The 257500-nt window shown below is 43.2% G+C and overlaps 8 protein-coding genes and 1 long non-coding RNA gene across 14 annotated transcripts in view; 3 read left to right on the top strand and 6 right to left on the bottom strand.

Annotated features, from left to right (window-relative positions):
• The window catches only part of LOC146563438 (aldehyde dehydrogenase, mitochondrial-like), a 35747-nt gene extending 11387 nt beyond the window's left edge, over positions 1-24360 (bottom strand). Inside the window, exons 1-7 of the mRNA XM_085290528.1 lie at positions 24142-24360; positions 20721-20825; positions 16159-16299; positions 15054-15133; positions 14791-14902; positions 12167-12295; positions 8123-8236 (exon numbers count right to left, since the gene is read on the bottom strand). Of these exons, the coding sequence (XP_085146654.1) occupies positions 8123-8236; positions 12167-12295; positions 14791-14902; positions 15054-15133; positions 16159-16299; positions 20721-20825; positions 24142-24345 (885 nt within the window). The 5' untranslated portion in view covers positions 24346-24360. The remainder of the gene's footprint in view (positions 1-8122; positions 8237-12166; positions 12296-14790; positions 14903-15053; positions 15134-16158; positions 16300-20720; positions 20826-24141) is intronic.
• Positions 24361-26396: 2036 nt separating this feature from the next.
• Positions 26397-33930, top strand: rbm42 (RNA binding motif protein 42). The gene is made up of 12 exons (XM_085290532.1): positions 26397-26892; positions 26988-27044; positions 28291-28426; positions 28513-28582; positions 28958-29026; positions 29351-29496; positions 29603-29773; positions 29875-30009; positions 30994-31111; positions 31313-31410; positions 33259-33355; positions 33449-33930. Exons 2-12 carry the CDS (start codon positions 26989-26991, stop codon positions 33559-33561), a joined length of 1209 nt encoding a protein of 402 aa, XP_085146658.1. The 5' UTR covers positions 26397-26892; position 26988; the 3' UTR covers positions 33562-33930.
• ppox (protoporphyrinogen oxidase) lies at positions 31317-45346 on the bottom strand. Of its 2 annotated transcripts, XM_085290529.1 has the most exons (13): positions 45272-45346; positions 43087-43177; positions 41727-41861; positions 41023-41138; positions 40727-40859; positions 39534-39678; positions 38981-39174; positions 38376-38436; positions 36810-36928; positions 36460-36573; positions 35593-35742; positions 34769-34811; positions 33943-34687 (listed from the first exon to the last, which is right to left on the bottom strand). In XM_085290529.1, exons 2-13 carry the CDS (start codon positions 43168-43170, stop codon positions 34551-34553), a joined length of 1431 nt encoding a protein of 476 aa, XP_085146655.1. In that variant the 5' UTR covers positions 43171-43177; positions 45272-45346; the 3' UTR covers positions 33943-34550. The 2 variants fall into 2 exon arrangements, with proteins under 2 accessions (XP_085146656.1, XP_085146655.1); XM_085290530.1 differs by lacking the exons at positions 33943-34687; positions 34769-34811 and adding an exon at positions 31317-31452.
• A 6049-nt stretch (positions 45347-51395) lies between these two features.
• Positions 51396-109401, bottom strand: dyrk1b (dual-specificity tyrosine-(Y)-phosphorylation regulated kinase 1B). Of its 2 annotated transcripts, none has more exons than XM_085290527.1 (13): positions 108649-109401; positions 66256-66422; positions 62013-62132; positions 60730-60918; positions 60125-60272; positions 59511-59660; positions 58706-58842; positions 57901-58047; positions 57433-57573; positions 55818-55938; positions 54839-55021; positions 54043-54146; positions 51396-53211 (listed from the first exon to the last, which is right to left on the bottom strand). In XM_085290527.1, exons 2-13 carry the CDS (start codon positions 66322-66324, stop codon positions 52696-52698), a joined length of 2025 nt encoding a protein of 674 aa, XP_085146653.1. In that variant the 5' UTR covers positions 66325-66422; positions 108649-109401; the 3' UTR covers positions 51396-52695. The 2 variants fall into 2 exon arrangements, with proteins under 2 accessions (XP_085146653.1, XP_085146652.1); XM_085290526.1 differs by lacking the exon at positions 108649-109401 and adding an exon at positions 81231-83280.
• A 1289-nt stretch (positions 109402-110690) lies between these two features.
• Positions 110691-119092, bottom strand: fbl (fibrillarin rRNA 2'-O-methyltransferase). The gene is made up of 9 exons (XM_085290525.1): positions 118939-119092; positions 118098-118214; positions 116084-116236; positions 115817-115911; positions 115543-115713; positions 115030-115162; positions 114769-114881; positions 114131-114276; positions 110691-111436 (listed from the first exon to the last, which is right to left on the bottom strand). The coding sequence occupies exons 1-9, from the start codon at positions 118946-118948 to the stop codon at positions 111412-111414; spliced, it is 963 nt and encodes a 320-aa protein (XP_085146651.1). The 5' UTR covers positions 118949-119092; the 3' UTR covers positions 110691-111411.
• A 9422-nt stretch (positions 119093-128514) lies between these two features.
• sacm1lb (SAC1 like phosphatidylinositide phosphatase b) lies at positions 128515-149209 on the top strand. 3 transcript variants are annotated; one of them, XM_085290524.1, is made up of 20 exons: positions 128515-128787; positions 129189-129286; positions 130573-130647; positions 130754-130881; positions 132349-132498; positions 134889-134948; positions 135663-135696; positions 136075-136176; positions 137554-137639; positions 138651-138737; positions 138824-138892; positions 139040-139119; positions 139216-139314; positions 139398-139536; positions 143689-143758; positions 144262-144334; positions 146062-146155; positions 147660-147752; positions 147835-147892; positions 147969-149209. In XM_085290524.1, exons 1-20 carry the CDS (start codon positions 128759-128761, stop codon positions 148103-148105), a joined length of 1761 nt encoding a protein of 586 aa, XP_085146650.1. In that variant the 5' UTR covers positions 128515-128758; the 3' UTR covers positions 148106-149209. The 3 variants fall into 3 exon arrangements, 2 of the variants coding, with proteins under 2 accessions (XP_085146650.1, XP_085146648.1); XR_014894314.1 differs by having other exon boundaries at positions 128734-129286; positions 147640-147752; positions 147969-148050; XM_085290522.1 differs by having other exon boundaries at positions 128734-129286.
• Positions 149210-154230: 5021 nt separating this feature from the next.
• Positions 154231-172033, bottom strand: slc6a20 (solute carrier family 6 member 20). Its single transcript, XM_085290521.1, has 11 exons — positions 171823-172033; positions 170301-170441; positions 169787-169878; positions 169447-169674; positions 167877-167987; positions 167535-167776; positions 164732-164900; positions 161134-161335; positions 158850-159009; positions 158545-158710; positions 154231-155731 (listed from the first exon to the last, which is right to left on the bottom strand). The coding sequence occupies exons 1-11, from the start codon at positions 171944-171946 to the stop codon at positions 155561-155563; spliced, it is 1806 nt and encodes a 601-aa protein (XP_085146647.1). The 5' UTR covers positions 171947-172033; the 3' UTR covers positions 154231-155560.
• A 50946-nt stretch (positions 172034-222979) lies between these two features.
• LOC146563431 (uncharacterized) lies at positions 222980-230684 on the top strand. Its single transcript, XR_014894313.1, has 2 exons — positions 222980-223371; positions 223500-230684. It is a non-coding gene; the product is annotated as an uncharacterized LOC146563431 (long non-coding RNA).
• A 15199-nt stretch (positions 230685-245883) lies between these two features.
• ggctb (gamma-glutamylcyclotransferase b) overlaps positions 245884-257500 on the bottom strand; it is a 14785-nt gene continuing 3168 nt past the window's right edge. Inside the window, exons 4-5 of one of the 2 annotated variants that reach the window (XM_085290241.1) lie at positions 249269-249409; positions 245884-246297 (exon numbers count right to left, since the gene is read on the bottom strand). In XM_085290241.1, coding sequence (XP_085146367.1) covers positions 246148-246297; positions 249269-249409 — 291 coding nt within the window. In that variant the 3' untranslated portion in view covers positions 245884-246147. Of the gene's footprint in view, positions 246298-248561; positions 249410-257500 lie in introns of those variants that run through there. The other variant, XM_085290242.1, reaches the window with a different exon arrangement.

Raw genomic sequence — 257500 nt, 5'->3', positions numbered from 1 at the left:
TAGCGTGGAGTATATGTACGGTGATAACAAAGGGCTATTCTATTCTAGAAGATCACAGAAACATCTAAACAATACTTTAAATAATGACCAAACGAAACTGTTTTGTTTTCCTGTGTATCCAAGTCTAGCTTTGTATTTCTGGCATCCATCAACAAAGCTGTGTTTGAGTGAGGTCCTGCCTATGAGTCCGCATTTTTGGTCGTCATCCTGCCTGCTTCACATCGCCACATGACATCCTGCTGCTATCCTTTGGTTACATATCACCCCTGACTCCGCCCACTCCAGCCTGCCTGCACTCTCTTCTTCCCCCCTCTTGTGAACCGTCTGTTGCTTTGGTGGTTGGACTCCAGGTATTTAAACTCGTCTACCCTCAGCACCGCCATGTTTTCCATGTTCACCTTTCCCTCCATGTCCGTCTCATTCCCTCATTGCTTCTACCGACTTTCATTCTTCCTCCAGCACATACTTCACCCTCTGCAGGTCCTCTTCCACCTGTTCCCTGTCTACCTGAACATCAGACTCCTTCCTGAACTCTCCAGGCCATCAAGTCAAGTACCTCCCTTGGTAGGTAACACAGCCAGTCACCAACAGCTCAGTGCCCTCGTTGCATATCCGGTCAGTGATGGATATGGTATGATGCATAGGGTTACACCACTTGCTACTGACAGGCAAATTTAGCCCCACTCACTCTGCTCTGTCTGCTCATTCTGAAGCCACTAAAACTCATCACAGAGGCGGTAATGATGTTTCAGCCATGTCTCTGTCAGGCACAACAGGCTGCTCTCCCAATACAATTTCTGTTAAAGGGATTGTTGGCTCAACAGAGCTCTGACTGTTTGTCAGCCTGGCTACAGAGCTGAAGAGAAACCTGGGGTTGTTCTTATTTTCTTCAATCAGTGATGAATAGTAAGATGTTCTGGCTTTGCGGAGCGCTTTCTTATAAAGCAGCAAACTATTTCTCTAGTGGGTGGATTATGTTCTTAAACTTAGTTACAGCGCTTTCAGAAAGACATCTGTGATAAAGTCTACTCTCCACCGCTGTGTAATCAATTATTGTAAATGTAAATGTTATCAGGAAATGATCAGACAGGAGAGGGTTTTCAGGAAACACTGTTAAATGTTCAGTTTCTATGCCATATGTTAAAACAAGATCTAGAGTGTGATTAAAGTGGTGGGTGGGTTCTTTTACATTTTGAGAGAAGCCAATTGAGTCTAATAACAGATTAAATGCCATGTTGAGGCTGTCATTTTTAGCATCTACATGGATGTTAAAATCACCCACAATAATTATTTTATCTGAGCTCAGAACTAAATTAGATATAAAGTCTGAGAAATCAGACAGAAGCTCTGTGTAAGGCCCAGGTGGACCATAGATCATTTTTGCCATGTTAGGTTATAAAATTAAGGAAATTTAGATTTCCACCCAGAGCATGTAACACAAAGAGAAATGCACTCTGTCCAACCATTCTGCTCACAAAGATCAGAACAAAGTCAGCATTAGCTCGGAGTAGATAAGTAAACCTCAGGTGATTTGATTCTGTTTGATTATTATTTATTTCTGCTTTCCCCTCTTAATAAAACATCTTGCAATTAAAGCCTAAATTGTGCACATTCACCTTTTAACCCTTTGTGAAACATTAGTATGAATAGCTCTAACAGGTTATTCCAGCCTTTTAAAAGTAAGAGCCCGTTTGAGGTGACCTGTTCTAGAGGGAGCTGCTGGAACAGGTGTGGCTGGTAAGGCTACTGCAGAATTAGGCGAGTCCCCTCACCCATCAGCTCCATGTAAACTCTGCATTGCCTGCTGGGTAATAGGATCAGAGCCGATCCAGACGTTCTGTATTTGTGTGCCGGCTCCACCAGATCAACACAGCACAGAATCAGAACCCTTCCCAGAGAAATGATGGATTTTGAATCAGAGTTTTCTGTCAACAGTTTAAATAGTTGCACAAACATTGCTGAGGCATTAGCTGCACTTTGTGTAAATAGCTGTATATAAGTTTGTTGCTTATAAATAGGTCTATTCTGATTTTTTAGATCCTTCCATCAAGTGGAAACGACTTGTCCACATTTTTGAGCTATACTTTATTATAAATTCAACATGATATCCCAAAGTTTGTAGATGTCTTAACACCAGTTTCAGTAATGTATTCCAGACTGCATACTTGGGATTTCAACAGTAATAAAAATAATAGTAATGATGCAAATGATGCTGAAGCAAAAATTCCTCATTTTAACATTGTCATAAAGTTCAGCGAAACACAAAGAAGAGCAGTACTTTTATAACAATGTTCTGTAAATACTTTGTGTCAGTGATTCCTCCACAGAAGAACATGTACTGTGTTAAAATCACAGCCAGGCATAAGAGAAAGTTTGAGTTTGTCATTTGTCTCATTTATCAGTGTTTATTTTACACTGTGACAGGACTCCACACTTGATAGTCAGGACTCATTGTGATTATTATTAGTGTTTGACATTTGTCAGAGTGTGGAAGGAGAGTTAAAAACAAATCCACAAATTATTAGTAAAACTACCGTTACGACATCTACATAATGTAATTTACTAATCATATTATTTTTTTCAGTAATGATAGCTTTATTAGAACAATCATATCCAGCGATCAATGTTTTTTGTTTTTTTTTGTTTTTGTTTTTTAAGAAAGATGAAGGAAAAGAAAAACAGAAGGGGAGAGGGACAGTGAGAAAGGAAAAAAAATCTCCTGGATCACCTGTTGAGAGAAGAAGAGAAAACAAGCAAAAAAAACAGAGCAACATACTAAACACAACACCATCACGTTAATCTAGCTAAGTGTAAACAGCAGTAAATACTAAATATTCAATGTTGTTGTGCAGCACGCAGGACCGACAGCGCACAATGTGCTTTCAAGTAGCAGCCAAGAAAGGTGTAATTTTGGGCTTTTGCGCGCTTGTATTCAAATGGTTTCCACATGTAATGGTCTGCAAGAGGATGTAGAGGACCACAGCCCCGCCCCCAGGGCATGAAGCAGGCATGGAGGAGATCCAGGCTCCAGACATCCAGAGGCCCCAGAGTGCGAGAGCCCAAGGAGGACCACCGGAGGGGCATCGTGCCACCCTCCTGGGAAGAGCTGAGGATCCCCAGACGAGGCATCACCCAGTAGCCACCGAGCAGAAGCTAGAGGGGGCTGCACCGGCGTGTCCGCCGGCTCTGTCGGCAGTCAGCTGTGCCAGAGTGAACCGAGCCGCAGGCCCAGAGGCCGGAGGCCCGAGGGCCCCCCGTGCCCCGGAAGAGGCCTGATCGAGCAACAGGCGCCAGGCCCTGCCAGGTAGCCACCGGGAGTGAGCCGGTACATACCTGAGCGCCCAGCCCCGGACACCAAGAACCACCAACGCACCGATCCCTGAGGGCATCTGTTACCGGCAGGGAGTGTGGTGAGGGGAGACAGGCCTTGGAGGGCCTGGGAGTTCCCAGAGAGGTGGAGTGTAAGACCCGACCTGACATATAGACACAGACAAACAGGCACACACAGACACAAACGTGCATTCCCACCCTCATGCACACATATACAAACACTCAGCACTCACCCAACGTAGGGATAGACATACATGGACACTGTACACACAATCACACTCCCCAAACAAATTCTATACCCCGGGTCCAGGTACCCTCGCCCCCAGAGGGGGAAACAGCATCCAGACCCAAGAGATGTTACCCTTCCCCCCGGGGTGGAGGCAAGCAGACCGTCCCAGGCTCCGCAGCAGCAGGGAGGCCAATCGGACAGCCAACATCTCCTCCCAGCCCCCCCGCCCCAATGGCCAGCAGAGAACGGGGGAGTGTGAAGACCCCATACCTCCCTCCTCCCGCTCATGTGTAGTGTTGCTGCGTGTTGTTCTAAAGTGCATTTAAAACCCGGGAGAGCATGGTGCTGCTGCCAGAGAGCAGCAGGTGTCAGCACGGCCCCTCCCGAGAACCCTCAATGTCTACATGGGTTTAAAATTGAGAGGTGGGCACCGGCGCCAGAGGTAGGTTTGAGTACACAGACCGTCCGCTGGACACTGTTAACGTGCCCACCCTCAAGGCCCTATATGTATGTGTGTGTTATGAGAGTGTGAGTAATGTGGATGTCTAAGTTGTGAGATAAAATTGAGGCACAGGTGGCCAGAAGGGGACGGGGGGGGGACGGGGGATGTCTCCCCTGCACCCTCGTGACACACCCGCACCCCAAGGCCGTGTGGGTGAGTGTGGTGGAGCGGGAAGAGGGAGGCAGCCGGGGATGGGGAGGAAAAGAAGGGAGGGGAGGATGCCCCTCCCTAGGGCCAGCTCCCCCGTCCTCTGGTACCCACCAAGGCAAGGGAGCCCAGGTCCATCCAGACCGGGGCCTACGGTAGCACTGCCAAGCCCCACAGGACCCGGGGCAGCCCACCCCACCCCACCGCAGAGGAAACTGTACCCACCCCAACATTCAATCGTCTCCCAGACTACACAAGACAACAGACACCCAGGTTAAGTTTATTCTCCACCTCTCCTATGTCTCTCCCCCACCTGCAGAGTGGACTCCTGCAAGGATGGAACAACCTCCCCGCCAGCTGAAGAGCCCCCCAGTTAGGCCGATGCACAAGAGGCCCCCTGCACCAGGGCTGATCATATTATTAATGTATTTATTTATTTATTCATCAGCAGTCTTAAGAAAGCCGGGAGAGGCTTCAGGCGACTACGACGGGTTATTTTACGACATAAATTTTGCCTGGTTTCTACATTCAGGGTCATATAATGATGATGTTTAACCACATTTCTGACTAAAACTAGACGAGCAATAGAAATGTATCTACGAGCAGTGTGTGAATATAAGGTATGACAACATTAAGCCCAAGCAGGCCCAGTTTTTAATAAGAAGACTGGTAACACAACCGCAGCAGTGATGAAGTCTGTCTGTACGCACGGCAAAGAGCAAAGAGCTGTTACAGAGACACTGACCTCAGGGAGAGACGAAGAACATGTTTTTCCCAGTAAAACCTTTACTGTTTGGGGGTGCAACAGGCCACAGGTCAAGGCTTTTGTAAGATATACAAATAAAAGTTTTTTTGCAGACCAATAAAAATGTACACAGTAAAACTGCGAGGCGCTGACAGATGTGACAGATGCTCATTTAAACCATTAAACATTGTAATGTCTGAGTTTTTATTATTGCTCATTAAAAAAGATTCTTTATCAATAATTGCTGCTCTAATCTCAATCCCATGTTGCCTCGTTCTCGAGTTCTCTCATTCACAGATGTGGGTGTCCACACCACGTGCCCGCTCGCAGTCCCCCACAGCCTTTTACAGCTGTAGTCTGTGGTTTGCACGGTCCCTCACTAAGACCAGTTTACATGGGCTGGTTCTCCCTACCTGTCATCAAATGGAGTTTTTGCACCTGTAACTGACTACTGCAGTGTTTTTGCAGGTACAGTGGGGCAAAAAAGTATTTAGTCAGCCACCGATTGTGCAAGTTCCCCCACTTAAAATGATGACAGAGGTCAGTAATTTGTACCAGAGGTACACTTCAACTGTGAGAGACAGAATGTGAAAGAAAAATCCATGAATCCACATGGTAGGATTTGTAAAGAATTTATTCGTAAATTAGGGTGGAAAATAAGTATTTGGTCACCTCAAACAAGGAAAATCTCTGGCTCTCACAGACCTGTAACGTCTTCTGTAAGAAGCTTTTCTGTCCCCCACTCGTTACCTGTATGAATGGCACCTGTTTGAACTCATCATCTGTATAAAAGACACCTGTCCACAGCCTCAAACAGTCAGACTCCAAACTCCGCCATGGCCAAGACCAAAGAGCTTTGGAAGGACACCAGGAAAAGTATTGTAGACCTGCACCAGACTGGGAAGAGTGAATCTACAATAGGCAAGCAGCTTGGTGTGAAAAAATCAACTGTGGGAGCAATCATCAGAAAATGGAAGACATACAAGACCACTGATAATCTCCCTCGATCTGGGGCTCCACGCAAGATCTCATCCCGTGGGGTCAAAATGATCATGAGAACGGTGAGCAAAGATCCCAGAACCACACGGGGGGACCTGGTGAATGACCTGCAGAGAGCTGGGACCAAAGTAACAAAGGTCACCATCAGTAACACACTACAACGGCAGGGAATCAAATCCCGCAGTGCCAGACGTGTTCCGCTGCTGAAGCCAGTGCATGTCCAGGCCCGTCTGAAGTTTGCCAGAGAGCACATGGATGATACAGCAGAGGATTGGGAGAATGTCATGTGGTCAGATGAAACCAAAGTAGAACTTTTTGGTATAAACTCAACTCGTCGTGTTTGGAGGAAGAAGAATACTGAGTTGCATCCCAAGAACACCATACCTACTGTGAAGCATGGGGGTGGAAACATCATGCTATGGGGCTGTTTTTCTGCCAAGGGGACAGGACGACTGATCCGTGTTAAGGACAGAATGAATGGGGCCATGTACCGTGAGATTTTGGGCCAAAACCTCCTTCCATCAGTGAGAACTTTGAAGATGAAACGAGGCTGGGTCTTCCAACATGACAATGATCCAAAACACACCGCCCGGGCAACAAAGGAGTGGCTCCGTAAGAAGCATTTGAAAGTCCTGGAGTGGCCTAGCCAGTCTCCAGACCTCAACCCCATAGAAAATCTGTGGCGGGAGTTGAAAGTCCGTGTTGCTCGGCGACAGCCCCAAAACATCACTGCTCTCGAGAAGATCTGCATGGAGGAATGGGCCAAAATACCAGCTACTGTGTGTGCAAACCTGGTAAAGACCTATAGTAAACGTTTGACCTCTGTTATTGCCAACAAAGGTTATGTTACAAAGTATTGAGTTGTATTTTTGTTATTGACCAAATACTTATTTTCCACCCTGATTTACCAATAAATTCTTTACAAATCCTACCATGTGGATTCATGGATTTTTTTTTCACATTCTGTCTCTCACAGTTGAAGTGTACCTCTGGTGCAAATTACTGACCTCTGTCATCATTTTAGGTGGGGGAACTTGCACAATCGGTGGCTGACTAAATACTTTTTTGCCCCACTGTATCTGCGGCTGCATTTGGAGTCTCCCGTTCAGGGGACAAACTTCTGAGGCTGGATGCTGTCCGATCGAGTAATGCTGCCTGTGATCACTGCTGCTACGACTGCTAAATATTTGGAAAACAAGTTTAAATTCCAAGCATTACCAATCGTTGTACACACAATGGCAAAGCTTCGGTTTCCTTTGACCTTATTTTCATCATTGTATATCACCTGAAATGTTTAGAACAGAGCTCCACATATTTCTGGCATTTACACACACATGTTCACTATTGTTATGCAGTCTGAATGCTCTCTGCCTGGCCTGTCCATTTGCAGTCCATCTAAAATGCACCTCTCTGACAGGACCCAGCAGTGAAGCTTGCACTCTAGAAGCCTTATGTCTTCTAATTATGTATATCAGTGTTTATAGACAGGTTCAGCCTTGTGATTCTGTGGTGGACTCATTTAAACCTCTCCTTTTGATGTTGCTGCAGAAACAAACTGAAGTAAAAGCCGGCCTACAGCACATTGTTGGGCCGTGGTCACTTTCTGCTCCATATCATGTTTGGCTTCAATCACATAGCCCGACAGCTGGTGCAGAATAAGAGGGTTTGGATATTTTGACTTGTTTTTAGTTTTCCAGCCCCTCGTGCCAATAATTCCCTCCGTCCATCTGCGGGTCGCGGGGCAGCAGCCTAAGGAGAGAAACCCAGACCCCTCTCTCCCCAGCTCCAGCTTATCCAGGGGATCACCAAGGCGTTCCCAGGCCAGCTGAGAGATGTAATCCTGGGTCTGCCCCGAGGCCTCCTCCTGGTGGGACATGCCCAGAACACCTCACTCAGGAGGCGCCCAGGAGGCATCTTTATCAGATGCCTGAACCACCTCAGCTGGCTCCTTTCGATGTGGAGGAGCAGCGACTCGACTCTGAGCCCCTCCCGGATTGGCTGAACTCCTCACCCTATCTCTGAGGGAGAGGCCGGCCACCCTTTGGAGGAAGCTCATTTCTGCCACTCGTTCTTTCGGCCATGCCAGTAATTATTTATGAGTTTTAGCAAACATACAGCATGTTACTGTCCAACCAACAACTCGTGGCACAAAAGGCAATAACTGTCGTACCTCTGTGGATCCAGTAAAAGCCACCTTGTCGACATCCATGTGCCTTGCAATGGCAGCACCAGCTGTTGGTCCCATGCCAGACAGGATATTCACAACACCTTCAGGAAAACCCACCTGGAACAGAACCAAAGCTTAGGAAAACCTGGCTTTTTGTGTATAGGGTCACATCAAAAATACATTACTCTCTCTTTCAATAAAATTTAACACATCAGGACATTTTTTAAATCATGTCGTCCTTACCAGGTCCTATACGATTTAAATACAACTCAGATGAATAACAATACACAATGTGTTAAACCACGTCATTATTGATCTCCCAAAACTGAAACCAAAATGCAGCAGCAGTGTGTAGGACGTCCCCCGGGTTCAGCAGCAAGTCGCAGTGATGGTTTCTCTGTGAATAATCTCTCACATCACCCCCGGAGAATTTTACTCGCTCTTCTTTACAACGATACTTTAGTTCATTGAGCTTTGTGGGCATTTGTTTATGCACAGCTCTTTGAGGGTCCCAGCACAATACTTCAGTTGGGTTAGGGTCTTGGTGTTGAGTAGACCACTGCAGGACCTTAATTCTTTTCCTTTTCAGGCACTCTGTGGTAGATTTCCTGCTGTGCTGGGATCCTTGTCCTGCTGCTTGATCCATTTTGGCTCACTGACAAATGGCCGCACGTTTGACTGCTGAGGTGGTTAAAATAAGCTCCCAGTGTCCTGGCCCCTCTGGTAGATCACATTAAACCTAATTCTGTTATGGGATGGCTGTTGGAGAGCATTCCTCCCTATAGTGGTACCAAAGGTTGTATTCCAGCTCCCGAGGAAATCACACCTCCCAGACTACAGTGTGTGCCAGCGCTGGAGAGGAGATTCCTCTCTCAGTCTGGGCTGGGTGGGAGTTTGCTCTTTGTCACCAGTTGCTCATGAGTTCATGGATTGAATCCTGTCTCTCAGAGAGGTCGTTTTCCGTAGCCATGGGGCAGCACTCCTCGGCCTCTGCCCCATTCACCGTGGTGTTCCTCAAGGATCTGTGCTCGGCCCAGTTCTTTTTTCCTTGTACATGCAGCCGTTAGGATTAATATTTTAAAAATATAACATTTCCTTCACTGCTACGCCGACGACATACAAATTCATTTCCCTTTGACATCGGATGTTTCTACTTCTCTGCAAGCCCTATTTGACTGTCTAAATGAGAGAGACTAAACTTGGTTATCACGTCTCTCACACTGAACCAGGATAAGACCGAAGTTACAGTTTTGATAGTCACACCCCGCTGGAACAGCTACAGTGAGGCAAAAAAGTATTTAGTCAGCCACCGATTGTGCAAGTTCCCCCACCTAAAATGATGACAGAGGTCAGTAATTTGCACCAGAGGTACACTTCAACTGTGAGAGACAGAATGTGAAAAAAAAATCCATGAATCCACATGGTAGGATTTGTAAAGAATTTATTTGTAAATTAGGGTGGAAAATAAGTATTTGGTCAATAACAAAAATACAACTCAATACTTTGTAACATAACCTTTGTTGGCAATAACAGAGGTCAAACGTTTACTATAGGTCTTTACCAGGTTTGCACACACAGTAGCTGGTATTTTGGCCCATTCCTCCATGCAGATCTTCTCGAGAGCAGTGATGTTTTGGGGCTGTCGCCGAGCAACACGGACTTCCAACTCCCGCCACAGATTTTCTATGGGGTTGAGGTCTGGAGACTGGCTAGGCCACTCCAGGACTTTCAAATGCTTCTTACGGAGCCACTCCTTTGTTGCCTGGGCGGTGTGTTTTGGATCATTGTCCTGTTGGAAGACCCAGCCTCGTTTCATCTTCAAAGTTCTCACTGATGGAAGGAGGTTTTGGCTCAAAATCTCACGATACATGGCCCCATTCATTCTGTCCTTAACACGGATCAGTCGTCCTGTCCCCTTGGCAGAAAAACAGCCCCATAGCATGATGTTTCCACCCCCATGCTTCACAGTAGGTATGGTGTTCTTGGGATGCAACTCAGTATTCTTCTTCCTCCAAACACGACGAGTTGAGTTTATACCAAAAAGTTCTACTTTGGTTTCGTCTGACCACATGACATTCTCCCAATCCTCTGCTGTATCATCCATGTGCTCTCTGGCAAACTTCAGACGGGCCTGGACATGCACTGGCTTCAGCAGCGGAACACGTCTGGCACTGCGGGATTTGATTCCCTGCCGTTGTAGTGTGTTACTGATGGTGACCTTTGTTACTTTGGTCCCAGCTCTCTGCAGGTCATTCACCAGGTCCCCCCGTGTGGTTCTGGGATCTTTGCTCACCGTTCTCATGATCATTTTGACCCCACGGGATGAGATCTTGCGTGGAGCCCCAGATCGAGGGAGATTATCAGTGGTCTTGTATGTCTTCCATTTTCTGATGATTGCTCCCACAGTTGATTTTTTCACACCAAGCTGCTTGCCTATTGTAGATTCACTCTTCCCAGTCTGGTGCAGGTCTACAATACTTTTCCTGGTGTCCTTCGAAAGCTCTTTGGTCTTGGCCATGGCGGAGTTTGGAGTCTGACTGTTTGAGGCTGTGGACAGGTGTCTTTTATACAGATGATGAGTTCAAACAGGTGCCATTCATACAGGTAACGAGTGGGGGACAGAAAAGCTTCTTACAGAAGACGTTACAGGTCTGTGAGAGCCAGAGATTTTCCTTGTTTGAGGTGACCAAATACTTATTTTCCACCCTGATTTACGAATAAATTCTTTACAAATCCTACCATGTGAATTCATGGATTTTTTTTTCACATTCTGTCTCTCACAGTTGAAGTGTACCTCTGGTGCAAATTACTGACCTCTGTCATCATTTTAAGTGGGGGAACTTGCACAATCGGTGGCTGACTAAATACTTTTTTGCCCCACTGTACCTGATGCCTTAGGGCCCCTTGCTAGCCATCTCTCGTTCACTGTTAGAAACCTTGGTGTTTTCCTGCTCTTTCAAACTCGAGAAATCGACCTCCTCTGTGGTAAAAACTGTTTCAACCAGCTGCGTCAGATATCTAAAGCAAAGCCATACCTCCCTTTGAAGGACCTCGAAAAGCTTATTCACACTACTGTAATTCCCTCTACTCGGGCCTCCCACCTTCCTCTGTTCACCGGCTCCAGTTAGCTTGAAACGCAGCTGCGCGTCTCTTAACTGGTACTAGAAATTTCCCCACATCACACCAGTTTTAGCCAACCTACATTGGCTCCCTGTTGATTATCTTATCAATTTCAAAAATTCTCTTGCATACCTTTAAAATTTTAAACAATTTGGCTCCCAGCTATCTATGCAAACTCGTTTGTATATCCCTAATAAGGCACTTGATCTTCCAATCAAATGCTCCTGACGCAACCGAGGTCCCGTCTGAAGTCCAGACTCTGGAGTAACCTCCCTCCTTATATTCGTTCCTCCGAGTCCATCCAGTCTGGCTTTTGATTCAAACTAATATGTTATTTCGTGGCTAGTTATGTTTTTTTTTACCCGTATTGTTCATATTGTTTCCTGCCTCCTTTTAACCGTTTCTTTTTTATTCTGTCTTATGCTATTGCTCTGACCGACTGTGAAGCACTTTGGGCAACTTTGTTGTTTATTATGTGCTATAGAAATAAATTTTGATTTGATTTGAATTTCAAGGCAGCAGCCAGGGATCAGAGGGCTTCAGGTTCAGCGAGCTCAGGATCGTATCTCTGCTTTTTGCTTATGATGTGCTTCCTTTGGTTTCATCGAGCTACAGCAGACAGCTTGCAGTGGGGCTGTTTGCAGCGCTGCATCTCTGTGCTGGCTTTGGAGCACCTGGTGTCCCCCAGAGGAGGCTGACGAGGTCTATGCTGCAGTGTCCCGGGCCCAGACCAGGTTAAGATGCACAAAAATATTTATGGATATTTTGGGGACTTCTTTTGATTTTACAACACATTTCTCTACATTATGTAACAAGATTTCACAATTTAAGTTCATAACAAAGAAAAAGATTGAAATACTGATGTCGACGTTCCTCTGCACTACATTTGTGATGACTAATACTTTGCGATTACAAACTGAAACATACCTCTTTGATTAGGCTGGCTACATAAAGCGCAGTGAGTGGCGTCTGCTCTGCGACCTTCATCACCACAGTGTTACCAGTTGCTAAGGCAGGGCCAAGTTTCCACGCCTGCATCAGCAGAGGGAAGTTCCACTGCAGGAGGAGACAATTATAAGTAAAGATAATTTGACACTTCACCTATAAAATATCCACATCCTGCTTGTATTAACACTTCTGTGACAAAGGAAATCATCCATATCGTTTCTACTAGTGATGGGAATTCCAGCTCTTTTTAGAGAACCGTCTCTTTCGGCTCGACTCACTAAAAAGAGCCGGCTCTTTCTCTTTATATTTTATATTTTAAAAATATATACGGTGGCCCCTAAAGAGAAAAAGCACGTACAAACTCCAAAACAAATTCCTAGAGTTAACTGAACTTCCAAAACAGCTACCCTGATCACTTAAATCACACAATTGAAAGCATATGTGTGTTGTTTGTGTATTTATACACAGGCACTCATATATATTCAAATAATAATTTACCTGTTACTACCACACACCAAATCAGGTTGTTGGTACTTGCTGGCTTGTGTAGCCACGAGGCAACAAAAGCTCAACACTGCCCCCTAGCATCCTGGAGCACTTCTGTTGTGTTTTGGAGTTTGTACGTGCTCTCACAATTTTCTGTAACTAATTGCGATTAATCGCAATTACTTGATCAATAGCCGAGTTGCAATGACTTTTTTTTTCAACCTTTAATTTAACCTTCTAAGACCCAAACTCTTTCGTGGCATGCATTTTAATTTCTCTTTGCTATTTGGGCTGATTGGGAGCTGATGACTGTAAAAACAAAGAATTGCCTGATTCTTTATTAACTGATTTTTGGTTCTGAGAAAAATGAGATCCACATATGAAGATGTAGTTTTAAATTTCAATAGAACAGTGACAGCATAATGTGGATATCAGGCTGTTGTAGAGTAAAATTTAGTATTTTGGTCTAAATAACCCAAAATGTGATGTCCACATTTGAAAACACCATGTCCTAGGAGGCTAAGCTTCTAACTGACATTTATGCAATATAGTGAAGTAAATGCAGAATAAACACAAAGAACGTGTTTTGGAGTTTGTACGTGCTTTGTCTCTAGGGGCCACCGTAAATATACTTTTATTTATTCACTCCACATAAAATGTAATAAATAAATCATATAATACTAAAACCAACTATTCACATTTCAACTTTTAACTATTTAAATTTTCAGCTTTTTCCTTTTAAACTAATTTAAAGTGAAACAACACAAAACACTGAAGTTGCAGTCCGTTTGGCCTCTCAGGGCCACCGTACAAAACACTGCAAACCACAACACAATAAAATCTAAATTAAAATGTGCAAAAGTTGCACCTTCTCTGTCATATGGGCCTGGGATGATTTTTTGGGAGAGTGTTTTCCTGCTTGGACTTGCATACATAGGATTCACTGCATGAATAAACTTTCTGAATCCTTTATCATCTGCAACTGAAAATAGTTGTGGATGATTACTATACCTTTGTAATGTGACGTTGTTGTCCCTGGCTCTCTCTCTCTCCCTCCCGCTCTGTTCCTGTGCTACTGCGACTGTAACTACCCCCCCCCCCTCCCCCCGCTCAGCGCAAGCCCCCTTCTCACGTGAGGAGTGAAGCAGAAAAAAGTGTGAGAGAAAGACAAAAAAACAAACCTTGGGAGCCGGCTCATGTCGTTCACTTCATAGAGCCGGCTCTAAGACCATGAACCAGAGCAGTAACTGTTGTTTCAGTGTTAATATCCAATGATGCTGTATCTGTATAGCTATATCTGGTGTATCGTGGTCTGTGGCTCAGCTGCAGGGGAGGGGTGGTACACTGGGTTCAGGGGGCAGTGCCAGGGGGGGCTGGCAGGCCTCCCCTATTTCAGTAGCATGCTGGGACCTGGGAGAGAGAGGAGCTGGACGGTCTGCGGTCCAGACTGTCAGAACGAGCAAACAGCAGCTACTAGAGCCTGGAAAGGGCAGATTATAAATACATGGATCGCTGTGCGTATATGCAGAGCTCGGCTGAGGATAAAACTACTCTGTGTCTTTCAATCACAGGATAACCAAGTGACATTTACCTCGTTACAATTCGGTAGCAAAAGCTGTTACAAACATACAATCATGTAAAAAAGTCGCACACCCTCTGTCAGCGCTCAGATTGTTCTTATCAGGACGGAGTAAAACAATGACCTGGTCCCTTTTAGGTTTGACCCTCTTCATGTATGTTGGTACACGTCGTTCTGCACAACACGGCAAAAATGTGACCAAGTGTAGAACCTGTTTTATCAGCAATAACTTAAAGTGATACAGAAAATTATGATTTCATCAGTATCTCATATCACTGGACTTTTCTTCAGTCAAGTCTTGAAATTTTTTTAGATGCAACTTTTTAAACGTAAGCCACGTTGCCATGGTAACCCTTCCAAACAGGTGATACTTGCTCCTTCATCTCTTAATCATGCTGTCACTAACTTAGCGTTTCACATGCCCACTGAGGCATTCATTTCATGCCACACTGTATGTACACAGAGGTCACGGGTGACTCTGCAGCCTTCACTCTGCAGGTGTAAAGAGAATATGTGAAGCATCTTTCTACTTCCTTACCGGTATGATCTGTCCACAGACTCCAATGGGTTCATGTCTAGTGTAGCAGAAATAATCTCCATCGATGGGGATGGTCTTTCCCTCCCATTTGTCGGCCCAGCCTGCATAATATCTACACAACAGAAGTGGATTTACACACTGCGGGGTTGGATAAGGAGGCAGCTGAATGCTTCAGCAAGAAATAACAAGGAAATGATTGGACTTTGTAACATCATTTCAGATACACTTTGAAAGGCTCTAAAACTTTGTTGTGTGTTTGTTACCTGAAAACTTTCACTACTGTGGGCAGATCCACTGCATAGGCAACAGCATAGGGCTTCCCATTGTCAAGGGTCTCAAGCTCCTGTGGAAACAACACAACAGTTTCACATGGTATAGAAAACATTGACATAACAAAAGTGCAACATCATGAGGCTCCATGTACTGCAAATGTCGTATAAAGGAACAATGCTGTGTTGGTGCCATCTTTACAGGCTGCAGAGAGACGCTGTAGATGACAGCAATGCTACCCAAGCTCCACAGTCGATCATCAAACCCTGATGAATGTGAACCAAACAGGTCACAGTAAACGATAAAACAGTCCTGTGAAAAAGTCCGATGTCCCACGGGAACACGGGCTTCTTAAGGAAGTATTTCAGAAATGAGAGCGCACAGAAAAGATGACACTTGTGCTTTGTACTTTTTCATAATTGAAGTGAAAAATAAAGAACCTTTGCTCTCGTGGCCAGATGGTTGTAGACAAACTGTTGTCACATTGGCTTGTAGAATATTTTCCCAGTAATCCGATCGTTTATTTCAGTTGGTTTGGACAGGGTTGAGTCACAGGCATTCACAAACTTCACTCTGAACCACAGCTCTTTAAATCCTGTCGTTACGATGCTCGACACTAACACAGCATAGGTGGATGTAACCGACGCCAGTGCGCTACATTCTCAGTGACAGAAAAAGCAGTCGCAACATCTGGAAGACGTCTAAAAGTTATTTCTACCAACTCTTCTCACAAGAACACTGAAAGTTTTATGATTGCAAATAGAGGTAATGCATCAACGAGGATTAAATGTCTGCTCGTGCGGTCGCCGGTTTAGCTCAGCGCGCTGAGCGGGCGGCCACATGCCATACGGCTGAGGGCGGCCAGCCCGCGGCCCCTCCTCGCTCTGCCCCACGCTTTCCTGTCATTTCTTCACTGTGTCTATCAAATAAAGCTGAAAAATGCCAAAAGATATATTTACACAAGTTTGCTCATGCATGACTATCTCAGAAAGAGCCAAATATTTCCATCAGATACTTTTGCACATGACTGTGGTCACGATGAACAGAGAAGTACAAGAAAAGCTGCTGTCAGAGTTTTAGCCTTTAAGGATCACTCACAGCGAGGTAGGCAGCATCTCTCTCTATAGCATCAGCCAATCTGTTCAGCAGCACGCCACGATGAGAGGCATCCGTCCGTCGCCATGGTGATCCCAACCTGAAGGCATTACTTGCTGCTTTCACTGCCTTCTCCACATCTGCCTGGAAAGACAGCAGTGCAGGATTAGCCGAGCAGTTAGTTAGGAGGTGTTTATAAAGTAATAGAGCATCAAACACTGGTTAGGGCCAAGGAAAGCCAAATGAAGGAATTCGTGTGCATTCAAATTGTGGTCAGTAGACAAAGTATAATTCACCAGTCCTCTTTTGATCGATCCGTCAATATTCATATGATACTGTAAATATCCATAACGAAAGAAAAAACATTTACAATCAAATAGAAAAGACAAAATTGAGACTAATACAGATTTATATAGTGCCAAATCACAGCAACAAAAGTCTCAGGACACTTTATGTTGTAAAGTAAAGACACACAGAAACAACAACCATCAAACGACCGCCTTTGAGCAAACACCCGGCAGAACCAGGCTCAGGGAGGGGCAGCCGTGGACGGGAGTGTGGGGAGTAAGGACCAAGACCCACATCAGCTGATTCAGATTGCGTGGCAGAGGACAAAAATAGCGACGCAGTTCAGAGCAGGGATGTGGACATGTGCTTCTGCACACAAGAGGACGAGATAAACAGGTTCCAGGACAGAAACAACCGCACCGTGCTGCTAACACAACTTCAGTTCTTTGCAAGCGTCTGCTAAGACAGCATGCTAACACTAAGCTAGCCAAGAAGCCAGAGTGAATGGCGACCCCAGCACCCTGACCCTCGACCTCAGCAGTAACAGGCAGATGAGCAGTTGGGCTGCAGCCGCCCATTTCTACAGCAGAATCACCGTGGTGATCACTTTCTTGTGCTGGTCTTCATTTTTGCTTTATGCAATCAGTAACGGTTTCATTAAATGAAGGCATGTTGTACAAACCCCATTCATAGAGATATTTAAGCAACATTAATTAACAGTAGCTTCTTTGAAGAAATGGGATCTAATAGACACATTTGGAGGAAGTGATTATTGACGCTATTTAAATATCAATAGTACTGAAAGTAGCTGTGAGTAATGACATGTCTGTGAGATGCTTATGAATATTTTTTTCTCCAACTGTTAAAATTGTATTTGTGAAGAAATCTGTGAAGTTGTTACTAATTAAGATTGAATGAATACTCAGCTGACCACAGCCCGACTCTTACTCTGCCTGGATACAGCGCTGAAGAGAAACCTGGGGTTACTAGTGGGGCGACCGTGGCTCAGGGTTGGGAAGCACATCTGTAACCAGAAGGTCGCCGGTTCGATCCCTGCTCTCTCTGTCCTGGTCGTTGTGTCCTTGGGCAAGACACTTTACCTAACGCCTACTGGTGTTGGCCAGAGGGGCCGGTGGCGCGATATGGCAGCCTCGCTTCTGTCAGTCTGCCCCAGGGCAGCTGTGGCTACAGCTGTAGCTGCCTCCACCAGTGTGTGAATGAATAGTGGCATTGTAAAGCGCTATAAATAGAATCCATTATTATTAGTAAGATGTCCTATATTTACAGAGGGCTTCTTTTTACAACAATAGACTGCTTTCCAGGCTAACTGAGAATCTAAATGAGTGAGATCCCATTTCCTCTCCACCTTACAGGAAAGTTGCTTTAAGGAGTGTGTTTGAGCATTACACCAGGGAGTCAAGTACGTCTGATTTTAGGCTCTCTTTGCTGCGAGGAAGTAACACTGTTAACCAGATAATCAACTTATTTGGAAGTAGATGATCAGACATAAGTTTTCATGTCAAATGTACACATAAATGTAAAGTCATAAGCACTCCCCATGACTCAGCAGCTTGTTTGTTCAGATGCAACTTTGCAAACCTCATCCATGCTGCCATGTTCTTTTTGTTTTATTAGAGAAGAGGGTTTCTGCTGGAAAACCTTCCAGACAAGCCCTTGTTCACTGTCATGAACTTTAATATTTAACATGCTCACTGACATCTGTCGAGTCTGACATGTATTCTTGGGTTTCTTACAATTGGATCTGAGCAGTGGAGCTCTGATAGAGATGTGACCACCTTCAGGGATTTTTATAAAGCTGCTGGGACAAAATATGGACCACAAGCCCCCAAAATTCCTAGTTTCTCTTCATATCTTAATGTTTCCTTCATGAATAGATGATCCACGTCGTACTGGCTGTCATAATGGAGTAATGTTTTATCCACCAGGGTAGCAACTAGGTCACATGACTGAAAACTATGAACACTGTATGATAAAATAAGTTTCCATGGATGGAATGTGTTATTTCATAGGAACAAGAGTAGAATTTTATTTTAAGTCCACCCTGAGTGGCGTCCCAGTCCCCATGCATGTTGAAGAGGCAAATGTGTCAGGGCATCCACGCTGCCACGGACTACAAGGCCCCACCGTGTAAGCGTGTTACCGACACCTCTCTCCCAAATATACTTAACACATTCCATGCCAGGTTTGAGACCCAAAACAACGAGCCAGCACGGAAAACCATCCCCTCGCCAGACAACCAAGTGCTGTCCCTAACTGCAGCCAGTGTGAGAAGGACTCTCGCTGGGGTCGACCCACACAAAGCTGCTGGACCAGAGGATATACCTGGACGTGTGCTCAGTCTGTGCTGACCAGCTGACTGATGTCCTAGCAGACGTCTTTAACAAGATGTTAGCATTCAGGCCAAAGAGTTCAATCTTTGTTTCATCACAGATTTTTGTTTCTGTTATGTGACTTTTACTGAGGAGCGGCTTCCATGTGGAGTGCTGTAGAAATGGCTCTTTCTAGATGATTCACCTCTCTCCAGTCCAACACTGGCGCTCTGTCAGAGTGACCATCACCTCACTGACTAAGACCTTTCTATTGTTCAGATTGGCTGGACGGTCAGTGTCCTGTGAACTCCCATCAAGTCACTGTAGAAACATCTGACAGATGCTTGAGTCTCAGGTAAAGGCTGTGAATACTTCTATTATATTTCTGTTTTTCATTTGAAATAGATGTGCAAGTATATTAAGCAGACTTTTTTCACTCAGTGGAACAAGTGAAGCGCTGTGAATACTTCCTGGATTTCTGCATATCTGTAAGCATGTACTGATTTTAATCACAGAAAGTTTAAAAATACAGACAAGTCAGCAGCTACAAGTCACACAGCCTTCTGACACGAAGCCATACTTGAGTCCTAAAAAATCCTCCACACTATTATAATGTATGTTTTTTACATGGATCTGAGCGTTTGCTCTTCATCTGGTTCATCAGCAATCACTGCTGCTCCCAGTTACAGATAACACTGTGGTTTTTACAAAGCTCCAATACGAACTAAATATGAACACACATAAACATGTACCTACAGTCAGCATATGGTAAATTCATTATGGTCAGTCCATCTGAGCCTGCCTTTCACCAGCACAGCCAGCACTAAGCAGCTGCTCAGTGTCACAGTTAAAGTGCTGAGAACTGGTGATGGCGCAGCCTGAGCCTGTAAGTCTGAGCTCAGGGTTGATGATCCCTGAAAGACACTGTAAGGTTCATCACTTACAAGGTGTAAAAACAGCTGGGCAAAAACTTGTCTGTACTTTTAGTGTCCACTCACATCTGGTTACACACAGACACTTTGCTACAGTAACAGTCCCACAGGTTATGGGTTAGTGGAAGAACGTAGACTTTAGATTAGTGATGCGCGAATCATGAACGAATCGTTCATTACTCGAGAATCACTTTACTGACTCATGAATCATGATTCACAAGCCCAACTGACTCACTGACTCATCCCTGTTGCTGTTAGCAGCAATGTATCTAGCTAATAATTAAAATTGTGGAGAAAAACACAACATCCAGTATCTTAACAAAAAAATTTCTGCTCTGAACTGGAAGAAAAAACCCTGAGTAGAAGCTCACATCAAGAAAATAGCTCCTCGGTTCACAGTAGCATCGCTCTGCTAACATGCTAACAGCACATTTGAGCTACTCACCCCCTCCCTCCTGTGCTGAATCATAGAGCGAGCGAACGAATCACTCACTCACCCCCTCCCTCCTGGCTCACAGCTTCTTCTTCTTCTTGGTTGGCAACCAATGTTAAGGCACATTACCGCCCCCTGGCTCACAGCTCAGTGGACATTTAGATGAGAAAATATATATTTAACACATTTAAGGAAAATACTAATAAAATAAAAAATAAAAATATATTAAAATAAAATAAAATAAATGTTTATTAAGCAATTTTGATAGGAAATTGCTTAATTTTAGAAATGTTTTTGCTCTTTTTTGCTCTATAAAATAGTTGTTTTCTTTTAGAATCATTCATCTTAGCAGTAGGATTTACATGAAAAGAGAAACAAATTAAGTTTGAGTGAAAATGTACATTTTTTGCACACTCTGGTCGACTGACTCAGTGAATCAAATGACTGAAAAATCGATTCACTTTGGTGAGTGACTCATTAAAACTCGATTCAGTAAAAAGAATCAAATTTACCATCACTACTTTAGATGGTTAACAACCGACTGCAGGATATCTTTGTGTTTTTACCTTTACAGACTCTTACCTCATCAGCTTCTGCAACCTGACAGATGACTTCACCAGTTGCCGGATTTATCGTAGGAAACGTTTTCCCACTCACTGCATCATGCCACTCATTGTTGATAAAGAGCTGAAACATTAAAAAGGTCAGTACATCATTACGAGTGCAGCGACTCTGATAAAGTAAAACACTCAATACTATTTCCTGTAATGACTGTAAAACACTGATTTCAAGACAGCCAATTGAATGTTTTAATGAAATAAAGACAAAGGTCTCGCAGACTTCTGTCAGACATTTTCCTTTTGTATCTTTAAATGTAGCAGGATAAAGAGGAACTTCCACTTCTGTGATTTTTAAAAATGAATTTTGTTTTCATGCTTGACTTTTTATTGTGTTCTTAAAGAGCTTACACAAAGTCACAACTGTCATTTACTGGTGTCTAATAGAAACAATGACACTGCATGTGATATTGTTACCAATTTACCAACTAGCTTCCTAATATTAAGTGTCTCTGGGCAACTGTTGTTGTAATTTGTTGCTCACTAAATAACGAACTGAACTCTTAGCCACAAAGTCCAAACTTTAACACCAGCTAAATGCAGACAGACGTATACTACAGCCCGCTGCTACACTGGCAGGTAAATGTTTATACCAAGGCTGCAACGATTCATCAAGAAACTCATCGAAGCCAATTCTTTGTGTTGATGCTTCGTTTAACGCACAGCTCTGACGCGCTCAGTGGTGACGATGGAAACATAACCATAGTTGGGTTTATGACTGAACGATCTCAGGAAATGATCTAATTACGATTTTTCTGGCAGATATTGTGATTTCAATTCAATTCACGATTTTCTTCAAATTAACCTTCAGCACAAAATTCACAGGGTACAGTAACACTAACAAACGTGACAGAAAATGACGTCATATCATCAAAAAATAATGCCGTTACTCTAATGTAGCATGAAAAGTAAAGGTAAGAAGTGATTTCAAATGTATTTCTTAATAAGAAACATGCATGTAACTCTCTAAAGTTTTTGACCAATGGCAGTTATTACAAATGAGGAACTGAAAGAGCCATTTTTGACTGTCTTAACTTAAAAAATCCTTAATTGTGTGAAGTTAAACAAGCTTGAGAATCAAGTTAATAATTACTAATTAGAAAAACAAAATTCAACAATTCCAACAAAGGAAAAAGCCTCTGCTTTGACCACATATCAGTAACACTCTGCTTGTTCTTTACACTCTCACAGCTGTGGGATGGTCAGCTGGACAGTAGGTGTGGGGGGGTATCACATATCTGCTGTCCAGCGTGGGGAGGTTTGTATTTAGTGACCGTGTTAACACACACCACGTCCCTGGGCTCAAAATGTGGTCATAAATATTGTGTACTTGTAAATCAGTTTCGTATGTGTAAAAAGATTTGTGCGTGGACTTTGCCAAAAAACCCTGCAAGTTACAAGTACGAAGTTTGACCCTATTTTTCTTCCTTTCATCTGATTGGTCAATGCCATGTCAATCACAAATGTAACAATCCAATCAGAGAACAGATGGGTTTGGCTGTCGGAGGGGCGCTTTTATGAAACTGCAGGTAACAGGGTAGTGATGGGATTTCCGGCTCTTTTTAGAGATCCGGCTCTTTCGGTTCGGCTCACTAAAATGAGCCGGCTCTTTCGGCTCCGAACCGGCTCTTCAGGTTGTTTTGTTGCTTTAATTAATTTATTATTAACAATAATATAAAATTATGCACAAAAGGAATTACTAACGTAAAAACAAGTGGTTTTATTTATATATGTTTATATATAAATATATGCGGTGGCCCCTAGAGACAAAACACGTACAAACTCCAAAACACATTTCTAGCATGAACTGAACTTCCAAACAGAGCTACTAGATCACTTAAATTACACAATTGAAAGCATGTGTGTATTGTTTGTGTATTTATACACAGGCACTCATATATATATTCAAATAATTTAAAAAAAAGTTCATTTACCTGTTATTACCACACACCAAATCCGGTCGTTGGTACTTGCTGGCTTGTGTAGCCACAAGATAACAAAGGCTCAACACTGCGCCCAGCATCCTGGAGCACTTCTGTTGTTCTTTTGTACGTGTTTTGAGTTTTTATATGCTTCTGAGTTTTTACGTGCTTCGGAGTTTGTACGTGTTTTTACGTGTTTTTGGAGTTTGTACATGCTTCAGAGTTCGTACGTGATTTGAAGTTTGTATGTGCTTTGTCTCTAGGGGCCACCGTAAATATACTTTTATTTATTCACTCCACATAAAATGTAATAAATAAATCATATAATACAAAAATCAACTATTCACATTTCATGTTTTAACTATTTAAAGTGAAACAACACAAAACACTGAAGTTGCAGTCCGTTTGGCCTCTCAGGGCCACCGTACAAAACACTGCAAACCACAACACAATAAAATCTAAATTAAAATGTGCAAAAGTTGCACCTTCTCTGTCATATGGGCCTGGGATGATTTTTTGGGAGAGTGTTTTCCTGCTTGGACTTGCATACATAGGATTCACTGCATGAATAAACTTTCTGAATCCTTTATCATCCTTACTATACCTTTCTAATGTTGTTGTCCCTGCCTCTCTTTCTCTCTCTCTGGCTCTGTTCCTGTGCTACTGAGTGAAACTACCGCCCCTCCCCCCTCTGCCCAGCATAAAGCACAAGGCTCGCGTGCAGAGTGAAACGGAAAAAAGTGCGAGAGAGAGGCTGAGAGAAAGAAGAAAAAAACCCACGTGACGGCTCGCGATAAGGACCCGGCTCGCGTCGTTCACGTCAAAGAGCCGGCTCTAAGAGCCATTTCGTTCGCGAACGACCCATCACTATAACAGGGACCATGCTGATACAAGAAACACGCGTGACCCGTGGATCTTCAGAGAGTCTCCATGAGCACAAGGACAACATTTAAAGAGGAGTTCTTTTGACTTTCTCAGTCTTGGCCATCTCCTCCTCTGCCCGTGAGCTCAGTCACTGCACACCACGCAGCAGAAGGTCTCCGTTACTGCAGAGCACTGCGTGCAGGATCTGAGGGAGCACAGCTCAGCTGAGTGAGTTTTCACAACAAATACCGGAGAAACAAGAATCATCCCATACTGGCCGTTTCTGTCGTGCATAGATTAAATCTTCATGATCTTGTTGTGAAATCCCACGAGCTCAGCGTGGCGCAGCGCTCAGAGTTATATAAGCTCCAAGTGAAAGCTGAGCGTGACCTGTTGCTGCTTCACTGTTAGCTCTGTGAGCAGCTCGTCCCTCCTATCATAGCTCTGCATGCAGAGTGCTGGAAGCACAGCACCGCGCAGTTTATACACTTTATAGCGCTTTAATAGCGCTCCTGTCACGCTGCGCGCACTTGTTGATTACGCAGTTGGCTAACATCCAACATCTCGTCAGCGCAGTAACAACCGCTGGAGCGACTCTACCTTGTTGTAGTGGACCTCCGGCTGGGTGCTGGGTGCTGGGATGGCGGCTGCAGAGTAGTGACAGACCGGCAGTCGTCTTAGTGTTGGAAGGCTCCGAAAAAGCACAGCGCGAAGCATGATTCCTGCTGCTGAACACCGAGACAGCGAGCTGCAAACACGGGGGATGTGGGTGAAGGTCGCGGCGGGGGGGCTCAGCAGCACCATCAGGGCCGCCCACTTTCGTGACGCCTTGTCACGTGGAAACGGATTAAGACAGACGAGGGTGGGAAAAGTGAAGGTAAAGCAAAAGTGCCTTCAACCTGCGCTCTACCAAAAGAAGACCGCAAAGAGACTTCCGGTCCTGTAGAAGTCTGTGAAAACTGCTTTTTGTATTGAGCCCTACGAACACTTTCCACACTGATCACGTTGAATCAAAAGCCCAGTCTGTTTGTGGATCTCACTCATGCTGGAGGATCACCCGTGGAACCTTTCATACCCACCAGATCTCTGATGGGCTCACGCCATTACACTGGTCTGTGTACTTTCAAACTTACAGTGACTCCTAACGGACCTTCACTTCAGCGAGGTCAAGGTTACAGCCATTTTTGTAGTTTTCAGCGGGTTTTCAGTCATTGTCAACCAGTGACAAGAAGCCCAATCAAGGTCTTTCTGTACTTTTCACACTACAACAGGGTGTGAAGTGCGCTGATGTTTCATTTAAATACCAGTTTAATGCTAATGATATAACTGTCAGTTTAAACGAATTTATTGTATTGATATCCATATAAGCTGCACAGAATCTTGAGGCTACTACAATATACCTCTGCTGTCTGGACAAAAAGTGCATGCATTTCCAAAGCTTGGCTTTAATCACACCAGTACTCAGTCACACTAGTTTTTGGAAAACCTGACTTTGTTCCTTCTGTTTACTCTGCTGCTGCCACAATGTTAACCTGAGATTCAACCGTATGCAGGACTGAGGTCACAAGAGGTTTTTTTTTTATCAAACTTTTATTGTTTTTAGACAAACACAAACATATAATCACTATTATCAAAAATAAAATAAAAGCTAAGCAATCAACAACAGAAAGAAAGACAACTTCAAAGACCAGAGAGAAAAGGAAAAAGCTGCTCTGAAAGGAAGCATGAGAAAAAGAAAGAAGGGGGAGGTAAACAGCCCAGAGCAAAAGATGTGGGAGCACTGTTGTCCCCGGCTCGGGCCCAAAGTTTCACTGCGTCTGTTTTAGCTCCATGGGTTTGAGCTGCAGGCAGTTCAAGATAAGCAAAATCAATAAACGCTGCCCACTGCTGCCAGTGAGCAACTGAAGTTTCCAGTGACAGTCAACTTTTTTTTACAGCTATCAAACCCAGCTTAAAAACAAAAGACAAACATCTCTGAGCCTTATTTTGTTTGACTTGATATAAGTCGTTTATAGTAGAACAGACATGTGTAATAAAGTAGACAGTAGATGCTCCAATACATTAGAATTTTCTAATGCTTTTTTCCAATGGATGGTTCAGCAGTTATTAGATTCAATTCAGTTCAGTTTTATTTATATATCCCATAATTTCTTCACCTGCTTGCATTTAAATCCAGATCTAGGGTTCGTTCCAATAGATTGAAGAAGGTTCCTCACTGACAGACCTGACCCCAAAACAATGAAATGGTGGCAAAAATAACAGTTCTTCCAATTCTCTAAATATTAAGGAAAGGAACTTAAATGCACAACTGAACTCTGCCAGGTGCTCCTAGCACACCCTCACTATACGTTAAGGTGCACCAGGTCTGTCCAGTGTCCTCTCTTGCCATCAACCCACTACCCATCGGATCAGTGATCAGTCCCCACCCAAGGCACTCATCCCTATGAGAACCCATCAGATAACATAGACCCTGGGATCACTGGAACACACACACCCTCCCACCACAGAAAGTTGGGGATTTGTGGAGGGTAGTCTAAGCAACTTAGTTATTTTATTATTGTGCTGTATTAAAAAAATCAAAAGTCTAATTTCGACTTAATTTAACTGGAACAGCTTTGAGAGTAAACTAAAAAAAATGTAATTATATCTCACACAAGATTTCTGTCTGACCTTTGTTTAAAAACTACAGGTTCATATAATAGGATATTATTTTATAGGAAACATGAGACGAAGAAAGGAGAGGACACCAGATTTCCAAATGCCAAAGGAAAACTGGAGAATGAGAAGCACAGGAAGGAACAGGAGAGAGGAGACAGTCATATCACAATTTATATCACACAGTTTTAAACATTATTCATAGCAGCCAAACGTGATTCAGACAAATGTGAGTGCTGTACCGGACAGGAAACCATAGAGCAAGCTGCACTACACTATGAAGCTGAGAGCAGGGTTAGAAGAACGAAAGCTGACCTAAAGTTATTTAAGACTCGTTTGTTTCGGTTTTTGGAGCGACGTCATTCACACGCCCTACCAGTTGGTGGCGCTAATGCACCGTTTTGTTTGTCAATCGCTAACAAACATCAAGAAGACGAAGAAGAAGGTAAAGCAGAAGAACGTTAGGACGGTGGCTCAGTAGCCCGTGAATGTGTATTTGTTAGTGCATAATCCCATTCCTCTTTAGTTAGTTAGTACTGTTAGCGTGGAAGTGGGTTGGTGGGTTAGTGAGTGGGCTGAGAACAGCAGCAGAAACGGGCTCGTTGCTGGTTTAGCTCGAGCCTAACGAGCTAAACATTACTTGTTAGCTTGTAGCCCAGTCGGTGAACGTAGGCGGCGTACAAACTCCAGCTGAAGGTAAGGCTTACAGCGGCCAGCCGTGTGCAGACGGAGGCGCTTTTCTGAATGCAGCTGTTGTAGCGTTGAGCTCATGTTGGCTGTTTTTCCCACAGCATGGCGCTCAAGTCCGGCGAGGAGCGTCTGAAGGAGATGGAGGCTGAGATGGCGCTGTGAGTACGAAGCATCCTCACTGCACACACCGCAGAGCTGTACCAGCACCTCTCCGATTACGTCGCAGGTTTTTCATGTGACTGTTTGCATGTCGACGCGAGGATGCACGAGTGTGTTCCTCTGGCCTTTCTGTGTTAGCAAGGTGCTTCACTGAGACAGTATTCAGTCAAAACACTTCACTTTAAATGTCACAATAACAACATTAAACTAGTGCTGTGGTGCCCATTTGCCTAACAAGCAACAGATCCCAGTTTGAAGAGACACAGATGCGTGCAGGTAACCGCTCAGGCAGCTGTGCAGGAAAATCCCAGCTGACATCAGCATCCAGCCACATTCAAACTCGGTGAAATCTCCAGTTTTCCTCATTCCGGTGTTTGCTTTGAACATCAGCAGTCATCTTGATAGTCTCGACAAAACTAAATGTATTGAGTAGATAATGGTATTAAAAAGCAGGTGAACACTTGTACCTAACAAAACGGTACTTGCACTTAGAGCTGCTGCCCTTTCTCTTTACTAGTTTATCTGTGAGCCACAGATTACTCCCTTTGCTCGTCACTGTCACGCAGGATGTTTCCTGACTTCTATTCCAGTTTATTTCCACAGCTTTGTGTAGATGCAGTCAGGGAAACATTATTTGAACCCCAGCTGATTTTGTAAGTTTGCTCACTAACAAAGAAATGATCAGAGTATAATTTTAGTGTCGGTTTATTTGAACAGTGAGAGACAACAATAATCTAAACAATGCATTTCAAAAAAGTTACAAATAAATTAGTATTTTGATGAATAAAATAAATATTTGATCCCCTGTCAATCAGCAAGATTTCTGCCTCCCAGGTGTATTTTATGCAGGTAACGAGCTGACATTAGGAGCCTTCTCGGCTCGTTACCTGCATAAAAGAGAGCCGTCCAGAGACGCAATCAATCTGTCCAGATTCCAAACTCTGCACCATGGCTAAGACCAAAACGTTTCCAAGGATGTCAGGGTGAAGATTGTGGACACTCAAGGAATAGGAGTAGGCTACAGGACCATCACCGAGCAGCTGCGAGCATAGCATCCTGCTCGCAGGGTCTCTCTGCTCAGGAAAGCCGCCGTACAGGCCTGTTTGAAGTTTGGCACTGAGCGTCTCAATCTCAGAGGACGATTGGGCGAAAGTGTTGTGGTCAGATGAGACCGAAATTGAGTGTTTGGAGGAGGAAAAAATGTCAAAAATGAAATCTAATACAAACATCACTCTGCTTCTCTAGCTTTGAGCAGGAGGTTCTCGGTGGGCCAGTACCAGTATCAGGAAGTCCACCTGTCATGGAGGCAGTACCTGTAGCTCTGGCTGTCCCAACAGTTCCAGTGGTGCGACCCATTATAGGAACCAACACCTACAGACAGGTTTGTGTGTTATAAAAGGATTGGTCTCGATGTGATTAATAACAACAGCACCCTCTCTCGCTCACACACTCCGTGGTCTTTCTCAGGTCCAGCAGACATTAGAAGCCAGAGCTGCAACTTTTGTTGGACCTCCACCACAAGCCTTTGTGGGACCAGGTAAAGACAAATGCTCACATGGCAAGAGTGTCACCATCCAGTAAAAGTCTTCCTCACCTGGAAGCACGCTGACAGTTAGATCTGCTGCTCGTGGTTCGGTCCGGCTGCTTGCGTTTGTGTTTCAAAATATTTGGATGGAAACCAAAGCTGATGAAAGCTGTAGCTGGAATGGATAACGATATCAGCTGTTTCCTCAAAAAAAGTACTGGAGCACTGTAACCAAAATAATTTCCCCGAGGGATCAATAAAGTATTCTGATTGTTTTTGATGCATGTTGTGGTGCTAAGATTCATTTATGACTGACCAAAGTTTAGAGGCTTAAGCAGTATTTCAGATGCCGCCACGCTGCGCTCACTCCTGCTCTCTCTGTGTCAGTTCCTCCAGTACGACCTCCTCCTCCCATGATGAGACCGGCTTTTGTTCCACATATTCTGCAAAGACCAGGTAATTTTTGAAGACTTGGTGTTTTTGCCTTGTGGGTGTGTCTGAACATTACATGTAGCATATAGTGTATGAAATCTGCCTTATTTGGAGCAAACAACATGCAGACTTGATGTTTCAGGACAGGGTGTTGATACAGCACAGGCTGATCACTCAAACTCCAGCTGAAGACGGAGTTTAAAGGAATCTGCTGAAAACACTCTAAGACACAAACCAGTCAGATGGGTTTGCAGAGTGTTGCGAAGCATTGAAATGGTTTCATAAACCAGTGTAGATGAAGTTTGTCCCAGCTGAACATGGATTGTGGGTTGGACTCTGTGTTGTCAGGTGGTCCGAGGCTACAGATGATGCGTGGTCCTCCAGTAGCACCTCCTTTGCCACGACCTCCTCCACCTCCACCCATGATGCTCCCTCCTTCCCTGCAGGGCCCAATGCCTCAGGGACCATCTCAGCCCATGGCTGCTCCACCTCAGGTTCACAAACACGAGTCTGTGTGCAGACTGCTTCATGTCTTACTGAGATCATGTAAAATGGACGAGCGCCACCTCGAACCCTCTCGTCCAAATTTGTCTCTTTCAGGTTGGTGATATGGTTTCGATGGTGTCAGGCCCACCTACGCGACAAGTAGCCCCACTTCCTGTCAAACCAACACCGTCAATCATCCAGGCAGCACCAACTGTGTACGTTGCTCCTCCTGCCCATGTTGGACTAAAAAGAAATGAAGTTCACGCTCAGAGACAGGCCCGAATGGTATTTTGATCCGTGCATGACGCACACATTTGTTTTACGCTGGATTCTTTGAGATGTACAGAACTTGTAGTTTCTGAGGCCTTGTGATCTGGGTGTTGCAGGAAGAACTGGCAGCGCGGGTGGCCGAGCAGCAGGCTGCAGTGATGGCTGCAGGTCTGCTCAGCAAGAAGGAGAGCGAGGACAGCGGCACGGTGATTGGACCTAGTATGCCGGAGCCTGAACCCCCCCAAACTGAGGTGGATTTCTGCAAAACACTTTTCTCTTTACTTTGTAACGAGGAGCGAGAGCCCGTAAATATTTAGACTGTGAAGCCATGTAGCAGGCGACGTGCTGGCAGTAACACTGCACGTGCCGCCGTTTCAGGGGTTATATGCATTTTTAAAATACTGGTGAATGGAAAACTTCTACGTTTAGTGCTGTGGGCGTAGAATTATAAATATTATTCTACAGCTAATTGCCTTCAACATCTAACATCGTGACCCAACCAATATGTGGGGACATTTATGAGTTTGCACATTTACAAATGAGATATTTATTTATATGAAATAATGTGTAAATCAGTATCTGTCACAGATTTGGGAATTTCTTTTGTTTAAGTTTACATTTTAGTGTTTTAGGTGCTGTTACAATGATAAACAATTAACATAGAATGGTAAACAATATAAAACAATGTTTATAAGGTAAGTATTTAAAATCAAAATGCATACAGAGTACATTTCAATGAAAATATTTTGAATATTACAGAAGTAGAAGCCAAATATTTGCTAATTATCAAAGCAAAACAAATGTTCAAAACACCTGGATACAAGCTGTTCTTTAACAGGACCATGCTTTGCTTTGCTGTTAGCGATAACGCTAGCTACCCACATAGCACAGCATTAGTTTGTTGTTATGGCCCTCTGGAGCTGCCGCTGCATTAACAGTGATGACTGAGTGCTCGTCTCAGACTGGATAGTGTGGAAAAGTAAATGTCTTCTTTTTAATAATTGTATTCAAAAAGGTAAACTTTCATATATTATTAAATGTAAAGTAAAATATTTAACGATTTTTTTTATTTTTGTTGACTGTGGTTCATCAGCAGCATATCAGATTATTAGAATATATCATCTTTAATGCTGCTGACTGTCCTGGTTGTCCAGATGATGCTTGACAACAGCAGTTTCTACCCAAAGTTAAACTTTTTTTGTGTGTGTGTGTGTGTGTGTGTGTGTGTGTGTCAGCATGTGGAAACTACTACTGAAGACAAAAAAAGGGCAAAATCGGAGAAGGTGAAGAAGTGTATCCGCACAGCTGCAGGGACGACCTGGGAGGACCAGAGTCTGCTGGAATGGGAATCAGGTGCAGCTCCACCAACTTCACTAACAGTAATAACAGAACAGAGACAGCTCAGTGTCATTGTTGGTTTTTTCAGTTGAGTGATGTTCTTCCATCAGTTGAATGCAGCTAAAGTAAATGCATTTAAAAAAAGGTGTGTTTCAGTAGCCATGGTGATTTTAGTTTTTCATGTGTAACATCAGCAGAATTGTCTCCATGTTGCAGATGACTTCCGTATTTTCTGTGGTGATCTTGGTAACGAGGTTAATGATGACATACTGGCCAGAGCCTTCAGCAGATACCCATCTTTCCTCAAAGCTAAGGTCGGGTCATTTGTCTGTTCGTCTTTCTTTTTTCTTCTTCTCCTAACAAAAAGACGATAACTGAGTTAAAAACGAATGACACGCTTTTAAAATAAGATTAAAATGTTATGGATAGATGAGATCAAATTAGAACAATTTAAGTTGTGTAGAACATGACGAATATGGAAATGATTCAGTCAGAAGTAATCCTGTGTGGGCGGTGACCTCTGACATTTAGTTGTATTTTCATGAGAAATAAGCAGCAAAGTGCTTGGAAGGAAGAGACGAGCGGAGACGCCTCAGGTGAAGGAAAACGAGAAGCTCTGTAAACTGTGGAGCTACTCTGACCAGTAAAAACACAAACAACTGAGTAAGCTTCAGATTTCATCAACTATATTTAGTCGACTAAAACTACATAAATGTACGTTTCTAAATTATGATTGAAGCTAAATTAGATTTTAGTCAAGACACTCAAATGAAATCATATGCTGTCAAATTCAGTTGGATAGGATATCAATTCCCTGAACATTTAACACATACGCTGTAGGTAAACAATGTCTTCCATCTGGATTTATTAATATCTGGTAACAGATGAAAGCAGAGTTGGAGACTCCTCAGCTTCAAGCTGTAAACGGTTCATGTCGTCCTCCATGAAAGAGCCTTTATGGCAGCTTATATTAAAGGAACGCTGTTCAAGAGGCAGTAAAAACCTTCATGTTTGTTGTTTGTGCCTCAAATGTAACAAAAACCTGAACTCAAGGTTTTCTCAGGGGAAACCACTGATCTGGCAACCAGTGGATTTTCAGGGCAGGTGCACTGGTTTGACCTCTGACTGGGATTCTGCAAGGAGTTTGCAGAACCCCAAAATATTTTACTGTCATCTGCAACAAACTCCTGCTGTTGGTGCAAGGAGTGGCTGCACCTGCTCGCTCGGAGTATGCTGTTTCCTCCCACAGCCCAAAGGCATGTTATTTAATTAGCAAATATTAGGGTGCGTTGGGTATAAAGTACTGTTAAAAATACAACTTCTCTGTGGAAGTGTCTCGTGTCACCAGTTGGTGGGTAACATGAAGTCATTACTAGGGCTGGGCCATATCATACCGTTCACGGTAACACCGGTATAATGTTGGGCAACGATAAGAAAATGAAATATGGCGATAGAATATGGGTAAAACGCGCATGCGCAGTGCCTTTGTTTTCATACGCACATGGCGGAAAAAGCATGGCGGCGAATGAGAAGGTCGAAAGTGGATCGTTGAATGAATCCATGAACCAGAACTGGTTTGTAAAAATGCTGCAGCTTCACTGGTGTGGAACTGGTTTAGCTTTCGTCCGTCAGACACACAACAAAGCACTATTTTTGGTAGCGCATGCTAGCGGGCCGTCGTTATTACCGCGTTGTTTGGAAAATACGGCGCACTTAAAATCACTCCTTTGATTTTTCTGAAAGTCGACAGCGCCCCTTATAACCCCGTGTGCCTTATGTATGAACTCTGGTTGTGTTTACTGACCTCGAAACCATTTTATGTGCACGGCGCTCGAACATCTGTCAGATGTTTTAGTACGACTTTGCTGAGCTACGAAGCCGCACCGCTTGATGGATTGTTGGAGCCTTTTGGTTAAACTGTCAGACAGGAACTTGCATTTGCACTGTTACATTTTTATATAACTTTAATGCACATAAACAGCTGCTTGTTTCAGTGAAAATACATTGATGGGTTTTTTTGCACTAATAAAGTTGAGGAGTTGTAAAGTATTTTGTGTCAATTATATCGTCACTTATATCGTTATCACAAATTTTCAAATGTATATCGTGATAAATATTTTGGGTCACATCGCCCTGCTCTAATCATTACTGTGTGTCAGCAGGTGGTCAGGGACAAACGGACTGGAAAAACCAAAGGCTACGGTTTTGTGAGCTTCAAGGATCCAAATGACTACGTGAGAGCCATGAGAGAGATGAACGGTGAGTCTCACACAGGCTCTCGCTACAGCTGTTGTTACAGGGCATTTGGTACCATCCTGGCACTCTTACACTTCTTTCCCTCTGTTTGTCCAGGGAAGTACGTTGGTAGCCGTCCCATCAAACTGAGGAAGAGCATGTGGAAGGACCGCAACATTGAAGTGGTTCGCAAGAAACACAAAGAGAAGAAGAAACTGGGCCTCAGATAGTTTCCAGTTTGTGTGTGGCCTCAAGGCCAGACTGTGAGATCATGACCCGGTCCATGGACTCATAACTTTTTGTTTTCCTTCTAAAATAAAACCAATATTTTTAAGATGTTTGTTTTACGTGATGTGCTTACATTGCATCTCTACTGACTGCCATTGTGATCAGTTTATTTTGGACGAGGCAGTGGTTCCGTCTCCCTTTGGCTTGGAAAATTATTGGAGGGACTTTACAATAATGATTTGGTGCAATATACAATTGAACTGGAAGCCATGAGAGAAGGCTCTGCAGACAACAACTCAAGAGCTAAAGAGGGAAAGATCCTCATGACAATTCAGGGCTGACGAAATAAAGAAAATCACTTTATAACCGCAGAAACACAGGCCTACGTCTGAATGTTTTTATTAATAACATTGGCTCAATGAAAAGGCCTCAGCATGTGACATGGTTAACTGTCAGCATCTACAGGGAGAAGTAAAAGCTGTTACTTACTGTCATGGCAGGAATTTAAAGGCTGGATGCACACGCTGATTTTTGAGGGAAGAGCTTTATGACGGCGCTGCAGTAACAACTCGACTGGTGTATGTGCAGGTTACATCAGCTTATCTTTATCAGCAATTACATTCAAAATAAATGCAATGAAACAAAAACAAAGATCTTAAACTGCAAATCATGTCAGGTGGCAAGTTGGCCATTTAAAGTGAAACGTTCTCATATCTGTGTCGCCACAGACCATCCAATAAAAACAATGGGAACAAAGGCTGCACAACCTGAAGCAGCTGCGCGGTGACATTCAGCCGTGTTAACACAATCTTGAGTTACACAGGCAAAAATATAAAGTTTCAGATGCATCTTAGATTCAAACCGCTGCAGCTGACATCAGTGAGCGCACTTTTTCCAAACAACGTCAGATATGTCTGGATGATTCAAGGCATTACAGGTGGTAGAAGATTCAAGCCCACATGAATCCCATGATTCATAGCAACCAGCTTCATCATACTACAGTTCCCAACAACTCCTCCACAGCTGTCCGTCCACTGAAGATGACATCATTCACTGACACACCATCGTAACAGGAACCAGTCAAGGACAGGGCTAGGTTATTGTTCTTTATGAAGCCACGCATGGACTCTGGGAAGTAGACAAAATAGCATTAAACGATTTGTCATCACACTTTGTTGATGTTTAATATTTAAACGGATTCATACTCACCAACTCTCTGAAAGTGTCCTTCATAGTACTGAGGTATGCAGTCCTGTTGAAAAGATGATCAAATATAATTTATCTCTGTTAAAGTAACTCAAAGTGCAGTATTGGTATCTCTCAACCAGAGGCCTGGGAGGGTCCTGTGCAGGATCTCAGCAGTTCCTAAGACTGCGCTCTTATGCACACAGATCTGGGATGTTGTTCCCCGGATCTGCTGGAGCCACTCGCCTAGCTTGGGGGTCACCGCACCGAGTGCTCCGATTACCACTGGGACCACTATTACCTTCACCCTCCACATCTTCTCCAGCTCTTCTCTCAGTCCTTGGTACTTCTTGAGGTTTTTGTGTTCATTTTCCCTGATGTTGCTACCATTCGGTATAGCTACATCTACCACAGCTGACAGAACCTCTATGCTATGAACCCATACGCAAAGGTTCAAAGACTATCCAGCACATATTAGCAGGACATCCCAGTTATGCTGCAAACAGCTGATTGCAGTTCTTGCTGCCAATGGTGGCACAAACAGTCATTAGTTTTCAGGTGGAATGACTTCCTCCAGTCAAAGGCAGGAATGTTTGGATGGCCTTTTTCTATTAATAAATGAAATCGTTATTTCAAAACTGCAGTTTGTATCTGTTCGTCTGAAACATGTTTACATGACGATATGCAAAAAAGTTATTGTCCTTCAGAAATAGGAAGAGATCCCGCCATGATGACATCCGACTGAGATCATCTGACTCCTCGTGTGGCACAGTCGTGTGTGTGTGCGTGCGTGCGTGCGTGCGTGCGTGTGTGTGTGTGTGTGTGTTATATAATATGTGGGGTCATACCCTGTGCAGAATCACTCGACTCCAGCTGGGTGCCGCAGTGACTCCGAGGTGGCAGCGCACCGCCTCAGTGGCTCTTGATAAGAGACGCTCCGCTGTTGCAGCTTCTGGAACCCCAAACTCCTCCTCGAACCAAGCCCCGCCCATCATTACCTAGGAAACATGATGAAAAGATATGACAGATAATCACATGTGAAATGAGTGGAAGTGTTGTTGTCATTATAAAAGCTGAGTTCTTCAAATACTATGAAGATATGCTTCAGTGCTTCCTGTAGTACCCCCCAGTACATGAACAGCGACAGTTCATGTAAATTCATATTCTCATTCTAAGTTAACGAATCCAGTCAATCTTCCACGTTCCTTAGATCACCATGAGCTGGATGAGAACCTGCACAGTTATACTTGTAAACAGGTGATCAGGCATCCAGTCCAAGTGTTTCTGGGAAAGATACTGAACACCAGATTATCTCTGATGCATCCATCAGAGCAGTGTTTCCCAACCACTGTGCCATGGAAGACTATCTGGCTCCACCTGATTAGTACTGTAAGCAATCAGTGTGAGTAACAGTTACATTTTATTCCACTAGAGGGCAGCACAACCACCTGCTCTAAATGTGCTGCCAACTGCCAGTAAAACAGAAGAAGACGAAGAAGAAATGACATAATAGTCATGCTGTGAGACGTAATAGCAAGAGATAAATGTCTGAAAAGAAAAAGTAGTGTAACAAGAAAAGACGACCATGATCACAAATCAGTATGAGCCACAGTGAAGATGCTGGCAGGCAACAAATCTTCCACAAGGCTGCATCGACCAACTGTTACACACAGAAACACACTGTGAGAGTGACGCAAGGTGTTGTTCGTCTGTACCGTCAGTCTAGTAGTCTGTCCATCTGGTCTGTTGTGCTGAGGGAAGGGAACAGAGTCATAGACCACCCCGAGCAACCCTCGGTCCTCCGATGACGGGACGAGGTGACCAAAACCCTGCCAACACACACACACGGACGCACACAGGTTTGAATAAGCTTGTGTGCAGTCTGTCTGATGCTCTTTTCTCCAGGAATCAGAAAAGAAGTCAGTGTTTGCACTGGAGGCTTCAGTGGCTCACAGAATGAAAGCGATGCTTCAATATAGTTTGTTTTTACAACAGTGAAAATCTTCTTGTATCTGGTAATCTCAAAATTCAAAGAAGTGTTTTTTGTGCTCTCCTGTATTCTCACCATTACAGGCAAGATGGAGCCGTCATACTCCAGATTGACCACAGCTACTGTTACTGAGGAGATGTCCTGCAGCTGCTGGGTAAGAGGTTGGCAGGAGCGGGGCAGCACTGAAGAAAGAGCTGTGAACAGAGAAACAAGGGCTCGAAAAAGGAAACTTTTAATGTCATCCTTCAAATGATCCAGAACACTTGGTGTCACACAGGCAGGTTTTCGAAATGGGGTCGCCGTCGTCTTACTGGAGAACTTGAATGCTTACATGTTCATAAAGTCGACCAGCAGTTGGAAACCATCCTGCCATTTAGTGCTAACTCAGCGGGTTCAGCTGCGACTGATGGCCTGAGAAACAGTGCGTCATTACCAACGTGTCATGATGTAAAACCAGCGAGCTCAACCATCAAAGCTGAGAGGAAGCATTCTTGTGCGTTTGAATTCAAAGGAGATGATGTTAAAATGGATGTGATGATAAATCTGAGTGAGACTAAGTGAAGTGTATCATATGTGACAGGATTTCTACACTAAGAATGAAACAAGAAGAAAATGTCATGAAGTTACTTTGAAGTTTAAAGCTTAGCTCTGACCCACGCGAACGGTGCGGCTGGATGTTGGGCAACAACAGTGATTGGGTGTCCAGAAAGAGACGCCAACGTTTATAACAAGCACCGCCCAGCACTGTGGACGTGTGAGTGGATTTGTGATTTTTCCATGTTAGCGTAGAAATTCAGGAGGATTTGGATTCCTTCTGTTTGTGTCTACAAAACTACTTCCAAGCGCTCGACTCCTCGCCGACAGACTACATCCACATAGATGTGGCGTGTCCTCTTCTTCTACCTCCCAGAGGTCAGAACAAAGTCCGCATTAGTTCACAGCAAGCTCGTTAAATAAGTATGATTGCTTCTGTGATTCTTACCATTTGATTCAGCTTTTGATCTTTTTAAAATGCTTTAATAAGATATTTGCATTCAAAAGGTCTAAATTGTGGACATTCCCTTTTAACCCTTTGTAAAACAAAGCTAACAATGAGTATTGAACTACATTTGTATAAATAGCTCTTACAGGTCACTCCAGTCTCCAGTTAACAGACCCTAGTGGGTCAGCTTCCCGAGCCACTAAACTAAACCTAGTCGTACTGCAAGAGCAGCGATCTACAGCGGCGCTGTCGCTGACGTTTCTGCGAGGCTGCTCGGGACCCCGGTTGTGGTCAAAGCGAGCGGGGTAGACACCTGGAGGAGAGCGGCAGTCTGAACTGGTCGAGTTCCCTCACCCGTCGGCTGCACCTAAGTTTTGCAGCGGCTACTGAGGAAGAACCGAAGAGCAGAAATAGGACTTTTTAAGCTGACGGCCAATCTAGACTTCCTGTGTCGGAGTGCTGGTCCCACAGAGCAACAATTTCAAGAGCACCTTTAGAAATACACGTAGGAAATGATTTTACCCACTGTACAGTCACAAGCTGTGGGTAGTGAGAGAAAGGATGATGTTACACAAAGCAGTGGAAATCCCTTACAGCTGTTCAGGGAAGCTCAGAGTGAAGCTGCTGTTGCACCATCAGTGCTTTACAATCATACTTGCCTTTAGCAGGCAGTGCAGAGATGATGTGGTCGGCTGATAGGACTCCATCCTCCAAACGGACCTGCAGACACACGCAGACAGACACACGCAGACAGACACACGCAGACAGACACACGCAGACAGACACACGCAGACAGACACACGCAGACAGACACACGCAGACAGACACACGCAGACAGACACACGCAGACAGACACGCGCAGACAGACACGCGCAGACAGACACACGCAGACAGACACACGCAGACAGACACACGCAGACAGACACGTAGACACAGTTAACTTGTGTAGACCAAATAACAACATTACTACCCTGATGTTCAACCTGCTGGTGATGCAGAGATAAGAAGAGATTGATCTGAGCTCCCTTACAAAACCTCATGGCAGCACAGTCCAAGTTCACATCCTTCTTTCTTACGGTCGTTACTTCCTCGTGCTAGCAGGCGAGGGAATCAGAACATTACACATTCAGGAAATGTGAAACCTTGCAAGAAGCAAACAAACTGCCATCCCCGACACTACCATGTCTGATATGATGGTACCAACATAACACACCACTGCAAACCACCTAAGGTTTAGTTAAACGTCTTTAACCTCCGCACTAACCTGCCAACCAGAGGCTGAAGGATCAATCTGCTTAACAACAGCCTCTTTGTGAAGTTGCACTCTCCCACTCTGTTGTAGGTTCTCTGCAATGGCTTCTGGAAACGACTGCATGCCCCTCTTCAACGACCACTGTGCCCACGACTCCTTCTTAGATCTTTTAGCCAGAGGGCCGCGGGTAATCACCTGAGCCTCACCTGCAGGTTTCAAACATACAACCTTAGTCCTGCAATAAAGACAGCACACTTCACTGGTAGCACAGAGGAAAGTGAGACAGCCTGAAAACGCTGAATCCAAACAAATGATGACAGCACACAACAACCATCTGTTAGCATCAATGCAGGCAGAAAAATAGCCACGAAGAGCCAGCGTGTAGAACCAGAGCTCAAATCAATTATTTGATTTTATGAGGCTAAACACAGACGTTTAATCCTGACAAACACGTCAGAAAGTCCTGGGAGTGATTTTGAGATCAACTGGAAGTGCAGTGCAGGTAAATGGTTGCATGTACTGGGAAACTGTCAGAAATGGTCAGAGTGGAAGTGTTGGAGTGTACCTGAGCCCAGCAGCATTCCCAGGACGATGGAACCTCTGTGCTGCTCTGCGTTGTAGAGGACAGGAAAACAAGAGCGCACACTCAACTTCCTGCAGTCCCCAGCAAATACACCCCGACACAAGCTGTCCACAGCTATGTCTGCTAACTACACACACACACACACACACACACACACGTTACCTGTTTAGTTAAGTGAATCTTATGTAATTACTGTTAGAGACTAGCTTCACGTCTTCCTTACTAAATACACTCGTGTTTCCAAATGATAATCCTCGCTGCATCATGAGTGTGTCACCTCCCTCATAAAGAATGAGATAAACAGCTGTCAGGTATCTACACCTGCTCATTCAGACTTTGGTTCAGTCTGAGTTTTTGCCGGCCTCCTGGTCACGCGTCAGCTCTTTGCTTCAGAACCTTTAGATCTGCCTACAGGGGTCACTGGGTTGAATGTTCAAGCAGCTCTAATCTGAATAACGACTGGGGTGCATGATCAGGCAAGCACACGGGAGTTTCCACTTTAACTGAACGGCTGCTGCGGTTTTGTTTCTTTTAGTAAGGAGTTTTTTTGCAAAAGCAAAAGTGCAACTGAAAAACATTTGTCTGGGTTTGATAACATGTAAGTATATTGCTGATGAAAGGAGTCTTATTGAAGTTATTAAATCAGCGAAGTTTTTCCAGACTGAACATTTTGGGACTGACATCAGGTCACTTTTGTTTGGGTTTCTTGTTGCTATATTTAATAATAATAATAATAATAATAATAATGGATTGCATTTATATAGCGCTTTACAATGCCACTATTCATTCACTCTCACATTCACACACTGGTGGAGGCAGCTACAGTTGTAGCCACAGCTGCCCTGGGACAGACTGACAGAAGCCAGGCTGCCATATCGCGCCATCGGCCCCTCTGGCCAACACCAGTAGGCAAGTAGGTGAAGTGTCTTGCCCAAGGACACAACGACCAGGACAGAGAGCCCAGGGATCGAACCGGCGACCTTCCGGTTACAGATGCGATTCCCAACCCCCTGAGCCACGGTCGCCCCCGTTAGCTGGTGTTAGGTCAGTAACTTGCTTTCAATGATGCCGTTTGATTTGTGGCTCCTGTTGCATCTCTGTTTTTGCCATGTTACCACAGGTTTATTGAAGCGACTGTGTGTGGGGCTTGTTTACTGACACAAAGTTCTGCTCACCTCCTTTCCTAGCCTCCTCGAAACGAACGAATGGACTGACTCGTCGTCGTTCTTGGTTTTATTCACCAGGATCTCAGCAGCGACGCTCAGCAGCAGCGGCTGAGAGAACGGTGGGACTGTCCGCACAATCCCACTGAAGGAAAAATGCACAAGGAGACGGAGAGGAAGACGGAAAGTTACAGGTTACGCTTCGTGATTTCATTTGAAATATATGTATATTTAAACAGCCGGTCGACATTCAGCAGCACATAATGCAAAATCAATGTTTGGTTGATTCAAATGTTTGTAACACTCACCTGATTCCTGACGGCATCTTGTGCAGCTGACCATTAACATACAGGTATCTGTTTCTGGAGGCAACGTGGCTGTAGCTGACCGGCAGGAGCTCCTCTCCAAGACCCAAATCATCCACCTGCACACACACACACACACACACACACACACACACACAGACACACACACACAGACACACACAGACACAGACAGACACAGACACACACACACACACACAGACACACACACACACACACACACACACACAGACACACACACACACACACACACACACAGACACACACACACACACACACAGACACACACACACACACACACACACACACAGACACACACACACACACACACACACACACACACACACAGACACACACAGACACACACACACACACACACACACACACAGACACACACACACACACACACACACACAGACACACACAGACAGACACAGACACACACACACACACACAGACACACACACACACACACACACACACACAGACACACACACACACACACAGACACACACACACACACACACACACACACAGACACACACACACACACACAGACACACACACACACACACACACACACACACACACACACACACGTCCAGGTTTCAGTCTGTCGTGGTCAGTTCAGCTCTTATCAACAGTTGCTGTGATTTGGTCTCAGTGTTGCTGTTATGATATGAACTCACCATATTGAGCGTGTTGGAGCCCACCGCCCCTGCAGGTCGAATCCCTCTGGGTCCATGTTCAAACACTGCTCCATCTGATCTCCGAGTGGACCACAGCCAACCTCCAAAACGACTGCTTGCCTCTAGAAGGATGACCTGTTTGGATATTTAGGTTTAAATCCTCTCAAGATGTGCGCAGCAAAGGCCAAGAAATGAAAGACAAGTGAAACGGAGGTAAGATATTTCATATAAACATCTTAGTGACCTTCCTGAATCTTCATTTGCATCTCTCATGTTTTAGATGTTCCTGGAGGACATAAAGCCCTGCACCTGCACAGGAAGTCCTTTAATCACTACATCCTTTCACACTGGACGCAGCCCTGAAACCCACTCGTGTCTACAGGTTTCGCCGCACATTAAGTTTCCTGCTGCGCCGAGGAAAGAGCATCACAAGCACAGATGTGGAGCGTGATATACTCGTGCATCGACCACGGTGCGTGGCGATGCACTTTCCCGCGACCAATAGAAGCAAAGCCTGCAGAACATGAACGTTCTGCACACGTCCAAGTTTGGTCAACTTTTCCACATACAGGGACCTCCAGAGTCCTTTCAACGGCTCCGTGGACCTCGGGGGACTATTGTGGAAACGACACACTCTTCACTAGTCGGGACAGTTTCAGAGCTTTAGTGCTGATGAATGAGTGATACATGTTTTATTAAACATTTGGATATAAAACGACACAGACCCTCGTAGTGGATACAATGAGGGACACAATTTTTTGAAATGAAGGAGCATCTCGTACACGCAGAGCAGCCGCAGAGCAGCCGCAGAGCAGCCGCAGAGCAGCGCGCTCAGCGCAACACAAAGTTGGGTCATTCGCTGTAGCTAGCAGTGAGGTCAGCGCACTGATGTGAAACAGCCTTCTTATATAAAGTGTCCTGAGATAAGTGTTAAATAAAAGTGAACAGAACTGAGCACACAGGACTTCCTGCCCGTCTTAGCGGAGGACATTTTACCAATGGAATTCCTAACCACATCTCGAGGTTTCACTTCCTGGTTTGATGAGGGTTAGAAAAATGAGGGGCAGGGTTTCAAATCCAACTCTGGACTAAACAGGGAGCCAGTAAAAGAAGCTAGTGTGGGGGAAACACCACCTGCCTTTGTTCCTGTACTTACACTGCAGCACGTGGGATCCGCTGACTCCCTTTCAAGCGCGCTTTTCAAACAGCGCGACAATAATGAACTTCAACCAGTAACAAGCAGGTTTTCAGCTCACAGGGTGTTTCTAACATCTGCCAGATGTAATAAGGGTGCTTGCTTCATACATGGAGGGTTTTTGTTCCCAGCTTTTTTCTCCTAATCAAACAAAGCATGTGTTACCTTGGTAACCTGGGGGCTCTTGCACAGGTAGTAGGATGCAGCCAAACCCCCAATCCCTCCTCCAAGGACAGCGACTGTTCTCATTGGCCAACTGCAAACACAAATGAAATCAAGAAGAGTGAATAGAGTGAATATGCTCGTCCGGTTTTTGGACACACGTTTGTTTTGGGGTTTTTACGCCACCATGGTGAACGTGACATGAAGAACCGAACTTAAAGGTTTAACATTAGAATGACTGGATTAACCATCCATCTCCAGACCTCTTAACTCTGCTCTGTTGTGAGATTCTGAGGGGAAGTGAAACACCTGCTCATGTGAGCTAACAATCCTATATGTTTAATTCAATATTAGAGACTAAAGCTGAACCTCTGCTTCATGGCAAACAGACTGTAGGATAGACAAGCTGTGAAACATACTGATGGACCTGAGCTGGGGTGGAAATTAGGACCCACCACTGGCCAAATGTGGGTAAATTTATGAAGTGGCGTGTAAATTTAAAACAACGCACAAGCCACCGTGTCAGGTTTAAATTAAGTTACGGTGTTCATACTGTGTTACATCAGTGTGTGCAGGTACACATGTATGATACACTGTAAGAAAAAATGTACTGTACAGAAATGTAACAGAGTTAATTAATTAGTTAGTTGGGCGATCGTGGCTCAAGAGTTGGGCGTTCGCCTTGTAGTCGGAAGGTTGCCGGTTCGAGCCCCGGCTCTGACAGTCTCGGTCGTTGTGTCCTTGGGCAAGACACTTCACCCGTTGCCTACTGGTGGTGGTCAGAGGGCCCGGTGGCGCCAGTGTCCGGCAGCCTCGCCTCTGTCAGTGCGCCCCAGGGTGGCTGTGGCTACAATGTAGCTGCCATCACCAGTGTGTGTGTGTGTGGATGTGTAAAGTGCTTTGGGGTCCTTAGGGCGCTAGATAAATACAGGCCATTTAAGAATAAATGATACAATTCATAAGGTTTGGTTGTTCTGGCCAAATGTTACACACAGAAACTAGCGGCTGGTAAAATGTTTGGAAGATTTTTATTTCCAGCCCCGACCTGAGTGTAGCTGATAGCCGATAGCTGGTAAAGATATAGCCGACAGTTGGTTTATCAGGCCTCTCACTCTGTCACCCTCCACCCTGTCAGTCTGTCAGCAGTCTGTCCAACCGCCCACCTTCACACAAAGAGCCCTGCAGCCTGGCAGGAGGCTTTTTGTGTAGTTGATACTTAAAAGAGCAGAAATAAAGGAAAGAATTCCAATTTTCTGTCCTTGGTGTGTCGCCTTTATCCTCAGTGGATCAGTGAGCTGTCATTTGTGAGATGTGGTGAAGCCAGCCGCCTCTTATCTGACGCGTAAATGTAAGCTTCGGGCACGCGCCTCTCCTTCAGTGACGATCAGACTCACACACGCGTATGCGCGTGCACACGTTGCAGAGTCTGATTGCATCATATTCATATAAAATCATCCTTAACAGTTGACGTGAAACTTTCAGCACATTTTCTCTCATCAGTTTCATCTCAAACTGCTTTAAAAACTGTAAACAATGTGATGTCATGATGTGACGTCATGTTAACATTTTATTAAAACTCATCTGAATTTTTTAAATCATGTTTCAGCACAGATGTGAGCATAACTGCCCTTTGGTTTTTTTAATATTGCAGCTGACAGACATGAACCCAGATGTTACCGGACCCGAGGAACGACGTGCAGAAAGTTCCACAGCAGGCGCGTTTCTACACCGTGTTGCGCAATCAAAGCGCTTCACGTAACTTGTGCAGTCACACCAGCACAGGTGGCTTAGCTAACTAACATCTGCACACATCCCGTGGATGCATCGGAGACGAACACGGGTCAGTATCTCACATGCAGACTAGGCTCGAACCAGTTCTGCCACCTGAGCTACAGCCACCCACGCGCAATGTGTGCGTGCGCGAGTCTGCTGCCGCACAGCCTAGTGTAGACGCGCAAGAAGGTTTACGCGCCGCGTAAACATGTCAGCAGAACTGTGGCACGCTGCTGACATTTCCAAACAACCCGACGACAGGTCACAGTGGAAAGTGTGAACGAGCGTACTTTGGCAGGTGGACGATGCCCAACACCATCCCCGTGAAACAAACACGCGGGCTGTTACAGAGTCTGCGCCAACAGCGGGCAGAGCCGCTTCACGGTCAGCGTCCTGCTGCCGAGCTCGGGCTTACCTGTAGACGAGGCACGGCAACGAGTCCGCGCTCCGCAGCCTCCACTCACGACCACAATAACGCTTCCGACTTCTTCTTGATTTTAGATGTTTATTGGCAGCTGGCAAACAGCTGAATGGTGCATTACCGCCACCAACTGGTGTGGAGTGTGGTCTGGGTCTCAAATCCAAACAGCTTCCCCTCTCTTTAAAACTGAAATAAGGCCTGATGACCTTTGATCACAAAGGTCCTATTTGATGTTTATGTTACTGAGCATGTTTCCTCCTCTCCACAGTAGTCACACTCCCCGTATTATGTTTCCCCATCATGAGTAGTGTAGTGGTCAAACCAGTATGTCCAAATCTCATTCTTGATACGACCACCTCCTCTCTCCTACTCCGTCCTGTGGCTCCCATCCTCCTTTGAATTCTACACAGCCATCGTCTCTTCCTTTCTTCCTCCCACTGTCTTTGCCATCTTTTCCTCACCTCTTGCCTGACCATACTCTTTATCTCTGCCTGGCCAAAGCTAACAGCCATGTCAACCACCCCATGTTTTGTGCCCTTACTTATTTCCTGAGTCCACAGTGCGCCGGAATCCATAAACACACCTGTAAGTTGCATCATGTGTGCTCTGAAACGTGTTTGCTGAATCTCTGCTCCACCGTCTGAGTGACTGTAGACGGACCAACGATGAGCTTGAATCTGAACGAATGACTGCATGTAATGGGCTCATGCCTGCTACCCACTGAAAGCTTACAGTATTGTGAGCATTTCTCCGGTGTATACTGAAAGTCCATCATTAATCCTTTTGCCTATTTCAACCGTAAACTCCGGGACCACAGCTACACCAGTTTGACCAGCTGTGTTTGTATATATTTGAACATAATTATAAACTGGTCAATGAAATTCTTCTTTTCCAATAATGTGAAATCTACTGTGGCATCAGGAAGTATCCATGGAGGTGTAGCTGGTAACGGCCCTCTTTGACTGATGTCTAACTAATCCAGTTTAAATTCTGTTGCTCGCCGTCCCACAATCCACCCAAAGCTCTTTGTTTCCCGCCTTTCTTTCTCCCAGCAAGGTTTGATTACTCCTTGTGTTGGAATGCTTCCAACTTTCAGACTCCTTCAGAATAAAAGTACATCCTGACAGGAAAGAGTTTCCCGTTTTGACTTTACTGCTGCCAACTGGTTCAGGTGCGACTCAAATAACAGCAGCGCAGTTTAACAGTGCAGGTGAAAAGGTCAGTATTTGCTTTATTTATGTGGCCCTACTTCTGCTGGGTTTCAGGTTTCATCAGAAATGCTCAGCGGGCACGAGGTGAAGTACTGCCAGCTAGGACTCCTCGGTCTTTAAGGCTTTTAGGGTTAGAGCACAGTCAGTGTGCATGCTTCAGCTTTTTAGTGAGGTAGAATCCCCCCAACATGCCCCTACAGGACCACTAAAGTTTAAAAAGCAAAACAACAGCAATCGGACAGTCTGCGCAGTTTAAATTACAATTTAATTCCTGACAGATTTGTTTCTTTGTCGCAGCATCTTTTTCATTGTCATGCAGAAAAACAGTCGTTCTCCTTTTGCTTGTTTTCTTTTTTCCCAGCAGGTGATCCTGCAGATCGTCTTTTCTCACTGTCCTGCTTCCCCTGTTTTTCTTTCCCTCTCCTTTTCTCAAACTTCTCTTGTCTACGTCTTTCCCTTTCCTAACCCCAGTCACGTCTGTTCTGACTGTAATAACTTAAAAGTTAAAAATAAATAAATGAAATTATAAAGCTCAATCGAGTGGACCAGTATAGCAAAGCTGTAATGATCCACTTGGGAACATAAATCTGTGGGACATTTTTCTTGGCCTTCAGTCAATAATTCTGATGCTACAGTGCTGAACGGGACGGCAACAAAAAACAACAAAATCAGAGTTTTACTTTTCAAAAACTACTAGACATCTGAAGGATCCTAAAGATGGAAAATAATGAAATCTTCCTATGGGGACATGATGAGATGCCAGTCTTTGAAAAATGAGAACTGTGACATATTGAACTGCATGTGAAGCAGCTTAATCAACAGGCGGCTGTGGTGCAGCCAACCAGACTGAATCTGTGGTCCAAGCCTCCACAGGGCTTTGAATCTGTTGGAGCTAAATCAATCTGCAGGACCAGATCAACTTGATCCTCTTCTTAAGTTGGCTGCAGATTTCATAGCTGAACCACCAACTTACATTTTTAATCTTAGCCTCTCAGACAGTAGAAATCTGCCTTTGTTGAAATAACTACAGGTCCATATCTAAATCCTCTGTTTTTGCAAAAGTTCTAGAAAAGCTTATTAATATTAAAAGACCTGTTTGGACAAAAATTCAGTTCTTTCCCAACATCAGTGGAGATTCAGACAACAACACAGCACAATAACCGCTGCATTAAAGTGGTTAATGACATCATTGATGTAATGGGCTGTTTTAGTCAACAGACTAAACAATGTTGGTCTATCTGTAAATGCTGTAAGCTGGTTATCAAATTACTTGTCAGCAAGAACACACTGTGTCCATGCTGGGTCTTCTTCCTCTTTCCCCCCACTATCCAAAGGAGTTCCTCAGGGCTCTGTACCAGGACCGTTGCTTTTTTCTCTTTACATAAACAACCTTTGAGATAACTTATCAAATGCTGCATTCCATCTTTATGCAGATGATAAATTATCTCTTGTTCATCTCCTTCAGTAGCACAAACCCTGCAATTTCTGCAGTCTGCCTCTGATGTCGTTCAGTCCTTGAACTCAACTTAAGTTGGTGTTAAATGCAGAGAAATCCCAGTTCATGTTATTCTCAAATGGCAAAGAGCTGCTAGCTACGTCTCCTAAGATTAAAACCATTCAAGGAACTGAAATTGAAATGTTCTTACGAGTATCCAGGGACCGTTATAGATCAGAATTTATCATGTTAAAACTCACATTCAAAGGCTTGTGTCCAAGTTTAAACTAAGCGACTTTTTTAGAAATCGATCCTGTTTCTCCCTCCAAGTGAGAAAACACTAGATTCATGCAAGTTTTTTCTTTCTTTTTACCTGTATTGGATTACGGTGACGTGCTTTTTATGAATGCACCTGCACCCTATCTAAAGAAATCTGATACCGTCCACCGTTGTGCTTCACGTGTCATTACTGGCTATAGGAATCGTGTACATCTTTGTATGCTGCTGCTAAATGTCCGTCTCTGTATATCCACAGACCTTCCCATTGGTTGGTCTTTATAAATCTCTCCTTGGGCTGGTTCCCTCTTATCTGTGTGTTTATATGTGGAAAACAACCAATACAGGCTTCGTTCTCATAATATCAGACAATTGATTGTCTCAAAACTCAGAACAGAATTAGGAAAAAGGGCTTTTAAATACGCTGCCCCTGCTTCCTGGAACATCTGCAGAAGGAACTGAAATAGTCAGAAATGGTTCCCTGAGGGGAGTTTAGGTCCATCTCAAAGGAACAAGAGAATAATTCTTTTAGTGTGATTGTTTTAATGTTGCTCTTAATGGCCTGTTATTGTAAACCTTTCACGTTTCTGCAGGATATTGTATTTGTTTTCATTCTTATGTACTTGTGTGGTACATGTATTTTTGACTTTTGCTGCCATGATGCCAGGTCATTGAAAATGAGATTTTTACCTGGATAAATAAAGGACTAATAAAAAATATATAATAAAATCTTCAGGACCAAACCTGAATGTGCAGGGAAGTAACTCTCTTATCCACTTTGGAAAACCCCAACATACAGGATTCAAACCAGTGGCTACAGGGATGCTCACCACGGCACATATTCACTGAGAGGAACTCCCAAGTCCAGCAGAATTCATTCCCTCTCAGGGAGACTGGTTTCCAGAAACCTCTGCTTTGAGGTGCACATGGATATATCAAGCCAATATCTCTCAACCTCAGATAGCAGTTCAGATACCTTCCAACCAGAAAGCTGACAGTCTGTGTTCCCAAGAACGTTTCAGCAGTTGTTTGTTGGCTCACCAAGTAGCTTTGGACTTCCCTGATCCCTGCCCCACTCCTGTAGGACAGGGCGCTGGTGACTCCACACTAAGTAGCACATTAATAATCGCTTTTGATGTAGAGAGCTATAAAAAATAACCCAGTGAATAACATGAAAATGAAAGCAATCGTCTCCTTAAGCCATGCAGGCAGTTTAACTAGGCTGCTTTCTCAGAGGTTGGATTTCAGCATTCGTCACGTTTTGTTTTTGTAAACAAGCTTTTAAAACTTTCACAAAAAGACAAAACTTACTGTAAACACCTGTTTTAAGATTTAAAACTGTTGTTAACCATAATCTTAAAAGCACAGGTTGACATGTGATTCTTTTAAACCAATCATCTGACAGTCGTAGTATATAAAGGGTACAACCTCCATTTTGTTTGTTTGAATGTTAGCTAAAAAGTGCTGGTATGAGTGTGCAGGTGAGCGCAGCGTGAAAGAAGAAAGCGCTCAAAGCACCACACAAGCATGATTCCCTGTAAAAGCCGACGGGTGAACCAGAGTGGTCATATACACGCTGAAGGCTGAGCTTTATCACTGTCAATGTGATGATGAACCTCTGAATAAAGTCACATTTTTTAAAGAATATTGTCACTTCTTAAATAAATTAATATGCACGATATTATCAGCCTCCTGTTTGCCTCTTCAAACATCAGCAATCCAATCATGCTAAAGTTTAACTTCTCTTCCGCTTAATGCCTTTTGGCCAGCTGTGTCTTTTAACTTCGAGATCTCAAATTTCAACAGCACAAAGTCCTGTCAGTACATCCTTCCATCTTTTCTGCTTATCTGGGGCCAGGTTGCAGGGGCAGCAGCCTAGGCAGAGAAGCCCAGACCCCCAGCCACATCCCCAGCTTCTCCAGGGGATCACCAAGAAGTTCCCAGGCCAGCTGAGAGATATAATCCCTCCAGCGTGTCCTGGGTCTGCCCCGGGGCCTCCTCCCGGTGGGACATGCCCGGAACAATCTCGTTCTTTTGGTTACTACCCAAAGCTCGTGACAACAGGTGAGGGACGAATTAGATCCACAGGTAAATTGAGAGCTTTGCTTTTACACTCAGCTCTCTCGTCACCACAACAACAGCATCCGCAGCACCAATCCGACTGTCGATCTCTCGCTCCCATCACTCATGAGCTAGACCCCGAGATACTTAACCTCCTGAGACCCGAACTCTTCCACAGCAGCATTTTTAATTCCTCTTTGATATTCGGGCACATTGGGGCCTGATGAATGTATTTTTTTTTTACCTTACCTTTGTGATACAACAGTAGCAGCACGTCCTTGTAAGTGGATATCAGGCCCTTGTAGAGCAAAACTGAGTATTTTGCTCTTTAATCGACAGTACTCTTGAAGAACTGTCAATTTAAAAAAAGCTTCCAGCAGATTCCTAAATATCAGACTTTGATGATGAACCTTTTCTGCAGAGTGTTTGCTCTCTTTCACTCACAGCTGAAAATCTCCATTCAGGGAAGGAGGCACGTCTGTAAGATTTAAAGTCAGTTGAGGAAATCGCTCAGCCCAGCAGCGCGATCTACAGAATCTTTGTTCCCAAGTCCTAACCTACGAATGAGTCGGGCGAGCTTCTTACTCAGAAGTGCGGCTGCTTCTTTCCATCAGGTCATCACAACAGATCCATTACTTGCAGGGCCAACATACTGTACATCCAGTTTCTTTGGCAATGACCTTCATAAGTGCAGGGTGCTGCAGACATCAGAGCCAGCGCGTAGCTACAACTCAACAAGTTCAAAGAACAACACACAACTCACCTTTGTAAGGTCAGTGATCAGGCAGTGGTTGACATTCAGTAGGAAGTCTCCTGATGCCCAGTTCCTTTCTCCTATTTAGTTTGTGGTGGTATTAGCACCGAGCTAACAACTACAAGTGTACCACAGCTCATTCTCACGCCTTTAATTAAGACAAAAACCTTATTGTAGCCTGTTTCATGTGTAACAGCTGTTATGATGACATGTTTCATTCATTCAGTGGATATCCACACAGAAAGTGTGGTGGCTGTACGAGGAGCAAGGACGGAAAATGAGAAGTGCAGCATTCAACCTGACAGGGCGCGACGATCAGATCAGGAGGAAGAAAAGCAGAAAGCTGATGTTTGTTTGACTTTGGTGTGCAAAAGTATACTCTTTATTCTTATTATATATCCAACTTTATTTTGCCCCAACCCTTACCCTCCACCCAGCCCCACAACCAGTGGCATTCCCATGTCACCAGTTACTGTCACTGTTACAATAGCCAATCAGAGCTCACCTGCAGAAAGAAGGCAACCAAACAAAGAAGAGCAGAAAAAAGGGTTACTTTCAGTTTGTTTTTTTCTTGTTAAATAGTAATAAATACATTGAGATGCAGTGGTTCTTACTTTATCCTTTTCTCTTAAGCAGAAGGGTTAAAAAGTTTCTTTTAAATTTCTGTTTCTATTTCTTTTTCTTTTTTTATTGATCTGTGTTGGATCTTTAGCAGCAATCCGGACCAGTTGTCATGGTGATTAGCAGCACAGAGAGGAGGAGCTGTCTGGAGGAGAAACACAACAGGAGAAGGAGAGGAAGAGGAAAGCAGGGAGAGCGTGAGGCGGAGAAGGAGGAGGAGGAGATCCCTGTGAGTGTCAGCAAGGCATCAGTGTCCCGTGACCACCTCCTCCCTCCGTCTCCCTCTCGCTGTCCGTGCTGCTGCGACCAAAGAACATCAGAGGAAGAACAAACGCAAAGAAAAACGAGAGAGAATCCGCCAGTCCTCAACCACAACCTTTCAAATCGCCCCGTCTTCTTCGTGTAGCAGTACATATATATACACATACATATGCATATTATATATATATATATGTATGTATAGCCTCCTGCCTGCATTTACACCTACTTTCAAAATGGGTCCTTTTCACTTCAACTGTGACCTGACTTCGACGTGTCAGACTGATCAATAGACACCGTCCGTCCAGACCAGCGAGGGGGGGCCTGCTACAAATCTGATCTCATATCTTACAAACACACATGCACGTGTGCAAACATGAACAGACCAATGCGAGCACGAGCCCTCCTTCAGCTTACAGCTACTTTATGGAATAAAATGCAAAAACTTCTCTCTCTTTCCCCTTCATCCTCCTCCTCCTCCTCTCCAGACTCAAACAACAACCACACAGAACACACAACTCCTCAAACCCGAGAAAAATCAAATGATATTAATCAACACTAAAATTAATAAAAACAAACTGGTCACAATCATTCCTTTCCAGTTACAGGCGCGACAAAGACAAACTAAAACAGGAAAAAGGAGTTTCCCAGCATCCTCCTCCTTCTTCCTCCTCCTCTCATGCAGTACAAAGTCTCCTTCAGCACAAAGTTCACCTCTTTGTCTCTGAACTCTGGCTGTATGTGTGTAGTTGTAGTAGTTGTAGTTAAAATTGTATGGCTTTAGGGCATGGTTCAGGTTTTATCAAGAGTTGGCTGGCCCCTCGTCTGAGTCCGGCCTCCCTCTGCCTCCCCCAGTGGGGTTATTGTTGTTGGAGGCAGGGTAGTAGTCTTCAGGGGGCTGGGCTTGTGGCCCTGGGGCGGTGGGAGCCGTCCGAGTCCGGAAGGCAGACAGTCCGATTGGCAGAGCGAGGGGCAGAGATGCAGAGCCAAACTGAGAGGCCTCCATGGAAGACACCGCCCCCAGGTGGTGCAGCCCCAGGGATACACTCACATCCATGCTGTCACTCATCTGGGGCGAGGATCCCTGTGGGCCCCCCCCTCCGCCGATGCCTGTCTGTCCACCCTGCCTCAGGCCACGGCCACCATTCCCATGGTGGGAGTAAGTTGGGTGTGGGTGGTGGGGCGGGTCCAAGAAGTGGCGCTGGTGTTGTTGGGAGGCAGCTGGCTTATGGAGCAGCAACTGGGTGTATCCTGGATCCTGACCCCCACCTCCGCCATCACTGCCTGGCCACATTCTCATCTGCTGCTGTGAGGGAGCCTAGATGGAAAAGAAGAGAGACACGGTCAGTGGGTTGGGATTATAATGGGACCAGTGACAGCACCATCTCTTTTCCACAAGCACCGACTCAACTCAGACACTTGTTTAAGCTACTCGGCCAGGGTTCCCATCGGGCCGTGTAGAGATGACTAAATGCCACTGATTGGCCAGGAAGCGACCAATCAGTGGACTGGTCGGCTACATGCAACCACAAAGACGGCGCGCTCCGACGTTTTTGTGCCCGGCGGCTGACGACAGCATCCAGACAGAGCGAGTCGACTGTTTTACACACAGATGACATCACGGCACTTTCAGGCTGCTTTGCTATAACAACCCCACCCACACTCAGGTGGTGCTTAACAAGTGAAACCAAGAGCAGAGTTGAGTCAGATGGTGCCCAGCAGGTGCTACTGGAAAAGAGGCTTATTTGATGAATATTATGGGAACTCCAGTAAGATTTGGATGGTTCAGTTCCAGGTTACAGAGAAGTCCTTTACAAACAGGCTGGAGGACGAGCGTTTAAGGACAAATATATCATGATGAATACTGGTTTTCATGGATGGAAGTGAAGAGTTTGCTATGCTTATACTGTTGTCTTTCACAATTTTTAAAGTCAATATGCAGATTTTCAAAATAAAACTACTCAAAAAGGATTAGGGTCAGAAAAAACTAGTGTGGCCAAAATATTTCATCACTGCCAACAGGAATGAAGCTGCTAAAGTAATCTGACCCGGGATAAACATTCCTGCAGCAGCGAGTGACTGATGCAAAGGTCCTCATACAGTCTCAATAATTCTCTGTTATTGTGTATGCAAACAGTGACAGTGGTACCTGAGGGCTGGTCATCTCATAGTCTGAATGTGTAACAGCAGAGTTGTAGTAACGATTACTGTAGCGGTAGTTGCGGTTGTCATTGGAAGAACCACTGGAGCCACCTGGAAATAATTGACACCAACATTAAATTCACACTTGAGCACAGCTTTACTTCATGGATATACTTTTAGCTAAAACAAGCCATAATGCATTCATTCTGTGTGAACTAAAAGAAAGACATTTACAAAAAAGAAGAAGAGGAGGGGCGTGGCTTCAGTAGGGTGGTTAGAAGGTCCCGCGCCTCTGTCGGGTATGTACCCCGCCACGAACGCTGGGCGTTCAGCTCTGACTCGTAGCGTGTTTGCGCGACGCTGAAGAAGACTAAAGAGTGGATCTGCTTTTCCTGTCACCGAGAACGAACTCGCCCGTCTCCTCACTTTCATGTTCATCAAGAAAACTATGAAAACCTGACTGAGAAATAAAGTAATGTGCTGACAGGGAGGGTGACCGTGCTGCAGTGTTTAAGTACATAGACCCTCCACTGAATATCACTGGGTCACATCAAATCTGTATTATGAAGCAGTAATAAGCATCTCACACACGCCCAGCAAACAGCATCCTCTCAGCTGTTTCACTACACTCCTGCCCCGGTCTACTTGACCCTAACAAAATCCTGCTTGAGACATTTTAGGGATGAAATCTAAACTGCTACCATTTCTTTGGACCTGTGACAAGGATGACATATTCCTCATTCTAACAGATACGGGAAAAAGTTCAAGGAAAGCTGGTGCAGAAAGAGAAGAGTCTACATTACCAGAGCTAGAAACAGAGCTAGTAGTGGAGGCAGAATGAGAGTGGTCCATGGCAGGAGAGGTGGATGTAGATGAACTAGTATTGGTTCCTTCATCTGTTGTTTTCTTGAAGAAATTGTGCTGCAGGGCGTAGAATGGCGTGATGCGGCTTTTAGGGTCGTAGTCCAGCATGCGCAGGATCAGGTCTGGAAGAGGACAAACACTGACATAATGATGGTGGCCAGCTACAATTGTAGTGTCAACCCCGTGATCTTTCTTGTGTCCCTCGCCCTCACTTGATATCTGCTCCTCATGCTAACTCCACATAGAGGTTCAGCGCTTTAATCCACGACCACATCCTTTCAGTCAACTCCCACAGGCCAAAGACAAGGGTAGGAACATAAACCAAACACTAAACTGACAGCTTTGCTTTCACACTTAACAGAGAATGATAGCCAGGACCCACTCCATGAGCCAAAGGTGTGGGGAAGCAACCCTTTTGTCCACTGGGGAAACCCCAGTGCAGCGAACTGGGAGGACACAAGGATACCGACCCCTGACTCTTACCGATGAGCAGAATCCAGCCCCATCTCCGGGACAGTGCTTCCAGAATGCAGGCTGTGCCCTGAGGTGAGCCCAGCTATAGCTTTCTGGTACCTCACTCAACAGCTCAGGCTCCTTCCCCTCCACAAGGAGGCTTTTATATTTCCACAGCCATTTTGACCAACCAGGGACAAAGTGCCGAGTCCTCCACCTTTGACGGCTGCGCACTGGCCTACATGCTGCTACTATTTACGCTATGCTTACAAATGAATATAGATTTCATCTATACACATCACATTAGAAGAGACACCTCAGGAGGACATTTACTGCGAGAATAATTTACACAACTTTAATCACTCATTTATATTTCACCCTCTCTGTGTTTGTTGTTTCCACCTCCATGAACTTGTTTACATGAATATTAATGCTCAGTCCTGCAGTAATCATGCAAATGCCTACCTTTAAACTTTAGGTAGTCACAAGGGGCGTGTCCTGGCTCTCCTGCTCGCCGGCCCCCTGGACCCCCGGTCTCAACACCCAAAATCTCATGTAGACGCCGTGTGGCTGGGGGCTTATACTCCTGGAAAACACAAAAACACACACACGCTATGACTATTAAGGAAAGTCTGTGAAGTTCCAATAACAACATGAAGGCACGCTGTTCTTCAACACTTTGCTCAGGACACAATACTGAGGTTAACACTGAGACTCGTATTCTAATGAAAGAAAACTTCATTCATTTAGCTCCGTTTCCCAAACTCTGTCGTCTTGGAGACACAATAGTCCAGGCTTAAAGCTGAAACTGCAGGAAACAAAGGTCCTCCATGGTGGATAAAATCTATGAATCCTTCTTCACAGAAAGCCTGTGAGGAGTCCTCAGCTTGTTCGGTGCTTTGCACTTTGTACTGGGTTGGGCCTGTTTTTGTCTTAATTTTTAAGATTCAACGAGGTGCTGGAAACATGCCTCAGTGATTCTGATCCATAGCAGTGTCTCATCGATGGCTGTGTATTCATGAAGCAATCCTCCAGTTACACCACCTCCCAGAAGTGCTGTATTAGTTTGTGATCTGGACCATGTGGAGGCCCTTTGAGTACCGTGAACTGACGGTGGCATTCAAGAACCCAACCTGAGAGGCTGTGAGCTTTGTGACAGGCATCAGGCGATGGCTATAATGTGATGATAAAGGGATGGACATAGTCAGCACCAATCTCAGGTACCGTGTGGTGTCGTTGTGGTACTGAGTCGATACAAAGTGCACCAAGAAAATATTCTGCACCCATTAAACCACCACCAGCCTCAATTGTTGATACAAGGAAGGGTGATGTTATGTTTACACCCGACCATCCACGTGTCACAGCAAAAACCGAGGTGATGAAACATTTTCCATTTTCTCTTGTCAGTGTGGTTCTGCTGCTGCAGCTCGTCTGCTTCATGATTCCAAGTGTGAGCACTCAGAAACACTCTCCTGCCCCTGTTATAGCTTCGTCGTAACAGGTGTTGTGTTATTTATAGTCACTGTCGCCTTCCTCATTATCCTCTCATATCTGGCATTAAGAAAGCATTTTCAGAGCTGCTGCACATTTTCTCTTTTTCAGGTAAACCTGATGGTTAGAGAAGAACACCCCGTGGATCCTCAGGTAGAAACAGAACACACCAGAAGCCATGGCGTGTTTAGAGTCACATGTCTTCCCCAGTCTGATGCTCAGCTTGAACTTCAGCAGGTTATCTTCACCATAGCTCAGCAGGTAGAGCAGGTCATCTATGAATCATCTACCAACTGGAAGGTTGGTGGTTTGATTCCTGGCTGCTCCGCTCTGTATGCCAAATAACCTTGGGCTAGATACTAACCCACTGCAGTATGAACGTGTGTGTGACAGCAGGACGACAGAAAGGACTTGAACGGAAAAACGGGTGAATGAGGCAAGTTGCTTAAGTGCTTCGAGCGCTCAGGTAGAGTAGAAGGGTGAGTCCACCTGGATATCCTGTGTTAGTCAACACTTGGAAAGTGAACTGAACTAAACACACAAGTTAACATTTTTCCACATGTGAAGTCAAAACAGAAGCAAACTTTACCTTCTTGACATCCTTGTTCTTCTTCACCGTCCACAGACCATCTGACAGCTTGTCAAAATACTTCCTGGCTTTAGGAGCTGCATCCAGCATGTGGCTGGGTGGAACTCCCAGAACCTCCACAATTTTATTCATCTGGTCAACCTACACACACACACACACACACACACACACACACACACACACTCTTAATGTGGACCAAAGTAAGAGCATACCACAGACATGCTGTTGCAAACACATGCGGTCTTCAAATTCATGCTTCTCAGTGCAATCTCAAAGGAACTAAGAGTAGACTGGAAGAGACAGACTTTCTGTCATCGTAACAACCGTGTCTACAACGTGGCCTCTCTACGCTAGCTTCTTAACACATCTAAATGGATGTAGCATAAAACACTGAGCACGGATGAAGGACATCCCCGATTCAAGCCCGACACTACCCGACACGTGTGTTCACGCTGGTGTTGCTGTTACCTCATTGGAGCCGCTGAAGAGAGGCTCCCCTGTGTGCATCTCCACTAGGATGCATCCCAGAGACCACATGTCGATAGCCAGGTCATACGGCATTCCCAACAGAACCTCGGGAGAGCGGTAAAACCTGCTCTGGATGTACTGATAGATCTAAGAAGGAAGTGGAGTTTAGCAATCTGACACCAAGACTTGACAGTGTAGCTATTTAACCTAACACATGCAATCACATTTGACCACACATTCATACCTTGCTTTATTCTATACACTTTAAGCACATTATCAAGGGTTGTGGTCAGAGCAGGCATGAATGTCATGGTAACTTTTTCCCACAACACAGAGAGAAGCTAACTGCTGTTCATGATTAGCAAGAAGACAGTGTAGAGTAGCACTTCTTAAAGATTTAAATGGATCTGTTTATTTTTGTCCCTGCATGTAAACTTTTGAGCCTTGTGTGGATCAAACGTGTGCGCTCAGTTTTGTTGTACAATTATTCCATCACGGAAAAAGGACAGTAAAATTTTAAAAAAGCCCAAAGTTCCCATGACATTCATGCCGATGAGATGATGACAGCTGTGTCTCTTCTCCATTCCCACTAAAGCTAACCTAACCTGTCTTTGGGCAGTGGGAGGAAACCCACACAAAAACTAGGAAACCTCTTATCATGAGCCAACAGTCCTAATTATTCTGCCATCGTGCAAGCCACGCTACTTGGTATATTTTCCAAATGTGAACGTTGTGAGTAACGGGGAGTGATCCTAGTAGGTGAGCAGCGTTTATAAAGAATCATATCTGGAGTAAGTGTGCTCACTCTCTGTCCAAGCTGGCAGGAGGATCCAAAATCAACTATTTTGATGGCTGATCTCTTGGGGTTACACAGCAGTATGTTCTCTGGTTTCAGGTCGCAGTGGATGATTGACAGCTCCGGAGTGGCCAGGAATAATAGTGCTGTAGACAAAACACCAACATGTGTCAACAATATTATGCAAACTGAAGACACGTATAGTCTAAATAAGTGCACATCATCAGCATTAAACCTGCATTTACTGCACATTTCTAGAATTATTACCAGTGTTTACATATCGATCAGTAAATGTATTCAGACACCTGCCTCACTACACATGAATAACTGAACTGTTTAACATCTTTTTATTCCCTGATAAACATGTAAACAGTAGCAGGGATTGCTGTTTCCATCCTTAAGAGCTGAAGGTGAGAGAGGCTGCAGGGTTAGGCCACTAACCCAACCCCACTAACTGCTTTGGACTGTGGGGGGAAGCCGGAGCACCGGAGAGAACACGCCAGAACGTGCAAACTCCACACAGTGGAATCGAACTGAGGACCGTCTCCTTGTGAGGCTAGTCACCGCCGTGCTGCCCAACCACACCACATTTACAACCATTTATTCAAATGTGTTATTGTTACTTTGTGGTGCCAGCTGTGTGCTCAGTTTTAAAACGCTCGCCGTGATTGGCTCAGTCGTTCACGGTCAGCGCTTTGTTTAAGCGTAACTACAGACCACGACTATCACACATGCTTCCAGCACCTTTTGTGGAATCACAAGTACAAACGCTCAGCCTCAGTGTTGCAGCTGCATGTCGTCTCTATGCACCCACCTGTACAGAGCTGCTGTGCAAATTTCCTGGTGAGGTTGAGGGAAACTCCTCTGAAATTGGTGTTCCTCAGCAGATCGTACAGGTTGTAGCTCAACAACTCAAACACCAAACAGAGATGGTTCCTAAACATAAAGTGACGCTTCAGGTGGACTGCACAGAGACAGATTGACAGACAGACACAAAGAGACAAATGGGAGACATGGGGAAAAGTTAATCCACTGAATCGTTTAAAAATACCACAGTTTTGAGACGTTTCAGTTTCAGGTGTCAAAGGTGAGGTGAAATATTTAATATGTTTTTTGATTATTCGTCATTCCCATCTATGTCAACATTAACGGGACAGATTTGTTATTTGTCATTTCAAATGCAGGTAGTAAGTGCTTGCATAGACAGATCTTTGTACTTAAACAGCCTCAGCATGATAGGAGAGCGCACACTCTAAATACCTCGCATGTTTGATTTCTGCTGTTCAGCAGCCAGTGTTAGCAACAGTGCGTGTGCACACTAACAGATGTGTGTGCACAGAGAATAAATGTAGTAAAGGGCCCCCTGTGCGTCTGTAATGAACCAAGAGAAGCTGTGTTGTACAGCAGTGTACAGAGTGTGTATCTTACCTATGTAATATTTCATCTCAGTGTCGTGCTTGTTCATGAGCTCCAGCAGGCGTAGTTCTATCTGTGCCTGGTTCAAAAAAGCCTTTTTGTTCTTAATGATCTTAATGGCAACCCACTCCTGCTCATGGTGGTCGTAGGCCTTCACCACCTGTGGACACATGAACACATGTTACATCACAGGTAGTGAATCACTCAGTTCAAGGACAGCCAAACACTTCCTGTCTGACTTTGTCCTGTCATGTACACAATACATGTAGCCTGTGTCATAACAACAATGGCTTTGCCTTTGATTTCTTAATGTAACGCAATCTACTGATTACAATTACTGAGTGCAGCTCCCTGTAAGAGCACGTTGGTTTGTTTGCTGTAATCAGTGACCTTCAGATGTGCTGCTGGCTGTCGCTGGGTTAGCCATACCGACGCTTTAGCTCTGTACATGACAGCTTTTACTAATCCTTCACACAGAGTTTACTTTCAACTTTTCACAGAGACACGGCCAAATTTCACTAACGGCAGAAGCCGTCAAATAACTTTAGTTCAGACATTTTGGACTTTGCGTCCGCAGTAGTAACAGAAGTGGAGAATGTTTCTTGTGGAGACCTCACCTGTCCGAAAGAGCCTTTCCCAATCAGTGAGTCTATCTCATAGCGGTCCAGCCACTTTTCTCCATTTTTCACAATGTAGTCATAATTGTCATCGTCATAGCCATCGTTATAGATTTTTCTCTCCTTCTTCGTGCTGCTGTCCTCAGGAGGGACCTGCTGGGCCCGCCGCTTCTTCTTAGTATAGTACACCTGTGGACACAAACACAGCTCAGGCTCTGCTTCACAGTACATCTGAAAGCAACAAACCCAAATAACCTGTGCACCAGCAACCAGCTGTTACTGCTCTGTTCTTCTCGGGGTGTAACAGCAGAACTGCCTAGATTAGCCATCTCTTAAGTGGATGCTGGATTTCAGTGCAAAAAATGACGTTCACATCAATGACCTGTGGCGCACAAGTATAATAATAATAATAATAATAATGGATTGCATTGCTTTTCGAGACCCTCAAAGCGCTTCACAATGCCACTATTCATTCACTCTCACATTCACACACTGGTGGAGGCAGCTACAGTTGTAGCCACAGCTGCCCTGGGGCAGACTGACAGAAGCCAGGCTGCCATATCGCGCCATCGGCCCCTCTGGCCAGCACCAGTAGGCGGTAGATGAAGTGTCTTGCCCAAGGACACAACGACCGAGACTGTCGGAGCCGGGGCTCGAACCGGCAACCTTCCGATTACAAGACGAACACCCAACTCTTGAGCCACGATCGGCCCATTTCATGGATGAAAAACTATAGATCAGCGCTGCTGAGGGTTTCCTTGCTTCAGAGAATATTTTGTTTCCTTGCTATAAAAGCTTGTTCTGTTTCGAGGTCTGCACTCTTCTGGACAGAGATCTCAGATGTCGTTTCTTGGAATCTGGTGAAGCCACTGGCCCAGTTTGGGGGTCAGTGGTCCAGTTACCACAGGCACCACTGTTGCCATCATCTTCCACATCTTCCTGCGATCCTCACCCAGCTGTTGGCATTTCTCAACCTTCTTGTGATGCTGCTATCACTTGGTATAGCTGCATCTATCCCTCCGGTTGGTTAGCCAAGATAGCAATCTCTTTACAGTCAGTCTCCAGGAAATTTAAGGTGATGTCCTCTGAACTTTTGGACTGTGACTGTGTGTGTGGTCCAGCTTTTACAAATGCAGTGGGACCAGAATCTGTTTAGACAGTTACATTTTCCATTTTTAGGTAAATCACATGTAAGGTTTACAGTAAGTCTCCAGGAAATCATGGCGACACAATTTAAAGTACAAAATAAAAGGGTGTGTGTGTGTAATGTTACTGTTTCATACCTCATTGATGTGCTTATAAGTTTTGATGAGGTCAACAGAGAGTTTTCTCAATGGAGCGCTGGCAGGGTCTCTGAAACTAGGGGGAATTCTCCGCTGGAGTATGGTCATATCAGACAGCACCTACAGAGAACAACAACGTTTCACAAACTCGTCTCAGGTTTGATGCAGGAGATGTTCCTCATGTGTGTATCAGGACAGCTTCACACTAAAAACAAATGTGTTCATTCTGTGTGAGTGCACATCAATAACCTTTGCAGTTTGTACCAACTGTATTAGTTTGCTATTACAACTAATACATGATAAGTTGTTCCACTGCACCAACTTTTAACAAAAAACAACTCAATACAAACTAAGTTGCTGGTAGTCTGAGGGGAGCACAGACCATCAGGCAAAGCACACACTCGTTTTTTATTCACATACAGGCCAGTTTCTTAAAAGGTCAGGTAACAGAATCTGACTGAGGATTTTTAAATTAAGATTTTAATACTTGGTCCTTTTTTTGACAGATTCCTCACCTCAGAAACAGAAAGAGGAGGATTACTGACTGATGTTCTGCTTGGATCAAGTGTTGTTGCAGGGAAACTGCAAAGTGCCCTCTGGTGGACAAACTATGCAACAGCAACACTCATAACACAGTTGAAGGGAGTTAGTCTCATCTTTTCTTGCTTTTTAGTTTTTATCTGTCTTCTGCTGCTCGTCTGGGTTTGGGAAGCAATGACTGAATCACCTCACATAGGAGGCAGAGAGAAGGTCACACAGCTGAACCACCTAAACCTGCTCCTTTACTAATTAGAGGTGTAACAACTCATATTTTGAGCCCCTCTGAGGTGTCTGAGCTCTCTAAGCAAGTGTCCAGCCAGTACCTGTAGAAATGAGACTAGTTCTGGTTAGTGACCCAGAGGTCAGGACTATATCGAGGCTTGGAACACAGCTCAGCTGGTAAACCCAGCCTGTTGGTGTTCGTTAGTCAAAAAAGGAATCTATTACACATTATTTGTTACTTTTCTTAAATGTAATGCAAGTGATCGCCACAGAGCTTCTACTTTCGAAACATGCACAGGTAGCCTGACTGCTCATTTGTTTGTCACCTGTTGAAGATCAGAAGTTTGCAAACACTCAGCTTTAACGTCACTCTGGGTTCTTGGCTAGCCTAGCGTTAGCATGAGGTCTGTGCAGATGTTTGCAGAGAGCTGAAGTTGTGTTAGCAGCACAGTGCAGCTTGCACTTTACCATAGCGCTGGCGTCCTTTAGTGTAATAAAAGCAATCTGCTGTAGACTGCTCCACCATTTTCCTCCCACTGTACATGAACTGAAATCAGCTGACCTTTAACAGGAGCGTGCAGGAAGAAAAAAAGCATCTTTGATGTTTCTTCTATCCACCCGAGTGCAGATCACCCAATAACCTTTGTTACTTTGTAACGCATTAGAACCAACACTGCTCATCCTAGCCTTAGTACCTGCTGAAAGTCACACTGAGGCCAGAAGAGCCACATTAGGGTAGCCACGTCGCTTGATTGCTTCTTTATAAATTCCAATGCTGGTACACTTACAAAAAGATAACGTCAGGCTCTAATATGTGGAAGAGCTTGGGACTGTGACATCACCATTTGAGTGGAATGGAAGTTCTTTACAGACTGGAGCACAATTTGTTGCTCTTTCCAGTTTGGAAGCAGCAGCAAAGAGCTAAGGTCGCAGACCAACAACAGCTTGGGCAACAGCTGGAAAAACATTACCTACAACAACATTTGGGAAAATCACAGTATTGTTACCTCTTGTAGTTTTCATGTGGTTACACAGCTGAGATGTGGCTGTTAGCTTGGTGGTTGCTACATGGCAGCATCAAAGAAACTCTATATGCTTTTGTTTTTAAAATACCGGGTACCATCAATACCTTGGACAAGTTGTTGTGGCAACCTCTGACCAGAGAACTACAAGCTGCTGCAGGTTTGTTGCACACATTACAGAGCTACGGCTCGGTCGACTGAGCCCCACACTCATGAATGTGTGCTGAAAGACATTTCTGCACTTTAACTTGTTTGATGCGTAGGTGCTCATCACAAACAGGTTCTGTGTTTGGGATCGTGAGCATCTGTAGCTGGTTCAGATGGATCTAGGGCTGTTCGATATAACCATATATATCGGATGACGATATAAAAACGTCTGTCGTTTCATTTTACGCTGTCGTTTGTTTCGTGGTGTCGCAAAATAAACCGTTTACGGCAATATTTGTTCATGGTTCTGATGGTCACTGTAGTTATTATTAATTTCTTAAAGTTCTCTCTTTCTCTTATATTTAATATAACCACACCACGGACGGACAAGCGCCTGTTTGTATGTGTTGTGGTTAGCAACAATGACGGTAACACCATCGTGTGTCCGCATGTTTATTTTCCACATACACTTTTCAGAATAAAGCTCAAGATCCTGTTGAGACTTTTCAAAATAAACCGAATCACGTGAAAGATGCAGATTATTTATGGATGAGAAGTAAAAAAGAGCCGCCAGGTGCTAAAAAATAAAGCTTAGACTCAAATGTTAGAACAGGCTTTCCCCCGCAGCACGCCGTGTAATAAATACTCACAAAGAAACGGCGCCGTTACAACTTATGTCTAAAAATGTATCGTTTCATGCATCGGTTAAAACTCGACTCCAGCTACACGACGCACAGCTGGAAACACTTCACGCAGGTCGAGCTGCCCGAGATTCACAGAGTTTACAGAAAATGTTACATTTCTGTGATTTATATCGTTATCGGACGATAGATGTCTCATATCGGGATATGAGGTTTTGGACATATCGCACAGCCCTAGATGAACCCATCATTTTCTCCTAGATGAGGTATAACATTATTCGTTTCTGACCCATGGCATTAGCTTTCCTGAGGAATCCACGAGCAGTTAGTAACCACTATTGGATCAACTGCAGACTCCAACTTTGCTCATACTAGTTAGCGATATTTATTCATATCATTACCACTGTTCACTAATGTAAACTACAGTCTGTTCTATTTAGCTGTGTGAGGAGAGCAGCAGTGCCCTTTGGCATACAGGCCGGTAGGACCTGAGATCAGGATCAGAAGCAAATTGTGTATGAGACAGCCGGGAGATGATTATGATGTGCCCTGCTGCTGCTGTCGCTTCAGTTTACAGAAGACCCACAATGCCCGGTAGCTGTTTGCTATGAAAACACCTTAAGTGTTCACATTTTGAGGGATAAGATGTGGGTGGAGACCTGGCATACAAATGTCAGTATCGATTACAGTGACCGCGAAGCAAACGTCTATCTTCTAACTTTAGCTGTACTGGGTGAATCTGTAACACATAAAGTGGAGACATCTCAAAACTGAGACCCACTGAGCCAGGAAACATATTTTAATCATCAACTTCAAAATGCCTCTGAAATCGTTCTCGTCAGCTTAGAAAAATCCTGGTTACATTTAGAGATATTTAGAGTAGTCGTGTTATCTTAAACGTTAACCTACTTTCAGTTTGAATGGTTCTGGTTCTTATATAGCAGTAGGGTAAGTGTTAGGCATGAATAGGTTTACGTGCTTTCCTCTTTACTTTGCTGAAACCTGGTTGGAGATGTATTTCTGAACATGTTAAAATAGTATAACGACAATAACAACTGAGACAAAGAAAACAAAATAAGAATCATTATAAATAATTTACATGTTAAAAAGGCGGAGGAAGCATAAGCTTATTTAATCCCACCCTCTTTCCACTATTAAGTAACTCATAGTCTACACGTTCTCTTCCTTTTATGCATCCATCAGAAATTCTTCATTACAATTTGCTACATGATTTTTTTAATAACCCCAGTAACACCCGCATATATACACATCCCCACTGTGAACATCGTGGGTGAGAACGCCCTGCCTCCTCCCTGCAGTTCGCAGTATGTGCAAAGGAGGAACAGATCCAGATGTTTAAAGTTACAGAATACAACGCTGACCCCAGAGTGACTGTAAATCTTCACAGAGTACCCGCATCACAGCTGATGGTAACAGTAGCTACCGCAGACTTTGGCTGTGGGGGCAGTGCCTCAGGAAGTGTCCAGCTTAGGGACGGATCCTTTTGAATAGCACGTGTCATTAAACCTTCATGACCTCGCAGACATTTCATGTTCAGTAGCTCTGCAAAGCAACAACGTTTGAACATCTAAAATGAATACAAAATGTTGATGCATCCCTCTGGCACTGGCCCACAGGCATGCGTGGTGGGACTGCTGCTGCGTGTGGTACCTGCTGCTGCTCGGCCATGGAGTGGATGGAGCTGAAGGAGGGGTGTGTATGTGAGTGCTGGCTGGTCATGGCTGGCTCAGCGAGGGAGAAGCCCTGGGCAGTGGAGGAGGAGGAGGAGGAGGAGGAGGAGGAGGAGGAGGTGGGCGGACATCCTGAGCTGCTTACACCTAAGAAGACAGAGAGAGATGATTAGACAGGGGAACCCCGACACCTTTGTTTGCATTATGGGAACATCAGAACTACTATTGTTTTGTTCCTGCACGCCCATGCACCACGCTCATCACCATCAACACTGCATCCTTCATCCCACACGTCTACTATGACGTGTGGACTTGATATTGTTTTCTTATCATATTAATATAACACAATGTTCAGTTACCTTTGCAAAAAAATAACTTTCAAGCAGCTAGTTTTTACTAAGCTAATATTTGTGTTCCCTTTTGGTTGAGTAAAGAAGACGAATCAGCAGTTTCACAGAGAACAGCTCACAACAGAGATTTTAAACTCTGAAGCTTCTAACTGGACCAAGTCCAAATATTATGTGTGAAACTTTTTACACCATCAGACAAGGACGTGTATCTGAACCAGTGGAAAAAACCTCACAAGACTATGTCTACAGTAGGCTGCTACGATTCGTCGCCATAATCTATGATGTCATACTTAAAACCAGGTGAATGTGTTTTTGTGACTGCAGTTACACTACAGGAAGCCGTGGGGCAGTATCGCCTGTATCGTCTGCGAACCGCCAAACAGGAGGAAGAAAAAGGATTTCCCAAAAACTACGTGACTGTGCACGCTGCTGCAGCGCACGAGCATTTAAACACGGCACGCTGGAGCATCAGCTCTGAACGCTCACGCTGACACCTTCATGTTTGTGTACGGTCATTTCATCTGAGGTTTTGTTCTTCTCTGCTTGATTCTGAATAGCAAACCTCTTCCACCTCACGTTAGCTTGTTAATCTGTGGGTCGGCCTATATCATTAATTAATTATATATATAATCAGTTAAGCAATTTAATTGGTGTTGAACACTACACCTTCTGGAGGCGTACAGATGGGTTTGTCCTGTAAAGAGGCTCATGCACCAAGTCATCTCACACATGGTTATCAGCAGCTGGGAACGCTGCAGTTGTGAATTCACGACCGGAATCATCTGTGAACTTTGGAAACTGGACAAAAAATTATATTTAAATTTTTAAGTTGAAGTTTGAACTTAAGAACAGAACATCCATAGTTTCCTATCTGCACATTACTTTTGTTTAAGTACTACTCGCGCTTTGATTTGTATTACCTAATAATTAATTTGCTGTGGGATGAGACAACAGGGCGATATTTACAGGGGGGCAGCCTACAACAGGAGGTTACAGTTGACTAATCGACCGATCCAAGAACAATTAGGCAGATTAGCTGACTATCAACATAATCGTTAGTTGCAGCCCTCGTTTACAGCTGCTGCATAGCTAAAGCAACCACCTAACTGGATAATCTGCCACACCCCTAGATTGGTCTTTTCCACACGTAATCAGCCTTTTCTCCTGATTGCATGTGTTACTTCATGGTCAGAGTCCATATTTGGCTGAGACTGTCATTTCTATATATCGACGTTCTTGTTGTTTTAAAGTAGCCTTGAGAAATAGTTCTCCAGCTTTTCTGAAGGTCTTTCTCTGGACACGGTCTCATCTTAGTCCAGTCCTTATACCTGACCATTCCCAGAGTGTTTTGTTTGATACTTAACAGACCTGCATGTAAAAAACCCGAAGCTGGACAGTGTGTGCACATAAAGACAGCTGAGGAAAGAACCATTTTAAATGGTCTCTTCAGCTGTGTGAGCAAAACCGTGATCCCAGGTAAAACACAGTTACAGTGCTGTTTTACATTTTTCAGCAACACAGTAATGTAATGTTTTACTGTATTAAATTTAGTAATCAGATTACAGTTACAATTATGTTGTTACTTGCATTACAGGGTTCTTTGATTATCTGCATGACAAACTCAACTCCAGCTCGTTGCAGGCGTCCACGACTAATGAAGTGCTCAGACTTCTTCCATGTAACAAAGCTGGAGCCCTCCGTGCTCACTGGGAGCTCCAGCGTTGCTGTCTCCACCCTCAGACCTGTGCCTCCACACCATCCTGTCTCGGAGGCCTACAGACGATTCCTCGGACTCGATGGCTTAGTTTGTTCTCTGGCATGCACCAAAAATATTTCTTACCCAATTACTCAGTTAAACATGGGAATACTCGATTGCTGAAACAGTCAATAGCTACAAGCCTAATGTTGTCACTTAAGCCATGTTCGAGGGAAGATCCTCCCTTGCGTGCACATCATGAAACGCTGCACACGTTCTAATGAGCTCTTGAAATGGAGCACAAACGAACATTATCTTCAACATCCTTTGTCCAGTATACCCACTGCACAAACCATCAGTCCATCCAGTCCATGACCACTGCAAACTAGAAGAGGCTTAGAGGAGATCTCTGATGTAATTCCACCCCCACCTCGAACCCATATGTCACTCGTTTTGCACACCTCACCACTGTCCTGCACCACCCTCACAATCTTCTCTGCCACTCCTGATGCAGTACAACAGTTCCTCACACAGACACAGTGAAGCTCCTTCAGACCTCTTCTATAGCTCTGCATTAATATTCCCAATGCAAACATCACATCTGTAGTTCTCAGCATCAAGCCATGCTGCTGCTCACTTATCATCGCCTCTTTTCTTAAAAGCTCCGGACATCATGGTTGTTCATGAAGACTGCCACCTTTTATTTAAATATCTCGCTCTCCAGGATTGTGTTAAGCAATATTTATCCCAAACACCTCCACAGGTATGCAATTTGGACCAATCGCCTTTCCACATTTCATAGCTGCCCTGGCTTCCCCATTTTCTACATTCATCAGCTCCTCTGTCCACTCTGTCCATCTTCTCAGCCCACTTCTGAACTTTTTTGGACTTTTCCATTTCTGTCCTTGGTCACCTGCTACACATCTTTCCCCCTCAATCTCTCTCCCTAATAATAATAAATAATTTCTGCACACCTTTTGCATGTTGCATCAGTCCTTTTGAACAGTTATTGTAGGTGTTGCCAACAGTATGCAAAGTACGTCTGCTTCTCTGGCCAAGCAACAAACAGGTGTTTGGAAGTGCAAACCAAGTGCACTGGTGCCATTTTCATATTCATTTAATTTCTGTTCATCCTTCTAGTTATGCATTTAAGGCTCAGACCCAGAGCAACAATTCAATTCATACAAACACCCGATCAGAACAATAGATCTATCAGGACGTTGTGTCTTGTGTCTGACTCCGTGAGCCTCATAGAAAGGTCAGGTAAAAATACATTTGCTGAGCGACCCTTTTATTTAAATATCACAGTTTAAGTGTCTTCAGCTCGGCCATGAACCTACTCAACATAGCACAGTAAGTCAACTAGCTACCAAAACAGGACGTGTGACTTATAATACTCCCGGTCCTTTTACATAATTAATGACGGTTTTAGAATAAACAGGGAGTGGCCCAGCTGCTGACCATGTTTCTTCCTCCAGTTAAGTCACAAGAATGAGATGAGTGATAAAGGTTGCTCTTCTTACTATTCTCAGGATGAGAGACGCAATAAGAAGCGCTCCAACATGTCTCCCTTCTGCCAGCTGGCAAATACCAAAACCAAAATAGAAAAGTGTTATTTAGATATGTGGTTAAAAATAAGGCCGCTCACTACGCAGAGTCACTAAAAATGGGATCAAATTAGAAATTCTCGGGTCTTTGCCTCCTTCAGGTGACACGCAACTCCACACGGTGCTCTGTAGATAATCAGGTCGAAACCATTCAAGAATGTTCACATCAGGTCAACGAGAGGCCAAACCAACAGAGATGTAGCTGCTGCCATCCTCTTCAGCACAGGCACGTCTTTTAAATGATACACCTACACCTAAACTAAACTAGAAAAAATCCGTTACATACAGTAGGCATTTTGACCGCGTTGTCAAGCTCTGCCCTGCACTGTCTTCATTATTCAGACAGCACAGCTAACACTGGTCTACTGGCCAGAATCTGACGTAGAGTATAAAACATCGGATTTTTACTTAAGAGAATATAATAATACTGATGGTCAAAATCATCCTTTGCTGTGTTTATTTTATTTACTTAAATATAATAATTCGATATTGTTACTTAAGATACAAATGAAAAAAGTACTCGGTACACAAAATGGGATGAAACTAAAATGGAGCAGAAAACTTCAGTGATGTAATCACACCAGCGACAAAAACAGAGGAGCTACCATGAACTCAAACATTTACAAGTAGGGATGGCACCGGTTCTGACATAAACGGTAGTAACCAGACGTTCTTCTCTGCGTGAGTAGCTTAATGTTGTTCGTGTGTAATTTACGTTGAGTAGGCTAACCACGTTATTACATTAATGCATGTAAGGTGAACTAGCAAACATCATCATAGCTACATGCGGCTGTCTTCTTGTTTGATGGCAGATACTCCCTTCACCCTGGCCAAAAAGGCTAAAATGACCAAAGAAAAAGTGGAAAACAGTTAAACATGAGAGGTTTTGGACAAAGTTTGTGTTTTTTCCATTGTTTAAGCACTGCTTCCTCTAGTAAGCGTGCAGTGATAGGAAGCTACCGCAAGTAAGAAATGGAAATACTGTTTGGGAATGCAACTGGAATTACTTATCTCAATATGGAGCCTGGATCTGTATCCCTCTTTACAAAGTGTAAACTGTGATGCATTAGACACAGTAGGCAGTGCACCAGAAATGATGATAGGTGGCTAGCATATTAGAAGACGATTAAGACTCAACTGAACCTGGTGAAAGCAAAGTTTTAACTCCAAATCACAGGAAGTACTGAGAGCTGACTAGTTTAAGTTTAAGAAACAACATGTTGTTAGTGGAGGTGCCCAGTGTTGATTGGCCCATCCTCTGATGAGAATACAGGTCAGAAAAGCTAAAGCTGCTGATCGTGGGCCTCATGGAAAAGGCCAAACATCAGTTTAGATCATCATGGTAATGGCAAGTGGTTCTTATTTAGTGCTTTTCTACTCTATGTGAGCACTCAAAGCGCTTTACAACAACAATTTGGAAAGCAGCAGTCATGCTTAAAGTCCAGCGTTCACTACATCAAAGTAAAAGAGATTTCATGGCTTCATGGTTCAAGTATATCCACCATATCTATTTCTAATCAGGGCAAGCATGTCAACATGGAAAAACAACTTGCAATTCTAGGCTTGCCCCCACTATCACCTTCCATCCACAATATGAAGAGCTCTTCTGTTCATCGTTTTCTAAATGGCTCAATGAGAACGTAAACGGAGGTGTGCGGCTGGATGAAGGGCCTAGAAAGCTGCGAGTAGCTTCGAAGCTCTGTGCTGAACTGCGTGTGCTTGCTTGTGTGATGAGGTAGAAACAGTGATTCAGTGTGGGACTGTTGTGGTCCAGGTCCTGGCCTGCTTACAAACATGACACTCCTGGAGGGAGAGAGAGAGAATATCTGCCTAGTACTGAGAAACCTGCACAGTCTCTTTAAGAGACTGAGAGGCAGTCACAGCACTTCCTCACTCGGCCCCCCCCTCGCGCCTGTTCTGCCATTGGTTGAAGCGCGTTCTTTCTCTCTCAGCTGATTCGCTGTTGGTATCTAAGGGCTGGCTGGCCAGCACTCTATAAATAAACCCAGTGCTGTCTCAGCAGCCAGGCTACAATACTCATTAGCTACTTCTCTCTCCTCTTCTCCTTCTCCCCTGCTAAGCAAGTAGCTTCCAATAGCAGTCCTGGCTCTCAGCAACACTCTGACATACTCTCCCCTAGCAACTCAACCCACCCTACCAGCCGCTTTCTCCTCCCCCTCTTCTCCTCGTCATCTTTCCTACTTTCTCAAATCTCACTCCCTTCTGTCCTACTTATCCATCCATCATTCATTCATCCCTCACTTTCTCGCTTCACGACTTCAGTGCATCTCAAACAGCCATCTTTTCTATTCCTTTCCTGACTGCTGTTTCAATAATGAGAGAAACAAAGAGGAGTTACCTCAGGCAGCACAGCAACACACACCACAGTCAGAACAAGTTGGTCGTGTAAGGCAAACACTGTTCCCACTACAGCCCAGTGAAGAAAGGCCTCCTCATTATGGCAAACACAAAGACACCACCTTTCACCTTCTAAGGTTTGATACAATAATAGAAAATAACCTGGTCCTCAGCAGGGCTTGTGTTTGTGTGTCTGCACACCTGGCTGCAGTGAACAAAGGCGAGCACATGTGAATCCTGAGGTTTACTCTGAGCTTTGATGCTAAATTTTGTGCTGCTGAAAACAATAAGTTCTTAAGGTGTACATGTTAATAATTCATAATAATTAAATGTTCACCGCCCCAGGTCAGCGGCTCAGTTTCACTGGCCTTAAAAAAACTGTTATTTTTGTATTCAAAAAAAGTTGTATTCATATAATATTTTATTTTATTTCACTTTAAATCTGAAAAGATAACAACACAATGTTTTGAAAAAAGCATCGAAGCAAAACGTTTTGCCTCAAAGATTTTTATAATGAATGTGTTACTCGATGAATTGTGGCGCCTTAAGTCAACGCACAGTTTAACGGTCTAGGTGATGTTAAATGGGCTGGGATTGGCATCATCTGACCAGTTACACTGGTAACTGTATCAGCAGCTGAGTGATTTTACAGTAAACTTCACTCATAGAAACATAATACAGAACGCAGCTAACACAGCTGTGTATGAGGAATGGCACGTACAGGAGTGTAGTGTTCACAGCGCTGTATGAATGTGTGTTTGAATCGCTTTGGTCAGTAAGACTGGAAAAATAAATAAATAAATAAAGTGTGGCCTATTTAAAGGCAGCAAGAAAGCCTGCAAAAAGGTCACTTGTGTGAATTAACAGACTTCTTAATATTATTACAACTTTATCATTAATCTATGGGAGAATCTGATGGTCCCATTAAATGCATGTTCTAACTTGCACAGCTTAGTTTTTACTCTCTCGGCTGCAGCCCGATGGTGCTGAATGGTTTAAAATGTTCAAATGTTTACAAAAAAACAAATAAAATCAAGGATCCCAGCCTATGATTCAGTAGGTTGTATGATTTCAGTCTCTCACATTATTGTGGAGGAGTTCTGGTCCACTCTTCATACAGCTTTGCTTCAGTTCATTGAAACTGGTGAGCTTTGAATGAGCCATTGCATCACCTTCAGACTGATGGGCAGCAACAGCCGCTTCTCTGAGATCACTGCTGATGTTGATCAGCAAGGACCAGATTATTTTTATGATGTCTTGATGTAAAACCTTTAACATTTTACCATTAATGTGTATACACACATGCCAGCGATCAGAGTAGAGTCAGATCTATTCAACTCTACTGTACGCTGACATGACATCCAACAATAAAACACTACATGTGTTGTACCTGTACACGGAGGACTGACATGCAACTCATGGAACTAGCAGCTCATGTTCTCTTGGTATCCATCATACCACACACAGCTTCATCCTACAGAAACTGGACTTCTGTTTCTCTCTCCACAGACAGGAAGGTGGGCGAGTTAGGGGAATGACATGGAGAAAAGTGACCAGGTGTACTCAAACCTGGGACCCCTTCTCTTGGTTCACACAACACTGGCTGTCAGAGAAGTAACATACCACATGTACTGTTGCTGTATTTAAAGTGTGTTGAGCAAACGGCTCCTTTTTTGTTTGCACTATGACAACCACAAATTTCTTGCTTGTGTAAAAATCTGGTAAATGAACTGCAAATAACGCTTTTCTACTCTGAGCATTTGCTTTAGTCAACTTGCCTCAGACATTCCCACAAAATCCTTTTTCTATGCGAGTGCCTTCCATCTACCATTCACAGACATTCATACTCTGATGGATGCATCAGACAGCAACTTGGATTTAGTATCCTTCCCAAGGATATTTGGGATGCAGACTGGAGCAGCCAGGGATCGAACCACCAACCTTCTGATTAGCAGATGATGTGCTTTACCTCCTGAGCTACAGCCCCCCCCCCAAAAACCCCTCTAAAACGTGGCAATAATTATGATGAAAGCAAATGATAAATAAACCCAGGAAATGTCCTCTACCTGCCACACACATCTGAACAAAGATGATAAAGTCTGAGGTGGATGGCCATACATCAATATCGCTGGGCTTCTTTTCTAACCACCAATGTTCACTCTAATAATGCTAATGCATTACTCTGGTACAAGAGCCTCTCACCGTCTGTACAGACTTATTTTGCACTTGAAAATGGGGCTAATTCTTGAGTCTGTTATCCACTCTGTCCCAAGCTTTTAACACAGACATTAGAGTTTATTAGGAATGCCATATTTGTAGGTTGATGCTCTGCAGCATCAGACATGATGACCTGACAGTGACAGCTCGATCAGTACTTGAAGTCGATGAGGAATTAGAATCTCTGGATAAATATCAATACTTGGCCCTTACCTGTACTGTGGTCATGACCAGTCTGAAGCAAATGTGCTACTGGTCCTCAGCAATGTCACAACACTCAACTCTGATTCAAGCCGTTCTGTCTGTAGCCATAAGTTCTTTTTTAAGAGTAAGCGCCGCAGCAGCAACAAAGCAAACAAATGTCTGTCTTTTTAAATGTTCAACGGTAACATCAATCCTCTAGTACAAACCTCCGAACTATCAACTGGGCATGGGTTTTGCAGCAGCCCACAAATGCTGCTGTAACATGCCAGCAGATGGCAGACTGTTACACCTACTGTGTGTGCCACTAGCACAACAAGAGTTATGGATTTCAATTCTGTGAATGCTTTACATAAGTGACACAGCTGGTTCCTGAAGTAGTCCTACAGGCACTCCATACACAACAGATAATTACAAAGAAACACAGCTACTGCTCTGAGCAAACAGGTCCATGAAATCCTTGGAATGTTCCACACAGTCGCTCTGCACCTGTTGTTTGGGACAACAGCGCACTGTAGTCAAGAAGCACCAGCATGTAGTGAGTTTGAAAAGGTAGCTGATGACCCGAGATGCATCAGCTGGAACATGAGTGTGTTTGTGAACATTAGACAGAAAAGTGCATGTATGAATGTGACTGGGTCAGTGAGGCTTTCATGAAAGCACCAGTCCAATGATCATTTTTCAATCAAAAGATATTGACAAGAAACTATTTTTCAACAATTTCAAACAAGGAATTTTACACAGAAACCAAAACTATGACGACATCAGTTACCGTATTTTCACGACCATAAGGCGCACTTAAAAGTCTTAGATTTTCTTCAAAAAGTGCGGCGCGCCCTATAGCGCAGTGCGCCCTGTGTGTTGTAAGGAGGACGTAGTAGAGAACACCATGAGAACGTTAAAGGGTGAAGTGTGGGCGTTGATCGTATATACCGGGACAATCGCACATACCTGTATAAAAGAACAGGTATGTGCATTATGCAGGACATCGTTGTTTTAACAACCCTGAAAATGGCAAAGAGACACGCTTACGAAGCACAGTTTAAACTGAAGGCCATCAGCTACGCGGAGGAACATGGAAATCGAGCAGCGGCGAGAGAATTTAAGATTAACGAATCGATGGTTCGCAAATGGAGGAAGCTGGAAAACAAGCTCCGGCAGGTCAAGAAGACGCAGCTGAGTTTCCGCGGACATAAGGCGAAGTGGCCCGAGTTGGAGGAAAGACTCGAGCGGTGGATCATCGAGCAAAGAACGAGCGGGAGAAGCGTTTCGACGGTCACCATTCGGCTAAAAGCAGTTTCACTTTCACTTTTTATGAAACGGTGCCATTTCTCCATCCGGACCAGGACTACGGTAGCGCAGCAACTTCCAGCGGATTATAAGGAAAAGCTGGCCATCTTCCGCTCCTACTGCAGCAAACACATCGGCGACAAAAACATCCAGCCCAGCCACATCACTAACATGGACGAGGTCCCGCTCACTTTTGACATCCCGGTGAGTCACACTGTGGAGAAGAAGGGGACCAGCACGGTAGCGATACGCACAACGGGGTATGAAAAGTCTTCTTTTACTGTTGTGCTTGGCTGCCATGCTAATGGACAGAAACTGCCGCCTATGGTGATTTTTAAGAGAAAGACTTTGCCTAAAGAGAAGTTTCCAGCAGAAATCATCATTAAGTCAAATGAAAAGGGCTGGATGGATGAGGAAATGATGAAAGACTGGCTGAGGGAGGTGTATGTAAGGAGACCAGGTGGTTTTTTCCACGCAGTTTCACTAAGAGTGGAAGGCAGCGCCGGGCGAGTTACGCCACAATTTGCCAATGGATTGTAGATGCTTGGGCTAACATGTCTGCTGGCACTGTTGTTCGAGCTTTCGCAAAAGCCGGCATCGTTTCCGAGGAGCCGCACGGCACGGAAAGTGACTCTGACAGTGAAGACAGTGAACCTGGCATGTTTGATGGAGATTTAGCGCAGCTGTTCAATTCAGACACAGAGGATGAGGACTTCGATGGGTTTGATTGATGATAAAAATGTGAGTACCAAACTTTGTTTAGCTCCTGCTTTATTTTTAAATACGCACACTTGTATGCTTGTGTGTTGTTGATGATGACGATTACCGGCAATAGAAATGTGAGTAAGGTACCGAATTCAGGTTTGCTCCCGCTTTATTTTTAAATACGCATACGGTACTTGTATGTGCCCTATAATCCAGTGCGCCTTATGTGTGTGTTAAATACAGTAAGGGCACACATAACTGAGACTGCGCCTTTTAGCACAGTGCGCCTTATGGTCGTGAAAATACGGTAAATGAGGATTCAATCTAAAAGGCAGAGCACCCTAGTCTTTCATTTTGGATCCATGTGTTGGATGATGCTTTTTAGCTCCATCTGCAAAAAACATGCAAAACAAAGGAAAACAAATGAAAGAGTATGTTTAGAAAGGATAGTGTTGCACTCCTCTGGTAGTTTTCAGAGACTCTATGAATCAATGTGAATATTAACTGTTCACATTAGCAGTTTAGTAAAGGCACCTGCATGGTTGTCAGTCCTGTGGAGAAAGGACAGACAGCAGGTTGTTTTCTGTCACAAACACACTCTGTGGGCTCCTCTTGCTTTTGCTCTTGTTGGTCCTTCAGCTGGCTGGAGAAGACTGAAGTTCTAACACGCACACAAAGCTGCGTCTACTGCAGCCACACTCTGTCCTTTCCCCACGTCAACTATGCTGTCAATCCCCTGGAATGGCACACTGCACACTCAGAATCTTTCACTCTGTGCAGCCGAATAGCAACACAAAGACACTAACGAGCAACCTTGAACCCTGATTAAGACACTGGACATTAGGTGTGAGCCATATGGCCTCAAAATAAAACCACGAGTTTTCAGGAAAAGTTTGCAACAACTTGTTTTATTGATGCGTGCAGCTTGCATTTACAAGTGCACGTTAATATAACTCATTTTGTAATGAGTTACTGTCACTGATGACACACTGCCAGGTTTGAATCGTGAACCTACTGAAATAAGCAGCAGCAGCATGATAGTGACACAGTCTTAGCTGAATGTAAGCACAAAAGCAGGTTAGATGGATTTCGCCCTGGAAATTTCCAGCAAACGTATTAAATTACTAATTAAGACTTTAATTTAACAATAAAGTAACTTCATCCTTGTAATGCTTCAGTATTGTTACAAAATACACAATCATACATGATACAATAAAAGTGAAAAATCATTTCTAGCTAGGATGTTGTCGTTTTTTTGCTCATGGATTTCCATTTCAGACATGGACATGTTTTAATGGTTTAATGCACATCTGTCAAAAACCCACCAAACCCTTTGATGATAGCATTGTATCTTCTAGATGAGGTAGGTTTCATGTGTGTGTCTGCACCTTGAAGTGTATTAGTGAATGAGTAATTTTAAAAGAGTACGTTAGGCTACAACAAAGAAAAGTGAGCGTATTAGCTAGAGCTTACACTGTGATGCTAAATGTTGTGCTGCTGCAAACAAGATGTTAGATGCTCAGGATGAATGGGAATTGTAATTCAGTGTCCAACATAAGAGCACCAGGTGCTCCAGAGTTCTACTGACCTGCCAAAAGACTTTTCTATTTATATTGGAAAACACAGTTTTATTAATATTTGATTTCATTTAGCTTTAAAACTGAAAAACAATGTTACAAATGCTTTGAAATGTGGTCTAGTACACCCCCATCAGACTCCCCTCTACTACTGCTCTCTTAGCAACGTAGAACTTTAGGTTTTTTGATTTGACCTATTCAGAATACGTTTGGTTAGTTTCTGGTGTGACTTTGCTTGTTGCACTGTCATTTTAATTTGTTTCAATATGGGCTGAATTTCTTTTATTGTTGTAAAGTGGGTGATATTTGCACAGGAAGATTTCAGAGAACTTCCAACACAAACAACAGTTGAGCAGACATCCCAGCCTCAGTAAACATCATGGCCGTGCTGATCGGTTTGACACAGACTAAAGGAAGACGCTTCCACTCCAAGTTTTTAGCTCATTTTGGCTGTTTTACGTTGTGCCAGTTTTGTAAGCACACATTGTTATTTCATTTATGTGCGTTTGTAGTCTGACCATTCAAACTAACTGCATGCCACATTTAGCTCATTACCCATGTTAATAATCTCACGCACATCAGTGCTTTATGCACGTTGCATTCACGAGTACAGTTGATTAGAATCACCAATGAAGCTAACAGATGTCTGCACTGTGGGAGGAAGCTAAAACACTGTCCTAAACACTAATCACATCTTTTCCAAAAGTCTGCTTATTATTTTGACTTGAGTTCAATTTGTTAACTTTGATCCTCGTCTATGGGCAGTCGTGCCCTCACTTCCAAATGGCCTCTCCAAGTGTTGAGCTTTTCTCTGTAGGACACTGGCCTGTTTGTACCTCTGTATTGTGTGTCAGATATCGCCTGTCATAATACCAGGACACATTTTAGGTGATATAAACATGTCAAAACACAATATAATAGCAAGCAACGGCATCCAGTTACATTTCGTAGCGCACACAACGGCACAAGCTAAGATATTACTGAGAGACAGAAACGTGTCCGTCTCCAGTGAGCATTTAGTCAATCAAAACTGAGCTTCTTGAACAATCTCACAATACTTGGAAAAATATGCAAAAAAGTAACAAACCATGTGACTCAAACACACACTATCGAGTACAGCCTGGCTATGACAGCGTGCAAGGAAGAGATCCTGGCAGCTGCTGATGTGCAAACACAACTCCACCAAGCATCGCTGCAACATTTCAGCTAGCTGCCCTCCATATGACAGGAGGAGCAAACAGCGTGATGATGTAGTTACATGGTGCAAAAGCAGCTCGTTAAATAACTTGACCCAAAATACAGAATCAAAGCCTGAAGATATGTTTTAATTGTAATCTTATTGTGCAGATTCTTGAAGAGTTACAGAGTGAAGTTAGTTATTGTTAAACTAAAATGGCGGGATATACTTTTCCTTTAAAATTTCCTTTGTTGTCAATGTCAGTAGCTGCTGGAAAAGAAGGATGGAAAATGCAGTTTTGTTTGCACTTAAAAATACAGCTGCGCCAAGCTGCAGTTAATAACAAAACATCAGTATTTGTTTTCTATACTGTCAAACATATCACAGCTTTCCTTTAAATGCTGTAATATATATATATATATATATATATATATATGTCAGAGATCTCTGTCCAGAAGAGCGCAGACCTAGGAACAGCTAAGATACTGTGCAGGACCCTCAAGCTCCCAGGCTGTGGTAGAGGACCCGAGCTTGAAGGATTGACTGCCCGCAGGGGCGAGTGGGGAATTTTATATATATGTATATAACAACTAAAAGCAGAAATCCAACTACAGGCCAACGTCAAGCAGCTAGCATACATATAACTGCTAGCAGTAGACAGAGATACTTGTGTAGGCTACATTAAAGGCTATACATAGGTTCACTGCACCAGCATAGATCAAGTAGAAGCATTTGCTTTTGTGTGTGTGTGTGTGTGTGTGTGTGTGTGTGTGTGTGTGTGTGTGTGTGTGTGTGTGTAATTACACAGTCGCATTTGAACCAGGTAACCTTTCATTGTCATTTGGTTTAACAAAGTCCTAAAGGCACACTAGGTCCAGACTGTCTCACGTGGTGTTGCTCATTACTATTAAAGGTCTGACTAACCAATCTTTGCTAAACATCAGGTATACATGGACTACTGAGCCTAAGAACATCAAGGCCAAACTTTGGCATGTTTAATCTCAACCCAGAGGTAATCCACTGCAAGGACTCTAGATTTACCATCAAACACGTGTGATATAGATGTTGTTCTTACAACAACAACAACAACAACAACAACAACCCACTGAGAGAAACACTGACCTGTGTGAACACATAACTCAAGTCCACTCAGGTGCAGAGTATTTGGCAGGAGTGGAACGGTGGATCAAACACAGGAAACAACAACATGAAACAACTTGCACTTGCTGGTGAATAAAATGTTATAAACTCACTGACTGGAGAAACAGCAATGAGAAGTATTAAGATGCTTTAGCGCTGACCCATCTGAAATCTTCATGCAAGTAGAAGTATTCACTACATCAGCCGGCCCTCTGGTCTAGTCCTCACAGTTGTGTTGCAAGAAGCACAGACAGACCTCAGAGCAATTATAATTCATGCGGACCATGTGCTAGAAAACAAAAGCCATTTGTTGCACTTTCTGAACACTACTAAATAAAAACTGAAAAGTTACGGCCCATCAAAACCATTCTTTTTGTTTATTTGCTTTTTTAAGCCCATCGAAACGCTAACGGTCCGACTGTAGACAGACATGTGGCCACTTTTAGAACGCCGGGGTCACACGCCAGGACCCTGACACAGTCAACGCACAATTTAAAGTCAACACATGCTCCTAACATTGTGTATATATATAAATGATCACAAATGACCACACACACAGGTTACTATACTGTGAGTAAAGAAGAGTTTCCACTGTTTTGAAATCAGTGGGATTGTGTATATTCTGGTGTGTACTAACTCTTGTTCTTGCGGAGCAGGGCTGAGGCGATCCAAGGTTCTGACTGGACCATCCTGCAAGTGGGCACAGTCTGGTCTTCCACAGATGATGACGTGACAACCATGGAAATGCTTGGAAATGTCCAACGCAGCAGGGAAACAGTGTCAATCAAAACGCTGTGACAGACGAGCAGAACTCGTGCGGGTCAGGTAACTGTCATCAATCCCAGAGTTTGCTTCAAAAGTTTACATCCAACTAAAAAAGGAATCTTGACGTGGTGGGAAACCAACCAACCAACCAATCAAAAGGCACCGTCTTCTCTGGCTTGTTTTAAAAAAAATGTTTTTTTAAATCTTTTGTGACTGTGGTTTCTAAGGCAACCAAATGGTGTACAGGCAGCTTGTCTCTCGGAAGTAAAAATATAAAGGATGTAATTTCTGTCTTTTGTGGTGTTACACTATATATAGATCTCTCATGGTACATATAGATATATATTCTGTCTCTCTGCAGACATGGGAGTGGAAGGGAAAGAATATTTGGTTAGTCAGGTCAGTTTTTCGTTAGGTTGGTTTTGGCAGTTTCATGCATTCTTTCTGTGCGCTGGAGGCGTATATCACTCCAGGTCGCTGGTGACTGATCTTTCAGGTAGTCAAAAGCAAGTGTTTTATCGAATCTAGTGTCTACTGCGATCACGCGTTGAGGCCAAACGTCCCAGGGATAAAGGCATAGAGTCTCTTTGATACGTTCAGTAAGTCCTGGCCAGAATAAACCAAAAGTAAGTAGCTAGTTCTTCAGCCATTTCAGGAGCAATCCAGAACGGGCTTTGTGTCCGCTGAAGATTTGACTAGTGGAGCACAGGACTGCTAGTTTTGCCAGGTTCCTTAGACTACATGGTCAGTATGGTTCAAGCACATCTTTTATTATTATTATTATGCAGCAGAGTATGTCCAGTTGTTGCTGTTTTTCCAGACTACTTATAAGCCACCTCAACTAGCTGTAAGTGGAACCTGTGCTAACCAGGCTCGCCAAGCATACTGCCAGGTGGACGAGCGAGGTAGGATGATAGATGGGATGGAAGAGAAGGAGATGGAGGGGAGTTGGGTTTCCAGCTGCCTGCTTTTACCCCATCCCTGACACTAAAAATAGCCCCAATTACTGGTGCTTTCTGGGGGACTCGTTGCCAGACAGAGTAGGACAGCACAGAGTGATGTGATCACTCAGACTAATCCAGTGACACAAACAGCCTGCACCGAGAAAGTCACACAGTATATTCAGCCTGAGCCCCACGGAGTCCTGTGCCGTTTCCCTTCAAAGCCTACAGCAAGAGGTGGCTGCCCTCTGTCAGGCTAAAAAGGCGCCCTTTTATTAGCCAAACAATATTAGTATACACTCAGCCTTAACAAGAAGCACTTTTTGCGCAATCCAGTGCGCCTTGTTGCTTCAGAGGTGTGTAGCTCCACACAAAGTTACTCTAACTGTACTTGAGCATTCGCGAGTCAACGAGACCGCCGGCTGGCGCAAAGTGACGAACCACCAGCACGGGAACACTTCACCTCAGCCGAGGAACTCTTTCAGCTCCGATTCAGAAGCGGAGGAAATATCGAGAGGCAGTATAGCTCCAGCGTCTGTGCGCTGGGGCCGAATGTTCCCCGCGTTAGACAAAAGCCGACGACGGGCCGCGTTACACTCCGAAACACCGGCACAATAACACGGTCCAGGAAGAGGTCGAGTCTCTGAGGTAATTACTCGCTAGTAATATCGCAAACAACGACTGAACTGCAACAAGCCAAAACTTCAGAGTCGCCTCGGAGTAAACAAAAGAAACCAATTCCAGAGTTCCTGAGCTTGCTGCCTTTCGCTTCTTGACGGGCCCACTCGTCAGTCTGCTTCCGCTTTCTTCTCTCGCGCTTACTGTCCTCGTATACTCGTCCTTCTCAGAACGGGAAAAATAGTTTTATTCCTTCAAGGTGGAAACCTTCTCCGGGGCGATTGTGAGTCATATTTTTCGCCCGTTTCCTTCTCCGTTAGACAGAATCTGTGCGCCTCTCCCACACGCTCCCCCACCCTGCGATAGGGACTGTACCATGTGCCGGTGGCAGGGGTCGGGGCTGGTGTGTCTGGCACAGATACACCGAGTACTATTAATACCAGCAGAGCTGCGAACACAGGTTAAACACGTGGCATTGTGGACGTTCCACACAGACTGTCATATCAACTACCAAAAGTATTTCAAATAACTATACGAAACAGCATCAACAAATCAAGTGAGTTAGCGGTACAGCTGCCTTCCCTCTGACAGCAGTAGTCTGCTCCAAGCAAACCTCTCCCGTCCTGTCCATTTATAGTAACAGCGGGATATATATACTGGAAGTTTATACACAGGCATACATGGACAACGTTCACTGAAAATCGAAAAACGATTGAACATTGTATACACGGGACAGCTTTGACGGACGACTGTTTTACATAACATTAGTCCGTGTTAACAGTGTTAAAATGAGTGAAACAGATAATCTCTGTTTTACTTCAAACTACATCAACCTTAGTTTGTTCTCGGTGGACAGCAGCCTGTGAGACCGTAAAAACGAGTAGTTAAATGACAGTTTAATTAATGCGTTATTCGGTTGTCAGAAATGAACCAAATGCCACGTTTATGTTGCTACCGTGTAACACACAAAGGCTCTTTTTGTTCTGGCTTTCAAAATGTTCTAACTTCTCTGTACTCTGGCAGTCGTAGCCTCTACCCTCACTCTGCACGCACACTCTCTGTTGCTACCCGACGCCATGGCAGCTGCAACGCAATTGGCTACATAAAGTCCCATCCCCTGCTGTAATTGGGTAGCAACGGCTCTGTGGGCGGGGCGGTCGGCTTAGTTTCCCTGGGTCTCTTCTGACGGCGCGGTGCTAGGCAGTGGTGACGCGGAAATAGTTTGAAGATGTCAGGTAGAAATGGAAAGAAGGACAGGCAGACCGAAATGGTGGGGGTGGAAATACAGCGGGGAGAGAAAGGGGCAAAAGGTTCCAATAAGCACATGGTCACTGAGTGACTTTACAGCTGAGAGGTTTGACTTGTCTTTACAAACCAGCCAAAGCTAAAAGTTGTTCCTGTTGCTATCCGAGCATTCTGGCTAAATCAAGCACAATGCTGCCTGGGAACAGCACAGTGTTAGAAACCAGCTGATAGCTCCTTGCTTTAAAATCACCCTCAAACTCAGCTGCCTTAACAAATGTGTCAGTGCTCATCAGTTTTTAGGATTTGTTTTAAATACAGGCTGACTCTCGAACTGGTGTTGAATGAAGTCATATATGGTTTTTAAAACAGTAACAGCCTAACCAGTCCACAATAGCTTTGTGTAATCACCTCCCAGTGCTTCATCATTCTAAATGTAGTGCCCTTTCAAAAGGGCAGAATCTTCTGTCACGTCTACTGGTTACTGTTGGACTTCACATCCTGATTGTTGTATTGGTGTTATATTTCTGTTATTTTGAGATGACTCCGCTTATTAGCTCCAGTATGTAATTCATTTATGGGCAAATGCTGTTGATATAGTCCTATGAAGGGCATGCTACAACAACAGACAGATACTCTAGTTCTGAACACCAAGCTAAATTTCACACCAAATGTATCAGAAAGTCCCCAATTTATGCCTTTGCAATGTTCCTCTGACTGCAGCCATCTCCAAAACACTTGGGGTCCAATTTCCCTCACAATCACATGATGAAAAACAGCAGACCAATCACAGTTAAATTAAGACAGCCTGGCTAAATAATCAAATTTGCATTTTTAAAAAAATCAATGAAAATAAAAGGCATAACAGACAAATGCAAGACAGTGGCAACAGGGTATTACATGAAGATTTATTGCTACAGGTGCTCTACTTCAAAAATGACTCATGCCCAGCTAAGGTTGACTGGGCCTGTGTAGGAACCAGTGCAATGTAAAGCATGCTACAAAGGGGAAAGTGCAGGCCCCCAAAGTTCTACAGGAAGACAGTGGTTTGGCGGGTATGATGGTTTTAGTAAATATGATCTAACCTAAAGCAAATTTCTCCTGAACAATGATTAAGCTGATATTTGGGTGCAAATGCCAGAAATCTCACTGGATCTAAAGCTGGAAATAAAAATAAGAAAAGCCCCAAACTAAGCTGTAAAACCAACAGTGAATAAAAGAGGCAGATCAGGATTTATAATAAAGACCGATGAGTAAGGAAGGTTTATACCTTACAGCCAGATGTATCCATAACAATTAAAAAGACAGCTTTTCACTGTCCTACCACAGTGCAGACCTGGGCAGCTTATATGTGACCTTCAAAATAAAAGCAACAAAGGTGCATTATAATTTCCATAAAAGTAAAAAGAAACAAACAAACAAACAAAAACCTCCTGATGAGGAGTTTATCAAAGACTGTGTGACTCAAAGACTGCTAAATAAACCCTGAGCATTAGACAACGTGCCCCTCTTCAGCTGAACCATAACAAAGTGGACAGAGAAGGTGGGAAATCTTCAGTTTTGACTTTCTCCTTGACACTGGACGAGAACTTTCAGATTTGAGACACAGCCCAGTTTCTCATTTTTGTATGTGGGATTACAAAAGTGTTTGATATTACGGATAGGCTGGGGCTGAAATGGATCAAACTGGCAGGTGTTACAACGATGGCTGTCCAAATCTGATAGAAACAAAACACGTTTGAAGCAGGTGCAAGAAAATGAAGCCAGAACTGAAAACAGGTATTTTTGCATTTATCATACACCAGCAGATGTTGTATAGCATAGTGTTGATGTTAAAATCAAAATAGTTAACTTCATTAGGCAAGAGCAATGATCATAGACAGTTTATTGAGCATCTGGTGACATAGGCTACCACACATCTGGTGGCTCAGCCAAAGTGATACAAGAGTTTTGTGAGAAGTAAGGCAAGGACATCCCAGATCTCCCAGATGCAGAGTGGAAGGGCGATGGTGCATTTGCTCAGACCCTGAACCTGACTTTAATGAACTAGTTCAAGCCCAAATCAGAGACGTCTCTCAGGGGATAAGGAGAAAGAACTGAACAAAATGAGAGATGAAGCAACCGAATTACAATTAAAATAGCAGTAACACTTTATATAAAGTTAAAAGTCACATGCACATTTTGTTCATAATTGATTTTAGGAAAACTGATTATATGTTGGTTTTTGCTGTGCTGATTTCACATTTTCATTGGCCAAGGACAAACAGCACTATGACAAAGTTGACGTCAAACTGATGTTACATCTGCTGTCACTAGCAGCACTGCAGGTCATGCACCTCTTAATGCTTGTAACCTGTCATGCTGTGCTGCTACCACTGATTTGAACATGCAACTGTATAATCAGTGCAAAGATCAGAGATTCACAGATTATACAGAAAGATATGCTGCAACAGTTTGAAAATCGGAGATTTTTTGGAAAAAAACAAAACAAGCTGTAAACAGTTTTAGGTGTTTCTCCTGCTGTAGCACTGCTGATGGGAGTTACTGTCTGAGAGGCGACGCCCATTATTCAGTGATGATGTTAACGGCGATGTGCGAAGCAACTAATGACAATTTAATTGTAGCATCCACTCTTACCAGTAGGTGATAAAAATTAATACTGATTATAAACAAGTTTATCTTATTGGTACTCCACAACAGACCTGGGTTTTTATGTGGCCCTTTGGGAGAATGAATTGCACAACCCAGAGCTTATAACAGTTCTACTCTCACGATGCAGTCCGCCACCCTTCAAAACTATCAAAACAAAAACATTTAATACAAATATCTAAACTATGACATTTATATACAACAAGTCTTGACTCACATTTCTTTATATTTATCGTCCAAGGAGCCAGAGTTACTTGTCATTTTTTTTCACAGTGGTCTTAAGCAAAACTTCTTCTACTTTCTGAAGGTCTTTCAGAGTTTTTATTTGGACATTGGCTTCTTTTTCACTTGTTTTTAGTCCAACACTTGTACCTGACCACTTTCAACACTGCATCTTGATATCTGGCCCACGAAACATAAAAAAGTACTTAACAGACAGTTCAGCAAATAACCAGTTTTAATTGTTCTCTTTAGGCAATTTTATAATAGCAGCCTTTTGCAAAAAACTCATCATTTGTTCTCATTCTTTTAGTTGACTCAATTTTAAAAATGCAAATATAGGCATTAAATGGTATTTTTGAAGTAGCAATGTGATTCCCAAAAAGCTATTAGCTGAAAACTATCATATCTTAAGAGAGTGTTTGCAGTGTCCTTAAAAAACTGAAGGTGGACAAGGGAAGGAGTCCAGTACAGACATGAACCTTGACTGCGAGATGCATCTACTATCCACTGAAGCCTCATCAGGAATGGTCTCAGTAGAAGGGCTGCTGTCAAGAAACCATTTTTAAGGAAGAAAAATGGGAAGAAAAGACTGAGGTATGCCAAATTACACAAGAACTGGACTGAAAAATCAGGGGAACAGGTCTGACGGAGTGGTGAATCCAAATGTAATAATCAGTTCAACTTGAGATCAGTATGTATGAGGAGGTCAAGGGAAAGGTCCAAATGTGAGCTCTGTCATGGTTTAGGGTGCATGTCACTCAGTGGTTTTAGAGATCCTGTCAAAATTGATGGAAGTATAAATGTAGAAAAGCATTCGGATTCAGTCGGGAAAAGGTTTGGTTTTTCAGCAATGATCCAAAACACACTGCCATTGCAGTAAAAGCATAGTTGGATAGAAAACATCACAATGATACACTATCAGTCGTGGATTGGGTTCCCTCAGACCTCATCATTAAAACAGGATAAGATAAGATACGCTAAGATGAGCTTTACTGCCATTGTAAGCATGAGCATACAATGAAATTGGAAACATACAATGAAATACTGAAGCAGTGTGGGCTCTTCTTGACAAACAACAGAGCAAATACAGAAACACCCAAAGAGATTTGAATGTCCTTCAAGACGCCCGGGAACTATTCCCGAAAACTATTTAAAGAAGTTACGGGAAGCTGCTGAAGAGAGCAGTGAGAGGAAGAGAGGTTGTGTTGAAGAGTGAAACTGGTCATACCAAATATTGACGCTCAAGCTAGTTAGAACTGTATGTACATACTATATCTCCATGTAAGTGCAGCATTATTTCCCGTTTTCCTAAGAAAATATAAAGAAACGTGGAGTGGCTCATGACTTTTGCACAGTACTGTACACTCAGGACTTCATTACTACGTGGATACTGGTGTATATTAAGCACTAGTTTCATTTAAGTTCCTTTGTACAAGGAGTTTTGATCATAGATGGTATTTTCTCAGAGTCTTGCTTTTTCACATTTTTTGTGCTTGATTTTAATCGGTACTTGATGAATAACAGTTTAAAATGTATCCTGACCTGTAGTAACCCGGTACAATTGGCTTTAATATAGATTTTCTCTCGTAGTATTTTTGATTTTGACTTTGATGTAAAATAATTCATTCTAAAACTAACATCCAGCTCAAGTACACTATAATTATGTGCGTCCATTTCCTGCTGAACTGTTCTTTTTGTGTGTGTGTTTTATTTCTCTACTGCTGTCTATATTTCCAAATATGTGAATAAACTTTAGTATTTCCCTTCATGGACTTACTGTCTTCCACTAAATCACGTTCAGCTGTACTAACGACCAGACAGCGGAGATTACAGCAGCAGTGCATGGAGGCAAGCAGACTTTGAGTCTCACGTGCCTTGCAGCAAAATTCCACCCGGCAACTATACACTGTACCATGGCAACAGCCTTGCTATTGGTCCCCGGTGCGTTTTCAAATGACCAATGGGATGGCCAGCCGCGGGTGATGCTTGTTGCTAGGTAAACATGATGCAGAGGAAAGATAGAGGAGCAGAATTACCATGCTGCTACTGCAGGGTGCTTTAAGCAAGGAATGGAAGAGCACTTTACAGTCGGAGATACCCTTCTCTTTCTCAGCACTTGGCGGTGCCATAGAGACAAAGAGAAGACGAAGCAGGAATGACACAGTCAAAAAAAGAGATAAATATTAGACTGGTGAGGATGGCACTGCCATAGGGAGAGCTTCCTTAGAAAAATTTAAAACAGTAACGTTTTCCAGGTTTTTGTGTGTGTGTGTGTGTGTGTGTGTGTGTCACCGAATATTACTGATTTAATGAACATGTCCATTTCCATAGGAGAAAAAAAAGCTGCCTCAGTACAACTCAGCAAATGTGGGTAACACACCCTAACAGATTAATGTTAATGAATACGATAACACAGTAAAATACATAGTGCTTTAGCATGATAGTTAAAACAATCATGTAGTGACATTACTATAAGCCTACAGTACTTACTAGCAGATCAGGACACAGGGCATATTGCATAGATGACAGTGATGCACATATGAACAGCTGTGATCTACTTCAAACACTGGTTTTCAGTTAAATGATACCTGGAATAAAGGAATTACAGACCAAAAGATACTGAACTTTCTGTTTCAACTGTACAACCTGAACTGCACATGACCTCATTATTCTTCTACCAAACAGTCACCCGTGTACATATCCAGTCATCTCACATCATCAGCATCAGAATACTTTATTATTATGTGGTCACGTAGGGTTCCACCTAGTTCAGGGTTACAAAGTTTCTGTATGACATGCCCTCTAACAGCATCTTGATTTCATTTATTTAGAAATGTTAGGAAAAAAGAAACGTACCAGTTGGCTATTGTTTTAGTAATAATAACTATTTGTTATTAATAATAATAACTAATAAATAAGCCACACACTAAAGATAAGTATACATGTGTGAACCAACAACTGTAGAAAAGGTGGACGACTTGTTTGTGGGGGCTGCCATGTTCCACTTTAGGAGCCAGAGTCTGCGCAGTATCGACTTTAGGTGGAGTTGCGTCAAACCCCGCCCACACGCCCGCTGGACTTGCACGCGAATACGCCCCCTCTACACTTTTTGCGTAGCTTGGCTGCTCCAGTTTTGAGGACATCTGCTGAGTGGGGTTTCCACGACTGACAGATCGCTAAATTAGGATAAGTACAAGAACATCACCATAATTAAAGAGACACACATCTTAATTTGTTATAGTTCTACAACGTCTAATATCACTCTGTAGTTCCTGTTGTTAATTCTTTAGCTAGATCAGCCATTAGCATGTCTATATTCAGTCCTGTACAAAGTTATATACATATAAAATATGCACATTACTCTCTCTGATGACTCTGATATGAATGACACTGAAGTATTTTATGCTCCCGTATACTGACACCAGTTACACGGATGATAAATCCCTTTGACTTTTTGTCAAAGCTGGACCTCCTCTCAGTGTCCCTGCTTTATCTGCTGCTCCCAACAAATATACGCAAGTTTCTCTGCGACTGCAGCTGCCAGTCAAAGTCTTGATATCATGATGATGTTGCACCTAAATTTTACAGCAACAAATTAAATCAAATTTATGAGAAAGGAGACCCCCCTCAACACAAATCAGTTTGATATGAACTACTAATAATGGCAGGAAACATCTTTGGGAAAATTCCAACTTGGAGTTAGTATTTTGCCCAAGCAGACTAGAACAGAGTTCGAACCACTCACCTTCTGATTAGTAGATGGCCGGCTCGACCTCTGAGCTACAGCCACCATCACCATCAGTGGTTCAAACATACAGACGCATAATAGACCATGCAGTCAGACATTCATTCCAACACACATGCAAACAGTCAAAAACTATGGCTGAAAATAGGAGAGAAAGATTACATGAACGTTAACCTAGAAAAAGTCATTTTCAGCAGCTGTTTCAAACAAATCTCAAAATCTGCAGACCTGATTGGCTGAGGAAGGCTGCTCCACAGTTTGGGCACCACAACCTCAAAAGCATGATCACCTCTGTTTGTAAAATCAGAGTGAGGGAGTGAGGAGACTGGTTAGAAGATCGGCTGCAGTGATAAGGTCTCAGAAACTCTGCTACATATGCAGGAGCTCATATTGGAGTCATATTTATTAATAACAGGATTTTAACCTCCTAGGACCTGGCATCCACATATGTGTGGACGTCACATTTTGGGTTATTTAGACCAAAATACTCTATTTTGCTCTACAAGGGCCTGATATCCACTTACAAGGACATTATCCTGCTATTGTTCTATCAACATTTTAAACGAATATCCTCATATGTGGATCTCATTTTTTTTAGAAACAAAAATTAGGTAAAAATAAAATCTGGTAATTCTTTGTTTTTACATTCATCAGGTCCCAATCAGCCCAAATATCAAAGAGAAATTAAAAATGCTGCTGTGGAAGAGTTCAGGTCTTAGGAGGTTAAAGTAGATTCTAAACGTCGCCAGTGAAGGGATGCAAGAATGGGTGACTAGCTGAAGAGGTTACTTGGATGAGTGATGAAATGTTTCTCCCACTGAAAACGCTACAACCAGATGAACAGAATCGACTTTTTGGGTTCCCCTTACCTGGATGATTGAGCACGCATCAAGACAAAAACTTATTATAGTACTTCACTCGTGATATGTGTTGCAAATGTAAACACTTTGCTATTGCTAAGTACTGCAGTAACATATATTGGGGTGGCTGTAGCTCAGGAGGTAGAGCAGGTGCTAATTGGTTAGTGGTTCAATCCTTGGCTAATCCAAGTCGGCATGCTAAATACTAACCCCGAGTTGGTCTCTGATGCATCCATGGGAGTATTAATGTGTGTGAATGGTAGATAGAAGGCACTTCTATCGATGAAGTGCTTGTATGAATGGGTGAATGAGAGAGTATCAGAATCAGAATAGTTTAATAATCCCAAGAAAAAGTAAAAGAGTAAAAAAGCGCTATAAAAGAATCAGTTCATTTAAACACTTTTCTTCAATGGCTGTAGCTGTACTATAACTTAACTTTACCATTATTTACCAGGATTATGACAGCTGTGAGAAAAACATTTAAACAGTGTCAGTACCCGGGTCCCAGTGTCATGAGGAAGAAACCAGAAAAAAGCCTTCATTTTGTAACAACGTCAAACACAGGTGTTTGCACATAAAGTAGATGATGGATTGTGTAGCTCACAAATCTTAGTGCTTCTGATTGCTTTCCCTGATGCCACCACTTTTTTTTAAACTGTGCAGCACTAATGTTAAATATGATATGAAAAAATGTTACGACAAAAGATTAAACTATTACAAATATATTCGTTTTTTGGATATTAAAAATATCCAAAAACTAATAAATTGAAACTGATCAATTTTCTTGCGCTTATCTGAAGTCAGGTTGCAGGGACACCAGCCTACGCAGGGAAGCCTCCCTCTTGCCCGCTACCTCCACTAGCTTGTCCAAGGAAACCTTGAGGTGTTCCCAGGCAATCCGATATAATCTTTCCAGCATGTTTTGGGTGTACCCCAGTGCCTTCTCCCAATAGGAGAGAACACCTTATCCCCTACACACACAGATTTTCTTTAATATTCCTACGTAACAGAGCGTGTGCCTGCGCTGCCTCTGTGCTGTCTTTCAGTCCAGCCACTGGTAGGATTTCTGGAGGTCAGCTGCCTCCTCTATCTGCTGGTGGTACGTATCGTGCAGGGGCCTGTCCTTCCAGGATGGTTCCTCCTCTTGCTCCTCTTTCTTGGGTTTCTGCTGCCTGAGGTATTCACTGAGCAGATGTTTGTCTCATCCTGGACTGTGGTGCTGACACTCACCAGCCCCCAGCCTCCTTCCTTTTGCTTAGTGTACAGCCTGCATGGTCAGGAGCCTCCTTGTGTTGATGTCAGTGGCTTCTATCTCCTCCTTTGGCCAGCTTATTATCCCAGCAGGGGACCTGATCATGGACAGGGCGTAGGTGTTGATAGCCCAGATATTGTTCTTACGGTTCAGCTGACTTCTCAGGACCTGCCTGACCCTCTGCAGGTACTTAGTGGTTGCAGCTTTCCTAACAGGGTCTTCGTGGTTTCCATTTGCCTGTGGGATTGCCAGGTACTTGTAGCTGTCCTCAGTGTCTGCAATGTTGCCTTCTGGTAGTTTGATCCTCTCAGTTCTGACTACCTCCCCTCTCTTCATTACCATCCAACTACACTTCTCCAATGCGAACGACATGCCGATGTTGTTGCTGTGTATCCTGGTAGTGTGAATCAGTGAATCGATCTCTCGTTCACTCTTGGCATACAGCTTGATGTCATCCATGTACAGGAGGTGGCTGACAACTGCTCCGTTCCGTAGTCGGTATCCGTAGCCAGTCTTGTTAATCATCTCACTGAAGGGGTTCAGGCCTATGCAGAACAGCAGTGGGGACAGAGCATCTCCTAGATAACGCCCACACTTGATGGTGACTTGTGCTATGGGCTTGAAGTTGTACGCCACATCCCCATTGAGTTCCTGATGAAGGCTCTTAGGGTCCCATTGATCTTGTATAGTTCTGGGCATTCCAGTATCCAGCTGTGGGGCATTGCATCATAGGCCTTCTTGTAATCAATCCAGGCAGTGCACAGGTTGGTCAGCCTGGTCTTGCAGTCTCGGCTGACTGCTCTGTCTACCAGTAGCTGGTGTTTTGCTCCACAGGTATTCTTGCTAATTCCCTTCTGTGCCCCACTCATGTATTGAGTCATGTGCCTGATCTTAGCCGCTATGATGCCTGAAAGGAGCTTCCACATGGTACTGACGCAGGTTACTCGCCGATAGTTGGATGGGAATGGTCCCTTCTGGGGGTCCTTGGAGATCAGGGCTGTCCGGCCAAAATTCCTTGTGAATTCCCTTAGTGAATTCTCATTACCGATATGCGCCCGGATCCACCTTTCTAACATTTTTGTTAATGTCATAAAAATTCCTTATCGTCTAAAATAAATAAAATTTTGCCGACATATATAAAAATATCTATAATTATGTTTAATATTAAAATATATTGTGTTTAACAAAATAAAACATTTGAATTTATTAAAAATGACTAAATGTTTCTTATTAGCATGATGCGACTTCACCTGCTCTGACCAGGCCAACAGCAAGTTTTCATAGAAGATTCAAACTGTTCTCTCTTCTCTCGCTTTGATATTCTTGTTACTGCATCTCCCGTCTGTGACTCTGCCCATTATCATTACCCATATGGGATTATACTCCATACTTTTCTAAATATAACAAACATTTTTTATAATCACAAAGAAAATGTAAGGCTCCAGCATGAAGCAGTGTTCAAGGCTGTGCAGTATGCTAGCATTTCAGCTTATTTGTGAACTTAGCCGAGAGCGTCTCATTAGCGTTGCTCATGATTGTCATTAACACGCACTCAGAAGGATCTTAAAGGTGACGAGAACCTTTAATGCGGAGATGCGACCCGCATATAAGCTTCATTTTAAAAGCAGTTAAGAGATTTTGTGTTTAAAACTTTTCAAACGTACTAATATTGTATTTTTAGATTAGCTTCAGAAACAAAGGGAAAGACTGTATATGGATCGTGAGCTGCTCGAGGAGTACAGGACACATTTGGGCAAAGTACTTCAAAAACACGAATGATCACTTTGAACAGTAATAGCAGTAACATCAGTCTTTCAGTTGTTTTTACTTTCTTTGTTGCTTGCATCTTTTCTCAGTCAATTGGGTAAACTCAATTATTTTCATTACCATAATTCTTATCTCCACAAGAGACTTTTCATTACTGCTATGCATGAAAATGTTTCTAAAATGTTTTATCTTCCAGAGACAAGAATTTGTCATATTTATCAAAACATTTTCTTTAATCGTCGCCCTGCTGGTGTTTTTGTGAGCAATAACATTAATTAAAAAATGAGCTCTACATTTACATGTTTGTGTGTCGGTCATGAGAAATATATAAATCATTAATTTTCATTAATTTTCATTTATTTAGGTAAATCAGAAAAGATCTTTTAAAAATCTTTTCCTAATTAATGGTCTCAGTTTGTCGGTAATGAGATTCATTTTTGGATCATGCTGCCATTAAATGAGAATAAAAAGTCCATGAAACTGTTTTATAATAATACTTTTATCAAACTGTATGGCAGGTTTACAGAATCGCTTAAATAAGAGAGAGAATATTTATATTTTGATCTTCGTGAGAACCACCCGTGAACGGAGAGGTCAGCAGCGTGGTACGGCGGTATGTGGATTACAGGTCAGGGTTTGGGTTGATCTGTCAGTGATGTTGGGACTCTTGTGAAAATTGATGAAATTATGAATGCAGATCCACCGTGCAATACCACCTGGAGAGGATCTGGCTGGAAACAGCTTCATTTTTTTCAGCATGACAATGATCTCAAACACACTGCCAATGCAAGAAAAGCATACCTAGACAGACAAACTTACAAAGGAACGATCAGTCATGGATTTGTCTCCCCAGAGCCTGGATCTAAACATCATTGAAGTGGGGATCATCTTGCCAGAGAACAGAGCAAAAGGCAGAAACATCCAAATTAGAGCTTTGAATGTCCTTTAAAAAGCCTAAAGTATCATTTGTATAGACTAAAAGAAATTATATTAAGCTCCTGAAGAGAGCTCAGGCTGTGTTCAAGCATAAAGATACTCACACCAAATACTTTTCAATCTTATTACAATTTTATGAACTATGTTTGTACTCTGTTCTGTACTATGACAAATTTACATCCAAAAAATAAACTGAGTGTGGCGTATTGTGCTGTACATTATGAACGACGCACGCTGTTCCAAAGTTCACGAGAACAAGTTCAATAAAAGTTACAATCTAAAAAACAAGAAAAATTAATTATCCATCCACTACAGCCAAAAATATTTATCACGATATACATTTGAAACTTAGCGATAACGATATAACTGACGATATAAGTGACGCAAAATACTTTACAACTCCACAACTTTATTAGTGCAAAAAACCATCAGTGTATTTTCACTGAAACAAGCAGCTGTTATTTATGTGCATTAAAGTTATAAAAAATGTAACAGTGCAAACTCCTGTCTGACAGTTTGACCAAAAGGCATTTCCAGTGGAGCCGACATAACCATGGTTAACATCCACAGAACTTAAAGAGGTTAAACACACACAGTAGGTAACATGTTGAAGCACAGTACGTATCACTGCGCGAGGCTCCGCCTACGATAGCCGTAATGCTCCGACAATCCATCAAGCGCTGCGGCTTCGTAGCTTAGCAAAGTGGTACTGAAACATTTGACAGATTTTCGAGCGCCGTGCACATAAAATCGTTTCGGTAATAACGACGGCCCGCCTGCATGCACTACCAAAAACTGCTTTGTTGTGTATCTGACAGTAAAGCTAAACCAGTTCCACACCACTGAAGTTTTCGCATTTTTACAAACCAGTTCTGGTTCATCGTTTCATTCAACGATGCGTTTTCGCCCTTCTCATTCTCCGTCGCCGCCATGCTTTTCGGCCATGTGCGTATGTAAACAAAGGCACTGCGCGTGCGCGTTTTACCCATATTCTATCGCCATATTTCATTTTCTTATCATTGCCTAACATTACACCTGTATTACCGTGAACGGTATGATATGGCCCAGCCCTACCATCCACTTTATTCTGCTTATCTGAAATTGGGTCGCGGTGGCAGCAGCCTAGCAGGGAAGCCCAGACCTCCCTCTCGCCAGCTTTCCTTGCTTATCCGGGGAAACGTTCCCAGACAAGCAAATAGATAGGCTCTCTCCAGCGGACACTGGGTCTACGCCGCGCCTCCTCCTGGTAGGACATGCTTGGAACATCTTACACATGAGCTGACTGCCTCAGCTGTTTCCTTCCAATGGCGGCGCCACTCTGAGCCCCTCCCGAATGACTCTTCCTCACCTCAACGCTAAGGGAAAGCCCTCATCAACCCCCCAGGAAAAGCTTCTTTCTGCCCCTTGTATCTAATGTTTTGTCTACTAGCAATAATAGTCATTTATGGCGTTTCTCACCTGTCCACTTGGTGACAGATGGTTGCATATAAGGACTTATCAGTAAATGACTAGTACCTCTGGTACCGACTAGCAATGGCGGAGGGTCAGGGTGGCTGGGGTGGACGCAGAATCCTGACCACCCTATGCCTGCACTGGTGCCGCACTTCCAGACACGTTTGGAGCGGTCAGGAGGTGTGTCCCAATTTAGGGACTACATCCTTTAAAGGACCCGGCCAATCCAAGCAGGCCAGGTCTTTTGAAGGAGGCAGCTGAGGCTGTTAACTGCAACCATGACACTAGCGGGTAGAAACATTTTATACAGCATTGCTCGACAGAAATGAAGGTGAACATCTTAATTTTTTACGCTGGTATGTATGTGAGGCTGAGAGACCACGGCAGCAGGAACTTTAACATTAGCTGATTAACAACAGTTAACTAATGTAGTTCATGAGACTAGTGTTGGTAATATAATGTAAAAACGGTCAACATTAAATTTAATGTATTAATATATGAAAATTAATTAAAAGATTCAATTCAAATATTGAGCATCAGTAAAAAAATAATTCAAGGTGCATTTATTTCTTTTTCATTTCACTTTATCTCTTCATCTCAAGTGAGATGGAGAAGATATGAAAGTCTTAAATGGGGCAGAGATTTTATTAAAACTTTTAAGGAAAAAATAGAAAAGTAAAACATCAAAATAAAACAAATAACATAGAAAAGAAGCAACTACCATTCTGAGGTGGTTTTCTGACCATCCATCCACAAATCTGTCTGTTTCTAACGGTAGTCTTGCTGTCATTTTTTCTTCTCAATCGTTTTCTGCAATCAGCAGCATAATTCTTAATAGATATATCAGTTTCTCATTTATTATATTGTCCAGGGGTTTGCCAAATATATAAAGTTACAGATCTAACATAGCATCAATTTACAACATGTTTCATCTCTTTTTGAAAAAATAGGGTACCAGAAAGGACAGGTGGAAGGACCACGCGCAACAACAACATGCTTGCCCAAATTACCAGCACGTATACTGACAGGAAGCTCAGAGCTGAGCAGACTGCAGGTGTCTAACACACCTGTTAAGGAACTTGGCTGATTGTTAAGAATTTTGCGTGGCTGCAGATTACTGGGCAAAATCACACATGAAGCATGAAGACATGATGGTAAACTGATAGGAATTCATACAAACATTCACACAGCTCTTTTTATTCTGTGCCTTTAACCACTTTCAACACACACACAGGAGTAGCTGGGGATCAAACCACAAACCTTTTCCTAGTGGATGACCCCTCTACGTCCTGAACTACTACTTTTGAGAGTGTGAGAGCCTGTATGTGTGCACCATAGACCTACAGAGACAGCAGCAGCTTAGTACATGCATCATATTTCTGAGCGGAGATTCATGGTGGATATTATAATGATGAACACGCCTCGTAAAAGAGAGCCTCCAGTACCTGTCATTTAAACTTAGGCTGACCCAGTTTACTGGAAACGTTTCATCACTTCACCTCCAGATGGTTAAGTCAGAGTTCACTTTCCAAGATTTTCACCTTGTGATTGTGAAACTCAACTGCATTCAATGTCCATCCTTAAAGTGACATTTCAACTGCCTTTTATTAAACTGACACATTCTGTGATTTCAGTGCTTAAATGCTAACTGCAGTTTTAGCTGCTTCCATCTACGACTCGACTGTATCCAAGGTGTTTGACTCAGCTGCCCACAGCGTGCAGCCATGACGCAAAGCAGGGCTGCGTTAAAGCAGCACAGCAGGTGCCGATGCTGGGAGTTGCAACTTGAGACGTTAAGCGCAATTCGATTGCTAAAAGTAAAAGTGCACAGTGCTGAAAAGCTAAAGCTCTAAAAGACAGTCAGGGCAGCTCCATCGTTCATTGTGACAATTTTTCTGGAAACTGTTTCACTTTAAAATCATCAACTTGTATTGATTACACTTTACTAAATAGTTATTTCTAATTAAACAATTATTTCCAATCAGCAGTGTTTGGTTTGTTAATCAACAAAAGGAATGTACTGCACATTACTCATTACTCTTTTTAAAAGTAATGCAATAAGTTACGTAGTTACTCGCTGGAGAAAGTAATTTGTTACACTACTTGTTACTCCATAAAATGACCTGAAACGCCAAACTTTATACATCCCAGATATATCGCTGTAAAATAGTCACTTGGAAAATGAATTTAATAATAATAATGATGATAATTAAATAACTGTGTGAGAATTACAGGTAATTAAAACTTTACACTGAAACACTACCAGGACTCCTGGTACTGTACATATCGTAATCAATAATTCAGCATTCGAAAAGCTTGTGGGAGGGAGCTGTTGATCAGTGCTGCCTTTTATACTGCAGAACGTTTGCCTAATAGCAGCAGTTCAAAGAATATGTGGAGAGGGCGTAAGAGGTCCTTCATGACGATCAGTGCCCTAATCCTGCAGAGGCTCTGAAAGAGGTCCTGGAAGGAGGGGAGGAAAACTCGGATGATGTTCTCAGCGGCTCCAGCTATCCTCTGAAGTGCTTTTTTGTCTGACCTACTGCAGCTGGAACATCACGCTGATGTGCAGTAAGTGAGAACACTCTCCACCACGCCTCGGTATAAAGTCCTGAGGATGCTGGAGGAGAGACGCCTGTTTCAGGAAGTGCGGTCTCTGATGGACCCGTTTTGTGATCACGGAGATGTTCTTGCACCAGCTCAGGTCCTTCGAGATCTTCCACTCTTTCCACTGGGCAGCTGCTGATACCCAGAGGAGTTTGCTCGATCTGCATCTTCTGGAAGCTGTGATCATCTCTTTTGCTTTGGCTACATTTAGCACCAGATTGTTTTCTCTACACCAGCCTGTTGTTTAAACAGCCTTGAGAAGATCCAGTGCTCAGCCTGATGGCTTTGTAGAGTTTCCTAATATGGGATGTAAGGATGCATCTTCTATGGAGCGGTTGGGACAACAAGCAAATTGGTCAAATGATGCAGGAAGGCTGGCTGTGATGTGTGGTTTGATAAGCAGTTCAAAATACTTCATTACAATTGGTGTCAATGCGACGGGACGGTAGCCACTTAGACAGGATACAACTGGTTTCTTAGCTACTGTGGCCTGGCTGAGAGAGGTTAAAGATACCAGCGCGGACATCAGCACGCACGCCAGCGCAGTCCCTGAGCACACGTCCTGGGATTTTATCTGGACCTGCTGCTTTCCGTGGGCTGACCCTGACCAGGGTCCTCTGGGTATCTGCTTGCTTACGATAACAGCTTTGTAACGGGTCAGTGCCTGCACTCCCTGCCACATTGGTCTGATATTTCTTGTCTTGCGGATTCTCTCTGCATAGGTGCCAGTCTGGCAGTTTCTTCGCCCGCTCCAAAGCTGCATCAGGCTGTCAGCAGTGAGCGCAGTTCTGTGGTCATCCAGGGTTTCTGGTTGCCATGTGCATGACGGTCTTAGCTACAGTGATATTGTCTGTGCACTTGGCAGTGTAGCAGGTTACTGCTCCGCATACTCCTTGATGTTTATCTGGTCTCCCAGTGAGGCTGCCGTCTTGAACAGCACTCAGAGTGCCTAAAGCAGTCTCGAGGTCCACCCTCTGGCCAGAGGCTGGTCTGTGTTATCGCTGGTCTGCTGCACTTCAGGAGTGGTTTGCAAGCGGGCACCAGCATGTTCACACCATGCACTGCTTCAGCTTGGGAAGCACAGTCGTTAAACTGGTATGGTTAAAATCCCCCACCATCACTCCACAGCTGTCTGCCATAGCTGTCCCTCTTCTGTTTGCATTCACAGCGCTTTCACTCTATCTCTCCGACAGGATGCCGTATTGACTTCGTACGACCAAGTCAGAGCTGAGCTTTGCAGTTCCAACCACATACTTTGCCCTGAGTATTACTGAGGTCTCTCGTTCTTAAGTTTCACAGCCACAACGTTGAAACACTCTCACTTGTCCCTAGAAGAGCCGCTGCATCCATGCGCTACGCCATCTCTGAAAAATGTAATGTGATTACAGCAACACATTACCCCCAGCACAGCCAGTTAAATTATAATTCATTATCATTCGTTATCTATGAATAATATACATTGTATCGTAGCTGATAAAACATGAGCTACATAAGCTTTTATATATCATGTACTCATAAAAGACAAATGTTTTTATTTATTTTTAAATAATAAAGGTTTCACCACTGATCAGTAATCCTGTCCTCATTCCCAGCATCACGATGGTTCGTTTCATGGCTGGCACTAGCTGCTAGCTATGCTCTCAGTTTCTACACTACGGATGCTTGAACAGTGCCATAACCACTGACATCAGTTAGTATGGCATGAGCTACTGCAAGACAGTCACCTATCTTTTGGAAATGCATCCTACAGATACCACTACCATGTCTCAGCACGGTGTGCAGTCTGGCCTTAAAGAATTTGAGGAAGCTGGACTCTCTACAGGCCTACAAATCTCTCAACTGCATCTGAAATCATGTCCTTAACAATAACAAACAAACCAACAAAAACGATGATAAGTAGTACCCCTGACACTAATATTATCAATAAAGTCTTACAGATATCCATTCCTGCTCAGCAGCACTCGTGTCCACACACGACCAGAGGCAAATGTCACACTACTACACCCGCGCTTAGCACCAAACTTCCTCTATTGTTGAATAATTGAAATGAAGGTGCTGAACGCAGATGAAGCATAAGCTTTGCTCTTTTTGACAAAACCTATAAAATTATATTCACATAATTTCTTTGAAAAGACAAAAGTCTAAATTTATGGGGCGACCGTGGCTCAGCGGGTTGGGACGCTCATCAGTAACCGGAAGGTCGCTGGTTCGAGCCCCGGCTCCGACAGTCTCGGTCGTTGTGTCCTTGGGCAAGACACTTCATCTACCGCCTACTGGTGCTGGCCAGAGGGGCCGATGGCGCGATATGGCAGCCTCGCTTCTGTCAGTCTGCCCCAGGGCAGCTGTGGCTACAACTGTAGCTGCCTCCACCAGTGTGTGAGAGTGAATGAATAGTGGCATTGTAAAAGCGCTATATAAATGCAATCCATTATTATTAATTTCAGTTGCATCATGTAAGTGCTTTAGCCGTTACTGTAAGAATTATGGCCAATGACATGCTTTTGGATAATATGAACTTCAACATTTGTCCAAACTGCCCCAAACATTTGTTTTAACAGAGGGACAACATGGCATCTATAAACAAAACACTTTTCTTTATAAAGTATACATTATTTCTATTTGCACACAATAACAGAATTATATCAGAAAAACTGAAGTTGTCTGTGTAGCTAGTTAAAGCCTACACAAGCCTTTAGGATGGCAATAATTAACCAGTTACTAAAAACAAGAAACAAAACTGTCTTAACCCATCGTAGACCAATCTCTTACATCCTTTGTCTCTATGTTTTGAAAGAGTAGTTGTCAAACAGCTAACAGATCATCTGCAGAGGCTTATTTGAAGAGTTTCAGTCAGGTTTCAGAGCTCATCACAGCACAGAAACAGCTTTAGTGAAGGTTACAAATGATCTTCTTATGGCCTCTGACAGTGGACTCATCTCTGTGCTTGTCCTGCTAGACCTCAGTGCAGCGTTCGATACTGTCGACCATAATATTTGATAATCGATTAGAGAATGATGAAGGTGGGTGATTCTCACAAAGACTGCGAGATCTTTCATATTCTGATAAAAGTATTATTATAACACAGTTTTAAGGAACTGTAATCTTATTTAATGGCAGATGATCCTAAACGATTCTCATTACCAATATAATAAACGACAAACTGAAATAATTCATCAAAAACTATTTTTAAAGAGTTCTTAGACTGACCCAAATAAGCATATAAATGAACAACACACTCCATGAAAATTTATGATTTATATATATTTATATATTTCAAATCAAGTCTCATGACCGACACACAAACATGTAAATGTAGAGCTCATTTTTTAATTAATGTTATTGCTCACAAAAACACCAGCAGGGCGACGATTAAAGAAAATGTTTTGATAAATATGACAAATTCTTGTCTCTGGAAGATAAAACATTTTAGAAACATTTTCATGCATAGCAGTAATGAAAAGTCTCTTGTGGAGATAAGAATTATGGTAATGAAAATAATTGAGTTTACCCAATTGACTGAGAAAAGATGCAAGCAACAAAGAAAGTAAAAACAACTGAAAGACTGATGTTACTGCTATTACTGTTCAAAGTGATCATTCGTGTTTTTGAAGTACTTTGCCCAAATGTGTCCTGTACTCCTCGAGCAGCTCACGATCCATATACAGTCTTTCCCTTTGTTTCTGAAGCTAATCTAAAAATACAATATTAGTACGTTTGAAAAGTTTTAAACACAAAATCTCTTAACTGCTTTTAAAATGAAGCTTATATGCGGGTCGCATCTCCGCATTAAAGGTTCTCGTCACCTTTAAGATCCTTCTGAGTGCGTGTTAATGACAATCATGAGCAACGCTAATGAGACGCTCTCGGCTAAGTTCACAAATAAGCTGAAATGCTAGCATACTGCACAGCCTTGAACACTGCTTCATGCTGGAGCCTTACATTTTCTTTGTGATTATAAAAAATGTTTGTTATATTTAGAAAAGTATGGAGTATAATCCCATATGGGTAATGATAATGGGCAGAGTCACAGACGGGAGATGCAGTAACAAGAATATCAAAGCGAGAGAAGAGAGAACAGTTTGAATCTTCTATGAAAACTTGCTGTTGGCCTGGTCAGAGCAGGTGAAGTCGCATCATGCTAATAAGAAACATTTAGTCATTTTTAATAAATTCATTAATTTCATTTTTTTTAATTTAAATACCATATAAGTTAATGTTAGGCACAATTAGACATTCTTACATATCTTGGCAGAATTGTATTTCTTTTATATGATAAGGAATTTTTTATGACATTAACAAAAACACAGAAAATGGATTCAGACTCACATCGGTAATAAGAATTTACTGGGAGAATTCCCCGGGTTTCTTGGTTAAATTATTGTGAAACTGGGGCTAAATCTTTCTTTACATCAAATATCATAGTTTATATTAATAAGAACGGAGCCTGTTGAGGTGGTTCCAGCATCTGACTAGGATGCCTGCGGGCATGTCCCACCAAGAGGAGGCCCCGGGCAGACCCAGGACCACAGTGGAGAAGGTAGATCTCTTGATGGGTTTGGGAAAGCCTCGGTGTTCCACCGGCAAAGCTAGAGCAGGTGACCGGGGAGGTGGAGGTCTGGGCTTCTTAGGCTGCAGCTCTTATGGTTCTGCTGGTCCTGTACAGTCGTAGGTAAAGCATTGAGTTACAGTCAATGCAGGTGGTCCAAAGGTCGATCAGCCTGGTCTTACAGTCATGAGTGACTCCTTTCACAGTGCTTCACTTGTTCTACATTTTCTCATGTTATTAGAGTTATTATTGCAAAATGGATTCAATTCATTTTTCACCTGAAAATTCGATAAACAACGCCCCATAGTGAGAAAGTGAAAAAAACAGCTTCAAATGTTTGCAAATCTATTAAAAATAAGTTCTATTTCTCCTGACTTGCATGGTACAGTTTCCTCTTCTCTTTTTTTCATAGCATTATTCCAGTTTGTATCTGTTCTTTCCACTCATCTGCTGCAACACTGAATCTCCCAAATCTGGGACAAATTAAGGCCGTCTTGTCTTGTCTGAAGTCTTTTTGAGTATGATACTACAGCCTCGCCACACCCATTGTTGTTGTCCTTTTAGACGATGAACCTTGCCCCAGTCCCAGATCCGGAGCATCTTCAAGCTGAATGCTTAGATTGGCCTAGTGACCAGCTCCTGGTGATTCCAAACTTTCATATTTGTGGGTGATGGAGAACATTGTTCTCCATTTTCAATTCAGTGTTATGTGTATAGCATCAAATCCCAACAACAATCACCTTAAGGCAGTAGGATAAATAAAATACAGAGAAAATCCAAACAATGAGATGATGCCCTATGAGGAAGCGCGTGGTAATAGTGGGGAGGAAAAACTCCCCCATTTACGAGGAAGAAAAGTCCAGCAGAACCAGGCTCAGGGTCAAGAAGAGAGAAACCGCTCCACAGCAGGAGCTCACACACTAGAGAAGCACAGGGATTAATAATAACTGATAATTCAATTCAAAGTGGTGTATAGACACACAGTGAGTGAAGGAGAAACACTCATCATGGGAGCCAACAGCAGTGTAACTAATCACCTGATCCAGCCCTAGCTAGGTTTTATGGCTAATGTTTAGAGTATAGAGGGTGTCCATCTCCTGGATCCAAACTGGGAGCTGGTTCCACAGAAGAGCAGACTGAATCTGAAGGCTCTGCCTACTTTAAAATAGCCTTGGGATCACAAGTACACCATTAGTCTGAGAGCAAAGTTCTCTATTGTGCTGATACCATACTACGAAATCTATAAGAAAACATGGGTGCTGATTATCAGGCTCTACAATGCTGCAGACGTCTATACCTTTGCCCAGATCTGTGCCTGGCTCAGCACTCTACAATCTCAAATTCTCCAGACGTCATGGATTGGTTTGTGCTCTGACATACACCCTCAGCTCTGGGAAAAGCTATGGACTTTATATAGACAGGCTTTACAAATCAGCTCAAATCAACTGAATTTACCACAGAATGGCCTAAACTGATCATTTTCCTACTGAAGTCAGCTAACTGTTGAACAACATGATGTCTCAATACTAGTGTGGTGTTCAGTAGCTCCACTGATACTTGCATGTTCAACAGCAAGTTGAAAAGTTTAACATTTTAAGACAAAAGCCCCACGCTGGTCACAATATTATAGTGGAAAAAATAAAGGTTTTGTCTCACCAGCATAATTCAATTATTTGAACTGATGGAGTTTGATGCAGCACATAAGACTTGATGTGGAGTTCAGGTCATCTTTAAAATTAATGGGCATTTATTTAAATTTACCTATCATAAAAAACCCTATAACAGTTATACTGTGGTTACTTTTGGAACGGTCTACAAGACTTAAATGCAAGGCAGCCAGCTATACATGTGTTTTAGAGGTAAATAGCCTTAAGTTCCTATGGGCCCGTGATGTTCAGTTATTTTGAAAAGAAGCGCATCCAATGGAAATCAACTTTTAACGAGCAGACCCAAACTCTTTAACTAGGATTAGTGGTGATATTTAAAGAAAAGAAAAGAAAATACACCTAATACCTACAAAAACACGGCTCCTCCTTTGGCAATCGTAGGAAAACCCTTAACACGAGGGCAAAAAGAAACGCTGCAGAGGATACACATCCATCCTTCCCCTGGTCCAAATATATGACCAGTGTAAAGAAAAGGAAACAGGTCTATCTAGGAAGCAACAGACAACGTAACTGCACAACATGGACTGATTGGGATTCTTGTACAGCGCTTTTCTGCTCTCCCAGAACACGAGCATCATCTTTCTATGCATTTAAGTGCTTTCTAACTACCAGTCACACACATTCATACTCCAGTGGATGCAGCGGGATTACTATCTTGCCCAAGGATATTTGGCATGCAGATTAGGGGGAGCCAGGGATCAAACCACCGACCGTCCAATCAGCAGATGACCTGCTCTACCTCCTGACCTACAGCCACTCCTAAAAGTGGGGAAAAAATTCAGCTTGAGTAACAGTACCAGCACTCCGTATGTAAAGAGACTCGGTCATCACTGAATGTGGAGGTGTGTTCAAAAAGACCCCATCAATTTTTGGAATGAACCTGTGACGAGTCGACACTAATTTTAAACTGGTTTGCAAGAGCTGTCACACAAACAGACTTAGCTTGTTGTCACAGCTGTGCTATCAGCTGGGAACAAGTCTATTGACCATTTGTGGCCAAAAGACACAGGCTGCACACCACTCCAGTGGTCAAAGTAAACCAGAACATTTACTTGACATTTTATCAGTGAGATGAGGCGTTATCTTGGGAGTAAGACAGAACACTAATAAAAGTGACTCGTGCGCTCCCACAGAGCGCCCTGCCAGGAATCCAGATGACTCTTATTGTATTGTAGTTAATCTTAGGATTTGTTTGATCACAAAGTATTGGTTCATGATAGTTTGAAAGATATCAGTATCACAGCATCTTTAAACATACTGACTTTACTCTGGGTAGGACAGTGCTTCCCATACACACAGCCACTACATGGTAAGTGCTGATGACCCAGGGAAAAGATATTCAGTGAAACTGAGCTGAATGAATGTGAATGCTTTCCTTTATTTCACTAAAAGTCAGCTTGGATTCTTCTTTTATTTGCCGCCTTGCATCTCATTGTTAATGCAAAATGACGTGACGTTTGAATGAGAACAGGTCAGAGAAGTTTGCAAATCACAGGTCCATCTTCTGTGATGTGCAACTGAAGCACAGACCATCAAACATTCAGCCTAATTCCTGATCACACAGGATAACGAAACGAGACTAACATTTTCTCTTGGAGCCATGGAGCGCACTGTGGCTGCAGCTGCCCAGACGCCAGGTTCAATTCCACAGGAAGCTCACACACTGAGTAAGCACACCTTCACTGAGGCATCAACATGATGTCACAAAGAATGAATGGAAACAATTAAGCAAATTGTCTTTCACCCATTTTATGACCGACCCACCAGCACCCAAAAAACCTACAGAGCGCTAAATTGGGTGTGTATGTAGTGAGGGCATTCTGTGACATTTAAATAGTGATAAATATCTGCCTACTGTTAACCAAGAACAGGAAAGGAGCACGGAAATAGATTAAAAAGGTGTCAAGTTATGACTGTTCCAGATGTGCTTCGGCACCGTCCATTTGTCGTTCTGTTCTTGGCTACGAATAGCTATCTCCAGGCAACTGGATGCCAGTGTGCCTCTATTTGAGGGTAGGGTAGGGTAGGGTAGGGGCTGGGGCTGATGCGGTAGCTAAGCTAGCGGCTATGTTAGCTGCCACAGCAGATGAAATGCTGCAGGTCCACTGAGGACAGCCCGGGGTTGCTGATCGGCTGCTATGTCACCTAAACTCATCCGAGTCCTCGCGGTACAGCAGAATATTCGCACATATGCTAGAGGACAATCAACACGTCTCTAATGCAATCGTGTAATAGCACACTCATTCAGCTCCCATCGCTTTTCCCGTTTTGCTCCGCCGGCATCCCATCCCAGTCTACTGGATGTCGCGCGTTAACGCGAGGCAGGTCACAATATCACAGTATGACACTTGTGTTCGAATTAACCAGTAGTCCCTTAATGACCAGCACAACTATGTCAACTCGCCAGATGGTTACTTGTCAGTCACAGGCTAAAGTGGAGGAGCAGGGGTTGGCAACGCTGCACACTATTAAAAGCCAGAGTAACGACTAGTTATCGTAAGGCACGTCTCAGCCACCGAGACGCATCACCCCAGCTTAAGCTGTTCAACATCAACCACTGTGCACCAGCAATGGTGACCAACCTGTTTCAGTCGAAGCCTGCCTCTTTGCCTCATCAGCTATCTGAGGCGCCGCGCCGGAGAAGCGGTAACACGAGGCCGGTAACAGGGGCGAAAAGAGGGTAACGTTCTTCTACCAAGCACTGTTACCACTAACCCAGTGTCAGCCTCCACCATAACCAGCAACTCCTCCATAAATAAGACCAACGCCGGCCGGCTAGTTCTTACCTCAGGCGGTGTGTCGAACCAAGTTCCGACTAGCAGCCATGTTCGGAACCCCTATTTCCCTTCGTCCACACGAACCGAGCCCCCTCCCCCAGGTCAGTTGTCCTTCGTTCAAAGCAGAAATCCAAAATAATGTCGAGTTGCCTTATTTGCCAGGAACTGGTTTCCCGTTTCCAGTACAATATGATAGTCTATGTTCTTCGGAGCTCGAGGAGCGGGGCTGTCGATGGGGACTGATTGCCGGCGCAGCACAGCTAGCCGTGCCTAAGGGGTGGTGGGCAGCCCGCCGCTTCAAACACGGACACCTCGAACTCAGTCTTCTTTCTGTTAAGCAAGCTTAATGTACTGGATCGATATTTATTCTCAGGTGCACAACAAAGTCCCTTGCAACCACAGCGTGGGGCAACTGAATAGGCGATCTCGTCCTCTTCTCAATTAATTTAAAGGCAAGATGCTAACATTAGCTAGCTAGCTAGTAGCTAGCATGCTAGCTGTCTTGATTAAAACACTGCCATTGGAATTTGAAGGAAGACAGTCCGCAAAGTGCAGGCTGTTTGATAGTAACGGCCAGCCGACGGACCGAACCTGCAGACGCTATGAGAAAGACCGTATTTTAGCAGACACGGCTAAAGCTAACTCTATGCTGGCCAGCCCCTCTGTGATGTTAATATCGGTCAAAGGAGAGGGGCTGCATTGAGAGCGCACTCCCGACACTAGGCAAGTACGGCCCAGCGCGTTCCAGAGAAATTTCCCACAAAATGGCTGCCAAAACAAACCGCACCGCATACTATCATACAAACTTCCCAAAGTTCAGTCTGTAATGGTGCTAAAGCAATCATTTTAGAGGTCTGCCCGACGCAGACCGTGTAACGCTTCGAAAAGATGATGGTAGCGTTGTCACAAACTAGCACGAGTCACCACTTTAGAGAGCACTTCCTTTCCTCTGCAGGTACGAGTAGTTCGTTTCTCCTGTAACTACACAAAGCGATTAATGTGAGTTTCACTGACAGCACGGGCACAGGCAGCAACGAGCTAAACGGCCAAACACCCGCCGCACACAGCGCTCGTGCTACCTGTCCACACATGAGCTCCGCGTCACACCTGAGAACAGGTGGACACACTCATGTTCGTCGGGGGGAGGACTGAGCGGTTACAGCGCGAAACCTGAGCTGTGGTCGTTAGTGTTGTACCCCAGCACCTGTGCGCTCCACGGTCACGTCTTTGAGTGACGCGCAAAGTCAGCGTGGAGCTGCACCCACGGACACTTGTTGGTTCAAAGCTGCCTGAATTCTTCAAGAAGGCGCTGGAAACGCTTCAGATTCTGACAGCATGACACACCTGCTGCACAGCTGACCGGTTGAAGTGACACGGTGAGTCATCGTCACACAGCTACAGCGTGGATACGACACGGTAACAATGCTCCAGTAAGCTGTGGCGTTTAAATGATGCTGCGTTGGTACTCAGGGGCTCTTGACACCACACGTATGGAGCCGTGCTGCCATGTTTGCCAGGACTCAGGACTGACGTCCGGTTGGAGCCGGTGCGGATTGCGGTCCGTTTCCCGTTCTCAGCGGCAGGACTGGCCTGCGTGGGCTCCTGCTCCAGCTTTTGACACGTTGAGTAGAGCTGCTGCTCTGCATGCCTTTGTTGTAACAAGTAGATGAGTGACTGTTGCATTTGTATGACTGGTTTCTTACCTGTGGCAGGTATCACAGAACTGCTGCTCACTGCATTGTTTAGTGGGGGGACCATTTTCTGCAACCCTGTGGGACAGCTGTGCCGTACAATCCAGGGCCCAGCAACCTTCCACGTTCAAAGTCATTAAAGTTACCTTTCTTCTCAGCTTGAACTTCAGCGAGTTGTCTAAATGCATCAGGCTACTGCCACGTGACCGCATGATTAGACCGTTGACCATGTGTACCTAACAGAGTGAGTAATGGCATTTTTAAAACCACCTCAGTGCTGTGAATCTGGACCAAAGAAACCAAGAGTGCAGTCAGATTAATGTTCGTCAGTGTGATGGTGCATTTAGCTAAAGAGTTCAATTATAACCAACCAAAAACATTTATTAAAACAAATATGGCAGCTATGTGGAAAACAGAAAAATACTTAAACTGGTTCAAACAAACAGCTACAAAACAGGAAGTGTGTATAATGGACGCTGTTTGTCACCCGAAGAAGCAAAAACAACACATTCACTTTGAATAAATGGTCCACTGTTAACCATTTAAAGATACCAGCAGTGTGGGTGCAAGTTCAGAATATGGAGCCAGTCACAGACTAAAAGAATCATTAAGAAAATAATCAGGAGCACAGAAGCCAACAAACAAAACAGCAGAGCACACAAGCAACCTCGCTGCAGTCAGACTGATCAGGGTCCTCAGCACAAACAGCTGGGTCCAAAGTCCCAGGACAAGGCAGGTTCACAGCACGCAACAGTGTGTGTTACTTTGTAACCTCATCTACTGTATACATGTACATTATAAACAACGGGACCTTTTCACAGCGCAAACAAGGTACTGCACTGATGGACCCAGGTATCACATAATGTTCTCCACCTGATCTGTGAGAACTGGAAGCACCAGAGGAGATGGATGGTTGATTAAAGGACTGGATGAGAAACCCCAGCTGAAGGTCTGCTTCAATGTGCTTGGAGGAAGCTGCAGACCGGTGCCTGAAGCCGAAGAGGAGGGTGACAGACGGCAGACGTGCCAGAAGGAGGTTGCAAATCCATTCTCCTCCTCCGGCCCAGCTTACACGCACACATCATTTCTTCTGTTTTGGTGGAGGTCTGAGAACAAAAAAGAAAATGCACGGTTACCACAGATACACACAGCAGGTACTATGTTTACAGACACATGCAGTGTTTTTGGTGCAGGTCTGTGTCTGACAAATTCAATGAAAATCAATATGGGAGGGGGGTCCTTAGTAAGATGGCTGAGGTGTTTAAGTGGTTCATGATCTGGTGACTGTAGTCATGTGGTTCTCATGTTGCCTTCAGCGAGCCTCTGCACTTACAGTAAAAGCCAGAAAAGGTCAGAAACGATTCTTTGAGCAGTTCGGCTGCAGCTTGATCTGGTTCCAAACACAGACACATACATAAATACATAAATACATTTATGCATCCATGTGGCTCATTACCTGAACTCTGAATGGTAAGTTAGCAAGTTCTTAATGGAAGCAGTGAGAGGTTTTCCTTCCATCTCCTCCAATGAACCTTAAATAAAACTACAGACTGGAGCTGACAGCAGGCTGTTTCTTCAAAGCCACTGTGCTGCTGCCAGCTGGGTTTTGTTTTTAAGGAGTCCACCAGATGGCGCTGCCGCAGCGCAGGAGCTGAGAGCTCTGTCCTCAGGAACCACAGAGGCTGAGGAGCTAAAAAGCCTCGTGTGCAAGTCCTTAGTCTGAGCCCTGATGCAGAGGCAGGAAACTGAACTGATTAACTGAGTTTCAACTGAGCAGAATAAGCTCCGCCTTTCTGATAACAATGGTAATGTTAGGCTGCGTGTTCTTTAAAAACTAAAGCAACATTACATGGTTACTCTGATAAACAGTTCCAGGTTACTCAGCAACTGTTCCAGTCCAACTATGTTGGATCCACTTCAAAGAAAGCTTTCAGAAAATGTAACCTTTGACCCGGAGGTTCAGCAGTTGCAGCCATGGCTGCCCGACCGACAGGCTGGTCGCCCGCCCGCTGTCATCAACCGGGGTTTTTGTTTTTCCTTTAAGAGGCTGGTATTCAAAGGCAGCCAGCCTCCCCTCATCCACACCAGTTCCCCTACAGGCAGGAGCACCATCAGTGTGGTTCCTCACCCCGCCCTGCAACATCTGGGCGGGGCAGCGGAAACTACCTGCCAATGCTGCCCATCGACATCAGCTCTGCCTTTAACAGTGACCCCAGACATACTGCCTTAACCACACCTGCACGTGGATTAAAATCATCCTCACCGATCGGGCCAAGCTTTACAAACAGTGAAGCTCGGCCCACATCTCTCCTCCACTCACACTTTGTAACGGCTCTACAAACTCGTCCCCCTCTAACTCTTTAATCCGGTTGTTCAGTCTGACATCACTAGCCGTGTCTGGGCCTAAACTCCGCTGCAGGTCCATATATCAAACGATCACTGTGGCATTACTGAGAGTTGAAAAACTGTCTAAAGTCTTTCCTCTTTAATAAAATGATCAGCGTTCTGCTCTACCAGGTGTAACAATTGAGTTTAACATCCAGGCATCCATGAAAACGGAATTTATGACATTTAACGGAGTTAGAAGTTAGCAGGGAGTTAGCTCACTAGCTTCTATCTAAATACAATATAGCATGTCCTGACTGCGGGGTTTTGGAAACAAATTAAAACGTACAGCTCTGTTATCACTTCCAGCATAAATGAAGACAGAAAACTAAACAGCAGTGACGTTTGTAGGGTTACTGAAGTTTGGCTAGCTGGTATATAATGATGTGCTACGTGACCGCTAGCAACACAGCTATGTTAGCATAATATAAACAAGCTAACCTTTTTTCCACTGGATAAAAGTTAACGTGAGTGTTCTCGGTGGTCAGGAACAAATGTAATCGCATGGCAGGATGCTGTAAAAGGACCAAACTTCAGCCAGGAGAACAACTGAGATAATCCATCCACAATACGAGGTTAGTCATTCATATACTGCTGCATGGGCTGGGCTGTAGTTACATCCTAAGGTTTTAAAAACTGAGCTTAAATAAATGATTAGCGGTAATAAAAGCCGAGGGAGGTCAACAGGGATCACTGACTGTTTTAGGAGCTTTTTGAGATCAAATAGAAGAAAATACATAACATTAAACATGTTAACAACACAAAAGCCATATTAAACGCAGACTACTTTAGGCCTGGAAGTAGGATTCATCACGTCATCACTGAACAACCGGATAGAAATAATCACGTCACAGTGGGCATAGCTGGACTCATCTCAGACAAGGTTCACCTGGTGCCCTGAACAGCAAGAAAACAAAAGAGGTCATCATGGGTTTTAGGACGTGCAGAGCAGACTGTGTGGACACGTTCCAGCATTTCCCACAGAGAACATTTGGTGGACTGCCCACAGCACCGCCGCCGTGAACAAAGGTCAGGAGCACCTACGCTTCCTGAGAGATCTGAGGGGTTGTAGACGCAGCTGCTGGTGTCTCGCCACTCCTCCCTGCTGTAACGTCAGTGTGTTTTACAAACTCCTTGTCCACAGTAAAAAAAAATAAATAAATAAAATCGAAGAGAAATAGCATCTCAGCAGGAGGATGAAAATGGCGAGGGAGCCTTCACATACTTTACCTGGTGCCCTCAGGGCAGCGTGTCAGGTCTGGTAACCCATACAGGGACCCTTCATGTGAACATGCAAAGGAAACACTGGTTTCCAACTTGGTGAGTTGCTAAGCAGCTTCCTGTGACCGTTTCTCCTGATCACCAATGTTAGTGGACGTGAATCTGGGTGCAGAGCCTCATTAAGGGCGCTTTACCTGTAGATGCCCACCACCACAGCGTGGTCTCTCTCATAGGGCTCCAGCGTGAGCTGTTCCTGTGGTTTCATGTTCTCTGCACTCATCTTCTTCACTTCTGAGGCAAACACTGCCTCTGGAGCTGCTGTCGAGTCTATACAGTTAGCCTTAAGGAAGAAGAGCACAGCTGGAATCAGACTCACGAACAACAACAAGTCCTGAACAGGTAGACATTCCTCACCATCACACGAGTATCCTAGCACACGACTAAAACTAGTTTGAGTCCAAATCAAGGATTCAGTCACACATAAGCTGATTTAGCAGCCGTCTACAGTCATTCTGTAGTGAAGCAGGAGACGCCCTTTTATTCTCTTTAGCTTTAGCAACATTTGCTATTAGAAATCACGCCATGTGAGAAACTTACTCATGTTTGTGGGTCAGTAACTCGAGATAACTGACTCGGAAAATGTCTTCATTCGTTTTTTGAGATTGAACAAAGCCTAAGCTAAAACGTGTGAAAATGGTCAGCAGCCACTGGCCGAAGAGGAACCGTGAAAGACCTTTAGAAAGCCTGGAGAACTTCTGCATAAGACAACGTTAAAACCTTCAAAGTTTAGCGTTCAGGGAGCCGTTACCTGTTACGGCAGTTATCAGCGTACCTTGATTGAGATAACAAAGTGGCCGCCGTTCTTCAAAAAGTTGTGAGCGTTCAAAGCAACGATCCTCGTCTGGTCAGGCTGGGCGACATCAGCAAAGATCACATCCACCATGCCTGCAGAGGGACAGACGGCACGTGAATGCTCTGCATGTGTTCACCGTGCAGGTTCCTGATGGGACGATGGCCGCCCCTCGCCTTCGTGTCAAGGATTACAAACAAACCTGTTCGTCTTTCACCAGCTCATCTGCATCACACTACTCACCAACAAGCATTCTGTATTTGTGCGGGTGCCGAGCGTCTTCGATGATTGGAATGATGTTGGTGCGTTTTTTCGCCACGTTGAGAAGGTCGCGACCCGACCGGTGGGAAAACTCTACTGCATAGACCAGCCCTTCCTGTCACACAACACACTCATGTCAATGCAAGCTGCTTTTGTTTCCTGTGTTAAATCTACACCACCCTAGAAATCTTGATGATGCAGCCCATTGGCCCACTCATGACTTTATTTCCACCCAATTCTGTCCCCATTTTTAATCCACTGGGAGAGAAACTCCAGTGAGCCGTGTTTGTCTCTTTCATTTTAGGAACATCCCATGACACAGGGATTTCCCACCGTCCGGTTCCCCAGTTTTTGATGGAGGAATGAGGATCGTAGTTTTAATTATTGTGCGTTTGATCCCTTTGCCCCTCCTGTCACGTCCCCTGTGGTCAAACACTACTGCCAGCAGTGGTCTGCCCGTTCGGCAGCTACAAAGAGAAAGTGTGCGGTACTCACGGGTCCAACGATGTCGGAAACGTGGGACACTGTGGTGCCAGAGGCAGCTCCCAGGTACATGACCTTGGCTCCAGGCTTGATGTGGATCTGGTCGACTCCTCCCAAGATGGCCGCAGCCAGCTTGGAGCGGAACGGATTCCAGGCTCTGTATTCAATCTTAGTCTCTCCTTCCTACCAAGACCGAAGCGAACATCGACTCAAAGTGTGGTCACAACAGCAGGAAGAGCACACGTTTTCATATTTGGCATAGCAGCAACAGCTGAACTGGACTCACTTCCACACTGATCCTCTTCTCTCCATACACAGACTCTCCTACCACCATGTTTTTTGTCACCAGGGCATCCTCCTTTCCCCTGCAGATGAACACTCCTGAGAGAGAGAGAGAGACACACACACACACACACACACACACACACACACGCTTCCAAATGAAGGCAAATGCTGAAAGGTGAACAAAATGTGACAAACTGTAGCCGAGGCTCAAAACAGTCCAGCCTTCAGTGCAGAAAATGCCTCAGTCCTCTAAAATATGAACAATCACCTTCATGTCTGTGAGGCTCGATCAGGACCTTCTTCCCTCCTCCGAAACCACCTCGGCCACCCCTCCCTCCTCTACCCCCTCTGCCTCTTGGGGTTCCTCTGCCACCACCACGGCCCCGAAATCCTCCACCGTCTGGGGACTGGAAGCCTCCACCTGAAAAACAGCCGCGCACAAGAGAAAGTTCCAGAACCTGGATCAGCAGGTTGCAGAGTGATGCATTTCTGTCCTTCACTGGGACGTTGGCTGGACACCTTTTGCTGATCATTAAATACACAAGTAACTGTTTTGTTTATAGAACAAACCAGTAGTTAGACTTTTTGGGTCTCGCTCCGTTTTTTCCATCCTCAGGTGTGTGTTTACAACAGCATGACCCTCGGAGGGCGATGTAAAAACATAATGGCCCATCATATGAAAAAGGCTCCCACCCCTGCTTTACACTGAAACAATTCATGCAGAATGACGACAAGCACCAGTCACCTACCACAGAAATAACTGTTTATTAAAGACAGAATCATTGAAAAGGCAAAGCAGCTGCTCACCAACCAAGTCCTTCCACGGCTGCGCTGCTAACAGCAGCAGATGGTCCCAGCTTGGTACACATTACTGCCATGATGGCTTTAACAACGTGCCCAGTGGCCACAGTGAAATGAGTCATGTGGCTCATATTTACGTGGAAACTGATGTTTTCTTCCCAGAATAAGAACAGACGAGCTGAGGTCTGACTGTCAGTTCACTGTTTGTATACTTCGTGGCAACTTTTATCTTGATTTAATCATCCAGGTAGGTAAAACCTAGAAGGTTGATTCTGTTCTTCTGGATGTTTTCAGTGGGAGAAACGTCATCATCATCATCAAGTGTCAGCTGACTGCAGGTCTACAACCTTACAAACAGGACATTTACATAATGACTGAAACCAGCACCACTGAAGGAACAACGGGCTGGAGGTCAGCTCCTCGATCACAATGGTCATGAGTGCCATTCACAGAGAGTGGGGGGATGGCTGCAATCACATCATTGTAAGACTTAACCTCCAGTGTTTGCTGAAGATGGGACCTCTTCATCACCATCTGATGGTCTCGTTTTTCTTTTCCACTGTTTGAATCCATGTGAGCTGCACAGCTGTCTGTAAGACTGCGGGGCATCAGTGAGCCAACACACACCTCTGTGGACAAGCGTTGCAACTCTGTCATGTTTGACTCTGTGCTTTTCTCAATAGTTTCCGGGATCCTCAAACTGCACAGCTGGAAATAGTTTATTTTGATGCACATGCTGGTTTTTATGCAAATTTGCATTTCATTATGTTTTTGTTTTTCCTGCAGTGTATAAAAATTGGTGTATTTCAAAAATAAAACTATGAAGACCATCAAAATAAATTTCCTGTGGTTGGAAACTATTTTGTACAACTTTTTTTGTATTTGCAGTTTTGAGGGATAAGCCTCTTAAATTTCTCTGAATAGAAGTATATGTAAAAAAACAAATGATTTTTTTTGTAGTTTATTGCACTTTTTTGCAATTTATGCAGTTACTATGGACTCGATGCCTACCTATCATTAAAATGTGGGCTATAACGGTTGTATTGATATATAACAACTTGAAATGCTCCCAAAAAATGGCGCTATATAAATGCAATACATTATTATCATTATTATTATTACAGCATGTGCAAATATAAAGATAAGCCCTGGCGGGCTTGGTTCTTAAAGGTCTTAAAGAGTTAAGAAAGAGTGGAGCGCTCAATGCGTGGTTAAAACGCGGTGGTTGAAGATTGCTCGGTAACTGGAGAAACAAATACAAAGCAACACTTCATCTGCTGCTTGTGATCAAGTGGAGCACAGAGTGTTTTGTGAGCTGCTTTAACTCTGAGACTGTCACTATTTGAACTTAACAGCCTATAATATTATATTATTAGCAGATACCTGAATAAAAATACTTTTAATTGCTTCAAGTCGTCATCCTGGCATTTGAGGATCACATCCACGATGTGATGATACGAACGGCACGTTTCCAGTCTCACCTCTTCCTCCCCGGAATCCTCCCCGGAATCCTCCTCGTCCTCCGCGGTCACCAAACCCTCCTCTGCCTCCACCTCTTCCTCCACCTCTTCCTCCTCTGTCCATGCGAGGACTGAAACCTGAAACCATGAATCGTTATTATATGTGTAAACAGACACATCTAGCAACCAGTGCGTGGCTGCTTACGCCAGTGCCGCCATCTTGGATCGTTAACCCGGGTCGCTCCACATTTAAACACCGACTCCGACCACTCGGGGGACCCAGCACAACACGCACACAACGCGGCTGTTCAAACACACACTCGGAAACACGCTTAATAAAAGTAACGGGGCTGAGACTCGACTCACCGCCTCCTGTGTGGGCTTTGAACGACAGGCGTGCTCGCGGCGTGCTCCGCGTGGCCGTGATGTTTGGACACTCTCACGGAACCGCAAACACACAGACCGGGCTAACGTTAGCGCGAGCTACGTCTCGTGGAGCAGAAAACAGCTGTAAACGGCTGGAACGGGTTTCAGCCGGCGTGACCCGACTTTGGCTTTTCCTCGCGGAATAAAACCGTAACTCTGGTTGTAACGGAGCTCGCTGTGTGGGCCCCACGGAGTCCCAGACACGTGCGAGGAGACACAGCGCGTGTTCAACTCAGAGCACTTATTCCGCCAGCGCGGACACACCAACGGCTCACCGTGAACAAACCACGCGCTCAGACAGCCAAGTCTGCGGTAGTTTTCACAATAACGTGGCCGTGTAGGCCGTCCACGCAGTGTACCTGACTGCACAGACTCACCGAATACACGATCAGACATCAGCCCGCGTTAGCGAGCGTAAGCACGTGTCTTACTGTACCTGGCCTCATCGTTTCTGGCGTAAACTACTGAAATGGACGCAGCCCGCGGAGTTGAATCGCTTCTCTCCTGTGTTGATCCTCAGTGAACAGACACGGCGTGATCACGTCCCACGTGCAACTGTGCGACCCAGAGCAAACTTTCTTCTTCTATCTAATCTATTGTTGCTTAGCAAGCAAAACGGCGCATTAGCGCCACCAACTGGACACAGACGGAGACCTTGTTTTCAAACAGAGGACAGCTGCTGTCAGCTGCCGGATGTTGTGCCGAGACAACCTTCCTGTCACAAGGTAGAAGCTGGAATCCGTCTGTGATTGCTGATTGATATCTGCATCTAAACGATAACGGTCAGGCTTAATGTTCACATCTCACATGGTTTGAAAGAGGCGCTTATCTGCACAATCTCATGCACACATATGCACACCTGCATACACCAAGTTACTTTTTGCACAACACACTGTCGTTGTTGCACTTTTGCGATGTCTGTATTATTCGGTTCTGCCTGGCGTTGCACTCTCTTTGCTTTGGTTTGTTGTAATCCTGTTTGATTGTCTGTAGCAGCGTGGTCTCAGAGGAACGTTGCTCCTTTCACTGTGTACTGTACCACCGCACATGGTTGCAATGACAATAAAGCCACTTGACTTGAGAACCACCGATGTCCACTGTGAGCAGCCATCTTTGACGCCATCTGTCTGCCATACAAAGCCGTTTCAGATTCCTTCCCAGACGCTTAACAGACGCTGACCCTCACATCTTGTGTCAGGTGATCTCAATGGGTCGCATAAGGTCTCACAATAACTTCACCCAAAACCTCTGCTAATAAGGACCCACGCCCTTTTTCACACCTCGGTACATGTGATAAGGCGGATGATCAATATAGTTGGTCCTCTTAAGGCTCCCACATGGGATTACATACCCAGGACTCTGCACCCTCTGCTTTTAGAAGTGAAGAAGCTCGATGAGAGGTGAAACGTCTTCAAGGAACTTAAAGAAGTCCAGTTGTTTTTTTCCAAGCTCCATAGACGAGACAACTATTAAATGACCACTTCAAACTGACAAGAAAGTCTTTGTACTGATGTTAGCTAAATGATCAGAACACACAGACCAAGCACATCACTACTGCTCAGAGGAGCAGAGTGTAACTGTTTTTGAAAGGAAATCAGATTCATTTCTATTGAGCAGAAATGTTGGAAATCACAGTGAATAATTGCTGAGTCATTTGTTATTCTGATATAGGCTCAGAGCATCAGGTGAATCCCCCACTCCTCTTTTCACTCCCACTGCTGCATGTCATCAACATCTTCGTTCCTCTTTTCTTCACCATTATCTGAACGATGGCTGAATCAGAACCTTTATTGTCATTGTGCTTTAAGAACAACCGAAACTGTATGCAAACCTGCTCTAAGTGAAAAGAGCACGCTGTTAAGAGAAGAAAAGAAGAATATATGGTAAATGGCCTGTATTTATATAGCGCTTTACTAGTCCCTAAGAACCCCAAAGCACTTTACATATCAGTCATCCACCCATTCACACACACATTCACACACTGGTGATGGCAGCTACATTGTAGCCACAGCCACCCTGGGGCGCACTGACAGAGGCGAGGCTGCCGGACACTGGCGCCACCGGGCCCTCTGACCACCACCAGTAGGCAACGGGTGAAGTGTCTCGCCCGATTACAAGGCGAACTCCCAACTCTTGAGCCACGATCGCCCCATGTATAATAAATAACAATACAACAATAAAAAGAAATGAAACAAATAAAAATATATATTACATAGTATATCCAAGACTGTATATAAGAGTGAACAATGGAAAATACGTTGACACAGTGATTTTTCACAGGCTGCCCTTTCATGACCCTGGTTTCTCCTTGTTACTCTTACAAAGTGCTGCTCAGAGTGGAGCTCTGAGTGAAGGCACCTTGATTAAACTATAAAAAATATATAAATAAAACTGAACAAGTCAAATTTTAGGCCCATTTTCAACAACAGTGAGTTCCAGTGTCACATTAATGCAAGTTTAAAATATTAAATGAACAAACTCATTGGATATAGGTTTACAGTTTTTACACACACAAAAACGGATGAATTAACACAATTAATCAATTATCAATTTTATGTAAATCTGTGTTGCTGCTGAGGCGGAGACCATCCAGAGATGCTGGCAGCATTGATGTAAATGAAAAACAAACACAAGGTGAAATTAGCTATCATTAGCGTTTAGGTGTACATAGAAGTGCGATCAGTGCAAAAAACACGACTTAACACTTAATTTGAATTTTGAATTTATTTATTTTAAAGGGACAGTGCAGTTTAACATAGTTCAAGTACAAAACATGAAACTGATGTAACGCACATACGTTTATAGCTCATTTTCAACAATTGTCCCTTGTTGGGCTTCAATCAAAATAGATACATTTTACAATAAAACATACATTTTCATAAAACCAACTTACATCATAAATACAATTAATAGACAATAAATTAAAATTAAAACCATCAGTCAAAATGACTACATCTCTGATTTCCCTTTAACCAAACTTTAACCTTCATGTAAAGGATCTGATGTCTGTAATCAATCTGATTTCGGTTGGAAGTGTGCTCCTCGGTCAGTCAGGCCTGTATGGAAAAAGCTGACTGACCGGATGTAGATCTGCGATATATCTTGCGGTTGCCGTTCACCTTGCTCCTGGTAATACGATTACTATCTTGTCTCTGGATGTATCTATTGAGACACTCTGGGGCCATCCTATTTATACATTTAACGACTAATTTAAGAAAACACAGATGATTAAAACTCTTAAAACTAAGTAGATTATATTTCTTTAAAATGTCCACACTCCAGTCCAGCAGGCGGCGGTAATGCGCATCTAAGCTGGTTGACCAACCGCCATTAAACTGAAAAGAAGAAGAAGGTTACAGTCTCATGGCCATCAGTCGCAGCCCGCGCACTGTTTAGCAGCTCTCAGTGTTTATGGTTTTAACTGTCACAGGGACATTAAACTATATCTTGATAGGTTGGAGGAGCGCCTACTGCGCTGCTTATCTAAATATCCCAATTCTTTTATCATTTTTGGTGGAGACTTTAATACAGTGTTTAACAGGCATTTGGACCGATGGCCTTCAGACTCTTAACTCATTCATAAGACTGTTGGCACAAAGATTCAACTCAGTCGATTCTTGGAGGGATTCTCATTCATCTCAAATAGCTTACACGTGGTGTAGTAAGACTCAAACCAGGCACTCGCGTATCGATTATTGGCTTATCTCAAAAGGTTTAGAGAAAATTTAAACGGATATTTATCCTACTCCACTCTCAGACCATAAAATGGTTAGCTTATCAATCCCATCCTCCCTCATCACTAAAACCTCATAATGGAAGCTAAATAGAACCATTCTTCAGCATAAAGAAGTGATTTGTGAAGTTCAGAGATTCATTAAACTTTATTGGAGTAAAGCTCTCACAGATAACACATTTTGTAGCAAGGTTCAAGGTTCTTTATTTGTCACATGCATAGTTATACAAGTATAACACACAGTGAAATGTAGCCTGACACGCTCCTCGACATGTGCAAAAATTGGGGGGGGGGGGTGTAGATGAAGAACATTATATATATATATACAGACATATAGTATATACACTGGGTGAATGTGCAGTAGTAGCAGCAAGCAGGTGAATTCTGTACATTAATATGAATAGACATCTGACTATTTTACAGGATAGACAATATAAACATATTTAAAATTAAAGGAATTGAAATGTACATTGTGCCTTGGTTTAGTGTCTGGAAGAGTCCTGTCTCAGTCAATTATAGATGATGTGAGAGGGCGGGTGTGTGTGTTTAGGGCACGGATGGCTTGGGGATAGAAGCTCCTCTTGAGTCTCTCTGTCCTTGCCCGGAAGATGCGGAACCTTCTACCAGATTGCAGAAGTTGGAACAGTTTGTTGCCAGGATGGGACGGGTCCTTCAGTATCTGCGCTGCTCTAGTCCGGCATCTCCTGGTGTAGGTGTCCTGAAGCGGGGGGAGAGCAATCCTGCAGCAGCGTTCTGCTGTACGGATCACTCTCTGGAGAGCTTTTTGGTCCTTCACACAGCTGTTCCCGAACCACGATGTCATGTTCTGTGTGAGGATGCTCTCCACAGCGCCTGTATAGAAAATCCTGAGGATCTTTGGAGAGACCCTGAACTTCCTCAGTTGTCGTACGTGATACAGGCGCTGCCTAGCCTTTTTGGTCTGGACCTGAATGTGGGCAGCCCATGTCAGGTCTGAGGAGATGTGGACACCAAGATACTTGAAGGACTGCACCCTCTCCACTGGAGCTCCATTGATGATAATGGGCTTGTAGTCTCTGTGCTGACCCCTTCTGAAGTCCACCACCAGCTCCTTGGTCTTGCTGACGTTCAGCTGGAGGTGGTTGTCCTGGCACCACAATGCCAGATTCTTCACTTCATCCATGTAGGCCGCCTCATCGTTGTTGGAGATGGCACCCAACACCACTGTGTCGTCAGCAAACTTCACAATGGTGTTGGAGCCATGGGTGGCCACACAGTCTGAAGTGTAGAGGGAGTAGAGCAGTGGCGAGAGGACACATCCCTGAGGTGCTCCTGTGTTGATGGTGATGCTGTTGGAGAAGCACCTGCCCACCCTCACCACCTGAGTTCTGCCAGTGAGGAAGTCCAACACCCATGCACACAGACGGCTGTTAAGTCCCAGATCCCTCAGCTTTGTGAACAGTCTGCAGGGCACTATTGTGTTAAACGCTGAACTGTAATCAACAAACAGCATTCGCACATAGTTACCCTGTTTCTTGTCCACGTGGCTGAGAGTGGTGTGTAGGACGTGGGCGATGGCATCCTCTGTGGATCTGTTGGATTGGTAGGCGAACTGGAGCAGATCTGTGGTGTCTGGGATGGAGGAGGAGATGATGTTCTTCAGCGGCCTCTCAAACACCTTCATTACTACCGAGGTCAGTGGGAACTTTTGAAATATAAAATTGGAAAACTCTTTAGAAAATACAGCAGTGATTTGGCAAAAAAAGAAGATCTGATGAGACACAGGTGATACAAACGATCACATGCCTGACTTCCAAACCAATAGACACCCTCAGTGAATCTGATAAGATAGAACTGGTTGACCTGCAGCACAGGTTGGATGAGATTTACAAACGTAAAGCTGACGGAGCATTTATTCAGAAAATGGTTCGAAGAAGGAGAGCAGAATTCAGCCTATTTTTTCAGACTTGAAAAGCATCAATCTTTTTTTTTTTTTTTGCCTGTCCCATTTGGTTCTTTAGTCGTCAGAATTATTGTCTGAAGACCAACAAGGAGACCCAATGGATTTACTTTGCCAAATGGATCATCGTGGCATTGCCGTATTGGTCCATTTGATCGACCTTTGTTTTTATTATTTATTATATTTTATTTTCAGATGTTACAGACGGGACAGACATGAGTGAGGGATAGGAAAGGGAGAAAGAACGAGGAAGGAAAAGAAAAACAGAAGGGGAGAGGGACAGTGAGAAAGGGGGGGAGAAAAAAAATCTCCTGGATCACCTGTTGAGAGAAGAAGAGAAAACAAGCAAAAAAAACAGAGCAACATACTAAACACAACACCATCGCATTAATCTAGCTAAGTGTAAACAGCAGTAAATACTAAATATTCAATGTTGTTGTGCAGCACGCAGGACAGATGTGCTTCGAAGCAGCAGCCAAGAAAGGTGTGATTTAAGTCTACGAGCAGTGAACACGCGTGTGCACACCTGTGTGGATCAGCGCGCTTGTATTCAAATGGTTTCCACATGTAATGGTCTGCTAGAGGATGTAGCGAGCCATAGCCCCGCCCCCCAGGGCATGAAGCAGGCATGGAGGAGATCCAGGCCCCAGACATCCAGAGGCCCCAGAGTGCGAGAGCCCAAGGAAGACCACCGGAGGGGCATCAATCTAACACCAACTCCATCCTACAACTAAATATTAATGGGACAATTTCTAATGATAAGGATACCATAGCAAAATATTGTTCAAACTTTTATTGCAAACTTTATTCTTCTAGTTATTGCCCTGAAGCTTGTCTGACTTTTTTAAATTCTTTAGACAAAATCACTCAGCTGAATGAGGAGGAAAGTCAGCTTTGCGACAGATCAATTTCTTTGATCGAGGTTGCAGATGCTATAAAACATCTAAAGATGAACAGATCCTCTGGAACTGACGGCCTTACTGCCGAGCTTTACAAACAGTTCGCTGACAGTTTAGCCCCGTTTCTTTTAGACGTTTTTAAGGAAAGTATGGATAGAGGTGCACTCCCTAGACAACTGGCGACCAATCTCTTTACTGAATAATGATTATAAGATATTGGCTAATAGAATAAAACACGTATTAGGTAAAGTTATTGATGAGAGTCAATCTGGATGCATGCAGAATCGTCATATCTCAAACAACATAAGATTAATTCTAGACATAATAGATTACCCAGAACTTGTACAGGATGAGTCTTATTCTTTTTTTTAGATTTCTACGAGGCGTTCGACTCCTTAGAGCATGAGTTTATTTTTACAGCTTTAAATAAATTTGGGTTCGGTCAGTCCTTCTGTAATGCCGCTCGGACACTGTACTGTAACAGCTCCATAGAGCTTGCCACTGGTACTTCCCCGAGAGTCTCTCTAAAGCGTGGAGTGAGGCAGGGTTGCCTCCTGTCCGTATATTTATTCCTTCTTTCTGTGCGACTCTGTAATTCGCACATTAAACTCAGTTCTTTAAAAGGCCTGGTCATTGCTAACAGAGAAATACTCATAAGTCAGCTGGCAGACGATACAGCTCTCTTCCTCAGAGACGCCTCGCAAGTTTCAGTGGCCATTAACAATATACAGCCATTCTCTAAAGCCTCCGGACTTTCACTCAACCTGCATAAATGTGAACTTTTACCAGTTAAAAGTTGTTTAGCAACTTCAATTCATGGAATACCTGTAAGAAACTCTGTAAGATACCTTGGAATTCAAATAATAAAAAATGAGCTCCACAAACTTCATTCCTATTATAGATAAATCCCAAAAAATCACAGTGAGACCTGTCGTTGAAGGGAAGAGTTCTGCTGTCGGAGGCTGAAGGTATCTCCCGTCTAACCTGCTGCTCAGTCACTACATGTTGATAATACAACCTGTAAGTCAATTAACAAGTTATTATAAAGAATTTTTTATGGAAAAATAAAACTCACTGCTTGCGTAAATCAGTAGCTTTAAATTCATATGATAAAGGAGGTATAAATTTTATTGATTGTGGTGCTCTTAACAATGCTTTTAAAATAAAGAGGATTAAAAAGTATTTAAAGAATCCCACTTCTATCTGGAACTTTATCTCACATCATGTGTTCTCTAATGTAGGCGCCTTAACTTCCTGCTGCTCTGCAGTTATAGTATTCCACAAATACCACTGAAACTTTCTCACTTTCATCAACAGATTCTTTTGGCATGGGCGCTGATTTACAAACACAATTTCTCTCCACAAAACGGTTTTATTTGGAATAACTGCAATATTATTTATAAAAATAAAACTCTTTTTTTAAATAACTGGCTTAATAATCTTGATTAGTCAGTTAAATAGAGAAGATGGACTCTTATATAATTACTCTGAGTTCCTCAGGAGATACAATGTACCAGTAATGTACATGTACATGTAAATTCTGGAAGGACCTCCACAAGTTTATTACTGTTCTCCCTAATTTTCAGTTATACTACAAGGACTTTATCTTTGGCTGTTATCATTTTAAACACAAGGACAGTGATGCTTTCTTCTTTATAAATATGTTTGTTAGTTTTGGCAAAACTTCACATGCACAAAAGCAAAGTCCTCGGCAGAAAGCCTGAACTTCTTGTATTAAAAATAGAACTCGCACAATATATAAGGACAATCTCCTCATCAAAGAACACCGAGGCTCTCAAGTTAACATCTGGAACTGTTTGAAACTTGATTTTGGCTCTCGCAAACTTTTGTTTATTTATGTTCCCCTTAATTGATTTTATTTTGTACTCACTGTAGTCTCACTGTCCCTTCACTCTCATTGTTCCTCATTGTAACACCACAATGTCATCTTTTATGTGATTCCTGTTCTACCTAACTGTATGTCTAAAATGTGATAAATAAAGTTTAACAAAAAAACCAAAACTTTTTAGCAACTCAAACAGTTAAATAAGCCAAAGACACTGTCAGGGAGTTACATTTATTAACAGTTAGACACAGGCTAAGGGTTGAATCACACGATATCACAGGAGCATAGGTTTAGAGTTTTAATTGCTTTTACATTATGGAAGTCTGTGAATTTTAGCCAGTAAAATGAGTAAATTAATCAAATAAAATGTGTTTGCCCTATTTGCAGATTAATCAAAAAAATATTTCCCACAACAGAGAGAGAAGTCAGAATAAATAAAAGAAACAACAAAAGTACAAAAATCTGTCCACAAAAGATTAGTGCAGTGAGACAGTAACAAAATGAACCGTTAACATCAGCGTCTTTTTTATACAAGAAAAGTTCTGGTGGGGTATAAACGATGAATGATTTCAAAAGACATTTTCTTTACTTTGTTGGTTAACAGGAATTTCGATGGAAAGGTCAAATTCTCTTCCACTCCAGGTCCCAGTATAAATTATTCCCATAAGGAACGGCCATTGGGACACAAATTGTGTCTTTCTGCACTGGAGTCCTCCCTGCATGCCAGATGGTGAGGAGAAACCCACTGTGTCTGTATCACGTACACTGAGTGTAGGAGAAAAGAACTACTCAGAGCCGGATAAAGAAGGATTAGCTGTAATATTTGGTGTACAGTATCTCCATCAGTACTTGTATGGCAGGATGTTTATGATTATCATGGATCATAAGGCATTGATACGTTTGTTTCATGAGATGAAGGTGGTGATACCAGAACGGCGTTCTTGCCCCATGCTGGAACAGCTACATCACAGTCGGGAATGAGCCGCGTGAAGGGCCTGGCCAGAAGTTACCTGTGGTGGCCACATATGGAGACTGACATTGAGCATGAGGCAAAGTCCCGCATTACTTGTCAAGAACACAGACACAGGCCTGCTGCACCCCTGAGAGTGGTGAGCGGTGCAAACTTTCAAGGAAAAAAGGAAAGAAAAGAAGCAGGAGACCTCTGGAGCATATGAGAGACTGATAATAACAGGAAGGGGCGCTGACAGGATTTTACTGTTATAGTGAAGTCTGTCGGATGGCTGGTTAATTAGTAGTGAGTGAAATTTGAGTTAATTTTGTGGGGTTTGTTTTATATTTATATATATAAGGTTAAGTTTTTATATGGGTATTTTATTTACTAATTAAACTACAGAGTAGTTTCAGTTAAAGGGGGAGGAACATTATGAAGTAACAGTTGGTGCACACGGTTTTGACCACCAGGGGGCAGCAGTGTTTTGAGTGCTGTGCCGGTGTCTTTATGTCCAGTTCCGGAAATTAAGCGATGGCTGAGGTCGAAGCCGTCTCTGTTATTCCTTAACGCTCAAAATATTACAAAGAAATTAAAATTTGCTTCTGCTTTGCTCTGATGTGCAGAAGGACAAAACGTTTTTTCTTTCTATCCGCCTGAAGAACTTTTGTAACGCAACTACACAACTAAATGTAGTCCAGTAACGCGTTACATAAGTAAGGCGTTACATTAACGCCTTACTGGAAATGTAAAGATGGCATTTTAACCAATGCTGCTTATTGTTCTACAGAACCGTGTTGTTCCGGTGTCCGGCCGCACGTGGAGCTCGCTCACGCGCTCACAGCTGACGGCGGAAGTAGCCTGACGTCACTGAGATTTCGGGAGCAAAGATGGCGAACACCTTCCAGAGTTTCAGCTTGTAAGTGCTGCAGAACGAAACAGTAACATCACACAGCCTGGTTTACGGTCCACGCTGCGTGGAGAGGCGTGCCCGTCTTTAGTAGGAGTGTAACTACAACGACACGTTTGAGTTACGTTCCGTCAGCTTCTCGTTAATTGTCGAGGAGCTGACGCTAACGTCCGTTTTATCCCAACTTGTTTTGTTTTTTTAAACAATTTCAGTTGTTTCTAATCACATTTAAATAACACATTTAAATATGGACGCGAGCAAACGCAACTTAGTAACTGAGCTTCTAAGCGAGGTTAGAAGATGTGATGGAGCCATGTTCCAGAGCAGTAACCGGCTCCTTCAGCGCTGCTAATGTGAGCTGCCCACGGGCTCATGGTGGCTTTTAAACCGGGTCTTGTCTTTCGCATCAGGCGCACCACACCAGAGAAGTTTTACATAGAAGCTTGTGATGATGGCTCCGTGGATGTCCTGGCTATTGACAGGGTGTCAACTGAGATGACTCTAACAGGTAAGCAAATGGACACGCCCCCTGCCAAAGGTCGGGATGCTGTCTAAAAATGTAGAAGAAAACAAACGACTGAGACCATTTAAACCTTTAATGAAAAGCCCAAAGAAAACCTCTGCTCGTTATGGTGAATGGACAGCTCTGCTCTGCCTGAGCACTTTACACAACCTGCCTCATTCACCCCGCAGCTGTTTCTGTGTAAGCGCTTTCCATCTAACAGTCACACTGCAGCCCGGGTCGCTACCTTGCTGAAGGATATTTGGCATGTAGACTGAAGCACAGGTAGCAGATGATCGGCTCCACATGCTGAGCTGCAGCTCAAAATGGCATTTAAGTTTATTGTTATTTAAATATGGAATTAAAGGAAGTTTATAAAATTCAAAAGATTTTTTTGCCAGTCTTGATAGACACTTTTTATTGTGCTATTTCTTACTTCCTGTATTGTCTGTTTTTGTTACTGTTTGGACTGGAGCACTGTTAATTTCCCCTAGAGATCAATAAAGTATTCTGATTCTGATTTGAGCCATAGTTTATTTATAAAGCAATTTATTAAACAAAGTGCTGTACAACAGGAATATAAAAAGTACAATAAAAACATATAAAAATACAATAAGAAAGACACTTTGAGTAACACTTCAGTATATCTAGCTAAACTGTATTTTGTGTGAACATTAAAATAGGAAATGTTTTCTAGATCTTATAAAAAACGAAACAAAAACATCTCCCATTAAATTTAGTTGATTTGGCAGATAGTGATTTAGATTTCCCGTCTGCATGCTAAACATCCTTGAGCACGATAGTAACCCCAAGTTGCTCTCTGATCCATCAGAGTGTGAATGTTTGATTTGAAGCATAGTTAAAAGCGCTTGTATAAATGGGCTGCACATAAGTGGTGCGCGTTCGCTGTCAAAATAAAAGACGTGCACCAGATAAGAAGTTGGACCGCGCGTTTGCATACATAAGATATTTGACCACATAACATCCACAGAGTATTTTGATTCTGAAGACAATGTGTGGCTAAGTGTTAAACACGTTTGAGGATACTTTCCTTCTTAGTTGTTATTGTTTTGTTATTTCTTTTTTGGCGTGGGCTGAAATTGTGGGAGTGCCAAGATTTTCTCTGATCTTCAGTTGATTTCTTTTCTCTGTTGGGCTGCAGTAAGTCTGGAGAGTAGATCATGAAACGATAATAGATGGCCTCCTTAGTTATAATCCCAGCTTTGATGATGTTACAGATATATTTCCTGTGTCCATAAAAACCATTGTTGTGTCCCTGTCGCCCTTCTCAGTGAGACAGGATGTCCCTGCATCAGCTGAGACCAGGCCAATATGTGGACTGATGGGAACTATACGCTTAGTGGCAGGTAAGATCAGCATGCACACAGTATGGAGATACATTATTCTACTGTGAAATATTGGAAGTTGGATAATCCAGTGCATTTTTGCTCTGCTTTCTCCTTTTTCTGGAAGGCATGTACCTGGTTGTCATCACAAAGAAGAGGAAGGTGGGAGATCTGCTGGGCCATGCTGTGTGGAAGGCTCTGGACTTTGACGTAATCTCCTATAAAAAGACAATACTGCACCTCACAGACAACCAGGTAGTGTCTTCTGATTCTGCGCCTTAGTAGAATTTAGCAGAACAACCTTTAACAGCAGTAACACAAAGGAAACACATCATTGTGGAGGACTTTTGTCTTCTTCACAGAGTTCCTTCAGTTCACTGAGGTTTGCAGCCACGTGTTTATACACAGAAATCTAAAAGTCCAGAGAGTTTTGAACTTTAAATGCAGCAACTGCATCACCGTCTTGTCTTTTTTCAGCCATTGTGTTACAGATTTGCTGCTGAGCTTGAGATGGATGTGCTGTTGACCCAGTTTTAGCTAGGCTTTGCTGTGGAGCACACGTGTTGGCCTCACATTTGATGGTAGATACTTTGGTATGCTCATGACTTCATGGTCCACTCGGTGCCTGTCAGGTCCCCGTGTCCTGTGGATAGAAAACAAATCCAAATGACCCCTGAAGTATTTTTGCTAATGTGTTTGGTTTGTGCTGTGTACTACGGCCCAACATCTCCTCTATTGCACAATCTGACAGGAAGTTAAATTTACTGGGACGTCCAATCGACAAGATTGACCCGTAATGATTATGGTTTGTGAAAGAATCGAGAACGAGCGTGTGGATAATCTTTCTCACTGATGGACACCAGTGATCTCCACGGGCGTGTCTTTGGAGAGTTAGTGCACTCCCAGAACAGTGTTCCTGAAGTTAAAATTCAATTAATTGAATTAATTTTTTAAGCAAATTTGTCAGATGGTTCAATAAACTCTCCATTAAAAAAAAAAATTGTTTTATTGTTCAGAGTTAAAACGATGTCACGTTAGAATATTAAGCTTCAAAGTAGTTAAACTTGTTCCAGTGAACAAAGATTTGCACTGGCTGCTGCGCTCTGCTTTGTGTTGTATTATGTTTAAATGTTTAAGTAAAAAAACGTATTGCTCATTTCCTTTGTAACAATCCCAACTGGTAGTCTGAGCATAGAGTTAACCCCGAACACAGCCCGGTTACGATGCGACCCTTCAAGTTTAGCTTGAATAGAATTGTCTGTCCATATGCTAATCAAGTCCAAAACCTCAGTTTCTGTCCATTGACTCGCTCCGTCTCCAGTTACCGCCGTGCTGTCTCGCTTGTCTTCTCCGGAGCTGATAATCGGCGTCTGTCTTGTGTCAGCGTAAAAGACAGATTTCATGCAACATGACCATCAAACAGCAGTCGCTTTCTAAAACATCGGATATGTATCGGATTCAGTACCACATACGAAAGTGACCCAGGTCCGATTTGAAAATATGGGATTCGTGCCGTTCACACTGTCACAGCACGGTCGTATACGGGTCACATAGGGTGATGTGCTTTGGCCTGCAGTGTGAACGTAGCCTTTGTACGCATGTTCAGATGTTCCTTACGTGAAACATTATTGCTCAAGCAGAGATCACAGCTGCTTCACCCAGGTTGTATTATCGGCTCGTGTGTATCTCTTGCTTTGTTGCTGGATTTATTTCTTGTTGCAGATGCAAGACAACAAGACCTTCCTGTCCATGATTAACAGCATGCTTCATGCAGACGGTTTCTACTTTGCAACCGACTATGATCTGACACACACTCTGCAGCGCCTGGCAAACACCAGCCCAGAGTTTCAGGAGATGAGCCTTCTGGAGAGGGTAAGATGTTTCTGATGTAAAGTCTTTGAACTGTTTGTGTATTTGGACGACTGTGTGGCTGCAGTTCAGGGCTTAGCTGGAAGCACTTCTTTTTTCAATAATGGTTTAGAGCAGGGGTGTCCAACTCCAGGCCTCGAGGGCCGGCGTCTTAGATCTCACCCTGGGTCAACACACCTGAGTCACATGATTAGTTCATTGCCAGGCCTCTGGAGGTCATTTAGCCATTTAGATCAGCTGTGGATCAAGGACACATCTAAACCCTGCAGGGACACCGGCCCTCGAGGCCTGGGGGCCCCTGGTTTAGAGGTTGGTTTTTTGTTAAAATATGGACGTGTCTCAGTCACTAATTCCACATGTACCAGTTATCACTAACAGGGTGTTGACCAGCAAAGTTAAGCTTTTTAACGCTGCACTTGTTTAATTCATTCAAGTGTGAGCGAGGAAGATTCAATTCAATTTTATTTATATAGCGCCAAATCACAACAACAGTCGCCTCAAGGCGCTTCATAGATACAGAGAAAAACCCAACAATCATGTGAGCCCCTATGAGCAGCACTTTGGAGAGCTTGTATCTCTGACCTCGGGTAGGGTGAGACCATCAAATCATGGTTAAACATGTTGGACACACAGCGATAAATGATCATAATATGGAAATCCAACAAAATTCTATATACTTTGCTTCCAAGGAGCCAGACTCTGATTTTCTTTTTTTGTGTTGAAAGTGCTCTTGAGCAATAGTTCAGGCTCCTAACTCACGGCATGAACCTGGGTTGTGTCTACACACAAAAAGGCAACTAAGCAGTGAACAAGTTTTAAATTAAAGTCTGTTTAGGCAGCCTATCATAAAACAACATCATTTGTTCCCATTTCTACTTGAATATGGCAAAGATAACACCGTTTAATGTTTTTGCACCAACAAGTTGATTGCCAAAGAGCTCTTAAACATACCTATACTGTTTGGTGCTTCTTAAAAATCAGAGGCCGAATAGAGGAAAGAGTAAAAGCTACAGGACCTGGACACAGGACATGAGACATGCGTCTGGATTGTCAGTTGAGCCTGTTTATCAAAGCCTCCTCAGGAATGATAGCAGAGTGGCTGTCAAGAATTTATTGTTAAGGACGGGAAGCAGGGAGAAAATGCTGAGGTATGCCGAATCACACGAGAACAGGATTGAAAATCAACAAGTCTCATGAAGTGATGAATCCAAACATTTGGCTCTTATTATCATCGCTGTGCACTCAGAGGTCTAAAGAGAGGTCCAACAGTGAGTGTCTGCAGCTATCAAAATCAATGGCATTATGAATGAAGAAAAGCACCATCAGATTTTGCTCCACTATATAAGAACTTCTGGAAAACATCTTGTTGACAGCAGCATTTTACATTTGACCCCAAACATGCTTCCAGTCCAGGAGAATCATACCTGAAAACCTCACATAACACTGTTCGGAGCTCAGACCTCAACATTATTGAAGCAGTGTAAACAGTGTAAAAGACAGCAAAACATCCAAAGAAGATCTCTGAATGTTCTCCAACATGCCTGGAGAACTACTCAAATCAACTTTATTTACACAGCGCCAAATCACAACAACAGTCGCCTCAAGGTGCTTTATATTGTACAGTAGATCCTACAATAATACATACAGAGAAAAACCCAACAATCATATGAGCCCCTATGAGCAGCACTTTGGCGACAGTGGGAAGGAAAAACTCCCTTTTAACAGGAAGAAAGAACCAGGCTCAGGGGGGGGCGGGGCCATCTGCTGTGATTGGTTGGGGTGAGAGAAGGAAGACAGGATAAAGACATGCTGTGGAAGAGAGACAGAGATTAATAACAGATATGATTCAGTGCAGAGAGGTCTGTTAACACATAGCGAGTGAGAAAGGTGACTGGAAAGGAAAAACTCAATGCATCATGGGAATTCCCGGCAGCCTGCGTCTATTGCAGCATAACTAAGGGAGGATTCAGGGTCACCTGGTCCAGCACTAACTATATGCTTTAGCAAAAAGGAAAGTTTGAAGCCTAATCTTAAAAGTAGAGATAGTGTCTGTCTCCTGAATCCAAACTGGAAGCTGGTTCCACAGAAGAGGGGCCTGAAAACTGAAGGCTCTGCCTCCCATTCCTGAAGCTGCTGAAGAGGCTTGAAACTGTGTTGATAACTCAAGCTGGTCATACCAAATATTGACTTTCAAGTTTGTTAGGACTGTAAGAACTCAGTATGAGCTGTGTTATCATTTATGCTAGAATATGTTTCAATAAATTGCTGCACCTATTTCCTGTTTTCTTAACAAAATATAAAGAACGGGGTGGTTTAGGACAGAGGACTGTACGTTATCTCAGTTAATAGTAGCTTCGGCTTGATTTGCAATTCTGTATCTGTTCTTGTTTCAGGCAGATCAGCGATTTGTGTGGAACGGACACTTGTTGAGAGAATTCATAGCACAGCCAGAGGTAAGATCCAATTATTTAGTGAGTAAGGAAGATTATAAAAAGCACAAGAAAACATTTAGCATGGTGAAGGAAATCCCTTCAGTCCATAAGGCTCTAGAGTTTGTTTCATTGTGAGCAATTAAGAAAAGAAGAGAGGCAAGGCTGCAGTAATCCAAAACACACTAGAAGCATTTCTATGACTTGATGAGGAAAACATCAACCATCAAAGTGATGGAGTGAGGAAAAGTGTGGCACAAAACAAGGTAGGATGATGAGCTCCAGCACCCTCTCATCTGATGAAAATTCCTAATGTACTGATCATTTACCTGCTGGCAGAGGCACCAGGGTGAATTCACTCCAGCAACATTTTACGATTTAGCAGGAAAACGATGGTACATGTAGCCAACGTAACCAAGGAGCTTGTGTCATGGAAACTTTGAAATGTTCAAGTCAGTCGGCGAGACGACTTAAGGAGTTGATGCTGTTTTCAGTGAATCGTGTCATCGGGAAAAATAAAAACAGCAGATGTGTAGCTGCAAAACGGCTTCAGCTAATAAGTTTGTCTCCTGCAGTTCTATACAGAAGCAAAGCTGCTGAGCTCACCGTCCATTTTTCATTTTCCAAAATATGTGTAACTGTGGAGAAGGTCCGCCTGTAGCAGACAGTTTCATTTCAACATGTTTAAATATTCTGCTGCTGTACATAGAAACATTTACCGCTGCTCTCCTTTCACAGCTGCACATGTTTGTGTTTCCTGTTGTCCACGGCTGTATCCTTTCCTGTTTCCTTAGTGAATGGCAGCTTTCATGTTACCTGTGAAAGTGGAACTGGACGGTGTCATTTAATGACCACTGAAGCAGACTGGTCTGTGCGCTCTAAATGCTTTGTTGTGATTGCTGGAGCACCTTTTTCTTCTTCTTGACAGAAAACTATCAGATGAGTAATAACATAACAATAAAAACATCCAGAGGACGTTGTTTAAAAATGTACCGCAGTGTAGATGTTTCGCACCACTAGACTAAACTTGAGTAAACCTTACAAATGTTTCATACTCAATTTTTTTTGGCAATGAGTCTTTAATATCATATCCCTACATGTGGTGATGTTTCCTGTCAGCACTGTTGTGTCCTTAACACGTGCTAATCAGTCATCACTGTGAAGTCGAGCTGCATCAGTGGAAAGGTGTTTGAGTGGAGCGTTATCTCCAGGAGGAGCTGTTTCAGAGCAGGGGTCCGCTACTATGTCCGAGGTAATTTATGTCCTTTGAGCTAGGGCTGGGTTTTGATGATCGATTCATCGATTAAAATCGATTCTCGCTTGGATAACGTGATATCGAGTCATTAAAATCCAGATTTTTTTAATATGAATTTATTTTGCCCAAAACGCCAGAATCTCAGGTGAAACCTCACAAAATATCAACACACACAGCGCGGCCCCGCCGACGGATCAGAATCAGTGAGCTGTGACTTTCTCACCGACGCCACGGACACGGTCGGGGCTGAAAGCTCGCTGACTCTGATGTGTCGGCGGGTCGAGCTTTATGTTCACGCCCTTTTTGCGCTGATTCAGAAGCTGTTAGTTTATCTCTCTCCAAACAACATTGATCCAAACTAAGCTTCACATAAACATCGTCATGGACTCACTCTGACTTTTGCTGTTTTGCACGTCATGCACAGCTCTCTCCCTCTCTCTGTGTACTTCAACAACAGTTTCCCGTCTACAAATCTGTTTTCTTCATTATTCGCTTGCTTGTTACGCACCAATCTGTCGTTGTTTACAGGCTGTCGGCCGCTGTTTTTTCCTTTTACTAAGAAAACCTAATTTCTGCCGTTCAACAGGCTTCTGAACAAATTTAAACTTTTTAAAATTATACAAAATGCAAAACGCCGTGTCTCTAATCAAACCGCTGTAACGTCAGAGGTGATGTTCATTGTTGATTAATGGTTTTCTTTCGTTTTTGATCGACTGCAGAATACTTTTATAAAATCCCAGAACAGGAAAATCTCCTTCATGTGTTTCTGTTTTATCTTCAGCTGCTTTGACACAAAGGCCTCTGCTGTGACGCTCACACCTTTGATAAAGTCTGGAAAGTGTCAGCTTCCTTTTTATAGATACAAAAAGATGTAAATGTACAGATCTGAGTTATAATATTTCTGACTGTCTGAGGCAAAATTTCCCAGATTCAAATCGAATCGATTCTAGAAACCAGCCCTACTTTGAGCCCTGACCGAATGTTCTGGCTGCTTTATGTCTCTGAAGAAATGTTCTCAGTAAATGCATTTTGTGGTATTTTCTTCTGTTTTTATAACAACACTAAAAAGATTAGAAGAATTTACAGAAAGGATATTGTTGTTCTGGGAGGATCCTGCTGTGTTTGACACATACTATCCACCTGAGCAGTGTAGCAGACACAGCCTGGCTCCACCTGTTCAAGTGGCCCAGCGCACACGTTGCTTAACTGCAGGTGGGTACATGCAGCGAGCGCACGAGTCATTTGAACATAGTGGAGTCAGTGCGTTTGCACCTCAAGTCAGTGACAAGCTAATCAGCTCCTCATGACTTTGAAGGATTCAGATAACCGAGTTTGTCAACAGTTTTTGTGTGTGTTTGTGTGTTTTTGTTGTAGGCATTGATTCAGAAGGACACGCTGCTAACTATGTGGAAACAGAGCAGATAGTGCAGTACAACGGTGCAAAGGCTTCTTTTGTTCAGGTGAGCCAAACACTTAGTGCTCCAGCAGAGATTACATGAAATCTGCCGTTCAGACCAACGATAGCAAATAGGAAAATGGTCAGTAAGTGAAGGAACATGGGTCCAAAAGCTTCCTTCAGTCTGTTGGCTTCCCAGGGTGCAAAAAAGTTTACTCTAAAAACAATGTAAAAAGAAACAGAAAAATTCCAAAAAGTTGATTCTGTTCATCTGGACGAAGCGTTTCATCAGGTGACCTGTGAGCGAGTGTGGCATTTACTTACCTGGATGATTGAAGACAAATCGTGTTCAGAAATTCAACAGATTAACATCTAAATCACTGCAAAGGCACCTGAGACCAAGTCTGGGAGAATGCTAAATATCTGAGTGCAATGAAGTAAAAGCAGTCCAAATGCAAGTCTCACACCGAGCCCACGTATATAACTCAGGCCTTACTCTGCCCTAAGTGTAAAATAGAGGTGGACAACCTCACTCACTGTCTGTGCTCATGCAGAAAAATACAGCAGTATTGTTCATAAAGTGTGACCTGGATCAGATCTCTGCTGCCGCTGAACCCGTCGTGTTTGCTGCTCCGAATGACAAAATCGGGGAGATTAGAAAAGCAGCTTTACAGGCTGTTAACATCTGTGCAAGCAAGTGCGTCCTTTTGAACTGGATCACGGACAAGGCCCCATCTAAACCTCAGAGACAGTGGACTGTACTGGAATGTGTGTCATTGGGTTACCTAACATGCGAGTTACATAGTAGGGACAATGTGTTTGATCAAATATGGGACCCTTCATGTTGTTTGGATATTTCAGCTATTTTCACACAGGCGCTGGTTTAATGTAACGTATGGATGTATAGCTTAATCTATTAAAGTTAATATCTCAAGCCATACATGTCTCCACAGTTGGGTCTTTTTGAGCGACCAAGAGCTTCATGGGCTCATCCTGTAGACACGCTTCAGAAACTCTGCCTTCTCTGGGTCTCTCCTCTGATTTCAAATTCTCGTTGTTAATGGTGTGTTTGCAGACCAGAGGCTCCATCCCCTTCTACTGGTCCCAAAGGCCTAATCTCAGGTACAAACCAAAACCACAGATCAGCAAAACAGTCAACCATGTAAGTTCTTTACATGCAGATTCAAGTGAAAAAACAAATACCTGTTGTTTATCTTCATTTCTGAAATCTTCCTGTTTTTGTCGTAGCTGGACGGATTCCAGAGACACTTTGACTCCCAGATCATCCTCTATGGAAGACAAGTCACTTTGAACTTGGTGAGAACAATCCATTAGCTACTGATTTTTGCATTTACAAGACCATGATATAACCTCACAGTCAAATGAAATAACAGCAAACCCACACATACCCATATGCAATCGTTTGCAAAGGCTCTTTGTTTTATTTGTTCTGTTCTTTCACAGATAAACCAAAAAGGCTCAGAAAAGCCGTTGGAGCTGGCATTCGACAACATGGTCACAAACTTGGGTAATGGCTTGATCAAGTAAGATTACCACTAATTCAGCCTCAGGCTTCATCTGTCTGGCATTTACTCGACATCCTGCTTTCCTCAGGTAATTAAAGCCTCGCTTTTGTCTAGGTACATAGCTTTTGACTTTCATAAGGAGTGCAGCCACATGAGGTGGCACCGCCTTCAGATCTTACTGGACATGGTTGCTGAAATGCAGGATGACTTTGGGTCAGTGAGCTAGTAGAGCAGCTTGTGTCTGTCCAATAGTAATACACTCTTCATGAGAAGTAATGTTGTGCATATGGATGCAGATATTTCCTAGTGGATGCAGATGGAAAGGTGCTGTTAAATCAGGAGGGAACTTTTCGGAGCAACTGCATGGACTGTTTGGATCGTACAAATGTCATCCAGAGCCTGCTGGCCCGACGCTCTCTTCAGTCACAGCTGCAGGTATTAAATGCATAGTCACATATAATAATGCGTAATGGTTCTCACATGCAAGAACTTGCTTATCCTTCAGCACCATCAGGAAACCTTGAAGTACTTTACTGTACAAGCACATTTACACACATTTAGACGTATGAGTCATGTTTTCTGTTTCTGTTCACCACCACAAGGATTTTAAACCCAACAGTCAGTATGTGACTAAAGTGATTCAAGGGTTTAACAAAAACAGGAATCCAGCCTGTTTTAGGAAGTTTTTCCAGTCAGTGGAAAGGACCCCGACATTTTGAGGTAGAGCAACGCACAACCATGTTTTTCATATACTGCTCTTGAGCTGTGCTGGTCTGCTTTTCCCCTGCAAGCTAAATTCTGAATTCTACTGATGGCTGAGCTGGTTACCCTAAAGGTTTGGTGAGCTCTGTGGTTTATTTGGGCTCTCGACCCGTCCTCGAGCTCCCTCGCTTCCATTGGACCGTATTTCCTTTTAGATTGCTGGAATTCATTTTTCATTAACTGCAAATCAGTTAATGTAATAATTTTGCTAAACTCCTTAAATCTGAGCTGAAGGTCATTATTTGGTTTAAAATCTAACACAGTACGTGTGCAGAGGCCAAATTACAGAAGTGCTTTCATGTGTAAACAGAAAGAATGCACAAATAAATAAACAGCATGTGATACTGATACGAACATGATACTGCTTTATTTAACTGGTGATGATTAATTGTACACATTACACCTTGATACAAAGCCTGTATAAAGGTAAAGGCTCAAATCTGTGTAACCTGTTTGCACTGTGCTCAGTCTGAGCAGCCTTGAAGTGGCCACTTTCTGCTTTAATGCTTCCTTCAGGTTGTTGGTCTGTTTGGGGTTTCACTGATCCCTAACAATGTGGTCAGAGACGATAAGAACAGTAACAGACTGAACTAGCTCGAGTCTAAATATCCACAATATTACAGAGATTAAATATATATCGTGTACATTTTACTCTAATCTATAAAACGTCGTTACTTTCACTGCAGAGGATGTGCGCTATTGTACTATTGTATCAGTGGAGGAGTTGTACAGGGAGATGGCCACAGACAGGAATGATTTCCTGTGGCGTTCAGTGGTGCATTATGGGTAATCTCAGCCTCTCAGTGAACGTGCTCCTGTGACTGGGCAGCATGTCATGGAGGTATTGTCCAGCCTCATCTTGGACAGCATCCGCCTCTCCGACACCACCTTAAGGAGTCCAGCTCCGTCCCCACAGCATTACTGGCCTTACGGATCAGTTTGAGTGTTTGGCATCTGTGACCCTCAGCCTGCTCCCCCAGCGTGCAGCAGCATAGAGGATGGCACTGCCACAACAGACAGCATCGTCTGACAGATGTTAAAAGACCTTAACCACTTGTGCAGTGTTGTTTTTAATCCAGTCCAGGTTATTATCTATGTACTCCAACGGACTTGTAGTCTTCCACGATGTCCACTTCAACCCACTTCCCCCAGTGCTCTGCCTCTTCACTGTCACTGATGCATTCATGATCAGAAAACCTCTGATGGCAGGTTTCTGTGCAGTGGCTGAAGTCTGTGGTGTACACGGTGAAGAGGAAAGAAGAGAGGACGGTCCCTGTGTTGCTGATCACCTGACACACAATGTTGCATCAGCAATCCAGGACACCAGAGAGGCATCCACCTGCATCGCTGTCAGCGTATCACCCAGGAGGGTCGGCCTGATAGTGTTGAACGCCTGGAAAAGTCAAAAAACATGACCCTCACAGTGCTCGCCGGCTGGTCCAGATGTGCATAGACACCATTGAGCAGGTAGATGATGGCGTCCTCCAGGCCTGCCTGGGAAGTCAGTGACACAGGTCTGCAATCCTGGGGTCACTGGAATGTGTCGACTTTGGTACAGGACCAGGGCAGGACGTCTTCAGCACTGGGAGCCTCTGCAGACTCAGACTCATGAACAGAGGGAGAGAGTGGCTGAGCGTTTACTGCAGTGTCAAATCTGTTGAAAAACACATTGAGCACATTAGCCCCTTTTTAATCGGACCTACTTTGATCAGCTTGCTATGGCTCACCACAGTTGGTTTTTCCTTACACTTGAGTAGCACCTAATGTGCCTGGTTGTTGTCATTGCTGCCTAGCATCCTGTAACGTAGTTAGTATGCAACATGAATGGTACAAAAAAGGTGGAAGTGGAGGCGTCGATATACCCGCTGCTCGGTCTCTGGCTTTTCGTCAAACTCAGGGACCGTGGCTTTGTTTCGTATTTCCCTCATTGCCGGGTTACAAGAACGGCAGGTTTGACTTTCATGAACGAGACGCTCTCATGACTCATCGAGTGACGCTACTGACCAGCCAATCGCTGGGATGCAGTCTCACGACGTCACCTGCTTAGATCGCTTGGAACGTACCGGCCCCAGCTTTTAAGGAGCCCCTGTCTTTATGCCACTCCACACCTCGCTCATGCTGTTCTGCTCCAGCTTTCTCCAGTAATTATTGTCTGATGTTACCTTTCAGTAACTGAACCATGCTCACCTCCTCTCTATTGTCCAGTCTGAAGGCCTTCTTCTTGTCGTTGAGGAGGGCTTTGATGTCCTCGTCACCCACAGCTTGTTATTTGGATAACAATGTCTGAGCTGGGACAGTGGAGTCGGTGTGGAAGGTGTAGTCGGTGAAACACTCACAGTCTCCCAGTCTGTCACAAAACAGCCCTGTAGCTCCACTGAGGCCTCCTCCGACCCCCTCCTAATACTACTGTGGTCACAGGCTCCCTCTTCACAACAGGCGCATAGTGGAGGGTGAACTGAATCAGCTTTTGTCTGACCCAGCCAGTGGGGGTACAGAGGAGACTGACATTAGCATACAGTAGGTCTAAAAGTCTCTCCCCCCTGGCGGGACCGACCACATATTGTGTGAAGTTGGCAGTGACGTGTTTGAAGTCACCAGAGAGGCTGTAAGCTGAGTCTGTAACCGGCCAATGGGAGAGTGAATAATGTCCCATGCAGCTGTGAGCTGTGGGGTAGCAGTGGGAGGAACATAAACAGCCACATGGGTCCTGGGTCCAACAGCGCACAGTTCAGTGTCCGGGCAACAAATCCACAACTTGATTGTTATATGAGCAGAGTTACACAACCGTTTGTTGCAAGAACAACAAGCCCTCCTTTCTGCTCACAGCTGGCGCTCTCGTCTCCTTCCTCTCTCCCCCAACATGCCCCCCCCCCCCGGTTCTGTTGCAGGTTTCTTCCTGTAAAAAGGGAGTTTTTCCTTCCCACTGTTGCCAAGTAATTGCTCATGGGGGTTGTGTGATTGTAGGGTTGTTTCCTTGCTTTGCAAAGCACCTTGAGGTGATTGTTGTTGTCTGTTGGTGCTATATAAATAAATGAAATGGAACTGAATCAGTCCCAGGCCTTTATGTTGGTGTTTTTCTTTACACTTTCACCATCATGTCAACATCTGCTTCTGTCCAAATTATAAATATGACATCAAAGAGCAAATAAAAGTATCTGAGCACACAGTTCATCAGTGAGTTCATCTAGCTGAAGGACTGTTGAGCAGCAATCTGTTGATGTCAATAAACTGGTCATTGATCATGATCAGGAGTACGTCTCCTCTCCTGAAACGTGATTAATTTGCCCTAGATGTAACTGTCTGCAATTCTTCTTGGCCTTAGTTGGTGCATTAAAGCTAACCAATGACAACAAAACGTTCTGTTTGTACTGCTTTGCACTGTAGTATCTGCAGCTGTGTCCGTAGGGACAGAGGCCACATCACTCCAAGGTCACCTGTTCCTCTGAGAATAGCAGACTTGTTGCTGAGCGGGTTTTTGAAACCCTGCTGTGTCTATGATTGTTCTTCAGATCTGGGTGCTCCTCCTGGCACCTTACAGTCAAAGTAGTCCCACTGCTGTCTGCAAATGCACTGAAATTAACTCCATACCATTTTGCAGTGGGATTATATTTGCTTTGATTCTTCTAAATGAAGGCAGCAGGTAAACAAGGAAAATGTTTGCATAACCTCTTAAGCCCCAAGCCCAACTGATCCCCTGCCTTTTGCCCCCGTATCAGGTGGCGTTGGGGCTTAAGAGGTTAAACGAGTTAAAACAGGGCTGTATTAGAAAACAGTGGCATTCAGACTCGAGAGCATTTGACAAAAGGTGTGTGTGTGTGTCTTTAGAGGATGGGAGTTCTCCACATAGGCCAGCGGATTGAAGAGCAGACAGACTTTGAGAAGATGTACAAGAATGGTGGGTGTTCCCTCACACAGCTGTAGCCTGAGTAGTAACAACTAATCAGAGTTTGTTGTTTTCATATCTAAACCCTGCCTAATATGCAGCTGGTCCTTTGCATGCTCGCAAAACCTTTTGGATCCACTGATTTTTACAGGACATCTAAAGGGCATTGTGTGGTAAACACTGCTTCAGTTTGATATGCTCTGTCCCAGCTACTATCTGGCCAGCATGATTTAGTCTTTGTCACAGTTTTACACACACACTGAGCAGAAGACTGGTCTCTTATTGCACTCTTTGACATTTTTGCTTCATGGTTAGACTATAACTTTATAAAACATTTAGTCATTGAACATTCCCACACATTCATACTCCAGTGAATGCATCAGAGAGCGTCTCAGGGTTCAGTGTCTCGTTCAAGAATACTTTGACATGCAGACTGGAGTAGCCAGGGCTTGAACGACGAACTCTCTGATTAGTAAATGACCTGCTCTGCCTCCTCTTCTGTGTTTCACACACAGCCTGGGCAGACAATGCTGACGCTTGTGCCAAGCAGTATGCTGGAACTGGTGCCTTAAAGACTGACTTCACAAGGTGAGTGTTCACAGCAAACACATGCTAACAGGTTTTTGTTTTAGCCCTACCTGTCTTCAAGTTGTGCCATCAGAACTGACAGTCGTCTCTTCCATAATGAGGTGAAAGCAACCACCCACTCTTTCTTTGGAGTAGCTATTTCCTTTTAGCGTTTTGTTTCTGACTTGTGCTACAGTCGATTGTACTCAGTTAAAATATAAGGAGTCTTTAGAGTTGCAATAAAAAAAAGGGAACGGTGATGCTTTTCATGTGTTCATTGAACACACAGTAAAAGCTCCCAGAAAAGCCAAAATAATGTGGATTGTAGATCGGGATGCACCGATCAAACTTTTCCAGTTTCAATACGAAACCAACATCTTGGCTTTGAGTATTATCGAGAACAGTACCAGTAATTAATGAACATGTTATGTCTCACTGTGAGGAAGACACTAGCAGCATCAGACCCAACGGAAAAACTGTTTTCCTACTTAAAAATACAAATTGGGGGCAGCAAGAATGGCAGCACCTCCCTCTTCCCAGCCACCTCCTCCAGGTGGCCTCTTTGCAAGGAGAAGCAACAGTACTCTGAGACCCTCTGAACTCCTCACTAGGGATGGGTATCGTTTAGGTTTTATCCGATACCAGTACCAAACCAGTACTTTTGAAACGGTGCCGGTGCTTAAACGGTGCTCAAACCGGTGCTTAAAGAATGGAGAACACACACAAAGTCCAAAAACCTCTCATGTTCAGCTGTTTTCCACTTTTTCTTTGGTCATTTTAGCCTTTTTGGCCAGGGTGAAGGGAGTATCTGCCATCAAACAAGAAGACAGCCGCATGTAGCTATGATGATGTTTGCTAGTTCACCTTACATGCATTAATGTAATAACGTGGTTAGCCTACTCAACGTAAATTACACACGAACAACATTAAACTACTCACGCAGAGAAGAACGGCTGCTGCTGCATCATCATCCTCATCATTTCTGCTACACTGGCAGGGCTAGGGGCCAGGACTCTCCTCTTCGGGTTCTTGGGGGATGTTGCTAACTCCGGGTCCGAAAACAGGCACCACCAGAGTAGGGTTATCGGGGTCCCAACCTGGGAGCAAGGCGTGGAGAGGGAGCTTGACGGAGAACGCCTGGTGGCCAGGCCACTGTTCTCTGCCAACTTGAAGAAGGAAATGACCCGCCTTCTTGTAGGTTTGACACCCACAGGAGATGCTGTAGGGGTTGGGTCCATTGTGTGTTGGGCAGTGGGCAAGAGCAGGAGCCCTGGTGAACTGATCCGCAGCTTTCGAGGCTGGCTACTGGGACATGGCGAGGTTCTCAAGGGTGTTCATTCTGCTGTGATGCTGGGAGACTTCAGTGCTGATGAGGGCAGTGACAGCGAGACCTAGACGGATGTGATTGGGAAGAGCGTCCTGCCTGGTCTTTGCAGCTGTTGCTGGTTAGTGTTGTTGGTTAATACCTGGTTCTAGCCTGCAGAGAAGTCTAATATTTAAAGATCACTACAGCCGCACATCATCAGAATATTACAGTTTGTTTTGTTTGCGAGGGCAAAACCAAAAACCCAAATTGGATCTTGCTCTTAAAGAAAGTTTCTAACTGGCGATAGGTTCTCCTCTCGGACCGTCCTTGAGCTCCTTCATTTTCCTGTGAGTTCTGTACTTTAACACTTATTAAAATGATAAAGTAGCTGTAAATGCTGCTGCTTTTCTTAATGGTGCTGAATTTCATGTTCATATTTCAGGACAGGGAAGAGAACACACTGGGGACTGCTGATGGACGGCTGGAACTCGATGATCCGATATTACAAAAACAACTTCTCTGATGGCTTTAGACAGGTGGGTACCAGAGACGAGCTTCATGGCTGAGCCACCAGAGTCAGAGTTACAAATATATGAACCCAACAGAGTAAATTATTCACCATTTGGCTCCAGCCAGCTAGTAGAGGCACTTCCTGCCTTCGTGCTGCCGGTGAAGCAGCTGCTGCTGTTCTGGACATTTGATATTGCTTTTTAGTAGCATTTCAATACCTGATTTCTGCATTCATTTAGTGGGAAGTCAGTGGTAGCTGCCTCAGTGCACAGCGGCAGCGGTTGAGACAGATGTTGAGAGATTAATTATGAATGGAAATGCTCCGTGGAGTCTAACGCAGCAATGACGACTGCCTTATCAAATAGAAACACATGATCACAGCAGCAGGAGTTGCTGCAGACCAGAAGCACCACTGCTACCTGCTGCTGCCCTGAGCCGGTCCTTCCTCCCATTTGATTGGCAGCAGTTAACAGGTCATGTTTCATATCAGCGTTCTTTACACGTACAAACTGTTTAAATTAACCTTATTATGGTCTCACCTTTACTTATGAAGTCCACACACCGACCCTTTGTTCCTTTTTTGCACCATGGACTCACGAGCGCCCCCTATCAGTGCCTCGTTGCATGGCAGGGCACAGTTTGTGTGAGTGTGTGCAATCAGATTGTTTCATAAAAAATAGTTCATAGATCAAACCATTCGATAAAGAAACGATTTCATTTATTTGATTATCATTATTTTTTTTTATGATGACCTCTGCTGACCACACGTCACTGGTGGGTTCAGGTCGTCCTTTATGTGCTACTTCATCAGTGTGGAATAGTGTGAATGCCATATTGCAAAGTGAAATGAATCTGTTCCATCAGATACTACAGCAATATCACAATAATACAAGCTGCTAATGACTCTCACATAATCATCATGTTATGAGTAATCAGACCGCTGCAGGTAGAGTTCGCTTTACAGGCACGTATTCTTTTAAAATCAGGCCGTGAGCAGCAGGGCTCAGCACTGATGCTGTGGAGATTTGGACAACACTGTGAAATGTAAATAAAAACAGAATGCAGTGATTTGCAGATCTCATTAAGCCATATTTCTTAGTCCGAATCAAACATGGAAACATGTTTAACATGAGAAAAATATGAGCTCAGAAAAGCTCAGAGACGGGGCCATGTTCCCCACTTCTTTTAACAACAGTCCAGAATGAAGGAGCCTCTGATGAGAGGTGAAAAGTCTTCAAACACGTCCAGTCTCACTCTTTTAAAGCCATGACCTCGACGAGCTACACACCCTTCAGTGAAATAACTGCTGATCCCCTTAAAGACATCTTTGGTTGCTCTTTTGTAAGCAGAGACAAAAACTGTTAAGCTGTGTTCAGTGTGGTCCTCGTTGCTTTGTTGCATTCTACAGATCAGTAATGACATCGGTAAAATCTTAAACCTGCATACAAAAAGACTTCAAAGTTAAAACTGTAATTCATATAGAAGAGCGTACCTGTGATGATGAGTTCAGGTGGGCTGTTTTTCCTGCAGGATTCCATCGATTTATTTCTGGGGAACTATGCTGTCGATGAAGCTGACTGGACCACTCCACTGCGAGACCCCAAGGACTGGAAGTTTCTGACAGTAAGAAGAGCTCAAGAAGCTTGACTCACAACATTTTCTTTTTCTGACGTCTTTAATGTGATGCCGCTTTTCTTTCTTCTAGTTGCCCATCATCATGGTTGTTGCCTTTTCCATGTGTATAATCTGCCTTCTAATGGCCGGTAAGACTAACTGCAATAAACTGAATGCAAATAAATTTCCTCCACTGACGCAGTTCGACCTGTTGTCTCCTGTCAGGTGACACGTGGGCTGAGACGCTGGCTTACGTCCTGTTCTGGGGAACAGCCAGTGCAGTAACCGGTGGGCTTATCCTCTTTTATGGACGGGACTTTGTAGACGCTCCTAAGCTGGTCCAGAAGGAGAAGCTGGACTGAATGTGTGCGTGTGGAAAGCAGCTGGGCCCTCGCAAACTCACCACCTCGTCCTCGTCATCACTTTATCTGCATCAGCAGGCCTGGAGCCTTTACTAACGCTGGAGCGAGGAGGTTGGTGGGCAGCGAGGGTGGCTTTGTGCACCACAGCAGGAGACTGAAGAGTGCACAGGCCTGCTGCTCTCCACACTGTAGCGGACTGACGGTCTGTCTGAACTCGACACTGAACTCAGGAGCTGTTCTGACCCGATGTCTTTGTTCCTCATTTAACTGGAATGCTGTGGACCTGTTTAAATGTGTTTCTTGTTGTTCTCCACCTCATTCCTTTTATGAAAACATGGGGATCAGACTTCAAACAGCATAGCTGTGAAGATATTCCTCTCATGTAGAACTGGTGTGTCCTAGGTTAGACACTGCCTGTGGTTCATAGTCTGCGTTTTAAGATCAGTTTTAGCTTGAATGGTTTTAGCTTCTTTTCTGGAGTGTTTGCAGGGATCCAAGTGTGCTCGTCCTTCAGAATCCAGTCAGCTAGAACACGATTTATGGTTGTGGAGTTAAAAACGGTCCCTTGATGAAGAAAGGGGATTCATCCTGGAAACCCTGGACCTTGAGAAAGAAAGTTGTCATTAACTCGTTTTCTTGTATTACATTGAACTATTTTGCATGTCACTTCACCAGAGGAAAAACACTCCATCTGTGTCACTGTGGTACTAAAGGATAAATCAAATCGAAACAGTATTCTCTTCACAGAGACACCATCGTGGCTGACAGTGTGCTGATGTTAGGGCGATGTCATTTCTTTGGCTCCAAATTAAAAATGACATTTATAAAAATGTTCGTCCTCTAGGTCTGTGCATGTTCATGTATTTTGAAAACACGCCTGGAGTCTTCAATATCACTTCAATTCAAATGCTTTATGTGTGCTTTATATTATCATTATTATTAATAAGACAAATATCTACAATATAAAAGATAAAAAGCCCAACAATCAGCGCTGTTGTGACAGTGAACAAACCCGAGCTCAGCGGGCTGTGAGGGCAGCAGAGGGACCCGTGTGGAGCTGCGTCGGGGTTTTGCTATTTAAAATAAAAAAATGTGTTGAATAAATTTGTTTTTTCAGCTTCAAATTTATTTGTTTGGTGTCAGATTCCTTTTTCCCGTTTTTAAACACTTGAAGTTGTTGAAGTTTGTTTTTGTGAAGTCCAGTCTGTAAAACCAAATGAATGGTGAAGCACTACAGAGCTCATGCTCCCTGTGTACTTAGTACGCACTCATTTAATTCCAATCTTTGGATAATAATACATTATATTTGGAGGCGCCTTTAAAGACCCTCGAGGTCACCTTACAGTAGTATGAAAACATGAGTAAAACATTTTTTAAAAAGCAAGCATGAAAGTAGAAAAGGTAAAAATAGAGATTTATTTATAGAAAGCTGAATCTGACGGCACCGCTGTGACGGCTGCAGGAAGGAACTGTGTGTGTGCAAACTGCCTCTTCAGATTTGATTTTACCCTTTATCATTAAGTCACACCTTACTGTTTAATGGTGGCCTACTTGTCTAACTGCACATAATCATTAACTGTTATCTCTTTATTGTCAAGATGAACTCTACTGAACTGAGACTGCATGAAGCAGTTATGTAATTACAGGTGTGCCCGTCATTTGTTGTAGAGTCGCAGTATCAACCAGTGCAGATGAGCCTTTTTGTACTTTGTTCTCAAAATCAGCTCAGGGATGAACAAGAACGCTGAGTTTTCAACATGTAGTTTGTACCTCAGGAACGTCCAACACAGCACCAACGAATTACCGTTATCATCTTTGGATCTCAGAGGGGAATTTGGTCTGTGGTTATGTTAATAAGAAGTACAAATCATTTGTTGGTTTAATGTAAAGGTTTATAGAGAACAGCTGAGAAGTGGAACCCCATAAAACTCTGTGACTAATGTGTTTGCAGGCAGATTAATTCATATGGTTTGATGCTTCAGGGTGATATTTATAGATAGATTCAATTCAATGTTATTTATATAGCGCCAAATCACAACAAAAGTCGCCTCAAGGTGCTTCATAGATACAGAGAAAAACCCAACAATCATATGACCCCCTATGAGCAGCACTGTGGCGACAGTGGGAAGGAAAAACTCCCTTTTAACAGGAAGAAACCTCCAGCAGAACCAGGCTCAGGGAGGGGCGGGGCCATCTGCTGCGACCGGTTGGGGTGAGAGAAGGAGGACAGGATAAAGGACATGCAAAACCTGTGCACCTGCTGGGGGAGATCTACTCTGAAGACACCTGTGCCTTAATTCAGCTTACACTACCATCAGTTACTGTCAGCTCCAGTCCAGACAGTCTGAGCTGAAGGCTTTTGTCTCTGTGATGAGTCTGGCTGACTAAGAATGTGTGTGAGAGCATAATAATATTTTTATATATTTCTTCACCTCCTTGAATGCTGCAAAATATCTGTTTCCTCCTCGCAGCGACTCGTGTTTACTGCTGAAGACTATTTCAGGATGTGATTAGATGTGATCTTAACTACAGTCATATATCAGCGTAATGACTGAAGTACTTTGAACTTTGATTTTATAGCATTTGATGCACAAAGATGTTTCTAAATAAAGGTGTTTATTATAGGAACTGTTTAATAAACTCAGCCGTCTGCTCCTTGCTATCTAAAATATAACAGGACACCGGAGTAAATTCTGAGCATCTCACACTTCTGATAATCAGCTGTCTGCTTGATGTTTATTCAGCTGTGTAAAAACTATAACTTTAATCTCAGCCAAACCGATTTACTCAGGAACAAATAAAATACTAAAAAAAAGCCAAACAATAACATTTTAAGTTATCTAAGTGACTCATATATCATGTTTAACCTGAGTAGTGAAAGACGGTGGTGGGTTTGAAAACGATTTGCCGGGAGTCCGGTGTTCTCACGGCTCTAGTGAGCCTTGACCTCCCGGCTAGCTATCGAGCTAGTGGGTAACAGACGTCTCCGAAAACGTCGGAGCGCTTTTGAAAATATGCGGTGTCTTGATAAACTGAGCAGATATTTGAGGTTTACACAGCTACATTCTCGCCTGAAAATATGTTAAACGTTTATTTTGTGACCCAGAAAGAATAATAAGAGTAACATTAAAACTAACTAACTTGTTGTAAACTGAGCTGGGATGCGCGGTTCCTGAATTTGGACACAGCTACGACACCGGACACAGCTGCTTCTTCTTCGGGGTTTAACGGCAGCTGGCATCCTTGTACATGCAGTGCTTCTGTCTCGGTCCGTTATTACACTCTTAAATCCTACTACTGCGTCTTTTGGGGTCTTACAAAGCTTCAAACAACACGTCGACTATTAAATTAGTCATCGACTAATCGTGGCAGTAATTAATCAAAGATTTCACTCTTGTTCAACAAAAGGATTTTAGGAGTAACAGTAATACTATACTGTTTACATTGAATTAGATTTAGGTTTCTGTATACAGTGTCATTTCATAACAACAATTACCTCGGTGTACTCAAGGACTAATTTGCTGTGACGAGGATCAGTTGATGACGAAACAGGGAAGCTTAAAATACCAAATCAGATTAACCTGAATGTTCAAGAAGAGAAACATGCTGGGCGACCCCCCACAGGTCAAACCTGCAAAACACCAAGAATAAAATACAGCTTCCCACTGTCTTTGTATGGGTATGGACATTTTATTTTTTCACTTTAGAGAAACAGGCTTTCAGGTATCGTGTGTATAAAGTATGGTAGCTGCTAAATAGTTTCAGTACACCAAAAACAGTACATTAATAAATAAATGTGTCCATCAATGTGTAATCGGTTTTCAGGTATTGGGATTCAGTGAGCCAGATCACACTTTTACAGCTGACATTTTTTACATCCCCACGCAGTGTGACTCTGCACAATGATACTATCATGGTGCATCATGATCATCAGAAGAAAGGAAAATACAAAAATCCTTTGGCAAACAACATCACGAGGACTCATGTAAAACTGACCGGTTGGATTGTAGCTGGCGATGCTTTTTCTATAAGAGTCATTCAAAGTGCTTTTTTCTGTATATGCACCTTGTTTCACATTCACACAATTCACTGTGCGTCAGCTCAGGCTTTAGTATCTTGCCCATGGATAGCTATTCCAGTCTGCACGTTCAAGCGAGGAGCAAACCACCAACTTTCCAACCCACCTTATGAGCCACGGCTACCCCATGTTTAGAATGTCAGCATCGTGTCATAGACCTGCTGATATTTAGTTTTCAGCATATTTCTAAACCCTTGCAGTTTTATTTATATCGAGCAAAATCAGTACAACAGTTGTCTGAAGGCACTTTACATTATAAGTGAAAGATCCTACAAAGAACACTCCAACAATCAGACGACCGCACAAGAGCAAACACTTATAGTGAGAAGGAAAAACTCCCTTTTAACTGTGACAGGTTAGCGCCTCCCTGACCGATGAAACCACCTGTCCTGTAACTGAAGTTCATAAAAATGTATTCCATAACAAGGATGGAACACTCTCTCACAGTCTGTTTCTAAAACCTAAAGAGAATTATGGATTTGATCAACTGGTCTCTGAATGCTATTGACTCCCTTTTCTCAACGAGAAGTCTGGAGGGACTTTCCCTGCCGGATACACGATGGACGGGTGGCAGACATGGAGGATCGTGTGCCTGGTGGGACTGTCGATCGAGGACGCTGAAGATATCTACCTATTCGGAACCATGATAACAGGGTTCTTGCTGATCGGAGCTGGCTTGGCTCTGGCTTATGGGAGGATTAAGAAAGCTGAACCGGCTGTTCAAACCCCCACAAAGCTGCCCGCTGGGATTGAAACGGTGGGACGAGGTGCAGCTTCTCAGAAAGGGCTCATTGAGAGCAGCATGGTTAAGAGCTTGGAGACGCTTACAGCTGCCGTGAATACTCAGAATAAGACATCTGAGCGTATATTGGGATACATCAAGGAAAAGTCCACTCAGAACAACATCTCTGAGCGGACGTTGGATCACATCGTGGAGCAGCTCACTGCAGTCGTGAGTAATCAGCTCTCTGAGCACAAGAATGAAAACACCAGCAAGTTTGATACCATCATGGGGAAGCTCGCGGCTCTCCAACGGGAGATTGAGAGACCAGTGTCGAAGTGTTAAAGAACAGCTTTGAAATTCTCACGAGTTGTCGCAAAAGAAAAATCACCATCATAATCCAGCTACCCCTTCGGAGCCAGCTGTGGGCTCAAGGCTGGAGCCGAACAAAAGCTCCCTGATAACGACTGTGTTTAGTCTGTTCTTCCCATTCCCTACAAGGTTGGCTGGGTTGGCTGGAAGACTGTTTACTTAGCCTGGCAGGGCGAAGGACACTGTCTCAGCTGAACTATGGACACGCACACACAGACATATACTGATACTGATAAGCACTCACTGACGCATCACCCTCCCTACCCCGGATCCAACGCCACCTCCAACGCCACCTCCAACGCCACCTCCAACGCTTACCTCCCCTCTGATGTGGACATCGGGTCAGCTGGAGGCGCAGTCGAAGATTGCAGCGGTCCCAGATCAGATGTACACACTGGGACTCTTTCCCATGTTGCTGTCTGTGTTTATTGTGCTGTGGTGTGTTGATATCTGTGCATTCCTGTATTATCCTTCTGTGTTACACATTTCGAGGGTTTTTTTCCTGCTACCTAGTCTGACCTGTCTCCCCAATGTGATGTTTGTATTGTATGTACGGTCGGCAAGGTCTGTCATCTCGGTTGTGGGTAAAAGACCTGCAACTGACACATAAAGGCTATCTCATCATCTCTCTCATATGAAATATGCATGAACATTTAGATGCAACAAGGTTCATAAAAACAAGACACAGGAACAGACAAGACATTTATAAGGTCAGGAGCTTATTGTGGAGTTTACATTTGACTCCTACAGTCAGTTATGAATACCTGCAGGTGGCAGTATGCAACATCTGAGTCCAAATGATTACAAACATCACTCCATTGATGTTTGTAATGGTTAAAGGTCAACTGGCTTTATATAAGAAGCAGTTTCAAACTCGGTATTAACAGATGTACTGGGACAGAATCCATCAAGAAAAAAGAGACGTCTGTCTTCTAAAAGACACACACGCACATAAATGTCTTACTTCTTTAATCAAAACCCCCCAAATAAATTTCAGATGAAGCTGAAAGACAACATAGTGACTTACAAGACGCTTTATGTCCAAGAAAACTAACAGTTCATCATTTATTTACTCACTGGCACAAAAAGCAAAAATCACACTTTTGATTAGTCCAATTATTCGGTCATTCGATGACACATATCCAACAGTATATACACATTTGACATATTTGGGAATGTACAAAGAAATTTTTTTTTTATTACAATTGTGTTTTGGCACAGCACTGTTGGCTCATACAGGTATTTTGGTTCACAATGAGCTGCCAGCCCTTTTAAAATGAATAAAAAACTAGTTATCAAAAATCCTGTAGAAAGCAGATAATTCGTACACACATAATTCAGTGCCAGCTCTAATTCGACGACAGGAAAACCCAATGACTGATATGTCCATCATATTTACCTTAAAGAAAGAAAGAAAGGAAATCAGCCGATGTGGTTTGATACGTCTCGGCTTTCTGTTGTGCAGTCCAACAGGTCCAGCTCGAGTCTTGAATCAAGTGTCATTTTTGGTAGTGATGCAAAAACACCACTTTGCTCAAAGATACTTCAAAACAGAAAGTAGGACCTCTGTAATCAGATTGTTGTCACAGGCTCTAATCTAGCATGTGTGTGAGAATTTAACCAATCACTATTCTTATTAGACAGAAACAGGCGAGTCCAAATAATTTAAAAAGTCCACTATAGTGCGATGTTATAGTGTGATAGGACAGGACTTCCTTTTTTGATGCCTACGATATTTTAGTGCTCACTTCTGTGCACTACTGCTTTAAAACATGTTTACAGTGTGTAAGATGGGAAAAAATGATTAAAACAATACATTTAAAACTCACAGTAGCTTATGTACATACATTCATAATACTGTACTACTATTTAGAAAAATAACAACAAGCAAATGACCAAATTACAACTATATTTAAACATCTGACAGTCAGACAAACTACATCTGTGAGCAATAATGTTCCACAGCTGAGATTTAGAGGATATTCTTCTGAATGTACTGACAGACGTCTGACTTTAATACTGAGACAAATAATACAACAGATTCAAAGGAAATATGGACCGTATTCTGAACAAAGAAGGCCTGTGTCTGATGTCGCCTAAGCTGTTACTACGGCAACACTGGAACGACGTCGTTTTTGCAGACAAACAGTCCAAAAGGGCCGTCGCTAAGGTGAAACTCAAATCAAACACCACACACTCTGGATTAGGTAGGAAATACTGTACTCCTGCTGCTCAGCTGAAGTGCAGATATGGAGAGGTCCAGGAAGCAGGACAGGTTTGGTCCCTACACTGACACTGTGCTCACAGCAGATGGACGCTTTTCATAGGCTCGATCTTTCCTCTTCCTGCAGAAGGCATACAGAGCTGTGAGGGGCACACAGCTGACTGACGACACCAGCAGCAGCACGATGAAGACCTGACCAAAGACGGGGTACTCCGTCACTGCTGATTCACCCTGGGAAGCCACACATACAGTTCACCATTAGCAGAAACTTTTGCTATCAACGCTACAGTCTGTAGAGTGGTACAGCTGCAAACATCCAGATCCTAATCTTGGTAAGGACTCATAACTATGTGAAAGGTATGGCTGAATAAAAATGTCATCACTGATGTTCAGTTTGACGAGTGTGGATTCTGCTTGTACAATAATATCACGTGTCCATCCAAATCACAACACGTTATAAATAAAATTGTAGAATAAAATAAGATAACATGACAGTGCAGTTTAAAAATAAATTTGCTGTTACACTGGATTACTCATTTACACTCCAGCCAACTCTGCCAAAGTAGTATCCAATGTCATCACTAACATTGTGTCAGAAGGGTGTTCTTCCTGTTTCTGATTCATTTAATTATACTTTTTTGACTGCTAATTTTCAGTTTGATCTCTGTGTACATGGATGGCATCAAACTTCCTTCCCTATATCAAAATATCCCCGTGCTTCCAAGAATGGTTGATTAGGATTTTGGTGGAATTCAAACTCTTGAATGATAGATTTGCTTCAGTCTGTTATTGTTAATAACATTTTATTAATCACCGACTCAGGTGGCTCAGCTGTGCTCCTGCTTCTAGATTTAACTGCAGCCTTTGATACCGTTGACCACAGTAATCTGATCTTGCGATTGGAGCAATGTGATATCAAAGGTATCCCTTTGGAATGGTTTCGGTCCTACCTCTCCGAGAGGACTTTGATGATTTTACGTCCTCCACAGCTCCATTTACTTGTGGTGTCCCGCAGGGTTCCATATTAGGCCCAATTCCCTTTTCAATCTATATGCTCCCCCAGGCCTAATTTTTAGGAAGCATAATATCTGCTTTCACTCTTACGACATCCAGATTTATCTTCGGATAATAGAAACACCACTCCCATGGAATCTTTATTCAAATGCCTTGACAAAGGTAAAACCTGGATGGTCTCAAATTTTTGTACCTTTAATGAGACAAAACTGAAGTAATTATTTTTGGACCAAGCTGTAACTTTTATGCCCCAGATTAATTAGCTATACGCTGGTGTCAGTCCAGTCTGGCACGGCTTCTACTCGTACACAACGCTGCAGCCGGCCTCTTGACCCGTGTAAGGAGACAACATATCACCGCGGCGCTCGCCTCTCTTCATCGGTGCGTTTTAGAATTAAATTTTAAAATCTTTTGACTTATAAAGTGCTAAATGGCCAAGCAACAAACTATTAGTCTGACCTTTTGCAGCTTTACACGCCCTCTAGAGCCTGAAGATTTTCTTGAAAAACAAAGGACGGCCTAACAAAAAGAAGTTTGGGAACCACTGCTATACTGCATGAGAGTTACCAATTTTTTATTCAAATCTTCCTACCTGTTTGATGATGTTAATGTTATTGTTTAATTATTACGTTGTACAGCACTTTGGTCAACTCTTTTTTTGTTATTAAATGTGCTTTATAAGTAAATAAATGAAATGACAGATACTTGTTCTTCACTGAACATCCCCAAACTGTTGCCACAAAGTTGGGATCATAAAATTGTCCAAACTGTCTTGGTATGCTGAAGCATTAATGGAATTTTGCAGGAACTAAGGGGCTGAGCCCAGCTCCTGGGAAACAACCCCACACCATAAAGTGCCCCACCCAAACGTTACACAGTACCTTTCTCCTAGCAACCACCAAAACAGACTGGTCCATTGGATTGCCAGACATTCAGCAAGCTTTGAGATCACTGCTTCAGACACTTTGCACTGCGCTTGGATGCAGCTGCTCGGCCGTGGAAATAATAATAGTGGATTGCATTTATATAGCGCTTTTCGAGACCCTCAAAGCGCTTTACAATTCCACTATTCATTCACTCTCGCATTCACACACCGGTGGAGGCAGCTACAGCTGTAGCCACAGCTGCCCTGGGGCAGACTGACAGAAGCGAGGCTGCCATATCGCGCCATCGGCCCCTCTGGCCATCACCAGTAGGCGGTAGGTGAAGTGTCTTGCCCAAGGACACAACGACCGAGACTGTCCGAGCCGGGGCTCGAACCGGCGACCTTCCAGTTACAAGACAAACACCCAACTCTTGAGCCACGATCGCCCAAATGGAAACTCGTTCCATTAATCTCTGTGCAATGTTCTTGAGTTAGTCTGAAGGTTATGGGATATCTGGAGGTCTGTAGAGATTGACTTTGCAGAAAGATGGCAGCCTTTGCACCTCAGCATCCGCTTTGTGATTTTATGTGGCCACTTGGTGGTGAAGCTGCTCCCATTCCCAGTCGCTTCCACTGTGTTATAATCGCACAAACAGTTCACTGTGGAATACTTCACACTGGAATTCATGGAGCTCCTGAAAGCGATTCATTCTTGCTCATGAAACAACAAATCTTGGTCTTGAGCACAGTTTGGGTAAAAAAAACTTACATGATAATTATGTGCAATTTAAAACTTCAGATCAATACTGTAGGAGGAGTACAGATTCTTGTTGGATGGCAGACGGACTTTGGTCCTTTGGCTGGATGAGCTAATGAAAAAAAACATTTCCTTTACTTTTGCTTCTTGATTTGTTGAGCTATTTGGAAGTCGTCGATTCACAGCATCATTTAAATCTAAACGATCCTATTTAATAGTGCACTACGCCATCTTTTTTGCCATTTTCCACCAGACTTTTCCGCTCATTTCCTTTTTGGAGTGCACGGTATCACAGGAGACTTTGTTAAACATGACCTAACCCAAACCTTCAATAATGATAATCCATACTGTCTGTTGAGGAGAAAGTAAAAATGTCTACACGTCGGGAATATTGAAAGCAGAACTCACCAGCTCTTTATTCCATGCTTGGTAAGTGGGTGTCCCTCCTTGGATGTAGTTAATGATGTAAAATATAAAGAGGCCAATAAGGAGCAAGGGACTGGTTACTGCCCACATGATTTTCCAGTACCAGTTGGGACGATGACCAAGCATGTCTTCTATGTCTTTTTCAAACCTAAAGAGAGTAGAAAACATGCTCGTATCGATTATTGAATTTTACAGCAGTAGAATAGTAGTACATTATTTATAGCCAGAACAAAAAGGTTTTAATCTACAGTAACAAATGTGGAAACAATCACAATGACAGCACATACCTCTTAATTCCATAGATGTAACTAACAGCTATGACCTCAATGAGGACAATGAACAGCAAAGAGAAAGTGGCTGCGTAGTCGTTGAATATGGTAAACCAGTAATTCCCTGAGGTGGTGGTGAAGCCCAGGCCCAGCAGCAGACAAAACACACACACCAAACCTGCAAGAAAAGCTCAGTCACTGGTGCACCAAATTACAACACCAGTCACAAAGAGGATTAGGGCCACTGGGGGGAAAAAGGGGACACGTCCTTTTTTCACTTCTTTTCAAGAATTCTGATAAAAAAGTCAGAATTCTGACTTTTTTATCAGAATTATTTTTTTCAGAATTCTGGATTTAACAGGAAGCCAAAACAGGAGAAATCTGCTCTCTTTCTAGTCCCTGTCAGGACTCTTGCTGCAGCATTTTGGATCAGCTGAAGACTTTTCAGTGAGTTTTTTGGACTTCCTGATAATAATGAATTACAGTCGTCCACCTGGAAGTAATAAATGCATGATCTAAATTTTAAGCATCACTGTGAGACAGGATATTTCTAACTTTAGAGATGTTGCACAAATGGAAGAACGCAGTCTTACATATTTGTTTAATATGTGCATTGAAGGACATGTCCTGGTCAGGTGGCTGCAGCCTGGCCCTGTACCAGGAGCGGCTCAGCTGCTGGACACGGTGTTCCCAGAACGATTCGTGGAGGAGCTCCTGGCAACAACGAAGTGGGTCTGCAGTCACTGGCAGGCAAGCCTTGAGGTTGCCATGACTGTTTAGCCAGTGGCAGGAGCTTGGCCCCAAGAGTCCCAGCACCGCCATTCTTCTCCAATAATCTGTTTTCTTCTGTTGTGTCTCAGCATCTCCTGCTATGGAACGGCTGGCCCGGGTTCAGTAAGTTAATGGGGCAGTGCGCAGTGGTGCATTCACAGCTGGTAGAGGCATGCGGTGTCTCTGCTGCACTCAGCTATGGTGTGGGGCCATCGGACACTGATTCTGGGGGACGTAGCAGGGCCTTCACAGGAGATCATGTTGGTTCCAATAGGTTTTCCACCACCGCAGCAGTGTCATAATAACAGCCTATACTCAGCCTTTGACCAAGTCATGAAAACTGATGGTCAAACAGTGTGCCCTGATGTAACAGTAACGCACTTTGTGTTCATTGGAGACAGATTGTGTCGAGTGACTGAGACACCAGAAGAACACAACCAGTTTCAAGTGTTGAAAAGCTGGCGGAAAAAACACAAACATAGATGGCTGTAACGAGCCACCCGAAAAATCATTTTGGCTGCTCACATAATAATAATGGATTGGATGTATATAGCACTTTCCAAGGCTTCATTCATTGACTCTCACACACTGGTGGAGGCAGCTACAGTTGTAGCCACAGCTGCCCTGGGGCAGACTGACAGAGGCGAGGCTGCCATATCGCGCCATCGGCCCCTCTGGCCATCTCTAATAGGCGGTAAGGTGAAGTGTCTTGCCCAAGGACACAATGACCAGGACAGCGAGCCCGGTGATCGAACTGGCGACCTTCCGGTTACTGATGCGCTTCCCAACCCCCTGAGCCACGGTCGCCCGTGGGTTATGATAAAACTCTGGAATCGAATCATGGCCTGATTCTACTGGCCGAGCATCTGGGAGGATGTGCAGCGATGGGGAGAGTTGGTTATTGCAGCTAAATGTGTGCTGTAAATGCATAAATGCTCTGTATACCCCTGTCTCCTTAGTTAGATCATGTTCAGCTGTGTTCCCTCCTGTGGTTTGTTGCCTCGCGTGCATATTTATGTCTGCGCCTCCCACCGTCCTCTTCCTCCGAGCTGTGTGCTACTCCCTGTGTTCCAGTTTAGTTTAGTATTTCTGGCACCCAGCAATGAAGCTGTGTGTCTGTGCTTGGGTCCAATCCTGCCTGCTTTACACACCGAGTATTATAAAGCCTTTCTGTTCTGAACACTCAAAGCTCTAAAAGCCAAATTCTCACACAGCGTAAAGCTCCTGGCATTCCCAGACATCTGCCTTCTCACAATGGTAGGACCATAAAGAATCACTTTGATAATATCTGCACGGCCTGTCGTAGGAAGTAGGAGCATCACAAGTTACTACTTTGAATTCTATTTAACTTTGTGCACTCAGCTGAAAACTAGTTTTATAGCTGCAATAAACATAAATGCTGCTCTTTACCACTGTCAATGTGTTTGTAACCCAACCAGACAGACAGGAAAAGTGTGGCAACGGTTCAGTGAGAATACATAGCAGCAGAAAGTACGAAGACCTTCTCCACCAACATCAGTACGGATCTTACCACTGAACAACTCGTTGCTCATGCGGGACATAATCTTGAAATCACGTAACGGGGTGATGATGGCTGTAACGTTTCCCAACATGCTGCCCATTCCTAACAGCAGGAGCATGAAGAAGTACAGTACAGACCACAGCTGGGGCAAAGGCATGTTCTTAATGGCCTCACTGTACACTATGAAGGCCAGGCCTGTCCCCTCTACTGCCTGAAACAAAAATAACGGGAGTTTATAGTTGAAATAGAAACTGAATTTAGTGTCAGTGTTTTACATGTCAAATAAAAAGACTTCAAAATGTCTCTTTATGAAGTATTATTCATACAGACACGCTTCACAGAGATCATTCATTCTTATAAAATACCTATAAGTGGATGCACATGCCACAACCTTATCTCAATAATTATAATTACAGTAAAGAGGCTTCATGTCTGTGAACATGGAGACGATGTACTGTATCATATATCATACTGATGGGGAACATGTTTCCTGCAGAAATATTATGCACAGTTTTCCAAAAATACAGTGTACTGAGGTGCTTTTAAAATTTTTGGTAATATAGTAAAGATTTTTAACCTAAATAAGTAATAATATTTTACAATTCAGCCAGGGTGGAGTGTAAATATGCAAAGTACCAACCCAGTATCATAGCAAAATGTGTAATAGACACGCCGGCCCACCGTGCCCACTTCACACTTTGCCTCTCTAAAACGTGAGAGAGACAAACATGCATGAGTTGCATTACTGCATGCAGAAATTGCATTACCAGCAGGGGGAGAAAATATATTTAAAGCCACAAAATCGTAACGTACAAAGTAGATCCCAGGCTCCCAGCATCGTCACGGCTAATATGGATATACATGCGAATGTGTTAATATTGTCTGTTTAAACGCTTTCCTGTTATTATTTTCATGTTGGCTTGAAATCAAATATTTCCCTCTGCTGGTCCTGCAGCTTATTTCAACTTAATGCAACGTGTAGATTTTACGTTTTGGAGGCAAAGCGTGAAATGGGCACTGTGGATCGGGGTGTTTGATATCGGGTTGTACAGACAGGCAGCAGCAGTGGTATGTTTTAGTCATTAGCTACAGGTTTTTAATTAAACGGGCTACACAGAAAAATACACAAAAAACCACTGTGTGTTGTAACAGGAACAGGAAGTGATATAATACCACAGAGAGACCAAGTCTACAATAACACATTTGTGGTTTAAGCAGTCAAATTGAGTTGTTTGGTGTTGTTGGTTGGATGGATGGATGATTAAAGAAACAACACATACTGACAGTTAACAAACAGGGGCCTGAGGAGCATGTTATTATTTTATTATTATTATTATTATAAGTGATTATTCTTTTGATCAGCTTGGTCAAACACTGCTGCTGGATGGCATTCAAACTTCCAACCAGGATCTGTCAGTGTGGTCGTGCCACTGGCATGAACAGCAGACTCAAACTAACCCCACACGTGTTCAGCCCTGCAGGCAGCTTCTGTCCTGGCTCTTTGACACAGTGTTTAGAGTTTTATTTTGGATTCATGATTCTTTCCTTTACATTCAGAAGATGATTGAAGTTCAAACTTCGTATGGTTTAGTCTTGAGTTGAGTTATTTTAGTGTCTCTGGGTTTATCGGTCTTTCATGGTCTCTTGTTTGATATTATTAGGTTCCTTCTGTGTCTTTGTCTCGTCTCTGTGTTTATTTACCCATCTATTTCATGTCTCTGTGTCTGTCCCTCAGCTCAGTCATGTCTCTGTCTGGTCTGCGTTCTGTCTACCTGTCTATGTTTCCTCTCTTGTCTTGTTTCATCCTTTGTCTCTCCAGTCTGTCATGTATCTGTTTATCCCTAGTCCCAGTGTCTATCACGTCTTAGTCTGGGTCTCAGTGTGTGTTACTTCCCATCTTATTTGTCCCTATGTCCTTATTTGTACTTATGCCTGTCTCTTTGTTCAGTTTTACTTCCTCTGTGTTCCCTGGTGTGTTCCATCTCCCTAATTATGTCGTGTCTTTAAGTCTCCAGTGTCACATCGCTGTCATACATCCCCTCATGCTGTGTGCTCTATTTTTGCATTTCTCCCTAGTGTCCATGTAAAGAGCTGAAAATAGCTATCTGTTAAAACATGGCATTGAAAACAAACAGAGAAAACTGCCAAACTTAAAGTTTTTCGTTTGTTTGTATTTGTTAACCTGTCATTTAAACGTTCTTGGTGGACTGTGGCAGTTTCAGGTATTAACATGCTATTTCACATCTGGACACTAGAGGGTGCATAGTGTTTTTGTAGTTCAGTTAGTACCTCGCAACAACAAATTGTATTTGATTTAAATTGAACTCCAAAGTGAAGGAGGAGATCATTAAGATGAAGAACTAAAATAAAACTGTAAGAGAGACGGCAAAAACTTAGGAGTGGTCAAATCAGCAGTTTGGTACACCTGGTTACCTTTATCAATGCATGTACAGAGGCTTTATAGGAAAGTGCAAACTACCGTATCTTTCAACCATAAGGTGCACCGGATTATAAAGTGCATTGAGGTAAACAAAACAGTCAGATAAGTCAAACTTTACTCAACTCATTCTTCTTGCTTCCTCCTCTTCCCTACCATTGATTCATTAATGCTGAATTCTCTCCAGCGGCTCTATTCCCATGTTGTTGCAGTATATTAATGACTAACCTCGTGTTGAGGATGGATTATCTCAGTTGTTCTCCTGACTGAAGTTTGGTCTGTTTACAGCATCCTCCATGCGATTGCATTTGTCTCTAACCACCAGGAATCCTCACGTTAACTTCTATCGAGTGGAAAAATTTAGTGTTCATCCTTTTAATAAATCCTGTTTTCATGGATGCCTGGATGTTAAACGTAATTGTTACACCTGGTAAAGCAGCAACACTGATCATTTTATTAAAGATGAAAGAATTTAGACAGTTTTTAACTCTCAGTGATGCTGCAGTGTTTGTTTGACTTGGGGACCTGAAGAGACGGAGTTTAGGATCCAGATTACTCCGCGAGGCTCCTGACTACGGCAGCTGTAATGCTCCAACAATCCATCAAGCGCTGCGGCTTCATAGTTTACCAAAGTCGTACCAAAACATTTTTGACAGATTTCTGAGCGCCATGTACCACATAAAATCGGTTCGAGGTCAGTAAGCACAACCAGAATTCATCCATAAGGCGAACTGTCGATTTTTGAGAAGATTAAAGGATTTTACGTGCACCTTATAGTGCGGAAAATACGGTAGTGGTTACCCTCAAAACAGAAAGGGCAGATTAGATTGTCAGAAAACATCTAAATAGCATGCACTGTTCTTGGACAGACAAAAGGAACAGCTCATGATCTTAAGCTTTTTAAAATTGCAGTGGTATGTGCATGTCAATCACATTGTCACTGTTTTATTTAAAATATACTGGGGTAGTGTACAGAGGCCAAATGACAGAAATTGTGTCATGGTCCAGAAACGTATGGACCTGACTGTACGATCAGACTCTGGGTGACAAACGTTGATCATTTATCGTTTCTCTTTTTCTTCCCGATTTAAGTAACTTCCAACTTTCCATTATTTTATAACTGAATAGTGTTTCCTGTGTGGTTACTGTATGTAGATGAGTGTAACTCACTGTGTCTAGTTCCTTTTCCAGGTTGCACTCTCCCTCTCTTACTTTGTCGGCAATTTGGGCAAACTGCTCTGGATATGTTGTGTTCAGCTTCTCAGTCCACTCAAGAACGCTGTCCATGCTGATGGCGTCTTCTGCTAGATCAAAGGTATTTAGCAGCAGAAGGCGCATTCTGAAAACAAAGAAAAAGGAGCACAAATTAACCCTGACCTTCAACAATGATTGCACAGGCCATTTTGCAACCTGTTGAACTTAGACGTATTTCACAAAGTGTTTCCTTTATTAGACTGGGAACTGATGTGATACTAAGTTTACAGTCCACTTATGTTTTTGCGGCAGATGAGAGACAGTTTTAACTGTTTTTGTTCTTAGTTGTTTCAACTGCAAAAACCAACCATTTCGTTCTTACTTTTTTGTATTACTTTTGTAAAATCATTGCATTTATTCACTTCATGTTTTGCTGCCAACCACTGGCAGGTGTAATGAATGACACTTATGTTAATGAAAAACAATGTTCTGTTGGGTTTTGGCATTCATGTGGATGGTACTTTGACCCCTACCACATACCAGCCCCCCACCACTAACCCCCAACTACTATCAACTCCAATCCCCCCCATCCACCCAACCCTCCACCACACCACAGATATTTGTTCAGAGTTGTTATGTCTTGTTATTAAGTGATCTAACACTGGACACATGTTCTGTATACCAGATTCTAGGTCCAAAGTCCTATTGTGCAAAAGAAAGAACATTTCTGGGTTTTTCTTTTCAATGATAAAGCAAAGCAACACGCTGTGTTGTTAAAGTACCAAATTACTCAACTGACAGAGAAATGCACACAGCCTGTTTTCAGAATACAGTGACAGACTATTCTCTCGATGAACATGGTGTCAGCTGTTATCACAACATACAGCTTCATTTCAATGTAATCTTTATTGGAGAAGTGCAAAATGTACACTGGTGTCGTCATTTTCAGATAAGTTTTGTTGAGCTTGTCTGTAACTTTGTTAATAATGTAACAGAATCAAAACCATACTCTTTCCTCATCCTCACCGGGTAGTTTTTGTTCTCCAAGCCTTATGCTAACCTCTAAATCTAAACATAACCAAGTAGTTTCGGTTCATCAACCTAACCAAACAATGACTAAACCGCAGTTTTACAATGGTCCCAAACAACTGGTCCAGGCATTACTCGAGCGTCCTGGTTGAACGATTAATGTGTTTGTACCACCTCACCTTGATTCTAAAGAAAACTTTTTAAAAATGGTTTCAATGTAAAAGCACTAATACATGTCATTGTAGAAGCACTTGCATGAAGATGTTTAGATGACAGTAATAAACACTGTTCATTTGGAGCCCTTGTTGCACTTCCATAAGCTTGTGATCTCACAACTTTGCAGCCACTGGTCTCAGACATTGCCCTAGCATGGCCAACCAGGACCTACTCTCCATCCCTGAGCACCTGCATCACCGACTGCTATTAACTTCTTGCTAGAGTCGCTTTAGCTAACTAACACTAAAATGTCTCAGCGACAAACAAAACTCACCAAATGTTCAGTTGTTGGCTGCGAGCGCAAACACAGACGTCTTCACGCACTCCCAGCATCTGAGGAACTGAAGACCCAGTGGATTACTTTTATTTTGATGCAATGTCCCCACAACAATAGGAAAATCCATTGTGTTTGGCTAATGGCTAATGTGGCTAATGTTACTGTTAGCTTTGATTTTATGCCCTCAGGCCAGAGCTATGTTTAAATTGTAGTCTAGGGTCCAAGTGAAAAAACAAACCAAACAGATTTATATGTCTCTACGCTCACTTATACTATTAGTTTTGTTTTGGTTTATTTCATTTCTTTCATCAAAGTCAGTCAGATTTAAGACTTCTATGACGCATTTAAAACCACTCTGAATGAAAAGAAAACCCAAGAAAAACAAAACTAAAACCTCAAATGCTTCTGGGTTTGGGGCACCAGCTGTTTTGATTTTTTTTTTTTTTTTTTTTAACCTTAAAACAAACTCGTCCTTGGTATTATCTCCAACAAGCTAATGTAATGTGCACGGCTAGTCCAAAAAGCTGATGTAGACTGCCTTGTTTGACCTCCATACAAATGCGTTTGCAGTTTCATGGTCCGGGAATGCTGAATTATGCTGAATTTAAAACTTTTCCTGCACAAGACATAAATGTTGCTGACCCTACTGTGCTGATGTGGATAGTATTGATATGGGATTAGCTTGGTGAATGGTTTAAAAATAATAGCTGACACACGTTATTTTCACAAATATCATAACAGAAAAAAATCCCCATGTCTTATTTTCTCTATGTTGAGAAAAAAGATTTATTCAAGATATTTTGATGCCAATTAAGGCCAATAGTTTACTCACTCTGCCTTAAATATTGTCGTTTGCAGCTTGTATTCTTAACCAGAAGTCATTTACAAGTCATTTTCCATGCCAGTGTTTTACACTGTTACAATCCTGATCTTATAATTGTAACATCATATCATAACATGCAAATTTGGCTGTTTTGACATATAAAATACTGGTTCAAAGATAAAGTTTGTGGTATTTTTTATGTTACTCAGTTGGATTTGAGGCCACAAAGAGCCTCTTTAAAAATGAGCTAGTAAAACAGCATGTTACAAAGCATGTGTGATATTCTGAATTTTGGAAATTGAAGTACACATGCCTGGATTTGTAATAACTTGTTGAACCGTATAATATATCACGCCTATAGGGACACACCTGTAAATTTACAGGCATGCTTGCATGTGTAGCGGGAACCCTGCATTAGCACAAAACATACATACCTGTCCAGGCAGTTCTCGTAGTTGAGAGTAGCCTTGAAGCCATAGATGGCAAAGGTGACGATGCTGGCAAAGATAGAGGTTCCACTGTTGATAAGTGAGACAACGATGGCCTGGTTCTGAAAGTTGTTGTTGTGCTGGTTGTAGCTAGCAAAGGCTATTAGTGAGCCAAAACCCAAACCGAGGGAGAAAAAGATCTGAGTGGCTGCATTGATCCACGCTCTAGGATTGGCAAGTTCAGCCATCTAAAAGCAGACAAATGTACATACACATAAAAGATAAACCACTCTAAGTATGAAACCTGAAGAGCCTTATCTGCGTAGCACATTTCCTAGACACTCTTACCTTGGGTGTGAACATGTATTTGAGGCCATTGATGGCACCATGAAGAGTCACACCCCGAATCAAGTAGATAAACAGGACCAGATAAGGAAATGTAGCTGTGAAGTACACCACCTGTAGAAGCCAACCAGCACAATCATAGAAAAGTTCAAATGTGTAAGTGTGATGATGGAATGTTTATGAATTTTATCATAACTTGGTAACTTTGTGTTACAGTATGTTTTAGTTAGGCACTAGGGTCTGCTGGTTTAGAAAATATTTGTAAATTACATTCACCAAATCCTCCATTAGGTACACATTGCTACTAATGGGGTATAGCCCATATGCTGTGTGGTATAGAAGGCTTGTTAATATTGCTCAGAGATTTTGGGGGATATTGACATAACATCACACAGTTGCTGCTGTTGGTCCATATCTAGGAACATCTCCACTTCCACCACACCGCAAAGAACTGTGCTAGATTCATATTAAGTACAGTGAACTGAGAGAACTAATTACTCATAACCATCTCACAGATGGAACATTCTGTACAGCCACTTTTTATACTAACTTAAAACAGTTAACTGTTACGGTTACTTAAAAATCCATCATTGACCCATCAGTCTTAGCCAATTATAGGCCAATCTCCAACCTTCCTTTTATCTCAAAAAAATCTTGAAAGAGTGATTTTAAAAGACAAATGGTTTATTTGAAGAGTTTCAGTCAGGTTTCAGAGCTCATCACAGCACAGAAACAGCTTTAGTGAAGGTTACAAATGATCTTCTTATGGCCTCTGACAGTGGACTCATCTAATGTTACTGTAAATGGAGAGTCCTCTTCACACACTGAGGTTAATTATGGAGTTCCACAGGGTTCAGTGCTAGGACCAATTCTGTTTACATTATACATGCTTCCCTTAGGCAGCATCATTAGAAGACATAGCATACATTTACACTGCTATGCTGATGACACCCAGCTCTATCTGTCCATGAAGCCAGATAACACACACCAATTAGTTAAACTGCAGGAATGTCTTAAAGACATAAAGACCTGGATGGCCGCTAACTTTCTGCTTCTTAATTCAGATCAAACTGAGGTTATTGTACTCGGCCCTGAAAAGCCTAGAAATATGGTATCTAAGCAGATTCTTACTCTGGATGGCATTACCTTGGCCTCCAGTAACACTGTGAGGAACCTTGGAGTCATTTTGGACCAGGACATGTCCTTCAATGCACATATTAAACAAATATGTAAGACTGCCTTGAGTGGTTTTCAGCTTTGTGCTCCTTGTTTTTGTGTTGATATGACTTTTAAAAAAAAGATATATGTCCTCATTAGGATTGGGAATTCTGTCATTCTGTGGGTCTGCAGCCTAAGATTTATACTGTTAACTTGTTATACTGTATAAAGCACTGAGTGCTCAGGCAGAGTTGAAAAGCGGTATATAAGAACTGGTGTGTTTACCATTTAATTATGTGACAATGCATTTATGTTACTTGGCATCAAAATTTATGAAGTGGCATTTTCATGATGGCGATTGTTGTGCTCATATCCACTTCTGATATGTATCACAGAAACTCGTGAGTCTCCTTACCTTTCCTGTTGACTTTACTCCTCGCACAATGAACAGGTAGGTTATTGCCCAGGCAAGCACGAGACACAGTGCCTGTCCTGTATGAATGCCTCCATTCTCTTCAATAGAAGAAGAGATGTTCAGTGTTTCCCTGTAGAAGAAATATTGGGTGGGTGTAGCCACCTCACACTCCTCTGTAGGTCCCGTTCGGTTTGAATTTATGGGGCATACTGCCCAGGGCAGGACTGACTGCAATTGACATAAACATGAAGAGCAGCAGAGATGTGTTACATCCAAATGAGCTACAACAACGTAGCATGTGTTTGAAAAAACTGCAGTAGTTTGAAAATTAGCAGCTCACTTGAAATGAATGAAAGAGGTACCAGAAACTCCATGCATTGATGACGTTGTAATAGAGACAGAGATACACGGATGTCACAACGCTAGCAAGCCCTAAAACAGAAGAACAGCAAATAAAATCACCAATCTCACATTGACACTTGTTACTTATACCTGCTGTACTATTGTAGGGTACCTGCATATAAAGCGCCTCGAGGCAACTGTTATTGTAATTTGGCGCTATATAAATAAAATGAAATCAAATTGTCTACATAAAATTAAACTGTTCATTTGAAAGATTAAAACTTAAACAAAGCCCAGGTGTTTTTCATTCACAGCACTCTACAAAGTTCTGTCTGTAGCTCCTTTGCACAGACTCCTTTTTAGCTTCTTCTAATGCAACATTCAAACTGCTTACTGTTTTGTCACCAGAAAGGCTCTCCTTGGTACTCCTTTATAACACCTCTAGTTTTCCAAAAGTGTAGCTAAAAGTGTGCGGTAAATGCATTGTGACTTCATTTTAATCAAGCACTTACCCAATCCTCCCAAATACGGGCTTATCGAAGTCCATGCCCCGATGCTACCTAAACGCATCTTCTGACCAATGGCGAGCTCCATGTAGAATAAGGGCAACCCCTCCAAAAGCAACATGATGAGATACGGGATTAAGAACCCCCCTGAAGGCATGAAGGGTGAATACAGTACAAATGTTATACAGTGGACAAATTTGCTATATAAACATCACCACAATTATAAATAATTATAAAAAATATGCAACCATAGCATTTTAAGAATCCCATGAGTGTAAACCAGAAGCACACTTTCTAAGCTGATAGGAGCCATATTAACCCTTGGATGCACAATCTACCAATACCTACCTACACTCTTCCACAGGTGGGGTCAAAAATGACCCCAAATAAAATCAATGCATTTTGCTATAAACTTGGTTTCCACTCTTTTCCCCTGTCTGTGTCCTCACCTGATACTCTTGTGACCTTCAGGTGTTTTGCGTAAGTGGCTGAGGACAAGCATTTCTAACTAACATTTTTATGGTGGTACCCTTCTGAGCAGTCTGGAGAATTACAGTGTGCCAACAAACCCCTGACCCAACTGGCACCAGTCTCCCTACTTGGCAGAAGACCATCTATCTGTGCTTGGCTATGGTCAACCTTGTATGTGTGAAACATCTTTTCACGTTGTTCCTTCTGCAACGCACAGTGTGCTGAGTTTCTAATTACACTCACAAAGGTGATTTGTTGTCAAGACAAAAAGTGTTATGGTGTCGGTCACTAGCACAGTACTGTCATACGTAGTAGGACGCTGAAAAATTCCACATCCACACAGTAAATGAAGGGTGACGCACAGAGTCCGATTCTGGCAGTCAGAGAGAAACATCGGGACAAACACCCCGGCACAAAGTGCCATATGTTGGAAACATTTCCAGGGAAGAGCCGAAAACATTTTTTCTTCTTTAAATGTCTGAATGCTTGCGCTGCCTTTATTTTAGTTCGTCTTTAAATTGCGCACTCTCACACTTAAACGGAGTCTGTTTAAACAAGCCTACTTCGAAACCGCTTCTGATTATTATTATTTGCTTTTCGCTCCGAACGCTTAATGACCGTCATCTACTTTTATTATTGTTTTCAGCAGCGAGACAGCTGACCATAGTCAGGTAAGGATTCCATAGGAAATTTACCACGGAACGCCCCGCCCCCTTTGATAAAATCTTAATCAACAACTCTTCACACCAATTAAAGAATATTAAGTTACTTACTTACAATTCAATCAATGGTATTGAGAAATTATAAAGGGACGTTTACATGACACATGGCTGTAGTAACTCGTTTACCAGCTGAGGTGAGTAAAATCCGTTATGTACAACATCACTGCTTTCCACTGAATCTTTGAAGACAGAGAGAGTGTATTTGGATTTGTCATTTCAAATCAAATACACTCTGTGCTCATCAAACATGATCATAAACCTGGTAACCTCCCTCTACTTAAAGGCACAAGAAAGTGCTGCTCATGATTTAGTGAAAGAGGGTCACACGGACTTACCTCCGCCGTGTAATTGACAGAGGTATGGAAACCGCCACACGTTTCCCAGTCCGACTGCATATGATACACAGGCCAGCACAAATTGCATGGGGCTGTCCCAGTTGGGTCTTCCATCTTTTTCCATGACTCGGTCCTGTGTGTAGCCTCAGTGAGCCCGCAAAAGAATTAGTGTCCGCTGCGTGGGTGAAGCTGTGCTCAGCCTGAGCCTGGTTTATAAGCCCTCTGCGACTGTAGCGAAGGCGGAGCCAAAAGCTTCTGTTATTCAAAGTGTTAGTAAAGGGGGTGAGGCATGGAAAATAACCCAGGTGGATGTTTCTTTTATTTGATACATACATACCGCAGAAAGAGGGCGACACACAGAGACAGGGGCAAAGAAAAAGTCCTTAAGAAGCACAAGACTGAATAAATGTGTGTGAATGAGAGGGAGAGAGGTGCAACAGCAAAGCTGCAAGTACAGCTAGTGAAACCAGACCTGGCGTCAACCATTCAAAACAACTGACAGAGGCCAAGAGAGGTGAAGAAGAGAGTGCAGGCAGAGTGGAACTGAGTGTCAGGGGTGATTTATGACTGGTTAGCAGGTCTACAAGATGCTGGATTGTAGATGGTGGCACTAACAACCAACCAACTAACCAACAAAAAAGTAGGAGGCAGAGCTGGAAGTGGTGGATTGGAAGATTTTCACTCGGAGTGACCAGAGTGGGCTACAAATGAGAACATTAGCTCAGGTTGAGTGATTTGGAGGCAATATTAGAGAGTTATGGTTGAAATGGTTCGGACATGTGCAGAGAAGGCAGAGTGGATGGAGTGAACAAAGAATGACAGCGATGCCAGGTAGGAAGGCGGGAAAAGACCTCAGAGGAGGTTCATGGATGTAGTTAAGGAGCACATGCAGAGGGCTGGTGTGACTAAAAAGGATGAAACAGGCAGATGGCAGGGTCTCAAACTTGAATGAGCTGTGGGCCACTGCTGGCGCTGTCATCTCATTGGAGGGCCACTTTAGTGTTCAAGGGGTACAAAAAACAAGCAAGAAAACTCCCACAAATATCTCCAAAAATGTAGCATTTTGTGTGTTTTTTAAAATTTCAAATATTGTTTAACAAGACAAAGCTGCCAATGTGAACACGCTTTTTTCTCACTTCAACTAACTGAAGCCTTTCATTGAACTACCAAATAAACACATTGGTGCTCTGTGTGGCCACACACGTGGCAGCACTTCTGCCATCATTGTGTTCGGATGTAACAAAATCAAAATGCAGACATTAGTGTGATTTTGGGCTCTCCTTCAGCTCCTGTGCAGAGCTGATTGTTGAATATGTGCAGACAGCAGCATGTTTCTGTCTCTCCTGACGACCGTAAGGACAGTAACACCAAATTACAAAAATTCTTGCACTCAATATCTCCTCATTAACAAACTTTTAACTGAAGATGAATCATTGAGGAATGAAAATGTTCTCACAGTATTCTTCACTCACTGACTGCCTGTAGTTTCTAATATCTCAGTTTGTTACTAACGCAGCTGCTGTCCACACAATAAAAGAAACCAGATTAAAATAGCAAAGCCCAATGTGCTAAAACCAACTGTGTACATAATTATATACGTTTCTACAGGACTGAGGGAGTTATTACTAAAGACTGTGACTCCTTCAATGAGTTTCAGTCTTTCTGGGGTTTCTGACCTGAAGTCTCTCTCAGTGAGTCAACAGAACGTCTGCCATGGGACAGCTGTGATGAAAGAAAGGGAGGACATTTCTCCAAAACCAAGACCCAAGATACCCGGCTTGGTCCTGATGCTCTCCCTCTGCAGGGTGAATGTTGATAATAATGTGGACTCTGGATCCTGTTATGAAATGAACAGAAAAAAATGACAAATTTCAGCTGATTGCACTGCTGAGTATCAGAATCAGAATCAGAATCAGAATCAGAATACTTTATTGATCCCTGGGGGAAATTATTTTTTGTTACAGTGCTCCATTTTAAACCAACATTAAGACAAGACAGACAATACGCTAACTAAGAATAGTACAATATATACATATATATACATACATACATACATAAGTCACTCATAAATAAATAGTTGGAAAAGAAACATGTGTAGTTGTAGCAGCAAACAGTGTGTTAAGTGGATGCGTTGTACAGGGAGCCACAGGCAGGAATGATTTCCTGTGTCGTTCAGTGGTGCTTTTCGGTAATCTCAGTCTCTCACTGAACGAGCTCCTGTGACTGACCAACATGTCATGGAGTGGGTGGGAGGTGTTATCCAACATTGTCTTTATCTTGGACAGCATCCGCCTCTCCGACACCACCTTGAGGGAGTCCAGCTCCATCCCCACAACATTGCTGGCCTTACGGATCAGTTTATTAAGTCTGTTGGCATCTGCGACCCTCAGCCTGCTCGGCCAGACATGGACAATCAGTTTCTGGCTGCAGCTTGTCAGTCTGGTGGACCACCTGACTCATACAGGCTCCTCCACACAGTCCTCATTTATAAAGTGCTTTACAGACCCCCAACATTATGGCTAACTGGGGGATTTCCCCATTTTAGTGCAGTGGACAGAAAACTCATTGTCACAGCCAAAGTGACCCCCACTGACTGATTTTTAGTTGTATTGTCTTCATATTCCCCTGAGTTATTAGTTCTGTTACTAGTTAGACCACAACCAACCAACCTGATGACACACACACAGCACAGAACAAGAGCTCAGGATGGATGCTTTGTAGTAAAGTTACTGAATTTATATTAAAATCTACAGATGAGCTGTTAACTTAGTTTGACATGATTTTTAAATCAGGCAGCTAACTGAAGGTAGCCTTCCACTTTCTATCACAGTGATGAATCTAAAGGGGGGCATGGGGTTTAGAAAACCATATTTCTATCAAGGCTTTTGTAAATCGTTAGCCGGAGGAAGCCGGAGTACCCGGAGAGAACCCACGCAAGCACAGGGAGAACATGCAAACTCCACACAAGAAGGACCACCCACGGAGTGGACCTGAACTCAGGACCTTCTTGTTGTGAGGCAACAGTGCTAATCATTGTGCCACTGAGCAAAGCCTGTAAACACATGTAACATTCTGTACAAATACTAATACATTTGTAAGAATGTGAAGCAAACTTTTCTTCATTTAGTATTCTGCAGAATTTTGAGGTGAAAAATTCATTTAATGTTTTGGAATAAGGCTGTAACACAACAACATGTGAAAATGGTGATGTGGAGTGAATACCTTCAGGATGCCAGACAATACAGGTACACAGTCAGCTGATGTGAAGACTAATAGATACAAGGAAAGTGTTACTATTGTCAGCAAAGAACAGCTATGAAGATACAGAAAGAGTCTGTTTCCCAGGAACAGTCGGCAGATACCACGGCTGTGAGAGTTTTCAGACATTTTTAAATTAAAAGAAAGATAAGCAGACATAAAATAGAAATTAAGCATGTCAGTGAAAACCTTTTAATCTGAATGTAACTTTCCGAGTTACCCCAATAGGACATCCTTAGTCTCGCATGTTTGCTATAGCTGCTCTTTTGTTTGCTAACACAATTGAAATGTATTATCCAAATGAAGCTGAAAAATAACTGATAAAAGTGACAATTGCATAGAAAAGTATCTTTTCTGCTGTTTGAACTTTTGTAAACTAAAGGCTGAGCAAGTTTGGGGCCTCGTTTCAATTTGTGAGTGGATGGAAAACGTTTGAAAATGCTCCCCAAGTGACAACCTCTGTAGATGGCAAATGAGGCCAGCGAGGAAGTATCAAAAACTGCAGATCCATAAGTGCCGCTTGAAGCTGGTTTCAGAGGGAGGTCGGTCCCTATAGACACCCATGTTAAAAATTTCCAACTGCAAAATTAAAAACCATACTTGCAGCTTGATACAAAATGGCTTAAGTATCATTTGTATCTTTATTTATCTGAGGATTTTCAAAGCCTGCTGTTAGTTCTTTTGCCCATTATGTGAAAACTGTCTCCTCAGTGCTTTAAACTCAAAAGCTTCTGTCAACTGTTGATCTCTGAGCTCTCTTTTAAAGACGCTGCTCCAAAGAAAACAGTGAATCTTTTCCTTGCTGGTCCCCATGATTATCAGATGGTGATGCAGCTGATTGTGTAATGGCCCACGTGCAGTTTCTTGCTGTGTCCCACTTAACTGTTTGAGGCCACCCCACATGCATATGTGTCAGGGAATATGAGGTGACAATGGACTCAACATTTAGGACTATGGGCTGTGACACAACAGGATACTCATCAAAATAATGAAACCAACTCCACGAACAAGCATAATATGTTGTATACACCATGGACAACACAGTTCTAACATAATTTATTAAAAAGAAATCAGGGTTCAAGAGACTAAAAGTGACTTTGGAGTCCACAGACTCTGCCAGTGAATAAGAGCATAAGCAGCCAGCTCTGAAAGAATTCAATTAGTCTATGTTTCAGTAATAACAGCTGACAGACTCTGCTGTTTGATTCCATTTGGGACAAACACATCATGACAGCCAGGCACAGTCAGATTATGACTATGAGGACCAGGTGCTCAGAACCAGAGCTATAGATTTGACAGCTTTACAAAAGATTCCAACAGCTCTGCAAATTTTGAGCAGTTATGTGATTGTATACATTTACACAACATTTAACTGCACTTGTGAGTTTTTAAAAACATTTTCCAGATGTAGTATTTTGTGTATCCACTGAGTTTAATTTAAATTTAAAATGATAAAAACAAAACATAAGGTGGATGAACTGATGGAGCGATAGCAGCCATATTTATTCAATTCATTCAAGATTATTGTCTAACGAGCTTGGAAAGTTTTATAAGGACATTTCACTTCTCATCCAAGAGGCTTCTTCACTTCAACATTATGTTAGTAAAAGAAAATACTTTTAAAATGAATTTTATTTGTTCATTATGGATTTTTTCAATTTTATTTACACAGCGCCAAATCACAACAACAGTCGCCTCCAACTTACGAGTCATCTGCTTTAGGGTACGTGTTAGAGAATTATACCACGGAGTCAGGTACTTCTGATTAGAGACCTTAGTTTTCACAGGAGCTACAGTATCCAGAGTCGTACGTAGTGAGGAGGTGAAATTATTAACAAGATAATCGACCTCTGTTGGGGTAGCATTCAGATAGCTGCTCTGCTCTGTGTTGGTACAGGGCATTGAAGATGATAACAGTGGGTGGATTATATTCTTAAACTTAGTTACAGCGCTTTCAGAAAGACATCTACTGTGATAAAGTCTACTCTCCACCGCTGTGTAATCAATTATTGTAAATGTAAATGTTATCAGGAAATGATCAGACAGCAGAGGGTTTTCAGGAAACACTGTTAAATGTTCAGTTTCTATGCCATATGTTAAAACAAGATCTAGAGTGTGATTAAAGTGGTGGGTGGGTTCTTTTACATTTTGAGAGAAATCAATTGAGTCTAATAACAAATTAAATGCCATGTTGAGGCTGTCATTTTTAGCATCTACATGGATGTTAAAATCACCCACAATAATTATTTTATCTGAGCTCAGAACTAAATCAGATATAAAGTCTGAGAAATCAGACATAAGCTCTGTGTAAGGCCCAGGTGGATGATAGATGATAACAAGTAAGACTGGTTTCTGAGTTTCACAGCTGGGGTGGACGAGGCTCAGCATCAGGCTTTCAAATGAATTAAAAGTCTGTCTTGGTCTGGAGTTGCCCTTGGTGAGCGGCAGGCAGGTTAGGTATTCTTGTATCTGCCAGTACATTGGGTTTTCACCGGTGAATGAGAGGGTTGTTTTCCTGTGCGTTCGGATCAAGGATCGAGTCCTTGTTTGCGCTTATGCACAGCTCAGATTACCCAGCTGGGTTCACTCAACAGTGCTCCACCTGGTAATTTTGTCATCCTCCTGCAAGCACCATGTTGTGCATGTGACACAAAGGACCCAATGAGTAGACACCGTTGGGTTGGTGACATTTATATACAGTGTTCTTTCACTGGACTTGTTCCCGTGGCAGTTCTCCTCTTGGGTCCCAGCTTTCTACTGACATGTGAGTACATGATCACACAATCAGTCCCGGCTGGTCTTGGGACACGGGCAGGATGTGACAGCAGCCATTTTCTCCATCCGAGGGCGCACCTGCCTGCCTCCCATGTGGTTCCCCAGATACTGTACCTCCCCCTCCAGCTAACCGCACACTTCTTCCAGTTGACAATAAGCTCCACTCGCCTCAGAGACTGTAGGACCATGGCCAGCTGGTGCACATGCTCCACCCAGGTGTCACTATGGATGATGGGTGCTGTGTTGCAGTAGCATGCGGACGCAGCACCCGGTCCATGAGGCACAGAAAAGGGGCGGATGCTCTGAACAAGCTGAAAGTAAGTGTGATGAATTGGTACAATGCAATCGGAGTGGAGAATCCAGTGACGTTACACAGCGAGCAATGCCTACCTGGACCAGGAGCTCGTCAACACTGTGAAACTCTTCTATTACTCCAGTTTTCAGCATCTCAGCCAAATCCTTGTGAACAATTTGGCTGTTATGCTCAGGTCATTTGTAGGCCTGTGATCACACTGTCATTCCTGGGCATGATTCAAAATGATGCTCTGGGCAGGAAGGAGAACACATCTGCAAAAACGCTGTTGCAACGCAGCAACATTCGAAGACCCAACAAATCTCTTTCCTTCACTAGACTCATCAGAGAAGTGGTTTCAGCCTCTCTCCATGTTTTAAAGAGGTTGCAGTGATATCTCTATGTGTCTCCTCCCCTCCACTGCCGGCACTGTCATCTCATGTGAAGGCCACTGTTGTGTTCAAGGAATACAAAACAAGCAAAAAATAGTGATTAATTTTTTAAATTTCAAATATTGTATAACAAGACAAAACTGCAAACATGAACACATTTTCTTTTCCCACTTTTGGTAGAGTTGTGGTCTCTGGCCTGCTGCAGAGGAGGGTGACACAGTGAGCTCACAGGGGCAGGCGTGGTGGGAACAGGTGTGGCCAGGTTGATTGACTCGTTTTTCCTTTCCAGTCACCTTTCTCACTCACTATGGTCGTGTCCAAATTCATGGGCTGCATCCTCCTGAGGACCCGGCCTTCGCGGTCTACGTGGGCCGGGTCCTCAGAAGGTCAGGTAGGCCGGAAGTAAACGGCCGTGAAATTGGACGGTCCAGCCTTCAGATTAGCGTCACCGCTGTCTCGGTGGAGTTTAATAAACTCGGCCGTCTGCTTCTTGCTATCTAAAATATAACCAGACACTGGTGTAAATTCTCGACTGTCTCATACTTCTGTTTAATAAGTTTTCTGTTTGACGTTTAGTCAGCTGTGTAAAAACCAAGGAGGAACCCACCCGGGGGATTAATAAAGTTTTATTTTATCTAATCTAATAACTTTAATCTCAGCCAAACCGATTTACTCACGAACAAACAAAACACTGAAAAAAGCCCAACAATAACATTTTTAGGTTGTCTAAGTGACTTATATATTACGTTTAACCCGAGCAGCGAAACTCCGCGGTGATCTGAAAATGATGTGCCGGGAGTTGTGCCGTTCTCGGCCGCATCAGTGACCCTCGAGCTCCCGGCTAGCTGTCGAGCTGGTGGGTAGCAGACGCCTCCGAAAACGTCGATGCACTTTTGCAAATATGGGATATCTTGATAAACCGAGCAGATATTTGATGTTTACACAACTACTTTCTCGCCTGAAAATATGTTAAAAGTCTATTTTGTGACCCAGAAAGATTAGTATGAGTAATTTTAAAACTTAGTAGCGGCCGCCATTGCTGGAAACTGGAGTTTGGCTGGGCCGCGCTATGAATTCTGGGATATGGTAGGCCACGAAGGACACACCCGACCCATCCTTCAAATTCGGGGAAAAGGAGGACGCATTTGTCGGCTGCATTCGGAGGAGTCTACGAATTTGGACAGCCTTCGGCGCGTCGCTGTGACGTAATCGGTCTACAAATGCGGCCTCAGGAGGATGCAGCCCATGAATTTGGACACTCACTATGTGTTAACAGACCTCTCTGCACTGAATCATATCTGTTATTAACCTCTGTCTCTCTTCCACAGCATGTCTTTATCCTGTCCTCCTTCTCTCACCCCAACCAATCACAGCAGATGGCCCCGCCCCTCCCTGAGCCTGGTTCTGCTGGAGGTTTCTTCCTGTTAAAAGGGAGTTTTTCCTTCCCACTGTTGCCAAAGTGCTGCTCAGAGGGGGTCATATGATTGTTGGGTTTTTCTCTGTGTTATTATTGTAGGGTCTGCCTTACAATATAAAGGAGTGTCTGCATCCTGAGCTGGAAGGCCAACAAAACCGCAGTTTGTGTTGCTACTAATAAAAGGGCTGGTGCCCAAACGTAACGCCAGTGTGTGTGTGTGTGTGTGTGTGTGTGTGTGTGTGTGTGTGTGTGTGTGTGTGTGTGTGTGTGTGTGTGTGTGTTACGCAGGTGTCACACACTCATAACTAACTGAAGCCTGTCATCGAACTACCAAATAGACACATTGGTCCTCTCTGTGTGGCCACACACGTGGCAGCACTTCTGCTATCATTGTGTTCGTATTTAACAAAATCAAAATGCAGACATTAGTGTACACATGAGATACTAACGCAGCCAATCCTTCGACACGTTTGTGCTCTCTGCTCACAGAGTATTCAAACTGAACAAATCAAACCTTTGCATCAAAACAGAAACCATATTGCGAGGGAGGACAGAACAGAGAGCAGCGGGAACCACAGACAATATATACACAGAGCGGATAATGAGGGAACAGACCACAGGTGGGAACACAGCTGACACTAATCCAGACAAATGAGACATGGGTACATGGCTGGGAAGACTGGGAGACACAGAGAAGTGTGTCGGGAAAACAGAGCTCAAGAAACACCACGGTAGAAATAACACAAAAACTGGGTCAAAGACCCCGAACCATGGCACCGTCCGTCTGACGGGGGTAGCTGCTCCCCAGGCTTACAGAGAGTCGAACCAATATCAAGAAAGTAACAACAGAAGAAGAATAAACTGAGAAACTGTCATCAATGGTTGAGGCAAGCACAAACTGGGCATCACATCCACAGCCCTTTATCTGTTCATTTAAAGTAAGCTGTCAGAAACTTAGGTGTGTCACTTGAGTCTAGTTTCACCTTTAACAAACATATAAACAATGTAACCAGGTCACTCAGTTTTAGTGACACTGAGTACGATTTATGCTTTTATTTCCTGTTGGTTTGATTGTTGTAATCAATCAATCATTGTTGCTGTTTTACAGATATTAGAAAAATCTGTTATTTCTGTTAGAACAAGAACAAGAAAAGTGAAAACACGACTCCAGTCTGAATGAATCTACACTGCAAAATACTTTTAGATTGTGTAAATATTCTGAATATTCAGAGTATACAGAATATACACAGTCAGCTTTGGCAATGTCTTTTCTGTAAATCTTACTATACTTTTTATGTGTTTGACAGTCTTACCTTACCTCGATCCTTTTTTATCAAAGTTTTGGATTTTTTAAGTTACAATGTAATTCTGTTGTAAAGAATGGAATAAAGGTATCATCTTCTTAATTTGACATTGACTTAAATCTGGCATGGCCAATTTTAATTGATATGAAAACTGCTTTTACAGTTTCTTCCTAGTTTGTTTGTTTATTATGTGTTTCTGAGAAGCACTTTGTAAGTGACACTCGAGGGTCTCTGACTTCACTGTAGGTCTGCGTGAAGAGAAGCCATGTGGTTCTGTGAATAGAAACTACAGCTGCAAACCAGAGAAGAATGTTTTGCCTGTTCCCCACAGACAGCACAGCCTTATGTAAATAAACTCTGTTTATTTATTGTTTTCTCTTCTCGTGTGTTTATGAGGCCAAACAAACAGAAAATTCTGTTAATTCAAATAAATTCAACATCACCTGACAACAATATTTATGTCAAGGTGCAAATATGTGACCAGCAGGACTCAGGGAGCATGTTTTGGTAACTGAACAGAAGAAAACAGAGCCCGGTGTTTTGTCCTGAACACTTTCTCGTGTGCCTTTCATGCACACTTAATCTTGAAAAGAGAGCGAGAGCTGAGACCATTTTAACTTGAAAATAATGCAGACCACTGTTAACTCAGGTATTAGCTTTTTAAAATAAACTCTACAAGGGTATCTGTACATAATTATGCAGCCTCAGTTTTTACCAGAACCTCTTTAGTATTAAGCAAACATATAGGCTGCATGCAGATAAACACTGACAACAGGGTGCCTCAAAACATGGACCATTGCCCCAGAGGCAGTCAGTTATTTGTGATGGGTTTGGTTTCAGGGTCTGTGTCCACACACAGTGCTACACTAGCAGCATCTGGTGTCAAAAGAAATTGTGTAAAGCAACTGTGTAAAAGCATTTTAGTAGAAAAGCACAATATATATATAAAAAAAAAAAAAAAATCCCACAAACTTTAAAAGTGCACTTGAAAAGCTCACACAAGAAGGTTAACCTAGCTTACCTAGAAGACCTCATCAGGGGGAGCACACTCCCCCTCTTTGAAGAGCTCACCCACTTAACTCGCATTCCAAGAAAACAGCTAACCCCAGATAAGGCAGCGTGATGTATCCCGAGATAACAGGACTGGGACATCTAAATAAAGGTGTGAAACAATCGCATGGAAAAGGTTATGAATTGACTTCAACCAAAATTAGGAACACTCGGTGCGGCAAGAATTAATAGCTATTAGTCTCAACATCCAAGGATAAGCAGAAGAGCATGATTGATATGATGGAACTGAGAGTTTGTTACACTTAATTTTTGCAAAACACAAATAAAACTAAATTGAAACTAAGGATTTTCAGAAAATAAAAACTACACTAAACTAGCAAAGAATTGGTAAAAACTAATTACAACTGGCAAAAAATTGAAAATCTGGAGTCGAAACTAAATAAAAAATAAAACCTAATGAAAATGGCGAAACGTTTAAAACTCTGGTGCAGAGATTGGCAAATCTGACCAGGAAACGTTATAAAATGGATTGTCAGGACAGTCAGCGTTAAAGCCGCATTTGACAGTCCATACTAGGATGGCATTGGACATCTTGGGGGTGGAAAGAGGTTGGTGTGACCAAGGTGTGGTTTGGCTTGTCGTATGTATATTTGAGATCATATGGCTCTGGATGGACCAGTTACCAGGGCATGGAAGGAGGACAGACTCATTAAAGGAGGAGAAGGAACTTGCTGGGATTGGAGATCCTCTGGGTGAGTGGTTGATTAAAAGCATGCATAAAATAGAAGTTATCTGTTGTTATTGATTGGTAATAGATTGATAATTGGCCTCATTTACAGCTGTATTGACTTGTTGTGGACGTAGTCGACTTCAGGTTTAAACACTTTAATTAACAGGTTGAAAATAGTGACATTAAAGGAAGAGTATGCAGCGCCACCCTGTCAGACGCCAGTGACGGTGGAGCTCACTGATGAATCAGGTGAGCTGGATTCATGGCTGATTCAAAACTAAGATCCCCCTGCTGTGGTCAGTAAGGGGAGAAAAGGGGGAAATAAAATCAAGAATAAAAGAGGCATTTATAAACGTTTAGGTGTCAAGTGAAACGGGACAAAAGGGGGTGTTATACTGTTATTTTCAATGTCAGCATTATTATTGTATGAGAATCATGCAACAAGCATTGCATCGATGATCATTTATTGAAGCTTTTGACCTTATACTAACATCTGTGTTCCTGTGATGGTTATAACCTCTGATGAATCTTCCATTTACAGGTGTTAGGATAATGATATAATTTTTCATTGCAGGTGTAACCATGATCATTTTTATACATATTGCAACTTGTTGCTCATTGTAGAGTTGTGCTCAAGTTAATAAGGGTTAAAAGCTACAGTCAGCGCGAATGTCTGACTGATCTATTGAGGGGAAAGGCTTCGAGCATAGAAGGCCGCACGCGCTTACAAAACACTGATATCATGTTATTCTTTGTGATCTTTGCTTCAATTATGTCTTTAAGGTTAGTTTAAATAGTGGCAGTTAATTAAACGAGATTCATTAAAATATTAAATACCTGAGTCAGAACGTTACACGCGGATCACCTTAAGAGTCTGGGAAACTTTGTAGCTGCCTAACTTTTTTTGAATGTTCTAGCTCCGTTGATTTGACACATTGGAATGTGTCAAAAAAGGGGGGAAGGTTGAGCTTTAACATCAAACAAGGATTATTTGAACATTTTATAACTTCATTTGTGTCTTTAATAATTTAGGAATGGTAAAGCTTAAGCTAATAGCGGTCCGAGAAGACGGACCTTTTAGAGAATCAGTGAAAAAGCATAAACTATCACTTTCATGTTTAATCATTACTCATTGAAATGAACTGAATAGCGCTTAGAAGATTTGTTAATTTCTTTGTCTTTTGTTAAAAAGAGGGGTTTCAATAATGTTCAGACACACCTTGCAAATGTGCTTATAACGAGTTGGCACTCGGCCTTTTGAAGGTCAGAAGCTTCGTTCGGCGTGACTGTCCGGACTGATAAAGTGTAGGAAATGCCTTGAGTGCAGAGGGCTAAATGCAAACACGCTTACACACACATAAGATATGATTAGAATAAGTCCCTGGGACATTCTGAATGTTTTAGACCAATTTTGAATCACTAGAAGGTCAGTAGATAACAACATTAGATTATTAGGGTTAGGAAGAGGGGTGTTTTGGTTTTCTGTCTCTTACAGAGAAAGGAACAGACACCAGACGAGGCCACAGAGATACGAGGGTCCTTCGCAGCAGAGACAGATACAGTGACTGCCGAGACACCAACTGGGTCCAAGGGTCATGGCGTTTGGGCTCCAGCTAGTCACTTCAAAAGGATGAATCCCATAAATACAGCAATAACCATGAAGGGGTTGACGGAAATCCGGAAACACCAGACCAACGAGGTTCGAGAGGCTCTTGGGCAAAAGGGGGACGCCTTCCTGTTCTTTTCTGGAGGATACACGGGAGACACAGGACCCGAGGATACACAGATCGTTGTTTGAAATAGGGGCAGAATAATCCCCTGATCTGTGTCACGACTGAAGGGTTGTCTAACCCCTGAGGTTGAAGTAAGAAGAACAGAGGATCACACAACTGGACGACACTGGTAGCTGCAGCAATAAAATAAAGGTTAAGAGCTCTTCGGACAGAGGTTCTAGTCTACGTCTGAATGGTATAAGGGAACACCAAATAAAGCGGTGGGAGAACAGGGGAGTGTCATCTGGACCTGCTATCCTTGTAGTAATAGTTTGTCTTGCACCTGACTTGCGCAAACACAGGGGTCATCTTACATATGGTTTGCCTGTCAGGGGGACAAAGGACCTCAGGAGTGAGAAGAGATGAACCCGGCCACACTGGGCTACAGGGTGTTTGTGAGGTCATTATTCTAATGACCTCATCAGGGGGAATTGTTAGATTATAATATTATTTTATGCCATGTTATACCCCTAATTAAAGATTGTGAATTAATATGTAGTTTTAGTTTGCATTATTCTCCTGAATTAGAAGAAGCTGATAACTATTGCATTAGTTAAACTGATTTGCATTACATTAAACTGCTGACTTGTTGTGAATGAATGATATTGTTTTATGATGCATTATATTGCTGAGTTATAAGAAATCTAATTTGTCTGAGTAGAAGAGAACAGAGTGTGCTGGAGTTTTCTGCCCTATTTCAGCAGGAGCAGATAAACAGGGAGCCAAGGTCGTAGCTCAGGCGCTGTGTGAGAGAGAGCATGTGAATGTTTAGGCTTTTTATGATAAGGTGGAGGCACCAGAGGCTATAAAAGTTTGAGCAATGCTCCACCATTTTGAGATTTTGAGGCTGTCTGCATCAGTGTCCATCTCCCACGTGTGTGATCATTAAATCATCGTTTGACCCATCAATTTCAGTTAAGTGATTTGCCAAAAAAATCTATTCCCAGATACGTCGGAGTGTAATGGTGAGTGTTTTTGCGAAGGACCTGGATGTGAACCCACTGGTGAGCTGTGACCTTTCTGTGTGGAGTCTGGATTTTCTCCCCGTGTCTGTGTGGGTTCTCACCAGCTACTCCAGCTTTGGCCCAAAGTCCAAACACACAGATAGATTAGGTCAAATGGCAATTACGTCACGGTCGGCGGGGCAGACCGAGGGGAGTGAGTGAGGTGGACCCAGGAGCAGACAGAGGCGAGGAGGTGATCAGGAGAAGTGGCGACACATGAGGACACAGCTGAGTCGGTAATGTAATGAATGTAACATAATGACAACACAGGGGAGCGTAACACTGGACACACTAACATGAGACACGGACCTTCAAAGTAAAACAGGAAACATGACAGGCACCTAAGAACAAACTCTTAACCAGAATAACACTGAAACTTAGAATTCTACTATTATTATGTGGGAATGGTTTTCTGTCTCTCTGTGGCAACCCTGTGACAGACTGGCCCACCCCAGGGAAAATGAAATGCTAGGCTAAACCATGCATTACTATACTGGGCCCAGCAGCTGTCACATGGAGCCAAACTGTCATGGTGCTGGCTCGGTGACCCACTGTTAGGGATGGGTATCGAAACCCGGTTCTTGTTGAGAACCGGTTCCCACTGTTTCAGTTCCTTGGAATCGTTTGCCATTTTTGCAAACGATTCCCTTATCGATTCCAGTCGCCCCGAATGACGTCACCACGTTGCGGAGCGTCATTTACCTGGCAGGAAACACGGCGCGTAAGCGGCTCAAACGCTCAAAAGTTTGGTTATACTTTATGAGAACGGATGACAACAGGGCAACTTGCAATACTTGCAAAGTAGAGATTTCATTTAAGGGAGGAAACACTACGAACATGCAAAAGCATTTGCTCACAAAACACGCGATGACCTTAAATGAATGTCGTGTTTTTAATTCCGCTCCGGACTCGTGAATCTCAACCCAGCAGCAGCGGTAACGTTTGCACGTCCTCTCCCGTTAATGCGGCAGGTAAATAATCAACTAACAGTGCATATTATGTTAGCGCGATCTGCCTTATTACAAACCTGCCATCACTGTGCATTTAGTGACCATGATGAGACAGACAGAGTCTGGCTCAGATGCTGGCAGTTCTCGCTGCAGTCTGCCGGTAGCATCTCCTTTCAGGCAGGATAGACGAATGTCACCGAGCAGTGACTCAGTTTGTGGTCAAAGGCTTGCACCCGTTTGCCACAGCAGATGATTTTCAGTAAGTGAATGTGTTTAATTGTAGGCAGGGACATTACTGGATATTCTTGTGTAATTGCTACAGAATAATTTATGTTATACTTTGTTATTGCTACAGAAGAATATTTATTTTATTATTTTACATTTACAATTTTTTTCCTGGGGACCCTGTGACACCCATTGAAGAGCCGTAGGCTGGATCCTTAAGATCTCACTGTTGGGTTTGTAAGGCCATGTTACTCCTAAATTTCTATCTTATTCATAGAGAAGATATAAAACAAAGTTCTAAGCTAATCGACCTTAGTGTTCTCCTTTTTTAAAAAGAATCGATAAAGAATCGAATCGTTAAACAGAATCGAAAATGGAATCGGAATCATGAAAATCTTATCAATACCCATCCCTACCCACTGTGCTTTTGTGGTTTCATTGATATTCTTGGATTTAGTGTTATTCATTTCCTTGCTCTTCCTGCTTTAATCATTTGTGTTTCTAGTCCTTAGGTTGATTTCGTCTGTTCCCTTCCATGCTCTGTCTTGATCTCGTCCCCAGCCTGTCATGTCTCTCGCCCTCTCTGTCTCCTCAGTCTGTCTTGCTCTCCCCTTGTTTCTCCCCTGGTCTCAGCCTTTGTCTTTTAGTCTGTGTCTCAGTGTGTTTCCTGTTTTGTTTTTACAGTCTCTTGTCTAATGTTCAGCATGTTTTGCTTCCTCCCAGTCTCACTGTGTCTGAATACTTCCAGCTGTTTCCCATCGTCTTGTTGTCCTCTGTCTATCTAGTCTAGTCCTCTGACTTCTTCTGCTTGTTGTCACATTGTCCCACTTTGTGTTTCCTCTGTGCTCCTTGGTTTCCTTGTAATTCCTAGTTCTCAGTTCCTAGTTCCTCCTTAGTTTTAGGTTTTTGTTTCCTCATATTTAGTGTTTGGTTTTTACAGCAACAGCAACAGCCTGCATCACAGCCAGCCTTGACACAAACCTGTTAGAAGTAGGCAGACACAGAAAACTCCGGCCTGCTACAAATCAAAGATGGAAAAAAAAAAAACGACTTTCAACTGTTGACTTGCTTATTAAAAGTAAAGGATGACGAATAAAAATTAGAATGAGAAAAAATAAGAAAACAATTTTTTTTCTTTTTTGTGAAATTTTGAATAAAGGACTAAATGCCTTTTTAACTTTATTAACAGAGTAACTTTTGTTATGCTGTCTGTTGTTTTTGTAATAGAAAATTCACTGTATCAGGCATTTTTTCCATGTGGCTCCCATTAAAATACTGAAGCAAAGAAACCAGAGCTTGTTATGGCCCTCGGGGCTGCTTAGGATGGATGGATGGAGATTCAGTCTGGGAAACAAGTGCTGCTGAGTGTGATGGGACCTAAAACGTATTGCCTGCTGTGTAATGTGGTAGCTCCGAACAAGCCCAGATCGATGCGCAAATATTGTGGATGTTTTGCACGCTCATTTTGCTCCCAAGCCACTGGTCATAGCCAAAAGTTTCCAGTTCCACAAGATGAATCAGTGGGAAGAAGAAACAGTCACACAGTATGTGGTGGTTCTGCAAAGACTGTCAGAACACTGTGACTTTGGCACGTATCTGATTTTTGTTTTGTTTGTGAATTTAAGGGTGAAACTGTGCAGAAGCATCTTTTGAAAGAATCTTTATTCACAATGTCTGTAGTGGTAAGCAAACTAAAAACTCAGACTATATTTGGTGAGGAACATAAACTCTGAGACAGGAGAGACTAAGACAATAACTATGACAGATCACTGTGACGGCTGGGTGCAGGGGCTGGGCGGGGGGAACTATGGCAGACCAGGGCACTGAAACAGAGGAGAGAGCTATCAGAGGGGCCAAAAAGACAGTTGCAAGTTAATCTGATAATTATAACACTGAGCCGCCTTACGTGCCTGCAGGTGGAGATTGTTTGGAGGGGAAGCGTGAGGCAAAGGTCCAGGTGAGTACTGAGTGCGATGCAGGGAGGCAGGCAGGAGAGGCTGGCACTTTTGGGAGGAAAGAAATTACAGGTGGCTGCAAACCAGAATCCAGCAGAGCTTGTTATGGTGAGACTTGGTAGGTGAGCTCCAGATGCCAATAAGGTTAGCAGGTAATCTGGTGAAGACCAGTTGTGTGCGCTGGTCATAAATACTTCTGGTGTGATTGTCATCAAAAGAGGAACAACAAGGACTCCACCGAGAGGAGGGGAGCCGATGCAGTGGAAAGTTACTCAGATCCGCCCAGACAATGACAAAGACACTCATAGACCTGCCACAGCTACAGATGAACTTAAAACACCTAATGTATTCTCAGCCTGCTCTAACTCTAGGCAATTGTAATACATAAAAATATTCATTTCACAGTACTCAATGCAGTTATAGATCCAGAGGGTAAATTTCTAATCATTAAATTATCTTTACTTAGCCAAACATTGTGTATTGTAAGTATATATGGCCCAAATGTTGATAACCCCTCATTCTTCCACGTTTTTTGTGCACTGCCTTTAGTGAACACCTAGATTGCTCACTTGTTCTTGGGGACAACCTCAACCTTGGACTAACTGAAGAAAAGGACAGGCTCAGTACAGCAGGAACTCAGTGCAATTGGCAGTCCACAAATGTAGTTAAACAGTACGTGAGCAAATTTGGACTTTGCCACGCATGGCGCTTCCTTCTCCCCAACAGTAAGGAATATTCTTTCTTCTCACATGTTCATCACTCCTGCTCTTGTCTGGATCATTTCCTATCAGCAGCTCACTGTGAGTGACATTTCAGACACTGAGACTGACCCCGTAGCTGTCAGCAATCATGCTCCTGTATCTCTAATACTAATACATAAGAAGATCATTCTGCCAAATAAAAACTGGAGATTTAATACATCACTGCTTAAAGATGAAGAGTTCATTAAATATTTTATAAAGAGTGGAATTTATATTTAGCCTGTAATGACCAGCGTCTGTTCTCTGTGAAGCAGGAAGGCTGTGATGAGCGGCAAAATAATTTCTTTCTCATCACATAAAAAGAAAAGAGAAAACAAAAATATTCAGGAATTTAAAAAAACACATCAAATCCTTAGAAGGAGCCTACGTGTCCGACCAAGATCAGGAAATACTGGATTAAATAAGTAAAACAAAACTAGAATAAATGAAATTAATAATATAAAACCCCCAAATTCTTAGTACAAAGACTTCACTTGCAAAATTTTGAACCTGGTAACAAATCTGGTTGATTTCTGGCTAACCAGCTAAAATAAATAAATAAATTAACAACTAGATTTATCTGGGAACACAATATGTGACTCTGAAAGAATAAACAACATTTTTAGGGATTCTTATAAAATTTTATATTCACCACAAATAACCCCATATAATAATGAAATTGAGCAGTTTCTTGACAATGTAATTTGTCCAAAATTACTAGACAGTCAAGCAATGTGTCATGGGCTGGGTCTGTGACCCAGCATTTTGAGTTCATGATATATTGTGTGTTTCTTTTATTAGTATGGGCAAATGTTAGGTTCTTGCTTTGCATTATTAGAACTCGAGGCTTCATGTTTTGTCATTTATCGTTCAGTTAAGCTCATCTAGCTCCTGTAAAACCCCCGAGTGGTTCAGCCTTAGTTTTGTTATTGATCCCCGCATTTCCCCTTTTCCCTGGGCTTTGGTCTCACCTGCCATTTGTGTTTCATGTCTCATGTGTCAAGCCCATGTTGTTTGGCCTGCCTTGTTATTAGGTTCATGTGTGTCAGTGGTGTTCCCATGTGTTAATGTTCCCATTGTTGTTTATTGTGTCATGTTTCTGGTTGATGCTGTCATGCCTGTCTTGTCATGTTTTTCTGTTTATTTTTGAAAGTCCAGTTTTCATGTCATTGTGTTTGAGTTTACATTTCCTGTGCATTGTTCATCCTTGTCAGCTGTTTCTCATGTGTCTCGACTTCCCCTGATCACCTCATGTGTGTATTTAAGTCCTCTGTTTTCTATGTTTCGTTGTCAGGTCGTCTGTTTGCATCCCCATAGTGTTTTGTCATAGTTTACTCAGTGTTCATAGTTTGTCATAGTATTTTCACTGAGTTTCTTAGTCCTTTAGTTTTCTGAGTGTTCACAGTTTTCTTAGTTTTCATAGCTTCATGCTTTTTCATGTGCCAACATCCAAATAAAGGATCGTCTTCTGTTCAGCCAGCAACTCCGCCTTTCAGTGTCTGCTTCTGGGTCCTGTAAACTAAACTTATCGGCGCACCCCGCCGTGACACAATGGCACTGGATTCGCCACTGACACCAGGTGAACTCCAGGAAGCCCTGATAAGTATGCCCAATAATAATGCTCCGGGTCAAGGCGGCTTTCCAGCAGAATTCTACAAAGAATACCGGATAATTCTGGCACCAGTATTCCACAGAATGTCGCAGGAAAACACAGAAAATGGCAGACTACCATAAAATATGAATTCTGCCAATATTAGTCTCCTGCTAAAACCAGGCAAAGACCCTATATTTCTCTCAAGCTATCGTCCAAATATCATATAAATGTAGATCTCAAAATAATCTGCAAAGCTCTCTCAAAGAGATTAGAGAAAATAACCTCCCTTTTAATTCATCCTGACCAGACTGGTTTCATAAAAGGTAGGCACTCATCAACAAATACACGTAGATTACTTAATTTAATAGACTTCTTATGTAGTAAAAACATTGAAACCACAATATTGTCTCTAGATGCAGAAAAAGCGTTTGATAGAGTTAACTAGAAATTTTTATTTGCAGCTTTACATATATTTGGTTTTCCCTTTGGTTTTGGAAATTATAATTCCCCACATACATGTTAACGGATGTTCAAGATAAGTTTTACATCTGCTCACACTGTCAAGGCAATACACCTGACAATTACATCCACGCTCTTTGGTTCTGTCCACCAATTCAGAGGTTTTGACGCTGGATGTGTGACAAATTATCAAAGTGTCTGAAATGTAATATTCCAGCCTCCTCTCTAGTTTGCTTGTTACGTTACTACAGAGATGAATAAAGCCCACATAGTTCTCACCAACCTATGTGTCAGGTTTATATTGTTGATTGTCATTTATGCTTAGAAATATTTAACCATATATGCTTAGAGGTGTATAATCGATTGTGTAGTGATAGGATGTGTGATCCTTAGGAGTCTGCAAAGACTTCGTGTGCATTCCAGAGTGCTCTGGCATTCACACCCACACCCTGGGAGCATGGGAGAGGTCGTACCTTGTTTTATTGTTTTATGGTAGGATAAACGTAGCTATGTCTGTTTTAGTCTAAGTGCCTTTTGTTTAGATGAACTGTTGGAATTCCAGACCAGCAGGTTTAGGGAAGTCGTTTATGGGGTCACAGACCACATCAGACCAAAGATTTGGACCAAAGATTTGGAGATCCAACTTTTTTAGATCCATTTAAAATCAATGCACTCAAAATGATCCTCTGGAAAAGAGTAGAATTCTTGGAAAAGAGTTGAATACACCAAGGGATACTATTGGGTCAGAATTAGCAGAGGTTAAGGAAATATTAAAACAGCAGCAGGCCCAGATTGATCAGCTTACACATGAGTTGAGAGTTGCCCATACATCAAGTAAGCCTAGGTTCACACAGAGAGGAAGGCAGGTTATTTGCAGACGGTGTCAGAAACCTGGCCATTTTGCTAAAGACTGTGATAATGAGAGGGTAGTAGCCTTTGAATCTACAGCCCCTAGCAGGAGCTCATCTGGTCAGGGCACGTTTTCCATGCAGACGGAAAACTAGCACCCTCTGTTATGCTGAGCCACATATCAGATGAGGGTAGAACTGTCTCCAACAGTTGTAATGCTCAAAGGTCTGGTCCCCCACCCAAGTTGGTAGGCTCCTGTCCAAAGGTTACCATTAATATGGGAGGGGTAGACGTCTCCTGTTTATTAGACACTGGGTCCATGGTCACTACCATCACGCAGAGTTTTTTTGCCAAACATTTTAAGAACTGGGGTCCAAAGAAACTGAAAGCATGCCATTGGCTGCGGGTACGGGCAGCTAATGGGCTAGATATTCCCTATTTTGGCTACCTGGAGCTTGATTGCCAGGTGTTAGGGAGGCAAATACCGAAGTGTGGTGTGTTAGTTGTTAGAAATCCTTTGGAGCCCAGCCTCAACTCAGAAATATGTGGAGTACTTGGCATGAATGTGATCCGCGAGTGTTATAGGGAGCTGTTTTTGGAACATGGCTCTGCTCTTTTTGACCTTCCTTTAGTGCAGGAAGATCCTTGGCAGCAGGCTTTGCAGCGTTGTCATACGGCCCAACTACAGCCTGAAGCACAGGTAAGTGGCCCAGTGAGAGTTAAGGGTAGAAGAAAAATTTGCATCCCCGCAGGCACAATGAAATTTGTACCTACCACATGTCAAAAAGCCCCTCCAGCACACACTGGAACAGCGCTTTTTGAACTATTAGATGCCGGTTTGCCTCATGGTCTCCTTTCTTCTCCAGCTTTGGTCCAGGTGGTCAGTGGCACTGCATTTATCCCAGTTACCAATGTGGGATTAACTGAGGCCATTTTGCCACCTCGCAGTCAGCTTGGCACCTTGTGCCAATTTGAAATTGTCAGCCAATCGGATGGCTCAACCAGTCTGTTAGAAGATTTGGGAGAGGAAAAATGTGTTATCATGGCAACTCAGAGTGTGGAACCCAACCCTCTGAAAACTGCAATTGATGCAATTGATCTGTCAGCTCTCACTGTACAGGATCAGGACAGTGTGAGAACCCTGTTGCGTGACTACCAATCTGTTTTCTCTTCTTATGATGGTGATTTAGGGTGTACCAATTTAATTACTCATGAGATCCCACTCTTAGATGAGACTCCAGTCCGCCAGCGGTATCGACGCATTCCACCTTCAGAGTATGAGAGCGTTAAGGCCCATATTCAACACCTGTTGGAGAGTCAGGTGATCAGAGAAAGTTGTAGCCATTTTGCCTCTCCAACTGTGGTAGTAAGAAAGAAGGACTCTAGTATCAGGCTTTGTGTGGATTTCCACCTTTTGAACTCAAAGACTAGGAAGGATGCTTTTCCCTTGCCCCGAATTGAGGAGTCCTTGGACGTGTTGTCAGTTGCACGCTGGTTCTCCACCTTGGACTTGGCTAGTGGCTACAATCAAGTCCCTGTTGCTGAGCCAGACAAGAAGAAAACTGCTTTCTGCACTCCTTTCGGGTTATTCGAGTTCAAGCGCATGCCGTTTGGCCTCTGTAATGCACCAAGCACCTTTCAGAGATTGATGGAGCGAATGTTTGGTTCCCAGAATCACCAATCCTTATTGTTGTATCTGGATGATGTGATTGTTTTCTCTACCACAGTAGATGAGCATATTCAGCGCCTAGGAGCAGTACTGGAGACCTTGCGGGTACAAAATTTGAAGGCCAAGCTGGAAAAATGTTGTTTTTTGCAGACAGAGGTAAAGTACCTTGGGCATGTGATCTCCAAGGACGGGGTAGCCACGGACCCAGACAAAATATCTGCGGTGTCTAATTGGCAAACTCCTAGCTCTGCTGCTGAATTGAGGTCATTCTTAGGGTTTGCTAGTTACTATCGCCGCTTTGTTCCAGGTTTTGCATCCCTAGCTGCTCCACTCCACCAGCTGGTGGCCAAGCTGGCTGGGACTAAGCACAAACGCCCCTCCAAGCGTGAATTGCAGGAAGTTAGGACCGAGCAGTGTGAAAACAGCTTCCAAGAGTTGAAGGCTCGGTTGGTGAATTCCCCCGTGTTGGCTTATGCTATAACCTTTTATTTTGGAGGTTGATGCCAGTCACTGGGGTTTGGGGGCAGTGCTTTCACAACAGCAAGCAGATGGCAAGGTGCGTCCTATAGCCTATGCTAGTCAAGGACTAAAGCCCACAGAGTGTAACATGTCCAACTACAGCTCCATGAAACTTGAATTCCAAGCCTTGAAATGGGCTATGACTGAAAAATTTAGAGAATATCTGCTGGGTAACAAGTGTGTTGTCTATACTGACAACAACCCCTTGAGCCATCTGACTACAGCAAAGCTCGGAGCTTTGGAACAGCGCTGGGCTGATCAGCTCTCTTCTTTTGATTCTTCAATTAAGTATCGTCCAGGTCATACAAATGGTAATGCAGATGCTTTTTCCCCGATAGTGTCAGCCATCAGATCAAACTGTCTTTAGAAACACTGCTTCCTGGTACTTCCCTTCCAGGCTCTTTAGTCCAAACAGTTCTACCACCCCAGCAAGTAATCCAATCTATGATTTCGGTTTTACCCTCTCATTCACTTGCAGACCTTGCTACTTTGCAGAGGGATGACCCCATGATTAGTGGCTTTTTGAAGTTTTGGCACAGAGGAACTGGCCCTACTCGCCAGGAGAGGAGAGATTTGCCAGCAGCAGAGCTGGAAATGTTGCGCCAGTGGAGGAAACTGGTAGAGAAGGAGGGTGTGCTTTATCGGCAGATTTTTCAGCCAGATGGGGGGGAACCCGTGTGCCAATTAGTGGTCCCTCATAGTCTCAAGAATGAGGTTTCACATGGCTTGCATAATGACCATGGTCACCAGGGAATAGACAGGACTGCAGACTTGATACGCAAGAGGTGTTATTGGCCAGGTATGTTGAAAGAGGTTCAGAATTACTGTCAGCAATGTGAACGTTGTGCACAGGCTAAAGCAGTTTACCCCAAACCTAAAACAACCATGGGTCACCTCATGGCTGCGAGGCCCAATCAGATTCTGGCAATTGATTTCTCATTTCTTGAACCCTCTGTTGATGGCCGTGAAAATGTATTGATTCGTACTGATGTGTTTTCAAAGTTCACTCAGGCTATTTGTACTAAGGATCAAAAGGCAACTACTGTGGCCAGTGTTTTGGTTTATGAGTGGTTTTATCGCTTTGGTGTCCCCTCTAGGATCCACTCTGATCAGGGGAGGAGTTTTGAAGGAGCAGTAGTTCAACAGCTGTGCCAGCTATATGGTGTGGAAAAGACTCGCACCACTCCTTACCACCCACAAGGTAATGGCCAGTGTGAGCGTTTTAATCGGACTCTGCATGATCTGTTGAGAACCCTGCCCCCTGAGCAAAAGCATCATTGGCCCATGTATTTACAGCAGCTCACCTTTGCTTACAATACCACAATCCATCAAACTACAGGTGAGTCACCCTATTTTCTTATGTTTGGCCAAAAGCCCCAGCTCCCAATTGACTTCCTGTTAGGCAGAGTGGAGGAACCCACCCAAGGCCCGGTGCACACTTGGGTCCAAGAGCATCAGAAACGTCTAGATGTAGCTTATAAAGGTTCAATTCAATTCAATTCAATTTTATTTATATAGCACCAAATCACAACATAAGTCGCCTCAAGGCGCTTCATAGATACAGAGAAAAACCCAACAATCATATGACCCCCTATGAGCAGCACTTTGGCAACAGTGGGAAGGAAATACTCCCTAGGTGTGAGTAATCGCACCAAAGCAGCAGCGACGCTGCGTGCAGATCATCAACCTGCCCCAGCTTCTGATCCCTTGCCATTGCATCAGTTAGTGTATTTGAGAGATCATAGCACTCGAGGCCGGAATAAAATCCAAGATTTTTGGGGCGCTACATCATATTGTATTGTCCGTGCCCCTGTTGACGCTGGTCCTGTGTATGCAGTGGCCCCACTCCATGATCCAGAACAGAAAAGACAGGTTAATAGACAATGGATTAAGCCGATCCCTGCTGATATCTGTGAGACAATAAGGACAGAGCTCCAGCAACTGCTTGTTGTGTTTGTGTGTGTATGATTATATGGTATCATAATGATACTTCAGGTGATTTTATTGTGATGATTGCAGTATTTCAGATGTCAGCCAATGTTACAATTTTCTAAGAGACATGTCTGTCATGAGTGTGTACTGGGGGCGTGGTAAGTGACCGGAGTTGGAGAGTGAGTTATTCAGGAAAACTCTCCCCGGCATTAACTGCCCTGTTACTGTACCACCTTAATAAACCATGGTGTGCTACATGACAGTTACAGTATATATGTTCAATGCAGACAGATATAGTGTATATAGTTATAGATATACATGTCATCCAAAAATTATGAGGTGCCGTAAGGGACATTATTACTGAAACGCTCTCACACACACACACACACACACACACTACTGAAACTTTAGCTCTCACACACACACACTACTGAAACTTTAGCTCTCACACACACACACTACTGAAACTTTAGCTCTCACACACACACACTACTGAAACTTTAGCTCTCACACACACACACTACTGAAACGCTCTCTCACACACACACACTACTGAAACGCTCTCTCACACACACACACTACTGAAACGCTCTCTCACACACACACACTACTGAAACGCTCTCTCACACACACACACTACTGAAACGCTCTCTCACACACACACACTACTGAAACGCTCTCTCACACACACACTACTGAAATTTTAGCTCACACACACACTACTGAAACGCTCTCTCACACACACACTACTGAAACGCTCTCTCACACACACACTACTGAAACGCTCTCTCACACACACACTACTGAAACGCTCTCTCACACACACACTACTGAAACGCTCTCTCACACACACACTACTGAAATTTTAGCTCTCACACACACACACTACTGAAACACTCTCTCACACACACTACTGAAACACTCTCTCACACACACTACTGAAACACTCTCACACACACTACTGAAACACTCTCACACACACTACTGAAACACTCTCACACACACTACTGAAACACTCTCACACACACTACTGAAACACTCTCACACACACTACTGAAATTTTAGCTCTCACACACACACTACTGAAAAACCAAGTCATTTCAGTTGAACAGGAAGGCGTTTCAGTTGAACAGGAAGGCGTTTCAGTTGAACAGGAAGGCGTTTCAGTTGAACAGGAAGGCGTTTCAGTTGAACAGGAAGTTAATTCTTGACAAGGAAACTGAAGGAAAAAGTGTTAGATTTCAAACAAACCACTACACAGATGTCTACTCAGCAACCTGTTAGTTAGGGGTGGGTTTTTTTAATCGATTTATTGATTAAAATCGATTCTGGCTTGGATAACGTGAAATCGATTCATTAAAATCCTGAATCGATTTTTTAATATAAATTTATTTTACCCGAAATGCCAGAATCTCTGGTGAAACCTCACAAAATTTCAACAACCACCAAACAGCTAAGACAGTAAATGAGAGCAGGTACACGGCTTCTGCACAAAGACGTAAACACACAGCGCGGACCCGCGGATCAGAATCAGTGAGATGTCGCCTTTCTCACCCGACAGCACGGACACGGTCGGGGCTGAAAGCCGACAGCTCGCTGACTCTGATCTGTCGGCAGGTCCGCGCTTTGTTTTCACGCCGTTTTTGCGCCGATTCTAAAGCTGTTAGTTTTATCTCTCTCCAAACAATATTGACTGAACCAGCAGCAAAAGAAGATCCAAACTGCGCTTCACATAAACATCGTCATGAATTCCCTCACTGTTTTGCTTCCACCACGATAAAATCACACGTCATGCACAGCCCTCTCTTTCGCTCTCTCTGTACTTCAAGAACAGTTTCCCGTCTAAAAATCTGTTTTCTGTATTATTCGCTTGCTTGTTATGCACAAGTCTACTGTTGTTTACAGCGCAGTCGGCCGCTGTTTTTTTTTTTGTTTCATTTTACATACTTCCGAAAAGAAAACCTAATAAAACCGCTGTAACGTCAGAGGTAACGTTCATATGTTGATTAATGGTTTTCTTTCGTTTTTGATGTACTGCAGAATATTTTTTATAAAATCCCAGGCCAGGAAAACCACCTTCATGTTTTTATGTGTTTTATCTTCAGCTACTTTGACACAAAGGCATCTGCTGTGATGCTCACACCTTTGATAAAGTCTTGCGTGTGTCAGCTTCCTTTTTTTAAATACAAAAATATGTAAATGTACTGATCTGAATTATAATATTTCTGACTGTCAAAATTCCCCATAATCAAATCGAATTGAATTGAATCGAATCGTGGAACAAATCGATTCTGGACCTTAGTGAGACAGCTGCATTACTTAACAATATATTAGCCTCAGCATAAGTCAAAATTTAGAATAGCGGGAGACGTGCATTATCCTGGTTATTTTTTTGGCATATGTGCTTTTTGTCTTTTTTAGCAAAGAAAAATATCTTAAAATCATCAATAAAACCAGGGAGAGAAGGCTTAGCGTTCCTCCATTTAGCACAATGGATATGATATTTACTCAAAAGTATGATGATGTTAATAATGTCTGAGACATCCAATGCTAGATGATCCATATAAAAAAAAATTATGATGTAATTCAAACAGTGGCACATCATTAATATTTAGGGAAATCCAATTTTTTAAGTTGCACCAAATACATTGTGTGATAGGGCATAGGAAAAAAAAAATGTTCTAGGGTTTCATTTTCATCAGTTCAAAAAGAACACTGATCCACCTCAAAGCCAAATCTCTTTTTTTTTTAGAAATTCTGCCACAGTATTAGTTTTGTTTAAAGTGTGTTTCTTTAACTTTAGGTAGAATAGGCTATTTCATAAATTTTTAGTATGCTTTATCCAGTGTATATGAAATAACTAAATTAGAACCATGCCATGTAACCATTCTGTTGTAACTATGAAATATTTTGTCTTTGAAGAAACTACTAACAAATTTCTTATTGCATTTTTATCAAACAGCTGACATTGCCCTAGCAATAAATTTGGGAGCACTGATGAGAAATTATTGTATATCATAAAAATTTTAATCAAATGAAGCAGAGGCAGTGGGACCAGTTCACAAAATTTGTTATATTCTCTTTGAGAACAGTTTAGACAATATTTTTCTGAAAAGTCTGTGTAACTTAGAATGACACCGTTATCATCCAACAAATCTGTTATGAATATAATATTTTTGTTCAAACCAGTCACTCTTGAAAATTGATTTTTGATTAAGTGTTATTACCCTATTATTCCATAAGGTTGAATTATGGGGAGAAGTTGTGGGTAAATCTCATTTTCCCAAAAATGCAACGTCTGTTTTGGAAAGTTTGATATCTTTATGGGGATTTTATTTGCCGCAAAATCACATTTCAAAATAAAGTCTAATCCTGTATACTATTTTATTAAACAAGAATCATGGGATGTGGAGCTAAGTAGAGTCTGGCTGTGACAGACAAGATTTTAACCATTTAATTCTAAGGGTGCCAACCATAAATTCCAATTCTGGAGTTTTGATACCACCTTTATTGTATCCCTTCACAAGCTGAGATCTTTCTATGTAATGGGTTTTATTCCTCCACAAAAATTCGAACACATTTCTATTTATGGTTTTCATGGTATTTATGGTTTTTTTATTTTTATATCGTTTACGTGGCGCAAAAAAGGTTGGGGACTGCTGTACTAGCAGGTTGCTGAGTAGAAATCCTTGTAGTGTTTTGAAATATACCACTTTTTCCATCAGTTTCCTTGTCAGGAAAAAACTTCCTGTTCAGCAGAAATGCCTCTGGTTTCAGTGGTGTGTGTGAGAGCGTTTCAGCAGTGTGTGTGAGAGTGTTTCAGTAGTGTGTGTGAGAGCGTTTCAGTAGTGTGTGTGAGAGCGTTTCAGTAGTGTGTGTGAGAGCGTTTCAGTAATAATGTCCCTTACGGCACCTCATAAAAAATCCACCACACTCCTCATGAACTAGAAAAATAAAAATAATCTTAATTCTAACTAATTTAGAGACATTCTGATAGATCATATTAGTCTTGATACATGATCTGGATGGGGCTTTGGTGGCTCTTGGGTAGTGTTTTTCTGGTGGCTGTGTGCAGCAGGGCTGGTGGAGGGTCTGTGCCAGCGGCCCAGGTTACCGGCCTGGTAGCCTAGCTGCCCCTTGGTGGGTCTGGGCTGGGCTTGGGGACTTGGGGTTCTGGGGGTGCTCTGAGTCCGGGTTGGGGCTCTGGCTGGGCCTTGGGTCCTCGTTGATGTGTCACTGGGGTTGTGAGTGGGTGCATGCACGGGGGCCCAGCCTTGGCGAGGGGGGCCTATAGGGGTAACTCTGCTAGATACCCCCTATCTAGCTGAGGATGTCTCAACCTGGGTGTCTATTGTCTCATGTGGTATGGAAATTAATTGAATGTTGGGGTGGGTGTAGTTTTCCTGTGCGGTGAGGTTGGGTGGGCTGCCCCAGGCTCTGTGGGGTTTTGCTGCTACTGTGGGTCCTGGGCCTCCTGCCCTTGGTGGATTCCAGGGAGTGGGGGTTCCTAAGAATCTGCTATTTAGCGTTTTTTTTTAAATCTACTTTTATCTACTTTTAACCGGATTATTCATCCAGAATTGCTGTGCGTTGCTGACCTACAGCAGACAAGAGCTTCTGGACATCTGGACTCATAACTCCAACAGTTTTATCGCCGATCTCCGACTCATCCCAGAGATCTCCAGAACACCGGAGGCTGCCCATTCTCCCCGGCCGGGCGGAAGTGCACGCAGACGGCGCCGAGATCGTAAACAAAGGCGAGGTAGGCGCGGAGGGCTACGGGCTAAGCTAAAGCTAACATCACACCGGCTGCCTTTACCCAGTATTTTCCTCGCCAATGTCTGTTCTCTGGCAAACAAAATGGATGAGATACGGCTCTCCATCACTAACAACAGACGGATTATGGACTCAAATGTCATGTTTTATATACCCCCCGACGCTAATGCTAGGTTGGCCATGAAAGAACTTTCTGCAGCCATTAACAAACACCAGAATAAACACCCCGAGGCTGCTTTTATTGTTGCTGGCGACTTCAACCACACCAACTTAAAGACGGTCCTCCCCAGATTCCACCAACATGTCTCCTGCCACACCAGAGGAGACAAGACTTTAGACCATGTGTATTCCAACCTGGCTGGAGCCTACAAAGCCACACCCCTCCCCCACATTGGACAATCGGACCATCTCTCCCTGTTCCTCACACCTCGGTATTCACCACTCATCCAACGTGTGAAACCTGCTGTGAGGACAATTAAAGTGTGGCCAGAGGGGACAGACGCAGTGCTCCAGGACAGATTTAAAAACACAGACTGGAATATGTTCACCCACACAGACCTGGACCAGTACGCCTCATCTGTACTGGATTACATCTCCGAAACCACAGACAGTGTCACCACCCAGAAACGGATCACCATGTACCCCAACCAGAAGCCTTGGATGAACCGGGATGTTCGTCTCCTCCTGAAGGCCCGCAACACCGCCTTTAGGTCAGGAGATGCACACGCCTACACTACAGCCAGGGCTAATCTAAAGAAGGGCATCAAAAAAGCCAAACGCCATTACAAAAAGAAGGTAGAAGAACACTTCTCCAACTCCAACCCCCGACGCATGTGGCAAGGACTCCAGACCATTACAGACTACAGGACCACCAAACCCTCCCCCGCATCCTCTGATGTCTCCTTCCTCAACGAGCTCAACAACTTTTATGCTCGTTTTGAGCGAGGGAACAACCACAACCAAAACAGACGTGGCGCCAGACCACCAACCTCTGACTCTCTCCCCTACCGATGTAGGAGTGGTGCTGAGCAGGATCAATGTCCACAAGGCTGCAGGTCCTGATAGCATCCCCGGGCGTGTTCTCAGAGCGTGTTCTGAGGAGCTTGCAGGAGTGCTCACAGACATATTCAATCTGTCCTTGGCCCACGCTGTGGTACCGGCCTGCTTCAAATCCACCTCCATCGTCCCAAAAACCCAAAAACTCCAGCCCATCTTGCCTCAATGACCAGTAGCACTCACCCCCAACATCACTAAGTGCTTAGAGCAGCTGGTCCTAGCACACTTCAAATCCTGTCTCCCCCCCACCCTGGACCCCCACCAATTCGCATACCGCCAGAACAGGAGCACAGAGGATGCAGTCTCCATCGCACTGCACTCTGTCCTCTCACACCTGGACAACAACACCTACACCAGAATGCTGTTTATAGACTTCAGTTCAGCATTCAATACAATCCACCCCTGACAACTCATCAGGAAACTGACAGACCTGGGCATCAGTTCCCTCATCTGCAAATGGTTACTGGACTTCCTGACCAACCGCCCCCAACATGTCCGGCTGGATAACCACTGTTCATCTACAATCACGATGAACACCGGTGTACCACAAGGCTGTGTGATGAGCCCTTTCCTCTACTCCCTCTTCACCCACGACTGCAGACCTGCTGATGGTTCCAACACCATCATTAAGTTTGCAGATGACACCACGGTGATTGGCCTCATCAGTGACAACGATGAGGCCACCTACAGGGAGGAGGTGGATCGTCTGGCTGAGTGGTGCGACAGAAACAACCTGCTGCATAACACCGAGAAGACCAAGGAGCTCATCGTGGACTACAGGAGGAATGCTGACCCACATCCACCCATCCACATTAAGGGGACGGCTGTGGAGCGTGTGAGCAGCTTCAAGTTCCTGGGAGTCCACATCTCCGAGGATCTCACCTGGACGACCAACTGCTCCAAGCTGGTCAAGAAGGCTCGCCAGCGCCTCTTCTTCTTGAGGACTCTGAGGAAGAACCACCTGTCCTCAGACATCCTGGTGAACTTCTATCGCTGCACCATCGAGAGCATCCTGACCAACTGTATAACAGTCTGGTACGGGAACTGCTCTGCCTCGGACCGGAAGGCGTTGCAGAGGGTCGTGAAAACTGCCCAGCGCATCGCCGGAGCACCACTTCCTGCCATGAAAGACATCTACAGGAAGCGGTGTCTGAAAAGGGCTGGGAAAATCATCAAAGACCCCAGTCACCCATCACATGGACTCTTCACCCTCCTGCCCTCTGGGAGGCGCCACAGGAGCCTCCGGACTAAGACCACCAGGTACCGGAACAGCTTCTTCCCCACAGCTGTCAGACTCCTGAACTCTGCCTCCTGACATCTGACCCACGTTAACACATGGACTGAACATACACACACCCACAATGGACAACCGTACCCTCAAACACACAATAATAACAACATGGACTGAACCACCACTCACAGCCACTAGCACTTTATATAGCCTCTGTAGAAACTATCTACACCCTCACTTATCTTAACTGCACTACTGTATAGCTCTGTGTAAATAATCATTCTGTACTAGAGCTGGGCGATATATCGAGTTTTAAAAAAATATCGATATATTTTTATACGAGATATAAGATGTGACAATATCTTTTATATCGATATAGTCTATGTTACGTTAAAGCTATACTTGTGGAGCCGCAAGTTTGCCTCTCTTTCGTCCACTTTTGTCTTTACGCAACGTTACTCGGCCTCGCCCCTCCTTCACTGAATACAACTCCCCCTCCTCCCCCATCGCTTCACCTGCAGGAAGCGACAAGACGGACACGGCAAATCTCCGTTAATGAGTTACCGCGCATCGACCCGTGCGTGGGGCTGGACGCCGTCAACGTGTTAGCTAGCTAACCACGCTAACGAGCTAACCACGCTAACGCCATGCAGCCCAGAGGCGCTGCACAGCCTAAAATCCTTTCATTTTCTCAAAAGTTGACAGCGCGCCTTATGTATGAATTCTGGTTGTGCTTGATGGCTGCGAACCGATTTTATGTGGTACACAGCGCTCAGCAATCTGTCAAAAAATGTTTTAGTACGACTTTGGTAAGCTACGGAGCTGCACCGCTTGATGGACTGTCAGAGCATTACGGCTACCGAGGAGCCTCGCGGAGTGATACGTACTGTGCTTCAACGTAATATTACCCTACTGTGTATAAGGACCATAAATGGCACCTGTTAAGAGACGTGGTTACGAAGAGGATTTCAAACTCAATGCTGTCAGTCACAGAGTAGAAGTTGGGAACAGAGCAGCTGTGAAATCTGTCTTTGTTATTGTGCTCAGCGTCTTTTAGTTTACATTTTGACTGCACAATTGTGAGCTTTTTGTTATGCACAAAAACAACATTGTTTTCTTTTATTTATGGAGCATTATTATTTAATAAATGCTCATAATTTATTTTTGAGTAAATTTTATGTACATCTATGCTCTATGTTAATAAAAGTGCCTGTGTGACATCTGGGACACAGCTTTGACTAAGAACTCTCTTTTTGTTCTTACTTTATGGCTTTAAAAAAAAAAAAAAAAAAAAAAAAAAAAAAAAAAAAATCGAGATATATATCTTATATCGCCATCTAGGTAAAAAATATCGAGATATGAATTTTGGGTCATATCGCCCAGCCCTATTCTGTACATTCGATAATTTTTAACCTACAACTGTTTACAACTTGCATAGTTCCCATTTCTGTATAGCTGTATATCTCAGATTTCTGTAAAGTTATTTATTTCATATTCTGTATAGTTTTTCATATTTATATCCTGTTCATATCCTGTACATAGCTTGTACTCACTACAGCCTGTACATACTTATAGTTATAGAATATTCACTTTTTTTTTTTTTTTTTTTGGAAGTGACATCAGAAACAGCAGCATGTGACATCACGTGATGGCGGAGCTTCAGTTCATCCTTTGTCATCTTTTTTTTTTTTTTTTTTTTTTTTTAAAATAGGACAGGGGGAAAGAATGAAAGAAAGAGGGGGAGAGGAAGAAAGAAAACCAAAGGGGAGAAGAGACGGTGAGAAGGGGGGGAAGAGAGAAAAAACAAAACAAAACAAAACAAAAAAAAAAAAAACTCCTGGGTCACCTGTATGGAGAGAAAGAAAAACAAAAAAAACAGGGGAGACAGCAAACAACAAAGAGCAACATAATAAAAAAAAAAAAAGCACCATCACTATAAACTAGCTAGTCATAGATATCAATAGTTACTAAATAATAAACGATATTGTGCAGCACGCAAGATAGACAGCGCACAGTGTGCTTTGAGGCAGCAGCCAAGAAAGCTGTAGTCCGCATCTGTGAATACCCATGTGTACACCTGTGTGCATACCTGTGTGGATCAGCATGCTTGCATTCCAAAGGTTTCTCCATGTAATGATCTGCTAGAGAGTGTGGGGAGCCACAGCCCCGTCCTCTATGGTATCAAGCAGGTATGGAGGAGATCAAAACTCCAGACATCCAGAGGCCCCCAGAACACAAGAGACCAAGGAAGACCCACAGAGGGGCAGCCGCGCCACTGTCCCAGTAAGAGCTAAGGAGAGAGCTTCACAACATACTTCATACCGTGTACATTATAACATACCATAATAGACCCATTTCTGTAATATACTCACATATCTATATTATTGCTAATATATATTGTAATATATCTATATCACTAAAGCACTTCTGGATGGATGCAAACTGCATTTCGTTGCCCTGTACCTGTGTATGTGCAATGACAATAAAGTTGAATTCTATTCTATTCTATTACAACAACAACAATCTTTATTTATAGAGCACATTTAAAAGCCTTGGGCATACCAAAGTGCTTTACATAAAACAATAAAAGGTTCAAACATTGATAACGGATAAATAAAAATAACGAGTTATGTTCATAGATAAAAGCTACCAATAAGAATGACTACAGCACATGGGTAATAGCAAGATAAAAGCTGTACCACCATAATAAAAGACACCAATAGAAAGATAGGAGGGAATTAATACAAGAGGTCAATAGGTCACAGCAACCAAACAAACAAACAAACAAACCAGCAATTAAAAGGTGGAGAAGGCAAGTTTAAAAAGATATGTTTTAAGCTGTGATTTAAAAGAATGAATAGAATCAGATGCCCGGATGCCAATCGGGAGATTGTTCCACAGCACAGGTGCAACAAGAGCAAACGATCAATCACCTCTAGTCTTAAGTCGAGATCTGGGCTGAGCCAGCAGTAACTGTGACGATGACCTTAAAGCCCTAGCAGGAGCATAAGGGTTTAAAAGGTCCTTAAGGTAGCTGGGTGCAGTGTTGTTAGTAATTTTAAAAGTAAACAACAAAATTTTAAATTGAATACGATATTTGACAGGCAACCAGTGCAGATCAGCAAGGACAGGAGTAATGTGGGCAAACTTGCTGGTTTTAGTTAGAATGCGAGCTGCAGCATTCTGAACTGTCTGTAATCTATGTAAAAGGGAAGAGTGGAGACCACAATAAAGTGAATTACAATAGTCTAGCCTCGACGTTACAAAGGCGTGGATGAGCTTTTCGAGATCTTTATGCGGGATATAGCGCCTAGCCTTAGAGATAAGACGAAGCTGGTAAAAACTAGATCTGACAACAGCAGACACTTGTTTGTCAAGTGAAAAGGAGCTGTCAAATAAGACACCCAGATTCCTGACAGTATCAGAGAGAGAACAACTAAGAAAACCAAAGGCATCCCGGAGTTTGGCACGAAGGGCATTACTACCAAAAATCATAATCTCGGTTTTCTTCTCATTAAGGATAAGAGAATTCGACAACAACCACTTCTTGGCCTCAGACATGCATTCTCGGAGGCTATTCAGAGACAGAGCAAGATCGTCGTTTAGCTCAAAATAGAGCTGGATATCATCTGCATAATAGTGATAAGCAATATGGTATTTCTCAAAGATGGCACTTAAAGGAAGCAAGTATAATGAGAAAAGGGTAGGGCCCAGCACAGATCCCTGGGGGACACCACAGCAAACAGGTACAGCCGAGGAAGAGGATCTAGCCAGATGTACCGTAGAGAGCCGATTGGAGAGATAGGATTTAAACCAATCCAGGGCAGCGCCCTTGATGCCTACAGTTCAATATGGACAATAAACAAGGTCCAATTACACTGAAACAATCCTTAACAATACGGGATGGGAGAGCATCATGTACACAGTTAGTATTGTTCAATTTATCAATTAGACGCTTCAGAGTGGAGAGAGAAACGGGTTCAAATTGATAAAAAGTGGCCGAACAATCAGGAGTAGACATACAATCAGTCACCAGAGGAAGAGTAGATCTAAGGGATAAAACTTTATCTAAAAAATAGTTTGAGAATTTTCCACAAAGACCCGGGGAAGACAGCAGTGGCATAGAGGGACGGGGGTTCACCACAGAGTTAAAAATTTTAAATAGAATTCGTGGATTATCACCATTAGTGGTAATAATTTTAGAGAGAAAAGCCGCTTTAGCCGTTCTGGTAGCAGTTTGGAACTTCGAGCGGCTAATACGTAAAATATCATAAGAAGACTGAAGTCTATCACTCCTCCACTTCCTCTCATCACACCGACATATACGTCGTAGGGCACGAACAGAATCATTTAACCAGCATTGTGAGAAAGTTCTAGGGCGTTTCATTTTGATGGGTGCAACAATGTTAAGAATTGAGGAACAGGTGGTTAAAAGAGTATTAGTAGAGTTCTCAAGTGTGTGTGGGGAAGAACAATCCAGCATACTAAATAAAGTTGACCACAGTATTGGCATTAATAGTGCGCGTAGGATAAAGAGGAGAGTTTAGGTATTGTCCAGTATCACCCAGGTCTACATCGAAGATGACCGGGGAATGATCAGAGAGACCAGTATTCCTGATTTCCTTAATGCAAATGTCCACATTGAATGAAAAAACCAAATCAAGGGTGTGGCCTTGAACATGGGTAGGCTCATTCACCCACTGAATAAGATTAAAAGAATCAGTCAGCACAAGAAAGTCTTTAGCCAATTGGTCATTCATACAGCAGACATGAATGTTAAAATCTCCAGAAACAATAACAGAATCATATTTAAAAAGAACGGATCCCAAAAAATCAGCAAATTCAGAGATAAACATCTTATGATATTTAGGCGGACGATAAACCACGACACACAAAGTGGTCCGAGAGCCCGTCAGTTCCAATAGCTGAACTTCAAAACTGGAATAGGTTGGAGAGGATAGCAGCCGTGCATCATGTTTATTTTTGAAAACCGAGGCTAAGCCACCACCTCTACCAGTTAGCCTAGGTGAGCTAAAGAAGGCACAGTCAGGAGGTAGAAGCTCAGAGAAGGGGATGAACTCACCCGGAGAAGTCCAGGTCTCCGTTAGAAATAGGACATCCAGTCCCGAGGTGAGAAAAAAGTCATTTAGGAGGAAGGCCTTATTTGAAAGAGACCTGACATTAAATAAGGCCAACCGAATCCGGGGGGCCAGGACCTTTGTAGTAGCCCGTCGCAAGGAGCAAAGGTTGTTATGTTGAACACCGCGGCCAGGCGGTGTTATCCAAAATCGGGCAGAGTGGTAAGCCACTGGGCGAGCATGGTAGGTTTGAAGGCCGACGGAGCAAATCCAACGGTGGGTTAGCAATCTAGCCGCAGAGTGGCTGCTGAGATAGTGGAAGAAACGGGATAGCTCACGGCTTGTAGAAGGGAAGTCCATAGCCATGGCTCTGATATAAACCTTAACGCGGACACGGACGCCGCTCCTCCTACCCCGTTTCCTGAGGCGTTTCCTACGGAGCATGGGAAGAGGAGGATAGGTCACATAGGTAGGGGAGACAGGCATCAGGGGGATAGCGGCACCGGCGGTCCCAAGGCAGTCAGGTCGTTGAGAACAGGAAAACCGAAGATTCAGGAGCGTGTCTCTGTCATAAGTTATTAGTGTACAATCACCTAGAGAACATAAAACCAAAGATAAAACAACGAGAAGTACAACGCCAAGGCGAAGACGTGGTCGGAGACGGTCAGCCATATTCTAATGGGGTCAACTGGGGAGTTGGCTTAAGGGAGAGGGTACTTTGACCCGTTGGGGTGGGGACACTAAACAGCATCCAGAGGACAGTCTGTTTATTCAATCTCAACTCTGGTCCCAGTGCCGACCTCTCAGGTTTAAATACATGTAGACCCAAAACTGCCAGCCTTTCTGCTGGCAGTTTTGGGTCTACATGTATGCCCCTCCCATGTTTTAAATGCACTTTAGAACAGCATGCAGCAACACCACATATGAGTGGGCGGAGGGAGGGAGTCTTCACGCCCCTCAATTCAATTCAATTTTATTTATATAGCACCAAATCACAACAACAGTCTCCTCAAAGCTCTTTATATTGTAAGGTAGAGCCTACAATAATACATACAGAGAAAAAACCCAACAATCATATGACCCCCTATGAGCAAGCACTTTGGCGACAGTGGGAAGGAAAAACTCCCTTTTAACAGGAAGAAACCTCCGGCAAAACCAGGCTCAGGGAGGGGCGGGGCCATCTGCTGCGACCGGTTAAAAGTCTGTCTGGGTCTTTGGTTGATTAATAGGCTGGTGTGAAAAATTGCTGCCACACCGCCCCCTCGGCCTGTGCTTCGAGGTTTCTGGTAGTTAGAATGACTCGGGGACGTGTTGATTCATTTAAACTACCATAAACATCCTGCTGCAACCAGGTTTGTGTAAGGCAGAGTAAATCGATTTGTTGATCAATTATAATAAATGTTCTAACAGAGACACTATATTTAATAATCTACATTTAACTGTTTTATTCTTTGGTTTAGATGTGGATACTGTATCCCAGATAGCAAAATTCATATGGCCCGGATCTGGCCCACACAATGTGCTTACACATGGTCCATATACCACAAAGAATGATGGCCCTTTGGTGGCCCAGAGCTGGTTTGCCAGAGGTGGCCCACACATGGGCCAGCACAAAGCCAGTTGCAGACACACTGGTGGTCCTGTGCTGGCCCATCTGTGGCTCACCTCTGGCAAACCTGGTCTGGGCCACCAAAGGGCCGTCATTCTTTGTGGTATGTGGGCCAAGTGTAAGTTGTGTGCAGCCACGGGCCAGTTGCAGACACACTGCTGGCCCTGTGCTTGCCCAGAACAGTTTCAGCTCTGGCCCCAGATGTCAGCCTAATGTGTACCTTAATCAAGCCATGTAATAACAACACGTGCCGGAACATAATAGTACAAAAGTAACATGACGAAACTCTGTTCAGACAGTGAATGGACTGATTCTTAATAGCGCTTTTCTACTCTGCCGGATTACTCAAAGTGCTCTATACAACATGCCACATTCTCCCAACCACACACTTTCTCTAAACTGCGTGCTGCCTAACTACATTCATACACATTCACACTCTTGACATGCAGACTGGAGGAGCCAGGGACCGAACCACTAACCTTCCGATCAGTAGGTGACCTGCTCTACCTCTTAACTACAGCCACTCAGTGGTAAACATGAGTAAACCCTCACTAGGCTTTGGATAAAGTGTACACACAAACCTGTCAAACCTGCATTTGAAACATTGGCTCCATAACATTATAGTATTGCAGCATGGCATTTGGGTCTTCTAACTAAAATAGGAACATAAATAGTGCCATCATTGCCAGACCTGGCCCACATCTGGTTGACAGACACCCTGCCATCACACCAGTCAGTCAGAACTGCCAGCTTGATGCCAGATCCGGGCTAGACCTGTTTTCTATGAGCCTGGGCCAACCAAAACCAAACCATGATCGGGCCAGATGTGGCATGCCATCACATAAACAGTGCCATCTATATACCTAGATCACCTAAATTAATTAGTGTATTTAAACTAGAGACGGACCGATCCGATATTCAATATTGGTATCGATCAGATACTGACGTAAATTACTGGATCGGATATCGGAGAGAAATTTAAAAATTTTATCCGATCCAGTAAATATCACAGAAGCACCTCAAAAACTCGCTAACATGGTATAACCGAGGTCATGACCTTAGCACGTCAGAGCAGTTTGTGTCACGTGATCGAGGGGCTATCGTGTGGGAGAGCTGAGAGCCATCATGTCAGCAGTGTGGACTTATTTCAAACTAAAAGACGAAAAAAGCAAGACTGCCGAATGCAACTTACAGTGGGGCAAAAAAGTATTTAGTCAGCCACCGATTGTGCAAGTTCCCCCACTTAAAATGATGACAGAGGTCAGTAATTTGCACCAGAGGTACACTTCAACTGTGAGAGACAGAATGTGAAAAAAAAAAAAATCCATGAATTCACATGGTAGGATTTGTAAAGAATTTATTCGTAAATTAGGGTGGAAAATAAGTATTTGGTCACCTCAAACAAGGAAAATCTCTGGCTCTCACAGACCTGTAACGTCTTCTGTTAGAAGCTTTTCTGTCCCCCACTCGTTACCTGTATGAATGGCACCTGTTTGAACTCATCATCTGTATAAAAGACACCTGTCCACATCCTCAAACAGTCAGACTCCAAACTCCGCCATGGCCAAGACCAAAGCTTTCGAAGGACACCAGGAAAAGTATTGTAGACCTGCACCAGACTGGGAAGAGTGAATCTACAATAGGCAAGCAGCTTGGTGTGAAAAAAATCAACTGTGGGAGCAATCATCAGAAAATGGAAGACATACAAGACCACTGATAATCTCCCTCGATCTGGGGCTCCACGCAAGATCTCATCCCGTGGGGTCAAAATGATCATGAGAACGGTGAGCAAAGATCCCAGAACCACACGGGGGGACCTGGTGAATGACCTGCAGAGAGCTGGGACCAAAGTAACAAAGGTCACCATCAGTAACACACTACAACGGCAGGGAATCAAATCCCGCAGTGCCAGACGTGTTCCGCTGCTGAAGCCAGTGCATGTCCAGGCCCGTCTGAAGTTTGCCAGAGAGCACATGGATGATACAGCAGAGGATTGGGAGAATGTCATGTGGTCAGATGAAACCAAAGTAGAACTTTTTGGTATAAACTCAACTCGTCGTGTTTGGAGGAAGAAGAATACTGAGTTGCATCCCAAGAACACCATACCTACTGTGAAGCATGGGGGTGGAAACATCATGCTATGGGGCTGTTTTTCTGCCAAGGGGACAGGACGACTGATCCGTGTTAAGGACAGAATGAATGGGGCCATGTATCGTGAGATTTTGAGCCAAAACCTCCTTCCATCAGTGAGAACTTTGAAGATGAAACGAGGCTGGGTCTTCCAACATGACAATGATCCAAAACACACCGCCCGGGCAACAAAGGAGTGGCTCCGTAAGAAGCATTTGAAAGTCCTGGAGTGGCCTAGCCAGTCTCCAGACCTCAACCCCATAGAAAATCTGTGGCGGGAGTTGAAAGTCCGTGTTGCTCGGCGACAGCCCCAAAACATCACTGCTCTCGAGAAGATCTGCATGGAGGAATGGGCCAAAATACCAGCTACTGTGTGTGCAAACCTGGTAAAGACCTATAGTAAACGTTTGACCTCTGTTATTGCCAACAAAGGTTATGTTACAAAGTATTGAGTTGTATTTTTGTTATTGACCAAATACTTATTTTCCACCCTGATTTACGAATAAATTCTTTACAAATCCTACCATGTGGATTCATGGATTTATTTTTCACATTCTGTCTCTCACAGTTGAAGTGTACCTCTGGTGCAAATTACTGACCTCTGTCATCATTTTAGGTGGGGGAACTTGCACAATCGGTGGCTGACTAAATACTTTTTTGCCCCACTGTATGTGATGCAAGTGTTTTGCGAGGTGGTAGCAGTTTGGGGAATTTTAACACCACAAACATGATTAAACACTTACAGAAACACCACGCAAAGGGGGACACGGAATTTAGCCTGGCCTCCAAAGCTAAGCAGAAAAGTGCACCGTATCAAAAAACGCTTTTGGAAAATATTCAGAGACATGAGAAATTCCCTCCGGAAAGCAATAGAGCGAAGCTGATAACGGAGAAAATAGTTGAATTTGTTGTGCTTGATGACCAGCCCCTTTCTGTTGTGGAAAATGATGGTTTTCGACGCTTAATTGAGAGCATTTAGAGCCTCGCTACATGCTGCCAAACTGGCATTTCATCTCGGAGGAAGCTATCCCAGGCAATTACAAACAGGTATGCAAGTTCATCTCAGAAAGTTTGGAAATAATTCTCACGTTAAGCATGACAACTTGTCACGCTGGACGGAGGCCAGCAACCTGAACAGAACCCAAGCGCAGACACACAGAGCGGAGGCAAGAGGGCGTTTTATCACAATTTATTGGTGAATATATAATATGGGTGAAAACACAAGGACGTGGCAAACTGCGGTGTGGAAACGTAGCTATTGCGGCTCCAAATCATTAGGATTAGTAGAGGCTTTGGTTATTGGTCTACTGTTCACAATAGCCTCTGCCTCACAAAGAACTGTACAAAGGCCTTCTTCGTCCAAATTCTGCACTTTCAAAATGGAATTTAACACCTTCCTGACAGACCTTATGAGACGTTCCCAAACACCGCCATGATGGGAACCAGCAGGAGGATTAAAAATCCACTTTATGCCCTTTTGCAGCAGCATCTCATGAATCTGTGCCTGATTCCATCCTTCCACTGCCTCTTTCAACTCACGTTCGCCACCCACAAAGTTTGTACCATTATCCGATCGTATCTCCAATACCTGACCCCGCCTTGATATAAATCGACGGAGCGCATTAATAAAAGAGTCTGTGCTCAAAGATGACAACACCTCTAAATGCACAGCTCTCACTGCCAGGCATGTAAAGATAATTCCATACCTCTTTACTTCACACCTTCCACGCTTAACTTGAAAAGGTCCGAAACAATCCACTCCAACCCGAGAAAATGGAGGTTCATCTGGTGAGATGCGATCTTGTGGAAGGTCTGCCATCATCTGATATCCTGATGCTGCATGAAGTCTGCGACACACAATGCATTTAGCCAAAATCCTCCTTATGGCAATGCTTGCACCTGGAACCCAATACCTTTGCCGCAATTCGGACAGCATGTGGTTACGTCCACCATGCCCTATTTTCTGATGTACATGTTGAAGCACCAGGTGAGAAATATGCAGATCCCTGGCTATAATTGCGGGATGCCTTGCATCTTCAGGCATAGCTGCTCTACTAAGCCTACCTCCCACTCTCAACACACCATTCTCAAGCTTAGGATTAAGCCTATAGAGCTCACTACTCTTCTTCACCCTTTCACCCCTCTGCAACCTACTGATCTCATCTGAATATCTCCTCCTTTGACAAAAGCAAGGAACTGCATTCTCTGCCTTGTTAAGTTCTTTTACCGAGAGAAATCCTTTAGCAGCATGGTCCTTGACAGTTTGCAACTCTCTTTTAAGCTTTTCCTCAAGATTTTCTTTAGTCACGCTAGACGCAAAGCTCTCTTTCAGCTGTTTCGTCTTTTTACTAAGTTCCTGCAACAAACCTTTGAATCTAAGAATTGATGCAACCATCCTTTTCAGACGAGTCCACGAAGAAAAATAAGTAATGAACTTCATCGCACCATCCTTGTATTCATTTACATCAACAGCATTAACTAAAACGGTCATTTTAATCTCTGGATCATTTATGGAGATCTTTCCAAAATCAAGGTTTACTGGCCAATTAATTTCTGGTTTGGTGAGAAACTTTGGCCCTGACAACCAGAAATCATCCTTCAAAAAGGTTTGCACCTTAACTTTCCTAGAAGCTAGATCAGCAGGATTGCATGATGTATTAACATATCTCCACTGAGAAGGTTTGGACACTTTAAGTATCTCGGTCACCCGGTTTGCTACAAATACTTTAAACCTTGAGGTTTCATTTCTGATATACTTTAACACCGAGGTACTATCAGTCCAAAATACTGACTCCTGCAAATGCATTTGCAGCTCTTTTCTCCACATCTTATCCATTCTACTCGCAACTAAGGCAGCTGTCAACTCCATGCGAGGAATGGAAGTTTGTTTCAGTGGAGCCACTCTTGCTTTACCCATTATAAACGCACAATGCACTTGATTCTGGGTGCTGCGCAACAGCAGATAAGTGACTGTGCCATAACCCTCCTTGCTTGCATCTGCGAAGTGATGTAACTGAGCAGAAGCAACGTCTCCAAAATCAGAAGGTTTAAGGCACCGGTCGACCTTAAAATCTGCAAGAAGGCAAAGATCATTTAGCCAAACTGTCCATTCTTGTTCAACAGTAAATGGCAACACATCATCCCAACCCCAATGACTTCTGCACAGTTTCTGAAGGATCAACTTAGCAGACAGCACCACAGGTGCCAAAAACCCTAATGGGTCGTAGATTGAGCTCATAAGGGACAATATCCCTCTCCATGTGGGAGGTTTGTTTTTAAGTGTGATCTTAAACTTGAATGTATCTGATTGGATACACCACTGTACACCCAGTACTCTCTCTACCGGCAACACATCACTATCCAAATCCAAATCCTTAACCTCCTTGGATCGCTCTTGCTGAGGTATGGCAGCAAGTACTGCCTCCTCTTCAGAACCAACAGAGATAAGGCAATCATCCACATAGAAATTATGTAAAACATTGTTGACAACCTCTAGTCTGAACTGATCTCTGTTGTCCTCTGCACATTTCCTCAAGGCAAAATTCGCACAACTTGGGGATGAGGTGGCTCCGAAGAGATGTACTTTCATTCTATATTCCACCAGATCCTGACTATGATCTCTGTCTGGCCACCACAGAAACCTTAACAGATCTGAGTCATCTCTTTGTACTCTGACCTGATAAAACATGGATTCAATGTCTGCCATGAGTACCACAGGTTCTTTTCGGAATCTGGTTATGACCCCAACTAGCAAGCTAGTGAGAACTGGGCCTTCCAGAAGTTGTCCATTCAGAGACACTCCCTGAAATGAAGCACCACAATCAAAGACAACTCGCAACTTCTTCTTCTGTGGGTGATGAACCCCATGATGTGGAATATACCACAATCCTCAATCACAGCGATCAAATTCTTCAGCAGGCACCTTCTCTGCATACCCTTTAGAAATGATTTCAGTCATAAAACTGGTGTAATCGACATGAAATGAACCATCCCTAATAAACTTTCGTTTAAGGCTCATAGCTCGCTGTTCTACAGCCTTCCGATTATTTGGCATGTTTACCTGGATGCACCTAAAAGGTAAACCAATGGTGTAATGACCATCAACCAACTTAACAGAGTCCATCACTGACTTCATAAACTGCTGATCTTCTCTAGACAAAGCAAACTGCTCATCCTGAATACATTCTGGAAAGTCAGTCTTCATTTGACGTTCCCACAGCTCATCCAATCTTGCCACGGAAATCCTATTGACACTCACATCAAAAATGTCAGTCTTACAATCCTCTCTGAGAGGACCATTCACTGTCCAACCCAGCAGTTTTTACTGCATAGGGACCTCCATACTGACTTCTAACAACCTCCCATGGCTCTAAAGCCTTGAGCACATTGGTCCCGATCAACAGGTCTACCCCAGAATTTATCTCCAGTATCTTAATATGGCGCAAATGTGGCCATCTATCGAGATCTTCCTGTTGGGGAATATTACGTTGATGAACAGGCATGCTTTTCTGAGTAAATAAGTCAGGCAAGTCACAGTAGTGATCTAAATCCAAACCAGCTACTTCCAAATCTGAAACCACATAACTACTGACCATTTTCTCCTGACCCATTGTCCGCAAAAGAATGCCAGTTTTCCTTCCTGAAAGATTCAACCTATTCATGAGCCCTTCAGTACAAAATGAAGCTGAGCTCCCAGGATCTAGAAAAGCATAGGTTATCAGTGACTGATAACCTTTCTTGGATTTTACTCTAACTGGTATTACGGATAGAGCACTATTTTGCTTACCGGCCCCAGTAACACCACTGCTTTGCACAGCACATGAAGGACCTTCATCTGGTGGTTCTCTCCCTCCTATAGTTTGCACTGCAACACTTTCCCTCTGCTTGGAGTGGATATGTAAGAGTGTGGGGTGTTTCTGATTACAAACTTTACACAAGAGACGTTTCCTACAGTCCTTGCTTCTGTGCCCAATGTGCAGACAACCAAAACACACACCATTCTCTTTCAAAAAAGATAATCTGTCACAGTGCAACTTTCTTTCATATGAAGGACACAAATCCAACATGTGCCCTGCTCCACAAAACAAGCAAACCTTGGTCACAACTGAACCACTCTCTCGCCTCAATGCTGGCTCAATCTTCCCTTCAACCTTGGCCACTGTAGTAGCAAAACTACTCCGCTTAGCCTTAGGGTAAAACTGAGACTTATCATTCCTCGCCTCTTTTCTGATGGCTGTTGGAGGATCCTGTATATCTCCAAACAACGGGTCACTTGCAATCTTAACTTGCCTTTCGACAAACTCAACAACATCGCAAAAAACCACTTTACGTTGAAACCTCTCCTGCAGCTCGCAGACAACATTCCTCCACTTATCCCTGAGCTTATAAGGCAACTTTTTTATAACTGCTTGCATATTAGCAGAGACATCCAACTCATGCAAGGACTCAACGTCTCCCATTGCATTACAACATTGCCTTAATAAAAACCCATATTCCTGCAAAGCCTTCACATCATCAGATTTTATAGGTGGCCATTTACTGACCCTTTCAATGTAGGCAGCAGCAATTTTCAGCGAATTGCCAAAGTTCTCTTGGAGCAAAGATTTAGCTTTAGCATATCCATACTCAGCAGGCATATACTGACAGCTTCTGACCATTTCTCTTGGATGGCCTCTAGTGTATTGCTCGAGAAAATATAAACAATCCTTAGCACTGTGAGTTTGACTCTCCACCATGTGCTCAAAAGCTCTCATAAATGTTTGATATTGCAAAGGATCACCATCAAATAATTGAATGTCACGCCTTGGTAGCAAAAACAGAGACTGCTGCTCAGCTAATAAAGTTGTAATTTCATTTTGTTTCTTCAAAACTGTGACTAGATGATCATGACCCTCCCTACCTTGCACTGTATGTGTAAGAGGTTTTGATTGTGCGTGAGACTGCAACATCATCTGAGTAGTCGAAACTGCACCTGGAAATACTTGTGGCTTCGTCTCTGACTTTTCCAACGAAACGACCTCGGGCTGAAAAGTATTTTTAACCTTGGGCCTTACATCCAATACCTGCGCTTGATGATCACTTGCATCAACACCCTGATATGGTTGCTCTGGTAACACAGGTTTGAACGTTGGAGCATTAGGATTTAAAACGCCTAAACTCCCCTGTTCTCGCTCTAAGTATGAATTCATACCATCAGACTTAACATTAACAGCACTTGAGACTCGGGACATTTCAGAAGTTTTTAAAACATTCACCTTTGCTGCTGAGGCTGCTATTTCAGTTTAAGTCAAGCAGCTCCTTCCTTTTCCTAAGCTGTATTTCTTGTTCTTCCAAAGCATGCTTTTCTTTCAACAACCTCTGTCGAACAAGAGCAGCCATGTCAGCTTCTGCCATTATGTGTGCTGACAAGGCAGATGAAACCATTGAGCCACTGAGTGATGATTTACTTTTCCTACAACTTTTGTTTCCAACATTAGAGACGCTATCACTTGGATTAACATCATCTATCGCAGCACCTTTACCAACATTCCCGGTGTGCCTAGAAGCACCAGAACCATTTCCAGCAGGTAATACATCAAAGAAATCAATACCAAGTGGATTTAAATGTGGCAAATCAAGCTCAGACACCAGATTTTTGCTCTGAGGGTTTCCCTTTGCATCATGAAGCCATTTCTTTATCTCTTCCATAAACTCAGTATTATGTGCTCGCACACTTATGAACCAAGCAGTTTGTTTCTCTTGCTCTTCTTGAGGAAGCAAGGTTTCATGCAGATGAGTTGCCTCAATAAGCAACACAGACAAATTCTCTAACTGAGTCTGAACAGTGGAAACATTATTAAAGAATTAAAGCAATCTGAAGATAATCTTTATGACCTTTTTAACTTTATTAATCTTAGTGTGCCGTTCTGTTTGAAGTCTTTCAATCTGATTCTCCAAAGCCTTAGCAGTCGGTTTCGGCTGTCTTTTCTTTCCATCCACATCACCACATTGTATTAATTGGTGTGTCTCCATTTTTCTTCAAAACATTACAAAATCCAAACGCTGAACTACACCTATGCCACACAGCTTCATTCCAACACATCAACTTGATGACATTCCCTTCACTAAACCTTGGACACACACAATTAACAGGAGCAATATCCCCCACTATCTGCCTATTAAACCTAACTAACTCAACCTAGTCTTCCGTACATACTAGCGGTGGGTATTTATGTACCTCCATACCGTCAGATGTGAGGAAGACAAACTGTCTTAAACACAAACTGCGGCGGTACTCCCAAGCCAATGGCTTCAGCCGCCTGATGCACAATAACTAGAAAGTAAATCAGTACAACGCCTAGTGCAGCTGTACTGCTGAAACCTAACAGGGGAACAAGACTCCTGAAAGAAATCTGTTTTGTGTAGCCAAAGGCTTAATCTAAAAGTCGCGTGGACAAAGGCAACAGCAAACTATAAAACTCTCATCAATAAACTCATCTATATATGAATAATCCAATAAAACCTACAAACTTTTCTGTTGACAATTTATTACGGCTCTTCCAACCTATGGCCGCGGCAGGCTAAACATGAGGACACAGATGACGCGCAACAATAAACGCATAAAACACACTTCTGTACCATTTGCTCCTTTATTTCCACATGCAACCGTCCAATATATAAATCAGCACATGGGATTAACTATTAAACAAATGCACAGATTGCACAAACAAACAACTGCAACTCACCAATAACTGCACTAACTACTATGCCAAATTACAACTTGGCCTATGGCATCAATTAGTGCACAAATATACAAAAAACATCAAGTTACAGTCAAAATACATCAAGCTGCGCTCAAGCTGCGCTCAACAGAAAGTTTTGCCTCATGCTCACCCCACCTTTCTGCTCATCAACATCAGGTGCTGTGAACAGGTGAGTGCAACCACATTTATCATCTACCACACCCATGAGACACGCCCCACACCCGTGCACCAATACAGTGAGTCCATTTAAACCAACCCACTTAGTCAGAAGGTAACAACTCATGTGGCTCCTACAGTAGCCGTGGCATGAACGTGAGGACAACTGGATCTAGCCAGTTAAGTATTGGTCACACTGGGGAGAGAGGAGAGTGGAGTTAAAGCTGGGTTGAAGTGAATTACCAGAGAGGGTAAGTATGACAGTCTTTTCAGCTTACTTGCAGGAGGTGGAGGTGTGGTATCGAGGGGGAGGTGAAACGGCTGACCTGGGGTTCGTTGGATCCAAAGTGGTGAGTGAGCAGAAGGGCAGGCAGGTGAGGTTTGGAGATATTTCCCAGTGAGGTGGAAAGGAGCTGAGATCCAAGTGGTGAGCAGCAGTCGACACTGGAGAATAGGTCCTGAAGCACAAGAAACAGCGTGAGTCAAACAAGCCGGTTACCAACATCAGGTAGCTGCCGAACTGGCAGGGAGGAGATGACAGCGCAGAGCTTAAATCCCTCTTTGGCCTGATTGCCCCAATTAGCTCCAGATGCGTGAAGCTGAGAAAGTCCTGCCCACGGGCGGAGCCAAGGGTGCTCTGGCACTGATGGAAAATCCCAGCTGCTCACCCAGACCATGACACAACTGATATCTGGAGCTCGGACGTTTGTCCGTTGTCCCTGCTAAGCCTGACTGTACACTGGATAGACTCGAGTTTTACAATGCAAAAAGCAGTGTTGCAGGCCAAAGAGTTTCGTGGTTCACACAGGAGAGTCCATCGCTGCAGCTATGGAGGAAATGTTAAATGCGTGGAAAATTCCGAAGAATAAAGTCCACGTTGTTTTGCGAGACAATGCCAGCAATGTAAAAAAGGCAATGGACCGGCTAGGTGTTGCAAGTTTGGAATGCTTCCCACACAAGGAGGTAAGCGCATCATCCTCATCTGCATCTGATGTCATCCCTAATCTTCCAGCCAAAGCAGACTTGAAAGTGTTTTTGATGAAATCCTGAAGGAAAACACTCAAATCCTGTTCCTCAGTTAGCCACGACAAGTGCACGCATTGAAGTGCAAACTTACCTTAGTGAGCCAACCATTCAACGCTCAGATAATCCACTGCTGTACTGACAAGTCAACAAACTTAGATTTCCCACTCTGGTTTCTACAGCAGCTAAATTTCTCTGTGCACCTACCACAAGTATTGAGAGCGAGAGACTCTTCAGTACAGCCTCCATTATCATTGATGAAAGGAGAAGCAGGCTGACAGCTGAGAAGGTTGAAATGTTGATCTTTCTGAAGAAGAACCTACCTCTCATGTTAGAGTGAGAAAAAAATTACAAATGCATTATTACAAGAATGTTGTTGGGGTTGGTTTTTTTTAGGGTTTGGAGAGGAATTGCTTTGTCTGCTAAAATTGCACCTTTTGTCAGTACCAAAGGGGTTTTCAAATTTGCAAAGTTGCACTTTTATTTACTTGAATTTTACTTTAAATACTTCGACATTTAAAGTTCTGTATAAGGTTTCACTTTTATTTACTTGAATTTTACTTTAAATACTTCTAGATTTAAAGTTCTGCATAATGTTGCGCACTTTCAGGATGGATGTTTTGATAGTGGTGACAGCTAAACAGTGCTAAAGTTTAAATGAAGAGATATGCATTGTTGAAGTGAGCAATATTTTGGGTGCAGTCTTTTTCTTGCATGCAAGTATAAGAGAATAGCTTTAGTGTGTTGTCTTTTTAAATTTGACTTTGAACTTATACAAAAACAGTTTAAAAAATAGATATATTGGATTCATATCGGTATCGGCAGATATCCAAATTTATGATATCGGTATCGGACATGAAAAAGTGGTATCGTGCCATCTCTAATTTATACACAAGCACTCATATATATTCAAATAATTTTTAAAAAGTGTTCATTTACCTGTTACTACCACACACCAAATCCAGTCGTTGGTACTTCCTGGCTTGTGTAGCCACTAAGTAACAAAAGCTCAACACTGCGCCTAGCATCCTGGAGCACTTCTGTTGTGTTTTTTATGTGTTCTAGAGTTTGTACGTCCTTCTGAGTTTGTACGCGTTTTAGAGTTTGCACGTGTGTTGGAGTTTGTACGTGTGTTGGAGTTTGTACGTGTTTTGGAGTTTATACGTGTTTTGGAGTTTGTCTCTAGGGGCCACCGTAAATTTACTTTTATTTATTCACTCCACATAAAATGTAATAAATAAATCATATAATAGAAAAACCAACTATTTACATTTCAACTTTTGACTATTTAAAATTTCAGCTTTTTCCTTTCAAACTAATTTAAAGTGAAACAACACAAAACACTGCAAACCACAACACAATTAAATATAAATTAAAATGAGTCACGTGATGGAGCGTTTGGGAATGGCCGCGCCATAGAGAGTCTCTGACCCCCGTCGACCCTACATTAGTTTTAAAACAAGGTAAACGCTCCCAAATAATATATTTCCTCACTGCGGTGACTGAAGAAAATATAATCTGATCAAACATTATTCAGCTTTAAATATTGTTCAGCTTTAAAGTTACTGTGCAACTGTGTAATAAAAATGTGTGCTCACGACTTTGGCCTTGAGAGCGATAAGAAGCGATCGCCTCATCCTGCTTGTGAAAGATATCTGCAAGCGAAGAAACTAGAACACCCAAGGCCGCTTTCCTTTTATGGAGTTGTTTTTCTGCTAATGCAGCACTTTCCTCACAACCCCCTCCTGTAAGTTTTAGAGAATATATACCCATCCTCACAGCAAATATTAGGAATCTCTTGATGTGAGCTGTTTTTGAGAGGTTGTCTCTGTCTCAATAAAAGTTCACTGATTCCCCCATCTGCTGCAGGTGTCCGGTTGTCTTCATTCTCCGCCAGCCTGGTTAAGTCAATTCCTCCTTAACATCTAAAAGAACCTATTTAATGAAGGAAGACGGGTTCACTTTGTGTTTAATATTATTCTATTGCTGTTGTTGTTTTTTTATATCCTTCAATTGGCGTCACGAACAGGATCCGCTCCAGGCCAAACTGGAACGGGGGGGAGGACATCAGCCGTGGTCTGAGTGAACGGAGTTTGGACAAAAGCTGTGTGCACACAAAAACAAGGTAAGCAGACCTTTTATTTCTGCTATATTGAACATTATAAAAATACTTAGTGTCCAAACTCCTAGTAATTCATAACCAAAATTGTCTGGCTTACTTAAGGCTTGCTGAGAATCAGACAAGTGAATAAGAGATAAGTGAATAAGAAATAAGTGAATAAGTGAATAAAGATAAGAGTGAACTGAGGTCTGACCACGGTTGCGGCCGACGGGTCGCTCTCCGGTGTCGGATAAATACCTCAGCAGGTCTGGGACCTTGAAAGGGTTTATTAGTAACGCCTTTCTAAACAAATTAAAAGGTTAAAGGCCTTGAGAATATTTTTTAGTAATATTCTCTAAACTACAGAAGGGTTAGGAAGGCCCAGAGGACTTTATTAGAAAAGATCCTCTAAAACTTAAAAAAGAGAAGTACTGGTTGGAGTCCAAAGGACGGGTCCCTTTGATCAATAGGAGAAAACGGATCTCTTCTTAAAACCCCGATGATTTTAGTGTTTTAAATGTTTTGATGTTCTGTTTGATATTGGACACACATAAATACACGCTGAATGCTTGCTGTGGAACACTGGGCAGGACATTTTGGTTCTCCGTTGTTCACAGATTACACAATTAAAGGAACTAGGTTCCTCTTTTGGTTAAAATAATACACCACACATAGAATTTTTTACACATTTATTACATACATAAGGAGGGTAATGAGTGACTGCAGGTAATGTATGAAGTGTGAATGAGACGTGTGAACAAGGTGACAACCAACTAGCACCCCTATCAGGAAGCTCTAGGCAAGGTTACCCGCCAGACTCCGGTTTGGTAGAAGCCTGGTAACACCTGAAGGGATATTTCAGTGCTGACTCACCTTTAAAGCAGCGCCCCAGCTGATTAGTGCCTAACAGAGGCAGAAACCCAGCTGGCCCAAATTCTCCTTTAAAAGCAATAAAAGAACACTCCTCCATTGACAGTAAAATGGATGGAGAATTAGATCGAGAAACTAATGATGATGGTTGGGGTCCCGGTGTTATTCTTAGCACATTGGGAGAACAATTAACATGTGTTGAGACAGTCATCAACTCCACACACCAGCCTAAAGAAGCAAAACAGCTATAGGTGCTTTTAAATTAGTCAAAAGTTAGGGGTAACCTCTTCTGGCATATGTTTATGCGGGCCCGTGTGTAAATAGAACATAAATTACCGGTGTGTGTAAATAAAGTGTAAAATAGTGGTATAAACTGTCTGTTGAATTTCTCCTGAGTGTTGAAAAAAAGGAAAAACTCTTTTCTGCTCTCTCTGAGAAAGGGGCTGTGTGTGTGAGACAGGAAGTGTGCATGCCCATAGAAGGAAAGAGATGAGGTAAACTCTGTGCAGATAGACCGAAGTAAAAAAAAAAGGAAAAGGGTCTCTCTCTGTCTCTGTGAGAGAAAAAAGGTGGGGGCCGAGTGAGCCCGCGGGGCCGAGCGGGTCCGCGGGGGCGAGCGTGTATGCTGTATGAGGAAGAAGGGAGTGAGAGGGAGCGAGTGAAAAGAGTAATCGAGTATTTGGTGATTTTTTTTTATTATTTCAGAGGCACTGGGTAAGAGTTTTGACTTTAGCTGTGAGAGTTGTGAAAAGAGCAGGTTTCTCTTTTGTTGTAGACTGTGAGTAATCGGTGTTTTTCTGCCTATTGTGCTGCGTGGAAGACACAGAAGTGTAGAAATGTTTGTGGTTTATCTTTGTTTGACGTTTTATATAGAGTTGGTTGATTCAGGGTGATTTCTCCCGTTTAAGGGAGGAGTTGCATTGTGGTTATGTTAAAGCTTTGCTGTAGGGGTATGTGTGTGATTTTGTGCTGGCTTCGCATGTTTAAATGGATGCATAGAAGTTTGTCAGTGAGAAATTGTTATGGTGGGGTTTTAAAGTTAGTAAAGAGTCAAACAACGCCCACTGTTTTAAAAAGGCCCAAAACATCATAAAAGACACCTCACATCCTGGCCACTCCCTGTTCGAACTGTTGCCCTAAGGCAGACGGTACAGGGCAATCAGAGCAAGGACTAATAGACTCAAACACAGCTGTTATCCAACTGCAATAACACATCTGAATACTACAAAAATGTCCACCATGCCACTCTTGTGTTAATCTATGCACGGTCTGAAGCATGACGGTGGGAATACTTAGTATTTTAAGTATTCTATCTATTTTATTGATTGAATTTTATTGTTTTTTATATTTGATATTACTAGGGATGATGCAATGATCGGGGACCATTCTTAATGTCGTCGGTCTCATGACAATGACAATAAAGTTTTTGATTTTGATTCTGATTCTGAAATACACCCTCCTCAAGAGTTCAATGATTTAGGCAGTTATATTTATACAAATACTAAATGTATGTTTAGTGTCTTCATACAGGTGTTTTTTCTTAACCTGGAAGCCTGAGTACGGCAGCAGAAGACAGGCCAAGCTTTGGCTAAAATTCACGGCTGGACACCAGAGTTGTCCTCACCCCTCCCGGTAAAACAAAGAAGAGAGAATGTAGTTTGAGGCGGGTTTTTCTCGCTGAACTGCTCTGGGTGCTGTGTCCCTGAATCTCACCAGTGTTAACCTCTGGCGGAAGACATGGAGAAAAGGAAAAGATGTTCCTGGTAAATCACTGAAACAAATAAAACCACACACAACCAGAGAAAGATATGAGAAGGGTGAGGAACAGACACATGTGCGTGTTAGAGAAATGCCTCGTTTGAGAAAAAGTTAAAGTAACCCATATACAGACGCACCCATACATGCAATGAAGAAACAGCTTACATACATGTGCACGTACATGCAAGGTTAAAGTAGCGACACTTAACATACACCTGTTTTTAAATGATATAGTTTATACATTACTGACGATTAAACGCTTTGGGTTGCAGGACAACAACGTAACGTCAAAAGACAAAGACACTGGTCTGAGGATTAAGTGAGGACACGACAAATTTAGTGGTTAAAAGGGTCGACTTGGGACATGTTTTTGTTGATCGTTTAAGACAAATGACTACTGAATGATAGGAAATTCCTTTTTAGGTTTCTAAACAGGATCTTAAGAATTTTAACACGTACCTGTGTTGTCCTGTCAACTTGAGGGGTTATGAGTTGATTATATGGTGAAAAAAAAAAAAAAAAAACAAAAACAAAAAAGGGGGGAGACGAGATCTCGTTGTTTCTCCCCTCTCGGGATAACACAGCCAACACAGCACAGCCAACACAACATCATTTTCCTGTTCGCCTGTTCTGTTTTGTTTTGTTTTTGTTTTTTCTGAGAGCCGAAGCTGACCTGGACTCCTACCCTCCCCTATACCATCGTTGCCCTCTCCGCGACCATATTTGACCCTTTGACCCCTGAAGGCCACAGCAGCTGGACTCACAACAACAACTTGAGGATGTCAACAGTGCTGCAAAAGAGTGATCTCATGCAGCAGAGACGGAGAGCACTAAACCTAAAGCCCGTTTCACTACACGGGGGAAATTCCCAGGCTGCGTCAGCTGACAGAGCTGTGACGAGACGCGCATTAAGCCCGGAGGAAAAGGGACGGTGAGCAGAAGGATGCTGACCTCTGAGAAGAGCCGAACAGCAGAGCTGCAGAAGGCCGTGGACCATACAGAAGCAAAAGGGTCAAGGTACAAGGAGAAGATGCAGGCAGCTGCAACAACGGATGAAAACAGACCCAAAGAGGAGGGGAGGACCCTAGGCCATGCGTCAGGCCGCTGGTTTACCTAAACTACAGAACAGGAAGGTGATGAACACAAACATATACCAACACACGAACACACACTTCTGCATGCGCCTACTTAGAATGAAGGGAAACACACACATGAACACTTATGCACTTGTTGAGGGAGTAAAAACTGATACATACCCATGCACTAAAATCAAAATGTTGATTTAATTTACTAAGAAGTGACACACAATGCTCCAGCTGCTGCAATGAAGAATGCTTTACTGACAAAGGCTCAATGCTGCACACAACAAAGTCAAATACAGAATTTGCTATAATAATAAGCCCAGAGGGCATTTGTGTGGTCTGGGGAGCAGAGTCCGGAGCGGTTTGGTTATGAAAATGATGCCCGTGCGAGATATCTGGGGCTTAAGGCCTCGACTTAATTGTTTACTCTACACTAAAAAGAAAAGAAAACACTCTGAGCAGTGGTGCAGAGTGAAAACGAGGAATTAACAGTGTGAGTTTTATTTCAGAGCGCCACGTCATTGTGATGGAGATTTAATAAAGGAGGAACACACGGACAAAGAAGAAGAGAAGGGGGGGCAGCCCTTGAACGCGATTGCCTGAGGCATTAAAGTTCTGTACTAAATTCTGGTTTCCAGTGTGAGAAAAGTCACGCAGTGCCAGTAGTAGAGCTAGGTTGAGTGATGATTCTAAATTACTGTAAGTAAATCATCGTACACCGTTCAAGTTTCATGATAACGGGGATCTAGACTTTGTTGAACCCTAGGCAATTTGAACAGGTAAAAGTCGAGTGACCAAGTAGCAGTTGAATAAAAGTCATTGAATAAGTGTTGAAATAAACTGGCAGAATTAAGAGAATTAAAACATTTCAAGAGCTCAACTTACTTAATGGTTCAATTTTGTTTCACGAACGCAAAACATATAGGTTTATGAATATGAAAAGATTGAGGTGGTGTTGAATTGACTCTGTGTAGGTTTAGGTTGGTATTTTTATTGATGGGAAGAATATTCAGTGACAAGTCCTAAGACCCGGGCGTCTGCATTCTGTTTTTGTTATTTTTCATTTTATTTTGTTTTATATTTACTGATTTTTGTTTGTGAATCTTTTCTTTAAGCAGATCTGCACATCGGAAATTACAAGCATTACACGTCGGCGAGAAAATTGTTGTAAGTGAGTTTCTCCGCATTGAAATGGGTTCTGGAGGAAACACTTGTGGGGACAATTAGAAACGAGAGTCCCTGTTTAAAAAAGGATTCAGCGAGGTAATCCAAACTCAAGTTCTTGTTTCTTTTTGAGATGACGTCATTTTGCTGAGTGTGGAAACTAGATGCGACGACAGGTTTCACTATCAGCAAAGAACGGATGAATGGATGAAAGACTGGGAATAAAAACAAACGGACTGACTGGTAAAAGATGACAAGACTTGACCATGACTCAAGGTTAACCACCTCCACCTAGATAGGATAAAAGGGTGGATGAATTTATGTGGGTTTCTTTTACAGGAGTAGAAGGATGACAAAATATTCGAGGATGAGTGAACCTGTAAATGCCATTTTTGTGTCTTGTGTTGCTTACAGAGGTGACTGCGCAGCGTTACCATTTACATTTTCTTCCCTACAGGGTTACAGTTTTAATGTTTTTCTATTACAGGATTTCTGGGCGGATGTGTGAAGAAACGGTGTTTATGGGTTAGGAGTTGGGGATGCTATTACACTGTATTCTGGTGAGAGTGTTGGGGGAGACACACCCTGTCTTGAAAACTGTGATTCTTTTACAGGAAATGTTTTATAGCACCTATGGAATGAGGATGTCTGACTACGGTCAATGTGCTGCTAATGTTTGCTTTGCTTTGGTGAGAGGGGTGCAGTAGAAAACAGACAAGTGACATGACAACAAGTAATAATAACAGATAACAAATTTGGGGACGGTTTGACCTAGAGCCCACTAACTGGCCATTAGGGGCTCTCTCTCTCATTGCCCAGAGGGTGAATAAAGCAAATTGTGGCAATAATAGTGATTTAATGATTGGAGAAACCTGAACATGATACTTGTCTGTTGAGCTGAATCGTTTATTACTCTTATGATTTTCCGGTAGGACTATGAAGATTTTTTGGTACAGATTGCAGGTTGTTGCTCTTTAACTCCTAGAACACGCCCTTGGCGACGTGGGGGGAACTGGACCACCTTTCTGTGCCCCATCATCCTCTATTAGACGACATCCAAGCTAAGTAAACATGTCTTGGCTCTTTCCCCATGAAATGACAGGCAGGCAAAGATGTTGCGTCTTTATTTGCTTCCTGGCCCTGGGTCTCATTCCCATTGGCATAATCCTGATCGTGAGGGTGACGAACATTATCGTCTTTCTCTTGTTTAAATGCTTCTAGACTGGTTGTTTCTCTGTGGTGTTTTGTATTAGGTTTGTTATTAATTGTTTCCCTCACCCACTTCCTCTTGAAGGATATATCTGGTTGAACTGTGTCTGGTCGGGTTGTGAGGGTTAAGCGATGTTCTCAGGGTCTCCGGACTTAAGCCTGAGCGAATGTGTACTCCCACCACTGGATATAAATTGTTTTTTTCCACACTCCTTCCTCACGTTTTACCATATTGACTTTTGAATGTCCTTAGCAGTTACCGTTCTGAGTTTATTTTACGGTTGATTTATTCTTTCACATTTTCACGTTTATATCTCTCATTATTATAGTATACTCTGCACTCTCCACATTTTTATCATTACTTATGCTTTTTGATTGCTGAGTTACAGGAACTGTTAATTTTGTGTCACTACCCTGGTTGCACTGACTCGTTGTATCCTTTTGTGCAGGACAGCTGTTACTGCTTTCATCGGGAACCGAGACTGCTTGCAGCCGACCCCTGGGCAGGGTGGTGCCTGGACTCTTTTCTCCTCATCTGCAATGACAGATAAAGACAAATGAAAAGACCCGAGGAGTTTTTCGAGCCAGGCTTCGACACGTCTCTGTGTTCCTTTGAATGTTACTTATTTTTGTTTGTTGACCCATTTAAGATGGGTCAAAAGGGGGATTTGAAGAAAATATAATCTGATCAAACATTATTCAGCTTTAAATATTGTTCAGCTTTAAAGTTACTGTGCAACTGTGTAATAAAAATGTGTGCTCACGACTTTGGCCTTGAGAGCGATAAGAAGCGATCGCCTCATCCTGCTTGTGAAAGATATCTGCAAGCGAAGAAACTAGAACACCCAAGGCCGCTTTCCTTTTATGGAGTTGTTTTTCTGCTAATGCAGCACTTTCCTCACAACCCCCTCCTGTAAGTTTTAGAGAATATATACCCATCCTCACAGCAAATATTAGGAATCTCTTGATGTGAGCTGTTTTTGAGAGGTTGTCTCTGTCTCAATAAAAGTTCACTGATTCCCCCATCTGCTGCAGGTGTCCGGTTGTCTTCATTCTCCGCCAGCCTGGTTAAGTCAATTCCTCCTTAACATCTAAAAGAACCTATTTAATGAAGGAAGACGGGTTCACTTTGTGTTTAATATTATTCTATTGCTGTTGTTGTTTTTTTATATCCTTCATGACTTGCTAGATCAGTGTCCTCGAACTTATTGAGAGACATGGCCACAGGAACTAAGAAGAAGAGCGTGCAAACCCGGATCTCCACGGTGGCAGCGGGGGAAAGTAATGCTAGCAGTGCCAAGGTTAGCCCTGCTAGCCAAGAAGAAGGGCCAAAGATGGATATAAGCGGCCTGTTTGCCGAAATGACTAAGCTTGGAACTATCCTAACTAGTGTTGCGGCCGATGTATCTCACATTAAGTCAGATATGGTGGAACTTAAAAACGCTATAAGTGCAATCCAAATACGGATGACCGAAGCTGAGGGCCGCATTTCAGATGTGGAAGACAAAATGAGGAGCATAACAGAAGATAATGGCAAAAACGCTAAAAAGCTTGAACAACTTTGGGCCCGAGTAGACGACCAGGAAAACAGAAACCGCAGAAAGAATGTTCGGCTTATCGGTCTGGAAGAGGGTCTGGAAAGTGGTGGCAGCATAAATGATTATGTGATGGCCTAGGTCTACGAGGGGAGGAATATGAGCTGGAAAGATGCCACAGAAGTACGAGACCACGCCTGGGACCTAGTCAGCCACCTCGAATCGTGCTGGTGAGATTTCTCCGTTACACTGCACGACAAAAAGTTATCATGACCGCTAAACAGAAGAAAGGAATACTGTGGGAGAACTGTCGTTTGTCATTTTATGAAGATATGACCGCGGAGCGAGCGGCGCAGAGGAAGCTTTTCTCCCCAGTAATGAAGAAGCTATGGCAGCATCAGATAAAGCACACCCTGGTACATCCAGCAAAACTTCGATTAACATGGAAAGGCCAGCAGAAGAGCTTTGACAGCGTTGAGGAGGCAGAGAAATTCGTGCGTGAGAACTTTCAGGAAGTGGTGGAGTAAGGGGTTAATAAGCTAAATTACGTGCATGGGAGCGCATCGTTAATAATTTCATAAGATGGGGGCGGGCTCCCTGGGGTGTCGACGGGACAGGAGGAGGACAGCAGTTCACTGTCCACGGGACCATCACGGACCAGAGACAGTTTTGCCCACGGGGGTTTTGCGCTGTCATGTTCCTTTTTTGGACGGTGCTATTTCTTTTTTTATGTTCGTTGTTTTTTGTTTTTTATTTTTTTGGTAGAGATTCTATAGGTGAGGTACTGTTCTTGTTTAAACTTATATTCTGGTTCAAGCAGGGTTATCAGCACAGGTTAAATGGTTATGGGTTGGAAGATATAAGGCTTATAGATACCTTAACATGGCATAGTCATGGGGAATGTGGACGTTAATATTGTGTCATGGAATATAAATGGCTGTGGCACACCAGTCAAAAGAAAAAAAAGTGCTTAGCTACTTCAAGTCTCATAATGCTGATATTGCATACATCCAGGAGACGCATTTTGCGAATGAAAATGAAGCATTGAAATTAAAAAGGGATTGGATTGGGAAAGTATTTCATAACTCAAGATCAAGCAAGAGTCGTGGTGTCATGGTACTCATTAATAAAAGACTAAACTTTGTATTATTGAAGGAAAGCCGGGATGAAGACGGGCGAGTGTTGGCTCTGCAGGCTCTCATTAATGGAGTTCAGGTTGTTCTGTGCAATATTTACGCCCCAAATAGGGATGAACCTAATTTTATGGATGAGGTTAACAAGATGCTAGGGAACATGAAGGGCCAGATCTTGTTAGGTGGAGACTTTAATAATGTGATGGATGAATATATTGATAGAAGTGCCATTAATGCAACTTCAAGTACTAGAACTGGGACAGCGATAGATGCTTTAAAAGAAGATCTCAGTGTGGTAGATATTTGGAGGCTTGTTCACCCTATGGAAAGAGAATACACCTTTTACTCTCATTCGCATAAGACATATTCCCGAATAGATTATTTTTTGATTTCTAAATCATGTGTCAATTTAGTAGTAAACTGTGACATTGGTGTGATTGCTTTAACAGATCACGCACCAGTAGAATTGCACATAAATCTAAATGTCGAAAAGAACAGAACGGGTAGGTGGAGACTAAACTCAAGCATATTGCAGGACGAAAAATTTGTATCAACCCTAAAAGAGGATATAAGATATTTTTTAGAGGTGAATGTTGGATCTACGAACAGGCTGGCTATTGTATGGGATGCTTTGAAGGCATTTATTCGTGGAAAGTGCATAGGCTATAGTTCTAAGAAAAATAGAGAAGATAAGGAAAAGATAAGAACTTTGGAGGAAAATATAAGTAAATTGGAAAAACAATTAGCAGGAAAATTTGATGATAATAAATTTAGTTTTAAAACAAGGTAAACGCTCCCAAATAATATATTTCCTCACTGCGGTGACTTGCTAGATCAGTGTCCTCGAACTTATTGAGAGACATGGCCACAGGAACTAAGAAGAAGAGCGTGCAAACCCGGATCTCCACGGTGGCAGCGGGGGAAAGTAATGCTAGCAGTGCCAAGGTTAGCCCTGCTAGCCAAGAAGAAGGGCCAAAGATGGATATAAGCGGCCTGTTTGCCGAAATGACTAAGCTTGGAACTATCCTAACTAGTGTTGCGGCCGATGTATCTCACATTAAGTCAGATATGGTGGAACTTAAAAACGCTATAAGTGCAATCCAAATACGGATGACCGAAGCTGAGGGCCGCATTTCAGATGTGGAAGACAAAATGAGGAGCATAACAGAAGATAATGGCAAAAACGCTAAAAAGCTTGAACAACTTTGGGCCCGAGTAGACGACCAGGAAAACAGAAACCGCAGAAAGAATGTTCGGCTTATCGGTCTGGAAGAGGGTCTGGAAAGTGGTGGCAGCATAAATGATTATGTGATGGCCTAGGTCTACGAGGGGAGGAATATGAGCTGGAAAGATGCCACAGAAGTACGAGACCACGCCTGGGACCTAGTCAGCCACCTCGAATCGTGCTGGTGAGATTTCTCCGTTACACTGCACGACAAAAAGTTATCATGACCGCTAAACAGAAGAAAGGAATACTGTGGGAGAACTGTCGTTTGTCATTTTATGAAGATATGACCGCGGAGCGAGCGGCGCAGAGGAAGCTTTTCTCCCCAGTAATGAAGAAGCTATGGCAGCATCAGATAAAGCACACCCTGGTACATCCAGCAAAACTTCGATTAACATGGAAAGGCCAGCAGAAGAGCTTTGACAGCGTTGAGGAGGCAGAGAAATTCGTGCGTGAGAACTTTCAGGAAGTGGTGGAGTAAGGGGTTAATAAGCTAAATTACGTGCATGGGAGCGCATCGTTAATAATTTCATAAGATGGGGGCGGGCTCCCTGGGGTGTCGACGGGACAGCAGGAGGACAGCAGTTCACTGTCCACGGGACCATCACGGACCAGAGACAGTTTTGCCCACGGGGCTTTTGCGCTGTCATGTTCCTTTTTTGGACGGCGCTATTTCTTTTTTTATGTTCGTTGTTTTTTGTTTTTTATTTTTTTGGTAGAGATTCTATAGGTGAGGTACTGTTCTTGTTTAAACTTATGTTCTGGTTCAAGCAGGGTTATCAGCACAGGTTAAATGGTTATGGGTTGGAAGATATAAGGCTTATAGATACCTTAACATGGCATAGTCATGGGGAATGTGGACGTTAATATTGTGTCATGGAATATAAATGGCTGTGGCACACCAGTCAAAAGAAAAAAAAGTGCTTAGCTACTTCAAGTCTCATAATGCTGATATTGCATACATCCAGGAGACGCATTTTGCGAATGAAAATGAAGCATTGAAATTAAAAAGGGATTGGATTGGGAAAGTATTTCATAACTCAAGATCAAGCAAGAGTCGTGGTGTCATGGTACTCATTAATAAAAGACTAAACTTTGTATTATTGAAGGAAAGCCGGGATGAAGACGGGCGAGTGTTGGCTCTGCAGGCTCTCATTAATGGAGTTCAGGTTGTTCTGTGCAATATTTACGCCCCAAATAGGGATGAACCTAATTTTATGGATGAGGTTAACAAGATGCTAGGGAACATGAAGGGCCAGATCTTGTTAGGTGGAGACTTTAATAATGTGATGGATGAATATATTGATAGAAGTGCCATTAATGCAACTTCAAGTACTAGAACTGGGACAGCGATAGATGCTTTAAAAGAAGATCTCAGTGTGGTAGATATTTGGAGGCTTGTTCACCCTATGGAAAGAGAATACACCTTTTACTCTCATTCGCATAAGACATATTCCCGAATAGATTATTTTTTGATTTCTAAATCATGTGTCAATTTAGTAGTAAACTGTGACATTGGTGTGATTGCTTTAACAGATCACGCACCAGTAGAATTGCACATAAATCTAAATGTCGAAAAGAACAGAACGGGTAGGTGGAGACTAAACTCAAGCATATTGCAGGACAAAAAATTTGTATCAACCCTAAAAGAGGATATAAGATATTTTTTAGAGGTGAATGTTGGATCTACGGACAGGCTGGCTATTGTATGGGATGCTTTGAAGGCATTTATTCGTGGAAAGTGCATAGGCTATAGTTCTAAGAAAAATAGAGAAGATAAGGAAAAGATAAGAACTTTGGAGGAAAATATAAGTAAATTGGAAAAACAATTAGCAGGAAAATTTGATGATAATAAATTTAAAGAGATTTGCCAGCTTAAATATGATCTTCATAAAATTTATAACAAAAAAGCAGAGTATGCCCTCTTTCGTCTTAAAACTAATTTCTATGAGAATGGTGAAAAGACAGGCAGGCTATTAGCCAGACAACTTAAGCAAATGGACAATCAGAATGTTATTACGGCAGTTAAAAAGGATGATAAATTAGTTACATCTTCTTCAGAGATTAACACAATTTTTCAAATATTTTATCAAGATTTATACACGTCCGATAACAAAGTAAGTATGGATCTGCTGAGTCCATACTTTGATAAAATGAAAATACCAAAAATCTCACAAGAGGGTAGGGACAAATTGGAAACTCCACTAACTGAGGTAGAAGTAAAAGAAGCTATCCGTGCAATGAAAGCTGGGAAGTCACCAGGAATAGATGGATTCCCAGCAGAATTTTACCATAAATTTATAGATTTGCTATGTCCTTTTCTAACTGAAGTATTACATGAAGCCTTTGAATTTGGACGACTCCCTGCAAGTTTTAATCAGGCAGTAATATCACTAATTCCAAAAGGTGACAAGGATTTAACTGATCCAGGTAATTACAGACCAATAAGTTTAATCAATGTGGATTGCAAAATTCTATCCAAAGTTTTAGCAACAAGGTTGGAGGTTGTGATACCACAAATTATTCATCAAGATCAAGTAGGGTTTATCAAGAATAGATCTGCTTCTGATAATATGAGGAGATTACTACACCTGCTGTGGCTGAATAGAAATAACACAAATCCTGTATTGGCTATATCTTTAGATGCACAGAAAGCTTTTGATAGGGTGGAGTGGAACTTTCTGTTCACAGCCCTGGAAAAGTTTGGAATAGGTGACAATTTTTGCAGATGGATTAGAACCATGTATTCTGGTCCAGAGGCAGCTGTATTTACAAATGGGGTACTTTCTCCTTTTTTTAGTATTTCCAGATCAACACGTCAAGGATGCAATTTAAGCCCATTGCTATTTATAATATTTTTAGAGCCATTAGCTATTCAAATCAGAGAAAATACAGAGATTAAAGGTGTATTTGGGGGAGGCAGAGAACACAAATTATTCCTGTATGCAGATGATGTGCTGATATTAAACCAAGACCCAACTAATTCTATCACAAAACTATTAGAGGTGATTAATACATACTCAATGTTTTCGGGGTACAAAATTAATTGGCATAAATCAGAGGCGATGCCAGTTTCCCAGGCTTGCAGTCATAACTTAATATCGGGCTTTAACTTTAAGTGGGTGGACAAGGGAATGAAATATCTTGGAATTGAATTGGACCCCAATATTGAGGATATTATGGCTAACAGTATGGGAAAATTATTAAACAAGATCAATAAAAACTTGGGTAAATGGAGTAAACTAAATTTGACATTGTGGGGAAAAGTGAACACAGTTAAAATGGTTGTGGCACCGCTCATCAACTATTATACAGGAATGCTGCCTATGTGTATCCCGCGACGGATGTTGCAAAGCTACAATAATATGATAAAAGATTTTCTTTGGAAGGGTGGTAAACCCCGTATTAACATAAATCGACTGTCCCAATCTACACTGAACAAAAATATAAACGCAACACCTTTGTTACTGCTCCCATTCCCCATGGGATGGACGTAGAGACCTAAAATTCATTCCAGATACACAATATAACCATCCCTCCCAAACAGTGGTCACAAATCAGTCCAAATGTGTGGTAGTGGGCACATCTGCTATATTGAGATAATCCATCCCACCTCACAGGTGTGCCACATCAGGATGCTGATCTGACATCATGAGTAGTGCACAGGTGTACCTCAGACTGCCCACAACAAAAGGCCACCCTGGAATGTGCAGTTTTTTGCACTATTGGGGGTCTGGGGACCCAGAACCGGTCAGTATCTGGTGCGACCACCATTTGCCTCATGCAGTGCAACACATCGTCGCATGGAGTCTATCAGATTGTCAATTGTGGCCTGTGGAATGTTGGTCCACTCCACTTCAATGGCTGTGCGAGGTTGTTGGATATTCGTGGGAACTGGTACACGCTGTCGTATACGCCGGTCAAGCACATCCCGAACATGCTCAATGGGTGACATGTCCGGTGAGTATGCTGGCCATGCAAGAACTGGGACATTCTCAGCTGCCATCTGCCCTGAACAATGTGAACCATGATTCATCCGTGAAGCGCACACCTCTCCAACGTGCCAGACGCCATCGATGTGAGCATTTGCCCACACAAGTCTGTTACGGCGACGAGCTGGAGTCAGGTCAAGACCCCGATGAGGACGACGGGCATGCAGTTGAGCGTCCCTGAGACGGTTTCTGACAGTTTGTGCAGAAATTGTTTGGTTGTGCAAACCAATTGTTCCAGCAGCTGTCTGGGTGGCTGGTCTCAGACGATCTTGGAGGTGAACCTGCTGGATGTGGAGGTCCTGGGCTGGTGTGGTTACACGAGGTCTGCGGTTGTGAGGCCGGTTGGATGTGCTGCCATATTCTCTGAAACGCCTGTGGAGACGGCTTATGGTTGAGAAATGAACATTCAATGCACGGGCGACAGATCTGGTTGACATTCCTGCTGTCAGCATGCCAATTGCACGCTCCCTCATTGCTTGTGGCATCTGTGGCATTTTGCTGTGAGACAAAACTGCACATTCCAGGGTGGCCTTTTGTTGTGGGCAGTCTGAGGTACACCTGTGCACTACTCATGATGTCAGATCAGCATCCTGATGTGGCACACCTGTGAGGTGGGATGGATTATCTCAATATGGCAGATGTGCCCACTACCACACATTTGGACTGATTTGTGACCACTGTTTGGGAGGGATGGTTATATTGTGTATCTGGAATGAATTTTAGGTCTCTACGTCCATCCCATGGGGAATGGGAGCAGTAACAAAGGTGTTGCGTTTATATTTTTGTTCAGTGTAAGAAAGAAGGGGGACTAGCCCTGCCCAATATAGAGTATTATAGTATCTCTTTTGAAATGGCTAGATTAGGCAAATATTGGGCAGGGAAAAATAATATAGACTGGATTTTAATAGAACAAGAGCTTGCATCTCCATTCACACCAATTGATATTTTATCACAAAAAGTGAATAATCACGGTAAGACGCAAAACCCTATTTTGAAATTTTCGAAAATGGTATGGTTGGAGGTGCATAAGAAATACAAACTTGTGCCATATGTACAGAAGTATGCCCCCTTGTGGTATAATCCTAAAATTAAAATTGGTAAGCAGACTGTTTACTGGACACAATGGCTGAGAAGAGGTATCAGAACTGTTAGTGACCTATTTGAAGGGGGTGTTTTCATGTCGTATGAGGATATTAAAAAAAAGTTTTGTTTAGAGGGTAACAGTCATTTCTGGAAGTATTTGCAAATAAGAAACTGTTTAAAAGGAGGAGTTACAATAACATGTGAAAGTAACTCGATAGAGAATTTCATGCTACTACCCCCATTTCTGTGTACAGCTGCGAAATGGTATAATATTTGCCCATGGATTAAAAACAATATAAATAAGAGCCTGAAAAAAGTATGGGAAAGGGATCTAGGGCGTACAATGGATGAAGATACATGGGATTCTATATTGTCGAACAATGAATTATACATTAGGGAAGCCAGGGGAAAATTTATTCAATACAAAATTCTTAACAGATACTATTATACTCCTTCAAGGCTGTATAGAATGGGGATTGGTAGAGATGACTTGTGTTGGAAATGCCAACAAGCCAAAGGTACTCTGATACATGCCCTCTGGGAATGCCCGCTGGTTTTTCCAGTTTGGAACACTGTACTGAATTATTTGCAGGGGTGGACACTTTGTAACCTACCCAGATCACCTAAATTATGTTTACTAGGAGACAAAGGAGAGGTGCCGCAATTAAGTAAACACCAGTTTAGAGTGTTAAGTACTGCATTGGTAACATGTGCCCGTGTCATTTTGGAACACTGGAAGGACTCTCATATTCCAACGCTTAAAATGTGGAAAGACAGAATGATTGGGAATGTTGCGTGCGAAAAATGCTGGGAAAAATACATCATGTGACAGAAGCTGCGCTGGAACAGTGGGACAATTTTTGCACCTACATGTCTACCTGACTTGGACATTTGAGTTTAATACAACATATGTTAAAACCTCACTTGTTTTGTTTCGTTGTGTTTTTTTTTTTGTTGGTTTTTTATTTATTTATTTATTTTAGTTATTTATTTTGTTTGTTTGTTTTTGTTTGTTTGCTTCTTGCTTTTGGTTGTTGCATCTCTGTATTTGCTGTTATAAAATGCAAAATCTAATAAATACTTGAATTATAAAAAATATATATAAATTAAAATATGCAAAACAAAAGGAAGATGCACATTCTCTGTCATATGGGTCTGCATGAATAAACTTTCTGAATCCTTTATCATCTGCATCTGAAAATAGTTGTGGATGATTACTATACCTTTCTAATGTGACGTTGTTGTCCCTGGCTCTCTTTCCCTCCTGCTCTGTTCCTGTGCTACTGCGAGTGTAATTACCGCCCCTACCCCCTCTTCCCAGTGCAAGCACAAGTTGGGGTCTGCCGGGGAACAGCTAGCGGGGCCTACGCTATCTTCGGCTGCACCAGCTACAGGGGCCTGGCTAGCTACGGGTGAATCAAGGGTGCAAAGCCGAGTCTTTCAGTAATTCAGTAATCATGCTACTAGTGAGTTGGCTACGAGCTAAGCTAAGCTAGCGATACAGTAGAGAGACAGTGAGTGAATACTTTGGCTATAAATTAGGTAGTGAGTACACAGACAGTGTGCTTTGGATCAAGCACATGAAGATTATACTATGATAAAACTATGATAAACCCCTGTTCTCTGTTTGCCATCTGAGGCGTGGGGGTGGGGGTGATGGTGCCTAGACCTGGGTATATAGAGTATATTTGGGGAGTGTGAGTGTGTGTACAGTGTTCATTTCTGTTTGTCTCCATGTTGAGTGAGTGCTGAGTATATGTATATATGTGCATGAGGGTGGGAATGCATGTTTGTGTCTGTGTTTGCCTGTTTGTCTATGTTTATGTGTCAGGTTGGGTCTTAGACTCTACCCATATGGAAAAGATATATATAAATCTTATAAAGTTTGTATCTGTCTTGTGTGAAACTTGTATGAAAAGCATATAAGAGTGAAAACAGATATAAGATCCCTTGAAAAATTATATGATGAAACTTGTATGTTTTGGATACTAAAACAACATATGAAAGTGATGAGAAAGTGGCCACTTTCATGAGTAAAGCATATAAGTTTTTACTATTTCTTTTCCATATGGGTACCTCTCTGGGAATCTCAGGCCACACCAGATGTGAGGTTATCTCCCCATATAAATATGAGATAGCTCCCAGTTTTCTGTGACCCCAAGGCTTGGAGAGGGGCTGCTGTGACTCGTTGGGGGTCGGATGAACGAGAAAAGACGAAAAGAAGAAAGTAAAAAGCGAGCATGAGGAGACAGAACAAAAAAGAGACTAAGGGAGAAGGCAAAATGACATGCTACAGTGGAGAATAGATAAGGAGTGGAGAAGAAATGTCCTTTAAATAAACAAACAAACAAACAAAGAACTGTTTTATTTGTTGTTATCTATCATATGCTTGGCCCTTACTCTGAGTTTCTACCTCATTTCCCAGACTTTTAAAAAATCTGATTTAGTTCTCAGTTCAGATAAAATAATTATAGACACTATGAGTAAGAGCCAAACAGATGATCGATAACAACAAATAAAAGGCTAAGTCAGGTATTCAAATGAATTCAAACTCTGTCAGTGTCCTTAGTTTATTACTGATTGATTTAAATTAGAATATTCTTCCTGCAAACAGATTTCTATAAGACTGGAAGTTGAGGAGAAAAAGCTGAAGTTTAATGAAACACTCGTGTTTATGCTTACTTTTTTTTTTAAATGCTTACTTTTTTGGCTTTTAGCCTTTTTTGGGACAGATGCAGTGACGATAGACAGTACAGCTGAGAGAGAGAGGTGAGGACACACAGCCCGGGTTTGGCCCAGGCCAGATGCTGTCCTGCCATACGACATATAGCTCACCCACTGAGCTAAACCAGCACTCCATTTTAATCTTTCATACAATTGAAATAAGTCATAATTACAAATAAATTACAAATTTAGATTGAGAGAACTGACCTGAGATTCACTTGGACTCGGAGGACATCGGATTCTCCTAGCCTTGTTATCTGAAGAAGAGGTGATATTATAGACACCTCTTCAGCTCTGGCACACTTCATGTTTTGTAGAAATCATTTAACATTATTTAAAAAATCCTCAAATTCGTTACTTAGAGGCTTGCCTTTGGCAGGCTATTCTCTACAAGCTTGTTGTCACGGTCCTGGGACCCAGTTTTGTTCTGTTTTTTTGATCATTGATTATTTTTATCACTGTTATCACTACTAGTATTTAGGTTTATTTCTCAGTATTTCTAGCTCTCTAATTCGTTATTATGTGATTACTAGTTCTTAGGTTTTGTTATGTGGCTTCCCTGTGTTCTGTGTTGTCTACTCTGTGCCCTCCTATCCCACGTTTCAGGTTCCTATGTTCTGTCTCCCCCGGTCTCTGTTAAGTTTACGTATCTTGAGTTAAGTCGATGTGTTTTCTGATTTACTTTGAAAGTACACTGCTGACTCATGACTGTGTAGCAACACACAGTTCAAATCACATCATTAAATTCGCTGATGACACGACCGTGGTGGGTCTCATTAGCAAGAACGACGAGTCAGCGTACAGAGAGGAAGTGCAGAGACTAACGGACTGGTGTAAGGACAACAACCTGTCTCTGAATGTTGACAAGACAAAAGAGATGGTTGTTGACTTTAGGAGGACACGAGGCGACCACTCACCGCTGAGCATCAACGGCTCCTCTGTGGAGATCGTTGACAGCACCAAATTCCTGGGCGTACACCTGGAGAAGGACCTCGGCTGGTCCCTCAACACCAGCTCCCTGCACAAGAAAGCCCAACAGCGTCTCTTCTTTCTGAGAAGACTGAGAAAGGCCCGGCTTCCACCACCGATCCTGACCACCTTCTATAGAGGAACTATTGAGAGCATCCTGAGCGGCTGCATCACTGTCTGGTTTGGGAGCTGTGCCATATCAGACCCCAAGACCCTACAGCGGATAGTGGGAACAGCAGGGAAGATCATCGGGGTCTCTCTACCCTCTATTGAGGACATCTACACCACACGCTGCATTCGCAAAGCCACCAGCATTGTGGCTGATCGGACACACCCCTCTCACACACTCTTTACACTCCTGCCATCTGGAAAAAGGTACCGAAGCATTCGGGCACGCACATCCAGACTGTGCAACAGCTTTTTTCCACAAGCCACCCGTCTTCTCAGCAAAAAGGGACTGACTGATAAACACGCACACACACACATACACTAACATTATCACTCAGCTTAACTCAAATACCTCAAAACATTGAGACTGGACTGACTAACCAACACAAGCGCAAACACACTGACCTACACCACCAAACCATCGCACACACCAACCTGTAAATGCTCTTTTGCACAATATTATTACTAGATATATTATATATTATTATTTTTTTTGCACTAACTTGTCTTGTAGCACCTTGGTTCCTGGAGGAACGTTGTTTCGCCTCACTGTGTATTTTTAAACTGTATATGGTTGAAGTGACAATAAAGTTGAACTTGGAACTTGGAACTTGGAAAGTGCGTGTCTCATGTCAGTGCTTCTAGGTTTGCTTCCCTTGTCTAGTTTAGTCTGATTTCTCCCAGCTGTGTCTCCCTCCTGTCTCCCATTCCCTGGTTACTGTGTTTTTAGCCCTGTGTTTTCCTTGCCCTATGTCGCGTCGTAACCTCATAATTGCCCGTGTGGTGAAGCTAGAAACTGACATGTTTCACCAGTTTAGTTTTCTGTTTAGTAATTGCCAACAAATAAAGCTGAGGTTTTTGAGTTCACGTTTGTCTCCACGAGGCCTGCGTTTGGGTCTGTCATCCTGCCTGCACACAGCTATGGCACTTGTGATCAAAGAAAGGTGCCTGTGGTGGCAGTGTGGTCCATGGCTCAACTTCAAGGGAGGGGCGGTACAGCAGGCTCAAGGGGTTCACAGTGCCATACTTCAATACCCTATAGCTTTGCAGTATGCCCAGAACACCTCGCTCAGGAGGTGGCCAGGAGGTATCCTAGTCAGATGCCCAGACCACCTCAATTGGTTCAGTTTAATGTGGAGGAGTAGCGGCTTTAGTCTAGTTCCCTCCTAAATGACTGAATTTCTCAAACTATGTCTAAAGGAGAACTGAGCCACATTCTGGAGACAACAAAATGTTCACCGCTTGTATTTGCAATCGCATACTTTAGGTCACTAGCCAGGCAAAGGTAGGGATGTTTATCTGTCAGGGGCCACTAGGCTGGTACGAGGGCTGAACCCAAAAGCAAACTCAATTGACTAGTGAGATACAGTGAACTTAAGTTTATTTAATCACAAGGAAAAAAGAAGGAGAACTTTGGGGGGTAGGAGACAGAGGTGAGGGTCTTAGATGTTGCAGTCACTAGAAGCAAAGGGAGAGAGGGATTAGTGAGGGAGTAGGAGGAATTGCCAGGTAATGATTAGAATGAAGAAATTACAGGTTACTGGTTAGATGAGAGACTGGGGTCCGGAGGGAGGGAGGAAATGGTGTGAGTGTCTGACAGGGTGAGAGTGAGGCAATCCAGCCAATTTGCATGATCCAGAGGTGAGTGGCAGGCAGCAGGGCAGGCAGAGTGAATTTCTGTGAACGCTGTCGGAGTAGCTAGTCCATGAGCTTTTTCAGGTGAGAGGAGAGATGAATCCAGAACACGAGAATCAGCTGCAGGTGTGGTGGGTAATGATTCTGGTCAGAGGTAAAGAAAAACACAAGGAGACCGGTTATACGAAAGAAAATTTCTAAGATTTAAGTGTGCAAGAGCCAAGTTACCATCATGGGGTAGTGGACGGTCTAGCAGAGTGTGGAAGCCAACGCACATCTTAAGTACTGGACAGCTCTTTGCTGTTTGATGGCTTGCAGGTGGCCACGGCAGGTGGGGAATGGCAAACCCAGCTCAGGGGATTGGGCCAGGATGGCCAGGCAGTAGACGTCATTATCAACTAGTAAAATCAACACCATAGCATATTTATATTCAGATCTCTCTTTACCACAAGAGACCAGTAAAGCATATGCATCACTGCAGACATGGCTCCAATCCATTTGTCACTCCCCCGCTCTCCTTTCTCTTCACTTTTGACCCCCAGATACTTGAATTCCTCCATTTGGGGCAACAACTTGTCCCTAACCCCAAGAAGGCTCTCCAATCTATTCTTGCTAAGAACTTTCAAGCCCCACACTTGAAAGTGCTAACTGGTATTCCCATTGCTTCACATTGGGCCGCAAACTGTTGATGTACAAGCTGGATGCCACCACCTGATGAAGCCAACAGAACCACAAAAAATAGAGATGAGATCCTGAGACAACCAGAGGGGAGGCCTTTTGCTACTTAAGACTGCCTAGAAATTTTGTTTAAAAAATTATGAACATAATCATAATCCCAACACCTGCTGGGAATGAGTCTATTGTCAGCAAGACAGACCAAGCTCTTGCTGCAGTTGCACAAGGACCAAATGGCCTTTGATAATGAGCTAGATGCCCCATACTTCCAAAGCACCTTCCATACAATGTCTCGAGGGATGCGGTCAAATCCCATAAAACACATGTAGACTGTAACCCCCATTTAAACTTGAATTTCCTCATTAGGATAAAGATCTGGTTTAGCGGTCTATGACCAGGATGACAATCACTGAATCAGAGGTTCGAATTATGGACAAACTCTTGTCTCCAGTACCCTGGCATAGACTTTTCTTCCTAGGGAGGCTGAGTAGTGTGATCCCACTGTAATTGAATCACACAAGTAACCACCACCCCTGTCTGCCAATCCAGAGGGACTGCCCTGGATCTCCAAGTGATGTTGCAGAGGTGTGTCAACCAAGATATACCTATAGTAACTCAAGGCAAATCACCTGGGGCCCTACCACTAAGGAGTTATTTAACTACCTTACTCACCTTGGACCCATTGATCCGGAAGTTGTCTGTCTCGTCCCCAGACTATTTTTCTTCAATAGAAGGCATGTCAGTGGGACTGAGAAAAGTAGTCTTAACACCAACCAACTATATCCTTGGTTGCAGTCAGTAACCCACACTGAGAGCCTGATGGTTTGCTGGAATTGCCTCGAGGCTGACCAAAAGGCTTCTTCCATGACCTTAATGAACTCCTCCCATGAGCTAAGGCTGCATCCACATAGGAATACTAATAATTTGTAAGGAATAACTGAAACTGTGAAAACCATGTTTGGAAAATATATAAAATATATAAAATTCCCCTCCCACCCCTGCGGGCGTTCTATCCTCCAAGCTGGGGTCCTCTACCAGAGGCCTGGGAGCTTGAGAGTCCTGCGCAGTATCTTAGTTCCCAGGTCTGCGCTCTTCTGGACAGAGATCTCCAATGTTGTTCCTGGGATCTGCTGAGCACATAGTGCTTTGATTACCACCGGGACCACTGTTACCTTCACCCTCCACATGTTCTCCAACTCTTCTCTGAGCCCTTGGTATTTCTCAGGTTTCTGGTGTTCCTTCTTCCTGATGTTGCTGTCATTCAGAACCGCTACATCTATCACTACGGCTGTCTTCTTCATGGTTGGAGAAAGAGAGGAACCAGGCATGGAGCTCTGAATGCAAGGCAGTGTGTTTATTTACAGTGGTAAAAGGTTAACAACAGTTCAATGTGCAACGTAGTCAGTTGTGTCCCCCTTCCCGTGCTCAAACAGTGCGTGGCAGTGAATTTTCCTTCCTCCTCCAGGTAGACTCCCATGCTTGTGATTCTCCTCCATCCCTGTTCCTAGTTGCACACAGAACAGCAAACAGTTAATCACTCATCTGGCAGGCAACACTTAACTACGCAAACGGTCAGAGAATACTACCAGGCTTAGTGCAATACTCCAGCGCTGACTGTCGTTCAGCCACACCAGCTCTGCCTAAGATGGTGGATGATTAAAGGCAGCTGTTGGCTGGATCAGTTGCAGGTGTGGCGGCTCCAGAGCGGCAGCACACCCGGGTCGGACGTCACTCATTGCCATGCGACCTCCGTAAACAATTGCCACGGAGCCGGAGAGGAAAATGAAAGAGAGAGGAAAACACACACACACAGGCAGGTCGACCGGTCGGGGAACCGTCCAACCCTGACATTCTGTTTGTCTACCACCACTATGTCCGCTTGGTTAGCCATCACTTTTTTGTCCGTCTGTATCTGGAAGTCCCACAGGATCTTAGCTCGGTCATTCTCCACCACCCTTGGGGGCGTCTCCCATTTTGACCTCGGGACTTCCAGGTTATACTCGGCACAGATGTTCCTGTACACTATGCCGGCCACTTGGTTATGGCGCTCCATGTATGCCTTGCCTGCTAGCATCTTGCACCCTGCTGTTATGTGCTGGATTGTCTCTGGGGCATCTTTACACAGCCTGCACCTGGGGTCTTGCCTGGTGTGATAGACCCCAGCCTCTATGGATCTTGTGCTCAGTGCTTGTTCCTGTGCTGCCATGATTAGTGTGCTGTCTTTCAGTCCAGCTTTGTCCAGCCACTGGTAGGATTTCTGTCAGCCACCTCCTCTATCTGCTGGTGGTACATACCGTGCAGGAGCCTTTCCTTCCATGATACTTCCTCCTCTTGCTCCTCTTTCTTGGGTTTCTGCTGCCTGATGTATTCACTGAGCACACATTTGGTTGGGGTGATCTTCCTGATGTATTCATGGATGTTCCCTGTCTCATCCTGGACAGTGGTGCTGATGCTCACTAGTCCTTGGCCTTCTTCTTTCCGCTTAGCGTACAGCCTCAGGGTGCTGGACTTGGGGTGAAACCCTCCATGCATGGTAAGGAGTTTCCTGGTCTAAGAAGTCCTGGACTAGGGACTCTTGTTAATTATCTCACTGAGGGGGTTCAGGCCTATGCAGAACAGCAGTGGGCACAGAGCATCTCCTTGGTAGATCCCACACTTGATGGTGACCTGTGCTATGGGCTTGAAGTTGTCCGCCACATCCCCATTGAGTTCCTGATGAAGGCTCTCAGGGTCCCATTGATCTTGTATAGTTCTGGGTATTCCAGTATCCAGCTGTGGGGCATTGAGTCATAGGCCTTCTTGTAATCAATCCAGGCAGTGCACAGGTTGGTCAGCCTGGTCTTGCAGTCTCGGCTGACTGCTCTGTCTACCAGTAGCTGGTGTTTTGCTCCACTGGTATTCTTGCTAATTCCTTTCTGTGCCCCACTCATGTATTGAGTCATGTGCCTGATCTTAGCCGCTATGATGCCTGAAAGGAGCTTCCACGTGGTACTGAGGCAGGTTATTGGCCAGTAGTTGGATGGGACTGGTCCCTTCTGGGGGTCCTTGAGGATCAGGACGCTCTGGCCTTCAGTTAGCCATTCCAGGTGTCCCTCGTCAACTAGCAGCTGGTTCAGTTGTGCTCCTAGATGCTCATGGAGTGCAGTCCATGAGGCATGAATCATGTTGGGGCCTGGTGCTGTCCAACTCTTCATACTGGAGACCCTTTATTGTCTTCTACTGTGATGGTTACTGGTCCCTGTTCAGGGAGCTTGCTGTGGTCTGCCCTCAGACCCACTAGCGACTGAGCAATGCTGTTATGGGTTGCATGCTTCTCCCATATTCTCTTCCAGTATTACTGTCTCCAGCCTTGGTGGTGCTGTTCTCATATTGTTCCCCTGCTACTGAGAGTACACCTTGGCTGGTTGTGGAGAACAGCTGGTTCATTCTCCTGCCTTCGATCTCTCTGGTGGACCTCTCCAAACAGCTGGCCAAGGCTTTGAGTCTTTGCTTGGCAGTTTCCGGCATCTCAGGTATGGGCAGCTTGCTGTACTTCTTAGGCACCTTCTTTGTTGCACCTTTCTGCAGCTCTAGTTTCTGTGTGTGTGTGTGTGTGTGTGTGTGTGTGTGTGTGTGTGTGTGTGTGTGTGTGTGTGTGTGTAACTGTTTTGCACTATAATTTACTCATAAAAGAGTTCATTTAAAAAAAAATCAATTTTCATGCATTTTTTATAAATAATTTTTCCTTCATCCTTTATTCTATAGTAAGAAATATATAAATACCACGAGAGATAAAATATGTACTAAACATACACTTTACTCAAAGTTCTTTCCTTTTCTTTTATATATAGAATATATTTGGTAGAAAAGATTGTGGTCAAATGCTTCAAAAATAATTTGATAATAACACATCTCAATATAATGTCAGAAAGGCAGCTTTCCTGGTAACACTGTCGGATATCTACACACAATCTCAGGCAGCACCTGGCACAATGTTTCCCACAACACCAACACCTATCTCACTGAGTATGAAGAATGTGAAATATGAGACGAATGTTTCTGTGTAATTCCATATGTATCCTTTTGAAGACCGACTGTCATCCATCCATTTTCTTAAACACTTCTCCAACTATAGAATTATTCCTTAGTCTCTGGACTTTTTGTACTGAAATATATCTTCACCATAACACATGAAGGTAAAACTGTTTACATAAAATAAATAAATGTAATATTGTTTCTTAAGGAATATTGTAAGTTTTCATTAAACCCAAATTAGACGACAAAGTCATTAGTATTCTATTGTACCTGTGGCTGACAATGGAGCATAGTAGAATCATAAACTATGCTCCTATAATTAAGGTTAACCATTAGGTGAAGCAGCTAACTAAGGCACAACATGCTTAAATACAGTGTTATAACCAATAAAGTATTTGCTAAGGTAAAAAGTGGACCTGGTTTACATTGGATAATCAGGCATCATTAGAACGATGGTTGACCTTTTCTTTGGCTCTTCGTCTGGCTCGCTCCAGTTCAGCCATCATGGGTAGGGGACCCTCATACATGTTGGTCTTGATTGCTCGAAGTTTCTCCTGGTAGTCTTTTGGCAAGCCGTTCTGTTCTGCTCCCATTACAATCACCTGCAGTCATTGATGAGAATATATTTGTTATAACCATGACAGCAGCCACAAATGTCAGTTGTCAACTGTCTTCAGTGTAATAAAGCAAGAGTGAGCTTCCTATAACTTTTAGGTATACCCATTGACCTGTTTCAGGGCTCTAGACTAACTTTTTGCCATGGGCGTACCGGTACGCCTAACTTTTTAAAGTTAGGCGTACCGGCACAAAAGTTAGGCGCACACAAATTTTCTAATAATTGATATAATATAAAGTGTTTTTCTGGATACACTGTGCTTTTTCAGCATTCAAAGATCAGAGCACTGGCTATGAATTTCAGAAGGATCAGGCCTTAACAGAAAAGTTAGCAATAGTTCTTTTCCTATTACAGCTACATCCACGTCTGTCCTGCCTAGGCTGCTCACCAGGGCTGGGTATCATCACTGATTTCTACAATCCATTCGATTCCGGTTTTCAAAGTCCCGATTCGATTCAACTTAGCCTCAGACAGTCAGAAATATTATAATTCTGATCATTTATCAGCACTGACTTCATCAGAATTGTGAACATCACAGCAGATGCCTTTGTGTGAAAGTAACTGAGAATAAAACAGAAAAACATGAAGGAGATTTTCCTGGTCTGGCTTTTTATAGCAGATAACCTTAAAAATATTCTACAATGTTCTGCATATAAAGTTTAAATTTCTTCAGTATTGAACAACAGAAAAAATAGGCTTTCTTGTCCGAGGTCATTTAAGTGAAAAAGAAAAGAAAAAGACAGCAGCCACAGCCTGTAAACAACGGTAGACTGGTGGGTAATGAGCGAATGAATAATACAGAAAACAGAGATTGGAGACGGAAACTGTTCTTGAAGTACAGAGAGAGAGAGAGAGAGAGCTAGCTGTGCATGGAGTGTGATTTTAATAGTCGTGGAAGCAAAACAGCAAAATTCATGACGACATTGATCAGATGTGAAGCGCAGTTTGCTGCTTCTTTTGCTGCTGGCTCGGTGAATTTTGGTTGGAGAGACAAAACCTGCAGCTCAGAATCAGCGCAAAAAGACGTAAACACAGCGGACCGGACGCATCAGGATCGCTGAGCTCCGACAGCGTGTCCGTCTGCGGGCCGTCGGGTGAGGAAGCCGAGAAAGACGAAGCTGATTCTGATGCGTCGGCTCTGTGTTTACGTCTTTGTGTGGAGTCCGTGTACCTGCTCTCATCTGCTGTTTGGTGGTTGTTGAAATGGTTTTGTGAGCTTTAATCTGAGAATCTGGCGTTTCTGGCAAAACACAGTTATGTTTAAAAGTCGATTCAGGATTTAATGAATTGATATCGCTTTATTCAAGCTACTCACCTCACACTTCCACCTGCACTTTCAACTGGACCACGGCCAATCAGAGAGGTCCCGCCCCTGACTATCTCTGATTGGTTTAGTCCACGATAGGGGCATAATGTGTCTGTTGTTGACCACAGGGAAGGTTGCAGATTTTATTTTATTTTATTTTTTTGCTACCCGAACAGTTGGTCGCACAGGTGCAACCAAATTATTTTTTTTTAGTCGCACCACTGAAAAATTTGGTTGCATTTGCGACCAAATTGGTCGCACTCTAGAGCCCTGTGTTTGTTCTAACCACGCATTTGAATGAGAAAGAAAGGCGATTTAAGGAAGTTTGACTATGTCATGGTTGTTCGGACGGGCTGGAGTTTTCCAGAGATGGCTAATCTACTGGAATTTGTCAGCACAACCATTAGTGATGTGCGATACCACTGATTTCCTTTCCGATCCAATACCAAGTAAAATTCTGTACAAAAACTAAATGTTTCATTGTATTTCATAATACAGTATATAATTGTATTATGAAATTGTAATAACAGGGCTTCATAATGATTAGACAACATCAGACTACTTGTTATTGCTTAATAATGCAGAATTATCGTATAGAAATAAAAAACCTGAAGTTGTGTGCTAGTTGAACACGTTGCCTGCAGCACTAAAGGACTCCGCCAGAGACGTCTGTCTCGCCCTAGCAGCACCTGTCATGTCACCTCAACATAAGCTCATCATATTCTGTGATGTCATTTAGTCTGAGGTGTTTGACGAGGTTAGTGGTCTTGCCACATGTATCGCAAACCATGTCTTGGCTGTTTGTGGAGGTAAAATACGTCCACACATGACTCCGTTTACGCTCAGCCATTGTTGTGAGTGCGCACGCCAAGGGGCTGCGACACATTCGCATATGACTATGAAAGGTGTAAGAAGAAGTAGTTCCTTCCAATTTAGACGATCTGAATGAAATAGTTTCTTTCCACTGTTCCTGTTAATGAAAATCTACAAATTTACCCCAAAGTACTAAAATATCAATATTTTAATATGAGAATCGATTCTAGAACATAAATTATTGGAAGAATCGATATTTCAATATCAATCCGCACACCACTAACAACCATCTGCACCGTTCACAAGAATGGACCAAAAAAGAGAAGATATCCTGGGAGTGGTAGTTCTAGGTGTAAAATGCTTTATTGATGCCAGAGGTCAGAGGAGAATGGGCAAATTGGGTTGAGCTGATCAGAAGGCACCAGTAACTCAAACAACCACTTATTACAGCCGTGGCCCTGTGAAATAAAAAATGTCACTTTAGGGCCCAACACGTTAATATTGCAAACCACGCTACGCCTAAAAATACTGTGCATGAATCAACATTTAACCTAAAGAGATGTTTTTGATTGTGTGAAAGACTGACGAGATGTGTGGAGGCCATCGTTGCATTTTAATATTCTTTTCATAACACTATTATATTTTCTATTTTTACTAACATTGATTGGTACTTTACACCAAACACAAATGAAATACATCTGAACTTTTTAGATGGAAGTAAATTTAAAATAGTATTTATAAAATTGCGTACATTTTTTTTTACTTTATTCTTTTATTTATAATATTAAGTATTGGCAAATATAACTTAAATAAGCCATTGGAAATGAATTACAGCCAACTAAAATACGTGTCTGTTCTGAGTCCTAGTGAAACTCAAATAGGCTTTAAATAAATTTAGCTTACTGAAAGCTCTCAACACCTGCAAAAATTACATGCAGAGTGCAAAATATAAGCAGAGCAGTACACACTTCTTCAAATATCAGTGGGCTGGTTCAGTGTCAGGAAGATGGGAGTGAGACAGCTTAGCGTGAGCCAGAGGTTTGATCTGTTTGGCCTGTAAGCAGGTCGACAGATAAGTGATTTAGTATACATATGTACATGTTGGCTAAAATAACACAAACACGTTGTGTTCTGATAGAAATAAGATAAGCTAATACATATTAAGAAGGTCAAGAAGTTTCTTTCATGTGGACTTCGCTATGAGTTTAATTTCCAGCTGTCTCAGTTTTCATGTTTTTTTTTTCCAGATGACAGGTTGATAATTTACATTAAAAAAAAACGAAAATAAAAGGAAAGGAAACAAAATGCACTATTTGACTGTTTTAATGTTTTCTAGGGTCCCTGTCAGTCTCGGGGCCTTAGAATCTATCACGTTTCTCCCCAAGGTATTCAGATTAGCATCTTTGAACCTACAAAATGTTGAACCTTAAGCAGATGGGCTACAGCGGCAAAACATCACACCAGCTGCTTTTCAGGTAAACACAACTGAGGCTGCAACTTGGACAAGCTCACCGACAGTGTTGGGGAGTAACGGAGTACATGTACCGGCGTTACATATTTAAAATACAAAATATGAGTAACTGTATTCTGTTACAGTTGAAATTAACGGATTGCACGGCGGTATTTTCCTGTTTCATATGTTCGGCTATGCTCTCTCTTTTCTGATAATTCCACGCTGTTGGAAACCCAAACAAAACACGCATTAAGAGGCTCTAATGTCTGTGTCCCAATCTCGCGGCCCATGTCACCCCTACTTGCGACCCGCATAATGGCGTGAAGAAATATTTTTTAAAATTATTGTTCAAAAATTATTTAACATGAAGGCAATAGGCAGAGTGTTACAGGCGTAGCCCTAAAGAATGCAGCCTCATGGGCAGTGTAGTCCAGCTGTAAGTAAGCTATTAAGACTCGGCTGTACGCTGTGTTCGTGTTTCCTCTCAAACAATAAGTTTGGTTGCAGCAGCCTTTCAACGCCTCTCTCTGTCTCTGCTAGCAAAGTGACCCAGAGAACAAAGTAAAGCTAGTTTTCAGCTACGAGCCCGACACGAACCCGACGTATTAGCCAGAGGTCCCCATACTACGGTTCGGAGCCGCGGACCTGTTTTATATACGCACTGAATAGTTTCTATACGAGATCACTGCAAAAAGTGCAGCCTTACCTAATGTCCACCTACTGTTACTCATTTATATTAAGATTTAAACATCTAGTTGGTATTGGTATGGAGAGTAACCTCGTCATAGTAATAAATCACACAGCAATAGTACATTCATGTAGTTGTAAAAAGCATGATAATATGTTAAGTAATCCGAAGTATTCAGAATACCTTACTCTCATTGAGTAACGTAACAGAATACATTACAGAATACATTTTGGGGCCTGTAATCTGTAATCTGTAGTGGAATACATTTAAAAGTAACCTTCCCAACACTGCTCACCAAAACTGGACAAAATAATACTGGAAAAAAACAGGAGGGTCACAATTAGGCCTCGTATCATCAGTTCAGGCTGCTAGTGTTGCAGAGGCATGCACTGTTTCTGGCTTCCTCTTTGAACACAGTTGTTTCGGTTTCTTAAGTAGAGTGGGATATTTGTATCATGGACATGCAGTCGATAAACACTGATTAATGTGAAAGAACGTTTCCAGCACATTTTTGAATCTACATCACAGTGAGTTAACGCTTGTATAAACAGAAAAGGGGGTCCAAACAAGTACTGGCAAGGTGTACCTAACAACATGACTGAGTATATGTCAAGCTTTTTATCAAAGAAACAAAAAAATGCTTTGTTAAATGTATTTTTTAAACATATTTTTCCCAGCTGTTTCATAAATGAATTAGGGTATGATCTGCAGTGTTTAGTTAAGTTGAATCTGTAATCCAGGTAAGGATATTCCAGGAGTTTCTGTTCACTTGGCTTGTTTTAGTATTACCACCAGTGTGTTAGAATTCAAAGATGACAGTAAATTTGAGAATGCCCTGCAGTTCAACAGATACAAGAACAAGCAGAACAGAGGGAACAATGTAGGTAACACACTGTAGAAGACAAAGGTATCAAAACAAAGGCATGCTGTTAGGCATGTTTGGAGCGCTCGTATGTGCTGAGGAACAGTCTAGCATTTTAGCTCACAAGCTGTGAGATCTGTAAAACATAGCAAAGCAATGTGTGTCCTAATTGTTTTGGCCTTTCACATAGTCAGGTGATGGGTGGGAGTAGCAAATGAATCCCTTTTCCAGATGAACCACAGAGAGAGAAATGGATACAAGTAAACATATAACCTGAAAGTAATTCATTGTAAATTCTGTATGTGGTTGGGTTTTACAATGCTGGCTTTGTTTAAATATATATTTTTAAGTGAGAATAAGTGTGTGGATAGCTGATACTAAATATGTTTAGCTAGGACTTATATATACAGTAAACTTTTCATTGTTGCTGATTCAGCTTTATGATCATTTTGGAGGATGAAGAACCTCTCATAAAAAAGCGTGACGTATAATTCCCTCTTGCCCCTCTGGGCTGTCTTTATCCTTCACACTCGGGTCCTGTGCAATTTGTTGTTCTGGACAGAAATCATAACTGTTGTTCCTGGGAACAACAGCTAGCCCCCTAGTCACTCGCCTAGCTTGGGAATTACTGCACTGAGTTCTCTGGTTACCACTGGGACCACTTTGCCTTCACCTGCCATGTCTTCTTCTTCTTCTTCTCTTGGTCTTTAATATTTCTCAATTTCTTTGTCTTATTTCCTGATATCGCTATCATTCGGTATAGCTGCATCGATCACTACGGCCGTCTTCTTCTGTTTGTCTACCACCACTATGTCCGGTTGGTTAGCCACCACCATTTTGTCCATCTGTATCTGGAAGTCCCACAGGATCTTAGCTCGGTCATTCTCCACCACCCTTGGGGGCATCTCCCATTTTGACCCCGGGACTTCCAGGTTATACTCGGCACAGATGTTCCTGTACACTATGCCGGCCACTTGGTTATGGCGTTCCATGTATGCCTTGCCTGCTAGCATCTTGCACCCTGCTGTTATGTGCTGGATTGTCTCTGGGGCATCTTTACACAGCCTGCACCTGGGGTCTTGCCTGGTGTGATAGACCCCAGCCTCTATGGATCTTGTACTCAGAGCTTGTTCTTGTGCTGCCATGATTAGTGCCTCTGTGCTGTCTTTCAGTCCAGCTTTGTCCAGCCACTGGTAGGATTTCTGTCAGCCACCTCCTCTATCTGCCGGTGGTACATACCGTACAGGGGCCTTTCCTTCCATGATGGTTCCTCTTCTTGCTCCTCTTTCTCTGGTTCCTGCTGCCTGATGTATTCACTAAGCACACACAGTTGTGGCCATCTTCCTGATGTACTCATGGATGTTCGTTGTCTCATCCTGGACAGTGGTTCTGACACTCACCAGTCCTCGGCCTCCTTCCTTTTGCTTAGCGTACAGCCTCAGGGTGCTGGATTTAGGGTAGAACGATCCATGCCTGACAAGGAAACTTCCTTGTCTTGATGTCAGTGGCTTCTATCACCTCCTTTGTCAGCAAGGTACCTGATCACCAGCAGGATATAGGTATTGATTGCCTGCATGTTGTTCTTCCAATTCATCTCACTCCTCCAGACTTGCCTGACCCTCAGCAGGGTCTGACGGTCAGGCCTGTGGGATTGCCAGGTACCTGTAGCTGTCCTTGTTGTCTGCAATGTTGCCTTCTGGTAGTGCAATCGCCCCAGTTCGGACTACCTTCCCTCTCTTTGTTACCAATCAACTACATTTCTCCAGTCCGAACGACATTCCAATGTCATTGCTGTATATCCTGGTAGTGTGGATCAGTGAATCGATCTCTCGTTCACTCTTGGCATACAGCTTGATGTCATCCATGTACAGGAGGTGGCTGACAACTGCTCCGTTCTGTAGTCGGTATCCGTAGCCAGTCTTGTTGATGATCTCACTGAGGGGGTTCAGGCCTATGCAGAACAGCAGTGGGGACAGAGCATCTCCTTGGTAGATCCTGCACTTGATGGTGACCTGTGCTATGGGCTTGGAGTTGGCCTCTAGTGTTGTTTGTCACATCCCCATTGAGTTCCTGATGAAGGCTCTTAGGTTCCTGTTGATCTTGTATAGTTCTGGGTATTCCAGGATCCAGCTGTGGGGCATTGAGTCATAGGCCTTCTTGTAATCAGTCCAGGCAGTGCACAGGTTGGTCAGTCTGGTCTTGCAGTCTCGGCTGACTGCTCTGTCTACCAGTAGCTGATGTTTCATTCCTCTGGTATTTTTGCTAATGTGCCCCACTCATGTATTGAGTCATGCGTTTCTTCATCTTAGCCGCTATGATGCTTGACAGGAACTTCCATGCGGTGCTGGCACAGGTTATTGGCCAGCAATTGGACGGGACCAGTCCCTTCTGGGGGTCCTTGGGGATCAGGACTGTCCGGCCTTCAGTTAGCCATTCTGGGTGTCTCCCATTGGCCAGCAGCTGGTTCATTTTTGCTGCCAGACGCTCATGGAGTGCAGTAAGCTTCTTTAGCCAGTATGTGTGGGCTGGGCCATATCATACCATTCACGGTAACACCGGTATAATGTTGGGCAATGATAAGAAAATGAAATATGGCGATAGAATATGGGTAAAACGTGCATGCGCAGTGCCTTTGTTTTCATACGCACATGGCGGAAAAAGCATGGCGGCGACGCAGAATGAGAAGGACGAAAGCGGATTGTTGAATGAAACGGATGAACCAGAACTGGTTTGTAAAAATGCTGCAGCTTCACTGGTGTGGAACTGGTTTAGCTTTCGTCCGTCAGACACACAACAAAGCACTATTTTTGGTAGCGCATGCTAGCGGGCCGTCGTTATTACCGCGTTGTTTGGAAAATACGGCGCACTTAAAATCACTCCTTTGCTTTTTCTGAAAATCAACAGAGCCCCTTATAATCCCGTGTGCCTTATGTATGAACTCTGGTTGTGTTTACT

Source organism: Mchenga conophoros, linkage group LG11 (assembly GCF_057382185.1).
Source record: "Mchenga conophoros isolate Kocher_MC1m ecotype Shallow Benthic linkage group LG11, M_conophoros_male_GT1.1, whole genome shotgun sequence".
Taxonomy (NCBI): Eukaryota; Metazoa; Chordata; class Actinopteri; order Cichliformes; family Cichlidae; genus Mchenga; species Mchenga conophoros.
The sequence above is the reverse complement of the archived record's forward strand: the minus strand, read 5'-3'. Positions and strand labels throughout refer to the sequence as shown.

Coding starts and splice junctions, on each gene's coding strand:
- rbm42 (XM_085290532.1), top strand. CDS start 26,989: ATGGCGCTCAAGTCCGGCGAGGAGCGTCTGAAGGAGATGGAGGCTGAG. Junction 28,583..28,957: donor ACAAGCCTTTGTGGGACCAG/GTAAAGACAAAT, acceptor TCTCTGTGTCAG/TTCCTCCAGTACGACCTCCT. Junction 33,356..33,448: donor AGCCATGAGAGAGATGAACG/GTGAGTCTCACA, acceptor CTGTTTGTCCAG/GGAAGTACGTTGGTAGCCGT.
- ppox (XM_085290529.1), bottom strand. CDS start 43,170: ATGAGAACAGTCGCTGTCCTTGGAGGAGGGATTGGGGGTTTGGCTGCA. Junction 40,860..41,022: donor AAGATGCCGTCAGGAATCAG/GTGAGTGTTACA, acceptor TTTTTCCTTCAG/TGGGATTGTGCGGACAGTCC. Junction 34,688..34,768: donor AGGACACTTTCAGAGAGTTG/GTGAGTATGAAT, acceptor TCTACTTCCCAG/AGTCCATGCGTGGCTTCATA.
- dyrk1b (XM_085290526.1), bottom strand. CDS start 81,333: ATGGTTGTCACGTCATCATCTGTGGAAGACCAGACTGTGCCCACTTGC. Junction 59,661..60,124: donor TGAGATGAAATATTACATAG/GTAAGATACACA, acceptor GTCTCTGTGCAG/TCCACCTGAAGCGTCACTTT. Junction 58,843..59,510: donor TGCACAGCAGCTCTGTACAG/GTGGGTGCATAG, acceptor TTTTGTCTACAG/CACTATTATTCCTGGCCACT.
- fbl (XM_085290525.1), bottom strand. Junction 115,163..115,542: donor TTTCCGACATCGTTGGACCC/GTGAGTACCGCA, acceptor GTTGTGTGACAG/GAAGGGCTGGTCTATGCAGT. Junction 111,437..114,130: donor GTGGTGGTGGGCATCTACAG/GTAAAGCGCCCT, acceptor TTTTGTTCTCAG/ACCTCCACCAAAACAGAAGA.
- sacm1lb (XM_085290522.1), top strand. CDS start 129,151: ATGGTGGCTTTTAAACCGGGTCTTGTCTTTCGCATCAGGCGCACCACA. Junction 137,640..138,650: donor CAAAGGCTTCTTTTGTTCAG/GTGAGCCAAACA, acceptor GTGTGTTTGCAG/ACCAGAGGCTCCATCCCCTT. Junction 138,893..139,039: donor GACAAGTCACTTTGAACTTG/GTGAGAACAATC, acceptor GTTCTTTCACAG/ATAAACCAAAAAGGCTCAGA.
- slc6a20 (XM_085290521.1), bottom strand. CDS start 171,946: ATGGAAAAAGATGGAAGACCCAACTGGGACAGCCCCATGCAATTTGTG. Junction 164,901..167,534: donor TACGAGAACTGCCTGGACAG/GTATGTATGTTT, acceptor CTTTGTTTTCAG/AATGCGCCTTCTGCTGCTAA. Junction 161,336..164,731: donor TGGAAAAGGAACTAGACACA/GTGAGTTACACT, acceptor TTTTTGTTTCAG/GCAGTAGAGGGGACAGGCCT.